General features: G+C 44.4%; 1 protein-coding gene across 1 annotated transcript; it reads left to right on the top strand.

Annotated features, from left to right (window-relative positions):
- Positions 1 to 1,850: 1,850 nt before the first annotated feature.
- KCNK2 (potassium two pore domain channel subfamily K member 2) lies at positions 1,851 to 147,977 on the top strand. The gene is made up of 7 exons (XM_006137350.5): positions 1,851 to 2,272; positions 4,497 to 4,807; positions 22,341 to 22,455; positions 85,844 to 86,004; positions 91,965 to 92,151; positions 110,138 to 110,277; positions 145,780 to 147,977. Coding segments are annotated over exons 1-7 (1,233 nt in total). The 5' UTR covers positions 1,851 to 2,271; the 3' UTR covers positions 146,098 to 147,977.
- Positions 147,978 to 288,358: the final 140,381 nt, after the last annotated feature.

Raw genomic sequence — 288,358 nt, forward strand, 5'->3', positions numbered from 1 at the left:
CCCTGTCCAGGCTATTAACCACTTGTGAAACCCTCCCTAGGGCAATGGCACAGCTGCTTGTAAACCAGGAGAGCTGCGATCCGTCCGTGACAAAAATACCAATAATCTCAAGAGGCTCAAGGGCTAAAATGTCCGTGGAAGCGGAGTTTCTCCTGGGTAGTGCCGAGCAGCAAGCCTAGTCTTGCTCATGGTCGGAGATAGGCACAGGTCTTGCTCTGCCCTCCCGGGTCATACACTCCTCACCGCAAAGTACCGAAGCCGAGTCAGTTCTGCTGAGGAGGAAGAAATAGGGGTACAGGGCTGGGAGCCCTCGCTCCACTCAGCCTGGCCTGAGGGCTTCAAGTGACACTTCAGCCTGCCATAAGTTTCCCTCGGGAAGTTGGGGGAGAGGGGATCCCTAGGGGAGGTGAGGGAGACCAGGAGCAGGCTTGGCGTGTTGGTGGGTGCGGGGCTGCTGGCTTTTCTTCCATCCCATGGCGCACCCCGGGGGCCCCCGAAGCCTGTGCGTGCCCCGACCCTACCCTTCCAGTCGGGGATTTATCTTCCTGTGCGGCCCTCTTCACTCCTCCCACATTCCCTGCAACACCTGCCTCGCGCCCTGCCCAGGCTGGCCATGATGCTGCCGAGCAGAAATGCCGAGCAGCTCCCCGAGAGGAGGCTGCCGCTGCCCAGTCCCAGCTGCTGGCGCGGGGAGAGGTAGAGGCGGGGAGGGAGACCTAGGGGGAAGCCAGACTGAGGAGAGGCGCGCATGGGCTGAGGGGAGACACCCACACACCTTGTGTGAGGCGCGCAGCTACGCCCAGAGCCAGGCACCCAGCGCGCAGTGCCAGCGCAGCAGCCGCACTGACAGCGGGAGCCGCGCAGCGGCATCGGGGCCGAGAGGAAACCCACGCTGACTGAGGGGGGACGCGGTCCACACACACTGACCGACAGACACACACCGATTGTGACAGACACACCTCAGGGATTGGCCGCCACACGCGGAAAGAGGCTGGTACACACCTGGGGCCTGAGCGAGTTATACACGCAAGGGATCGCACACGCACGCGGGGCATCACACTTCGAGGGGCATCACACTTGCACCCAAGGCCATCGCACACGGGGTGATCACACACATACACACGGCAATCACACATACCCAGAGATCTCTCTTTCTCACACACACAAATACACGGCAAACACACACACACACACATACACACACGGCAATCACACATACCCAGATCTCTCTCTCTCTCTCTCTCGCACACACACAGATACACGGCAATCACACACACACACATACACACACGGCAATCACACATACCCAGAGATCTCTCTCTCTCGCACACACACAGATACACGGCAATCACACACACACACACACATACACACACGGCAATCACACATACCCAGAGATCTCTCTCTCTCTCTCTCTCTCGCACACACAGATACACGGCAATCACACACACACACATACACACACGGCAATCACACATACCCAGATCTCTCTCTCTCTCTCTCGCACACACACAGATACACGGCAATCACACACACACACATACACACACGGCAATCACACATACCCAGAGATCTCTCTCTCTCGCACACACACAGATACACGGCAATCACACACACACACATACACACACGGCAATCACACATACCCAGAGATCTCTCTCTCTCTCTCGCACACACACAGATACACGGCAATCACACACACACACATACACACACGGCAATCACACATACCCAGAGATCTCTCTCTCTCTCTCGCACACACACAGATACACGGCAATCACACACACACACATACACACACGGCAATCACACATACCCAGAGATCTCTCTCTCTCTCTCGCACACACACAGATACACGGCAATCACACACACACACATACACACACGGCAATCACACATACCCAGAGATCTCTCTCTCTCTCTCGCACACACACAGATACACGGCAATCACACACACACACATACACACACGGCAATCACACATACCCAGAGATCTCTCTCTCACACACATACACACGCACACACGAGTCCCTCGCACAGGGCGATCCCCCCCCTTCAGTGAGCGCACACACCCCTTCAGTGGCTGGGAGCGCCCGAGGCTCCGCTCCGCGCGGAATCGGGGTTCAGCAGCAGCAGCGAGCCCGCCCGGCTCTGTTCCGCTCCCTCTCTGTCTCTGTCTCTCCCTCCCCATTCGGTCAAACGGGTCCCACCCGAGCCCTGAAAAATGCCTGCCCGTGACGCGAGGAGAGGGCGCCGGGTCTGTACATAAGAAGTGAGTACTGGCACAATGGCGCGTGTTGCGCGAGCGAAGTCTGTCTGCACGCTGCATGGTCCCTCGCTTCCCCGCCGCCTCCTCGCAGGAGGGACCCGGAGCTGCTCCGTGCCCCGGGGGAGGAGGCACCGGCTCCCTCTGTACCTTTCTTCGCTCCTTTCCTCTCTCTGCCCCCTCCCGGTTTCGCAGGCTCGGCTAAACACCCCCTGCTCCTACCACCTCTCCTTTGTCTCAGGTGTGTGCAGCGCCCTTGCCAGGGAGCTCAGGCCCCCGGAGCGCTTCTCCTGCTGGAGCCGCTCTTGTCTGTACGGCACGGGAAGGATGCCCTCTGCGAGCGCCTCAAGCCCAGCGCATCCTGGCGAGCTGGCGGCTGCAGAAGGGGAAAGGAGCCATGGCCCGTTCTGGCTGCAGAGGGAACGGGTTGTCCCCTCTCGCGGAGGAGGGGGGTGAAAATGTCCTCGCCGACTGTATTATCCCGTCTCCTGGCAGGGTGGATGGGGGTCAGGGGCCTGGGGAAGTTGCGAGAAAGGGGATGCAGAGCATCACTGGGTGGATCAGACTAGGGCGCCTCGCAGCCATCCTTTGTTAGCTGCATGCAGCGGGCTGAAGGAGAGTGTAGCAGGAGAACTGGGGGGAAGCGCTACTCTCGTTCGTGGTACCCGGGATCCTGTGTGTCCCTCTGGAACTGCTGAGGCCAGGCAGAACAAGGAGCAGTTTCCTAGGCGATGGGACGAAGCTTGGGGTAGGCTGGGGTTTGGAGGGCGGTGAAAATAGGAAAAAATTCAGACGGGCAAGGGGAGCGCTGGACGAAAGGAAAATGTGATGGCGATCCAACCCCTCTTCCCCGCCCATCACAATTCGTGCTCAGCCGAGGAGAGCTCAGCTAGAAGGACAGTGGTGAAATCAGGTGTCCGTTCCAAACTTAGCCGCGCGCATCGATTTTCGGGCAGGGGCGTCTCAGCAGCCCCATGCAGTGTTCCATGTCCATTACACTTGGACACGGTATTCGCCTGCCTGCCTGGTGCTCCCGGCTAGCTAGAGCCAGATTCTAGTTTTCTAGTAGCTGAACAGTAACTACAGCACAGCCTGTGCACCGAGTCATGCACGGGGCTTTTCCACTTGGGGCTGCCTGGAACCCACCTCCCCAAACCAGATGCCCAGGCCCGCTGTATTCATTTCCTAGGTCTGTCTTTCTTTGGACCTGTATTGCACGATTCTTTTTGGATGTGAGCTCCTGTAACTCTATAGGTTAACCCCCAGCGGGTGCTCAAGAGAAAATCGTGTCTATGTAGCAAAGGACACTCCCTCCCTCCTCTGGAGACGAGATCTGGGAGAGATTTTTTAATCTACATTTAGATGCAGGCTTTCCCCACAACAGCTGAAAGCGGTGTTGCAGCCCTTCAAAATATATTAATAATTTTAAATAGAGCATTGTTGCAATCTTTCCTCAGGAGACCTTTAAGTGTATTTGATGTGAATTATTTGTATCTAATTACTAGTGTAGTTACTTGTAATCTCATGATTTAGGGGACTACTCTATAATACACTTAGGTGACCATTATTGTCCCAGTGGGTTTCTTTTACCAGTAAACAATCAAATATCCTATAATAAGATGATTGACTTTTCTAGTAGGCATGCACATGTGTTCCTGGTATTTTCTAAAAGAGTTTACTGAACACTTTCACATTGTTAGGATTAATACTACATTATTTTTATAGTTACATGTGGGAGGGATTTGAAATTATTATAATGACTATCTGTGTGCAGAGCTGAGGGACTAAGAAAAGAAATCCTATTTCCTGATAATGATGGACTAAAATGTAGTTTGAGAACCATATTAGCAATGCCTAAGATTGTTCAAGATATGAGGACAATATTGGAAAATACCAAAGGAATACAAGAAAATATGGCATGTTGGGGCTATACTTGCAGAGTATGCATAGAGGACACACCTACTCACACATGTATAAATTAAACAATGCCATGTGTGTATCCATGTGTGTACATATGTTTAGCATGCTATTAGTTTTACCAGTTGCTGAAACCAACCATTCTGCAGTGAGGAATCATGGTGTCCAAGTGAAATGCATTTATAACACAACTATCTATGAGCTCTATTTTGAATTAATCGGGTCTCTGCAGCCATCTGGCAAGAAGGGCATACAGCTAAATATCCTTCCATCTAATGCTGTCAATGTTAATATTCTTTTTCTGCTTTATTAGTGGCGGCACCTGACTTGCTGGATCCCAAATCTGCCACTCAAAACTCCAAACCAAGGCTATCATTTTCTACAAAACCCACAGTGCTCTCATCGCGAGAGGAATGTGATTCAGCTATTAATGTTATGAAATGGAAGACCGTTTCAACGATTTTTCTCGTGGTTGTTGTATATTTAATAATTGGAGCTACTGTTTTCAAAGCCCTGGAACAGCCACATGAAACTTCCCAAAGAACCACCATTGTGATTCAGAAGCAGACATTTGTGTCTCAGCATTCCTGTGTGAATACATCAGAGCTGGATGAACTAATTCAGGTAATTCATGCAAAAAGTTACCTTGTTCCTGTGTTTTAGAAAAACGTGTTCTTATGGGGTAATGGCTCTGTACTAAATGGGACGCTGATGTATCAGCATTTCAACTGCAGCAAGAAGGCTAGCCTAAAACAAAAAGTTTGGCAACTGTATATTCACATAAGGCCTCAGCTGAAAAGTCATTGCTAAATGTTCCTGTGATAATTAAAAGTTTATGCATTAGCAAGACATATGATTTAATAGTTCATAAAGGAACGGGTATATTGATTGAGCCGTACTTGATTTATCAATGTTGGGACAGTATCTGGCCAACTGTTACTTTAAGAAAGTTCAGATGGATCATTACTAAACTGATCATTACTTTAGCAAACAATTCCCTCTTTTAGCTATGTATTTCTTTCCACAATCTTTTGTTTTAAATACAGAAAAATATTAACTAGATATTTTCATTACAAATCTTGATTATTATTATTATTATTTTATTATTATTATTTATTATTATGTACTTCTAAAGGTTGAAGTCAGTTTATATCAGCTGATGATCTGGCTTACCATATTTGCATGTGTCTCAAATAGCACCATGAACTCCTGGTGATCTGGAAAAGCACAGGCGTATTAGTTTGACCTCAGTTGTAAGCAAGTTCTTAGGATACATTTGCAAGTAGTTAAAGACAGAGAGGTAAAAAAGGTGATGAGGATAAGATACACCATGCATTTGATATAGAGTGCCACAGGAGAAATTAGTTACATTAGAGAAGATGTGAATTAATACAAGAGTTAGAAGATTAGCAAGGAACTGGATGAAAGTCTATAACTTATATTACTGAAGGTGAACTGTTTGGCTGGAAGGAGGTGACTAGTGAAGTTCCCCAGGGATCTTTCTTGGGAGCAATCTTGTTTAACATTTTTATTAATGACCTTGGCACAAAAAGTGGGAATGAGCTAATAAAATTTGTGAGTGACAAAAAATTGGGATGTATTGCCAATACAGAGAGGGTTGGAATGTCGTACAAGAACATTTGGATGACTTTGAACATTGGAGTAATAGAAATGGGATGAAATATAATAGTAAAAAGTGCAAGGACTAAAAACAGTTTTGCCATAAGCTGGGGATGTATCAGCTGGAAGCAACAGAGGATTGGGGTGACTGTGATGTCAGAGTGAGACGGCTGGAGAAAAATGCTAGTGCAATCCTAGGATGCATCAAGTGAGATATTTTCAGCAGAGACAGGGAAAAGTTATTATCACTGTACAAGGCACTGGTGACACCTCATCTGGCATACTATGTGCAATTCTGGTCCCCCATGTTTAAGAAAGATGAATTCAACAGATGCAGAGAAGAGTTACTGGGATGATCAGACGCGTGGAAAATATGCGTTACAAGAAGAGACTTAAGAAGGTTGGTTTGTGTAGCCTAACCAAATGAAGGATGGGGAGAGAGATGATACTCCCTATAAACACATCAGAAAGATACACACCAGGGAGGGAAGATATCTTGTGCCCATCTGTTGGCACAAGAACAAAGGGCAAATAAATGGGTCATCAATAAGTTTAGGCTTGAAATTAGATGAAAGAGTCTAGCCATCAGAGTAGAGCTCTGTAGCAGGACTGTTATCCCATTGGTCCTGCTGCCATAATGGCATGAGTGCATACAATATACTTTGTTGTAGGAATGATTGGGTGGGCATAATTCTCCTCTCCTGATTTTGGTGATTTGCAGGAAAACATTACATTTCTCATCAGTGTGTTATAAATAGAATTTCAGCAATGCAAAGCACGTTTTCCTTTTCTTTTTAACTGAAGGTTTTAATACTTAAATTTAAGCAAGAGATCAAAATAGATTGATGGATTTCCATTATAATAGGACTTAAAGTGTTTTTCTTACATGGTTAAAGCAATATTTGTCTTATTCTTTTAGTGGTACAAATTATGCCTGAATTCCATTTATATGTATTAACCGACTGTGGTTTGTTTTTTCTTTTTGGTAGTAAGGGGAAATCTGTCTGTCTTGTGGGATTTGCAGGAACTGATGTTTTTGTGTACGGGAATGGGATAAATATAAAAGAAATTTCAGGATTGGTTACTGTGGGGCAGGATGGGAATGGGATTAAAAAATATGGGATGAAGATGCAGGGCTCTTCATCAGATGAGTGAAGTTTTAGATCAGCCTTCCAAGGGGAGTAGTGGGGGCAAAAATACTAACTTGTTTCAAGACTTGATCTTAATAAATTCATGGAAGGGATGATATGATGAGATTGCCTACAGTGGCATATGGCCCATCCACAACTGCTATTAGCACCACATCTCCTCCAACAATAGATAGGGAGGGTTATGAGTTACAAGAAAACATTCTTTCCCAGATGTCTAGCTGGTAGGTCTTGCCTACATGTTCAGGGGCTAACTCTGATCCCCATATTTGGGCTTAAAAAGGATTTTCCCCCTGAAGCAGATTGGAAGACCCTGTTTATTTGTTTGTTTTTGCCTTCCTCTGCAGCATGAGGCCTGGTTCATCTGCTGGTTCAAACTAGAATAAATAGTGGATTCTCTGTAAAGTGAGAATTTGAGGATTTGAGGATTTTAGTAACTCAGCCAAAGATTATGGTTTTATTTCAGGAGTGGGTGGGATTTTGTTGCCTATTATGTACTGGAGGTCAGACTAGATCATCATGATGGTCCCTGAAAATTATTTTACTGAAAATTATTAAGGTGGAGGTCTGATTTACAAAGGTTATTTTTAAAGTATGCTGTTTTTAAGTTAAATTGGTTAAACATGGAAAATGTGTATAGTTTGGGAATTGTATTTTATAGTCAAGTTGAATTGCAAAAAGGGTAACCCTTTAAAGTTACTGAAGCTTTTACTTTCTCCCTGTGCCCTACAATGCTTTTTTTCCTCTTGCTGTAAAGTATCTGGGTGCTGAATAATCACTCGTAGTTACAGAAAGTCCTTCCAGAAAACAGTTGAGGTATGTTTGGCTAACAGTTGTGGGAAGATAATACTGTTAGGGTAATACCTTTAAAAACAATGAGTAGTGTTGTAGCACCTTCTAAAAAGCAGCTTTTGAACCAGCAGATTGTTCTGTAGTCCTGTAGCACCTGTAGCATGTGTAGCACCTTTAGTCTTTATCTTTACTTCAAACTATAGTGAAGTAGCTAGCTAGCTAGCCAAATCTCAGACAGCTTATAATGCAAGAGTCTTCCAATCCAGATAATTTCTGCCCTGCATAATAGGGTTATTCTAGTTCTGGGAAAGTCTTGTACTTCAGAAACTTCTAACTGGGCTCAATACTACTACATAGTGAAGTGATTTAGTGACATGAACATATCAGGATGACTAGACTGAGAGCACAAATTCAGCCTAGAAAGGGCGTGAACTTATCTCCAAACACAAATCACTAACCTATTAGTGTCCATCTCGTTTCCCTTTTCCTTAATACAAATTTCTTTTTGTCACTTGACTTGTTATAATACACAAGTCTTTTTGCCTCCATGCAATCAGGCCAGGGTATTAGAAAATATCCAACACACGCCTGCTAGCAGTTCCTTTGTGGTAACAAGACTGTGTATGGATACCAACTATAGCACCCTCAATTTTCTTGGCTGGTTTTTGAATTCCTGGAAGACTGTTGTCAAGATTGTTCCCCACTTTGGCACTCTGAGTGCAGAAGGTGGGGGCCTGCAAGAGACTTAAATACTTTGCCTTTTTAAGCTTCTAACTTAAAAAAAAAATTTCCCAAGGTTACAGATTTCCTGGCCTTGGGAGATAGGCTGCCACCATCAAGTGAATTGATAAAAACCTGAAAAGTAGGAAGAAACACTTAAACTTCTCAAGGAGTACCCGATACTCTTTTTCCACAAGAGAGCTTGAAGAAAGAAACAAAAACACACAGAAAACAAACTGTCTCTGATAGCTGACCTTTCAGGCTAGGAAGGTACACACAGGCCTCCTGTTACCTTCCAGAACACAAGCAACAAACCATTGCCTTAAAAAAGGGATTCTATTAACAGAACAAAAAAGATATACTTGATAAAGCATATTTGGCTACTAGGTGTACAGAGCAACTAAAAAAAGAACAGATCAAAACACAAAGAAGCAGTCTCTTTGGGTTGCAGCTTAAATATGGTGAATGGGGAGGGAAGGCACATGGAATTCACAGAGAAGTTTAACAAAACAGCAAAATGAAGAAAAATACCCTGAATGTGACTAAACATATATTTCTCTAGCTACTCACAATCTCTACTGATCCATACCTCAAGGCCCATTCCATTCCCATACCCAATATTTCTTGTAGGCATGGTAATTCTGTTTGATTACTTCATCTTCCTTCCTCCAGCTACTAACTTAGAACTCACACAAAGGAACAGAAGTTAGGTATCTACATTCAATTTACATTTCAACAGTCTTTCCCACTGGCTTTCCTGGCTTTATGCCAGCACTCTAACTACCTGAGTTTAACCGTTTAGTCACCCAGCTCTTCTGCTATCCATCACAAATGTCTTTTTACAGGTCCATTGGAGAATGTGGATCACACCAGCATACTGAACAGGAAATGAAACTTTAGGGTGTAGCTGAGTTAGTCTGTACAGGTAAACTGAAAAAACAACAAATAGTCTGGTAGCACTTTGTAGACTAACAAAACATGTAGATGGTATCATGATCCAGTCATCTGAAGAAGTGGGCTGTGCACACGAAAGCTCATGATACCATCTACATGTTTTGTTAGTCTATAAAATGCTATTTGTTGTTTTTTCAGTGAATATGAAATGTATTCCACTTTTCTATATGCTTTGGCATGAAGCACGAGAATATGGACATATGTCATGCAGTTTAGAATATATACCAAGTTAATGAAATGGAATATTCTCTCCTTTTTGATGAACAGCTACCTCAAACCTATGAACTGGCTCTGGGGGTTTGGGATGGTCAACCCAGTATTACTCCTGCTTTGGAATTCATGATCTTTTGCATCTCTAATTTCCATGAATCAATGCTGCAAACCATCTTCAGTAGAAACCCTTCCAGTTGTCTCCTCTGTATACTGTAATAAAAACTCCTTGAGATGAATTACAGCAATGTGGGACCCTGAGTGCTGAATCCAGATGCATACTAATTTTTGAGAAATTCCCTAAGTACTGAGGGCATTTAAACATGCATAACTATAGGCATAATGGCTCGGCATTCTGTGGTGTCAAGGTTCAAACACTGGATGCCAACTTTCAGTGTAATTTTAGGCCAGTCTAAAGTAAGTCAACATTACAGGCAATACCATCTGCTTTGCCATACATTGTGCATGGTAACAATCAACTTGGCAGTATGTGCCTTTTAGAGGGGAGCTAGCTATAATACATGTTACTACCTTTTAGTGGTCCCTATAGGACAGAAAGAACCAGACTACAATGTTTTTTTTAGATTAAAACTTAGGGCTTCAAAGTTTCAGGTGAAAGGGACACAGCTATTATCAGGAGTGAAAAAAACAGGTTTGCTGCAGTCAGGATGGAGAGCTCTAGGGATGCAAGACCCACTTGGCTTATTGTTTGTTCCCTTTTAAAAAATATTTAGAGTTGCTGACTACTAAACTGCATATAGAGAATGCCGCCAAAGACTTTGCTGCTGTGCCATTTTGTCAACAAAAGCTGTATTAATAAACTGAGAAGTGTCTTTTTTTATTGTTGTTGCTGAGTTTGAGCATCTTGTGTTGTATGGTTGGGCCAAATTTTAAAAAATTGCCATACAACAGAATAAAACTGTAGATGATCTTTAAATGTGGTGGGTGTTGCTTAAACCTACCTCTGTGAATATTTATGTAGGCCTAATTCTCATTTACACTAAGAACCCACAGTCTTTTGCCACTCAGCTCTACACTGGCAAGTTGTTGTAAACCTGGGAATGATTTAGCAGCTGGTATGCAAAGAATGACAGGAATCAGAGACAGAACAAAACTATTTAGCTGTAGTGTAGGATTGTTCCCTATAGCATATCTGCTGCTGACAACCGGAAAATGTTTGAGGCAGTTTCCAATCTCAGATGCACACAGTATATTTCATGCCTAACCCGTTTTGGGGCCAATACACACATACATACACACACACGCAAATATCTTGAGTTCTTGCTCTACACAGATGTTTCAGTTTATGTTGGTTTGGTGACAGTACCCCTGCAATAAGTGCAAGAGCAGAAAGTCAGTCATTGGGAAAGGTGAGTCTGAATGAATTGCATAATCTGCAATTTTTTAACACTGTCAATATTTTTATTTTATATCTGATATTCTATAACCAAACTTAAAAATGAGATAGCTCGACACATAGTTTTCTATGAGGAAAAATGGACTGGCTTCCTAGCCCATAGGTTGTTTCTTTGCTCTAGAGCAGTGATGCACAACCCATGGGTTGTGACCCCCTTGGAGGTCGTGGTTGCCTTCCTGGGGGGATTGCAGCGCTTGGATCCAGCCGGCCGCTTTTCCTGGCTTCCCGGCTCGGCTTCCGGCGTATACGCGGCTGGGGTGGGGAGAGTGGCAGGAGAGCGGCAGTGGCCCAACAATTAAAGGGGCCGCTTCCTTTTTTTGCTCCACCAAATTCGGTGGCCCCTGTGGGGGTCGCAAATGAAAAAGGTTGCACACCATTGCTCTAGAGCTGCAGTTCTCACATTTCATTGTACCATGACCACTTTTTGACAATAAAAATTACTATATGACTCCAGGAAGTGGGGGAGGGGACCGAACCCTGAGCCAACACCTGATCCTGCTGCCCTGGGTGTAGGGGTCAAAGCCTGAGGACCACCCGCTGGGAGGGGAGGTCAAAGCTAAAGCCCAAGGGCTTCAGCCCCAGGAGGGAGCCCGTAATCTGAGCCCCACCACCCTGGCCTGATGCCTGAGCTCTGGCGCTGTAGGGCTTGGGCTTCCGCTTTGGCTCTGGGCAGTGACAGATTCAGGCATCAGCCTCGGCCTTGGGCCGCAGTAAGTCTAAGCCAGCCCTGGCGACCCCATTCAAATGGAGTCATGACCCACTGTGGGGTCCTGTTTCACAGTTTAAGAACAGCTGTTCTAGAGTTATTGCTCAGAAAGAATGAAGTTGGCACTACAGTGTATTCTGGGATGCCCGAGTAGATTGTTTCTTTGCTCTGGAGCAGTGGTGTGCAACCCGTGGGTCGTGACCCCCTTGGAGGTCACGGCTGCCTTCCGGGGAAGGCGGGGAGGGGGGAGGTCGCAGGAGTGAGAACTGGCAACAAGAGCCCTACTTTGTCATCTGCTGCCAAACAAAACATTTATTAGAGAAATTAGAAGAACTTTTTAAGTGTCCTGCAATGAAGGATTCTACCACAGAATTTTAAGTCCAACTTCTTTCATATCTTTCACGTTCTTACTGAAAACTGATTTTCTGCAAAAATATGATCATGTTTTAAAAAAATATTTTGTGTACCATCTGGATGTATCTGACCTAAGGGATTAAAACCACATTCCCATAAAGTGATCTGCATGACGTTCTTCATGGGCTCAGAGTTCCACCTTCACAGAGTAGCTTGTGAGACTAGGTTACCTATGATCCTATTTCCATAACCTGTGTCTGTTTTTACCCATACCTAATGTTGGTTAAAATCTTCCTTGTCTATGCATTCACCATTCAGACAGTGAACTGTTCAGGGTAGGAATCTGTCTTCTCTTTGTCTTCTGAGGAAGACCTAGAATGTTTATGCCTGCATTCTTTGTTCCTTAACTTTTGTTCCCAGAATATCAGGATAACTGTTTCCAATGTGATTAATTTCCTCTATAAAATATTTGACACTTTAAAAACTTATTTTAGCTGATTTTATGCTTCTAATTAGATGTAACTACAGGCAGTCCCAGGGTTACGTGGATCCGACTTATGTCGGATCCCTACTTATGAACGGGGTGACTCACCCCGCACTAGCTGCGCCGCCCCCAGCAGACCGCCGAGACGCGTCTCAGCGGTCCCGCCGCCCCCATCCTCCGTGGCGAGAAAAGCCTGGGCTGCTGGGGGGGGGGGGGGGGGCGCAGCAAGTGCCACTCCCCCCCTAGCAGACCAGGCTTTTCTCGCCGCTGGTCAGTTTCAGCAGCAGCTGAATCAGGACGCCTGGGGTAGAGCAGCTGGGGGGCTGCCGGGTTGGTCCCACAGCGCCGAGGTGCGGTGCTACTGGACCAACCCAGCAGCACCCCAGCTGCTCTGCCCCAGGCGTCCCCAAAAGCAGCTGGGGTGCTGCCGGGTTGGTCCCGCCGCGCCAAGGGTCTGCGCTACCAGACCAACCCAGCAGCACTCCAGCTGCTCTGCCCCAGGTGTGTCCGATTCAGCCGCTGCTGGTCAGTTTCAACAGCGGCTGAATCTGGACGCCTGGGACAGAGCAGCTGGGGCACTGCCGGGTTGGTCCCGCCGCGCCAAGGGTTGGCGCTACCAGACCAATCTGGCAGCATCCCAGCTGCTCTACCCCAGGTGTCCCCAAGTCAGCTGCTGCTGAAACTGATCAGCGGCTGATTCCAGGAAGCCTGGGGCAAAGCAGCTCTGCCTCAGGCTTCCTGTAGTCAGCGCTGGTCAGTTTCAGCAGCGGCTGAATCGGGGACACCTGGGGTACAATATGTACCAGTTCCGACTTACATACAATTTCAACTTAAGAACAAACCTACAGTCCCTCGCTTGTACGTAACCCAGGGACTGCCTGTAAAATATATACTTTATGTTATACCACACCTCTCCTTTAATTTACTTTCTGTCCCATATATGAAGCGTTTCACATCTTGTATCTCAGTCCTGAGAAACCAATGCTATTGCATTTTCTGAAGGGTGTTCTTTAATTTTAGAAGCCCCTTTAAATAGGCTCCTTCCATTGCGACCTTTCAGATTCAGTAGAAAACTATTATGCAGTTAAAATGATTAAGTAGTATTTCTTGTTTCCCCTCCAGGTATTACAAAACTTAAAAAGCTTCTTGCTGTGTCATTTCTGGTGATAAAATATATCACTGACTGGGACACAGGGTTTGTCTTGGTCCTGAAAGATACTTTGTAAATCTGAGATTTATAAGTTTGATTTATTAAAATTAGATCAGGTTTTATGACTGTCTTTTACCCACAAAATTAAGGGCACAATTTCTGTGGGATATTCTATTTTGCACAGCTATCATGTAGGTAATGTTCTTTTCCCAGGTCATTTAAAGTGGGTAGTTGTTAACATTTACAACCCCACGCCACACAAAACAACACACTGTGCTCTGGCTGGTTCCCAGCTTGCAAGGAGCAGGTGTATATGCTTCACAATCCTTTTAGGCTTGAAAACCTTGAAGGACATTGCCTATAAAAAACCCCTGATATTCTTTTGGCGATTCAAACTGCAACTGCATTGTTTTTTTGTTTTTTTATCCAAGGCTATTCTGGGGTACTTGAGACTGGAAGACCACGAGGAAGTGCAAATATCAAGCACGCATATACCTCTTTATAGTGCAGCATTTCTGAAAGTGGTCCAGGGATCCACTCTGAAAAACCTGATAACTGGCTATTCCCGTTTATTTATTTATCAGCTCCACAGCCAAGGCGCGGCTCCCATTGGCTCCAGTTCACTGTTTGCAGCCAAGAGGAGCTGTGAGAAGCAGCATGGGCTGGGCTGCTGCTTCCTGTGGCTCCCCTTGGCTACAAACAGTGAACTGGAGCCAATGGAAACCGCAAGGCTTCATCGCTGTGGAGCCAGTAAATAAACAAATGGAGTGGCCAATAAGCAGCTTTCTGAGAGTGGATCCATGGACCACTGTGAGAAACAGTGTGACAGGGCAGGTTAGAGGGCTAGCTCAGAGAGAGAGAGGGGCAGCTCTAAAAAGCAGAAACAGCCCTGGTTAATTAAGAGAGGGATACTTCAGGGTAACCAGGAACAGTTGACACAGAGTTATCATGGGCAGAATGGAAGCAGCTCAGATGGGGCTGCTATCAATCAGTTAGGGCCGGCTGATCTCACTTGAGGCTGCCAGAGGGCCTTTTAAAAAAGCTTTCCCTGCTGGGCAAAAGAGAGAGGATGGAAGAGCGGTTGGAGTGAGGTGGAGAGAAACTATAGCAGATAAGGAGAGAATTGGAGAATCTGATAAAGAGAAGTCAGCAGCCCCTGGCCCACCAATGGGGGAGGGCAAATGGGACAACTGCCACCAGGCCTGGAGCTCAAGCCATCACTTAGAGCTCCTGGCCCTTTAAATCACTGCCAGAGCACAGTGTGCCACACTCCAGGCGGCTCTTAGGGCTGCCTGGAGAAGTGGGGGCACCGCACAGTGCTCTCCAGGAAGTGCAGAGGGATGGCATGTCATGGTCCTGGCAGTGCTGGGGGATGACTGCTGCCATCCCATCCCTTCTGGGAGCTTGGAGCCAGCCCTCTCCACCTTGCCCAGGGACCTGGGGAGGCTGTTGTTTCCCCTGCATACCCCTGACAATCACAGCACTTCTGCTCATTCTTAACTGTAACCATGTGAGTTGTCTCACCGTGTTGAATTGTGGCCTATTTCCTAGTTTCCATCCACGTGTCTTTCTCTTTCCTAGATCCTGTCTTCTCCCTTCTTGCTAAAAATAAATGTCCAGATGCTTCATTCCACAGTTAAGCATGCCATCTCTGTATCCCTGATGCATAGCACTATCATGTAAAGGAATCTGCCTTATACCCAGGTTTTAGACTTAATCTTCTGTAACATCCACCAACAGTCTTGTCCAGTCCCTATTTCTGAATAGACGCCAGTCTATTCTGAAGGGATTCTCCTGCTGAATCCAAATTATTGCTAAATTCCCTGGGTCTGGGTAGTGGCTTGTGACTATTCCTAGCTTTGGGTCCCTTGTTTATGTAGTGTCAGGAAACATAGGTGACTTTTGAGTGCTGGCAAATCAGTGGGGAAAAAACTGTGTTTTCTCTGGTTCATAAAGATGATATTTCAAGATGGTTTCACTTTTATTTCTGGATACATAGTCAAGGAGTTAACTACTCAACTGGACTAGGTGCTAGAATAGAGCTGTATTGTTTACAGTTAAAACAATCGCAGTGTGTTTGTGATGAGTACCCATGATTATATACTACATCATTTCATAAAAGTGTATCAGCAAGAGCAGACAAATGCAAATATTTACTGCTTGAACTCAATGCTACTTACTCCATTTTTGCCTTACTAAAGACACTACTTAGTTGATACTTTGGAACTAGGAAAGTTGTATTTGTAGAGGAGGAAGTTCCTGCTTTGGAAGGCTGAGACCTTGCCTCTAGCTTTAGCAGTAAATTTAAACAGCTGGGTATGGTAGCCTATCAGATGAAATCAAGACAACCTCTAGATACAGATTCCTATATGATCCCAATGTGCTGCAGTATAAAAATGACCCATTAATAATTATGCAATGTTTCTAAAATTATAAAGGGAATTCAAAGTTGACATTGAATTTAAAAGGGTATCCAAAATTGATGCTTCTTTGTTTTTGGCAATGATCTGACTTCAAACAGAAAAGCTGAGTTCTCAGGTACAAATTCAAAAAGTTACTGAGTGACTTAGGAGCCTAAGTCTCATCTTCAAAAGTTACAGAGGCACTTAGGAGCTAAGCAACTCATGAAGGCTGCTAAGGTTGTTACATTGCTTTTGGAAATTGGTATTAGAGTTCTAAGACCCTTAGACACTTTGTAAAATTTTACCTCAATTCTCTTTACCATCAAGACATTGAACACAATGTAACCATGAAAAAGAAAGAAAGAATAAAAGAGCATTCTATCATGGACCTACTATTCTTCTGAATATTATTAATTTACCATTATCTATTATTATTAATTTTAGGGATGTAAAATTATTTAAGTAATTTAATAGTAGATGCAATTTGCACTATTCGATTAGTCGATAAGGGCTCTTCCGCCTTTGAAGTGCAGCAACAATCCCAGGGTACTACACTTCAAAGGCAAAAGCGCTGAGGCGATTTGGCTGTCCCCCACTGGCCCCGTGTTCCCTGTGGTGTTTCAAAGTGGCAGTGCCACATGGAGTCCGGGTCTTAGTCTACTAAGCTATTCACATTTTACAATTTATTTTATAGTAGTAACATAAACCTTCCTATTAAAATCTTGTAAACTACCTCACGTGGCTGAATAGAATAAATTTGAATCAGTGATGTTAAAAGCATGGATTATACAGAATTTCCATGATTCTAACTTTTTCGGGCTAAAGGAAAATTATATGGTAGCACTAGAGATGCATAGACTTAATTACACTATGGGATAAGTAGGCCTATGCCAATGAAGGACAAAGGTGATAGGTAAATAAATTGTAAGTAAAGATGGCAGTGTCTTGCCAAACTCACGACGAATGAAATGACTGTGCTTTCACTGTTGTACAAGGCAGCAATCAAGAGGAAAGACAGAAGAGTGACAAATAAAAGGAAAGACAGACTCGAAGATAAATAGGTATCATCATCATCAATAATTCATTTGCTGTTTGTACATTAAGGGTGAAATCCTGGCCCCAGTGAAATCAATGGGAGTTTTATCCCAATATTTTAGGCCAGTATGTCCAATACTGTCAGCCAGTGCTCTCTTAGGGAGACAGGAATAGTTAATGCAGGACCTCTTGGTGTTTGGGAATAAAAAAAGGTCAAGTCTAAATAAACAATTGCTCCTCAAAAACCATAGAGGAATCTTACACTGTGGCCATGCAAATTGCAAAATACAAACAAGCACATGCCATAGGCAAGACACTTCTACTGCCAGAAAGAGTAGACATATAGAATTATGATTAGTGAACAAGAAGCCAGGATGCTGAAAACGATTCCTATGTCAAAGAATACCATCTGTTGATGCACTGATGACCTTGCAGAAAATGTGTAAGATAGATCAAATTGATAGACCAAGAACAGAGGAGTCAATATTTTGCACTGCAGCTTGATGAAGCTATACATATAGCCAACCTGATTCAGGTTTTGTGTTATGAGAAATTTGTCAAAACTAGTATAATAGTTGAAGAACTTTTATTTTGCCAAGAAATCCCAACTCAAACAGCCACTGAGCAAAATATTCAAGATTCTTGATAAATTCACAGCAGAGGAAAGTCGTAGCTGGGCTATGTTATGTGGGAATTTTGTGCTAATGAGGCAGCAGTTATGACTTGAAATAACAGTGGAGGAGAAGTACAAATAAAGTGGCAACAGCAGCAGTCTAGATATCCTGCATGATTTAATGCCAAGCTTTGGCTTCAGAAAAGTTGCAACCTGAAGTACATGAGGCCATTAGAATTGTTACTATAATTGTTTATTTTGTAAAATCCCGAACAGTGAACACACATTGTTTTAATGTGCTGTGTAAATGGATGACCTCTGAGTGCACACAGCTTCTGTTTCACACTGAGGTCTGGTGGGGGGCATGTGGGGAAGCATTACAACCCTCTTTGAATGGCACGGTGAAATGAGAATTTTCGCCTTGAGAAAACACACCTGTCAGACTCCGCATGTAATGTGGACTTTTTGACTATGTTACCTTACCTAATGGACACATCTTGCAAATTGAATGCACTGAACCTAGTGCTTGAAGGTAGGAATATTGATGTAACAGATAGAAAAGAAAAGATCAAAGGATTCATGAAGAAACTTTGTCTTTGGTGATGTCACATTGAAAAAGGAAGTTATTGAGATGTTTCCAGTGTTATCAGACTTTTAAAAAGAACAAAGTGTAAATAATCAAAATGCCATTAAAGGCCAAATATTAACTAATTTGTCTGGCTTGTATTCCTATTTTGACTGATATTTTCTTGATGCTGAACATGAATCTGTGGATATTAATTAGATTCTAAACCCATTCTAGCTAAGAATCAACTCCATTCCAACATTAAGTATCCTGGTTCAAGAAAGTCTCTTAGAATTATCAATTGATCACACACTGAAGATCAAGTTTTCAAATCTAGCAAATTCTGTGAATTCTGGATTTCTGTTAAAGGAGAGCACAAAGAACTTAGCAATAAAGTTATGAAATGCTGCTTCTAGTTAACTCTGTGAGTCCAGAATTTTAGCAATGATTTCTGTAAAAATGAAACAGAGAAAGAGTCTAAACTTGAAACTGACTTATGTCTGGTGGTATTAGAGATTCAACCAATCCTTGTACAACTATGGCATTCAAACTAGGTCCATTCTTATTGGTAAAACCTTAGGCTGTGTCCAAACATGTCACAAATACCTATTATCTAATTATAGTATGAAAAATCCTGGATTAGATTGGATTTTATAATTAAACCTGCATCATGTAGTTCAAAAAAGTCATAGAACAGTTTAAAATCTAGTGTGCTTCTTGAATCTAGTTTCTTGAATTCTTGAATATCATGTTCTGTGTCAGTAAAGGACACAGTGGGCTAGTGGAGCAGATTCATTAAAAAGAGAGATGTTGAAGACTATATTGGATGCTTTGGATCATATCCCCACTTCTGAAATTAAGTGAACTATGTAGATTTATATCTGTGGAAGATATTATTTATTTATTTATTTATTTATTTAATTGTACTGTTTTAGCACCAAGAAACTTTAGTCATGGACCAGGAGCTCATTAGCTCAGCGTTGAACACAAAATGATGGCCTCTGCTACAAACAGTTTACTTTCCAAATGAAACAAGAGACAACAAACGGAGGCAGATAGACATATATAGAAGGACAAGAAAATGGTAAAACAATACTAGTCTTCATCCTGGACAGTGGTCTTTCCACACCGATAGCCTAACTATTGTCAGATTTTTGTAGGCATCACAGCAAAAGAGAGTTTTGAGAAGGGATTTAAAGGTAGATAATTATGGGGCTTTGTGGATGCTTACATGGACATCCTTCCAAGCATGAAGGGCAGCATTGAGGAAAGTACAAAGATGCACAAATTTTAAAATGTAACGTGCATAATGGAGACTGTGACAGGCATCTCTCATCCTTTTGTAACTAAAAAATCTTTAAACTGTACTTTCACCCAAGAGAACCATGCAGTGTACCATACCTATGATATTGATAGCGTTAATATATCCTCAGGTTAACAGGGAATAATGTACTTTTGCCCGAAAAGTTTTCAGTGACATAAAATACAGAAAACATTTTGCATCTATCACATTAAAAAGATCAGTCTTGGTGAGACTGCTTAAAAACATGTGCATTTCTCCATATATTATTACTGCAATACAAAAGAAACACAATAAAACGGCTATCAGGGATGGTCCAATTGTACTTAGCACAGGGGGCTGGGTTAGATGACCTCTTCAGATTGCTCTCACCCCTACATTTCTGTGATTCTATATATATGTCCTAGTGCCATGAATAGAAGAGTAAGTCACAGTTGTTTGCATGTGTTATGAGCACTGTGTATCTCTGACTTACACCAGTATTAAGAAAGAAGACAATTCTGCCTCTTATCTTCACTTAAGGGACATTTCTTATTTTAAAAATGCAATGATTGTGGCCAATAATTAAGCACTTTGTAAGAGAAATCATAATCTCTAGCTACTTGTTACTTTTTATTAATAATAGTATGCTCCATCTTTAAAACATTCACTTCAATATGGGATTCCTCTTTGCAAGTTTTTTGAAATACAGTAATTCCTCATTTAACATGGTAGATACGTTTCAGAAAATAATCGTGCTAAGCGAAAACGTGTTATGCGGGGTCAATTTTCCCACTGAAAATAATGGAAAAGATGGGGGTTGCATTTCAAGTGGTGGTGTCAAAGTCAATTTTCTGTTGGTGCTGAGTCATCAACATCAACATTAGATGATGTTCTGTACAGTAAAACTCCGACTGTCTGGCATCCAGTTGTCCGGCATCAACTGAAACCCAGAAGTGCTCCGGTCAGCCGCTCTCTCGGCCGGGCTCCTGTGAGCCGCACGTGTGCTTGCGGCTCCAGCCTGCTCTCGCTAGCAGCTGGCCACTGAGCACAGGCAGCTGCCTTGGGACCGGGACATAAGGCTGGGGAAGAAAGGGAACTGGGTTACAGCAGGGAGGGGAGGTGTTTGGCTCTGGAGAAGAGAAGGGGAAGAGAGGAGAGGGGGATCGGGTTGGGAGTATGCCCCTATGATGGGTCTACCAGGATCTGCACTTCGTCCAGCGAGGAGAGGTCGGCAGAGAATGATGCGGCGAGCGGCAAACCCTCCGCTGCTTTGCAGGGAGGTGGGGGAAGGGAGCCCATGTCCCTGGATGCCTTGCCCCCTCTCCTCCGCCCCCACTTGCAGACTGGCAGCTGGGTTTCCTCCGCTGGCCTGTAGTCGGCAGCTGTGCGGGGCTTCCCCCGCCTCCCTGCAAAGCAGCAGAGGGTTTGCCACTCGCCACGCCATTCCCCGCCGATCCACCTTGCTGGACACAGTGCGGGTCCTGGCAGACCTATCACAGCCGCCTTATAGTACCTTCCAGTACGCCGGATTATCAGAAGTCTACTGCATTACTCCTCTTTTCATAATTTATACTGCCGCACAAAGTAGTCCGCCACTTGATTTTTTTTCATGTTATTTCGGGGACAGTTGTGTTATTCAAAAAACGTTCCCTAAAAAAAAATCATGCTATTGCAAAAACTTGTAAAGCGGGCATGTGTTACACAAGTAATTACTGTACCAATTACTATTATAATGATCACTTGTTCTGCGTAAAGGGAATGTTACAGAAAACAACTTTAATTTATATTTTATAAAGCAGTTTTATAATTTTAAAATATAATTATTTTTATTTAAAAAAATAACAAATACTTGTATGTAAACTGCTAGAGATGTGCTCAAGAACTATATTTTCAATAATTATTTGTATTACATATATAATTGTATACAGCTAGAGGACAACTAATTATTGATAATTATTGTATAATATTTAATTCTGAATCTGTGATTATCATATTAAAGATTTTATAACCTTATAATGCAATTAAATATATTTAATTATTACACTTTCTATCCTCTATGAATGTTCTTAATAAGTGGATTTTTTACATAAAACTAATCTGGGACATTTTTTGCCAGATTTTAAAACAGACTTCCCCATTGATATAAGTGGTAATTTCTCCTTAACAACTGATGTGACAATTTGGTCCACTGTTTTTTAAAAAAAAACAGAGTTCCATCTTGCATGCCTTACTTACATATGGTTCCATGGAGTCAATGTGAACAGTAGTTGGGAAACTAAGTTTTAATGTAATATATGTTTTTCTTCATGCAAAAATAGGGTAAAATTCTTCTCTCTAATTGTTTTATCTAGCTAGGGTGATCCAAAATCCTCTGATGTCAAAATCCTCTGATGTCAATAGTAAGTTATTGACTTCAGCGGACTTTGGATCAAGCGCTTAATGCCCTGAGATCCAACTATGGAGTCCTGATATAATAAAACTCTAGTAGAAGTCAAGGGCTGCAGAAACTGGTCCTTTGTTTGAGATTTACTCTAAGGATTAAATCCTGGCCTCATTAAAGTCAATGGCAAAACTCTAACGGACATGAGTATTTTTTGTATTGCTTACATCTAATAAGTGGATTTGTCTTTGTGAATCCACTGTATAATGTATGTTAACATAATTTGTTTCATGAATAATGACAACTATCTTTTTTAAACTTGCAGCAAGTAGTGGCAGCAATAAATGCAGGAATCATACCTTTAAGAAACACATCTCAAATCAGTCACTGGGACTTGGGAAGTTCTTTCTTCTTTGCTGGCACTGTTATTACCACCATAGGTAGGTCACAACTTATTACATTTTTACAGTACATGAGCTGTAATTTAATTTCAAATATGTGCATGTGTGGGTGGCTATTAATGGTAACAATGGAAAATTGTCTAATTCATGGTAGAGTTACTAGCCTTAGGGACAGAAATATGAGATTTCCTTCAGGGATGCAGGCTATCTAAGTGACCCATTAATGAGAAGTAGATTTCTGTGTTATATTTTCAACAGAATGTGGAAAAGTTTTCTGAGGAGAAAGTACTATTTCAAGTTAGTAGCTGTGTTATCAAAATAGCTCAATATTAGATGTTTTAAATCTAATATGTATATAAGCCATTGTGATATGGAGAGAAGCAAATCTCTACAATCATGCATTTTTATTGTTGTCCTTTTTAAATTCTCAGTGAGATGAGAAACTTCTAGGGATTCAGTTTACCCTTTCTAAGTGGTCCATTATAAAAATGGTTTTGATAATCAGATTAGATTGCAACAGCTGGCTTTTCAGCAAGGTCCTGTGGGGTTCAGTGAAGATCAGAACAGTCAGATGATTTGTCTGTGGTCATATGTTTAGTCAGAAGTTGGCAACCTAGACTTTTTCAAACACTTAAGATCCATTGCTCTGCTGAGCAGGTGTAAATAAAAGCAACATTTGGCCTTTAAGACTTTTGTACTGACCTCAAGACAGTGCAGCTTCCTTATATCCTAGATATTGATTTATGTATGGACAGTCTTTTTTCTTTTACTGTTCATCTTAAATGATGGGAGAAGCCCATGGGGAATAGAATGCTCATTCATAAAATACTTATAAATTTAAAGAAAAAAATAGAATTATAAGTGCAAAATTTAGACAACAATATAGATCATTTTAGCACTGTTAAAATGTTTATTGTCATATAATCTTCACATACGTTTCTTCCAGCAAAAGAATGCTCTCTTCAGTTGAGTTTAATAGAGTGACTTCAGTTCTTTTGTTGTATAGGTGCATTTTATATTCTATTTATTATCTGTAAGTTTAAATCTATGTATAACGAGTGGGCATATGTGTGTAATATTTTTGCAAATAATAAACAACTAGCTTGTTGTAAGAAATCCTGGCCCTATTGAAATCCATATCAAAATTCATATTGTCTTCAGTGAGTCCAGGATTTCACCTATAGTGAAACATAAAAGAAATGATCAAAACATAAATGTCAATCTAATACATACCTGCAAAATCAAGGAAACTCAGAAGCAAGGTGCTGATATTGGCCTTGAGTCACACTTCTTTTTCTGACCCCATAGGCTCTTTTGCCTCAAATTAATGTCATTTTAATGTTGTACTCTGTATTAGAATAGATCAAGAACTTATTCTAGTTCATTCAATTTTTTTTTCTAAATTTCTAATTTCATCCTATTGTATGGAATATTTTTAACAATAGGAAGAAATAAGGCATTTAGTTCTATACAATCCTGAATAGAACAGAGTGAAATTGAAATATCCTTCTGCAGGACATTCTGATAGTTTTGTATGTGATCCAAATCAGGGCAAAGAGATGAAATGTCAAAAACTTTTATGGAATGACACATTTAAAAATATTGTTTTTATTACTGGCAACATTTTTTATTTTAGCATTTTCTATCAAAACAAAACATTTTGGATTTCCTGAAAATAAATGTGTTTGTTGCAATTTGTTGAACTCCCCCAAAATGTTTCATTTACACTCAACTCAGTATGGGTATGTCTATACTAGCTCATTAATTCGAGCTAGGTAGGCAAATGAGGCGACCGGAGTTGCAAATGAATCCCGAGATTTAAATATCCCGGGCTTTATTTGCGTGTTCCCGTCCAGTCACCATTTTGAAATTTCACTAGCCCGAACTCACTGCCGCATGGCTACACGTGGCAGTGAAACGTTAATTTGAACCAAGTCCTAAGTTCGAATTAACTGTTACTCCTTGTGGAATGAGGATATTTAAATCCCAGGCTTCATTTGCAACTCCAGTCGCCTCATTTGCCTACCTAGCTCGAATTAATGAGCTAGTGTAGACATACCCTATTAAACTTCATTCCTCTATGGTGGCAAATACAACTTATCATTCAGGTTCATTGCTCCAGTTCTTTATTTTGGGCCATACTCCTGGGCCAGGTGTCCCATGCTGCTTAGGCACAGGGAAGATATACTCTGGACATACTCTGGACAGCAAGCCTGTTCCATAGAAAAGAACAGGGGTGTCAGGTGTCAGAATTACATCTCCAATTAGGCAATGTTCCACAACAGGGAAAAGCAGTTTAATGCCGATCTGACTTCAAATGCCACATTTTGGGTCAGTTCAATACGCCAAAATAATTAGATTTGGGTTTGAATGAACCCAAATTAAATATTTTGTATCACTTCTCCTGCCAGAAAATCAAAACATTATTTTGATATTGCAGAAACTGCCTTATCTCCACTGCTGAAAAAATTCTGACCCGCTCTTGTACTGCACAAGTACTTATTTTTTTTCAAAGTTATAAAGGCCCTCAGTTAAGAACTATGTTTGTTCGTTTGTTTTCTAACAATTCCCAGATTAGTAAACAAAATACAAAACTGAATTAAGAACTTCTAAAATGTACTAGTTCCCCCTGCCCAAAACCATGGCTTTCCATTGTAATATGTATGACACAGCATTTTCCCATCATGACACAGAGATGCAAATTGATTGTACTGCAGAGGGCTTGCGATGTACTGGAAGTTTGGCTGCCATGAAAACCCCTAGAGAAGTGAGGAAATCAGAACTAATATAATGTTTTGATGCAGTTTTATTGGTTCTGCAAAATAGTTTGTGATTTGACTCCTTATAACATGATGACATCAAGTGATACTGAGCCCTAATATTATAGAGCCTGAAATACGTTAGACTTTCTGTCTGTGAGCACATCTGTGGAAACCGAGGCATTCCTGTTGATTTTGGGACAGATAGCAGTCACCTATTTTAAATTTTCATGAGACTGAAAATGCAGGCTATGGATATCTCCAAAGAGTTTTCATGCCACTCAATCAAACTCTACTGATAGTCTCTGCAGAATTTCAAAGGGGCTTTATAATTATTTTCTTATATTTGCTCATTCTTTAATAACAAGCTATACATCAGCCATGTACTTGAATACATGAGGAGGTATTACTGTCATTTACAGAAAATTATAGCTATTAGGTATAACACCTGACAGCATGTTCCCTGATTTTCTTAATTGCTCATCTATATATATATATATATATCTTTGGCTAATCATTTCTACCACACTCATCACTGTTGCATCTTTGCATCTTAGACTCCTTAAGGGAAGTGAAAGGTTTGCATGTATGGAACTTTGGTTTAAATCTTCTCTGAGGGGTACAATTCCTGTTATATATCTGTCCATCGCTGTGAAGTACACTGGTTACCACTCATTTGGAGGAACTGACAAACCTATAATTAGGGATTCATCATGATGATTTAACCTTTTTTCTCTGCTACACAAACAAAGGGGCTAGTGGAGAAAAGATTTTACAATTGGGTAAATTCAAATACTACAGTGATGGAGTTGCATAAGTACATAGATCAAACTATTCAAGCCATGCCAATTTTGATAGACTTTCTAGCTGGTATTCATTCATATGATTTTATATTCAGTGCATTTCACATAGAGTTTCAGGTTCATTCAAACCCCAAATGATATGGGCAAAGCAAGCACAGTGTGCCCTAATAGTTCTGTGGATTGCAGCTGGGTTCCTGGAGGGATCATTTTTTCAAACCCAGAAGTAAAACCAGTGGCTACTTGAAATTCTTATTTGAAGTCTGTAGTTAGGTAAGAGAGGTTGGACCGGGAGGAAACAACTGCAGCAAAATCTCACTAATGACTCTCTGACTGGGGTATCCAAAATTACTGACTTACTAACCAAGGAACAAAAAGCAAAGATACTGCACCAGAAAGTGTACTTTGTTATTATTTGGAGGGTTAGTAACTTTTAATTATGTTTCAATTTTAGTTTTGTAATGGGTAATTTTGCCTTGTAAAAAAGTGTGAGAAGAGAAGCAGGATGATGCAGATGTCATGGTCCCATGGGGTCTCTGCTGCATGTCTTTGAGCAGAGAAACATTTTTAATGTAGACACCCTTTATACTGTTTGTGTCTGACAGGCTGATCCACTGCAACAGGGGGGTATGTTTGAGTACATGGTGGAGTCTCATTGAGGGAATCTGAGCTCTGTGATAACAGTTCAACATCACCTAATGCTGGTGAGTGATGGGTCCTATTGCCAACAACAGAATGGCGAGGGCTGCAGAAATCCCTGGTGCAAAACCAGCAGGTAATTGTAGTCTCAAGTTCTGAGGGCGATGAGGGTGAAAATTAAGCAGGTCAGCCAGCAAGAAATGGGTCAGAAAGGGCGAGGGAGGCCGTGGCTGAGAGAGATAGCTCATGTTCAGTGGCCTGTAGCGGGAATGTGGCACAGGGAAGTGGGTCAAAAGGAACTGGCCTTGGCTTTGTTCAGCAACTGGAGATCTTGGCCCAAATTCTTTCTCCAGAAGTCCAGTTTCAGACCTATATATAGACAAGTAAAAAGAAACATATTAGATGGCTGTTTCAAGGGACTTGACAGTCCCTTGAGCTCACTTGGCTTTTTTCTTATGACAGCTTTCTCATCACAGAAATCCATCAGTAACACTGTTCATAATGAAAAACTGCATTCCTTCAAATGTCTCAGCACCATCACAGCCAGCTGTAATAATGCTGCTTCTTCTCCAGTCTGTCCACTGCTTGAAGCACGAGGAATAATATTTAATAATTGTAGCTGTTTACACCTCCAGAGAATGTACATATTACACAGCTGTTCTGGGGCAGACACCAGTGGGGGAATCTAATGCGGCAGAATCTAATGGTTCAACAGAGCTTCACAGGTAACTTCTGAGCCCTGAGTATACTTTTTAGATGGATTAGTACCCCAGCCAAAGAATTTTCTCGGCAATCTTCATCACCAAGTCAACAAAGCAGATTGTCACCTCTTTCTCCTCATATTCTCTCAGTCATTTTTCCATTCTCTTTTTACCAGTCTCCACATTCCTCATAAACTTGTGTTCTGGCTGTCCATCCACAGTTGCTATGTGCACCTGAAACTTGACGTCTTGGGTGAAGAAATGTGCCTGAAGCCGCTGATGTGTGCACTGATCCTATCCATAACAACTTTGGATTTAGATTTCCAATACACTGCACTGTAATGACAAACCCCCATGCTTTTTGGCTCCAAATCCCAAGACTTTTATCACAGACATTAAGTATTATCATGAAGTATAAGAAGTATGCATATTTTTCTGAAATAAAATGCAGATTTAAAAAAAAAATCTGATTTAGGAAACAATTGCAAATAGCAAATGCTTGTTGGCATTCTAGCAAATGGATCACTTTCGTCTACAAATGTGAACTATCATTTGGCAGGCAAAATAAAATGTCACAATTTCATATTTGTAATTAGATATCTGGTCTATAGAGGTTCAAATACAATTTAATCACAAAGAACATTGCATATAACTGTGTGAGAGAATGTAACTCTGCGGATGATAGTATTTTTGGTGAAATTGGCACTTTTAAACAACTTTTGCTATATAATTAAATTATTTGACTCAATTACAAAATGGTACTGCTATCTGTTAGCAAACTTTTGCTACAGCTGTAAAGAATGTGTGTTAACTCCGTAATCAAACACACCAAATAGACATTTTAGAGATCTGAGTTTGTAAATTACCTTTTCTCTTTGGCTCAGCTGGACAAGGTGGTACAGGTTGGACCTCCCTGATCTGGTACCATTGGGACATGACCAGTCCCGAACAAGGGATTTTGCTGGACCAGAGGAGGTCATTTCTGTCCCCTCCCTCCCCCCTGCCCCTGCAACTGGTCTCCCAGCCCAGCTCCACTCCTGGCTAGGCTGCTGGCCTTCTAGCTGGCTCCTCACTCTGCTGCCAGCTGTCCTGACCTGCCAGACCCACAGAACTCCCAGCCTTGCTAGCCCCTGCTGCCATGCCACCCCACTGGCTCCTGCTAGCAGGCTGTGATCGCAGTGCCAGGGTTCCCCTCTAACTCTGCTGCAGCAGACCGCTGCCCCACTCCTGAGCCCAGTGGAGCTCCAGCCACCTTGATGTTGGCCCAACTGGACTCCTGTAGCAGGGCTCTTGGCTGTCAGCACTACTGTAGCCAACCCGACTGAGTTCTTAGCCCCTGTAGGGCTCCTGCCTCCAGCCCTGCACCAGGACTCTCTAGTCCAGGAACATCCGTGGCCTGACAGGTCAGAGTCCTGATTTAGAGAGGTTCAAACCTGTGTATCATCCACTCAGGTGGACCAAGTGGCTCGCCACACCCGTGGACAATGTATGTGGATGGGGGGCTCTGAGCTCTCAGAAAGGCTTAGGCCTTGGGTTTTAGGGGCAGCCAGCCTTCATTGTTGCTTGGGGTATGTCTACACTACCCCGCTAGTTCAAACTAGCGGGGTAATGTATGCATACCAAACTTGCTAATGAAGTTCCACGAGGCGTACAGATAGTTCGGAATGGCTACATAGTTTGAACTATCTAGTCCGTGCCGTGTGTAACCGCGCGGCACGGGGTTCGCACTAGCCGGCTTTTAAAAATGGCGGCGCCGGCTTTATGCTAATGAAGCCCGGGAAATTCAAATCCCGGGCTTCATTAGCAAGTTCAGTATGCATACATTACCCCCCTAGTTCGAACTAGCGGGGTAGTGTAGACATACCCTTGGAGTGTGGTGCTCTAGTGGTGATTTAAAGGGCTCAAGGCTCCAGCCATGGAGGTCATTTGGCATTTTGAATCGCCTGGCACTGGGGCAATTTCCCCTTTTGTCCTCCTCTCCCCATTGGAAGTCCCACATCTCTATTCAATTATTTTCTCTTTTCATTTTTGGTACAGTTTTTAGTGGCACATTTCATAATATAAATGAAACAGATGGAGTAAAATCATCCCATCCACACTTATATCCCCTCCGAACATCAGCACCATCCAGAACAAGCCCTGGGAAGAGGGGTCATTTGTATTGTTCCCATAAACTTTTGAGTGAGTTGCCAAGAATCAGCATAAATGTTACATTTCAAGAGTCCTGATATTGGTTTAGCAGGTTATAAATGCTGAGCCCTCATAACGATAAAGAGTGTATAATATAGTTGGTCAAGAAATGTGTTTTTCCATCTTTGCATAGTTCAAACCTTTGCAATACAGGGCTATCGTTTGAAACAAAACTGGAATAAATGCACTAAATTTTGCTAACGCAAGTTCCTCTAGAGTATTCTTCTTTCAACCACTCTATTTGAGTGCTACAGAAATTGGCTGTCAGAGATGAATAGGATGTTGCAATAACCTACTGTCAGAAAGCTACAAGCATTAGCCTAATTATCATCATACAATAATTGGTATAGAGGCATCTTGAAATAAAAAAGAAAACAAATGAATAGATGCTGTACAGCTTTGAACTCCACCTTGCCAGATGAAATTGCAAAGGGAAATCTGAATATTATTAGAATTGTAACAGATTTTATCAGAAAAACATTCTTGTGTGTGTGAAAATTTCTCCTGACCAGGAACTTTTCAAATGTAAAAATGCCAAGAACACTCTCTAGAATTAACATATTCCACATGATGGAACTAGTTAACCCCCCTTGTAAATCTCTTGATGTCAGTGGATACACAAGTGGGATAGATTCAGGCCATTTGTTTCTCTATGAATTCGGCTTTGGCTTTTCCTGAAGTTATTTAGTTTTGCTGCATTGTAGCCTTTGGAGTATGTGACTGATGGAACTTTACCAGCCAGAAAACCTTGCTCAGCTTTCTCTCAAGGGTTCCAGTTAAGGCAACTTCAAGCCGTAACAGAGAGTCTTCTCTTTGCTACTGCCTTGGAAATGCAAATGGTTAAGTAGAGCTTCAGACAGGGATATGTTTCTGGGGTGAAGAATAATAATTGGTTGTAAATACTCATGGGGTGATGCAGGCAGATGGTGTCAGAGAAGCAGATAGTGTTATGAGCATGTGGTGATTAGAGACATTTCATAGGTGGTTGCTGGGGGATGAGGAGTTTTAGGATCTGGAACTGGATGTGGCCCTCAGCCTCTAACTTTCCACACAACTCGCTTCCCACACCTCATTTCTGGGAGCTGGCAATGCTGTCTATACTTAGGGTGCCCAACAGTTTCCATTATAACATCCTATTTATGCTTGCTTATAACTTAACAAAATTTTAGCCACTTTTCCATCTTGGGTGTTAGCTGCAGAATGAGTATTTTTGGAAAATTTCAGCAGAAATGATCTAGCCATTTCTGAAAATAAGATTAGAGAAATAAATTGTTTCTCCCATATTAAAACATTCTTACAACTGTTAAAAAGCTCAACCATTTTCATGCTTGAGACCAGGGAACTGAGATTTGGTAGAGGAGGTAACTATATTGCAAGGCACATGCTTTTGGTTGTTCCTGTAAAAACTACCCAAATTTGACCAAGTTGCAACTCGTTGGGGAAAAAAAAATCTCAGTTTGCACATCTAAGTAGACTCGGAAGAGTTTAGCAGCTAAATTCCTCACAAATTCCATCTGTACAGTGCATGCTCCAGATGCAGTACTTTCCCAGTAATTGATGCTCCCCATTTCTGTGGACAACTGTGATTGTTTGTATAGGAATTGAGAATAATTGTGTGCTCTCAAGACTTACCTGCTTTGGTAATCAAGCAGCATGGAAGAGGAGCAGTCTGACTCAACTGAAAACAAGAGACAGACTTTGAGAGTGAGGGGAGAGGCCTGGATAGGTTCAGTTACTTTGGGAACAGCAATAGAGAAATCCAACTTTGTACATGTAGCTCTGCTAAAATATTGCTGTTGTGGCATATACTAATTGTAGGACAATTGATTGTTTCCCATCTTCACTTTATGGAACTTTGAAACACTTCCCTCTTTCTATACTGATGCAAGTGGCTTCAGTTGCCTGTATTTGGATTTGTTTCTTCCAATTGGGCAACAGAAAGTTTTTGTGCTTTTCCTGCATTTCCAGTTTCAATGCAGTTTCAAAAACTTGTTTCTTTTCATAAAGTGAAGGTGTGCGTCTGCTTTTGCGCAAAAACTTGCCAGCTGTCTACACTGGCTGCTTGAATTTGCACAAGAGCACTGACTTTGTAATGTACAAAATCAGTGCTTCTTGCACAAATACTTTCCCATTCCCGCTCAGGAAAAAGCCCTTTTGCACAAGAATACTTGCGTAATAGAGCCAGTGTAGACAGGGAAGAACTGTTTTGCGCAAAAAAACCCTGATGGCTAAAATGGCGATCGGGGCTTTCTTGCATAAAATCGCATCTAGACTTTTTGCCCAAAAGCATCCATGCCAATCTAGACGCGCTTTTGTGGAAATACTTTTAACGGAAAAACTTTTCCGTTAAAAGTATTTCCACAAAATCATGCCAGTCTAGATGCAGTGAAGGTGTCTGGGGTAAAATGAGAGAACTGCTAAATGTAGCAAAGATATATCTAGAATGCTTGTCTGAGGAAAGTAATACCTTATTCATTTATTTTTTGGTTTTAGTAACTGCATTAGGACTGGTAAAATTAACCACCAGAGTCTTGAATTCTATAAAGAAGAGGGTCACAAGGTTTTGCATCTGGAAGAAATCTCAGCAAAGTTACATGATCGTGTGTTTTACTTCCTTTACAACATGTAGAAGTGTGGGTGTGATATTGAGTCATGATTTGGGTCTATCCATTAAAGCTCTTTTATGTCCTCTGTAGATCTCCTGGCTAGCCTATCGCTAAACGCTCCTTTTTCCATGTTAACCGATCTACCGTAGAATCATATAATTCTAGGGCTGGGAGAGACCTCAGGAAGTCATGGAGTCCAGCCCCCTGCACAAAGCAGGACCAACCCCAACTAAATTATCCCAGCCAGGGCTTTAAAACTTTTAGGGATGGAAACTCCAGCACCTCCGTAGGTAACCCATTCCAGTACTTCACCACGCTCCTAGTGAAATGGTTTTTCTTAATCTCCAGCCTACACCTCTCCACTGCAACTTGAGACCATTGCTCCTTGTTCTGCCATCTGTCACTACTGTCAACAGCCTCTCTCCATCCTCTTTGGAATCCCCCTTCAGGAAGTTGAAGGCTGCTATCAAATTCCCTCACTCTTCTCTTCTGCAGACTTAATAAGCCTAAATCCCTCAGCTTCTCCTTGTAGGTCATGTGCTCCAGCCTCCTAATCATTTTCCTGTGCTGGTGATTCACAGCTGTTTGTCCCCAACTTTAGTCACATGGTTATATGAAACAAAATTTTTCAAAAAGCTCTGTATGTTGAGGGCTAAACTCCCTTGAAAATCTGACCTTAAGTGCCACAGTAGGAGTTATTGACTGCTGAAACTTGTCACACTGTCTGGAGTTACATACAACTACTGTACTGAGTGCAAATCTGTCAGAAACAGGGCAGATACCCCAAAATGCTGGAATGTTCTAGAATTAGATTTTACCAGTTAAGTAATAAATATGAACTTCTAGATCACTTATTTCAGTCTTACTATGAAGTCACAGTGTTCTTAGACTCTCCAGCCCATCTTGCCATTCAGTCAAACTGAGCTTTGTGATCATAGAATCAGAGAATCATAGAATAATAGGACTGGAAGGGACCTCGAGAGGTCATCGAGTCCAGCCCCCCGCCCTCAAGGCAGGACCAAGCTCCGTCTACACCATCCCTGACAGATGTCTATCTAACCTGTTCTTAAATATCTCCAGAGAGGGAGATTCCACCACCTCCCTTGGCAATTTATTCCAATATTTGACCACCCTGACAGTTAGGAATTTTTTCCTAATGTCTAATCTAAACCTCCCCTGCTGCACTTTAAGCCCATTACTCCTTGTCCTGTCCTCAGAAACCAAGAGGAACAAATTTTCTCCTTCCTCCTTGTGACACCCTTTTAGATATTTGAAAACCGCTATCATGTCCCCCCTTAATCTTCTTTTTTCCAAACTAAACAAGCCCAGTTCATGAAGCCTGGCTTCATAGGTCATGTTCTCTAAACCTTTAATCATTCTTGTCGCTCTTCTCTGTACCCTTTCCAATTTCTCCACATCTTTCTTGAAATGTGGCGCCCAGAACTGGACACAGTACTCCAGCTGAGGCCTAACTAGTGCAGAGTAGAGCGGCAGAATGACTTCACGAGTTTTGCTTACAACACACCTGTTGATACAACCTAGAATCATATTTGCTTTTTTTGCAACAGCATCACACTGTGATAGTGATCATAAAAACCAAAATCGCCACATCTGATTTCTCCCAGTCCAAAGAGACCAATCACTTATCTCCGATTAACTGGCATCAACTAGCTAAAGGTCTTTTAGGTAGGAAAAAAGAATGACAGTTATTGAGAGATTAAAACAGGTAAAATATGCCACCGTTTGTAAATTCCAAATGGTAGTGGTAATTTAATAAATTGCCACTCTTCCAATAGGGTACCCAGATTGTTTCTGTGGACCTCTGGTTTGTATCTGGTCTCTGTAAGGCTATGTCTACACAGCAGTGTTAATTTGGAATAACTAACGTTATTCTGAAATAATATAGTCTGCATCTACACAGCAAGCATTTATTCCAACATAATGTTGAAATAATGTCGAGCTGGAGGACTTCTTACTCTGACTGTGTTAACCCTTATTTTATAAGGCATAAGGGAAGTCAGAGGAAAAGTGCTTTAACTCGGACTTCCTGTTGTGTAGACAGCACCAAAAGCCTAAATAAGCTATTTTTACTTAAGCTATGTAATTGACATAGCTCAAGTTGCGTAGCTTCTTTCAACTTTAGCCCTGATGTATAGGTGTGCCCTAAGAGTCCAAGTACTTCAGAAATGGAGGATCTTTCTTACAATCCATATTTATAGCTCATTCTCACAGAAAGGAAACTGACAGAGTTTCTACTCATGTGGGCTTTTCCTCTGATAACAATGAGTGAGGAATGCATTAGTCTTTTGACCTCTGACCATCATACACAATGGCCACTTGCTTTGAAATTAGCATTTTCTGTTTGAACTCCTTAGGTCCTTCATTAGCATTTCACAATATTTCTTTGATGGGTTATTTATACATAATGTAAGGCTACATCTACATTGGCAAGATTTTGCACAAAAGCAGCTGCAGTGGCCACGAGTACTTGCGCAAGAACACTGACGTTCTAATGTATAAAATCAGTGCTTCTTGCACAAATACTCTGATGCTCCCACTCAGGGATAAGCCCTCTTGAGCAACTATTCTTGCGCAAGAGGCCAGTGTAGACAGGCAACATCAATTTCTTGCGCAAGAAAGCCCGATGTTTAAAATGGCCATTGGAGCTTTCTTGCGCAAGAGAGCGTCTACACTGGCATGGATGCTCTTGTGCAAAAGCACATCTTTTGCGCAAGGGCACATGCTAGAGTAGACGTTCTCTTACTCAAATACTCTAACGCAAAAACTCTTGCGTTAAGAGTATTTGTGCAAAATCTTGCCAATATAGATGTAGCCTAAATGTTTATTATTACATTATAACAGGAATTGATGAGTAATATTCCACTAGTTTTCATGACATTTAAACACTTGCATACACTTACATTTACACTCGTTTTGATGTATACTACTACAGAAATGAATTGGCCTGAATACACTCTAGCATGAACTGGTCAGTCAGTGTCATAAAAATAATAGCCTTTATTTAGGTGTCTTTTCTTTTGAAAATCTAGTACTTGAAAATGTGTTGATGAGCAATTTTGGAAATCTGTCCCATAATAGCCACTTTTATTTTTATTTTTTTTATTTTTAAAGGCCAGGACTTTAACAGGGTTAAAAAAAAAGCTAGATAGATTCATGGAGGTTAGGACCATCAATGGCTATTAGCCAGGATGGGTAGGAATGGTGTCCCTAGCCTCTGTTTGTCTGGAAATGGGCGACAGGGAAGGGATCAAATGAGGATTACCTGTTGTGTTCCCTTCCTCTGGGGCATCTAGTATTGGCCACTGTTGGCACACAGAGGGCTAGATGGACCTTTGGTCTGACCCAGTATGGTCGTTCTTATGTTCTTAATTTTCCCTGAGAATCTGGTCCAATATAATATGAAATAAGTTCTTCCTTTAACTTCTCATCAAAATATGAATTCAGTGTTCATGTATTTCTCCTACAATAGTTGACAATCTCACTAATGCCTAGCAGCACAAGAAGCTATTCTCTCTATTATTTTATGTTTCAATGCTGCTGCTGTGGAAACAGAGGATGCTGACTTGAGGTTTTGCAAGAAAAAAATACTTTTCGGTCAAGTTTAAAAACAAACAAAAAAAGCTTGTCTAATCTGATGTAAAAATAGCACCTCTTTAGATTAATGGATTCTACCATTTTTTAGATCTATAATCATTTGAAAGCAGCTACAATTTAATTGCTCAAAGAATAGGAAGTAAAATCAGATCGAGAGCATGCTTGTGCTGATAGATTTCTTGGAGAGAAAGAGATGGAGATGGTCAGAGGCACTTTGTTATCAGCATAATACCTTATAGTAGTATTAATCCCTGAAGAGTCTAAGGAAAATCCATGGTATTTTGTATATGTTTGCCTTCCTTATGCTACTTTCTCTCTCATATTCCTGTTATCACCTTCAGCTTGCTCCTACGGAAAACTAACTGGAAAACTTGTGCTGGGCTGAAAAAGAGAGTAGAGAAAAATTTTCAAAACTGTCTTGTGGATTCTGGAGCATGAGAATTTTCAGTGGGACTTGTGCTCCTAAGCTCTTTAAGTTCTTTGAAAAGTCTGCATAGGGAAATCTTTTATGGGGCTCTGTGTGGCTACAGTACTGCTTCTGCTCAGACACATATAGGCTCAGGGAGCCTAAAATGCACATCTGTTTGAGCAGTCATGTTTGGAGTCTAGATTTTACATATGCAATGAATGCATAAGCAAACAAACAGTGCGAAAATGAGTTCGAAAGTGAGTGGTGCTGAGAATAAGAATGTAGATGAACTGGCTTAGTGCAGAAGCCTGGGTAATGACGATGGTGCACCTGATTGCTGCCACCAAATGCACAGAGCAGGCACATTTTCAACAGCACTGTCGGTACTTGGAAATTGGCATAAGGCAGGTGGTGGCACGGAGGAGCCAGGGTATGTCACAGAAGTGTCTCCAACTGCCCTTCATGTACTACGGAGTTTCTGGTCACTTTGTGCCGAGCCAAAGAACAGCCAGCAGAAAGTCTACAGCCATACACTGGGAAAGAAAATTGCAAAATATCTGAGCTGAAAAATAAACAGTGTGTGAATCCATTAGACTAGACGCTGCAGTCTACCAGTTTTTTGTTTTACATGTCTGTCCTTTGTCCTGATACTGATGAGTGCTGTTTAAATTCCCTCCTATCTTGACTGGCATAGAAAGATGCTGAAGAATCGCATTTTTTTTCTTGTAGATTTACTTTCTCTAGATCATTTTCTTCCAGATTTGGCATCCTAGGGAGTTAGGACTGCTCTTAGGCTGTGTCTAGACTGGCATGATTTTGCGCAAAAGCAGTCGCTTTTGCACAAAATCTTGCCGCCTGTCTACACCGGCCGCGAGTATTTGTGCAAGAACACTGACGTTGTAATGTACAAAATCAGTGGTTCTTGCACAAATACTCTGACGCTCCCACTCAGGGATAAGTCCTCTTGTGCAACATTAATTTCTTGCGCAAATTGGGGGTGGAAGCTCTCCTGCAGCCCCCCAATTGCCCCCTCTCCCCAGATGGCAGCCTGCGGCAAGTGCAGCCGGTCTGATGGCTGAGTGCTGTGATGTGCCCAGTGTGGGTACTCCGGGCAATCCAAGCCAGGACTGCTTTGCAAGCGGGGCACCCCTGAGAACTGTCTGTCCGGGGTGGCGGTCGGGACCCTTTAAGCACAGCCCTCGGCTAGCCTGAGACAGCATCTCCACGCTCTAAGTCCTCCTCTGATGCCCTGCCGGCACTGCTTCCGGCCATCCTTAAGCCTGGTTCAGGGTCCACTTAATGTGGACATGCTAGTTCGAATTAGCAAAATGCTAATTTGAACTAGTTTTTTAGTCTGGATCCGTTAGTTTGAATTAGCTTAGTTCGAATTAACTAATTAACTAATTAGCTTAGTTCGAACTAACTAAGTTAGTTCGAATTAACGTTGTAATGTAGACGTACCCTGGGTGTTACGAGTCTCCACACACTGGGGTCCTCCCATCCTGGGTTGCCTCTAATTCCTCTGTACTTCCCTTGCCTCACTGACCCACTGCCAGTCTTCATCTAGTCTGTGCCACGGGGTAAACTGCAATGGCCACTCATCCTTGGCAAGGGGGTTGTGGATCCTGCAACCTGGGAGTGAGGTTAGGCCAGAGCTTCCCAGCTCTGCTCTGCTGTCTTGGGAAGTCTCCAGTTCCCTGGCAGCCTGGTCCCGCCTATTCCCCTACTAGAGCAAGAGTGTCTCCTTTTCTACCTCTAGGAGTCCTTATTTATACAGGCCCCTGCTGGGCCCTAATTGGAAGCATCTGTCTCAGCAGTGGCCTTTGCTCTCAGCTCTCTCCAAGGGCTGGGTTTTACCCTTAAAGGACCAGTGTAGAGGCCTTGCCACAGAGGCATTCCAATCAGAAATGGTTTCAAGGAAAGTAAAGATAAAATACTTATTGGTGCCTATCTTAACAAACTGCATTAAGTTCAAAGCAAAATTTTCTCACCTGCTTTCAGCAGTTTTACTGACCAAATTCTGGAGGTTGGCACTGCTCCCCAACAGCTGCTTCCATTACCACTTCAGGTACAGTGAATGTGATGGCCAGGGACAGAGCAAGCTGGGTGCATAGGGGTGTGCATCCCTCCTTTTTATAGCTTGAAAAACATTTCCAGCTGAGTCCTGGGAACAAAGAGTCGACGTGGAAGACTATCCCCTGATTTTTTTTCACTTGTTTGAACTTCCTTCATCTCTGCTTGCTTGATGACTGTCTGCAAACTGAGGCAAACACACATTTCTTCCTTTGGTTAGGACAAATCTTACTTCTGCTGGGACAGGGCTGTGGGGTTTGGAACATGTGTTGATAACATCATATAAGGGAATCTTAACTGCACCTACAGTGTTGCCACACATATTGGCCAGCAAATTATAACTTTTCAAATGACACCATACAAGGCATATGTGTCACACAATTGTATGAATCTCTATACAAGGTGTGAATACAGGGGTGTACACAGCCACAGAGGGCCATGTAAATATAAATAAAGAGACAGAAGGGCTGTGTCTAGACTGCATCCCTTTTTCATAAAAGGGATGCAAATTAGACATATCGCAATTGCAAATGAAGCGGGGATTTAAATTTCCCCCGCTTCATTAGCATAAAAATGGCTGCCACTTTTTTCCGGCTTGGAGCTTTGCCGGTAAAAAGCGCCAGTCTAGACGTGGATCTTTCAGAAAATAAAGCCTTTTCCGAAAGATCCCTTATCCCTCTTAAGATTTAAATCCCTCTTAAGGGATAAGGGATCTTTTGGAAAAGGCTTTATTTTCCGAAAGATCCGCATCTAGACTGGCGTTTTTTTACAAAAAAGGGATACAGTCTAGACACAGTCAAGGCGTTATGCAGCATGAGTAAGAATGGCAGGATGAGGCGCTTAGATAGTAAAATGATTTTAACACAAATGACTTGGATGTTACAGTTCATTTTTCTCATTCTGTCTTTCTCTATAGTACACACACGCATTGGGTTTCCTTACTTCGTTTAGACATTCCCCATCAAGGAGACATTTTATCATTTCAGGTGCTTCCCAGTTTTAGAGGAATTCTCATGTTCTATGTGTGTTTAGATCATACTTTATCTGATATGTGCCAGATAGCTACACTGCACTCTGTAGGTGCAGGGTGAAATTTCTGGAAGTCTTTGCTTGTCAGTGGTTCTCATATTCTAGGGTGTCAAGGATGGTGGGTAGACAAGCATCCAGATTGAAGCCTAAGGCTCTCTTCGTTTGGTCCTGTCTCTCTCAGATCTTGTAATCAGGTCCAGTTTCTAACTGTCCTGTGTTCAGTGACTTGCTAATTTCAGTTCTCGCTTTCTCTTGTCTAAGCAATAGTCTGAAGTTAATGTTTCTCAAATGTAGCATCTCATATTTCTGCCATTTTGGGATTTGGCAAAAAATGCCCATCTCTGTTTCTGTGAGTAGTTACTAAACTTCTGTGCCAAGTGAGTTTTCTCTTGGAAAATGGAATGCTGGTAGAGTCAGAGCCATTATGGTATCTAACTGTTACGAAAGTCAGTGGAATAACAACAGTCTCCGCTAGTTGTAGTTCTAGTCCTTAAATCCCTTTTCTCCACTGTAAAAGTTTTCAGTCTTCTTAAATATGGGCTAGCACAATAACTTCTAGGGCCCTCTTTTCAATGCAATTTATTCTCTATATATAGCTGCTGTTTTTCATTGTCTGAATTCACAATATTATTATTTTATTTTAAACTTTGTAAACTTAGGCCTAATTATTGTTAATTAATTAACCTGTTGTTTTTACAGACTCACTGCTTTAGATACTATAATGTGTATTCATATTATTGAGTCTCCTCAATTCTGTCTGTTCTCCTGAGTTTTCTTGTTTGCTTACTCTTCTTTTTCTCATTCTAATGGTTCCTATGATTAATAAGAGAAGGGTTGACTCATTTGATCTGCTGCTTTTCAGAATATATGTAACACTTATTTAACAAATTATTTCTGAGGAACAGAGGTTTAAATTGGAGCCTTGAATATCTGAGAGCATAATTTTAGTCTACATCTCACCTAATAAGGACTGTTGTGTTCAGCTTGTCTAAATTGTCTGTTTGTAGTACGGAACAAAATATTTGAAAGAAAAAATATAAATTAATGATCTTCGTTCAGGGCTCTTTGAGGCTTTTTACTTTCTGAAGAACCCTAACAAAGATGGGACTAATATGACATTTACTATCATCCTAATCACTGTGCTTGTGTGTTGAATCCCTTTCCCCAACCTTTCGTCAATCTTGTTTATTTAGATTACAATGTCTTTAAAGCGGGCAGTGTGTTTGTACAGTGTTTCACATAATGAATCAAATGGGGAGGAGGTAAAAACAGTAAATAATAATTAATAATAAAGAACTATCCCAAATGTCTCTATATTGCTCATTTTAATTTATGACACTTTAAGGAAATATCGTAGATCCCTTTGCAATATGTGACTGACATTGCTACTTTTAATTCCTGAGCTTTCTGGAAGCAGGAAATAATGTTTGGACCAGAGGTCAAAGAGTTCTGTACTTCCTCCAAGTGACATAATTAAAATATATGGTATGTCTTTTCACTATTCTGCCAGCAACAGCTTAGTTAGGTAATAATGGTAAAAATTATTACTGCGTCCTGATTACATTGGGTTCGAAGTTTGTAGGTATGCTAGTCAACTTTGGAGATTCAGACTAATCTTTTGTCTTCTGGGTGTAAATTTCTGGCTGGCACAGCACTTAAAAAATGAATCAGGAAAACTGAAATCCTGTTTAGGAGCCAAGCAATGGTTAATCTTGATCCTTTGAATTATTTTCTTGTCTAAATAGTTGTACAGTAGTCGCCATTAAAATGATTACAACTTTGCCTTTGCAAGAAGCTAACATGTCCACAGTATTTGAGGTGTTCTCTTTAGGAAATAACTCTGGAATAACCTACAGACAAGGAGGCAGGGCCATCCTTAAGATTTTTGGTGCCTACACACCTTCCATCCGATGTTGGGGGTGCTACTCAGAGGAGTGTGGGTGCAAGAGCTGGGGGGGGGGCAGGAAGAGGGTCTGGAGCCTGGTAGGGGAGCTGGCAGACTAAGTGGCAGAGTCAGCTGCAGCTGCAGGCTGGCAGGGAGAGTGGGGAAAGGCATGGGGGGTGGAGGATTGGGATGGGAAGACTGGGGCCCAGGGGACTGGGTCTATGGGCTGGGAGTTGGAGCAGAGGTGAGAGGATTGGGGCTGATGGGACTAGGAGACAGAGTAGGGGGTGGGAGTGGGGGGATTGGGGCCACCAGAGCCAGAAGGCTGAGCAGGGGGAGGGAGGACTGGGGGATTGGGGCCGGTGGAGCTGGTGCTGCCAGAGCTGGTGGTGGTCCTAGGTATACACAGCATAGGACACTACTGACTTTGGAGCAGCACTGGTGCCCCTTCCCACCTGCACTTCAGACCATCAGGTGGAGTGCAGATCTGCTGCTCTATCTCGGTGTTTACATTTTCATCACGCATCTCTCCCCGCCGAAGAACTGGAACTGTCTGGAGACTAGGATGGGTGAGCAGTTGCAGAGGTGGATAGGACTGCTCCAGTATCTCTCTCTGCAAGGGAGGGCACTAGTGCTGAACCAACTAGTCCTGTCCATGCTCGGATACCTGCTCCACACCCTAAGCCTAACCCCGAGGTCCTGGAGGATAGCTCTGGATTTCTTCTGGCCAGGACTGCACAGGGTATTTTCAGGGATCCTGTGTTTCTCCCTGCATGAGGAGGGACAAGGCCTGGTCTGCATACAAATCCAGGTCCATATCTTCCACCTCTAGACCCTGCAGAGATTCTTGTATGGTGTGGGTAGTCCTGTAAGGAGCATATCGGTGCATGCCTTCCTCCGCCCCTCTGAGGGCTCTGATACAACCAGAAGCTCTTTTTTCTTCATCCAAGAGATCTGCAAGACCTCTCTGAGCTGCTGAAGTTCTACCAGGGCCTCCTCCAGACCTGGAAGCAGTTCTTGGTGTCCAGGTCCATTGTGGCCACCAAGGGAGCTGACCTCCTCACAAAGCCCCTGCTATACAATCCAGCATTGTGTGTGCTGAAGGTTGGTCCTGGCAGGAACTACCAGGGTTGGAGACCTCCTGGACTACACCGGGGGGACTAGGTGGACCCTGAGCATTCAGTTACTGCATGAGGCTCTCCAGCCCCTGAACTCCCCTGTGTGTACTCCAGGAGATGAAAGAAGCCTTGTTGTAGCCTACTTTCAATTGCTACAGTGAGCCCTGCAAGAGGCTATGCCCAACTCCCCTCCTCCCTCATTGCAGGCCCTCTAGCCATTTTTCACAGGACCCAGGAACCCAGTTCTGTGGGTCCCCCCAGCCTCCTTGCCTTTAGGAACCCAGCTGGCTGCAGGACTCACAGCCAGTCTGTCTCTGAACTGTGCCCCAGTACTAACTGTACACACTTGTGCTCCACACGCTCCATTTCTTCACCCTCGTGTCCCACCTTGACACCAAGTGGTGGGACTTCCTGACACCAGTTGAGGAGGAAGAGCCCCAGTGGGCTAGTGTGAATTCCACCCTGATCCCATGGCTCATCGGGGACATCAGTTGGCAGCTCCTTCACAGAGCTGTGAGCGTGGGCGTGTACCTGGTGTGGTTCACCCCTATTTCCAATGCCTAGGGATAAAATGATGTCTTTGGCCTCTGTTTGTCAGAGGCAGGAGAAGGATGGCAGGAGACAAATCGCTTGATCACTGTCTTCGGTCCACCTTCTCTGGGGCACCTGGTGTTGGCCACTGTCGGCAGACAGGATACTGGGCTAGATGGACCTTTGGTCTGACCCAGTACGGCCGTTCTTATGTTCTTATGTTCTTATGTTCTTATGCCTGCTCCTTCTGCAGCATGAGGGAGAGCCTGGTGCATGCCTACCTTGAGTGTGCCAGGTTGCAGCCCTTTTCCTAGCTCCTCCATAACTTCCTGCTGAGAGTCTAGCTGCACTTTTCTCCACGCCTTTTCATTTATGTGCACCGCGTCCATGGCTCCACAAAGTTGTGAGACCTCCTCGTCAACTTCCTCCTGACCCTGGCCAAGGCAGCCATCTATACCATGAGGAGGAGGATTCAGGACAAGGGGGTGCTCTGCAACTTTGGCCTATTTCCACTCCTTCCTAGTCTCATGCATCTGGGAAGAGTTCTTATGGGCAGCATCCACAGGCTCTCTATACAGCTTTGAGGAACAGTGGGCACTATCCAATGTTCTCTGCTTGGTGTCCTCTTCTGGTTCCCTCATTTTGAATCTCTAACTTGCACCCTTGACCTAAGTTCCCTGTAAGCTGTGTGCATGCATGGTAGCGCTGCTGTTTCCTGAACTGTGCTCAGAAGTTCAAAGCTCCCAGGAAGGCCGGGAGCTTAGCTGACCAGCAGGGGGCAAGGCGTTGTTTCGCTGAGCAAGCAGCTAAATGGAGCTGCTCCATGCTTGAAATGGGGCAGCTCCCAGAACTGGTAAAGGAAGAAAGGAGAGAATAAGTAGGGAGAGGGAGAGTGAAGGGGGAGGGAGTAATTGGCTGAGGGGAAGTCAAAGGGGAGGAGAGTTTGGAGAGTCCCGTCTGTGTGAGGAGAGAGAAGCAGAAACTCAGCACTCTCAAGTCTCCTGGGAAGGGGGAGGTAAAGGGCTGACCGCATAGGGTAGGTGGGGGAAAGAGGGAGGTGGGTGGGCTCTGGCATCTGTGCAGGGAGGTGGTAGCAGGGGGCAGTTTGTTTGGGGTGTCTGACTCCCTGCAGTCCTGTCTGGGTTGGAGGGGTAGGAAGCAGGGTGTGTGTGTGTACACCAGGAGGTCATTTGCATGATTACATTTCAAACAAAGTTTACATAAGTGTTAATGGCTTATGGTAAAAAAGAAAAAGATTCTTTTAACTTAATTTTTTGGTGTGTTGAAGACATCTAAAACTCTGATCTTAATGATTTTTTAAAATCCTGTTGCTAATTAATACATGGTATATTTTATTGCATTAACGCTAGATTTTTGCTATGTGGAAGAGTTCTGGCTCTTATAAGTCAGAAATATCAAGTACTAGTTTGAGCTGTTAGAAAGGTTGATAAATGTTCTCCAAAGGTAGTATTAATTTTATTTTTTATTTGATTTCATGTTAAATATCATAGGCATTGCTCCTTGTTAAATATCTCTTGTTTTAATATATTTTCTTCCACACCTATGGACTGCTTAAATGTTATATTATGTGTGTGTGTGTGTGTGTGTGTGTGTGTGTGTGTGTGTGTGTCTGTGTCTGTGTATTGGTAGTGCACATCCATGCACACACACTACCTCAGTATTGGTGGTGCACATAAAAAATTTCAACACATCCAAAAGAAAATTCAAATTGCCCAAGTATAGAAAATGTTAGAGGCAGGAATGCCCTGATCCTTACCTCGTATTTCATTAGTTGTCCCAAGTTGAGTCCAGTTGAGTCCCTGGCCAGTGATCCCTCCTGCAAGGCTGGGGGAGAAGCCTTTAGGTCTGTCCACCTCCTAGGAAACTCAAATAGTGCCTCACTATATCCCCTTACAGATTCCTGGGAGACATTTACTCCTACACTTTTTTCCCACTTTTCAATTAGTGGCTGATCCATGAGAGGATCTTCCTCTTATCCCATGATTTTTTATTTTTCTTAAAAGCCTTTGTTGAGGGACCTTGTCAAAGGCTTTCTGAAAGTTCATCTACTCCATACCACAGGTTTGTTGACTCTCTCAGATGATTCTAATAGCTCAGTGAGACATAATTTCCCTTTATGAAAATTGTGTTAACTCTTCCCCAACAAATCAAGTGTGTGTGTGTGTGTATATGTGATAATTCTGTTCTTTGCTAATCAACCACTGGTTCTGTTTGCTCTTGTGTTAGAGTTAAATAATATTTACATTAAAGTTAATTTTAGTGTTAAATACACATGCTTTGTGAAATACAAACTTTTTGTGGAATAGCACAAAGGCCAGGAGATAATTTGTTTCTCCTCTGTGTAATATGACACAATGGTGAAGGTACATTATGTTGTGTGATCTCCCCATGCCGCCCCCCTCCCTTTTGAAGTAACAGAAAGCAGGCAGAAGCAAATAAAGATTTTGATGGATCAACAGTGTAATATGACATGGCAAATTCTATTTTCTATGTACTGGAATGATTTACAGAGTTTAAAATCACAGTGTATTCAAGAATAAGAACTGGAGAAGAGAAATTAACAAAGAAGGGACAAAAAACTGTTTCCAGAGGAGATTTAAAGAAATGGTCAGATTAAGAGGTATGGGATGGCTGTTTTAGAGGTTTGCACTGGAGAATGCTCAGGCACTGTTATTGAAGGAGGCAGCACTAGATTGGGGTAGTGATAATTATTAATCAGACTTCTAGATTATTTACAGATAGACTGAAAGTTGTTTTCTGTCCATGTTTGGGTCTGGAGATATGGAAATTGCAGAGACCACACAGGCATTAGTGATGTTATCCTGCATAATATGGATTTATTCTATTGTGGATATGCCTATTGCAACCAAATGGATAAATTACTTCAAATATGAATAGAATTTAATAGAGACATCACCTTTCTATCAAATATTTCAATCATCCTACAGAATATATTAGAAGAAAGATGATTATTCTCTAGAATTGTTTTAGGACTTTTTCAAAGGATTTGCATTTTTATAAACTTTTCAGTATCAAATACAACACTGCAACAGGAAGTCTACAAATCTGTCTCTGCTTAATTTTTCTCTCTCAGCATGTATAATTTTTCTTAGTCCTGTCCTTGCCCAATGGATCTCTTTTGAGAAATGAAATGTGCTGTGTTCTATTATTATGTGAATTTGTCATTAATTGTCTTATTATTATCTTATAGGTCCCACCATTTGGTCAGAATCTGTCTGTCAGACTCTGGATGCTGTGAGGGTTAAAAAACCCCAAATACAGATAAATACATTGAGGATCAGTCCATCAATAGCTATTAGCCAGGGAGGACAGGGATGGTGTCTCTAGCCTCTGTTTGCCAGAAACTGGGAAAGGGCGACACGGGTTGGATCAGTTGATGATTGTTCATTTCCTCTGGGCCCCTGGCCTTGGCCACTGTCGGCAGACAGGATACTGAGTAGATGGACCTTTGATCTGACCCAGTGTAGCCGTTCTTATGTTTATTTTTCAGCTGGGATGAATAAATTAGTTTCAGACTTGCCTGGTTAGAGCCTGATCCAGAGCCACAGTAACATCAGTGCAAGAATACTGACTCCCACTGTCTTTGGATCAGGACCATTTAGAGCTGGTTCCTTTTCTGTTTGGTGAATGGCACAGTTTGTGAAACCAGAGCTCCTGCTGAGCTGTTGACTCCTTTTCCTTGTGATACTCTAATTCATGTAAGTGCCAATACTAATCTTTGAGTGTAGATGATAGATAATGTTCTTTGTTACTACCCTACAATCTGACAGATTTTTTTATTGCTGATTTAAACCTTAGAATGATAGCATATCTGTCTTGTATTATTTTGTTCTAAGCTGTTTCCCTAGTAACTACATAATTAGGGCATTCTACTTTTTCATATTTTCTGTTTAAAAAAACCAAGATGTTGTTGCAAGTGACACAGTTTTTCTGTGTAAATATTAAATTAGGCTTAATGAAAAATAAATAATCACACTCTTCATTATGCTATGAAAACAATGATCTTAGAGTAGCAAAACTCATAATTAAATGTATAGATACAATTCATGGAAGATAAGCAATATAGATGATATAACTGTCAATCAAGAAAATAAAAACACTAATTTCAAGGCCAAAGAGCTCTCACTTCTCCAGGTATTAGCAGATTGTGCCAAAAGTACAGGGCAAAAGTCTGTCCTCTGCTTCACAGGTGTGCCCAGGGGGTAAGGAAGAAGAAAGAATAAAGGGTCTCTTTCCCCACTCTCTCTCCACGGCTGTGTCCAGACTCCATGCCTCCGTCGACGGAGGCATGTAGATTAGCCAGATCGGAAGAGGGAAATGAAGCCGCGATTAAAATAATCGCGGCTTCATTTAAATTTAAATGGCTGCCCCGATCTGCCGATCAGCTGTTTGTCGGCAGATCGGGAGAGTCTGGACGCGATGCCCCGACAAAGAAGCCTTTCTTCATCGACACAGGTAAGCCTGGTTTCACGAGGCTTACCTGTGTCGATGAAGAAAGGCTTCTTTGTCGGGGCATCGCGTCCAGACTCTCCCGATCTGCCGACAAACAGCTGATCGGCAGATCGGGGCAGCCATTTAAATTTAAATGAAGCCGCGATTATTTTAATCGCGGCTTCATTTCCCTCTTCCGATCTGGCTAATCTACATGCCTCCGTCGACGGAGGCATGGAGTCTGGACACAGCCCACATTAGCATTAGAATCCCTCCATAGGCTGTTATCTTGCTCCTATTGTGAGGAAGCAGGCCCATAGTGTTTAAATGAGTGGCACGTATACATCAGCATGATGCACTTTGGAGTCCCTGTCCCCAGTTTGGGAAATACTGCACAACAGGGTATCTTGTACATAGTGGAGAGCACATGATGATCATCAGAGTCCTGTTGAAATCCTATAGAAACGTCAAGATCATTTTTACCCAATAAAGAAATTTCAAGTTAAATTAAATCAGCAAGGTGTGACCAGAGAGAAGAGGAGTTTAAAAAAATCAACATTAATCAACATTAATAAGGCTATTAAATTTGTAAAGCAAATGGATGGAATTAAAACTCATATATAATGTTCTAAAGATGACTTGTTAAGATGTGAGGTCTCAATCCAGAAAACACTCTTGCAGATACTTAACTGTAAGTATGTGAGGAGTCTCACTGAAGGTCAGGGCCTTAGAAGGCAGATGTGGAAATCTCATGATTGTGAAGTTGAAATGTGCTTGGGGTTTAAATAGATGTCATTATTTGCTAGACCACTGAGATTCAGACTCAACACTTTTCACTCTTCTTTTTGATATTTTCCCTGCAATAGTAGCATACTCATCTAGCTTCTTTCTGAACTTGTGACATTTTGTGTTCCTCATGGGCTACTCTGTTATATTTTAATATAAATTAATCTGAGAGCAATTGGAAAATCATAATTTAAAATAAAGTTTCCTAAATTTTTAATGAGGTAAATACAACCAGGATCTATTTTAAAAGTAGGGATTTGAATACCGCAAGGGTATTTGGATGTACAAGCAGTCTTTAAGATCTCTTTCATGCCAGCAATGTGTATAACTCCAGACTCTGATTTTCAGACCTCTGAGAAATCTCTTTAGTCATTTCTTTTAACATGTCAATTCTTAAATTTCTGTATGGCAGAATTTACTCCTTAAATGTCTAAAATATCTCCATACTCTTTAAGTCCTTTCCCATTCACATTCTTTCCATTACTTTTCAATTAAAGTTGGATAGTCTTATTAGCAGATGGGTTTCTATTCTATTTAAAGCATTTAAATTTACTCAACTACACCTTGCTTCCAGCTTGCGTCTACACTGCACCCTTACCTCGAAATAAGCTATGGAATTTGAGCTATGCAAATTGTGTAGCTTAGTTCAAGTTAATTTCAAAATAGCTTATTTTGAAATTTGGTGCTCTCTACGGAGAGTCCAATTTTGAATTAAACAGTTATTCTGGAATGTCCCTTAATCCTCGTGGAATGAGCTTTTACCAGGGAAGTCAGAATAGCGAGCCCATTATATTTTTAAATCACAGGTTTGCTTAAAAGACACGGAATAGCTATTTTGGGATACTGCTGTCTAGATGTACCCTTACTTCCCACACCCAGCATGTAATGGTCTCCACCCTACTTTTACCTACCCCAAAAATATCAGTCTAAAATAAATTGAAATGAAGATTTTCTGCACTCCCCAGACACTCAGATATTGGTTCTTCTATTTACCATCTTTATGCACTACAGGCAGTCCCCGGGTTACGTACAAGATAGGGACTGTAGGTTTGTTCTTAAGTTGAATCTGTATGTAAGTCGGAACTGGCATCCAGATTCAGCCGCTGAATCTGGACACCAGTTCTGACTTACATACAGATTCAACTTAAGAACCCCAGGCATCCCCAAGTCAGCTGCTGCTGAAACTGATCAGCAGCTGATTCCAGGAAGCCTGGGGCAGAGCAACTCTGCCTCGGGCTTCCTGTAGTCAGCGCTGGTCAGTTTCAGCAGCGGCTAACTTGGGGACGCCTGGGGTAGAGCAGCTCGGGTGCTGCTGGGTTGGTCCAGTAGCGGGGCCGCTCCTCGGCGCTACTGGACCAACCCAGCAGCACCCCAGCTGCTCTGCCCCAGGCGTCCTGATTCAGCCACTGCTGAAACTGACCAGCAGCGGCTGAATCAGGACTCCTGGGGCTGAGCAGCTGGGGTGCTGCCGGGTTGGTCCAGTAGCGCCAAGGAGCGGTGCTGCGGGACCAACCAGCAGCGCCCCACCTGCTCTACCACAGGCCCCGGGCTTTGCTCCACATCTCCCTGGTCTGCTGGGGGGGGGGGGCACTAGCTGCGTCCCCCCCCCCCCCCCCAGCAGACCAGGGAGACGTGGAGCAAAGCGGCGCAGGACCCGGGGCCGGACCCGCGGCCGCTTCCAGATCAGCTGGAAGCGCCGCGGGTCGGGCCGGGTCCTGCGCGGCTTTGCTCAGCGTCTCCCTGGTCTGCAGACCAGGGAGATGCTGAGCAAAGCGGCGCAGGACCCGGGGCCCGACCCGCGGCGCTTCCAGCTGATCTGGAAGCGGCCGCGGGTCCGGCCCCGGATCATCCGCCGCTTTGCTCCCCGTCTCCCTGGTCTGCTGGCTCCCGCAGCAGACCAGGGAGACGGGGAGCAGCTTTTCTCGCCCTGGAGGAGGCAGGTGGCGGGACCAGGCGTCCCGCCGCTCGAGTCCTCCGGGGCGAGAAAATCCCCGTTCGTAACTGCGGATCCGACATAAGTCGGATCCACGTAACTCGGGGACTACCTGTATATGCTATCTTAGGGCATGTCTGCACTGGGGAGTTATTTCAAAATAATTCCCCTTATTCTGAAATAGCAAGCAGAGCATCCACACCACCAAACCTGTTATTTCAAAATAAGGGGCTGGTTATTTTGAAGTAATAACTCCTGCTTGTGAACAGGAATAAACTTACTTCAAAACAGTTATTTCAGAAGTTATTATTTTGAAATAACTTATTTCGAAATAATCTGGTAGTGTAGACATAGCCACAAAGAACCGTGTGCTAGAGAGGTAGCACTGAAAGGCTACATCTACACTAAAAGTATCCTGAAATAGCTATTCCGTTTCTTTTGAGGATGCCTGTTATTTCAAAATATAAAGGGCTCGCTATTCCGACGTCCCTGTAAACTTTGTTCCAGGGTTAAGGAACATTTCGGAATAGTGCTTTATTTTGAAATTACCTCAAAATAAGCTATACATAAGACTTTTAAAATAGACAATGTATGGTAAGAAAACACATTTCCATTTCCTTATTATTGGCTAAGTGCTCAAAATATGCTGGGAATGCAGTGGAGTAGACAAAATCCCTTTTTTGAGGAGTGTAAATCTACTTTCTATTTGAGAGAGTTTGTCTCTGTCTATTCAAGAAATCTTCCTAAATATTAAGAGCTAGGACCACTGAATTTAGTATGCAGCTTCCTCGTATCATAACTTAAATTAAGATAAGGGTTTGGTTTTGCTAGGAGAATGGGATGTACTTGTTCAGCATCTTTATTAATGACCTGGATGAGGAGATGGATTTCACCCTCAGCAAGTTTGCAGATGACACTAAGCTAGGGGGAGAGGTAGATACACTGAAGGGCAGGGATAGGGTCCAGAATGGACAGATTAGAGGACTGGGCCAAAAAAAGTCTGATGAGGTTCAACAAGGACAAGTGTAGAGTCCTGCATTTGGGACGGAAGAATCCCAAGCATTGTTACAGGCTGAGGACCGACTGGCTAAGTAGCAGTTCTGCAGAAAAGGACCTGGGGATTACAGTGGATGAGAAGCTGGATATGAGTCAACAGTGTGCCCTTGTAGCCCAGAGGGCTAATGGCATATTAGGGTGCATTAGGAGGAGCATTGCCAGCAGATCCAGAGAAGTGATTATTCCCCTTTTTTCAGCTTTGGGGAGGCTGCATCTGGAGTATTGTGTCCAGTTCTGGGCCCCCCACTATAGAAAGGATGTGGACGCATTGGAGAGGGTCCAGCGGAGGGTGACCAAAATGATTAGGAGGCTGGAGCATACGACGTATGAGGAGAGACTGAGGGATTTGGGTTTGTTTAGTCTGTAGAAGAGAAGAGTGAGCGGGGATTTGATAGCAGCCTTCAACTTCCCGAAGGGAGGTTCCAAAGAGGATGGAGAGAGGCTGTTCTCAGTAATAATGGATGGCAGAATAAGGAGCAATGGTCTCAAGTTACAGTGGGAGAGGTGTAGGGTGGATATTAGGAAAAACTATTTCCCTAGGAGGGTGGTGAAGCACTGAAATGGGTTACCTAGAGAGGGGGTGGAATCTCCATCCCTAGAAGCTTTTAAGTTTTGGCTTGACAAAGCTCTGGCTGGGTTGATTTAGTTAGGATTGGCCCTGCCTTGGGCAGGGGGCTGAACCTGATGACCTCCTGAGGACTCTTCCAGCTCTATGATTCTATGAAATATGATTGTTTCTCATCAAATGGAAAGGGAAGGGTGTGATCGTAGGGACCGTTATACCCCAGAATGACCACAGAGGACAGCAAGTGCCCCAGTGGATGGGCTGTGCAGCCCCTACTATCTTGGCTGGCCCCAGGGAACAGCTGGCAGCCACACCCACCCTGTGCCCTGAGGTCCCCGTACAACTCCAATCCCCTGCCCTGACTCCTGCACCCCCATTCCCTGCCTTGAGCGCCTCCTCAGCCCTCAACCTTGACTCCTTAACCCTCCTACCCCTAACCCTCTGGCCTGAGCCCCTCTCATTCCCGAAACCTAACTCCTGCAACCCCACACCCTCATCCCCCTGCCCTGAAGGTCCCAAGCAATGCCAGGTAAGGGTTTTAGTTTTTAATAAAAGGAACAATAGGCCAATAAAGTAGCTATTATTACTATAAGTATAAGAAAACTATACTTGAATTTGGAGTTTTTATTTTGTTCTTCAGTTTTATATATACTTGAAATAGTAGTGCTTTTGGATTTACTGCCCATATTTTCCACCATAAATTGTTCAGTTGGGTGCTTAGTTTGTGCCAACCAGTTTTAGATTTGTAGGTTATGAAAATGACAATTCTAAAGTTGCTGTGGGAGGAATTGATCTTATAATAGATATTTACTAAAGCTCAGAAGTATTTACTGAAGGTTTGTTAGTGTGGATTGTATGGTGCAGAGGGAGCTGCACAAAGTGGTTTTTAATTGGGAAGAGGGTTATGCCGAAACATTTCATGTCAGGCTCTGTTAAGCACAGGTATTATTTCTTAATTGCAGAGATCAGATTTATAGCCCTTTTTTCCCCAGAAAGCTGCTTTTAGTGTATAAAAATGAAAATAGATGTTGTGGCATCAGGTGGTTTGGTCTGTATGATGGACGTTTTCAGGGAAAGCAGCATGATCTCTGAGGCAGCTATTCTTGTCTTTGTGTTACATGGCTATTTGTAGTTCATCATATGCTGTTGTGCTGGTGGTAAGAAATGGAATTGTTTTGGAAAGTAATCTATTTTGCACTTTTATTGATGGATGGAATGTAATGTATTGTTGAAGCGTTTCTGGTTTTCTTTTGGCTAGTGTTCATATCTGAAAAATTTAGTTATCAGTTTGTTGAATGATTTGCCTTTATAATTCACCATGAAGCGCAGGAGTGGACAATAAGAGGCCTGTTGGCTGAATGCATTTTGCCAGGGTTAGCCTCTGGTAGGCCACTAGACACTTTATTTACCTGAGCATCTTCAAATACATCTGCTCACAGCTCCTGTTGGCTGCACTTCACCATTCCCAAGCAATGGGAGCTGAAGGAAGTATTGTGGGCTGGGCTACTGCTTACTGCAGTTCCCATTGGCCAGGAATGGTGAACCTCAGCCATGGGGAACTGTGCGTGGCTATACCTGCAGATGCTCAAATAATAGTGTCTGGTGGCCTACTAAGGGCTAAACCTGGCAAATCTCATTCAGCCGGGGGCAGACACCTCAGCTTGAGAATAAAGGACTGAGGGAAGTGAGGTGTGGGAGAATAAAACTGAGCTCTGGAGAAATGTTTGGCTAGAGTTTCCCCTACAATATGTACCAGTTCCGACTTACATACAAATTCAACTTAAGAACAAACCTACAGTTCCTATCTTGTACGTAACCCGGGGACTGCCTGTATACAAGTACTTCATCAGAATGGAGAGTACTGCAGTCTTGGGGACTTACCATTCATGGGGACTAACATAGTGGTGGGGGAGAATGGGTCAAGCTTTGTGCTTTAACATTGGATGCAGTATAGACTCATTTGTCCCATGTACAGATGATTTTTAGGATAATCTCTACCCCTCCTGATGTTTCCTCTGTCAAGGCTGGTGTACAGTTTCAGGGTAACTGTACCTGTCTACTTACCTCCACGATCCCCTCCAGCTGTTTTCAGTAGGGTCTCCTGTCTCCAGCCATCACCTGACTCTGAGTCCCACACTCTTCAGACAGGAGTTTTAAGACTGCACAGCTCTCTTTTGTTGATATCCCCAATCAATCCAGCCTGCCAAAAGGCCGCCTTTTCTTTGCCTTTTGCTCAAGCTATGTCTACACTGCCATTTTTATTCGGCAGAAGAGATGCAAATTGCACTCTCATTTGCATATCTTCTGCCGATCCTTTTTGCAGAAGAGGTTTTGCCGCTAAAAAGTCCCGTGTAGACGGGGCCATTTGTCGGAAAAAAAACCCTTTTGCGCAAGATCTCTTATTTCTCAACAAATGAGGTTTACAGGATCTTGCTCAAAAGGGTTTTTTCCCCCAACAAATGGCCCCATTTATATGGGGCTTTTTAGTGGCAAAATCTCTTCTGCAAAAAGGATTGGCAAATGAGAGCGCGATTTGCATATCTTCGGTCAAATACAAATGGCAGTGTAGACACAGCCTCAGAGAGCTCTGTGTACTGCTAGCAGTTCCAAATGATCTCACAGCTCTAAGTAAGCACACTTATTTTTCAGGTAAAAGCATTACAGAGAAAACAACAAAACCAATGAACAGGTTTAATCACACACTGAACATACCAGGACTCGCCCATCAACCTTATGGAGCCCTAGTAGGCTAAAATGTTTCCAATCCTTCTGCAAAATGTGGGGAGACCTCCTTTTGGACTGAAGGGCGTGTCTATTTGCTAGATCAGAAAGAAGGTCTTAAGTCAGTTTAAACTCAATTTTTTTATATGAAAAGCTCATTCCTTAGTCGATTTCTGGAAAAATCAGTTTGAATGGATATATACCAGCATCTGCAGTGGGGGTACTCTCTGCAAGTGTATATAATTTAAACAAATCACCTTATTCATCCCTCTGTTCTTAGTTTTTGATGGCGGTGTGATAATCCTCCTCTGTGGAGTAGAGAACAATTCTACATACATTGACTACAACAGCCCACAAAGTACTACAATATCTGTCACAGTTTGATGCTACTCTTTCATTCAGTGGAAAAATTCCTGTTGATTTTGAGGGGTTAAAAGTTGATCCTGCAATGTGTGACTGCATGATACAGTCTACAGTCACTATGTCCAGGATACAGTCTACAGTCACTACAGTCTACACGGCAGGCTTTTTGCACAAGAACAGCTGTTCTTGCGCAAAAACTTGCAGAGTGTCTACACTGCACACGCATTCTTGCGCAAGTAAATTTACAGTAAAGTGTCAATAAACAGGGCTTCTTGCACAAGAGTTATTCCTCTCCCCATGAAGAATAAGCCCTCTTGCGCAAGAGCTCTTCTACAAGAAGGCAGTGTAGACAGGCAACGGGTTTCTTGCACAAGAAAGCCCTATGGCTAAAACTGCCATCAGAGCTTTCTTGCACAAGAGAACATCCACACCACCATGGGTACTCTTGCGCAAAAGCACATCTCTTGCGCAAAAGCATGTGGCAATGTGGACGCGCTCTTGCATAAGACCTTTTGCACAAGAACTCTTGTGCAAAACAGTTCTTGCGCAAAAAGCCTGCAGTGTAGACGTAGCCTACTTGTATTATTAGCATGTTTAAGACTCCTGGTTGGGGTTCTTGATTGCACTAGTGCTTGTAGCTTGGTCTCAGTACATTTTTGGGAAGGTTCTTCTGCTCTAAATTAATTGATTCACATATGTCAATATATCCAAAGGTTACATTATTTAAAGAAGGAGAAGATGTTAGTAGTTTTTTAATTTATATATTGTTAATGCATCCATTGCTGTAGATTTTTGACAGCAAATCGAAAAATATAATCAGTTCCTTCAAAAGGTCCATGGTGCACAACTGGTTGCAAGGAAGTAGGTATCAGTGGATTTCTATCAAACTGGAAAGATGTATCTGGTGGGGTCTGTCTTGGTATCAGTCCTAGTTGATATTTTCATTAATGGTGTGAATAATGGTGTAAAGAGTATCATAGAATCATAGAATCATAGAGCTGGAAGAGACCTCAGAAGGTCATCAAGTCCAGCCCCCTGCTCTAGGCAGGACCAATCCCAACTAAATCAACCCGGCCAGGACTTTGTCAAGCCGAGACTTAAACATCTCTAGGGATGGAGACTCCACTACTTCCCTAGGTAACCCATTCCAGTGTTTCACCACCCTCCTAGTGAAATAGTTTTTCCTAATATCCAACCTGGACCTCTCCCACCACAACTTGAGACCATTGCTCCTTGTTCTACCATCTGTCACTACTGAGAACAGCCTCTCTCCATCCTCTTTGGAACCTCCCTTCAGGAAGTTGAAGGCTGCTATCAAATCCCCCCTCACTCTTCACTTCTGCAGACTAAACAGACCAAGTATCTACCTCTCCCCCCAGCTTAGTGTCAAATCCCCCCTCACTCTTCACTTCTGCAGACTAAACAGACCAAGTATCTACCTCTCCCCCCAGCTTAGTATCATCCACAAACTTGCTGAGGGTGCAATCCATCTCCTCATCCAGATCATTAATAAAGATATTGAACAAAACTGGTCCTAGAACCGAACCTTGGGGCACTCCGCTAGAAACCGACCGCCATCTTGACATCAAGCTGTTGATCACTACCCGCTGGGCCCGGCCTTCTAGCCATCTTTCTATCCATCTTACCGTCCATTTATCCAATCCACATTCCCTTAATTTGCTGGCAAGAATATTGTGGGAGACCGTACCAAAAGCCTTGCTTAATTCAAAGTATATAACATCCACTGACTTCCCCACGTCCACCGAGCCAGTGACCTCATCATAGAAGCTAATCAGATTGGTCAGGCATGACTTGCCCTTTGTGAATCCATGCTGACTATTCCTAATCACTTTCTTCTCATCCAAGTGCCTCAAAATGGATTCCTTAAGGATCCCTTCCATGATTTTTCCAGGATCCAAGGTAAGACTGACCAGCCTATAGTTCCCTGGATCGTACTTCTTTCCTTTTTTGAAGATGGGCACTACATTTGCCTTTTTCCAATCATCTGGGATTTCTCTCAATCTCCACGACTTTTCAAAGATAATAGCCAAAGGCTCCTCAATAACATTTGCCAACTCCCCCAGCACTCTCGGATGCACTAAGTCCGGACCCATGGATTTACGTATGTTTCTAAATAGTTCCTAACCTGTTCTTTACCCACCACGGGCTGTCCATCTTCATACCATCTTGAGTCACTTAGCGCAGAAGTCCTGGGGCCGACCTTGTCCATGAATACAGAGGCAAAGAAAGCATTGAATACTTCAGCTTTCCCCACATCATCTGTCACTAGGTTACCTCCTTCATCCATTAGGGGCCACACACCCTCTCTGATCACCTTCTTTTTGTTAACATGCCTGTAGAAACCTTTCTTGTTATCTTTCACCTCCTTAGCCAGTCGCAATTCCATTTGCGCTTTTGCCTTCCTGATAACCATAATCCAAGAGGCTCTGGGAGACAGACCCATAGTCTCCTATAGACAACCACCTAACCTCAAGATGATTCTTACCAACAACCACAGGACATACTACACTAATACCAAGCCTGGTACCTTCCCTTGCAACAAACCCCATTGCCAGCTTTGTCCACATATTCATTCTGCTGATACCATTATTGGACCTAACCAAGTGAGTTATAAGATCAAGAACACATATTCCTGCGCATCCAGAAATATAATTTATGCTATCATGTGCCGAAAGTGTCCGTCTGCTATGTACATTGGACAAACATCTCAGACACTTCGCCAAAGGATTAATGCCCACAAAACAGATATCAGACAAGATCACAAAGAAAAAACAGTTTCTTGCCATTTTAACCAGAAAGGACACTCTCTCAATGACTTAACCACCTGCATTCTTCTACAAAGACCTTTTACATCTGCACTTGAAAGGGAATCCTCTGAACTGTCATTCATGTTAAAATTCGACACTCTCCGAGAAGGAATGAACAAACACTCAAACTATCTTACCCATTACCAAGATAGCTTCCCCAATTATTACCTCTAATACCATTAGCTCACAAACATCCCACTCTCCCCACCTCTAATATCATCAATTCACAGACACTTACCCACTTACCTTCCTTCCTTCCCCCCCCCCCCTGCATCCCCCTCCTGTTCTGAAATGTGATTTGTCCTTTTCATATGTGTTCATTTTTTTTAATTGTATCCTTTGGTATATATGGTTGTGACTATTTTCTTCCACTATTTGATCTGAGGAAGTGGGTCTGACCCACAAAAGCTCATCATCTAATAAACCATCTTGTTAGTCTTTAAAGTGCTACATTGTCCTGCATTTTGCTTCTGATAACCCCCCGGCATTCTCGAGCTATACCTATAAACTCCTCCCTGGTCATTTGTCCAAGTTTCCACTTTTTGTAAGCTTCCATTTTGTGCTTAAGTTCACCAAGGATTTCCCCTGTAAGCCAATCCGGTCTCCTACCATGTTTGCCTCTCTTGCTACGCGTCGGGATGGTTTCTTTCTGTGCCTTTAATAAGGCTTCTTTAAAATACTGCCTGAAATCAAAATGGATTTCAATACAAACAAATGCAAAATATTACAATAAAGAAGGAAAAATCAAATGCAAAAATAAAAAATGAGGCCAGCCAGTAGTTCTGTTGAAAAGGATTTGGGAGATATTGGTGGATCATATGGCTGAATATGAACTAATAATGTGGTGCAGTTATGAAAAAGGTAAATATAATTGGAAATGTATCAAATGCAGCATTCTATGTAGGACACAGGAGGTAATTGTTCAGCTCTATTCTGCACTGGTCAAGTCTCAGCTGGAGTATTATGTCTTTTTTTGGTGACACGCTTCAGAAAAGATGTAGATAAATTGGAGACAGTCCAGGGGAGAGCAACAAAAATGATAAAAGCTAGCCAGTGAGGAATGGTTAAAATATCTGGGCATTTTAATCTTTAGAAAAGAAAACCGGAGAAAGTCTGCAGTTCTAAAAAACATAAAGTGCTGTTATAATGAGAAAAGTGATTAAGTGTTCTCAGTGTCCATAGAAGATAGGACAAGAAGTAATTGGCTTAATCTTCAGCAAAGGAGACATAGGTTAGGAAGAAATTCTAACTATGGACAGCTAAGTCCTGGGATAGGTTACCAAGGGACATTGTGAAATACCTGGCCTAAAGTTTTTAAGAAGAGGTCAGACAAACACCTGTTGAGGAGGATTTTAGTTTACTTAATGAACTGGGAATAATGAGCTATATAATCCTTTGAGGTCCCTTCCAGCCCTACATTTCTATGATCAGAGTTGTGCAATAAGTGCCCAACAGGCCAGACATCATTCACCAGGGTTAGCGCTTGGCAGGCCGTCAGATGCTTTATTTGCCTGAGCATCTGCAGATACTGCCACTTGTAACTCCTATTGGCTGTGGTTCACCATTCCCAGCCAATGGGAGCTGTAGGAAGTGGTGTGGGCTGGGCCAAAGCTTCCCACAGCTTCCATTGGCCAGGAATGGTGAACTGCAGCCAGTGGGAGCTGCAAAGGAGTGTACATCTGGACTCTCAGGTAAATAAAGCATCTAGCGGCCCACTTGGGCTACGTCTAGACTGGCACGATTTTGTGGAAATACTTTTAACGGAAAAGTTTTTCCGGTAAAAGTATTTCCACAAAAGAGCGTCTAGATTGGCAAGGATGCTTTTGCGCAAAAAGTGCTTTTGCGCAAAAGCATCCGTGGCCAGACTAGATGCGATTTTGCGCAAGAAAGTCCCACTCGCTATTTTAGCCATTAGGGCGTTTTTGCGCAAAACAGTTCTTCCCTGTCTACACTGGCCCTTTTGAGCAACTATTCTTGCACAAGAGGGCTTTTTCCTGAGAGGGAAAATGTTTGCGCAAGAAGCACTGATTTTGTACATTACAAAGTCAGTGCTCTTGCGCAAATTCAAGCGGCCAGTGTAGACAGCTGGCAAGTTTTTGCTCAAAAGCGGCCGCTTTTGCGCAAAATCTTGCCAGTCTAGACGCACCCCAGGGGTTAACCTGGATAACCCATGTCTGGCCCACAAGCCATTTATTGCCCATCTCTGTCTATGATTCTGTTATTCTATAATTGGCATCAGTTATTCTGCTTGCGTAAGAGGTATTTCTCAGTGTGTGTCCAAGAAAGTTCCAGCCATTTGCAGTGATTGTCAATGAGTAAAGGCATGCACAAACAGATTCTTTTTACTTTGTGTCTTGAGTGTAAGACTCTTATACACCCTGACATGAGGAATTACATATTAAGAGTGCCCAGGCACTATAATCGTTGTTGGCTATCTCTGCCTTTGATTGCATTTGTTATGGTAAGTCTGTAAGCCCAATTTAGAAAAGCATTTAAACAAGTGCTTGAATCCCATAGACCTCAACTTAAGCATGTGGGGTGTGGTAGGGAAGCATTTATGAAAGAACGACTTGCTGGTTCATTGACACTTCATCTTTCTACTGATATTATTGATAACTTTAAATGAGCGTGGGGAAGAAGTTAGTTACATGACTCCCATTAAAGTGAGTGGAAAACCAAACAAGAGTTTGAAAACATAGCTTTTGTTTGTTCTCGGTCTATTTGTATTTAAACAGAAAGATTGATTTGCTGCTTAAGATGTTATGTGATGCTGCTTAGTCTCTAGCTGAAGTAAGAAAGTCAGATAAAAAAAAAAACATAGGAAAAATATCCTCCCCTTCTTGTTCCTGCAAATTAGATACTCAGACATCTGGAGTACACACATTTTTCTCATAAATATTTCTAGTAGTAGAAAAGGCAGGTGTGGTTAAGATGGAGCTACAAATCTGATTTTAGTCATCCATTTGTGATATCATGGTTACTTGGTCTGTAACTAATTAGGAAATTACAAAGAGAAAATTACGATGAATTCTATCAACTAGCACAAGACAAAGCATTTAGATTTAATAGGTGGTATTTCCGAAAGCATTAGCCTAATGTTGTTTCCATTGAAGTTAGTTTGTGCTTTTTATAAAAGCTGGTACTAAGAATGTAAAAGGGTGATGGTTAAAATAGCTTAACACAGAGAGAAAGGTTTTCTTGAAATTAAAAAAAAAATGGATTTAAACATTTCCTTGTGGAATTGTAAATCCAAACTGATCGTTCTGTTTTCATTATCCATACAACAACAGATACAATACAGGCAGCATAAGGTGTGGAAAGTAAATTTGATTTTATTTTAGTCCCCTCAGTTATAATGATCAAAGGTGTTGCTCACAATTGATGGAAGTACACTTTGAGAATTATTAACTGCAAAGTTAACTCCCCCATCTTTTTTTTGGATAGTTTTACAGTGAAAATTCTTGTACAAAGTTTTGCAAAATTCATCCATCTCTAAGTATTTTTCAGAGTTACATTTACATGCAAATTCCCAATTTTAATTATCAAGGTAAAATATATATTTAAAACAATATGTGCAGATACATTTATTTCTGGTGATATTTTTTTCCAGAATATAGCCTGAGGATTCCAACATAGTGTGGATTTCTTCTGTTACATACTGTACTGACCTGTCAGAGCATCATAACTGTAAAAAGTTGTTGTTATTTCTGTTAGAACTAGTGATGGGTCTTGAGTTACTAGAAGATTATTGTAGCAGAAACTCACAGGGAAATTTTCAGGTCTTTACAAGTCTCCATCAATAGAATAATGGCTATTAAAAAATATGCTTCTGACTTTCATGAGTTCCCTTCTATTATGCATTCTAGACAATGTGAGTTTTGAGACTGTGTGTTTAAGACACTTTATAATATTATATTTGAAATAGGCCTGGAATTTGTAATTCCTTCAAAATTATGCTAATAGAAAAAAAATCTTAAGTAACTAAAATAAATGAATTTGTACCCACCATACGAGTATAAAAAACACTATCCCACACCAACCTGATCCTGTTTTATTTTCCTTTTCAGGTTTAATGTCAGCATTGGATGCACTGTAGTTTATTTAACTGACCTTTTCCAGTACTTAAGACAATGCTATTTAAAAAACATTAACATTTATTATGCATAGGTTGCATTATTGCTACACAGTGCACAAGATACATAGAGATGGTCTGGAATATGTCTTGAATCAGATGGCCTGGGCTACACGTTTGGTCTGCAAATATGTTTAAGATCAGTTTTGGTGGGAGCAGGACTGAAGTATGACTTCTAACATAGGGATCATTCTACTACTTTGATATGAATTGAAGGTCCCTTAATTGAAAGTCTCTGTCCATTCCATTCTACTTTTCTCTGTTTTCCCATTGCCAGGTGATGTGATTTAATATTATGGAATATTTCATTTTAATTCAATAAAAGATATGGCCTACACATTTAATAACACAGTAGCATGGAAATGATGGATTTTTGTTGTTGTTCATTGATGCAATTTGTATCCATGGAAAATTATGCTGGATGACTTTAGAAGCAAAAAGGGCCTGGAAAGCAAAAATACTTCCATGTATCAAAGACAATAAAATGAGGTAGTGTACTTCATATTTCCTGATAATATTTTTTGTGTTTGCTTATATCACAAACAGCCACAGTTTTGGACCTGTTGTGTGAGAGCTCTCTAGTAGAAGTACTAGTCCAATTTTACAAGATACCCCATTTCCGTTCACTTCCAAAGTTTCCCAGCTTTGTATTTCTGAACCTATTAAATAATTCAAGTGAGAATATTAATTGAGGAACCAGTTAATCACATTTATTAGATGTTTTTATGGAAATATCCATAGGTACTGATGAACCGGGCATTATTATAATGTTGGTGAGCAATATAGTGCATAGTATCCATTGCATTCAACAGAAAGCAACATCACAGAGACATCTCCCCCCTCCCCCTACAGAATGCAAGTGAAAACACAGAATTATTTATTAGCCCTTTGAAAGGTTTAAAAATATTTTTACTATCCTGTAACAGTGCCTAGTTTAAATTCTCAAATATCATAACCAAGAGATTATCACACAGAGTGAAGTTATAGGAAGTAAGAGAACATATGACAGTTTGAGTTCCAGGAACTATTTGTGCTACATCATGATTTTTAAAATCTGCTGATATTTTTTTTACAATGTTGTTTAGTACATCTTTGTGTGTTTTCATCTAGGATGTGTATACCTGAACTTGCTTAAATGTTTGATGAGTAGGGATGACTTTAAGTGAGTTCTTAAGTGATTTGCTGAATCAGGGCTAAACTATGTACAGCAACAGTCAATCCCAAACCTGAAGTTAATGGGAGTTTTGCCTGAGTAAGAACTGAACAATAACCTCAGGATTTTCCTGAAAATAAAATTTACATAATTCAGAATCGATCTAAAATAACCCAGATATACAGTCTTTTAAGTGTAATCACGCAGTTTCATTGAGAGCTCCACCAGGCATCGATCATAGATGTCATGGCAGATCTGAGGAAGAGAAATGATCTCTTGGGCTATGTCTAGACTTCAGGCTTCTTTCGGAAGAAGTTTTTCCAGAAGAGAACATCCACACAGCAAAAGCGCATTGAAAAAGCGATGTGCTTTTTCGAAGGATAGCGTCCACACTGAATGGATGCTATATCGCATGTAACCTGTGATTGCTATGGACAGAGTGGCCACTAGGGCACCTGTGCTTTTTTCTCTTTCCTCTTCTTTTGAAAGAACTGTCTCTTCCCCATCCACACACACATTTTTTCCAAAAGAGCTCTTGTAGAAGGAGGTTTACCAGAGTCAGAAAAACCTCTCTTTTCTTTTGATTGTTTTTTTTTTTTGAAAGAACGCAATTGCAGTGTGAACGCAAGTGAGGGTTTTTTTTGGAAAAACTACCATTTTTCTGAAAAAACTCTGCAGTATAGACATACCCTAGATCAGCTGTCTCCCTCGGGTCATTGAAAGCTTTAAAGCATGGGTGGGGAAACTTTTTGGGTCAGGGGCTGCTGACCCACACAAAAATCAGTCAGGGGCTACACACAAGTGAGAAGCAAGTGAGAAGCCCTTGAATGAGAAGGAGAAAGACACTCCCCACATTCCCCTCATACATCAGAACCTGGAAGGACCCAGGCTAGTAGATTTTGTGTGCTCTCCCCCTGTGGGTGATGGAAGGAGAGGCTGGAGGGCTAGTGCAGGCTTACCAATGCTGAGCCTCAGGGGCTGGATCCAGGCAAAAGTTGGGGGCCGCATCCGGTCCCTGGCCCTGTGGTCCCTCCTTCCCCCCTCCCCCCACTTTAAAGATTAGTTTAAGTTCATTTAAGTTCATCAGCATTTCACCAGTTTGCTGGTATTAACAGTATTGTTTAATAAGTGTAAAGGAGCAGTGAGGAAAACACCAGCTGACACATCTCAGTATTGGTTCAATCCCCATTGATACCTGTGAGAATTTTTGCCATTGACTTCAGTGAAAGAAGAATTGGGCCCTCCAGGGTGGAGTTAGCATGTTATCTGCTATTTCCTCATTACAGCTTGGAAAGAATATTAAAGGTGTGTCTGTAGGTGACAGCTGCTATCAGAGACACTCCTTTTGCTCTAGTGGTGGAAGCTTGTATTTTGTGGCACAAGAAGACCAAAGCCCCCAGTCTTCACTCATCAGGTCAGGTATATGAGGGAGAGGGGATAACAGATCTTTATTTTAAGGTTGCAACTTTGGTTGTCTTATGAAAATGATTTAAGTCCCTCTTGTGCCTCCAAAAAAGGAAGAAATAATTTTTTCCCTTCAAAACCTTTCTGTCCAACTCTTATTTAACTAGACTGTCCTCTGATTTTTTTTTTTTTGAAAAAGGATTTTTAAGAGAAAAAATCCTTAAAACCCAAAAACTCTTTGGAAAGTTGCAGTATTATGTTTTCTCTGTAACTTTGATCCATTCCGGAAAATACACATCTTAATAGGTATGTTTTAATACTGATTCACAAAAGGGACAGTGTTCCAGGATAAGAATAATAAAATGTTTAAGATACACAGTTCTCTTTCAATGAATCAGATAGAAGAAGAAAAAAAGGGGTGAGGGAAAGTATTTTTATAGCTGAATTCTAAACTGGTCAAGTCTACTTCTCACTAGTGAAAGGAAACACTGGGACCTGTGAATGGGGTAACTGAGAAACAGAGCTTAAATGGCAGAGTCATAGGTCAACCTGAAATCTTATGTCAAAGTTAGAAATACAAACCTGATTTCTCCAATAGCAGACCCATTTATTGTCCCATATATAAATTGGTTCAAATCTCTGTATATAGAAAAACTATAATTCCAGGTTAAGAATGTTTAACAACCTTAGAATCATAGAATCATAGAACACTAGCACTGGAAGGGACCTCGAGAGGTCATTGAGTCCAGTCCCCTGCCCTCATGGCAGGACCAAATACTGCCTAGACCACCCCTTATAGACATGTATCTAACCTACTCTTAAATATCTCCAGAGATGGGGATTCCACAATCTCCCTGGGCAATTTATTCCAGTGTTTGACTATCCTGACAGTTAGGAACTTTTTCCTTGCTGCAGTTTAAGCCCATTGCTTCTTGTTCTATCCTCAGAGGCCAAGATGAACAAGTTTTCTCCCTCCTCTTTATGACACCCTTTTAAATACCTGAAAACTGATATCATGTTCCCCCTCAGTCTTCTCTTTTCTAAACTAAACAAACCCAATTCTTTCAGCCTTCCTTCATAGGTCATGTTCTCTAGATCTTTAATCATTCTTGTTCATCTTCTCTGGACCCTCTCCAATTTCTCCACATCTTTCTTGAAATGCGGTGCCCAGAACTGGACACAATACTCCAACTGAGGCCTAATCAGTGCAGAGTAGAACGGAAGAATGACTTCTCGTGTCTTGCTCACAACACACCTGTTAATGCATCCCAAAATCATGTTTGCTTTCTTTGCAAAAGCATCACACTGCTGACTCATATTCAGCTTATGGTCCACTATAACCCCTAGATCCCTTTCTGCTATACTCCTTCCTAACCAGTCGCTTCCCATTCTGTATGTGTGAAACTGATTGTTCCTTCCTAAGTGGAGCACTTTGCATTTGTCTTTATTAAACTTCATCCTGTTTACCTCAGACCATTTCTCCAATTTGTCCAGATCATTTTGCATTATGACCCTATCCTCCTTGTTAAGTGCTTGAGAAGTATAGATGGAAAATCAGTAGGTAAATGGAAAGCATCCTTATTAGCCACATTTTTATGCTCAGAAATTTGATACATTTGCCAGCACTATGGTTTACTAGGTTAAATGCTGCTAGCAGAATGTACTTAATGCAGGCTCTAGTCTTGGTTCTAGGAAATTTTGCTAGGAAATGTTGGTATATTTGACCAATATTTGTAGTCACGCATGCATGCACAGTGCAGACAGCGGCCAGCTTAGAGCTTTGAGGAAAGAATGCATGCTGCAAGAGGGAAAAGTTTGAAGGTAAAACCAGGAGCTAAGTCTCTTTGCATATGTTTGGAAGGCCATCTCTGTAAATAGTTCTTTTAATAAAGAGCTAGTTTTGGTTTTAAAAACATGGCATTCTCCCATTATATTACCCAGGATGCAGTAGACAGAATATAGAGGTAGTGGTCAATTGAGTAAGACCCACAACAAGGAAGAGGATATAATTAACAGGCAAAGAAAGTAGGATTTAGAAATAGCAGCCAGGCACCGTAAAGACCACTCCAAATGCTGGATTTCTAGACAAAAGCCTTGCACAAGCCTGGAAGCAAAAATTCCATCTGTATATAGACCAAACCAGAGGAGAAAAATGAGAAAATGAAAGTGAAGTTTTTTTACTATCTCATTGGGGGGTGGGGGGGGGGGGGGGGGAAGGATGAGAAGTGAATGAGATACTGCCACTGAGAAGAATGACCAAAACACTGGGACAGCTGATAAAGGTGTTGACCCCAGATGGAACAAAGTGCTAGAGAGAAGTTTTGAATCAGCCAGCTTTACAAACCCCCGTATGAAAAGTAGGCACTCTCTGGGAAGCAGCACCTTCATTAGTTACTTGCTTCTTATTTACCCCCCCTCCACCCCCGCCAACAATGGACATTTGTTCCTTAAGTGATCAGTGTAACTACAGTGATAACATCTCTTATTCCTGGATCTGGGACAAGTATCAGGAAAGTGAACTTGAGAAGTACTCTCAGCCTTCCAGTCACCCTCCCTCTCCCCAGGGGTAAATTAGGGAGTTTGCTTCCCCCCAGACTTCAACCCCTCTGCCTCAAATTTTTTCCAGGTGTTTGATATTCTCATCACTTTGCTGACCAATTTGAGCAATTTCGACATTTTCCACCCATTTGTCTGACAAACTCTGCTTTACACCACCATTAACCATGTCCAGGAACTGTTCCTGAACAACTAGATCATACATGCCCTCAAAGCCTGTGACCTCTCTCCCCCTTGCCTCACAAATCTTTCATTTAGTTATCATAAGCCACAGTATTTAGTCCAGCCCCTCTCTTATAGGCTCTAAATGTCACCCTCTAAGTTTCAGGTATAATTGGAAACAGTCTTAAAGCCACACTTTTGAATTTACCATAGTCTGAAGTATCATCAATAGACATCTTATTGAATATGTCCAAGGCTGTCCCTTTCATTTTTGCAACCAGAATGGTCATTTTCTGATCCTCAGGAATTGACTGGATGGTGCACAGTCTTTCAAAGTTGATGAAATATTCAGTGATCTCTCCAGACTCATCATAAGCTAGGCAGTCAGTCCCACTCCTGGGTATTTGGAGAGGAGAGTCCTGATACTCTGGGGTGCGGACTTTTCCAGTAAAGTACAATCAGTTCATGCAGGCTCTCTTTCTATTTCTGCTCTTGAGCATCTTTTTGGCTTTCTTTCTGGGTTAGGAGGGCTAACTCACGAGCAGCTTTTTGTTCAAGCAGCTTCAGTTCCAGAGCTCTATCATGGGCAGCCTTTTTCCTGTCAGCCGTTAATTCTTTAATTCAATTTGCCGTTTATGTTCTGCCTCCTTCTCCGCTGCTTGGACTCTGTAAAGCTCCAGCATCTTTTGAACCTTACTCTCACTCGTTTTGCCTATATTTCCCTTACCCAAAATAAGCAAACAGAAATTAACAAACCAGTAACCACTGTATCTGTTCTTTAACCACCACACTTATAGCACACTTAAAAACACTACTAGCATCCAGTGCAACCAGCTGTGCACATACTTCACTTGCTCCATCACTGAGACAGGGGTGCGCTCATAGAAGACCCCTTGGGATTGTTCCCTGGTGTGCCAATCCTGTCACTGACACCCACCTTCTTGCTCTGTGAGGCTCCCCGCCACCCTGTCTTCCCGGGCCAGATCCTCTGGTCTCCCTCAGACATGGCACAGAGTTGGGGTAACTGTCCCCTGCAGAGCAATGCAGATGCTGAACTACTTTAGCTCTGGGAAAACGCATTTCTAGGACTCAGCACTGCGGAAACCAACCCCCAAAAGGAATTAAAAGCCCAAATAAATTCATCTTTTTCTGTGTATACGTTTTACACAATGACAGAAGAATGTGCGCACGGGTTGCTCCTCCCTCCCCCCATGTAACAGTTATTGACTCTGGGCTTGATAGTAAACAAACATGGTTTTATAGTGCAAACAATAGGATTTAAGTGTTTGCAACTGAAAACAGACAGATCAAAGTAAGTTACAAAATTAAAATGAAAACGCACAGCTACTTCTAATACGCTAAAACTTATTGCAGTTTCTTACCCTAAAAAGCTGTTCCGATTTCAGGCAAGCCTTCAAGTCAAAGATGATCTTTTACTCTGACTTGGGTTTCCAGTTCTTTCTTCTCTTTATATCCTAGGCTGTGCCTAGACTACATGCCTCTGTCAGCAGAGGCATGTAGATTAGACACATAGGCAAAGTCAAATGAAGACGTGATTTAAATGATCGCGGCTTCATTTAAATTTACATGGCTGCCGCGCTGAGGCGACAAACAGCTGATCAGCTGTTTGTCTGCTCAGCACGCTAGTCTGGACGCTCCCCTGCCGACATCAAAGCCCTTTATCGGCAGCCCCGTTATTCCTCGTGGGATGAGGTTTACCGGGGCTGCCGACAAAGGGCTTTGATGTCAGCAGGGGAGCGTCCAGACTAGCGTGCTGAGCCGACAAACAGCTGATCAGCTGTTTGTCGGCTCAGCGCAGCAGCCATGTAAATTTAAATGAAGCCGCGATCATTTAAATCGCGGCTTCATTTGACTTTGCCAAACAAACAAATCTACATGGCTCCATCGACGGAGCCATGTAGTTTAGACGTACCCCTAGTGTGCCAAGCCATCCCCCATGCCAGCTGAAGATAAAGTCTTGATAACTTCCCCTGACTTAAATAGTCTTTTCCCTGGGGTGGGAATGTGGGAATCCTTTGTTCTCCGTTCCCCCTTCCATGGGAAATTACCTGGTCAAAATGGAATCCCAGGACCAGTTGATATGGTCACATGTCTTATTAATCTGATCACCTTTGGACATACAGGAAAAACAAGTAGGTAAGTTGTCCACCTAGTCATTAAGGCTTCTGCAAGAGCACCACTAATGGCTCTCATTAGCACATTTAAAACTATACACAGTTTCTAATGTTACATACAAGAATGATATATGCACCAAAATAGGATCTACAAAGCCAAACAGATTGTAACATTAAAATTGATAGGTTACGTGAGCTATTTTGTGCTAAGCATCTCTGAGTTATGAATATTTATATTCATAAGCCAGTTTTATAGAGCATGGTGGGGGGAACTGTCAAAAGAGTTTTGAGGAAAAACAGATCTAACATTTGATAAATGTCTCCAAAATAGCAAGGGCATTGGAACTGTCCAGTGCAAGTATTTAAAAACTCCAAACCCACTGCCATTAATGCAAAACAAATATGCAGGCTCAAGCAAAAGGAATCCAGGACTGAAAACAGCGATAGGATGACCAACACTATAAGCATCATGGTTTAGTGTATATATTTTGGAAAGCAACATGTAAGTTAGAACACAACATGTAAGTTAGAACACCCAGCCTAATAGCAATGGTGCAAGGGGTGTGGGAAATAGAAGTGCAGTGGATAAGAAACCCAAGAAATCACTTGGAGTTTATAGCAGTTTGACACACAGGAACACCATCTACTGCTGGGCAGTAGGGCAACCAAGTCAGGGATTTGATGACAGTACAATACCAGAATATCTTCAGCATGAAAGATGAGGGAGAACAACTGCCGGGGGTCCTGTCCAGCATTCTAGTAGAGATAAGAACATTTGGAGGAGAAGGCAACCAAGAAGGCAACCTGAAGTTGGAAAAAGAGCCCATGTGCAGCTAGTGAGACTATTGTTATGCAGTCTCCAGCCCCCGACCCCAGCTCTGATCCCGCTCACAGCCTCTGAACCCTTTATCCTTGGCCTCATCCTATATCCTGCAACCTCAGTGGGAGCCTGCACCCCCTCCCCTAGCCCAGCCCCCTGAGCTAATCTGGTGAAAATGAGACTGAGTGAGGGTGGGAAGAGTGAGGGACAGAGGGAGGGGAAATGGAGTGAGCAGGGGAGGGACCTTGGAGAAGGGAGAAGGCGTAGGAGGGCCCTTAAAGGAGGGGCAGGGCAGGAGATGGGCCAATGGTTGTTTTGTGTGAGTAAAAAATTGGCAATCCCACAAGAAGCCAGTGTGCATACACATGGTTTGAATGCTTCCTGTAGCTGCAGTGCCTCTGTATGGAGTTCTTTTTAATAGAGGCAGTTTAACTTTAAAAACATGGAATGCTCTCATGTTATTATCTAGCCTGTGGAGCATAAAATAGCAGAACTTAGCTACATAGTGAATGTGCATAAATTAATGTAGTTTGAATGGTCCATGAGCAAAAGCCATTATTAACCAGAACCACAAACTCCTTAGTTTAAAAAAAATAAAAGATCCTTTTTCTTCACTAAGTTGCATGCCAGGAAACACAAGAAAGATATGTTTAAATAAAACTCTTCCGTTCCAGACACCAATGTGATATTTCCAAAATCTCTTGAAGTTGCCAAGGGATAATAATGTGATTACCCATCAGTGTGTACTCTGTGTGTATCACTAATTTCAAGATACAATTTTTTGTTTCTTTTTCAAAAGGTTTTTCTGTTGTATCTATTTATTAGATTACTGGTAAAAATAAAATATTCATCCAGGATCAGATTTAAGGTTGATAAATGTTACTTGATAAGAAGCATTAAGTTTTTGTCATAGTAAAAGATCTATGATATTTGCAACTATTCGCTTGCTTGATTTTAGTTTTTTTTTTTTAACAAACACGATAGGCTAAGTCCACTCTCATTTAGTGAACTTTGTATATGTATTTGCTAATGATTGGACTTCCATTTAAACAGAAAAGAATCAGTTTTGCTAGAATAAATATTACATTTTACAAACTCATAACAAAAAATAACAATGACAAAATATTTTATTAATATAAGTAGTTAATATTCACTGGGCAAAGTGACAGCCATGTGAAATAAAGATCCAGCATCAGTAAGCATAGCTCTGTGAACTGACATTTTATGCTTTTAAGCAGACTTTCGACAATTTTAACAATTACCTAAAATCCATCCGAAATTACTCTGTCAGCTAGAGAACTGTGCAACAGCTTCAGGACCCATAATGAGGCTACGGCTTTTTCCTTCCCCAGTCTGGTACATTGCCTTGACTGAAAGGAGACTTAATTTCTGTGAATATTGGTACCCTGATTTTTTTAAATTTTGGTTTCTTTCCCCATTGAAGATTAAATCACATGTCCTATCACTTTTACTTAATTTGTAGTACAGGACAAGGCCCTTGATTTATGAATTTCTTGTTCTGGAGTATGACACATTTTATAAACTTTAATACAGGTTTCTTTTGTTGCTGTTGAAGAATGTTTAAATGGAGAAGAATAAAACAGTTATATTACTAGAGAATTTTACATACTGAGATAATCTGAGGTATGTGCAAGAACATAGTTACACTCCACTATAATATATTGTAAGTAGATTAATGTATCAATAAGGTCTACATAATAGTTTATGTGAAAAACTATTTTAATTATTTCTAGCTATAATTTAGCAGCTAGAAACAAGGAGGAGATTAAACCATGTGACATAGACCACCAGCAAATACTCCATGGACCACTGTTTGAAAGCTACTGCCATAAAACATTATTGCTTTCCCTGAGGATATGTGCTGAACAAGACAGTTGGAAGACTAGTTAAGGCAAATGACCAACTGTAAATCTGAATGTTTCTGCACCCGGAGTGTGTGAATGTCCAGGCAATAGAATTTTAAAGTCTTCTATATTTGCACATGCCAAGTATAGGCACATAATACAGTCTTTTTTGTTCTTGCTTTCATAACATCTAGCAAAATAGGGTTTTAATCAATAGCTTGTTCATAGGCACAATCCTAATAATAATAATAATAATAATAATAATAATAATATACACAGAATGTTGCAAGCATTCACCTGGAGGCTCTCTAGTAACTAACTTGAAAGAGCAAAGCAGTATGTTGAGAAACTTGCACTACCAGCTCTGAAATCCAAAAAAGTCATTATCTGTTTTTTATTTATTGTAGCAATGTTCTCTGTGTAGAATATTGCCTTCTGATGATTTCAGAGCTTTCTTCTTCTAGCTTAAAGCCAGCAAGATAAGCACACAGCTAAAATGAATAAAATTAGTCTTTTCTATTTATGTGTATCAGCCAGCGCTTTCAAATGTCTGAATTTGCCAATTTCTATTCAATTTTCTAAACCCACCCATTCAGTTTTCATTTGAAGCTTCAAATGTGTAGCATTAACTCCCAACTCACGCAATATTTATGTGGTGCAGAAATAATGTTGTTTGCATCCATTTACAAACTTAAATCCATTAAAATATGTCTTATTGTTGACACTGATGGGTAAGCATATATGTGAACAGTCATCTCTTAGATCCAAACCGCAATCTACACTACTGCACTGGGGACTAGGAATTCCATATGATTCCTTTCATAGAGTTTCCATCAGACCACTCCCTGGAGTTGGGTAAGGGAGGAGGCAGGGTCGCTCTCTCCCTCCTAATCAACATGAACCTCCAAAACACGCAGATGCCTTTTTGAAAAGGCAAATTACTGTAACAGATGCATGATTAGGAGGGCATGAGATCCTGTGAGAGTGTATAAGAATAATGTCTGTGTAAATAGAGCAGCTATTTAAAAACAAACAAGCAAACAAACAAAGAATATTTTCATCTACCAATACATATGCTACATGGGGCTTGCTGTAGAAAAGACATGACCAATGGCAATGACAAGGATCTTCCTACTTGGAAAATGTACCAAACTGTTTGTAGGTAAGGGTATGTCTACACAGCAAAGTTATTTTGAAATAACTTTTCTAGTGTCTGCACAGCCAAACTGCTATTTCAAAATTAATTCAAAATAGCAGAGTGCTTATTTTGAATTTGGTAAACCACATTCTGCAAGGAATAATGCCAAATTCGAAATAGCTATTTTGAAATAAGTGCTGTGTAGACACTTAGGGTACGTCTAGACTACAGGGTTTTGTCGACAGAAGTTTTGTCGACAGATACTGTCGACAAAGCTTCTGTCGACAAAGAGCGTCTACACTACATTCAGTTCTATCGACAAAGCAAGCTGCTTTGTCAACATGGCAGTGTAGACGCAAGGACAGTTTACATGCAATAATGCTTTCTGTCGACAGAACTTTGTCGACAGAAGGCGTTATGCCTCATGAAATGAGGTTTACCAGCGTCGACAAAACTGCTGAGTTCTGTCGACGTTATGTCGACAGAACTCAGCGGTAGTGTGGACGCAGGTCTAGTTTTGTCGACAAAAGTCCACTTTTGTCGACAAAACCCTGTAGTCTAGACACACCCTTATATAGAAATAGGGGACCTCCAGCCTTTCCAGGGTGTCCTGGTGGCCACTCCAGCCTCAACCAAGAACATTCCTCTTCCTCCCCCGCTCCTTGGAGTCCTTAAATGGGTTGACTCTAGCCACAGTGCCTGTGCCAGCTCCAAGCTTGCCAGCCCAGAGTCAGCAGTGGCCACCGGGGCCCCTGACCCAGTGGCTCCAAAACATGAGCCAGCAAGCCTCTGGCAGTCAGCCCCCCACCGCTCCCCAGGAGCAGTCTGCCAGCTCCCAGGAGCCTGCCAGAGCCCGGAGAAGGCGGGCGCCTTCCTGGTCCAGGGTGGAGATCATGGACCTTATTCAGGTTTGGGGGAGATGCCCCCAACATCCATGATCTCCTCCCTAGATGGAGGAATGCAGCCATCTATGGCAGGATAGCTGCTAGCCTGGCCAGCAAAGGCCACATGCGAACCCAGAAACAAGTTTGCATGACAATCAAGTTGGTCCAATGAGACCGCCCACCCCTGAGCCCTGAGCTTCCCCTCCCCCTTCTTCCCCTTATTTCCCCCTCCTCTCTCCCACTCTCTCTCTTCCCCTCTCCCTCCTCCTTTTCCCAGTCTCACCAGAGTTTCATTCCCTCCCCCTCCCTTTGTGTTCATGAAAATACATGTCTTTTATTTGACATCAGGAAGGGGGTTAGGGAGGGATAAGTGGAAGGATGTGAGAGAGGAATGAGGCACAAGCCCCCAGTGGGGCAGACCAGGGAGGCTTTTAGTGCTCCTCAGGGTTGAAGCTCTCCCACAGGCCCCCCGATGGACCTCCCAGATGGCAGCCTGCAGAAAGTGCAGCCAGGATCACAGCAATGCATCCACGAGAAGCACCAGAGTGCCCAGGGGCTGCTCTGGCTCCATGATGCAGAGTGCTGTGGTGTCCTGAGTGAGGGCAACCAGAGCACGCAGAGACAAAATGCTTTGTTGTCCCTCATCGAGGTAGGCAAGCAAGCAGGGAAAGCTGAGAACCGGCTGTCCAGGGGGGATCCCTTTAAGCACAGGCCTCTGAAAGCCTTAGGCAGCAGCTACACCAAGTAACTTCTGACCTGATGCCTCGCTGGACCTGGTTCCGGCCGGCCTTAAATGCGATTCAGCATCCACTCAGTGTGCACACGCTATTTGGAAATAGCAAAACATTATTTCGAAATGCATTTTGTGTGTAGATATGTTATTTTGAAATAATTTATTTCAAATTAACTATTTTGAAATAAGATATTTCATAATAATGCTATAGTGTAGACATACCCAAACATAGAGAGAGAGCAGAGATTTTGATTCTACTTGATTGTGAAGATAAATCATTATCACATAAGTGAATTGGTGAGACTCCCTTGCTTACTCAATGCTGCAAATAAAATAGGCAGCTCTCTTGATCTGTTCACATACATCAAAAGGATATGTGCTTTGACCAGGTACTGTCCTAATATACTTCCAAATAGTTTAGAGTAGAACTAATATTCTTTGTACCATGTTTTGAAAATTAGGACACAAGAACAAAAGTACATACGAGAAATTAAGAACAGCCATATTGGGTCAGCAGTGGTCTATCTAGACCAATATCCTGTCTTCTAACAGAGGCCATTGTCAGGTGCTTCAGAGGGAATGAACAATAGAGGCAACCATCAAATGAGGCTAAAGACATCATCCCTGCCTATCATGGCTAATAGCCATTGATGTACATATCTTCCATTAATGTATCTAGTTCTTTTTTGCACCTCGTTATAGTCTTGGCCTTCACCACATCCTCTGGCAAAGAGTTCCACAGGTTGACTGTGTGATATGTGAAAAAAATACTTCCTTTTGTTTGTATTAAACCTGAGGCCTATTTATTTCATTTGCTGCCCCCAAGTTCTTGTGTTATGAGAAAGTTGATAACACTTTCTTATATATTCTCTCCAGTCTAGTCATGATTTTATAGACCTCTATCATATCCCCCCTTAGTCATCTCTTTTCCAAGCTGAAAAGTCAGTCTGTTATTAATCTCTCCTCATATGAAAGCTGTTCCACTCCTCCACACACACATTGGTTCCCTCCCCCCCTTTTCCAGTTCCAGTAGATCTTTTTTTATATGAGGTGACCATATCTGCATGCAGTGTTAAAGATGTGGCCATGCTGTGGATTTATATAGAGGCAATATGTTATTTTCTGGCTTATTAGCTATTCCTTTCCTAATGATTCCCAACATTCTATTGGTCTTTTGGACTGCTACTGCACATCACATGGATGTTTTTGGAGCACTATCCACAACTGCTCCAAGAACTCTTTCTTAAACGTCAACAGCTAATTAAGATCCCACTATTTTATATGTATAGTTGTGTAAGGTTTCTTGTCAGTGGAAGGCCATGCTGACTCACTGGGAGCCCCTGAAGTTTAGGTCTTCAGGCCTGATTGCAGGTAAAACCACAGTGATAGAGGCACTCCTTTGTTCAGGTGCGTGACAGCAAATCAACCCTTAGGCAGTACTCTGCACTACAGTGTAGAAGCCCAGGCCCTGGATCAGGGCGGGGTGACAAACACTTAAACCTTGCATTTATAGCTTGAACAACAGTAAACAACAGACTGCAGGCTGAGCTAGGTGTTGGGTCTCCTTGCTGGCAGAGAGCTGACAAGCACAGGGGCTTCTTTCCCTTGGGAACCTGCCACCCAAGGGAAGAGGTGACAGGGGGGACACAGGCCCACCCACTCCACTGCGTCCCAGACCAGGGCCCTAGCAGTGGTGGCGCCGCGGCCACTGGGTCGGCGGGGCTCCAAGCCATAATGCGCCGTCCAGGTTGGTGGGTCAGTGGGGGTCGAAGCTGCAATGCACTGCCCAGTAGACTTCCCTTTCTTCAGCCATCCCGGAGTCAGCTGTCTCTGGGACACTTCCCTGTTCCCCCTGGGAGCCTACCAGGCTCAGAGGCTGCTCCTTGGTGTCAGCTGGGGATGGAGGCGCCAGCAGCATGTCCATAGGCTCTGGGTCCTGCACTGGTAAGAATCCAGGCTGTCCAGCCTGTGCATTTGGGCCTAGCAAGGGTCCTGGGGGTTCAGGTAAATCTGTGGGCCCAGGTAGCAGCTTTCTCAGCCTTGTCCAATGATCCAAGTCCGGCAGCAGCCATTGCGGTCTAGGCCAGTGCTCAGGGCCCAGCAGTGGTCCGGTGGCCTAACCCAGTCCTCCCTGTGAGGGCAGCGTGGCAGGGCCTTCCTCTGCTGGGGGTTGGGAAGAGCCTTTGCCCTGCTCGGCAGCCTAACTCCAACTGAGCTTGGAGCTCCTCTCTTTATACCTCCGGCCCTACCTTGCTGTTTCCTGTGGCTGGGGCTGGGTGGCTTTGGCATCGCCCACCAAAGGGTTTTTGTGGGAGTTTCCTCCTTTGGGTCAATAGGAGGCCACGCTGACTCACTACAAGTTGGGACTATGTTTTCCATTACTTTAGGCATTAACTTTGCATTTATCAGCAGTGAATTTCATCTCCCATTCTGTTGTTCAGTCACCTGGTTTTGTGAGATCTTTGTAATCCTTCACAGTATGCTTTAGGTTAAACTATCATGAATAGTTTTGTGTCATCTGCAGATATTTCCACCTCTTTACCTCTTTTTTCCAGATTATTTATCAATATATTGCACAATATTGGTTCCAGCACAAACACTTGGGTCATACCACTTTTTATCTCTCTCCATTCTGAAAACTGACTTCTACCATTTGTTTCCTATCTTTTAGTAAGCTACTGATCCATGAGAGGACCTTCCCTCTTATCGCATGACAACATACAGTAAACTTCTGATAATCTGGCACCTTTGGGACCCAGGAGGTGCCGGATTATCAGATATGCTGGAGTATCAGGAGGTACTCTGGAAGGGGGGCTGTGAGGGGTCGGGGGAGGGGCGGGTCGATGGGGAACGGCGAGGTGTGGGGTAAACCCTCTGCTGTTATACAGAGAGGCGGGGGAAGCCCCGCACAGGCCAGCTGAGGCTGCAAGTGACAGGCCAGCTGGGGCTGCAAGCAGCAGCAGCGACTTGGGGAAGTGACGGGGCAGAGCAGCTGGGGTGCTGGGGTGCTGCTTCACCTGAGTGGCACTGCGGGACCAACCTGGCAGCACCCCAGCTGCTCTGCTCATGGCTTCCCCAGGTCCGCCGCTCGTCAGTTTCAGCAGTGGCAGCGGCGTGGAACAGAGCAGCTGGGGTGCTGCCGGGTGCCGAGCAGGGGAGTGAAGGGCGGCGCTGCGGGACCAACCCAGCAGCACCCCAGCTGCTCTGCTCTGCGCCACTTCCCCAAGTCCGCCACTGGTCAGTTTCAGCAGCGGCAGCAGTGGATTTGGGGAAGCAGCACGGAGCAGCTCCAATTGTCCTGCTGGCCAGAGCACTTCCGGGTTCCAGTTGGTGCCAGACTATCAGGAGTGCCGGACCACTGGGTGCTGGATAATTAGAGTTTTACTGTATTTTGTTTATGACCCTTTGGTGAGGAACCTTATTTAAAGTTTTCTGAAAATCTAAGTACACTATGTCCACTGGATCCTCCTTGCCCCCATGTTTGTTGACCCTCTCAGAGAGTTGGAGTAGATTGGCGAGGCATGATTTCTCTTCACAAAATCATGCTGACTTTTCCTCAACAAATTATGTTCATCTGATAATTCTGTTCTTGCTTTTGTTTCAAACAATTTTCCGTACCAGGTGGCTTGTTTGAAACTGTAGCACAGGACCTAAGGGTGCTTTCCTGAATGTCTGACACAAATAGTTAACTGGGGAACCAAAGCAAAAGTTTGATAATACTGAGAATAGAGGTGAGATTTTATTCATTAATTCTGAGTCTTCTTACATATATATGACTGAGACTATGTCTATACTGAAGAGCTTTTCTGGGATATCTGAGGTTCTAGCGGATGTGTTCTTTCCGAATCCCTGTATTCCTCATTGTATGAGGAAGAAGAGATGTTCTGAAAGAGGAGATTTTTCCGAAATTTGGCCCCGTGTTGATAAGCCAATTTTTGGAAAAGCCTCTTCTGAAAAAAAGCGGAAAAAGATACACAAATTGTGGTTTGCAATTTGCATATCTTTTTCAGACTTTTCTTTGGAGTCTAGACATAGCCTGACTTTGGTGTGATTTCTATTCTAATGTAAAGGAGAGGTGACTTATTGTAGTTTCTTATTGTAGAATCTTATTATAGTTTCATGTGAGAGTTTGTAATCTCACTTCAGGCTAATCTGTGACCCAGAAGTTTTTCCTTTTAGCTAATATTTTCATGAAATTCATACGTTTTCAATGTAAATTGTTGTTAGTCATGGGGAAAAAATGAGAATTTTTTTATTTTGCTGAAAGCCAAGACAAATTGTCATGAAAACTAATCAGTTTTCACTCGGAAATGGCCCTTTCTTAAGTGAAAAAATGACAGTGTATAAAACTAGTGAAATTAAATTTGAAAAGAACAAATTGATGTTTATTTATCTGATTCAGAACTCTCCAACTTCTTGTATTACCCAGTACTAACAAGGTCAGCGAACAACTGAGTTTTTCAAATCACATGTATAAATTAAGTCTATGTTTTGCAGCTAAAACCACATAATGTGTTCTTTTGCTGAATAGAACAATGAAGCAGTATGCACAATGTCTTTCCTGTTTTGGTTCACTTATGGGTGAATGGACGCCTCTAGCTTTTAAAATGTATTTCTTGTATCTGGCTATAAGGCTGTGTCTAGACTACATGCCTCTGTCGTCAGAGGCATGTACATTAGACACATAGGCAAAGGCAAATGAAGCCGCAATTTAAATGATCGCGGCTTCATTTACATTTACATGGCTGCTGCGCTGAGCCGACAAACAGCTGATCAGCTGTTTGTCCACTCAGCGCGCTAGTCTGGACACTCCCCGCCAACATCAAAGCCCTTTGTTGGCAGCCCCGGTAAACCTCATCCCACGAGGAATAACAGGGCTGCCGACAAAGGGCTTTGATGTCGGCAGGGGAGTTTCCAGACTAGCGCACTGAGCGGACAAACAGCTGATCAGCCATGTAAATGTAAATGAAGCCGAGATCATTTAAATCGCGGCTTCGTTTGCCTTTACCAAAACAACAAATCTACATGGCTCCGTCGATGGAGCCACGTAGTTTAGACGTACCCAAAGAGCTTGTTAGAGAACATACTGTATATGCACACAAACCATTGGGTATTAGTGGCACACTTAGTATTTAACACAGCATGGAAGGGGGTCTATGAAACTAGGAGGTAAGCCATGCTACAGTTTATTAAAGTAAGAGGCAGTCTGTAGATGACACTGATGTTACCTCTCACTGTGACCCAGTTTTGGAAGTACAATTTTTGATTTTGTTCTAGTTCACTGCAGATAGGGTCTGATAAAATGTTCTTTGAGAGGAATATTTTCATCGACCTCATTGGGTTTGGGATCCTGACATTCAGTGATTTTCAAACTGGAATACACAAACTCTTGTTGGGGGTATGTGAGAAAAATCATGTAACGTCGACAATGCAATTGAATCACAAGGTATATCATGACCCTATTTCAGATGGGGGTATGAGTAGACTACATTATTTGGAAAGGGGTATGCTGACTAAAATGTCTAAAGCCTTAGTTCATAGTCACAAACTGTTCAAAAGAAAGTACTTTGACTCTAGCTGATAAATCCAGGAACTACTCAAGCACCAGAACCAGAGGAGTAAAACACAAACCAGAGGGCAGGAGTGTCACAAATGTCTCCTTGCATAACATCTGCCTGTGTGGTTCTAGTGGGGATCTGTGTGCAAAGCCTGAGGTTATGTCTACACTGTGTTTTTTGTGGAAGAGGAAATGCAAATGAAGCATTTACATATCTTCTTCCAATCCTTTTTGCGGAAAAGGTTTTTGGGAAAAAAAGCCCTGTGTACACGGGGCCATTTGTTGGGAAAAAACCCTTTTGCACAAAATCCCTCATTCCTCAAAAGAAAAATGAGGTTTACAGGCTCTTGCACAGTGTAGACATGTAGATGTAGCCTGAGAGTCCAGCCATGCGTGGGCAAGTTTCCATTTACAGATGCTCATCCTAGGAACAGAAGGAGAGAGTGGAGAAGAGTGCATAAATGCTACTGATTTATGGAGGTAGTTCAGGCAATATTGCAGATTGGGAGCAGGATCCAGCCTCTGGATGGGCTTAAAGTGACTGATGGAGCAAAAGAGAGAGATTTGCAGTAAAAACCTTTGCTGCGTAACTTATTCAGTGGTCGTGTTCCTGCAAGTAATGCTCTAAATGTCTGTGTGGTGTCCCTGTGTTCCTTAGAGTATGTCTACTCTGCACACTTATTTCAGAATAAGCTATTTTAAAATTTAAATTTTGAAATAGCGCATCTGCACAGCAAACGCCTGTCAAAATAGCACTGAGCTATTTCAAAATAGAACATTCACACTCAATGTGAACTGCCCTATTTTGAATTAAGTGTCTACACAGCACTTAATTCGAAATAGCTATTTCTAATTTGGTGTTTACCAAATTTGAATTAAGGGCTCTGCTATTTCAAATTAAATTAAATTCGAAATAGCGGTTTGCATAGATAGACGCTATTAAAGTTAATTCGAAATAAGGGCTGTTATTTCGAATTAACTTTGCAGTGTAGACATACCCATAGTGTTTTTTTGCCATTGATTACTGATTTGTACTCTCAGCCCATTTCCATCATAACTCATTTTTTGTATGGGAATTTATTATAAAGTTTAAAGGCTACATTAAGGCATATATCTTGTACAGTTCTGTTTTCTTCAAAGGAGTTATTCCAGGGATGATTTTAAGCCCTGTATAGTCAAAGGGTACTGGTATTGTTTCTATTAAGACTAATACAATGCCTGAAACATAAATTTAGTTTCAGATAATTTACATTCTGGAAATTTAAAATAACAACGCTTTTTCCTAATTGCTACATGCTTTACAATAAACTTTGCCAATGTATGGCTGAGGCGGCCCATGACTATAGGCCAACTCGGCCATCGCCTAGGGCGCCGCTTTCAACGGCGCCCGATGATGACATCACAGCGTGCCCAGGGCGCCCAATGATGATGTCACCCCCTGGCTGCCCATTGATGGCCGTGCAGGCAGGTGTGCCAATCGTGCATTCCGCCTGGGGCGCCAGCTGCTGCAGCCCACCTCGGATCGCTCCTGTATATGGCTCAGACCATAGCATTCATAATCAAATTTTTGTTTAAAATTTTCCAAAGTGTGTGCATGTTGGAAAAGGAGAGATATTTCAATACAGTGTTTTGCTTCTGAATCCTCTATAATTTTAAGAAGGGCAGTAATAAAAATAAATATAATGCTTTATATGAAGAAAATATGTCTCTGGTGCTAAACCAGGGTGCTTAAAATAGATACACAGAAATTAGTTTAGATACAAAAGAAAAGCTTCATTTATTTGTATCACATCTTGCATTCTGGAAGTTCAAATGCCCATAGCATATCTCAATAAGTATAAATGGTAAAATATATATGAAAGAAAAAATTAATGGTAAGTTCCAAAGAAGGCTGGTTGAAAGTTTTCTATTTAAACAGTTTTTCAATCGAAAATGGGAAAAGTCCACCTGCCATGAAAAAAATTGATATTTTGTTTAAAAAAATGAATGTTCGAAAGAAAAAAAAAAGGGTTTTTTCTTTTTTGACTAACATATTTTGATACGATATTTCAGAGAAAAGTTGAAATTTTTTGTAAAATGTTTTAATGAAAATGAATGGCGTGGGGGGAGAGGAAATAAAAAAGTTTTTGCTGATATTTTCCTCAGAGAATTTATTTTACAGCCAGAAATACTTGATCCGGGGCTCCGGGCTGCTGTAACTGCTACCACGACTGCAGTGGCAGCTAAAGCCCTGGGCCTTTTAAATCCCCACCTGAGTCCCACAAGGATTGGTCCTGGAGTTACTGAGGCCTGGCTAGCGAAGGCACAGCACAGTCCAGGTGGCACTGATAGATGGCTACCAGCTACCACTAGCCCCATCCCTTCTGCCCAAGGTACTGCCCCTTTCAGGGGTCCAGGCCCCCCCCCCCCCCTACACACATTGCATAGAGCCTAGAAAAGTCTGCCCTGATGTTAAAACACAGAACGGTGACTCCAGAGATCTGGATTTCATTCTATAGTATTCTTGTCTGGCCATGGACAAGTCATTTAAGGTCCTATCCTGTGAGGTAGTTAGAGTTCAGAGCATTCAGCATTTTCCAAGATTGAACTATTTATACCTCCATTTCTCTAATGTTCATGCTGGAAGTATGTTTTTAACTAAAATTCAATAATCTTTATAAGTGATTTGACTTCTAAAATGGACAGTTCTATCAAATTTCAAAGTGTTGTTGTGCCTGCAAAAACCTGTATACATGCATTCCTTCAGTCTTCAGGAATACAAATAGTCCCATTTCAAGTAGAAATCCTCATCTTGCTCATCCAAATGTGTGGTTTCATAATGCCTCCCTTGAAAATGTGGTTCATTGTTATCTTGAAACACAGTTTATACTACAGATTGAACCTCTCTAGTCCGGCACTCTCTGGTCCAGCAACATCGGTAGTCTGGTGTGATTTTAGTTAACTGGATGTCCACTTATCATGGGTCTGACCAGCTTTCCCACAGTGCCATAAAGTTTGTTTACAGCCACCAGTCCTGGCTCTCATTGTCCTGTGCTGTTATTGAGCTCTGAGGGTATGTCTACACTACAGCACTAATTCGAACTGACTTAATTCGAATTAGTTAATTCGAACTAAGCTAATTCAAACTAGTGCATCTAGACCTAAAACCTAATTTGAATTAGCGTTTTGTTAATTCGAACTAGCATGGCCACATTGAGTGGACCCTGAATCGAAGTTAAGGCTGGCCAGAAGCAGTGCCGGCAGGACATCAGGTTAGGACTTAGAGTATGGAGCTGCTGCCTCAGGCTAGCCGAGGGCTGTGTTTAAAGGGACCTGACCCCCATCCCGGACAGACAGTTGTCAGAGTTCCCTGCTTGCTTGTCTACCTCCATGAGGGACAGCAAAGCAGTCCAGGCTTGGAGTGCCCTGAATGCCCACACTCGGCACATCACAGAACTCAGCCATCAGCCCGGCTGCACTTGCCGCAGGCTGCCATCTGGGGGGTTAAGTCGGGGGGCTGTCAGGATCCAGGAGGCCCTGCAGGAGAGCTTCCACCCTGAGGAGCTCGCAGAGTCACCCCAGTCCTCCCCATCGGGGGCTTGTGCCCCATTCCTCCCTCACCTCCTTCCATTTACCCCTCCCTACCCCCCCTTCCTGATGTAAAAAATAAAGGACACGTGTGTTCAAAAATAGAAACTCTCTTTATTTAACAAAACTGGGAGGGGGGGATTAACCTCTTGGGAGACTGGGAAAAGGAGGTGGGAGAGGGGAAGAGAGAGGGTGGGAGAGGGGAGGGGAAAACCTGGGAGAAGGGAGCTGGAAGGGGGAAACCAGGGGAGGAAGGAGGAGGAGAAGTATAAAACTATGATACGTCATATCTTCAGTACAGTGTACAGACGTGGTCTTATCACCTCAAAAAAGATGTTTTGGCCTTGGAAAGGGTTCAGAAAAGGGCAACTAAAATGATTAGGGGTTTAGAAGAGGTCCCATATGAAGAGAGGCTAAAGAGACTGGGACTTTTCAGCTTAGAAAAGAGGAGACTAAGAGGGGATATGATAGAGGCATATAAAATCATGAGTGGTGTGGAGAGGGTGCATAAAGAAAAGTTCTTCATTAGTTCCTACAATATAAGGACTAGAGGACACCAAATGAAATGAATGGGTAGCAGGCTTCAAACAAATAAAAGAATGTTCTTCTTCACAAAGCAAATAGTCAACCTGTGGAACTCCTTGCCACAGGAGGCTGTGAAGGCTAGAACTATAACAGAGTTTAAAGAGAAGTTAGATAAAGTCATGGAGGTTGGGTCCATGGAGTGCTATTAGCCAGGGGGTAGAAATGGTGTCCCTGGCCTCTGTTTGTGGAAGGCTGGAGATGGATGGCATGAGACAAATGGCTTGGTCATTGTCTTTGGTCCATCCCCTCCGGAGTAGCTGGTGTTGTCCGCTCTCGGCAGACAGGATAGTGGGATAGAAGGACCTTTGGTCTGACTCAGTACGGCCGTTCTTATGTTCTTATGTTCTAAGCTCAGGGTCGGGGGTCTCACTGGACCAACTTGATTTTCATGCAAACCTGTTTCTGGGTTCACATGTGGCCTTTGGTGGCCTGGCTGGCAGCTATCCTGCCCTAAATGGCCACTTTCCTGTGCCTAGTGTGGAGATTGTGGACATTGGAGGCCTCCCCCCAAACCTGGATGAAGTCCACAATCTCCACACTAGACCAGATGGGTGCCCACCTCTTGCAGCCCTGGGCAGGCTCCTGGCAGCTGCCAGCCTGGTCCTGGGAAGTGGCGGAGGGTTGGGTGGCAGCGGGTGGCTGGCTCATGCCATGCCAGGTGCAGGGTCTGCTGGCTGGGTGCTGACAGGCTTGCACCTGGCACGGGCACCGTAGCCAGACCGTATCCTTTTAAGGGCTCTGGGGCCAGCAGGGGGGCAAAAGAGTTTCCCTGGCTTGGCCCAGAGTGGTCACCAGGGCAAGCTGGGAAGGGCTAGCCTCCCACTAGTTCAAATTAAGTGGCTACACAGCCCTTAATTTGAACTACTTAATTTGAACTAGAAGTTAGTCCTCATAGAATGAGGTTTACCTAGTTCAAATTAAGGGCTCCGCTAGTTCGAATTAAGTTCGAACTAGCGGTTTGTATGTGTAGCGCCTATGAAAGTTAATTCGAACTAACGGCTGTTTGTTCGAATTAACTTTGTAGTGTAGACATACCCTAATGTACCCCTAAATGTCTTCTAAGAGCCCAGTAAGCAGTGGAAGTGTTAGTAATGCTGCTAGACAATATTGACCTCTTGTCATTCAGCAAATTCTCTGGTTCAACACCGGTCAGGTCCCAAGGGTGCTGGTCTAGAGAGGTTCAACCTGTATATTTGAATGTAAGCTGTATACGATGTCAATGCATCACTGTCTGCAAATTGCAGTTCCAGTTATAGTAATTTCTACTTAGTAGGGTCTGATCCTGCACCCTGTGCCAAAGCTGATCTTTCATTCAAGTCAATGGGAGATTTGCCCCAAAGTGAATTCAGTGGGAAATGTGCCTGAGTAAGGAGTCAGTAGGAGTCAGTCTTCATGGTGAAGCTACACTGTGGGACAACAAAGGGTCAACCAAATCAGTGTAACTCTATAAGGAAGACAAAATGCTTAATTGGGCAATAATCTGAATGAAGAAAATGAGAAAATCAAATTAGAAGGGTGAATCTGTAGTAATGAATGGTATATAATGTTGTTGATCCAACGGGGAAAACTTAAGTTTTCTCCTTCTGCAATACTTTTGGACATGCAATTTAATATGTGTACGTAATTGATAAATAGCGCAAGTTGTTTGTAACGTAGGCTTTGGGAACATCTCGCCACGTACAGAAGGTGGAAAGATATTCTGTATCATCTATGCCTTACTGGGAATTCCTCTGTTTGGTTTTCTGTTGGCTGGAGTTGGAGATCAACTAGGGACCATATTTGGAAAAGGAATTGCCAAAGTAGAAGATACATTTGTTGTAAGTATGCTAAATATATTATCATGAATGTTACTTATCACTCTAAAAATAGCAAATTAAGTGAAAATATAGTACATTTTTTAAAGAGAATAATGGAGTCGGTCATTGATAATGTCTGGCAAAAGATGTGTTGAAGGTTACTGAAAGTACATGCTATCCAACATTGTTGATTGAGAACTGAGTGAAGTTCAACATATACGTTCAGATTTAGTTTCCTAAAATGATTATGACTGTGAAGAAAAATTGGATCAAAATCAATCAATTTCCCTTTAAAAAATGCTAAAGCAGCAGCAGTTTGTTTAAAAGATTACAGTATTACAGCCTGGTAAGGAAGTCACAGACACAGATATTTTTCTACATGGGATAACTTGACATAATACAGGGGAATTGGTGCAGGCACTTTGAGATCTATAGTAAACCATAGATTAAAACATATAGGCTGTGTCTAGACTGGCAAGTTTTTCCACAAAATCATCTGCTTTTGCGGAAAAATTTGTCAGCTGTCTACACTAGCCGCTTGAATTTTCGCAAAAGCACTGACGGTCTCATGTAAGATTGTCAGTGCTTTTGCGGAAATCCTATGCTGCTCCAGTTTGGGCAAAAGTCTTTTTCCGAAAAACTTTTGCGCAAAAGGGCCAGTGTAGACAGCAGAGATTTTTTTCCGCAAAAAAAGCCCCAATCGCGAAAATGGCGATCGGAGCTTTTTTGTGGAAAAGCGCGTCTAGATTGGCCATGGATGCTTTTCCACAAAAAGTGCTTTTGCGGAAAAGCGTCCTGCCAATCTAGACACGCTTTTCCAAAAATGCTTTTAACGGAAAACTTTTCCGTTAAAAGCATTTCCGGAAAATCATGCCAGTGTAGACGTAGCCCTAGGCTGTGTCTACATTGGCAAGATGGGGCCTAATGGTAGAAAAGCATCTTTCAGAAAATGGAACACCACTGGCCATCACCTACACGAGGAAGTAAGAAAACAGATTAACAGTGCCAGACATGTACCCAGAAGTCTCCTACTACAAGACAAGCCCAAGAAAGAAACCAAGAGAACACCACTGGCCATCACCTATAGTCTTCAGCTAAAACCTCTCCAACGCATCGTCAGTGATCTACAACCCATCCTGGACAATGATCCCTCACTTTCACAGGCCTTGGGAGGCAGGCCAGTCCTCGCTCACAGACAGCCCGCCAACCTGAAGCAAATTCTCACCAGCAACTATACACCACACCATAGTAACTCTAACTCAGGAACCAATCCTTTCAACAAACCTCAGTGCCAACTCTGCCCTCATATCTACACCAGCGACACCATCACAGGACCTAACCAGATCAGCCACACCATCACTGGCTCATTCATCTGCACATTTACCAATGTTATATACGCCATCATGTGCCAGCAATACCCCTCTGCTATATACATCTGCCAAACTGGACAGTCCCTACGTAAAAGAATAAATGGACACAAATCAGATATTAGGAATGGCAATATACAAAAACCTGTAGGAGAATGTTTCAGTCTCCCTGGACACACAGTAGCAGATTTAAAAGTAGCCATCCTGCAGCAAAAACACTTCAAGATCAGATTTCAAAGAGAAACTGCTGAGCTACAGTTCATCTGCAAATTTGACACCATCAGTTTAGGATTAAACAAAGACTGTGAATGGCTAGCCAAGTACAAAAGCAGTTTCTCCTCTCTTGGTGTTCACACCTCCACATCAGCTGCAAGAAGTGGTCCTCACCCTCCCTGACTGAATTAACCTCGTTATCTCTAGCCTGCATATTTATACCTGCCTCTGGAAATTTCCACTCCATGCATCTGATGAAGTGGGTCTTTGACCACGAAAACTTATGCTCCAATACATCTGTTAGTCTAAAGGTGCCACAGAACTCCTTGTCGCTCTTTCGGAAAAGCGATTGGAAAAAGCTACGCAAATTGCAGAGTGCAATTTGCGTAACTTTTTCCAACAAAGGACTGTAGTCTAGACCTAGCCAAAGAGATACCTAGGGACATTAGCAACATAACATGCAGACAGAGTATGATTTTTTTTAAATATGTACTTCCCAGTTACAAGTAAGAGCTACAGTTAATGTAAGAGAGTAGAAAAAAATCTCCCTTCATTTCATTTTTTCATGAGTATTTGATAGGACTTGGCTTCAATGTCCTTTGGCAGAGTTAAGGTCTCAGTCCTGTTTCTGACACTATGTGCTCTGTAGAGGTCGATGAGATTACCCATGTGTGAAGTTACTCACGTGCACATCTTTGAAAGCTAAGCAAGTGGCCCCTGTTTGGGTGGGTCTTCACTCTAGAAAGCAAAGAGGAAGATAAAAGCATATTTCAAACGTATTTTAAGAATAGGACAAGAAAATTGTAAAAAGCACAAAAATTGCCCAGGGCAACTTAGGAGCAAGTTGCTAGTCCCAAATATTTAAGAAGAATGAGTCAGAACCCCCAAAAATTGTTCAATTAAAAATACATTCGGATTTCTGTTTATCAGCATTCTGGTATTTGGCTGGAGGGGCACATTTTCATGCTTATCTTTGCAGTCATGAAAGGTAAGTGCTTTAAAAATATAAAATGAAAACTGAGACTTAAAAAAAACCAACAGTTGCAAGAATTACAATAATAATGTGAGATTGACAAAGCTGCTCCTTTGAAAGACGTTTCCCAATTCCTGCCTGACACCCACCACTAGGAGTCTCCTCCTTCTCATGCTTTTTTGCTGAAATCTGGAAAAGCAGGAGCAGAGGCAAGCAAGGAGCATGAGCAGTCAACTGCATACTCTGCCTAGTTAGACCCACAGAAGCCTGTATTTCCTCCTCTATGCTGCTGTTGCGCCATAGAGACAGAAGTCCTTTAGTTGCACCTCTGTATAGTGCAGACTCCAACAGCTGAAGCAGCTTCAGCTACAATCCCAGAAGTGGTTGTCCCTTGCAATACATCATCCAGGTTACACACTAGTGACATTATTAACGGGGCTTAGCCTCATTAGCCATTAATGACCAAATGCCCCTGTACTGCTTTACTTGGCTCTAACATGTTTGCAGTTCCTCAATGTCGTGGTCGCTAAATTCAGTGCTGTGCCACAAAAGCTACCTAAGATTGTATTTTATTAACATGATTATTAAAACATATTTACAGAGATTTAGAAGCTTGTAACAATATATACATACTAACAACACTATCCTAGGTGGTTATCTATTTATTGTATTGCAGTTAATCTTCAAAATATGCTTTTAATAACAGCTGGCATTTGACATACATACATTAACAGTCATATTACATTTTAAATACATATTTAGCAGCCTGATTTGCACTGCCATTTCCTGTTGTTTGTACCAGCACTGCAACTGTTGTGTGTTTAAAGGGATCAGTTCTGTGCAGCATGACATATTGTTTGCCTATTTTCCTTTATTGCAGGAACTGACTGTCATGGTTGCTTTTCAGAGTCTCAAAATGCAAAACAGTGCTATTCCAGACAGTTTCATCAACCAAGCAGATGATGGTGTTAAAAAAAAGGCTCAGGGGATTGACTTTTGGCTCAAAGCCATCATTTCAAACCCAGCTGGATCACTGGCAACCAAGAGCCCTTTGCAGCTAGAGTGGCCTGAAAAGTGGAAAGAACACATCATGAGGTTTTGATATTCTTTCCACTTTACTTCTTCTCTTCAGAAAACAAAATTTTCATGAAAATGTTTGTTGAAACTTCAGACTTTGGAAAGTTTTGACGAGTTCTATCTGCACTAACTGGTTAATTATCTCTTTGTGCACAAAATAGCTTAATTAATTTCCTAACAGATAGGTTTCTATATAATAAAACCGAATAGCAATTTGCTCCCTTGGTGGCAGTTTCTGCAGGGAAGATTTTATTTGAATGGTCAGACACTGAATGGCTCTCTCACTCTTAGTAGTGATTTTTCCATCCCATTCCTCCATGTAAAATAAAATAAAAATTGAGACACTTTGTAGGGGATTTTACATCACCGTAAACTGAGCTCCCTGGCTTTGGATAATAAAAGAGTGGCTTTAGTCTTAATGACTGTCTGGAATAGTTTTCACCATCACTAAATTAGTTTTAAAAATATAAGAAAAGGTCCATCATGAACCTGTTAAGCTCTCTTCTGGTCTCATTTATTGCCTATACAATAGGTCAGATTTTAAGAAAGTCTCCAGTTTTGTGGCTCCAATGTTTTGCCTGTACTAAACTGAACCAATTTATTTAACCAGCTACTTGATTTGTGCACGCAGTAACATACTTAGTAGGCTAAAATGCATGATTTTTACCTATAGTTATTTGCAGGTGCTGCATGCACAAAATTAGAAGCCAACTGAGGCCTATTCAAACATTTTGCTAAATATGCCAAACTTCAATATGATGACCCTTTAATATTACTAAGTGGTATAAATTCCATTCATTCAGACCAAAAGGGAAGCATAAACCCAGTCAGCAAATGTTTCCCAGAAGATCCACAGTTGCTTTGAATAAACGCTGCTGTTCTTTGGTGGACTCAGAGGATAATTGTACATAGCAGTTAAATACCTGTGGCTGACCTGGATACGTTGATTTGAACTCTCAGAATTCAGACTGTGGGGCTGAAAAATTGCCGAGTAGACATTTGGGCTTACATTGGAGCCCAAGCTCTGGGACCCTGAACATCTACATAGCAATTTTTAGCACTACCTCATGAGACCCATAAACCCAAATAATTTGAACCAGGACAGCTTCAGCCATACTGTAGATCTTTTATTCCAAAATGATAGTGCCCTACCCTCTGATCGCATCTGGAAAAATGCGTGTCTGACAAAATAGTTTATGACAAGTACCTAGTCCCAATTTTGACACAAATTTGTTGAATAGTTTCAGACATATGGTTCCCCCCGGCTGGATTCATGAGAAGAGTTAGGTGATATTTGAAGAAGCCCTCTTAAGTGCAGTAGTTAGGGCAAGTACAAAGGAGATCTAAGGTTAAGGCCTATTATTTGTGCAAAGTGGAATAGCTGTGACAGGAGATTATGAGTAACTCACTCCAGAATAGTCAATTGCTTGGGGGTTGGGGCATGCAACCGAGCACAGAAATTCTGGATTCAAATCACCTGGTCAAAAGTAGGAATTTGAACCCATGTTGCACATCCCAGCTGAGTGCCTAACCACTTGTTTAAAGGTTATTAGTCAAGTGTTGCCTGCTCTTCCAGCCACTTTGCGACTCCAGCTTTCCTTTGCTTTCATATTTAAAAAAGTTTAAAATGCCTGAAAACTAAATTAAACATTTTGGCTATGTCTACATGGCAGCTTCTTGCACAAGAACATCTTGCGCAACAGTTCTTGTGCAAGAAGTCTTGTGCAAGAACATGTCCACGCTGCCACGTGCAAGATGTGCTGTTGCGCAAGCACGTCCATGGCAGTATGGATGCTCTCTTGTGCAAGAAAGCTCTGATGGCCATTTTAGCCATAGGGTTTTCTTGCGCAAGAAACCCCTTCCACACATCCACTCTGCCCTCTTGCACAAGAGCTCTTGTGCAAGAGAGCTTACACCTGTTAGAAAAGAGCGTAGCTCTTGCGCAAGATGCCCTCTCTTACCGTGCTATACTGTAAATCTTCTTGCGCAAGAGCAGGCAGGCAGTGTGGACGCTCTGCAGATTTTTGTGAAAGAAAGGCCGTTGTTGTGCAAGAACCTGCCAATGTAGACATAGCCTTTGTGTCCAAGTGGACAAAATATTTCATTTGACTAGAAACAAAATTTCTGTTGGCTTGTGTCAATTCACTAAAAATTCTGAAACATTTTGTTGCCATTCTGGTTGACTGATTTTTTTGCGTACATGTCAATGAACTGAAATTAGTTATTCGTACAGCTCTACTACTGAGTAAAACCTCTCACTTGGAGTTTGATAGGTGTTCTAATACAATGGCACGGTTTTACTAACCATGGATTTTCTCTCTCCCCCTGCCCTACTTCCCTTTCTTCTGTAGAAATGGAATGTGAGTCAGACAAAGATTCGCATCATCTCAACAATAATATTCATATTGTTTGGCTGTGTGCTGTTTGTGGCTCTTCCTGCAGTAATATTCAAGCATATAGAAGGCTGGAGCACATTAGATGCAATTTATTTTGTAGTTATCACTTTAACTACCATTGGATTTGGTGACTATGTTGCAGGTAAGATTTTGTCTTGATTCTTTCTCTCAACCCAAATCTATAGTTTAAATAGTTGTACAGGATTTGCATTGTAACTCCCTCCAAACAGTAGACACTTTGCAGATAGCATGGAGGCAAGATTATGGAAGACAATCCAGGATCACTTGTCTTTCTCCTTGACAAATATGTTCAAACTGTGATTTTCAAGGCCAGGGAGGCTATGTCAATAGTCAGAACCATTTGCATTAATACAGTAAAAAAAGCTTTCTTCAACTTTGCAATAGCTTTTTTCTAACTTTAGACAAGTACAATGTTAGAAGAACAATTACATTATTTCAGTGTGCTAAATGTTTTTATTTTTACATGGGAATAATTTAAAGTCATCTCTGACAATGGTCATCTTCTTCTCTTGTCAAAATATTGTTTCAAAATTTGATTTCAGCTGTACAAATATCTCTGGGAGTCATGCTCTCTCTCTTTCTGTACTTTCTGTCTTCTGTGTTCTCTCTGACCCTGTACATCTTTGTGTACTAGTTATAGACAGAGTTGGCAGCATATGCTAAGGTTGCATGATATTTTCCATTATTAGAGCCTATTTTGAGACACATAATTTTAGCTGTTTGGCTTAAGAATTTCTATCTTGGGTGTCAGATTGAATTTTGTAATGAAAATGTTAGCTAACCATCTGTAACCATTTCATAGAACGAGGAGAGAGAAAAACGATTTGTCCATGATTAAAAAAAATATCTCTATAAAAAAAACACTTTTCTGCGGGATGGCAGCGTGACTTCATCACATCATTCTGTGTCCTGTCTGCCTCTTCCCTTCCTCTCCCCTCCCCTTTCACCAGTGCTCAGGAGCTGGGGCTGCTGTGCTGTGGCCTCACCTCCAACCCCACCCCCAAGCAGCCAGGGGGAAGAGAGTGGAGCCTGGCAAGGCCTCAGCCCGTACCTCTCCTGGCGGCTGGGGAGAGAGAGTGTGGGGCTGGTTCAGCCTTGTCTCTGCCTGATGGCCAGTGGGAGGGCATGGGGTGGTGGGACTGGGACTGGCACAGCCTTGGTCCTTCCCAGCGGCCATGGGGGGAGGTGGAGCTGGCATGGCCTTGGCCCAGTCCAATGGCTGGGGGTAGAGAGCTGGGGCTGGTGTGGCCTCGGTCTTCCCCGGTGGCCGGAAGGGGGTGGAGAGAGTTGGGGTTGAGCTAGAGTCAGCCCTGTGGCTGTGGTGGGGGGAGGATGCTGTTCGGCCCTTCCCAGAGGGAGGGGTTGGCAAGCGTAGTGAGCAGGAGACACAGCCCCTTAGTATCCTATAATTGTTTCTTTGAGAAGCTTTTGTGCCTCCGTGTTTTTGAGTGGGGACTTGAAATGTGACAGGGAGGTTGTCAGGAATGTGTCTGTTGCTGTTTCTGTAATAGGCCTTGAAAAGTCACAGTTCACATGAGCTTGGTAGGAAGTTGATGGAGTTTGGCAGCTACATTTTCTGAAGAGTCTTTCTGTTGTTAACATGCTCACAGCTCCCATGTGCTGATTGGACTGAGCATGTACCATCCCCACAGACTAACTAAGCATACTCCATCCAAAGTTGCAGAAACTCAGCAGGGCTCTCTCTCTCTTCATTTGCTGCTCCTAGCAGCTGGGATTGATTCAATGAGCATCATTTGGCTTGTGCACTGAATGAGGCAGAGATTCTGTGGAAAATATAGCATGTGATCATGTCATCTAAGACTGTAGCATAATGCTTATGCCCAAGGGGCATTATGGTTTCACCAGCAAACTTAATTGTGGCATTTCCTAATTTTTGAGTGCTTGACTTGGCAACAGTAATGTCCTTCTAATACATGTCACACACATACTACGTAAATATGAAATGTGAGTGCATGGTGGGTTTGTATGTCTCTTGCTGGGTTTTCCCCACCCCCTTCCATATTCCTTTCTATAGTCTCTGTTTTTCTTTTCACTGCTTGCTATTCTGGCTGCAGGAACAGACATTGGCTCAGAATTTGTGATTCTAGTGAGATTCACCTGCTGCTGGCTAGCAGTCTGACAAAGATGACATAGTGCTTCAAAGCCAAAGCTTTGGGTGTTTTATATTATCTTTTTGATGCAATCTGCACTACATTAATGCAAGGCCTGGTTATATTTATAGTAGGGGCATAATGTGAAATGGCCCACTTGGTGGTAACTGAAACATTGAGTACCCATTAATCATTTATTTCAATATAAATTTGTGTACATTTGTCTCTTCATGGGCCTAATTGATATAATAGTTTAGTCCTGCATTACACAGTATAATTAAAACTTGTATTTCACCAGAAAATGAATTATCTTTCTGCAGAACCACCTGGCATGATTTTACTCTAGTAATAATTCATTTTATAGATGTTTTCATTTAACATTTTCACTATTGACATGAAAATACTGATTTTTATTTTTGCTCAGTTTAATATGCAGAAGACCGGTATTTATGTTTTAATGTAGTCAGCGTGTGCACCTGTTCAGTTAATGGTGATTTTTAAGTTGTAAGTGCTTTTAGAAGAAAAACAACAGATCTCTATGGGTATGTCTACACTACAACATTAATTCGAACTAACTTAGTTCGAATTAGTTAATTCGAACTAAGCTAATTCGAACTAACGGATCCAGACTACAAAACTAGTTCGAATTAGCGTTTTGCTAATTCGAACTAGCATGTCCACATTAAGTGGACCCTGAACCGGGCTTAAGGATGGCTGGAAGCAGTGCCGGCAGGGCATCAGAGGAGGACTTAGAGCGTGGAGATGCTGTCTCAGGCTAGCCAAGGGCTGTGCTTAAAGGGTCCCGACCGCCACCCCGGACAGACAGTTCTCAGGGTGCCCTGCTTGCAAAGCAGTCCTGGCTTGGAGTGCCCGGACTACCCACACTAGGCACATCACAGCACTCGGCCATCAGACCGGCTGCACTTGCCACAGGCTGCCATCTGGGGAGAGGAGGTAATTGGGGGGCTGCAGGAGAGCTTCCACCCCCAGAAGCCCGCAGAGCCAGCCCAGTCCTCCCCATCGGGGGCTCGTACCCCATTCCTCCCTCACTTCCTTCCACTTACCCTTCCCTAGCCCCTCTTCTTGATGTACAAAATAAAGATAACGTGTCTTCCAATTTGAAATCTGTCTTTATTGAACAAAACTGGGGGAGACTGGGAAAAGGAGGTGGGAGAGGGGAAGAGAGAGGCTGGGAGAGGGGAGGGCAACTAAAATGATCAGGGGTTGGGAACAGGTCCCATATGAAGAGAGGTTAAAGAGACTGGGACTCTTCAGCTTAGAAAAGAGGAGACGGAGGGGGGACAGGATAGAGGTCTCTAAAAGCAGGAGTTGGGTGGAGAGGGTGCATACAGAAAAGTTCTTCATTAGTTCCCATAAAGAAGGACTAGAGGACACCAAAGGAAAGGAATGGGTAGCAGGCTTCAAACTAGTAACAGAAAGTTCTTCTTCACAAAGCAAAGAGTCAACTTGTGGAACTCCTTGCTGCAGGAGGCTGTGAAGGCTAGAACTAGAACAGAGTTTAAAGGGAAGTGAGATAAAGTGATGGAGGTTGGGTCCATGGAGTGCTATTAGCCAGGGGGTAGGAGTGGTGTCCCTGGCCAAGGTTTGTGGAAGGCTGGAGAGGGATGGCATGAGACAAATGGCTTGGTCACTGTCTTCGGTCCATCCCCTCCAGGATCCCTAGGGTTGGCCGCTGTCGGCAGACAGGCTACTGGGCTAGATGGACCTTTGGTCTGACCCAGAACGGCCATTGTAAGCTCAGGGCTCAGGGTCGGGGGTCTCAGTGGACCCCCTTGACTCTCTTGCACACCTGCTCCTGGGTGTCCAGGCTGGCAGCTCTCCTGCCCTAGCCGGCCACTTTCCTGTGCCTAGTGCGGAGGTCATGGACGAGGTCCACAATGTCTGCACTAGCCCAGGTCGGTGCCCGCCTCTTGCAGTCCTGGGCAAGCTCCCGGGAGCCGCCAGCCTGGTCCCGGGAAGAGGGGGAGGGCTGGGGGGCATCAGGTGGGTGGCTCGATCTGTGCCAGGTGCAGGGTCTGCTGGCTGGGTGCTGGCAGGCTTGCACCTGGCACGGGCACCGTAGCCAGTCCGTGCTCCTTTAAGGGGTCTGGGGCCGGGAGGGGGGCAGACGAGTTTCCCTGGTGTTGGCCAGAGTGGCCACCAGGGAAACCTGGGGAGGGCTAGCCTCCCACTAGTTCGAATTAAGGGGCTACGCAGCCCTTAATTCAAACTAGCTAGTTCGAACTAGGCTTAATCCTTGTAAAATGAGGTTTTCCTAGTTCGAACTAAGCACTCCGCTAGTTCGAATTAAGTTCGAACTAGCGGAGCGCTAGTGTAGCGCCTATGAAAGTTAACATCCGTTAGTTCGAATTAACTTTGTAGTGTAGACATACCCTCAGTCTGCTGTAACTGTGAAGCTCAGAATGGTTGTGACAGATCTAAAGTTGGCTGCTGATTTGTTAAACATTGTCCTTTAATTTGTAAGTTAATTTCTTCTGCATTAACAGCAGATATCTGGAATAGTTTACAAAGATTAGTTTATTTCTCTATACTTTTAAACATACAGCTAACTTAATGGTTAGGTTTCTTTATTAGCTTTGAGAGAGCATACACAATGTTTGCAAGTTAGCTATTTGGTAGGGATCATGTTGAATTAAGAGTTGGGTATTGCTCAGTCACCATGGGTATGTCTACACTACCCTGCTAGTTCGAACTAGCGGGGTAATGTAGGCATACCGCAATTGCAAATGAAGCCTGGGATTTGAATTTCCCAGGCTTCATTTGCATAAACTGGGCGCCGCCATTTTTAAATCCCTGCTCGTTCGAACCCCGTGCCGCACGGCTACACGCGGCACGAACTAGGTAGTTCGGACTAGGCTCCCTAGTCCGAACTACCGTTAGTCCTCGTGGAATGAGGAGTAACGGTAGTTCGAACTAGGAAGCCTAGTCCAAACTACCTAGTTTGTGCCGCGTGTAGCCGCGCGGCACGGGGTTCGAACGAGCAGGGATTTAAAAATGGCAGCGCCCAGTTTATGCAAATGAAGCCCGGGAAATTCAAATCCCAGGCTTCATTTGCAAGTGCGGTATGCCTACATTACCCTCCTAGTTCAAACTAGGAGGGTAGTGTAGACATACCCCGTAACAGCTTTCTCCTTTTCTTTTTAGCTCTTCTGAAGTAATGAGTAGTTCCTGTATAGCTTTGAGACAGTAGTGTACATCAGCTGAATAAAAGCTCCTACTCTGTTGGAGCAGCAGAATGTGAAATGCCTCATTTTGAATTTATTACAATTTAGTCATATGGCTGGTGAAACGAGAGCTGTAGGTCAGTTCTCCGTGCATGAGTGTCTGTATCTGAAAAACTCATTTGCACCTGGCACTGATGTTAACTGTCTTAGCAGCCACGGCCAAGTTTTATCTGAGTCTGATGTAGGAATGTCAGTGTGTAGACAACTACACGATTAACTGATAAGACTGGGCTTCTCAGTTAATCTTGTCGACTACAAGCTTTCACCCCCCGCCCCTCTGGTGCCTCTATCAGGGGAGCAGGCTCCACGGACCTCCCTGTCCCTCCCTTGCTGCCTCCCATGGAGGCAGTGATGTGGGGAGAAGGTGGGAGCCAGTTTAAAAGGGTGCCACCTGCCCCTGTCCCACTGCTGCTGCCTCTGTTAGAGAGGGGTACGGAAGGCTGCCAGAAAGCAGCCTCTATAGATGGGGGGTCTGAGTTTCTCATGGAAAGAGGCTACGCCAGCATCCCACGGAGTAGCCACTGTCCACGGTGAGCCTGGGCCTGCTGCAGACAGAAGATGCTCCATGGCAGCAGCCGCTGTCCATGGGGAACTTGGACCCTCACGGACAGGGGCTGCTGCCACCCTGCACTGCTGCCTCTCCATCAGAGGCAGCAGCATGGGGTGACAGGTGGGTGGCGGTCTGCGTGGAAAGCCTGTTTTTAAACTTACTCCCGCCTGCTACCCTGTGCAGCTGTTTCTGATACAGAGGCAGCAGTGTAGGGGAGGGGAGCTGGAGATGCCCCAGGAGTGGAGCTGGGAGCGCTCTGGCTGCCGTCCCCATCTCCAGGGACTAATGAATAGTCATGTGCCCTCTAAAGTTTCATGCAATTACACGACTATTCAGTTACTCACTAGCTAACATCCCTAGCCTGACACATCTTCCTTCCTCTCAGTCTTGGGTACATATGTCTCCCGTGTATCTGGGCACGTGTTTCCCAGCATGGGTAGGCAGACACATGCTTGTTCAGCTTGAGCTAGTGGGGCAAGAGATTGGGGTTTGTGTGTGGGAGGGGGATGGGCTCTAGCTGGGGATGTGGACTCAGCTGGGGCCAGAGAGTGGGGATATGGGAGGAGAGTTGGGGTGCAGGGTCCCAGCAGTGCTTACTGTGGCTCCTAGGATGCAGCCACCAGGTCCCTGCAGCTCCTAAGTGTTTGGGTGAGTGGGAAGGCTCTGTATTCTGCCCTCATGTCCACAGGTGCCACCCTTGCAATTCCCATCAGTTGCAGCACCTGTCCAACGGAAGCCTGCACTAGGTTGTGGAGCCTGCACTTGGTAACATGGTAAAATGTGGCATTCCACAATAACTGACAAATTGATCCATAACCCGTATTTTGAGTTTTGGTACAACAACCCTAAATATTTTGTTTTTCTGATTGCTATAAAATAACAAAGTACCATATAAATATAAATAATGCGTATAACAAGATGTGTGTTGACCTCAACATTGAGTTATTTTATGTTGCAGTTTATTCTCTCATTTTTTGTATATTTATATTTTACAGAGTTGTAAACCAGAGTTACTCCACTGATATAAACAGAATTTCTCTGGATTTACCCTGTGGCTTGTTGTCTTATGATGGTTATATAAATGATAGTGCCTAATTAACAAACATACAAATTTTGCCACCTTCACTTACATGGAGAGTGACTGCATGGGCAGTAACCTTTATTACAATGATATGACTTGCAGAAGAGGGCACCAATCACCATCGCTTAGCATGGCAGAATTAGGTAGTTGGTAGGCAAATCCCCTTCCTCTTTCCCCTTCTAATGTGCAGGTCATATCCATGAGCGAGAAAGAATTCCCATAACTGAAACAAAGCTTTATGGTTCCAGTTCCTATTTGCAAATATGAGGTAGGAGACAACAAGGCTTGTGCAAGAATCAATATCCTCAGTTGAAGAACAGGACACAGTGATTTTAAATGTTCGCCTTTGCTTGTTTTGAAGTGAAACCACTGAATTTACTAGCACAGAACAAACCAGGCCAATATTATAAATGTTCTATGAAGGTGAAAAGTGGAGAGCTATTTCATGTCACATTTGTCATCTTGTAGTATAATGAAATATATTATTAGGTACTAAAGTTAGCATCAAAGCTACAATATTTATGGCATAAGAATAAATTATTTGTATATAAAAATACCAGGTTTATGAACAGATATTTCCAAGCCTTTCTGAAGTAGATAATCTTAATATGGTATGCATTGTATATAAATTAAATGAGATGTCCCAAAACTTAAATAAATTAGACAAAGGTCAAAGATGGGAGCTGTATATAAAAAAATTGTCCCTAAGTCTGTTAGTCTTGGATTTTCATAGCTAGACATTATATTGTAGGCTCACTGGGGCACTTACAGAATAATCCCTCAAGACTAAAAGTGATTGACATTTCTCAGGAAGAATCTTCATCTCGCAAATAACATGGCAGCTACTCTTCTTAGAGCTGAGATCAGCATGAATTCTTTTCTGTTCGAACTGCAATGCCATAATATCAGTTTTTGGCTTCACATTCATAGTATGCAGCCACAATGGTTGCAAGTGTATGCTTAGAGGAATAGTTCAGCAGGGCTTTCTCATGTAAGTATTATTGGTTAAAGTATATTCAAACTTCTTTTCACTTTCTAGGCCTTGCATAATTGGAAATGATTAGATTTAAATTTAAAAATGAATAATCCTTAATCAACTAGAAGATATTAATAAGAAGCTAGACATGACAGTTGTTTCCATTACAAATATGTCCTCTTGATTTCCCCTTGTTAAAAATGACATCACTATAGTAGATATTTAGACAATTTGTCTAATAATAAAGGATGCGGGCCTTTGCAGATTTCCATTTTCAATCTCAGTAGTCAGCTTACAAGAAGGCTAATATACCGGTGTTGAGAAATGTAACCACCTCTGTCCATGCAGCTCTTGCCAGGTGGAAGTGCTACACCATTATTTATTATATTGTAATTTGTATAGCCACTTGAGATCAAAATGGCTGTCAGTGTTTTTGTTTCAGATGACTTTTGCTATTGGCTCATAGAAAACAGAATACTTATGAGGAACTGACAGCATACGTATGCACTGCTCAGCTGCCCTATTTCTATCGTCAACTGGAAAAAGCAAGAAAAGACCCATGGCATATACAATTTAATTAGTTTATCGTCTTTTAAATTTGTTTTATATAAATTTTAAAATTCTGGATTTAATTTTTAGTTTATTGTCATAATTTTGGTTTTGGATCATTTGGCCCATGGCTCAGCCATTATTAATACATTTGACTTGACTTGTAAGCTCACATCACAACCAGTATAGTATAATAAATGGTAGGATTTGTCTGTCTCTCTCATACTTACCTCTTCAAAAATTGACTCCAAAATATCCTCTTTGCTTTCATCCATGTTCGAGTTCATTGCTTCTTTGCCTTACTGCATTTTTCAGTGCTTAGATTCAGTATATTGGCATTATTGATAGTGCTGCCACTTTCTGCAGGGCACAAAAGTGGCCTAACAACATTAAGATGTAGACTTAAATGTTTCCACTAATATACTGGAGTCAATTAAATTACTCAGCCTATAATTGAAAGCAAAGTTCAATACCAGTGGCAGGTTTTGCTTCACACAACCTCATAAAGATGGAATGCTAACGTATTAGTCACTATAGCACCGTAGGTCTTCCACCAGCAGGTGATATTATTACCCTATAGCAGTGTTTCCCAATTTTATTTGGCTGAGGAACCCTTTTCAGCTTTTCAAAATTTCAAGGAACCCCTAGGTTTGTCAAGCAAAAAAAAGGGGGGGGGGTGATGGGGGAGGAGAGAGGGACCCACCGATTCATGAAATTCACATTCCTTCCCCAAGACCCACCCCCCATCTCCCTTCTGTGAGGCCTCATCCGCTCTGTTCCCCTCCTCTCCATCATTTGCTATACTCAGCCCTTATACCTGTCTCAACCTAGTGAGAGTAAGGTTTGGGGTGGGAATGAGGGATTTGGGTGTGGGAAGGGGTGAGAAGTACAAGTTCTGGGAGGGAATTTGGATGCAGGAGAAGGGGCTGTTGGCTCAGGGAGGGGGCTCTAGGCTGGGGAGTGTTGGGATCAGGTGAAAGGTTGGGGTGCTGAGCAAGCCAGGGCTTGTGGACGTGAGGGTGCAGGAGTTTGGGCTGGATATGTGAGGGACTAAGGGGAAGAAGGTTGTGAGAATGATGGGCTCAGGACAAAGATTTGTGATGTGTGGATGGTGGAAGAATGTTGTGGCAGAAGACTGAGGATGTGGGGATGCAGGAGTTTGGGGATGTAAGAGGCTCAGGACAGGGGGTTCCAGTGTATGATAGGCTCAGATTTGGGGTCAGGTGGTGCAGGAGTGTTATGATGCTGCAGTGAAATGGGGGTTTGGTCCCAATTGGGGGCTTGTTGGCCTGGCTTCATTTTTAAATAAAATATTATGTTAAACTCAAAAGGTTTTAGCATTGTCTTTATATACGAGAGGGGTGAGGAACCTGTTTTGAGTCAAAGGTCACTGACCCACAGAAAAGTCAGTTGGGGCCACACAAGTGAGATGCAAAAAACCAAAAAAAAGCTCCTCCAAAACCCCCCAAGCCTCACTAATGTGGTCCCAAATGTGCTGGTAGGGGTAAGGGATAGAGTGCTAGTGGGTGCTGGGGCTGGGGAGAAGGTGCTGCTGGGTGGAAGGATGCTGGCTCAGATGGCAGGGTGCTGGGGCAAGGAGCTAGGACAGGCAGGTGGCAGGGTGCTGGGTTCAGGGACATGGTCCTGCTGGGCACTAGGATGACTGGCAGGGTGCTGGGACAAGGAACAGGGTGGTGCTGAGTCCTGGGGTGTGAGGCAAGGTGCTGGGGCCAGGGCGGTGCTAGGGTGGATGGCAGGGCTGCCAAGGAGCAGGATAGGGATGGGGTGCAGGAGCTGGGAGGGAGCTGGGGGGCGGAAGGGGACAAGGTCTGGGTAGGGTTCAGACCAGATAGGTAGGGTGCAGAAGCAGGCTGGATGTAGGGTGTCTGGCTACGAGGGAGGGTGCGAGGAGGGGACTTAGGTAGGAGTTGGACCTCCCTGATCTGGCACCCTCTAGACCTGACTTGTCCCAGATTAGGAATTTTTGGACAGGGGAGGTCATTTCAGGGCTCCTGGTTCCCCCCCCCCCTTTCCGCACTAGGCTTCTTTGCACCTCTATCCCCTGCAACCGAACTAAGCTGCCCACCCCTGCTGGTTCCCTGCACTTCCCCCAAAACCATCCCTCACAGTCCAAGGGAGTGCAGCACCAGTTCCCTGCAGCACCTCACAGCCCAGCTGAGCTACCCGTCTGTTCTGTATGCCCTCCCCCATCCACCTCAGCCCAGCTGAGCCCTGCACTGGTTCCCTGCATGCCTTCCCCACAGCACAGCTGATCCCCATTTCCCTGCACCTCCTCCAAGCCCCACAAAACTGCTGAGCCAAGAACCGATTCCCTGTCCCTCCCTTCCCTTGAATCTAGCCTCGGTTCCCAGCACCTCCCTCCTCCTGCAGTCAAACTGAGCTTTGAGCTCCACACCCCGCCCCCCACCCCACTCCACTCCACAGCCCAGCCCAACTCCCCAGACCTCCCCACTCTGCAACCCAGCTGAGCTCAATTTCCCTGCACCTTCCCCCAAGCCATATAGATATGCTGAGCCAGTGCTGATTCCCTGCCCCTGCCTTCCTCCCACCCCTTGGCTGTGTCTGCACTGGCACGATCTTGCACCAAAGCGGCCGCTCTTGCGCAAAAATTTGCTGCCTGTCTACACTGGCCATGTGTTCTTGCGCAAGTACACTAACGTTCTCATGTATGAAATCAGGGCTTCTTGCGTATGAACTACGATGCTCCCACTCAGGAATAAGCCCTTTTGAGCAACTATTCTTGTGCAAGACGCCAGTGTAGATAGGCAACATGAATTTCTTGCGCAAGAAAGCCCTTAGGCTAAAATGGCCATCGGCACTTTCTTGGGCAAGAGAGTGTCCACACTGCCATAGATGCTCTTGTGCAAAAGCACAGCTCGCACATGGAAGAGTGGATGTGTTCTTGCACAAGAAGCAACCAGTGTAGACATAGCCTAAGAGTTTCCTCCCATGAGCAAAATGAATTTTGTGTTGTGCACCAGTATTGAGCTCATGTGGATTGTTTGGATGTGCCACCCAAGTTATTAATAAATATTTTTAAACCCCTACCTTTTCCCTCTGCTGCCATGTCAGCTCCCCTGGTGCCTGCTGCCCCCCGACTCCTCACCCTTCTCTGCTGTCCTGACTCCTGCTCTTCTCACTGTCCTCAGCCCTCCTGCGACCTGCCCCCCTCCACCAGTCCTTCTCTCCTCCCTGTGCCCACTTCTCCAGTAGCCCCACTCTGATCATGTGAACTACCCCTCCTCATTCCCTCTCTTAACACTTCCCTTTACAAACCTGCCCTGCGTCTCTCCTCTGATGGTGGTCTCTCCACTGGGCAGGTGTCTGCCCAGAATCCCCTGGAACCTGCACCTTCTCTTACCCCTGCAGCCTCCTGATGCCTCCTCCTTCCCTCACTTCCCCTGCCCCCTTTGCTCCATTTTTCCCTGATGCCCACCCCTCACCACCCTCTGCCCCCATTCCCTTCATGCCCCTGTGCCCTCTCACATGACTTGCTCCAACCCAGCCTTCCTCATGCCCACCCCTTCTTTCAAGCCTTCTCCCAGCACCTCCTCCTCCCCCCTCTAGCCCCCAATGCCCTTACCTTTTCCCCACCCAGCATGACACCTCCCCTCCTGCCCTTTTCCTCATTGTCTGCGCTTGGCCCTCTGCCATTTGTCTCTCCTCTACCCTGTCCCTTTGGTGCCTTCCCCTTCCCCTCCACCTCCGCACAAGCACTGTCCTCTCCCAGCCCTTCCCCTTTCCCTCTGCACAAGCCCCTCCCCCTCCCTTTCCCTCTCCCATACCTTCTGCCTTCCACTTTGTGGGGCTGGAGTCTATGCTCTGTCCCCGGACTCCGAAGCCGCAACTCAGCCATGCGGCGCATCACAGCGCCCAGCAAGTTTAAAATCCCGGGCCATGACGTTATGTCACGTCCGGGCGTCTCTCCACCCACTGGTTTGAGTGTGCTGCGCAGGGCAGCAGCAACCAGCGAGGGAGAGCTCAGGGAAGGTTGCGCATGGCAGGGACGAGTCTGGGGATGGGGGAGAGATGCTCTGGGGCCGGGCTGGGAGGACGCGCGCATTGGGTCGGGACCAGCTCCAGCTCCAAATATTGCGGGAGCATGGGCACCACAAGCCCACACAACTCGCCGCCCATGCCTCTGCTGGCTAGCCGGCTCTCTCTCTCTCTCTTTTTCAGAGGGAGCGGGGGAGAGCTGGCTCCTCGCGGAACCCCTCATTTTGCTCCGCGGAACGCCAGGGTTCCGCGGAGCACCAGTTGGGAAACACTGCCCTATAGAATGCACCGTTGCAGAATTAAATGGCAAAGCTGAAGCACAAAAGATGCATGTTGTCTTTCTGATAAGCTCTTATAACTATAACTCCCCAACATCAGTGTTGACACAAACCACTCTTTCTCACTTCAGGGCAAGACTACCGCAATAAGCTCTATCTGGAGTGAACTATGAAGTCTACTTGTATAGAATGTTGCTATAGCCCTCCTGAAAAGAGCAGACTGGAGATTGCATATTTCATAATTGTGCCTCATATTCTGCAGTAGCTGCCTGTCTGCTTAAGGGGGAATTATGGTGCTAATTACAGTTTATAAAGCCCAAATGGCCTAGTTGCCCATTACCTTGGACTGCTTCTGCCACATATCCTGCATGTGCCTGGCTGTCCCAAGTGTATAGCTGCCTGGATCCAGGAGAAGAACATTCTTTATAGTGACACTAATAATATTTGAAGCATTAGCTTCAGAGTAACTACCTTCCCCTCCCCCCCCCCCAAAAAAAGTACAATTCCAGAGGGATTATCTTGTTGATATATATATATATTTATATATTTAAGTATATGAAACAAAAACAATAAAAGCAAAAAAGAAGCTGCTTTTACAGAAATAATTATTTGTTTCTATTTTGTTTCAGTGATTGCTTAAACAATAGGGAAAAGACTGTATTTCTGTCAAAGTAGCTTTTTTACCATTCTCAGTTTGGTTTGGCAATGAGGCGCCAGTCCTGAAGTCTTTACTAAGGCAACACTTACGTTGGAATTTAAGGGATTTTCTCAGTGAAGGCTGTTGGATTGGGTCCAGGTGCTAAGGTGCTTTAAGTAACCATGGAAAGTCCCAGAATCACTATAGAAAGAAAATGCGCAGAGAGACAGCAGTAGTGTACAGTCTGTTCTGCGGGCTGGTCCAATGGCCCCTGGAGTTCATGAGAAGACTCCCACTGATTGCATGGGGCTTTTGGTCAGACCCTTGGTCACACTCCCCTGCATACTATGAAGGAGGTCTCAGTAGTGGGAGGATTATGGGCAGGCAAGGGGTGTGATGAGCCAAACTTTGCACAGATGAAGACGCCCATATCTCTGGGTAGAGCAGCACAGCTCTCCTCCATAGTCATTATTAGTAACTGCAGCGGGGCTGTGCAAACATTCTGGCAAAAGAACTTGAACTTTGTCCTTCTGCCCGCAGGACAGTTTCTGTAAAGCAAAGCATGTTCAAATGGATTTGGCTTCTTGCTTTCCAAGATTTTATCTTTCTTAATGGCTACTGCAGCAATCTGTCTTTTAAAATAAAGATAAAAATTTTGAGTAAATGGTTATGCTGCATAAAAGTCAATGCAAACGTGTTACATATTGAACTTTTCTCTTTCTTTTCTTTTTTACAGTATAAACTGGTAAATTCATTAGCTGGCTACTCTCATACATTTTAGTGGGGATGCATTAGCTATCATACTCAGTCATCTGAACTGTGATTCAATCACTAACGAATTCCATTAACTCTAACTTCAGAACAGTTGTGCTTGTGATTTGAATTCCATTCAATTTAATTTAATGATATTCTTAGTTAACTTTATTACAGAACTCCGTGAGGTTTAATCTTAAGTGCTGAATGCTTCCCTCACCCAGAGGAAGAGAAGAAATTAGCATATTATCTCCAGGCTTGTTGCCACACACCCATCTCTGTTGGGACTCTCTGACTCCCACTTCAGACAAAGCTGAAGCATGCACCATGCTTGTGACTTTACAGCTTCTAGAGAAACTTATTTGTAGCATAGAGTCAACTAAGTGCTGAGGGCTTTATAATATACATGGGGATTTGCATCTTTAAAATAGTTTTTTTCTTTTATGTCCAGTTACATTAAACAAAAAACTTGCAAGACCAAGCAATTTATTTAAAATGGACATATTCCTAACTTTCTATAGATGATTTAGACTGAGACTGTAGTAGAGTTTTTTGGTGGCAGCGCCATCACTTGGAGTTGAGAGCCAGCTGCAATGAGGTGAATATTCTGGGATTTAAAAGAAGAAAGTCACTTATAAAGGGAAATGTTGTTGAATATCCTCCTAGGCTGGCTGTTGGGAGTTTCACACATAGTTAATTTGATGGAATTTTGCATCTTCCCTTCATGGATCACCTTTTTAACAGGAGAAATAAAAATGTGCAGCTCCAGTTAGTTGATACCAAAACTTCCCAGTATAAAACTAACAAGAATTTAACAACACAATATGGTGTAAATACTACAGTACCATTTTCTAGTTTTTTTTAAAGCACCACTGCTTTTACAATTTGATCAAATATATGTAAGAATAACATACACTATGGAAAAGCAAAAAAATACTGTAAAATGAAGTCGGGGATCTCCTCTCAGGCTGCTCTCATGACCAGAAACTTCCTTAGCAATTTCATGTTCTCCTTATTTCCCACATGTTTGTGTTCTAAGACAAATGACAGAAACTCCTCTCATATCACAGGCAATCCTTTTTTAGTTTATCACAGTAAAAAAGTGTATATGAAAAAAAATTATGCCATATCAGCATAAGATCCTAATTAATTTGGGAGAAATGATTGCTATCATCTTCTAAGGAGTCATCATTTTGTACAAATAAGGGGAATTGCAGACCATATAAAATTTCAGAAGTTATATTTGCTACCTGACTTTTTTCCTCAATATGTAACTCTGATTCAGTTAGTAATTTAAAATTCCTTTGTGTCTTAATAGCAATTTATAACATTTGAAGTTTGAACAATGTTTTTTAATATTAGGAACTGTAATGCACCAAATTATCACTCCCTTCACATCAATTTGTCTAATTGTCCAGAAGACTACATTTGAGCAAACTCACAAAAGCCAGTAATGTCATTTCATCATTTTTAATGGCTGTAACTTCATTTTAAACATATTAGTGGATCTTAAAATTAAAATTTGTCTTGCCAAAGCAAGCATATTTTATATCTCATTAATTGTGGCTGCTAGATTCACACTTGCAAGTGATATTTTCCCTGCCTATCCTGGCAATTAAATGTCTGTCATTAAATTACAACATTCTATATTAAGGTTTTCTTCCTGGTGTTGCTGATATGTAATTTCAACTCACAACTCAGTTTTATGAAGGTACTAGTTTGCATATATAATAAGTAAAAACATAAAGATGTTATAAAGGCCAAAAAGTGTAACTGGGTTTAAAAAAAAGAATTAGGTAAGTTCATGGAGGATAATCAGTAATGATTAACTAATATTATCAGGGATTCAACACCATGTTCCAGGTATTAAACCACCTATTACTAGAAGCTGTGAATGGATGACAAGAAATGGATCTTTCAATAATTGCTGTGTTCCATTAATTCCCTCTGAAGCATCTGGCACCTGCCATTATTGGAGGACAAGATACTGGGCTGGATGGTTAAGCATAAGAATAAACTGCCTACGGAGGTTGTGGAATCTCCATCATTGGAGATTTTTAAGAGCAGGTTAGACAAACATCTGTCAGGGATGGTCTAAATGATGCTTAGTCCTGCCATGAGTCCAGGGGACTGGACTTGATGACTTCTCAAGGTTCCTTCCAGTTCTGATCTGGCTCAGTATGGCTATTCTTATGTTCTTATTTCTTTGACACTTCTTTTTGTCATCAATGAAATCAGTGGAACTACAGAATGTTACTGAAATCAGAATTTTCTTGTATTTTTGGCAGCTCATAAATGGTTAAATACAAAATCTTGGTATCCAGGGTTTTGCACCAACAGTTCTGATACACAGAAAGTTTTTATCTGTTATATATAGTATTAAAAAGGCAAGGATAAAGGATTAAAAAACAAAGGTGGTGGTATGGTAGAAGTCTACTAGGGTATGTCTACACTACCACCCTAGTTCGAACTAGGGTAGTTAATGTAGGTAACTGGAGTTGCAAATGAAGCCTGGGATTTGAATTTCCTAGGCTTCATTTGCATATTGCCGGGCTCCACCATTTTTAAATGTCCGCTAGTTCGGATTCCGTGCCCGCGGCTACACGCGGCACGAACTAGGTAGTTCAGATTAGGCTTCCTATTCCGAACTACCGTTACTCCTTGTGGAATGCGGTGTACCGGTAGTTCAGAATAGGAAGCCTAATCCGAACTACCTAGTCAGTGCCATGTGTAGCCGCGGATACGGAGTCCGAACTAGCGGACATTTAAAAATGGCGGCACCCGGCAATATGCAAATGAAGCCCGGGAAATTCAAATCCCAGGCTTCATTTGCAACTCCGGTTGCCTACATTAACCACCCTAGTTTGAACTAGGGTTGTAGTGTAGACATACCCCTACAGACCACCTAATCAGGAAGGAGAGGTGGATGAGTCTTTTTTAAACTACTACAAAATTATACAAAGCATAGGACAAATTATTTTGTCAGAAGTTGAGCATAATTATGTGGGTTCATTTTTATAATTATTATAATCTGGAGCAGTTATTGAGCTACGCTTATCCTTTGTGTCCTATGTGGGACTGGAATATATATTCTTTATGATGGCCTCACTGGGACCATTTCACATATTTTTCTCTCCTTTTTAATAAAATGAGGAAGGTGGCTGGTCTTGGCACTTGGATTAAAGAGATCTGATTTCTGTCAGAGTCAGAGACTTGCTCTGTGAGCAGTTTAGTTGGTCTCTCTGTGCCTTGGTTTCCTCATTTGTAAAATGGAGGCGATATTGCCTTCTTTCCCGGGTGTGGGGAGGATGAAATCATTGTTTGTGAGATGCTGAGGTTAGTACAATGATGAGGACACTGAATGTATATAGATAGATTAAAAACCTTTGGTCAGTTTATTTCTGATTGCTTCCACAAACACTCCTTGCCCTCCGCCACTCCTTCCCCCCGCCTCCGATCTTGAAATATTACGTACTTCTCCATTAAACTTGGATCACCCATGAAAGCTTACATAATTAGAGTTTGGAGCATAGGTAGGAGAATCAGCAATGCTTACAAATAAGTTTGTCAGAAGTTGAGCACAATTACGGGGGCTCATTTTTATAATTATTATAACCCAGGAGCAGTTATTGAGCTACACTTATCCATAGTGTAATGTCACAGATTTTAGTGCTTTCATACCAGGAATGAATTTAGCCCATTATGTCTTGTTCCATGGTTCTCTTTTTTAATTTGCTGCCTATTCTTACTTGCACTTGTGTGAAAAACTGAGCTGGAAAAAAATATTTTAAAAAACCCTTAAAAATATAGATTTTTTAAAATGAGTGTTTTGGCAAAAGGAGAACATCAGATAAAATTTTGTGTGTTCCAATACAAAGCACACTTTATTTTTAACTTTATTGTCTTTCAGGGGGATCAGACATTGAATACCTTGATTTCTACAAGCCAGTGGTATGGTTTTGGATCCTTGTAGGACTTGCTTATTTTGCTGCTGTCCTTAGCATGATTGGAGACTGGCTAAGAGTCATATCAAAAAAGACAAAAGAAGAGGTAAGAGTGTCCTGCTTCTAAAAGAGAAACATGCTTCTTCATTTATATTTGGAATAGAGGATGGGCAAACTTATAGTAAATGTTTGCTTTTTAGGGCATGAATCAGTTTCCGGTATCTGAAGTAGAGCAATAGCTTATGTCATTATACAATTCATTTGTACTAGTCTTGATGAATATATATTGATTTTATGTCACTATATATAAACTCAGGTAAACATAGATAGCAATTAAAGGAAAATGTGTGCAGTACAAAAGTACACATATCTGGCTGGAAGGAAATGTCTCATTTTATAGGAACCATTTTTGATAGTTAAGCCATGTGCTTAGTGTTTTGGATAATAACATTTTCCTGATTTTATTTTTGCTATAGGATACAGATAGGTAAAACAAAACAGAAAATCAAATGTACCAATACATAGTCATATTAAACAGTAAAAAATGTGTGGACTTGTTTAGTAATACATTAATTTGTCTTATGTTACTTGTCATACAGTACACTGCACCGAAGGCTTGGACCATTAAAACATGTTCAGAAGTGCTTTACAATAGTCTTGTTCAATTACATACATATTAATTTACAGTTAGATATGTTGGCTTAAGTTCAGATGTACTTTTTCATGTAAATCTGTTTGTCATTCCAATGATGATAAAGTAGTTTAATTAAAATGTAATTGTTTAGCCAAATGGCTTGGTTTCAGTAGACATTTGTGGATAAGTAAAATCTCTTTTGGTTATGTTAAGTGAGAACATGCTTGATTACAAAGCTTTATACAGAAATTCAACAGTTAAGAAAAATATGTTGTTTAGAAGCAAGATATTTATTCCATCTGATCTAGGTTCATGTCATTTGCAAATAGTTCAGCTGCTGTAATCAAAAGCAATGCAAGTATTGTTTTCAGTGACAATACAGTGATTGTGAATTGCATTGCTGTATCTAGCACTGTCATGTGTTGTCTATGGTTAGTGGTATTATTCATGTGGCTGATTGTGAAGGGTTTATATAAGTGCATTTTTAGTGTGAATTCATAATCACTTATTCTAAGAAAGGAACTGGCATCTAATTAATGGGAGAGTATTTATCTAAAGTCCTCTTTTAGAAGACAATATGTATATTAATTTTACAGTAGTTAAAGAAGGTAGTTGATCAACTTGGTCCTATTCCTGCAAACTCTAAGGATGTTTGTAACCTTTTGTCCATCTGATGTCAATGACACTACACACACGAATATTTGCATGCACAACATATTGGACAGTGTGCAGGTTTGGAACCCTGTTCTCTGGACAAGTGGTGAAGGAATCCATGATGCCCACTCACACTGGCTGCTGATAAATAAGATGGTTACTTTAAATCTTGCTTTTACATTCCTTAGTAATCCAAGTATAGGACATGATGAGGCTTCTATTTGGGGAGGCTCACATGCAAGTGCTGGAAGAGAGTGTGCAAGAGGGAGTTCAGTGGTGGAGCCTTGGGGAAAAAGGCAGGTGGAGTGTGGGCAGGGAGAGGCCTCGGGGAAACAGGTGGAGTAGGGGTGAAGCAGAGGGTGGAGAAGGTGAGGCCTTGGTGAAAGAGGCACAGCAGTGGTGAGGCAGAGCATAGAAGGGTCCACAATCTGCTTACTGTTCTCCCCCCTTCTATTAAGCTTTGCTTCTGGCACTGCAAAGGTAGTGGCAGGGTGGTGCACTTCTGGAGGGGTCCTGTGCCACATCGTGGCGTTTACTTGCTGCATGGTTGGACTTTGCCTCCACTGGTCTTTTATCTACATTGCCCATGAATCTGAGCCTGACATGTTTGAGAGAAAATTTCTTTCCCTATGTTACGCTGAGGCAATTTCAGTCAGCTAAGTCATTTTTTAATTCAACATGTACCATTTTTGGACTATTTTCTTTCATCTAGTTTAAGAAAAAAAGTTGATCTCTGTGGGCATGTGTAATGGATAGGAGGAGTGCTGGCCAGCACCCAGTGACAAAGGGGTTAATCTTAGGTAGCTAGCAAGGGGGTTGGCAGGAAGCCAGGAGAACCAATAGGAATGAAGTACTGAAATTTGAAATTTATAATATACCTTGCCTTGTCTTCTTTGTGTGGGAGAGTTAAACCAGGAGTTGAGAGACACAGAATGATTTAAACCCAGGCAGGACTACCATTCCTCCAAGGAATTTGGGTCATGAAAGTGGAATGAACAATGAGAAGATTGTGAGTAAGTAAAGGGAAAAAAGTGAATCTAGTCACAATCAGAGTATTTTTCTTTATTTTCTGGTTTGGTTTGAACTGCTCTGTGTGAATCTATGACTTCCCTCCGCATTTGCTATCTAAACATTGTTTCCAGAGATTTTCTCTGTGTTTTAATGTATTTTCCTTAGTTGCTCTATAACATCTAGCAACCAAGTATGCTTTATCAAGTATATCTTTTGTTTTGTAATAAAAAATCCCTTTTTTAAAGTGATTATTTGATTCTTGTATCCTGGAAGGTACAGGAGTTCTGTCTGTCTACGTGTATCTGCATGCCTCAGGCTGAGGGATCAGCTACCAGAGATTGCAGCTTGTTTTTATTTTTATTTTTTCAAGCTCTCTTGTGGCAGAGGAACTTGGGTACCCCTGGGGAAGGAAGTCCCAGTGCTTTCTTCCTGGGTTCAAGAAGAAAGGGGTTTGTTTCAGTTGGTGGTGGCAGCTTTTTTGTTTATTTCTTAGAGCCACTGTATCTATGACGCGTGGGGGGCAGGGCAGAGGGGGCGGGGGGAGAGAAGGGAGGTGGTTGTAAACAGAGCCTGAAGAGGCAAGGTTTTTAAACTCTTTGTGAGCCCCCACCTTTTGCACTCAGAGTGCCAGAGTAGGGATCAGCCTTGACACATGTATCCCAATTTTGATTACATCCTTTCTAAAGAAGTCAATTGCCCCAGAGCCCAGTGATTCAAAAGGGCCCAGGGTTCCTGGTCACCACTACAAGCCATTTAAATCACTGCTGGAACACTGTGTATGGGGGGTGGAGGACACATGAACTGAGGGCTGGTTGCCTGAGCCCCACCCCTTCTCCCTGAGGCCCCACCTTTTCTGGGTGTGCAGGGCTAGCTCCTGTCACCTTACCCAGGTCCCTGGCAATTCTGTTGGCCCATCTGCCCAGATATTCTGTGTGGAGATGGGCTCTAAGAGGGTTTCAGAAGTGCCTAAGAGGCCTTGCCTAGGGGCAAAAATCCCATTGTAAGTCAACAGAACTAGTGCTCCTAAATCTCTTTACACTATTGAAAGGTCTCCAGAAATTAACATTTACCATATCTATTGGTTTTAGTGAACATGCTTTTACTTCTGTGAAACTGCAAGGGCTTAATTTAATATTTTTGGAACATTCTGGTGCTGTGAAAGTATTGTTAGCTTGGAATTCATAAAAAGTGGGCTGGGGTCCTTGCTCTGCCAGGGATTTCCTGTGTCCCTTGGGCAAGTCACATAACCTGATTTTCCTGAACATTAATTTCTCATTACAGAGTCCTTTATCTTTTTGTCCTTCAGTTTCCCATCTGCAGAATGGAGATAAAAAAGCTCCCTTTTGTAAACCCTTTTGTTTTCTCTTTTCAGCTATGTCTACACTGGAAGCTGGGGACGTGATTCCCAGTTTGTTTAGACATGTCTGTGTCAGCTCTCTTTGAGCGGTCATGCTCAAAATAATACTGTAAGCAAGGGAGCAGGAGCAGCCCAGCACCTCTGGTTAGCTGCCCAAGTATATGCCTGGGTGTCTGAGTGGGGAACATAGCTCTTCTTTGAGCCCTTTTCAACATCTTTCTTGTTATTATACTCCTTATACTCCTACTACATATTTGCCTGTTTTTACATCCAAGGATCAAATTAATCCTTTTCATTAGAGCATTGCACTGGGAGTTCATGGTTAGCTGATTTCCCTCTATGATTCCCAAATCTTTTTTGGTAACATTTTCTTAAACAATTCCCTATTATTGTTCAAATTTTTCCATTTAAATTGTTTCTTCCAGCTGATTTGGCTTATAATTGTTTTCCAGTTTGGGAAATTGGCCCTTTAAAAGCACCAAGTACATATACTACTGCTGTAGGCTTTATTGTGTATGCACATTACAAATATAATCCAGTCTTGATTACTTGCACCTAAGCAACCACTGATTATTATTCTTTTGTAGTTCTGTGATCAAATCCCTCTTCATCTGACAAGATGAGGTCTAATAAAGAATTTGTCCATATATTGGATGCAACATATTTTTACTGAGAAATTTGTCATCTATAATTTTTTAGAAATTCCAAGGCACTTTTAGGACAGGTAACATGAGATCACCTGCATATGTCACTGAGATTGAAGTTCTCCATGATAATGCCACTTTTTCCCCCTTCATGGATGCTTAAGAAGGCAGTTACTTTTTCTGGCATTTAGACACCACCAATTACCCTATTTTGTGTTTTATCAGAATATTAATCCATACAGATTCAGAATTCGCGTGCTATTCCCACATCCCTTTTGCCCATTCATACCTTCCTAAATGGGTTATAATATATGATTTTAAGATTCCAATCATGTGACACTTCATACCAGGTTTCAGTAATACCGACTTAGTCAAATTTATACTCATAAATGAGCAATTCTGTTTCTTCTTGTTTAGGACTTTGGCTCCTAATATTGATGCATAGTCAATTCAAGAATTTCTTCTCCATGTCCCTTGGTGCCTTCATTAAAATTATATTCCTTACATCTTGATTTTGTCCTAAATGGGTGCTTCTTTGTTTCCCTTTCCCTTTTGCTATTGGGAACAATGTGGAACACCCACTTGACTTTTTGTCATCTGGGCCTCTCCAGAAAGTTCTGCACCAGAGAAGGCCAGAGCAGATTCTGAATGAACCCCGAGTATTGTATTTGTTTGGCTTTTGGACAGAATTTGGATCCAAGTTCACCTCTGGTCTATTCTTGGTTTTCACTATGAAGATTCTGATGGAGGTCACTGATTAGAACTCAGATACCACAATGATCAGTAGAAAGTCCTAAATAGCAGCATAATCATTTATTACCAGTTGGGGGCATTTCACTCCCAGATGCTGGAGGAATTGCTCATTATGTTGTAACCCAGAAAAAATGAAATTGATTAAATTCAATGAGAGAATTTAGCAGAAAGTCTATAATGCCATAAATGATGCATGGCTAACACTGAAATAATTCAGTCTATTTAGTGGATATATTTGGATCCCCTAAAATATTCTTCTTAAAATTCAGGACAGTAGGGATTTGCTGAAGGTGTGAAGTAGAAATTGAAGAACATGGATAGTAAAACCATGCATAGCTGATGTATTCTGAGACAGGTTAAGGCTATATTAGATGTCAAAATACAAGCTATGCCTACATTTCTACTTTCATTTCCCTGTACTCCTCCACTTGCTCCTTATGCCTTCTCAATCCTCTCTCCTTTGTCTCCTACGCCCACTCTCTGCCTTACACCTTCACTCATTCTGCCTGCTTCACAGTTCTCATATACAAACTACTCATTTGCAATCCTCTGCTTTTACCCAGTAACTCTTCCTATACTATTCTCATAATCAACATTCCCCAGAGCGTCTCTCTCCTGAATTATAGTCCCATCTCATTTGTTTGTCTTTGTTAATTTGGCTTGTAAATCCTTAAGGCATTTTTGTCTTGCAGTATTAATTAAAAACAATATAAATATATAATAAGTGATTTTAAAATGATGGGCCCAAACAGCCATATCAAGGAATGAGCCCACTGAAGTCAAGGATAATTTTGAGCCAGAAAGGACTGCAGGATATGGGCCAGTCATAATAAGCTACCCCGGCCTTCTGTGCAGTATTGTATTAATCCTAACAATCCTTGCTTATTGTAAGGAAACTGTGGCCAATGGGAGTTGTGGGGATATAGCTAGGGGATGGAACAGAGTACCCAAGAACAGTCCAATGGGAGCTGTGGAAAAGGAGCTTCAGGATTTTCTGAGAGGCACTAATTTTGGCTGTATGATTCAACAAAACTACAGTGTGACTCCACTAATTTGTCTCAGTGTATAAGAGAACATTTGAAAACTGCTGAACACTTTTTTTGTCCAGTCAACCAGTTTGATAAATATTGGTTACAGGAAATTTTGATGCTGTTACATGTGTTTTATTCAACCCAGCTGAGGTAGCTGATGACAGTCCTGTGTGGTTTACGTCAACAGATGTGGTAGAATTACACAGCTATAAAAATATTACAAATACAGCAAGAAGGCCTGCAAATTGTCCATGTTTTTTGGTAGATTTATCAAGATCCTTTACTAACAAAAGTGGATATAATTGACGTAGGCAAACATACATTTATTAATACACTTCTAGCACTTCTGTAAGATGTGGTAGGGAGTGTTAGCTGTTTGGTTTCTTCGACCATGGGACTCTGTTCCGGGCGCAAGGATTGTTAGGAAGAGATGGGATCCACCTAACGAAGAGAGGAAGGAGCATCTTCGCGGGCAGGCTTGCAAACCTAGTGAGGAGGGCTTTAAACTAGGTTCGTCGGGGGATGGTGACCAAAACCCTGAGGGGAGTGGGAAAGTCGGATACCGGGAAGAAACGCAGAGAGGAAGGGGCAAGAAAGGAGGACCCATGTTTCGAATGGAGAAGATAGGACGATCAACTGGTTACCAGAAGTGTTTGTACACTAATGCGAGAAGCCTGGGCAACAAACAGGAAGAACTGGAGGCCCTGGCCCAGACCAAGAAATATGATTTAATTGGGATAACAGAGACTTGGTGGGATGACTCGCATGACTGGAGCGCTGTCATGGAAGGGTATAGACTGTTCAGGAACAACAGGCAGGGGAGAAAAGGAGGAGGAGTTGCACTATATGTAAGAGAGCACTATGATTGCTCTGAACTCCAGTATAAAGAGGGAGAAAAACCTGTAGAGAGTCTATGGGTTAAGTTTAAAGGAGCAAACAACAGCATTCATGTTGTGGTTGGTGTTTGCTACAGGCCACCGAATCAGGTGGATGAGGTAGATGAGGCTTTCTTCGGACAACTGAGCTAAGCTTCCAGATCGCAGAACCTGGTTCTCGTGGGGGACTTTAATCACCCTGACATCTGCTAGGAAACCTATATGGCAGTACACAGGCAATCCAGGAAGTTTTTGGAGAATGTTGGGGATAACTTCTTGACACAGGTGCGGAAGGATCCGACCAGGGGCCGTGTGCAGCTTGACCTTCTGCTCACAAACAGGGAGGAACTAATAGGGGAAGTGGAGGTGGGTGACAACCTGGGAAGCAGTGATCATAAGATGGTAGATTTCAGGATCCTGACCAAAGGAAGAAAAGAGAGTAGTAAAATACACACCTTGGACTTCAAAAAAGCAGATTTTGACTCCCTCCGAGATCTGATGGGCAGAATCCCCTGGGATGCTAACATGAAGGGGAAAGGAGTCCAGGACAGCTGGCAGTATTTTAAAGAAGCCTTATTGAAGGCACAGAAAGAAACCATCCTGACGCGTAGCAAGAGAGGCAAACATGGTAGGAGACTGGACTGGCTTACAGGGGAAATCCTTGGTGAACTTAAGCACAAAAAGGAAGCTTACAAAGAGTGGAAACTTGGACAAATGACCAGGGAGGAGTTTAATGGTATAGCTCGAGAATGCCGGGGGGTTATCAGGAAGGCGAAAGCGCAAATGGAATTACGACTGGCTAAGGATGTGAAGGCTAACAAGAAAGGTTTCTACAGGCATGTTAACAAGAAGAAGGTGATCAGAGAGGGTGTGCGGCCCCTAATAGATGAAGGAGGTAAACTAGTGACAGATGATGTGGGGAAAGCTGAAGTACTCAATGCTTTCTTTGCCTCTATATTCATGGACAAGGTCGGCTCCTGGACTTCTGCGCCAAGTGACGCAAGATGGGATGAAGATGGACAGCCCGTGGTGGGTAAAGAACAGGTTAGGAACTATTTAGAAAAGCTAAACGTACATAAATCCATGGGTCTGGACTTAGTGCATCCGAGGGTACTGAGGGAGTTGGCAAATGTCATTGTGGAGCCTTTGGCTATTATCTTTGAAAAGTCGTGGAGATCGGGAGAAATCCCGGATGACTGGAAAAAGGCAAATGTAGTACCCATCTTCAAAAAAGGGAAGAAGGACGATCCAGGGAACTATAGGCCGGTCAGTCTTACCTCGGTTCCTGGAAAAATCATGGAAGGGATTCTTAAGGAATCCATATTGAGGCACTTGGATGAGAGGAAAGTGATTAGTAATAGTCAGCATGGATTCACAAAGGGCAAGTCGTGCCTGACCAATCTGATTAGCTTCTATGATGAGGTAACTGGCTCGGTGGACATGGGGAAGTCAGTGGATGTTATATACCTTGACTTTAGCAAGGCTTTTGATACGGTCTCCCACAATATTCTTGCCAGCAAGTTAAGGGATTGTGGATTGGATAAATGGATGGTAAGATGGATAGAAAGATGGCTAGAAGGCCGGGCCCAGTGGGTAGTGATCAATGGCTCGATGTCAGGATGGCGGTCGGTTTCTAGCGGAGTGCCCCAAGGTTCGGTTCTAGGACCGGTTTTGTTCAATATCTTTATTAATGATCTGGATGAGGGCATGGATTGCACCCTCAGCAAGTTTGCGGATGACACTAAGCTGGGGAGAGAGGTAGATACGCTTAAGGGAAGAGATAGGGTACAGAATGATTTAGACAAATTGGAGGATTAGGCCACAAGAAATCTGATGAGGTTCAACAAGGACAAGTGTATAGTCCTGCACTTGGGACGGAAGAATCCCAAGCATAGTTACAAGCTGGGGACCAACCGGTTAAGTAGTAGTTCTGCAGAAAAGGACCTGGGGGTTACAGTGGATGAGAAGCTGGATATGAGTCAACAGTGTGCCCTTGTAGCCAAGAAGGCTAATGGCATATTAGGTTGCATTAAGAGGAGCATTGCCAGCAGATCCAGAGATGTCATCATTCCCCTTTATTTGGCTTTGGTGAGGCCGCATCTGGAGTATTGTGTCCAGTTCTGGGCTCCCCACTACAAAAAGGATGTGGACGCATTGGAGAGGGTCCAGCGGAGGGCAACCAAAATGACTAGGGGGCTGGAGCATATGACTTATGAGGAGAGGCTGAGGGACTTGGGTCTGTTTAGTCTGCAGAAGCGAAGAGTGAGGGGGGATTTGATAGCAGCCTTCAACTTCCTGAAGGGAGGTTCCAAAGAGGATGGAGAGAGGCTGTTCTCAGTAGCGACAGATGGCAGAACAAGGAGCAATGGTCTCAAGTTGTGGTGGGAGAGGTCCAGGTTGGATATTAGGAAAAACTATTTCACTAGGAGGGTGGTGAAGCACTGGAATGGGTTACCTAGGGAAGTAGTGGAGTCTCCATCCCTAGAGGTGTTTAAGTCTCGGCTTGACAAAGCCCTGGCCGGGTTGATTTAGTTGGAATTGGTCCTGCCTAGAGCAGGGGGCTGGACTTGATGACCTTCTGAGGTCTCTTCCAGTTCTATGATTCTATGATTCTATGTACAAGGAAAATATAAGTACTAATAGCATTATCAGCTTATCATGCTTTTTATTTTCTTATTGCTCAAGGACTACAGGACTACCTTTCTAAAGTAGACAATTCCATTTGCTTTGTCCCTGTTCACTAATCAATAGCAAAATTCCTGACATTTTAATAGTAATCATGAACAGATCAGTTTTATTATTAACTCTTAACGTAAGACTCTTACGTTAACTTTTAATGTAAGAATAAGTGTCCTTTAAAGTACACTTGTGGAATAGTGTCTGAATCCCTGTTTAACCTGCTGGAATCTGGTATGGCAGCACAAAGTAGTCAGAAGTAAGAAATTGTCCCCTTTTCCCATGACTGTCTTTAGGTGTAGAAGAACAAATGCTTGCAATCAGGCACACTGACGAGCAGAGGGAGAGGCAGTTGGCCTGGTCACCAATGATTCAAAAGGGCCCGGGGCTCTAGCCACCCTCATTGCTATCACGGGAGCAGTGGCAACTGGCGCCCCAGGTCCTTAAATTGCTGTGGAAGGACTGCATGGCGTGCTCCGGGTGGCTCTGAGGACTGAAGAGTGGGTTGTAACGTGCCCCACCAAATGGGAGAATAACCTTTTGAGAGCAGAGGGGCTGAGAGCTTCAATGTGCCCCCAGGCAAGGTGTGGGGAGGCCCTGGCTCCATACCTCCTGAAGAGGCGGGGCCTTGGGAGGAAAGGGGCTGCGTAACTAGTCTTCAATGCTACCTGGACCGTGGCGCTATCAGCCTCAGAACTGCAGGGCAGCACTAGTGGCCAGGAGCCACTTTGAATCACTGGGCCCCACGTAACTGCCCCCTTTCTCTACTTTGTCAGTGGGCCTGCAGTCCAGGCAACTGAGAGTAATTGATAGGTTCTAATTTGATCCAGGGACCAGTCCAGCCTCAGGGATCAGAGTGTATTTAAGTTTTATAAAGCATCTATTTCCTCCTGCCAACCTCCTATGCCAAGGGTGGGGAACCTTTTTTGGGTTAGGGACCACTGACCCACAGAAAAATCAGTTTGGGGTGGGGGGAGCACACAAGTGAGAAGCAAAACAAAATACAAACAAACCCTAAACAAACTTCTTTGACATGGCCCCTGACTGGGAAGGAGAAAGACACTCCCCACATTTCTCTCGCATACCAGACCCTAGGGAGGGCCAGGTTAGTAGGTTGTGTGTACTCCAGCCCCACGGCAGGTGGGTGGGGGGCTGATGCATCAGCATGGGCTCCTCAATGCTGGGAGAGGAACCCTGAGCCTCAGGGCCACAGACCTGAGGTTCCCTACCCCTCCCCTATGCAAATCAATCATGTTTTAATATATGTCTTCGATATCAGCTTTTATATGTGGACATAACAATCCACATAACTCTATTCCTGTTGCTTTGTTGTTGTTGGGTTTTTTTTGGTGAAGTCAAGAGTTGAGTAAAAATCCTTAATTGGGGTTTAGGAGATAGTCTGTTGATAATTAATCTTATCTCAGTTCCACAGGCATATGTACCCTTTTCTTCCTTTGCTAGTGTAGCTATTTTGCTTTAATAGGATTTTACAGAAGACTTGGAGGGAATTATACACTTTCGTCTCAACAAAATAACGTTCATAATTTTTGAGATCCCATGGGTAAGTCTGTCAAGAAAGAGCAGTACCGAAATGAAAATCTATACAGTCGTATCAAGGTTACACTTGATCTAAAATAAAAATAATTGTTTGTTTTAAAAATAGAATTATTTTGATGAAATGATGTTGCATTGCCGAAGATTTTTAATTATGGGTACTCAGTAATAATTCGGTATTTTTAATATTTAAAATATGGCAGCCAACATGCCTGTCAGGAGTTCAGATGACCTGATTCCTACAGCGCACTAGAGAGTTTGAAATGGGGTGGGAAGTGAAAGACAAGCGGAGACAGAAGTGGGAGTTTCTGGAGGATAGATCTGTTGCTAGAATCAATTCACACAGCAAGGCAGACTAGTTAGAAAGACAGGGGAACATGCTGTGCACACTAATCTTAAGTAGGCGATCTGCCTCTCTGAAGTTCAGCTTTGACAGAACTAGCTTTTCTCAAACTTCTTCCTCTTCATTATTCTCTAGACTTTGATTACTCTGAACTATGATTTGATCTTTTGACTATATGTTCCTTTGAAAGGCAAGATTGCAGCAGGAGTTCTCCCTTGTAGGATTTCTCTTCACTGCTGAATCGTGCTGCTCTTAAATTGCTATGTTTCCTATGAGAATACATGTCCAAGTCAAGCATTTTAATAATTTAAGCTGGGATTTTCTCAGGAGCCTCAGGGAATTAGATGCTAAAATCTTATTGCGATTCAGTGGAAGTTAAGTGTCTAGCTTCCATAGGCGCCCTTGAAAATTGCAGCCTCAGGCTTTCATGAAGCTCCAGATCAAATTGATGGGGGAATTTCTATTGATTTCAATATTATTGCATAAGATCTTTAAAGATTGGATCTAGAACTTCAGCAATGAAAAGCAGTGACTTCTCTTGGCTTTGAAATTTGAAGGTAGAATCATTATGCTTATATATAGAGCCTAGCAGTGAGAATAGGGTCCCACAGGAACTGCAGACATAACAGGAGTGGGTAAAATGTATTTTATTAACCGTGGGATTGGGTGGTAAAAAAAAAAAAAAACCCCAAACAACCCACACTGTGGTAATTTTCAGTGTTGTCTTCAAGTTGTTATTGACAAGTCCATGTCGAGTCTCAAGACACTACAGTTCAAGTCTCAAGTCAAGTCTCAAGTCTCTAAGGGTATGTCTACACTACAGCACTAATTCGAACTAATTCGAATTAGCGCATCTAGACTTAAAAACTAGTTCGAATTAGCGTTTTGCTAATTCGAACTAGTATGTCCACACTGAGTGGACCCTGAACTGAGGTTAAGGATGGCCAGAAGCAGTGCCGGCAGGGCATCAGATTAGGACTTAGAGCGTGGAACTGCTGTCTCAGGCTATCCAAGGGCTGTGCTTAAAGGGACCCAACCCCCACCCCGGACAGACAGTTCTCAGGGTTCCCCGCTTGCAAAGCAGTCCTGGCTTGGAGTGCCCTGAGTGCCCACACTCGGCACATCACAGCATTTGGCCATCAGACCAGCTGCATTTGCCGCAGGCTGCCATCTGGAGGGCGGGTCAATCAAGGAGCTTCAGGAGAGCTTCCACCCCGAGGAGCCCACAGAGCCAGCCCAGTCCTCCCCATCGGGGGCTCGTACCCCATTCCTCCCTCACCTCCTTCCACTTACTCCTCCCTAGCCCCCCTTCCTGATGTACAAAATAAAGGACACGTGTGTTCAAAAATAGAAACTCTCTTTATTTAAAAAAACTCGGGGAGACTGGGAAAAGGAGGTGGGAGGGGGAAGAGAGAGGGTGGGACAGGGGAGGGCAATATCAGGGGTTTGGAACAGGTCCCATATGAAGAGAGGCTAAAGAGACTGGGACTTCTCAGCTTAGAAAAGAGGAGACTGAGGGGGGATATGATAGAGGTCTATAAAAGCATGAGTGGTGTGGAGAGGGTGCATAAAGAAAAGTTCTTCATTAGTTCCCATAATAGAAGGACTAGAGGACACCAAATGAAATGAATGGGTAGCAGGCTTCAAACTAACAGACAGTTCTTCTTCACAAAGCAAATAGTCAACCTGTGGAACTCCTTGCTGCAGGAGGCTGTGAAGGCTAGAACTAGAACAGAGTTTAAAGAGAAGTGAAATAAGGTCATGGAGTGTGGGTCCATGGAGTGGTATTAGCCAGGGGGTAGAAATGGTGTCCCTGGCCTCTGTTTGTGGAAGGCTGGAGATGGATGGCACAAGATAAATGGCTTGGTCATTGTTTCGGTCCATCCCCTCCAGGGTCCCTAGTGTTGGCCGCTGTCGGCAGACAGGCTACTGGGCTAGATGGACCTTTGGTCTGACCCAGTACGGCCATTCTAAGCTCAGGGCTCAGGGTCGGGGGTCTCACTGGACCACCCTGATTTTCATGCACACCTGCTCCTGGGTGGCCAGGCTGGCAGCTCTCCTGCCCTAGACGGCCACTTTTCTGTGCGTAGTGCGGAGGTCGTGGATGAGGTCCACGATGTCCGCACTAGACCAGGTGGGAGCCCGCCTCTTGCGGACCTGGGCAGGCTCCCGGGAGCCGCCAGCCTGGTCCCAGGAAAAGGCGGAGGGCTGGGTGACAGCAGGTGGCTGGCTCGAGCCGTGCCAGGTGCAGGGTCTGCTGGCTGGTTGCTGGCAGACTTGCACCTGGCACGGGCACTGTAGCCAGCCCGTGCCCCTTTAAGGGCTCCGGGGCCGGGAGGGGAGCAGAAGAGTTTCCCTGGTGGTGCCCAGAGTGGCTACCAGGGAAAGCTGGGGAGGGCTAGCCTACCACTAGTTCAAATTAAGTGGCTACACAGCCCTTAATTCGAACTAGTTAATTCGAACTAGGCATTAGTCCTCGTAAAATGAGGATTACCTAGTTCAAATTAAGCGCTCCTCTCGTACGAATTAAGCTAGAACTAGCGGAGCGCTAGTGTAGCACCTATGAAAGTTTATTCGAACTAACATTTGTAGTGTACACATACCCTAAAGCAGTGGTACCCTACACGATGCCCGCGGGTGCCATTGCACCCGCAGGGCCATTTGTGTGCGCCCGCCAAGTGCTCGGGTGTTGTCTGGCTCTGGGCACGTGGTGCATGCGCTGTGCCGGAGCCGGCCCGGGCGCATGGTAAGCGCCGGCCCCGAGAGCGCCGCAAATTGGCCGCTCGTGCCCCGAGCACGTGGCACTTGGAGGGCGAGGGGTGGTCGCCGGCCCCGGGCGCACGGCGCTTAGGAGGAGCGCCAGCCCGGGCACGCAGCGCTTCGGGGGGGTGCCGCCCCCAAGCACGCGGTTATGGGGGGGGCCGCCCGCCCCCGGGCGTGCATGTGTCCCCGCCCTCTGGTGCCCGGCAGTCAAACGGCCATGCCCCCTGGCGCCCAGCAGGCGAACAGCCACGGCCCTTGGTGCCCGGCAGCCTCTAAAGGTTGGGGACCTCTGCTCTAAAGTCACTTTCGAGTCAAGTCCCAAGTCGAGTCTCAAGGCTTAATTTAAAAAATGTCAAGTCTTTATGTATTTATACAAACATATTCATAGCAGCCTTGAGCTACAGCTATGTAAAACTAGGTGCACAAAATGAAATTAAAAATAAAAAAAAGTCTTCATTAATTAACAAAGTTAATATTCAGTATTACATTTGAGAAATATTATCTTTTCCACCACATTATCACCCAGTCTGGCACGATGTAGGAGCATTACAATCCCTCCTTGGCTAAACACCCTTTCAACCAGTGCACTGCTGGCAGGAACGATAAACACATTCATAGCAGCCTTGTGCAACAATGGAAGGCTTTCCCATGACTTTTCCAGAAAGACATCACATCAATTCCATCATCTATTGGGGCTATCGTAGCAGCTAGCTCCTGATAACACCACAGCTCATCATCAAAATTTCCTAGCTGTGGTGTGGTGGTGTTAGCTGGCCTTCGATAAACGTACAGTGAGGATGCATGTTTTGATTTTTTAACTAGTGGGCTATCAGCATCAGAGTTTGAGACCTTTTCACAGCCAGTACAGCTAGAGGCAGACAAACTATGAGGATTTGAACAAAACTGCTGAAGTTGTGAAACAATTTGTGCTTTCACAGCATTAGTTTTAGCATCATCAAAACCAATTTTTTCCAGCCACCAGAAGCAAAAATTAGGGTCAAACACGGCCGCCAGAAAGTACATGAAATGACTGAAAGCCAATAGTGATTTTTCTGTGTCATCCAAAGGATTTGCTAATGGTATCAAACTAGCATTAATGCAAATGCCAATGAAGCATTTTTCAATACTGCTTCTTAAAGCTGTAACCATGTTCCTCAAGTATGTTGGAATAAATTCCAAAAGGTGATGGTATAGTCCAATTATTTATGTCACCACTGCTGTAATTGTAACATGCTGTTCACCTTGCACTTTATCTGTGGCGTCCAGAAATGGCTGGAGTAGCAACACTAGTTCTCTTAGTTGGGAATAATCCCTCTGGCTGGGTTTTAAATTATACTGGTTTTGTTCTTCAAGCATGTGTTTCAGCTTTTCTTCATCCAGGGACAAAAAAGCATTTATTTGTCTGAGAGTACTGTTCCACCTGGTGGCATTGGTTTGGGGAATACTAGCTTGAAGACCAAACCTTCTTTCAAAGGCTTCCTTGAATAGGGTACTTGTGTTAAGAAGGCGGCAGATTTTTGATACTTTTGCCTGGGCACCATATAACTTCGCCTCCTTGAAACCATCTCTGACAGTGAGTTGCAGAGTATGAGCAAAGCAACTTAGTCTCTTAATTGGAGGTCCGCTTGAGTTTACATGATGGATGACTAATGTAATGACTTCTGGGTTTAAGTCTTCCTATAATTCTTCATTTTCCAAAGTGTCATCTTGAATATCAATTTTGCTGCTCTGATTCATGGTTGTTGAATGCTATGGTGAATGCTCTACGCATGTTCGCAGCTTTGTCTGTTATAACATATCTAATTTTATCCTTGATTTTATAAGAATCACATATGTTCTCAAACACTTCTGCAATATTCTCACCAGTACACTGGCCAAGGAACCTTTCACATGACAACAATTTTGCATGAGTGCATACCTTATTATCATGTGGGCTGTTACTCCCAAAAAGCCTCTCATTCTTCTATCTGACCAGATGTCGAGCATCAATGTAATTGTGTCCACCTCAGTAAGAAGTGCCAACACATCAGTTTTCACATTATGGTACAAATTGTCCAGTTCTGTCATAACCAAAGGCCGACTTATTTCTCCTGACTGGGGATCCAACATGTGACAAAATCGCCTGAACTGCAGTTTTTCTGCTATTGAAAGTGGTAGTGAGCAACCGATTATCAGTTCCCTAACCAAGAACTGACTATTCTTCTTTGTTTGGGATGATTTATTCCATAAACATCTTGATCATCATGCTTTATAATGAAATCCGATATTTTATGCTGTGAAGCGGGATCGATCATGGTTTGTTGCAGATAGTTTTCATTCTTACTGTGCTTTCCTGGATGGGTTTTTATATGGCGCAAAAAATTGTAAGTTGTTGCAATGCCATCAGTGATTACAACCCCACAGAATTTACACTTCACTGATCGTGTTTTCTGTTTTTTTGGTCAAATCAATAAATCCAAAGTTTATGACATTTTGAGTTTTCTTGCTCATTCTTCACAGATGGATATTAACATTTTGATTATTTTAATATTTTTCTTTTTTTTCTTTTTATTCACTTTAAAATTTCAAACATGGCATATTAATGTAAAATTTCATAAACAGACATACACAATCAATAAGATTTTCCCAAATTCCAAGCCAGTAGACTATTTTTGCATTGTTGTTGTCGTATCTCTATGTTAAAACCGGAAATTGCGCCTAGATGTGTTCAAAACAACAACAAAAAATGGAACACATTCACCATGTATTGCATCGTTTCAAAAGAAAAGTAACCCGCAACAATGAAGCATATTATTGACAAGTAAACATGATATTTTTATCAATTTATTTTTTACAAATCTGAAATCTCGCATCTTCATGCATATAATAATTGTTTACTTGACTGAAGTACTTAAGGTTGCCAGGTACCCAGTATTCTACTGGACAGACCAGCATTCTCAGTATTCTTTTTCCATCTGCGCACAGGACAGAAACCTGTCACGATCGGTGCTAGGAGCCTGTGATTGTGCAGAAGCCTGGAACAAAGAACATAGGCCATACATACAGAATGGGGTGAATTATCATGGAAGAAGTGACTCTAAAAAAGATCTGGGAGTTCTGGGGCATAATCAGGTGAACATGAGTTCCCAATGTGATACTGCGGCCAAAAAGCTAATGTGATCCCAGGATGCATAAGCCAGAATCTTGAGTAGGAATAGAGAGGTTATTGTACCTCTGCATTACGCAGTGATGTGATTGCTGTTGGAATGCTGTGTTCAGTTCTGGTGTCCACAATTCAAGAAGGATGTTGTTAAACTGGAAATGGTTCTGAGAAGAGCCACTCAGAGAATAATTAAAGGGTTGGAAAACATCTACTTCGAGTAGCAAAGACAAGGTTAAAAGGTGACTTGTTTACTGTCTTGCTATCTACATGGGGAGCAAATATGGGCTTTTCAGTCCAGCCGACAAAGTTCTATGTGATCCAATGGCTGGAATTTGAAGCTAGACAAATTTAGATTGGAAATAAGGCATACATTTTTGACACTATGCAAATTCTCCATCTCTAACAAGTTCTAAACCAATATTGGATGTTTTCTAATAACATGCCCTAGGAGAAGTTTTATGCCCTGTGTTATACAGGAAATCAGGTAAGATCATTACAGTCATCCCTTGTAGCCTTGAAATCTATGAATAAAAGCAATTTATCACTGGGAGTATATTTACATAAATATGTGGTATGTTACAAGGACAGAAAATAAATGTTCATCTTAAGTGGCATAAGCTACCCCAGCCTTTCTGTGCAGTACTGTGAACAACATTACTCTTAATTATCCTTACTTGTTGTAAGAAGAACAAATGGAAAGGCTGGCAGCAGTGTTCCCTCTAAGGTCCCTAGCAGCACAGCTTTCCCAGTGATTAATCAGCCTCGCCCAGTGAGAACCTTAGGGCTCCATGCACAGAGCTCGTTGACTGGGCAGAGCTGATTAATCACCTGTGAAGCTGTGAGGCAAGGCAACTTAAAGGGACTCTTTTCAAAGAATTATCACCTGTTATGCAGCATTTTCTTAAATTTTTGCAGATGACCAAAAGAGTTGGTGAAATGGTAAATATAAATAAGGTCAGGCCAGTTCTACAAAGCAATATGGATAATGGAATAAGCTGGTCTTATTTGAATGAGCATTTTAATACATTTAAATGAAAGATCATACCTCTCAAAACACAAAGTGTAGGTTCCACTCATCTGAGAGAGGGCTATTTCTGGAAATTAGTGAATCTGCAATATACTTAGTGATCATGGTCAATAACTAGCTGACTAGGAACTGACAGTGCAACGCTGTGGTAAACAGGGCTAACACAATCCATGATTATATAAGTAGTAAAATATTGAGGAGATGGTATTAGTGAGACCATAACAGCATTAATGAGACCATGACAAAACTAGTGCCCATCTATAAAAAGGAAAATAAGAACAACCCAAGAAACTACAGACCAGTCAGTTTAACTTCTGTGCCAGGGAACATAATGGAGCAAGTAATTAAGGAATTCATCTGCAAACATCTGGAAAATAATAAAGTGATAGATAACAGCCAGTATTGATTTGTAAAGAATGAATCATGTCAAACCAATCTGATAGCTTTCTCTGATAGGATATCAAGCCTTGAGGATAAGGTAGAAGCAGTTATACCGAGACTTTAGTAAAGCATTTGATAAGGTCTTGCATGACCTTCTTATCAATAAACTAGGGAAATACAACCTAAATGGGGCTACTATAATGTGGATGTATAACTGTCTGGATAAGTTCTCAGAGAGTAGTTATTAATGGTTCACAGGCATGCTGGAAGGGCATAACAAGTAGGATCCACGGGGATCTGTTTTGGGGCCAGTTCTGTTCAATATCTTCATTAACAATTTAGATGGTAGCATAGAGAGTATGCTTACTAAGTTTTCAGATGACACCCAACTGGGAGGAGTTGAAAGTGCTTTGGAAGATAGGGTCATAGAAGTTTAATAGAAGTTTAATAAGGACAAATACAAAGTACTCCACTTAGGAAGGAACAGTCAGTTTCACACATACAGACTGGCACCCTGAGTGCTGGTACTTCCCGTCCCGCCCCTCCAATACAGGACTGAAGCCCCGTGTGCCAGCAACTCCCTTCCCCAGGGCTGTATCTCCCCTCCCTCTCTGTGTGGGCCACCAGACTCTTACTACATTTAAAAGGAAGAGATGCAGCAGCAGAATAAACTGATTCTCAGCTTGTGTCCAGTCACCTGCTGTGCCTCTGCCTTTTAAAGCAGAGGTGCAGTATCTAGGACTGGGCATGGCCCAGACAGCTGATTCCTGGCTCATGCCTGGTCCCCCGCTGTGCCTCTGCCCCCCCCTCACGGAGACAGTGCTGGGGGGAACTGGCTTTTAAGCCCAGCACAAGCTCCTGCTCCCCCCTGTGATAGTGTCAGTAAAGGGGGAAAGTGACTAGCTGAATAGTTACTCGATTACCCAGTACTGTTATCAGGTAGTCGAGTAACTATTCAACTAGTCGCTTACATCCCTAATTTGAAGTATTACTGTTAAAAATGAAACAGGGTACACAATAGAGAACCTGTTTTTCCATGCTCCAGCAGAGCCGGTCTCTTGTATACATCTCTCCATTTGGAAGAGTTTTTGTCAGCAGAAGAGTGGGAAAAGCACGATTTTCAGCATCTTTCGGTATATTACTGGGAAGCTGAGAAACAACTGCATTTGGGCAACATTGTTCTTATGTTCTTATCAAGAAGTCTAATATCAGGTTATGATGCCACCGTTATTACACTGTGTCCTGTGCTAGTCATAAGTTCTTGCTATTGCTGCATAGCATCTTCGAGGTCATTTTCTGTCTGTGTAGTCTCTAAATCAAGCGTAGATTCCGCATCTATCACTACAATTGGCATTTCTGTGTCTTGCTTAATGACCTCTTCATTTTGAGGCAGTGGCACTGAAATGTCATTTGTGGGAACAAAGTTTTCATCATCAAAACTGGATTTGTCACTATTGGTGTGGTCACCGTCTAATGGCTAAGGTGTCTTTTCTATGAGCAATGATGTTATTGGCTTTAAACTCTTAACTGCTGCTTCACTCTGTTGCTTTCACCATCTCTTACTTGCACCACTTTCAAATCTCTGCTTCATTTTTGTAAAGGGGTTCTTTTAAAACACAGTAACACATAATAAATTACTTCACTAAAGGCACTGGTTATACAAAATTTTAATTTTATATACTTATCATAGAATCATAGAGCTGGATGAGACCTCAGGAGGTCATCAAGTCCAGCCTCCTGCCCAAGGCAAGACCAATCCCAAGTACTTTCCAATGAGTATTATATAATAACGGGGTTTTTTTTTGGGGGGGGGGGGTATTTACTAAGGCCCTTTTAGCCTTATTTCAAAGTCTTGAAATTTCATCTGCTAACATGTTCCCGTTATTAAATTCCTCTAATAACTGATGCGTTATTATGAATATGGAGTAATTACCAGATTAGATATAAAGTTTATTAAACAACTAGAATTAAAAGTTTATTATCACAAAAAAGCCTTTAAAGGTGAATCTAAAACTGGACAAAGAGGCAGCTTACAGCTGAGCCTGATATGGTTATTGCATATGAAGACAGATAAGAAAAAACAGGAATACAAAAATCGCCTATGCGGAAATAAACATCTAATTTAAAGGTTAAACTCACCCTCAGATCAAGCAAAATCACTTTACAGTAACAGAATTAATTATGACTTTCAAAATCTCTAAACAATGCACAGACTATAACAGTATTCATAAAGTAGAATCACCAATCACAGAAGCTCCTCCAGACTCCAATCTCTAGTATCCTGGATGAAAACTCAGGGTATGTCTACACTACCCCACTAGTTCGAACTAGCGGGGTAATGTAGGCATACCGCACTTGCAAATGAAGCCCGGGATTTGAATTTCCCGGGCTTCATTTGCATAAGCGGGGAGCCGCCATTTTTAAAACCCCGCCGGTTCGAACCCCGTTCAGCGCGGCTACACGGGGCTTGAACTAGGTAGTTCGAACTAGGATTCCTAGTGGGACGAGGTGTACCAGTAGTTCGGAATAGGAATCCTAGTTCGAACTACCTAGTTCGAGCCCCGTGTAGCCACGCTGCATGGGGTTCGAACCGGCGGGGTTTTAAAAATGACGGCTCCCCGCTTATGCAAATGAAGCCTGGGAAATTCAAATCCCGGGCTTCATTTGCAAGTGCGGTATGCCTACATTACCCTCCTAGTTCGAACTAATGGGGTAGTGTAGACATACCCTCAGAGGTGACCAAAAAATTGGCTAAGGCCTTAGGTCCCACAATGATTTAAATCATGTTTTGCAGGGGTATAGTGCTTTTTTTGTTGTCTCTGTTATAACTGCAAGGTGTATCATGGAAATGTCTTGGTAGAAAAATGTCAAAATTTGAGGCCCCTTTGTCTCCTGGGGCCAAGGCAAAATGCCCTTCCCCCCTCCCCCCCCCCCCCCTCCACCATAGGGCCTGCTATCCACAGGTTAACCAACCCAACTTCCTCCCCAGACACCCCAACTGCCCAGCTGTCAGCAAACCCTTGCCTCCGCTGTCCCCATCTTCTCTCTGGGCATCATGTTTCGTCTTAATTTATGCCCAAAATACTCAACTACTTAGCTAACACTCGGCCAATAGCTAGTCATCTAGCTATTTCATTGGACAACACCACAAATGCCTGCCACCCCCCTACATCCCTCCAAATCCACCTTCCCTTAGCTATCCCCAGGATCACTCAACCTTCTTACCCACTTTTCTGCCCAGACACCCCGAGAAACACAACTTCCCTTAGCTATTTTCCAGTTTTCTCCAGTCTCTTCCAACAACCAAGTCCCCACCCCTGATTAAAGTAACAATTGGAAAGTGCACAGCTTTTGATAACAGCTTGTTGTTTTAGAAGGAGTGTTATAGTGTATGACTGTCCCTCACCCAGGGGACTATAGTCCACCCTCGATGTCCCTGTCTACCCTGTGCATCCCAACCTCTCCATACTTGCCACCAGTCCTTCCATGTTCCTTTTTATTCTTCAAGGTCCCTTGAACGCCAAGAGGGAAGGGAGACCTGGCCCCTCCCTCACTCCAGGTCTCAGCCCAGGACCCTGTGAACAGGCATCATGGAAACCTGTTCAGCTGGTGGGGCCGTACCGCAACTCACCGGCCCACAGGCTTCTCTCTACCCCGTCCTGGGCTGCTTCCTTCCCTCTTAGTGGGTGGTGCTGCCTCCACTGGGATTCTGGTCCGTCCACTGGTCACGCTGGCTGGCTTTTCTCCTCCAATGCGCTCTCTCTCACCTCCCCTCGTTCTCGCCGCCCCTGATGTGGACCGGTGTGCCTCTTTTCAAAGCTGGCACCCTCTTCCTGGGACGCCGATGCATGCACTGTCTCATCACTTGGTGCGGGGAATCCCTGCACATGTGGGTGCTGCGGCTGCTGAGCACTCCCGGCACAGTCGCTTGTGTCCTGTGGCGCTGGGGCCAAGCACTGCTTCCATGCGGGGTGTGGGGCTTGCCCCGTCAGACTCCACAACCCCGCCACAAGGAGGAATAGATTATTATGAGAGGAAAAAGGAGAAAATAGATCAGGGTTCTTTAATAAATCTCTTATCTCTTTATAGTTATGAATGATAGGTAATATTTTGTGAAAGAATGAGAGCCTTTGTTGTATGCTTTTGCATCTTAAGAGCATGCTTCACTGTAGCTGGCACATCCAAGAGTCTGTTCAGTCAATCCAGGATATTGGGTGAGGTGTATAGAGAAGTCCTGCATTCAGAAAGGCAATAGTTTCTAGGAGTTTATATCTGAATCAGATGTTGGAGAGGCTCTAAGCACTGTTAAGCTCATAAATGATTCTGGCAGAAAATACATCCAACAATTGCATATAAAAAGTCTATTGGAGATACAGTTCCTGTCTCCCACATTTTGTGGGCTGTTTTGAATGAAAAGTATTAACTAGGTGGCTATAGCATTATATAGCATTATTATAGCATTATAACTAGGTGGCTATAGCCGTTCCTTTGAAAGCTTTCTAAATCTAATCCACTTAGCTGTTACATTTCATGTCCTGGAAAAAATTCACAATGGAATCTCTTGTAGTGATCAGAGTCAATGTTTTGTCTTTTTTGCATATGTTCCTGAGGTAACAATTTTCATTCTGGATGATAGTGTCTATTTCCATTTCCCAAATAGGTCAGATAATACCAATAGGATCAGTTGGGAAGGAGTTGTGGGTTTTTTTGTTTTGTTTTTTTAAATGAGAGATTCAAAAAGAGCGGCAATCAGCAGAGAGAGCAGGAGTATTTGTATCACTAACCATTAATGGATATCTGGCTGAATTGTTTTGAGTGGAATTTGGCTTCTCCCTCTTCTCAAAATAACACTTCCTGGTTGTGGGTTCTAGTGCTGTAGATTCTACTTTTAATTACAAAATGCTCAGTGCAATCCACCATACATTGCTCCTGTATGGAGCAGCCTTCAAAAAGAGAACATAGGTACTAATTGCAATGAAGTGCACATAACGTGAAGATGAAACAGTCTGTTCTTTTAGTTCAGAGACACTCCTAGGCCTACTGATTATTTTGTCACTTTCCTTTTTGAGATGTTTTCCCTCATAACTATGCACACTTTGCACGCTTTATACATACTTAATTTCCATGTACCTCAGTTGCCCCTAAAGTGAAGATAATAAGGATGTCCATGGTTGCTGTGAGTTTATATTTATAATCTAGCTGTCATCTGGGAAGTATTTTATAGGCAAAGTATTATCTATTGTATTATAAGGGATAAATCCCCAAATGCAGCTAAATTGTTCCTGGTGCATGACCTGAAGAAGAGGGCAAGATGATTATAAACTATTTTTCTACTCTCTTCATCCTCTTCTTAACCAGAAGCCAAACCAGGCCCCAGCATTCCTTCGAGCAGCCTAATGGCTACTCTAACTTATGCTAACGAGCTGCTAGCAACATCAGTGATCCTTGGAGAGCACGGTGTCTTCTGTTCCTGGCCATCTCATGCTCATGGCCCATGCAAAACAGACCCCCCACCACCATCTGGATGAGGGGAAGGAAAAGGTGGGGTTTGGAGCAGTTCTCTCCATCCCCTAGGAATGCTGGAGAGAAAAGAGACAGATCCATGATCCAATTGAAACAGTCCAGCCAGTTCTACTTGTGATCTTCATCACCACAGAATAGATCTTTCACATGAAATCTCCCACCTATTACTCTTTTGATTTTTTAAATAAACATAAATAAATTATTTTAATCATTCAATAATAGTCCTCTGCTCGTGTTCCTCTTGTTAGCTGTTTTCATTTATCATAAACGAAGAGGAATATTGTGGAAATGAAGAAAGTTTGTTCAACCAGTAGCTGCCCTCTTCTGAAGTGTAACTCAACCTATAACATGCCTCTTCCTGTGTCAAACACCCAACTGCTCCCTGTTGCTGCATTCTTTTATCCTGTGTGTTCTTTTTCACAAAGTTAAAATGAGTAAGAACATAAGGATTATTTTTAGACACTGAACTTAGCTACTTCTAGGTAGCACCTGGAAATGATTTTTTCCAACTTCTCAATATGCAGGTATTGTAATCAGCTGTTGTTCCCACCCTGTTCTGAAGAGAGTATGCACACAGCCTATGTAGTTTGACTTTATTGATGACTTAAGAAAAAAAATCATGCATGAGCTTTCTTTCCAAAGATGGCAGGTTTTAGGGTTGTCTCTCAATCCCAGCTCTGTCTTGGAGAGACACTCAAATCTCTTCTATTATCATGTTCGGAGTCAGTGATATCTACCTGCCACCTTTAGTCTACTTTGTGCAAGGTTCTTAACTCTTGATATTAAGGTCACTCACTAGAAGAATTCCTTATTGGTTCGATGGAAATTGTCACCCTGTAGCAGTCACAAACAGCAATCTTTTTTAGAATTTGGCTAGGAACATAGCCAGGATCCCACCCGGTCACCTGTCTCATGTTTACTTTTAAACCTAGTGTGTTAACTTAAACCCAATATATGAGAGAGACAATAATTGACTCAAGTTCAGTGGGATCTCTCAGTTGCAGTCATGCTAATAGCATATACGAAAATACAGACCTTGAAGTTAGATATGGTTTTGCGACATGGTTGAGAATAGCTTTCTGTAACCACGTGTACACCCTTCCAATGTCAATAAATGGACTCCAGTACTGCTAAGTGAAACTTTAGTGCCTCTTTTTAATATTCTGTGCAGATCCTGACGCTCCCATGAAAGTTTTAAGAAGAAAAAGAATCTTAGCCGCCCAAATCCCTTTTCGCTATTGTTGGGCAACCTATTGTTTGCCTGACTGACATACCTGATCTGGGAAGTGCCTGCCTTCTCTGGAAAATTGGCATTGCAAGGACATCATTTATAAAGTGCCTGGGGATCCTTCCAAATGAGAAGTGTTCAATAAATATAGTTTATTCATGACTCAGTGAAAGACAGGTTATCACCCACCTTGTGTCTCAAATATTCCTTTGGTGCCTTTCCCCAGTGCTAACCATACTACATTTTTCAATAATAAAGCACTTTCTAGTTTTTAGTGTTTTAAGTCCCAAAACTCTGGGCCAAATCAATTCCTGGTATAATTACACTCTGTCAGTGGAATTAAACCAGAAATGAATATGATTCAGTGTCAAAGGACCAAGTAAATCTTGGCAAATACCCAGTATATGAAAGGGAGCAGGTAGAGAGCAGTGAGCAGGCTAGAAGAGATTTAAAGGTCTGTTGAACCCACTGCACTTTCAAATTTCTCCTTAATGTTTTTCTCTCCCATAATGCATACCAATAACTCTCAGTTTAGATTATCCTGATGTATGTCTACATTACAGAGCTTTGTTTTTCCAACAAAACCTGAGTTACATCCATACTGCAGGCATGTTCTTTTGAAAGTAAATTGAAAGAACAGAGGTTTTTTTTCTGGCATTGGTAATCCTCTTTTTATGAGGAAGAAGCCTTTTTCTGAAAGAGCTCTTTCAGAAAAAGGTATGTGTGGGCAGGGAGGAGGGTTTTCTTTTGGAAGAAGAGGCCTCCGGGAAATAACACAGGTGCCCCGGTGGACATTCCATCCATACTAATCACAACTCTATAGTTCCTGTCTCCTGCCAGCTCTTAAAGCTGCAGGCACCCTGGACAAGCCTTGTGGCAGGAAGCCAGCCTGAGAGCAGCACCCTGACCACATGGCTCTTCCTGTCACAGGCCTTGAGACTCATGGCCCAGTGTCAAGCCCCCCCCCCCCCACCCCCCCACACACACCTCCCTGGCCCTTTCAGGGAGCAGCCCTAGGGGTCCTAGAACCCATCCAGAGGCACCAAGAGGCAGGCACCCTTCTGGTCCAAAGTGGAGATCCTGTCCCTCCTCAAGCTGTGGGGCAAGGAGGAGACCTTACAGGATCTCCACTGCAAGTGGAGGAACGCCGATATATTTGAGCTCATGGCTGAATCCCTAGCGGAGCGCAGATACCCACCCCGGACCTCGGAACAAGTTCAGACTAAAGTAAATGAGCTCCGCCAGGGATATGTCAGGGCCAGAGAGTGCAGCTCACACTCAGGGACAGGACCCCACACCTGCCCCTATTACCAGGAGCTCCACCAGATCCTGGGGTGGGAGGGTGGGGAATCTTCTGTATTTGTCCTCAATTCTGTTCATTTTCTTATGTCATGTTTTTGCTTTAGCCTATTATCTAAACTGTAGATTATGAATTTATTGGGGGCAGCAATTGGCCTCTATTACACTCCTGTATAGCAGCTAGCATGGCACTGCCCTGATCTTTGGCTTGGATTGCTAGGCACTATCATAATACAAATAAAAAATAATTCTAATATGATTGTGGGGCATGAAAGACAGAAATCTAGAAAAATCCATTTTGGTGAGGTAGTGGTACTGAGGAGAGATGGGAGGACAGATAGTGAGACACATAGAAAAGAGTACCAGGAAACCCAAAGCACCTTTCAGCAGCATGAGCCTTGAAGAGGATCATAGCCTTTTTGCACCAGATGGGTAGTACTAGCTTCTGGATATGGCTAGGGTTGTTGCAGGTTACACAACAGGTTAGCTTAAGTACAGTAATGCCCACAGGCCACAAGAGCAGGGACTGTTTAAGGTCTTTGTAGGTCCTAGGTGCTCTCATAATCATAGGTCTTTAAATTAGATTATATATAAATATAGAAGGAAGAAATGCCCTAGCGCCTATACATCTAATATTTAATTATATATGATACCTGTATGTTGGTTGTTGACTGGAGAGAGACAATTATTAAGATTGGTACAGAAGTTTTCTTTTCTTATTTTCAAGTCAATTATGAATTTTTTCTTAGGCCCTAAATTTTTTGTAGGCCTTAGGCACTGTGCTTATTGTGTCTAATGGATAATCCAGCTCTGCACAGGGGCTGTAGCATGCACTTGCAGAACAGTAGAAGAGGAAATAGATCTGTTCTGTTGCTGATGGTGTGTATCAGCCCACCTAGCAATTGTCCTATTGCCATGTGACTTTATAGATATGAATTAACTTTTTTAAAAAAGCAGAATTGTATAGTTCCTGAGAACCCTGCATAAGAGTTTCTTGAAAGAGGAAAGATTACATACTGTCCTCTTATGCATAGGCACATTTACACAGCAGGGCTAAGCTGAAATAGGGCTATGCAACTTCAGCTACATCAATTGCGTAGCTTAAGTCGAAATAGCTTATTTTGGCTTTTGGCACTGTCTGCACAGCAGGAAGTCCGAGAGAGAACAGTCTTTCTTGACCTCCCTTCCTCCTTGTGAAACGAAGGTTACAGGAGTCAGAGTAAGAAGTCCTCCAGCTTGATTTTTTTTTGACATTATGTTGAAATAACTGCTTATTGTGTAGACTTGGACTGTGACACTTTCATATTCTTTCTAATTTTGACTCGGGCTACCATGTCCTAGAGAGTTAATTGGAAGTGTTATTTTTAGGAAAAGTTCACCTCAAGGAAAAATGAAATTGCAGTATTTTGGGAAATGGACTAATGGTAATTGCTAGACATTACAGACTTGGAAGCATGTAGAGCCTTTGAGAATATCTATACACCAGACTTCACATTTTTTACTCCACAGAATTAATAGGACTGTGTCTCCAGGCCAAGCCTATCAAATTGTTATTTAATTCCTCTTTTTGGTTTAAAGTAACTGTAGGGAAATTATTAAAATACAAAAGCCAAAGAAAATAAACTAAACAGGAAAAACAAAGTAATTAGAAATACTTGCTATAAAATTTCCTTTTCCTTCTCACATGGTATACCTGTGTCCTTATATAGCATCCATTACCACAGTATTAGAGTGCATCTCCAATATTTAATTAGTAATAGTGATATCTCCTTTCCTTCCCTGTAAATAGGACATTGCTTGATAAGATTACAGGAATGTTTTTAAGGGTGGGCATGTGCAAGAGAGAGAGCGAGAGCCAGCCAGCGAGAGAGAGACAAAATAAACAATCTTGTAGCAGAAAGCTAAGTCAAAGAGATGACTTAAAAACAACAAATAGTCTAGTAGCACCTTAAAGACTAACAAAACATGTAGATAGTATCATGAGCTTTCATGGGCACAACCCACTTCTTCAGATGACCAGAGTACTGAAAGTCCAGATCCAAGAATAAATAAGGGGGAGGGGGAAGATAGAGAAAGGAGAAAGAAGACAGTGAATAGACTGTTCAAGCTACAAGAGGCTGATAAGAACAATTAGCACCTCCATTGGTTGGTTGGTTAAGTCATTAGGATGTGGAAGGTAGCCTGTGAGCCAGCCCTGTTAATTCCCTGTTAATTCCATTCTGATAAGAATCAAACTTGTAAATGAAGTTAAGTTCCAACCCTACCCTGTGTATTTGGCTTGTAGAATTGGCCTGAAACAACATCATGACTTGGAGATCCATTAATGCGTGTCTGGGCAGGTTAAAGTGTTCTCCATCAGATTTCTGTGTTGCCCTTTAGGATATCTGATTTGTATCCATTAATTCTTTCCTGTAGAGACTGTCCAGTTTGGCCAATATACATGGCAATGGGGCATTGCAGGCCTTAGATGAGTTTTGCATTTAGTTCTGAAAGTGGAAAGGTTTATATTCATTCCTGCGTCTTCTGGTAGGGAGTTCAAAAGTCTCTTGCATCGCTTGTGTTATTTTTAATAATTTCATAGTTCCAATGGAATAAAGGTATTATTGGAAGTCATGGTAGTAGAAGGAGAGACAACCTTTCAGGTGCTCAGACTTGCTGTCATAATTCTATAGAGTTAACATTCCACTGAGATGAATGAGTTAACAATCCACTGAGAATTAACTCCTCACAAATCTATTTCTGATTGCATCTCTAGAAAGACAACAGTTGGGATTGTACTGGGAAGTGCTCACATTTAACGATGGTAATAGAGATGTAGCCATGTTAATCTGGTCTTGCTAAAACAAAAGACAGGACTATGCAGCACTTTAAAGACTAACAAGATGGTTTATTAGGTGATGAGCTTTTGTGGGCCAGACCTACTTCCTCAGATCAAATTGTGGAAGAAATTGGCATGACCATATATACAAAAAGGATACAATGATGGTGTTCTAGAATAGATTTCTATTGGCAAGAAGGTATTGGGCTTCATGCACTTGTACTACAAGGGACACGAAGAACGGGGAGCTGAAGATCTGCCATACATAAGCCTACACATACTCAATATAGAACCAGAAATAGATCATGGATAACACCCGGGACATAGAATTTATTAGTGTGAATGTGTCAGTACCCCCCCCCACCCTAATCACTAGACCCCCCCGCCCTTACTAACCCACCCGCCATCCTATCCCCTTAGGTCCTACCACAGTCCAACTTTGTCCCGTGCATATGGATGCGTGTTTGCGAGTGTGAACGTGTAGGTGTAAGCGTGTGTGTATGGATGAGTTGTACCTCCCCTCCCTCTCCCCAAAACATAGATCTCTAGAACCTCCACCCAACTCCAAGACGCAACCTAGGCACGCTTGCCCTCCCATAACGTGCGACCCACTTAATTGGTCCCCGACCAAGGGTCCCCACATTCGCTCCCCTGCATACTGACCCCGCAACGTCCCCACAACCTGATTAATGGTGCGACATTCACCTCGCCAAATCTAACACTCAACCCACTTAAACCACCGGTCCAACCACAGAATGAGCGTCCCCACCAAATCCCCCATCCGCTAACCAGATAACCACCCCACTGGCCGACTACATCCGGGGCCCCACACCTCCCCTTTTTATTCACTACGGGCTCACAACTAGCCACACTCCAAACCCCCCCGCCACGCGCCTCCCCGTCCCTCGGGAACAACCTACTCTATGCGCTCCTCAATGAAGGGCCTCAGACACTATTCCAGAGGAGGAAGGCACCCTGCTAGCGGGCCCCCCCGGGGGCTCAAACGCCCCACCGTGGACCGTAAACCCAGGCCCCCAGGGGCTAGATCCCCCCTACCGCCGTAACCCAAACCGGCTACCAGATGTACCCATTCACTCAGCCATACTTGTTCCAAAAAGTGTCTATTGTAATATATGTATTGTTTGTCTCTAAACATTCTCTAATAAACGTCAATCTGTTATATGGATGAGTCTTGGACTGTCATTCTGATATTTTTCACCAGCGCTTAAGAAATATTGTGTGTATTCTTGTACTCCTTGTACTCCATGTTGGTGACTAGCAGTCAGTCATTTGTGTGATTAGCAATCTTCATCAGTGTATCAAATAGTTCAAAACTATTTCATTAAAAAACAGATGTGTCTCCTATGAAGTTTGCAGTATAATCTATTTTTTGTGAGGCAAGGGAACTTGAAATAAAAATAAACAGTTCTTGCTGTAGATATCTATGTGCAGATATTTTTAGTTTTGAACAGCAGAGACAACCAGCATTTCAGTCACTTGGGATCAGATATGAACTGGCTACCAGACCCCAAATTAAGCTCAAATTGAATGCAGTATGAGGAAATGTCATACCTTGGGGACAGAGAGACCCTGAACATTTACTGAAATGTTGTTATGAACAGAGGAGGAATTAAATTACAAGAGCAGGTTGCCTATGTGCTCTGGCAATTTTAGAAATTGCACATTCCTCTTTCAGTAACCTCTCAAGCTCAAGTCCCTAAATGTTGCATGGTAAACGAAGTTGCATTCTGAAAAGGTAAAATATTTCTTTAAGTGCAAACAGGAATTTGGGCCAGGCATAGGACACACAACACTTATTCCAGCTTCCCTGAGCAACACTGTGGCATTTTCAATCTTTCTTTCTTTTATAAAGAAATTGCAGATCACACTAAATTATGCCAAACTGTGCGATAGTTTGGCAGATAAGTCCACCACATTCATGTCTTGAATGATCTAAATCAGGAGTTGAATCTAAGTTTCCAAAGAGGATATTTATTGGGGAGCCTCACCAAAAATACCAGCTAGCCCCCAAAAGGAAATTTAATTAGATATTAATTATTTTTTGATGCCGTAACTACACTTTTAACATCCCATTGAATAATTAATGTGCCTAACCATTAAAATACAGCAAGTGACTCAGTGCTATGATAATAGCATGGTCCTCTGCATGTGTCCAAGTGGACACGCACAGTGAATACTAAGTATGTTTAAGTCAGGGTTGCCAATAATTAGTTGTGCCAGCAGCAGAGGTAGCTGGTTATTTGCAGGGAAAGCATGAGAGGGAGAGAGCTCAAGCTGCCAACAGAAGAAAAATAAGAATGAGGATTAAAAAATAGAATTTCAGTTCAGAATGCTTGTGACTTTCAATAGCCTACCTGGGCACCAGAATGGAGCAGACTGACAGAGAGCAAAGGGATGGTAACCAAAGCAAAGTTGTTTTGATAGGCCAAAATTTAAATGTACCAGTCTTGACAATATCCCTTGAAACATGACTTGTCAGCGATGCATCTCTGTGTAAAATATCTGAGCTAGATCGACAACGATGTCCAAGGTGAGGAGAAGGTGCAAAGATGCAGAGAAAACTTGGAAATTGTTGTATGGATATTGATTTCAAATGCCTAAAGAGTTCAAGGTGATTTTAAACTCTTCACTGGTCAACATTAAACAGTGATAGATAGGTTTGGGGTTAATTTTAAACAGAGGTCTTGATTTTACTTGGTTACTTGGCAAATGCCAAAAAGCATTCATTCAGATTTCATCCTTCTGCCCTGATGTGAAGAGGAGAGAGAGGATAGAAAGGTGGGTGAAATATGGCTTTTGGTGATGGATTTGGAATACTGGATTTATAGTTTGTTAGGGGTAAATGTTTTGGCTGGCACATTGACCACAACCTGCTGCTTGGACTCTGGTTAATTATGATTAGTCAGGGATATCATCTATTTGGATTCTTTCCTCTTAGATGAGGCCGGTTGAGATAAATGCAGTATAGTTGACTTTTTTGGATTTGATGAAAACTCACGTGAGTGACATAGGGTAAGAGGAGAGAAAGAGTGGGCGGGACATAATACAGTAAGAAAGAGAATACGATGCAGCACCTTTGTGGTGCTGGCAGTTAGATATCCCCACTGGTGGGCTGAAGACTAGATGCTTTGATAACACAATGACTTTTAAATCAGAAGATGAAGTTCCTTACACAAGAGGAAGATCAGCTCACTTTCCTCTCTGGAAGTGAGTCTGTTAGAAGAGTTGAGAGGAGTTGAAGAGCTGGGATGCTGACGGGAGGGGTGTGTGTGTGTGTGTGTGTGTGTGTGTGTGTGTGTGTGTGTGTGTGTGTGTGTGTGTGTGAGAGAGAGAGAGAGAGAGAGAGAGCTGGGAGCAAAGATTCTTATCCCAAAATCTCTTTAAGAACCCCACAAAGGAGTAAAAGTTGGTGGCACATATCCTCATTGTTTGTCCACTAATGAATCCATTTCTGTAAGGCCAAACTCATCACAGATAACTTTGTTTCCACATTTTCTTGTTTACTAAGTATAATCTCACCTCAGTCCTTGACTTATATCAGTAGGTATCACAAGCTTTGTCCCTTTTAGCCAATGTTCCTTTTAGCCAAGTTTGAATAAGGATTTATTATTCAGCTAGCCTAACTGGTATGCAGAACAGAAAAGAATCCTTTTTTTAAAATATACACATTATGCCACATTCATTTCTAGTGTAATCCTATTGAAGTTGAATGATGTATAGATTTAATAATATAACCTTTGGATCTGGGGGCTTTCTTGTTTGTGAAATAAGAACAGCTGGATTAAACATCCCTCATCTTTCCCTACTGAGCTGATGATATTTCCCATTGTGTTTCCCAGTGACAGTGTAAAATATATGTAGCCCTGTGGCCCCCTTCCAGAGCTAATGTGCTTAAACATTTTATAGGCAAAGCCTCTCATTTCTCTGACTTTATTTTCATTTGATTTTTGTGAACAAATACGTGCTCACCTTGTGAGTAGCTTGTTTGTCAGTGATTTAAATTCTGGGACTTTGCACTACAAATTAGAGTAATTTATGTAAGTGGTTTAATTCTTTTAATGTGCTACACTTTGAATTACATTAGTCTACCATCTCCTTTCTGAGCCTAATCATCCATTAAAAAAGTCTGAAAACTGGAGATTGAAGGGGGAAAAAAACTTCCAAAAATATCTGTTCCTGAGCTTAATTGAAAAAACAACCAACACAAGCCCCTGAAAAACAACCTAATAATTCCAAAGAGTCCATTTAGTTTAAAATAAATGATACCGGAGGCGGGTGGGGGGGAGGTTCTCTGCCTGGTGTAATAACTCTCACCTGGGCTAAATACAATCAGAGGCCAATGTGTTAATGTGAAACCAAGTCAGAGGTTGAGGGTCATATCAGTGTAGTATAAAGTTAATGCTAAATTTAGAGGAATCCCCTCCATTTATTTGCATGAAAACATTTTCTCCCTTTTCTTTTTCCTTTCCTCCCATTCCCACACCATAGCACCTTCCAGGCCTTTGCTACTTAAAAAGGATTAATCCCATCCCCTCTGCCCTGCTCTGTTAAAAAGTATTTTTTGTAACTTTTGTAACATCTGAAGAAATGGGTTGTACCCATGAAAGCTCATGATACCATCTTCATCTTTTGTTAGTCTCTAGGCTGCTGCTGGACTATTTCTTGTTGGTTTTTTGTAATACTATATTTAAAAGCTTTTCTCTTCTTTTTTTCTGTTCCACTTTCCTATCTCCCTTACTTCTCTCCATCCTCTTCTCATTCTTTTTGCTCCATTTACCTCTCTCTCAAAAGAGTGCCTTTCCTTTTTAAAGTGGTCTAAAGGCTGAACGTTTTGGGTGCCCCCCACCTACTCTCTCACATGCATGTGTGCACACATTCTTCAGATTGCTGATACTGAAAGCTAAGTGGAGAAACATGATTGAAAGAATATTGTCTTCACTGAGAGTTGATCAGGCCCTTTTTTAGTTCTTGGCAAATGCATTTGGAGCGCTGAGAGCAGAAACCAATCAAAGTGTAGGGATCTGTAAATTTCTTATGTGAGAAACAGCAGTCATTGTGCAAATCAGAAGGCCTCCCATAGACAATCAGAATGGGGGGATTTTCATAATGGCAATATAATCAAAGAGCTGTGAGACTCCACATCTTTGCTCTCTGACTAGCGGACATAGTTTCATTTCAGTATAATTAATGAAAATCTCCATTGTAAGCCTATTCCTTTCTCTATTTGATGTAAGAGATCTAATTGAAATGGAAAGAAAAAGCAAAGCATATTGCTGACTTGACTAAAACTGTCAATGCATTAATCCTTGCTTGAAGCATGCACTAAAAATAGAATACAAGCAGCTGACCTTTCTCTTTAAAAAGCTCTTTCCATCTATATTTAGAAAATCCTGTGTCAAGCTTCACAGGATCTTTACACAGACAGCAAGTGTGTCCATAAATAACTCTGTATATCTCCCCTGGAAACAATACATAACAGTCTGGATTTCTGGGAATTCAACACCCCTTGGCCAGCTGGATTTTTCTCAGCTGTCAGGGCTTCATTTTTTAAATAAAATTTTCCTTATTGATTCCATATAAATCAACTTTTAAATTATTCATTGCATAGATGTTGTTGTATTTAATGTCATTCCTAGCTCTTATTGCATTAATATTTCTTCCTTTTGGATGAAATAATATAATTATATTAAATCAGACTATTTTTTTACCAAAAGATAAACCTGAAGCAAAAAAGAACTGTGCCAATGGGCAACAGCTTTTGTCCGTCTACAGATGCACTGTTTGCTGTTCATTCAGGGATCTTGCACATAAGCCATCCTTAAATACTTAGTCATTTTGTTTACCTCCCCTTTCTCTTTCATTGTGTTGCTGCAGGTGGGTGAGTTCAGAGCTCATGCAGCCGAATGGACAGCCAATGTCACAGCAGAGTTCAAAGAAACCCGCAGGCGTCTGAGTGTGGAGATTTATGACAAGTTTCAACGGGCTACCTCTATCAAAAGGAAGCTCTCTGCAGAACTTGCTGTCAATCACAATCAAGATCTGACCCCTTGCAAGAGGACCCTGTCAGTCAACCACCTCACCAGTGAGAAGGACATCTTGCCTGCTCTAACTAAGACAGACAGCATTTATATGAATGGTTTGACACCTCACTGTGCAGCAGAAGATATTGCTGTGATTGAAAACATTAAGTAGTGCTGACTTTGGATGCCAATCGTTGGAGAAGCTCTTGGCTTAAACTAGCCATATACTTCCCTTTTCCCCCCTATCCATGACTGATGCTAGTAGCATTTTATACATGTGCATGAGTTCAACAGAAACCACCATGATAGGGATTCAGTGTCACCATCATATCTCTTCTTAGACACGATGAATGGAATTTCTGTTGTTCATAGATGCTGGAGCAAGCAACATCTAATGCCTTTTTTTGTGCTCAGACTGTTTTTCATTTCTCCTAGTGTGCCATATGGCCTAAAGAATGAGTCATATTTGTTTATGTTAACAATGTAGCTTTGAGGGATCAGTCCTTAACTTTTCAGGGTCTACCTTACTGAGCCTAGGAATGGACCATTTATGAACAAAAACATATTTGTAAATGGCAAGAAATTCTTATGCAGCCTTTTAACCTAAGAAATTTTTGTCCGTGCCTTATCTTTTGGAAAAACAGAACCTCTATAACTCTTGTATGGTTTATGTTTATTTGTATGTCTGTTTTTTTGCATGAGTATTTCATTTGAGCTTTCATCTCGCCTGAAATGTTGACGTTTTAAAGGTATCTCTAGAGAAGATACTAGCATTGAGAATGGAGGCCAAAAATCAACAGACATCAAAGCGACACTCCTAAACCTAGCTTTAAAGGCACTGCAATTACAAGAATTGCAAAAAATGTTCCCTGAAAATATTTATTTTACTCACATCCAGGTGATTCATGTTGACACTATATTAGAACAGACCTGCAGAGTTTATGGATCCATTTTAGGTTTTATTTTTCAAGGATTGTTCAGCAATGTTATCTCATGTGTCAGATGTATGAAAAATCTTCAGTTGTGTGTAATTAAATTATTTGTTAGATGGCAAGAGCAAGTAGAAGTTAATACTCTGTGGAAATGTTTTAAATCGGTGCATTCTAATAACCATACTCATGAAAACAATACAGGAAAGTACCACAGCAATTTCTAATCATCTTAAATCTGCTGCCGATAGTTACTTAAAACTTTTTGTTTATGCCAAGTCACACCAGGCACCATATTTTACACAGGGATCCTACTGGAATGCTTTCCTGAATGTCACACTGTACAATGGTTGCCTACCCCAGAACTGAGACTGACGTGGGAATGCAATTGAAACTGGTATCACTGTGACTTTCTACATTTAAAATACAGACTTCTCTGAATACAAATACAGACAAGAAGGAAAGATGATAAATAGCACAATCTGAATGCTGATCATTGTTCAGCTAGTATAAGCTGATGACATGCAGATCTGAAGCCAATCCATGGGATTTCTGTGTTTGTTTTAAAGAAAAACATTGACTTTAACTCGCTATCTGTTGTTTTGTTTATAGTTGTGGGTGAAATTCAGAAGGAATGCAGGATAAAAAGAAGGAATGAATAATTTTGTCTTTTTTAAAATTTTTCATATTTTAGTCTCTTGTAACCTGGCTGTACATAAAATGAATATAATAAGCCCTAAGGAAATAATTTAGGCTCTGTGTAAATTAAAGAAAAATTAGACTTTATTGATCGGCCATGATGAAAATGACAAATCTGTAGCATCTCTGACCAGTAAATAGCATATGAATGAATAACATATGAATGTTAATGTTCTGGATGCTTAATCTTGTTCTCTGATTAATCAATATTATCAATGTAAATATCAGCCAATTGACATTTACAGAGAGTACCCTGTTAAAATAAGGAACATTCCATGAACTAGTACCAGGCCATACTCTTTTAAATGAAAAAGACCCCTGTCTCTCCTAGCACAGTGTTCTGAATGTCCACATGGTGAGAAGCTCTTCTTGCCGTGTATAAACTGTGAATTGTAATGAAAAATAAAGTTTTTACTTAAAATAAGCTTTTTTTCCCTCAGTCTCCTGCTTGCTGCTGCACCACCAGAATGCTGAGAAGTTACCTAAGATATCACCTCTTTGAGGGCTCAAGGGTTACAGTTTTCATATTGGTTTGCAACCTGCTTAAATTTAAATTGGTTTAACAATGAAGAGAAGAACTTGACTCCAACTAAGTTTTTTCTCTAAATAATGAGTAATGTTCTTTGGGTTGCTACATTTTAAAAGTTTGTTCTGTGGCTATTTTTAAGGCCTCTGGCAGGATTGAGTTTCAATTCTAATACACTTTTCAATTAGGAAGTAGAAGGCTTGGAATACACTATACCTACCGATACTTTTATATGCTGTTTAACACTTAAATTCATGAGGACAAACTGAGCCCTGATTGACACCTGTAAACCTCTACTGAGATCAATGAAGCAACTCAAGATATGGACTCAAACTGAATTTGGCTCAAAAATGAGGAACACTGACTCAGCAATCTTTAATCTTGAAGCAGACCTACATAGATAATAAAATAAATCAAAGGTGATCAAAGAATTTAATTATCATGCAATACACAGACATTCCTTTTGTATCATTTCAGGACTGGAATGGGTCCCCTTATCTCATGGCCTTTTTTCTATTGTTTGATTTATTTTGTAAATTTAGTGAACTGGCTCTCAGGGTTCAGCCGCATGCACTGACACTAGGCCAGTGCTCTGGTGGCTCACTTGATGGTTCAGAACTCAGACTTCCATGAGAAACCCTCAGTCATTTCCTTTAACTATGTGCTTCTAGAGGAACCATCTTTCTGAGGCAACAATCCCCCTCAAATCTCAAGGGTCTTCTGGATGCCAGAGAGTTGTTTCCTGTCACAAAATCTTCCATCTGGTATGGATGTACTAAGATATGCTTGCTTCCACACCCCAAAAGCAATGTTAACAACATAAAGACTTTACTAACAAGCAACAAAGATGCCTGATCATTCTAAATGCAGTAGCAAGGAAGTCCCTGAGAGCTCTATCAGTTACAGACTTGATATTTTCCTAAGATTTCCTACTTAAGATGTAAGGGGATTATCAGGCATCTGCGCTCCCAAGCGTGCTATAAGGATTGTGCAGCAGTGACCTGTACAAGGCCTTTTTCCTAAACCATTCTCAGGCCTTTCTGAAAACCAAGAGGATAAAGACACAAAGTATAAGGATGGGAAGCAGGACCTTTGGCCTGAAAATATTTATTGTACTGTGGTGTGTGCCTGCAGATTTAGCATAAAGGCACCTGTGAGAGAGGCAACCAGAAAGTTCAGTGACACTCATCTATCTACTCTGATATCGGGGTGTGGGGGGAAGGGTCTGGAGTTCTGTGCTGGCAAATAGCACATTCCTTACTACTGAATTCTATTCTTAACTCTGCCAGTGATTTGTGGTGTTCCCTGGGGAAATCACTTAAAACCAAATCTTCAAAAGTGTTTATTAATGTTGAGTGCTTTCTGTGCTTACAGGAGTTCAGCTTGAGACATTTTGGGCCTGATTTTAAGAGAAGCAGAGCATATTACATTTTATTGGGAGTAAAAAGAAGGACCTTGGGTTGGACACAAAAACTAGCACATCCTAAATCAGAGAATGCCATTTGTCTCCAGTTACCAAGCTTCAATGGGGTATTTTAAAACTACTTGCTACCTCAGAGGCCTGCTGTGAGGTGTAAATTGTTTTAAGCACCTAGGATGAAAAGCACACTATAGGTGGTGTTACATATGCTTTCTGCCTGTTCAATCATTTTAGAGTTTATCACAAGGATTTTGGGAATTGATTTGGAGGGAGAAGAATCCTGTTTCAAAATTTCAGTACACAGGGAATCTGTTAAATTTGTGTTTTATTTAAGAAATTATTACATCTTTCCCCTTTCAATTTGTGGTCTGAATCCTGTGTTAATATACAAAGTACAGCTGGGTTTGGCTTTTATTTGTAAAATGTTTTGTTCTAGTGTTTAGAAGAACTAGTATGCTGTGGGCCAGATGGTATAAATAGGTAGTGTTCATATGGCCCAGTGCCATTAATTTTAACTGAAGATTTCTCTCTTCCACCTCTTTCTTCCATTGCCCCAGACACAGAAATGTATCACAAATTCAATAGGGGGTTGAACATGCATTTACATAACTTGTGGAAAGATACCAGATTTTTCGTTTTCTATAACATGCTGACAGAGTCATGTTTTAACATAAAAAGCAGCTATTTTGTGTCCTTTAAATTTCCAGGATAGCTACTTTTTTCCCTTCCAAATGTATTAAACATGCTAGTCCAACATAGCCAATGTAGTGCTACCATAACTTTCATTATGATTGCACCTAATTCCTTTCTTAGACCTATTTCCCTTTGGATGTGCTGCAGAGAACTGTTCTCAGCCTGCCCTGGCGTTTGCTGCTTTAAGAAGTCTTGGCAAGATAGTTACACATCATGTTGGTAGAGTGTAATTCTCAATTTTACTACTAACGAAATGCAAGCCAATAGCTCACAAAAGGAGGACATTCATAAAAGCTCCAAAATGACTTGCCAGATCTGACATGTTGCGACCTTTACAGGCCCAGATGCTATGACTCATTTCTTTCTCCTTGACAGATAACACAATGTATTAGTAAGTCTGGCCTGAAATCGGGCAGTGAAGCAGGTGGAGAAAAACCTCCGTTGTCTTGCCATTGCCTGTGCTATCTCTGGTACAGCAGGCTAACTATTTGTTGGGATTCTCTAATATGACACATTTGGATTCTTCAGAAAATCTACAGTAACTATTGAAAACACCACTGGCTCTATAATTCTAACTTATGCCCTGAGGCATGACCCTGTATGAGGAGAAATATGTAAGATGCCCAATCACAGGAGCAATTGTGACTAAGAACCACAGAGTGCAATGTTTTCTCTTCTGGCCTAATTGGTGTGGAAGAGAGCTTACCTTTGCCTATAAAATCTATACAAACAACAATGCTTCTGTAGCACTTTTGGGTTCTTATTCAAAAGAATAACTCCTGAAATAACTATTTCGAAATAACGCATTCACACTGCAAAAGCCCATCAAAATAGCTCAGATCTATGTTGAAATAGCACATCCACACTCATGGGAGCCTAAATCGCACTTAAGGGCCCCCAGAAGCACTCCAGGCAGGGTATCAGGACAGCACTCACTTCCTAGAGCTGCTGCCGGAGGCTTGTGCTTAACGGGGCTGGCCTCCGTAGCCATGTCGCAGACCCTTTGCCATTTCCTACCTCCTTGAGGGATAGCAAACTTACACGACATGCTCTGGTTGCCCTTGTGGATGCCACAGCTCTACTAGCATGGAGCTGGAGCTGCTGCAAAGCAGTCACCAGCTCTTAGATCTGCCTGCTGCTGCACTTGCTGGTGCAATTTATGCAGGCTGCCCACGTGGTGCTGCAGGAGCACAACGACCAGCCCAGAATGGGGGGGCCTCCTCACCCAGGCTCAGGTGCACCTCATGCACCATATTCCCTCCCATCCCCACCCCTGCAAACTGTGCAGCTCTGCTTCTGGTGCCAGGAGACCAGTCCTTTCTGGTGGAACCACATCTTTATGGAGCGTGGGATGACCAGCAGTGGCTCCAGGACTTCTGTATGTGGAAGAACACCTTCCTGGAGCTCTGTAAGTGGCTCGCCCCTGCCCTCTGGCAATGGGATACCTGTCAAACCCCTCCAGAATTGTGTCGCCATTGCTATTTGGAAGCTTGCCCTGCTGGACAGCTACTGCTCTGTCAGGAACTAGTTTGGCATGTGGAGATTGACTACCAGGGCTGTGCCCATGCAGGTTTGACTCTCTTGCTATAGTCCTAGGAGGCCAGTGAAGTACTGGAATGGGTTCCCTGGAAAGTGTGGAATCTCCCGGAGGTTTTCCAGTCCCACCTTCACAAAGCCCTGCCAGAGATAGGGTACTTGTGGTTGCTCCTGCTGTGGGAAGAGGCGTGGGCTTGAGGAAGTCCCGAGGGCTCTGGCAACCCTATGATTCTACAAGTGGTGAGGGCCATCAATGCCCTCCTGCTATGCAGGGTCATCACCCGGGGTGACATCAACCCTGTCGTCGCTGGCTTTGCCGCCATGGGCTTCCCCAACTGTGGGGGAGGGGGAGCATTGACAGCACCCTCATTCACCCTGACCACCGTGCCTCTGATTACATCAATTGGAAGGGGTACTTTTCCATGGTGCTGCAGGCCCTTGTGGACCAGTGGGGCCAGGTCATTGACATGAACATCGGGTGTTCGGGGAAGGCGCACGACGCGCATGTCTTTAGGAACTCCAGCCTGTTACAGAAGATGCTCATCAGCACTTTTTCCCCTGACCGCACCATCAGGTTTGGGGACATGGACATGCCCATCTGTATTGTGGGTGACATAGCCTACCCCTTGCTCCTCTGCCTCAGGACACCTGGACCTCACCAAGGAACAGTTCAATGCCAGGCTCAGCAGGTGCCGCACCCTGGTGGAGGGCACCTTCAGCCACCTCAAGGGGAGGTTCTAGAATCTCCTTACCTGCCTGAATTTTGGCAACTGGAACATCTCCCAGGTATAGCCTTCTGTGTCCTCCACAACCACTGTGAGAACAAGGGGGAGACGTTCCTGCCAAGGCGGGGGAGGGGCAGAGACTGAGCATCTCACAAGGGCCTGAGGGAGAGTTTCATCCAAGGCCACCTGTGAGACTCTCTCCTGGGTGTCCGCACAAGGGGTCTCTGAATAGCCTCTGTGTGCCTTCCTCCCCCACCCCTTTCTCATCACCTGCAGATAAAATTAAAAGAATTTTCTTTAAAACAATAAACTCCATTATATTTATTTGGGGAATATATAACTGGGGAGGGATTGGTGAAAGAATCTCAGAGGAAGGGGGAGGAGGGGTTCAGGGCTGGGGCTGGGAGTACTGCTTGCCTTGGGTGGTCCCACTGCCTCATATGCAGGGGCCTCAGCGGCCCTGGGGGGGGGGGGAAGAGGGCTAGGAAGAGAAGTCAGAGGGCAGGTGCAGATGTCGGAGGGACTTGGGGGAGTGGGTGCTGGGGAATGACTTCTGGACTGCTCAATGGTGGCAACCAGGTGCTCGACAACGTTGGTGTATGCTGCGCACATCGCCTTGTGCTGTCGGGACAGCTGCTCCCAGATGGTGCAGTGCAGCACCCAGTCAGCACAGCAGTCATGGTGGTCCTCCTTGAAGTTCCTGTTCAAGGACTGTAGGCACTCAAAGTGTTCCCTCGCCAGGTCATCCTGGGGTCACCTCTGCCTGTGGCTCTCATGGGGTCATGCTGATAGCGTGCGAAGTGGGGGATGCAGTGCCCTCGCAGTTGGCCCACTGTGAAGAAAAGCAAGAAGGGCAGTCATCCCAGAATACAGTGTGCATGAAGCCTCGCCCAAGGTCTCAGGTCAGATGATGGCAATATGCTTCAAGCAAGGCCATCTGTGGCCTAAACAATGGGCACTGTCTGACAGGGGCACGGACCTCCCAGGGGAGCCTCACTACCTCCACATCCCAGGGACAAGCAGTCATGAGAAGGTGCTGGCCAGGCCAGGAGCCTGTGGGCAGGAGAGGAGATAGGGTGGCTCAGCTTCTCTCTGTGTCCTGCACATGCTGGGTCTGGCACTGGCAGAGGGAGAACTTCCATCCCTGCCTGCTGTAGGAGAGTGGGGAGGGTGTTGGGGAAGGGTTGTGTGAGTGGCAGAGGTCGCTTTCTGGAAAGTGCTACTGGGGTCCCCTCCACTTCCTCTCCACAGCAGGCTCCCCTGTAGGGGATCAGTGCCTACCTCACTGTGCTTGACTGGGGGTGTATGCTGCCCCGAGGGTGCCATGTGTGGCACCGGTGTCTCTTTCCACGACCCCAGCCTCCTTAGCGGTGGCTTGTCGTGGAAATGTGTCCCACCATGGAGGCCGGAATAAAGCAGGCCTCTCCAGGGACTTTGTGAGAGAGAGCACGATGGGTTCCTTTGTGACAGCCTCATGGGGCTGTCTGCTCCGGACTGGTGCTCCATGTGCATCCACGTCAAAGGTTGTTGTGAGATCCCCAGGCCAAGAAGGCCAAATGAGGCATGCGCAGCCCCTCACTGCCTGCCCACATGTATAGAAAGAGAAAGGGATGGAACTCACCTGATGAGCCCTGGAGACATCCTGGGAGGGAGAGACTGGCTCCAGGATGATGACCACCTTCTGGCTGGGGGGCATGGTGACCAGGCTGGTCTGTTCCTCCTCCTTCTCACCCTGGTCCACTGCTCCGCCTTCCAGGAGGCTGAGAATAGGTGTGTCCAGGATGGAGTCCATGATGTGGGGGGGAAGGATCAACACTCCCTCCCTTCCCCCCAATGATGGCATCCAGCTTGCAGTAGAAGTAGCAGGTCTGGGGTGCTGCTCCAGATTGGGAACTATGTTCCCTGGCCTTGGTATAGGCCTGCCTTTTCATTCTCACCTGGCCCAGGGTGCAGCTGTGCCCCTTCTGGATCAGGCTGGCAGTCATCTGGCCATAGACATCAGCATTCCTGTGCTTGGTGCAGAGAGCTGTAGACTGGACTTCTTACTCCAGACCTTTATGAGATCCAGGATCTGTGCACCAGTCCATGATGGTGCCCTCTTCTGCCCCTGGCCAGTGGCTTCTGAGGTGGCTGCCAGTGTGCTTGCAGCCATAGGCTTCTCGGAGAGAGCGCTGGGGTCACTCATGGCAGCAGGGAAGGCTGTTCAGGGCTCTTCTGTGCGGCATGGTGCTAGCAGGGCCTGCATCATGCCACAAGTCCTTTCCCTTCTGCCTGTGCCTTTAAATGCTTCAGGGGAAGAGAAACAAGAGAGTTTTGAGGGGTGAAGACACAGTGACCACCAGGGCAGCTGTGAGAAGCCTTGGAGGCCAATTATTTAAAAAAACCACATCTGTGTCTTCCACACTCACCCTGTTTTGAAATAGCTATTTTGAAATAGGTGTTATTCCTCGTGAAATGAGGGTTTAGTATTTCAGAATAAGAAGCCCGTTATTTCAAAATAATGAGCTTGCTGCGTAGACACTCACCTTGTTATTTTGAAATAACGTGAGTTGTTTTGAAATAACTCTGTGGTGTAGACATGCCGTTAGAGACTAACAAATTCTCTCAGGTGGTACAGGACTATTGTGGCTTTTTTAATTACAGCCTCTGCTAACTTTGCCTATGTTATTAGTGGGCTCCCAAACAGCCAGCGTGGGGTGGGGAATGGGAGTAGGAATGAAGGAGAATATTAACCCCAATATATCTGGTGGGGTTAGTGCTGTGCGCTAAAAGTAGAAGGCTGGAGAATTTCCATTTTTTTCACATTGCTCTTGCAATCAGTAATCAAAAAATCAATTCGTGGAAAAGTTTACAAATGTAATAATTTATCATAGAATAATGTTTAACAGATACAGTGGCTGATGTACTACTTCGTTCTAAGAACTGAATTTGTTTGCCTGCAATCATAATGTGAAATGGTAGTCCCTCATTTTAAAATTGCAGTACCAAACCCAGCAGTCTAGGTTTTATCATTTTTAATACTAATTAGCCATGGTACAATTTGGTTCAGTTAAAGATCTTTTTTTTTTTTTTTTTTTTTTTTTATAAATCCAATTTTTTAAATATATTAGTAACAATCTTTCTCCATCAGTGATAACAGGTGCAAATTTGTAAGTGTTCTGTTTTCTGGTGATTATATCATGTTCCTTAATCATTCCAAAATATGTAACAAAAAACAGGACTATGTAGAACTTTAAAGACTAACAAGATGGTTTAATAGGTGATGATCTTTTGTGGGCCAGACCCACTTCCTCAGATCAAATATGTAAGGGTATGTCTACACTACAAAGTTAGTTCGAACTAACAGACGTTAGTTCGAACTAACTTTCCTAGGCGCTACACTAGCGCTCCGTTAGTTTGAACTTAATTCGAATTAACGGAGCGCTTAGTTCGAACTAGGTAAACCTCATTTTACGAGGATTAAGCCTAGTTCGAACTAGCTAGTTCGAATTAAGGGCTGTGTAGACCCTTAATTCGAACTAGTGGGAGGCTAAGGCTTCCCAGGTTTCCCTGGTGGCCACTCTGGCCACCACCAGGGAAACTCTATTGCCCCCCTCCTGGCCCCGGAGGCCTTAAAGGGCCACGGGCTGGCTACACAGTTTGTGCCAGTTGCAAGGCTGCAAGCACCTGTGCCAGCAGACCCTGCACCTGCCACCACATGAGCCAGCCACCCGACGACACCCAGCCCTCCACTGATCCCCAGGACCAGCCTGGCGGCTCCCAGGACACTGCCCGGGGGCGCAAAAGGCGGGCGCCCGCTTGGTCAAGTGCGGAGATCATGGACCTCATCGAGGTTTGGGGGGAAGCCTCCAATGTCCACGATCTCCGCACTAGCCACAGGAACGCGCCGTCTACGGCCGCATGGCTGCCAGCCTGGCCGCCACGGGCCACCAGCGCAGCCGGGAGCAGGTCCGCTGCAAAATTAAGGACTTGCGGCAGTCCTACTCCCGGGCCTGCCAGCCAGGGGCCGACCCGGAGGCCTGCCCCCACATCCACGCCCTGGACCGCCTCCTGGGGGCTCATGCCGTCCCTTCCCCCCGGGACGTGATTGAGGAGACGGAGGAGGAGGAAGAGGGCTCTGAGAGCCAGGAGCCCGCCGCCAGCCTGCCCGGGACCCGGGACCCCCGAGGCACGCCACAGAGCCGCTCGCCTGTGTTGTCTGAGGCCGGGGAGGCGTCCACCTGTGAGTACCCTCGTGTTCCCCTTATGTGTACGGGGGGCTGGGGCGAGAGGGAGACCCGGGACCGTGCGCCTGGGCCTTGCCCACCACGGAGCAGCAGCTGGGGATCCTGCAGGGGCCCTGGCCTTGCAGAGGGGAGCTGGGTTTCACAAACCTGGGCCCCTGGGGTAATTGACCGCTGGTCTTGTTGCACCACAGCCGCAGCACCTGGGACTGCAGGGCGCACCACCCCACCTGCAGCAGCCGCCCGAGCCCGGGCAAGCAGGAGAGCCAGGAACCAGGAGGAGTACCAGAGGCAGCACCTCCGGTTCCTGGATCAACAGCTCCGTCTCCAGGACCGCTGGGTCCAGGAGGACCTGAGGCTGCGCTGGAGGAGTCTGGAGGCCCTGGAGGAGCAGGGCCGTGCCCTGCGAGGCCCCCTCCAGAGCCTGCTTGACCGCTTCTCATTTCCTCCTCCTGCTGCTCCCCCTGCTCCTCCTGCTCCCCCTGCTCCCCCTGCTCCTCCTGCTCCCCCTGCTCCTCCTGCTCCCCCTCCTGCTCCCGCTCCTGCTTCCTCCACACCCCCTGTCCCTCCTGCCCCCCCCCTCCACAACCATTTCCCACAGACGCCCCCGGACCCGCAGTGTGGCGAGACGGGAGAGGCAGCCGGACTCCCACCCCTGAGCTATCCTTTCTCTTCCTCCCTTCCCTCCCCTTCCAGCTTCCTCGTCCCAGGTTTCCCCCTCCCCTCTCCAACCCTCATTCCTCCCTTCCCACACCCAGTTATGTTAAATAAACAGACGTTTTTGTTTCAAAAACAGGTGTCTTTATTTTACAGTAGATAGGGAGGGGAAAGGGAAAGGGGGGTAGGGTGGAAGAAGGCCCCAGTGGGGCATGCAGGGAGAGGTCAGTCCTCCTCCTCCTCCACCAGGAAGCTCTCCCGCAGGGCTTCCCGGATCCGGACGGCCCCCCGCTGGGCTTCCCGGATGGCGGCGGTGCAGGGCTGACCGTAGTGTCCAGCCATGCGGTCAGTCTCAGCCATCCGGGCTGGCAGGAAAGCCTCCCGTTTTCGCTCACACAAATTGTGGAGCTCACAACATGCCGCCACCATGGGAGGGATGTTGTGCTCAGCCAGGTCCAGACGGGTGAGGAGGCATCGAAAGCGGGCTTTCAGTCACCCGAAGGCCCCCTCCACCACGATGCGGGCCCTGGTCAGCCTGGCATTGAAGGCCTGGCGGGAGGGATTGAGGTGCCCCGTGTAGGGCTTCATGAGCCAGGGCTGCAGTGGGTAGGCGGCATCCCCCACCAGGCACACGGGCGTGTCCACGTCCCCGACCCTGATGTGGCGGTCGGGGAAGAAGGTCCCGGCCTGCAGCCGCTGGCACACGGAGGAGTTGCAGTACACCCGGGCGTCGTGTGCTTTGCCGGACCAGCCCACATTAATGTCCATGAACTGACCCCGGTGGTCACACACAGCCTGCAGGATCACGGAGAAGTACCCCTTGCGGTTGACGTACCGGGACGCCTGGTGTTCCGGGGCACGGATGGGGACGTGCGTCCCGTCGATGGCCCCCCCGCAGTTGGGGAAGCCGAGGGCGCCGAATCCCCGGATGACAGCGTCAGGGTCGGTGAGGCGGACCACCCTGCGGAGCAGCACCCGGTTGATGGCCTTGACCACCTGCGGAGAGAGACACAGCAAAGTGCCAATCAGTGGGGCGCCCGGGTGGCTGGGAGCGTTCGTGCCCTGGCAGTGCCCCGCGCCCCACTCCCGGTAGCAACCCCCCTGGCGGCATGTAGTACGGCCGGGACAGACCGACCCCTCCGGTGCGGGACGCTTTCGCCTCCTCCCACCCCCCCTTTGTCCCTGGGGCGGCCCATCCCCTCCTCGCAGCCCCCTCCCCCCCAGCTCGGGGGCTGACGAGTGCCATACCTGCATGAGCACCGCTCCGATGGTGGATCTCCCCACGCTGAACTGGTTCCCGACGGATCGGTAGCTGTCTGGCGTGGAGAGCTTCCAGAGGGCGATGGCCACCCGCTTCTGGAGGGGGATGGCGGGCCTCATGCGAGTGTCCCTTCTGCGCAGGGCAGGGGCGAGCCACTCGCAGAGCTCCAGGAAGGTGTCCCTCCTCATCCTGAAGTTCTGGGTCCACTGTTTGTCCTCCCAGTGCTCCAGGACGATGCGGTCCCACCAGTCGGTGCTGGTGTCCAGACGCCAGACGCGGCGGGGCACGCCGGTGCCGGGGCACCGCCGCGGCTCCTCCACGGCCCCCAGGGCGGCCAGGCGGAGAGGCAGGGGGCTGACGTGCACCAGGTGGTGCCAGGCAGCCTCGAGCCATTGGTGGCAGGCTTGCAGCAGCAAGTCCAGAAAGTGCACCAGAAGGTGCAGGGCGAGCTGTGGCTCCATGTTGCCGCCTGCGGCGGCCCCCCCCCGAAGGGAAGCACCAACACAGACGGGCACAGAGACCAACGCTTTGCTGTCCCTCGGCGAGGTTGGCAAGCAAGCAGGAAAAGCTGAGAACCGGCTGTCCAGGGGGGTCCCTTTAAGCTCAAGCCTCAGATAGCCTCAGACAGCAGCCACACAAAGCAACTACTGACCTGATGCCCTGCCAGAACCGGTTTCAGCTCCCCTTAAATGCCCCCCTGCATCCAATCAGTGTGGATGCGCTAGTTCGAATTAGCAAAACGCTAATTCGAACTAGTTTTTAGTTCTAGATGCGCTAGTTCGAATTAGCTTAGTTCGAATTAACTAATTCGAACTAAGTTAGTTCTAATTTGCGCTGTAGTGTAGACGTACCCTAACAGATTGACCACACATTTCATGAATATTGTAACATTTAAGAACACTTTAATTGCTACATGTATAATTACAGAGTAGACAACTCACCTTGCTATGTTTTGCAAAGAACACACTATGACATGGCCTCAGGTATTTAAAGCAGATACATTACTTCATTTCTTCTCCATTCTTACTAGTCATTGCTATTTGTATTTATTAGATAGCTTGGGTACAGCACCATGTCTACAGAGAAAAAAAAGCATAATTTCTGCAGTCCTGTTTACAATTGCTTTTGCTAGTAAATCTCCTGAGTGGCTACTCTTGAAAGGGATTGACTTTATTAACCCAATTTTTAATGCTAGCTAGTCATATAGAATAAATGCATATAGGCAGATTTTCCTCTCCAGCGAAAGACACATGATATGCATACAATAAAAATGAGAGGGGAAAACTCATTCTCTAGTTAGTAATAAATAACAGTATTTGCTGGTGGACAAAAAGCAGTTTGAAATGGCTTTTTTAATTATAAAGACTAATGCTACTGGATTTTTATCACAAGTAACTGGATACTCTGTATTACATAGCAGGTAGGGCTTTAGGAGCTGCATTGCTGGCTGGCTCTCCGTGGGAGGGTGGGATTGGGGACCGTTCTGCATGCTGCTTTTCATCCTCTTTCACCCCGGCTGGAGCTGCATTGCTGTGAGTACAGGGAAGTTCTCCCTGTGGTAACCTACAGGTTTTTCCCCCAACCACTCCCATTGGCTAGGAAATGCAGCCTGTTTCTCCTCCCCTCTCCCACCAAATGGGAGATAGATAAGCCAGGTAACATCCCAATCCCCTGTCTCCTTCCATACCCTGCCTCCTGCCTAGACCCCCCTAGCTCACCTCTGTGCTCTATGTCCCCACCTCCAGCCCCCTCCTGCACCCTACCTCCATCCCAGACTCTGCACCCCAGCCCACTCCTGCAACATATCTACTTTGGAGACCCCTCACCCCATAGCCAGCCTGCTTCTGCACCCAGCCTCAAATCCAAACCATGCATCCCCACCCCCAGCCCACAATTCAGCAGCCCCTTCCTGCACACAGTACTCTTCATTTTGGCTCACCAAAGAGCCTAAGAGCCCCCACAAAAACTACTAGCCCTGGACCCCCAGAAAATTTAATCTGGCATTGGTAGCAGGGGCTGTGAAAAGTGTTTGTAAAAATGATATATATGAATTTTCAACATCACTGAAGTGTAGCCAAATTTGGTTCAGAGGAGACAGAGACTAAATTTGCTAGATGACTTAAAAATCCTCCATACTTTAAGCTAGTTCATAAGGTGATGTAAACAGGTTAATCTCCATTCATGCCAATGTAGAGCAGCCTAGAATCTCACTGACTCTTTTGTCTGGTTGTTCACTTGGGTCTTTTCGGAAGTTAAGGAACCCTGAAGAAGGACAAGTTAAGACTTACTTTGAAGTTGTCTTCAAGGTGGTAAATTTGTTCAGTTTCCCCTTATTTTATGCTAGGCAGAATTTTTCTGAAACAAATCCATCTATGGCAAAACCAACTAAGATTTCTGAAAAAAAATAAAAAACAATTAAAAAAGTCTAGTAGCACCTTAAAGACTAACAAACATGTAGATGGTACCATGAGCTTTCATGGGTACAACCCACTTCTTCAGATGAAAGGAGCATTGAAAGTCCGGATCCAAGAATAAAGAAGAGAAGGGGGAGGGGAGAAGGAAAGGAGAGAGAAAAAGGTAAATTGAACTCACACCCTGTGTTCTCCAGGTAAATGTCCTACCTCCCCCTCCCCCCAGGCCACTCCAGAGCCCTTCCTGTCTTCTCTGTGTCCTGTATCTTGTGTTGGCTGTCTGGTCACTCCCAGGGTGGGTAGGGCTCGGGCTGCTGAGGGGGGCTGAGACTCCAAGCCACAACCCCTACCCTCCTCAAGCAGGTGCTGTGTCCGGTGGTCCACTCAGGAGCTTGTAACTCTTCTAGTTACAAGAAGCTGATAAGAACAATTTGCATCTTCTAAGTGCCCATTGATTAATGGGTTAAGTCATTAGGATGTGGAAGGCAGTGTGCTAGCCAGACAATGTCTTTATTCAGATCTCTATGATAGGAATCAAACTTGTCAATAAAGTTAAGTTCCAAGGCTTCCCTGTGTATTTGGCTTGTGGAATTGGTCTGAAACAACACAGTGACTTGGCGATTCATTAATGAGTGCCCAGGCAGGTTAAAGAGTTTTCCAACAGGTTTTGTAAGATTTCTGAGTTTTTCTTAAACCTGATTCTTGGGAAAATCCACTGGGACAGATCCTCAGTAAACAGACCTCTATGGAGCCACATTGATTTCTAAAAACAGGCTATGTTTGAACAGAATGGAAAATGTTGACTGCAGAGAGCCATTTCCGGCTCCTTGATTCATGACCACGTGCTCCTGGAATAAAGTGGAGCAGGAGAGGTGCTGCTATCACATACACCACTGGTGCAGAATCTGGTGGAGTTTGAGACTTAGAAGAATATAGTCCAGGGCTAGGCAAAATATGGCCCATAGGCCGAATCCAGCAAGGGATGCCACCAGATCTGGCCCATGGAAGCAGAAGGGAGTCTCAGGCAGGCTCCCTGCCTATCACACACTCACAAGCTGCTCAGAAAAGCAGCTGTGGGGTCCTGTTTGTTTTTGAACAGCTGCAAACCCCTGAGGGGAGAGAGACTTCACGTGCTGTCTCCATCCCCAGCACAATTCCATTGGCTGGTTTTCTGCCAATGGGAGCTGCCCATTTGAAGAACAGGCAGCATGCCAAGTACCCTCTCTCCCCAGGGACACAACTATTCACAGCCCATATGGCCCCTGCAGTCAGTGCAGAGGCTGGGCATGCAGGGAGCCTGCCTGAGAAATCTGCTGAGCTGCTTGCCGGGAGTCACTCAGGCTGTGTCCAGACTCAGGGGTTTTTTCGAAAAAAGTAGCCTTTTTTCGAAAAAACTTCCCCTGCGTCCAGACTCAAGCCGCGTTCTTTTGAAATTAATTCGAAAGAACGCGGCTTTTCTTTCGATGGTGGTAATCAATTTACGAGGAAGAACGCCTTCTTTCGAAAGTTCCTCTTTCGAAAGAAGGCGTTCTTCAATGTAAATAGGGCTTCTTCGAAAGAGAGCATCCAGACTCACTGGATGCTTTCTTTCGAAAAAGCAAGCCGCTTTTTCGAAATTTCTCCGTGCAGTCTAGACGCTCTCTTTCGAAAGAGGCTCTTTCGAAAGATGCTTTCGAAAGAGCCTCTTTCGAAAGAAGCCTGCAGTCTAGACATAGCCTCAGGGAAGTCTCCAGGGCCATAGCCTGCCTCTGGTACCCCAGTCCCTCCCTTCCCCAGCCTCTCCACACCCCTACATCCATACCCCCTCCCAAATCCTGCACCACAATTCCCTGCCCCAGTCACAATCCAAACCCTGCATCCCCCCACCATGCATCCCAATTCCCTGCTCCTGGTCACAACTCCCTCCTTCACCTTAATCCCTTACCCCAAGCTCCCTTCTGTACCAACCTCCATCCCAGAGCCCACACCTCCTCCATTACTATCATGGAAGAGTGCAGTCCTCGACCACTTCCCAAATTCTTGCAATGGCCCCTCATAAAAATTATTGTCCAATCCTTATATAGCCTCTTCTTCCCTTTAAGCACCGGACTGGGTGAGTGGCTAAGAAGTTAAGCTGCCTGTGCCAGATCTACAGCAACAAAGATTGCTCCTACACAACGAGAACATGTCAGTGGGAATCTCTCTGGCTGTTGTGAGGCCAGTGTACTGCAGAAGGGAGCAGAGAACTGGCCTAATAATTGCGGTTGAGGAAATACTTGCTTTCCTGCTTTGTAACTATCAATGGATGTAATTTAAGTAGAAAACATCTTCCTATACTACAGCAAAACAACAATGTGTATTAAGCGCTGCTGTGAATAATGGTGAAGGGAAAAATATGCCCCTTACTGAGTGGGTTTAGTTATTCATAAAGCTCATAGGCACAAAGCCTTCTTTTCATTATTATTTTCTTTCTGGAGGACTCAGAAGTGAACTTCCCCATAAGGCAATGCTGCTGTTAGGCTCAGTTCATGCATTCAAAGTGAATTTGTTCCATCTGATTTCAGTGCCAAGCAAGCCACAAAGAGTGTGTATCATGAGAGGTGAATAAAGCTTCTTCTCTAGCCTTCCTTGCGGGAGTATGCAATAAGAAATAGTGTTGAGGCTTGCAGGATTAAAGCAGCCATGTGGAATAAGGAGTCACTGGTAATGATACTGGCACCTCCATGAAGCCTCAGGAACTGCATTTTATCTGTTGGGCAAGACTAGAAGAATAAAACCCAGCCTGCCAAATTCAGACCGGGGCTGCAGCCCAGTCTCACCCGTGGCACTGCCACGTCTGAATTTGGTCAACATTTCTTATTAAATTAGAGCTATTTTCAAACCTCAGTTAGCATTCGCAATTGTCAAATGTTTTTATACTAGTGTGAAACATGTACACCCCTCCTGTTTCAAAAAACTGGTGAACACAAAAAACGTGCGTTCTCACATGTGTGCCAAGTTGAGAGCTGAAAGCCATTTCTATGGCCAAAGAACAAGGGCCGGATTACGACTTCAGTGTAAGTCCATTGTCTTCAGTGGAGTTACGCCATATTTCTTTGCTATTAGGGAAAGCAGGATCTGACCCTACCACTCTAAATGTGGAGAATGGCAATGGAAAATATGTATAGACTCTTAGCTACAGGGAATACAATAAAGCTTTATCACTTTTCATTACAAAATCAAACCTAATTATTCTAAGTTGAAAAAATCAATATGTAAATGTAAAATTGGCTAAAGAGATAAGAGTAAGTAAGTGCCCATTATGAAATTGCTGTTTCACTCTGTAGGCAACAGTTAATTAACTTCATACATTTTTATGTTCTTTAGTGATATTTTGCATAATAACTAAGCTTTATTTAAACCAATGCAGTATGTCTCTGACTTGCACTCCTTTTGTTTTGTTCTCTTAGAAATGATTATGATGAGCTTGAATAGAGGACAAGTGATGTATATGAAAAATTAGCATAAGGGACAGCGAAGATTGATATAATAATGTGTCTAGTGATGCAATCAGATCGATCTTTTGCTTTCCTTCAAATAGAGGGAGTCCTTAAAAATGTAAATTATCATAGAGTTGTCACATTTGCACTGAGAATTTCACTGTGATAATACAGCTTCTGAAAAGCATACATCTTGGCAGCTGATGGACTCGTGAGCTATCCTCAGTTAGATCGGACTATGTCTATGTCCGCACTCCAGAGCAAAGACAAGGGCAAAGGTAACGCCAGCCTGATTCCACTTTCTCATTGGTTAGGGGAGACTAATAATGTGACACTTTTGCGTCTTCTTTTGTCATTTAGTTTTAAGCACTCACTTCCTTGGGCTGTCTGCTATCACCTGCATGAGACAGATGTGTAGGGGTATGTCTACACTACAAAGTTAATTCAAACTAACGTCTGTTAGTTTGAATTAATTTTGATAGGCGCTACACTAGCGCTCCGCTAGTTCGAACTTAATTCAAACTAGCGGAGTGCTTAGTTCGAACTAGGTAAACCTCATTGTACGAGGACTAAGCCTAGTTCGAACTTACTAGTTCGAATTAAGGGCTGTGTAGCCCCTTAATTCGAACTAGTGGGAGGCTAGCCCTCCCCAGCTTTCCCTGGTGGCCACTCTGGGCACCACCAGGGAAACTCTATTGCCCCCCTCCTGGCCCCGGACCCTTTAAAGGGGCACGGGCTGGCTACAGTGCCCGTGCCAGATGAAAGCCTGCCAGCACCCAGCCAGCAGACCCTGCACATGGCACGGCTCGAGCCAGCCACCCGATGCCCCCCAGCCCTCCCCCTCTTCCCGGGACCAGGCTGGCGGCTCCCGGGAGCTTGCCCAGGACCGCAAGAGGCGGGCACCCGCCTGGTCCAGTGCAGACATCGTAGACCTCGTCCACGACCTCCGCACTAGGCACAGGAAAGCAGCCGTCTAGGGCAGGAGAGCTGCCAGCCTGGCCACCCAGGAGCAGGTTGGCATGAAAATCAAGGTGGTCCACTGAGACCCCCGACCCTGAGCCCTGAGCTTACAATGGCCGTACTGGGTCAGACCAAAGGTCCATCTAGCCCAGTAGCCTGTTTGCCGCCAGCGGCCAACCCTAGGGACCCTGGAGGGGATAGACCAAAGACAGTGACCAAGGCATTTGTCTCATGCCATCCATCTCCAGCCTTCCACAAACTTCGGGCAGGGACACCACTCCTACCTCCTGGCTAAAACCACTCCATGGACCCGACCGCCATCACTTTATCTCACTTCTCTTTAAACTCTGTTCTAGTTGTAGCCTTCACAGCCTCCTGCAGCAAGGAGTTCCACAGGTTGATTATTTGCTTTGTGAAGAACAACTTTCTGTTATTAGTTTGTAGCCTGCTACCCATTCCTTTCCTTTGGTGTCCTCTAGTCCTTCTATTATGGGAACTAATAAAGAACTTTTCTTTATGCACCCTCTCCACGCCACTTGTGCTTTTATAGACCTCTATCATATCCCCCCTCCATCTCCTCTTTTCTAAGCTGAAAAGTCCCAGTCTCTTTAGCCTCTCTTCATATGGGACCTGTTCCAAACCCCTCATCATTGTAGTTGCCCTCCCCTCTCCCACCCTCTCTCTTCCCCTCTCCCACTTCCTTTTCCCAGTCTCCCCCAGTTTTGTTCAATAAAGAGAGATTCTATTTTTGAACACAATTGTCCTTTATTTTGTACATCAGGAAGGGGGGCTAGGGAGGGTTAAGTGGAAGGAGGTGAGGGAGGAATGGGGTACAAGCCTCCGATGGGGAGTACTGGGCTGGCTCTGCAGGCTTCTGGGGGTGGAACCTCTCCTGCAACTCCCCAATTGCCCCCTCCTCCCAGATGGCAGCCTGTGGCAAGTGCAGCCGGGCTGATGGCCAAGTGCTGTGATGTGCCCAATGTGGATACTCCGGGCAATCCAAGCCAGGACTGCTTTGCAAGTGGGGAACCCTGAGAACTGTCTGTCCGGGGTGGGGGTCGGGTCCCTTTAAGCACAGCCCTCGGCTAGCCTGAGACAGCAGCTCCACGCTCTAAGTCCTCATCTGATGCCCTGCCGGCACTGCTTCCGGCCATCCTTAACCCCGGTTCAGGGTCCACTCTGTGTGGACATGCTAGTTCGAATTAGCAAAACGCTAATTCAAACTAGTTTTTTAGTCAGGATGCATTAGTTCGAATTAGCGCTGTAGTGTAGACATACCCTAGCAGAGTATCATTTGCTTATTGGCATGGTCTGCAGAAATGAGCATGAGCTGATTTTGTGATCTTTCTATTTGACCATTCTCAGTCTCCTTGGTGCTTGGGGTGCAATAGAATGTGACTGCAAAGACAAGCTGGTGGAGGATTTGAATGCCCTGAGCACATTTGTGGTACTGTGTGTATTCCTTTTTTGTTCTTATTTCATTTTTTGTTTCTTAAGTATTGAGAGGTGCTGCTGTGGTAGCCTGGGAGAATGGGGATCGTTACATTGACAACAAACACTGGCTGGCCAGCAGCACTGAGACCTTTCCCACATGGCCTGCCAAAGGCCTTGTAATCCTCCTACTTGGATTGCTCAAGAGTAGAGGTGGGGTTTTGGGGAAGGGTAGGAGTGGGGGGTGGGGGAGGGTGGGGCAGAGGCAGGGTAGGGAGTGGCCTGCAGCGGGGGGTTGCCCCAGGCCCTGCATCCCCATAAGGGTGGCCCTGTGTATAGTATGTTACTGTATTATAAAAGGAATGAAAGTGCCTCATGAGCATGTGGCGTGGCATGGGGGAAAGCACAAAGGCGCTTGTTTGAAAATACACTGGGCAAGCAGCTGAGGCTGGCACCAGGGGCCTATTGGTTGTGAGCATTGATAGCCTGATAGTGAATGAGAAATGACTTTGTCCCTCAGCTCACATGAGCAGGGGGTGGGGAGAGAGGGGGGGAATAGGGTCAACAGACTTGCTGGGCCCCTGGGCAAAGTATGTCTGGGGGTCATGGCTCCATGCTCCCAGAAGGGGTATGGCCTTGCATGGGAGGGGTGGGGCTGAGGCATCTAGCCCTGAGCACCACCCAGACTGTGCCACACCACGGCCCCCCACTGGAGTAGCAGCCTGAAACTCCAGGCCCTTTTGAATCACCGGGCCCTAGGAAGATGCCCCGTTTCTCCCCTCACCCCCCATCAGCAGGCTTGCACATGATGTAGAGGTTTTAGAGCTAGAGATCATGTGTACATTCCTAGCTGATAGCCCAACCAGGAGATTGTCACATATACAAGTTCTTTAAAGGAAGTAGATTATGGCTGGGTTTCAGTGGATTTTCACTCGATTTCCAGCTTGCCTCCATGTTTTGCAGTCCTTGTCTGGGGCTTTCCTTCACTGCATTGTTACCTCAAGTTATAACTTGAGTCACCACAACCTGACTCTGGTCTACACACAAAAAACGCTAGTTCAAGTTAAGTGGTGCTTTTAGCTCATGTTAGTTGGCCCTTATGAGAATGGGTTGAAGTTGGATTGTTGCTCTTGCTCCAACTAGTTATACAGCAGGTAGGCAGTAATTCCAGCTCATCAGCTCTGAAGCATAGCTGTGCATAGCTGGAGTGTTACTTTGCAGGGTGGTTTCCCTCACTTCACCCTCATTCAAGCTATGCTAGCTCAAGTGGAGTAACTCAAATGCATAAACTTGAGCTAACTACAGCAGTGAAGACAAGCTCAGCATCTGCTTTCTTACTTTTTCAGAGTATAAGTGAGGATAAAATCCATTAAGAACTATAAGACATTTGCATACATTAGCAATAAGAATCATAAAAGTATCTAGATACTTTAGCTATATTGAAAGTATAGAAAGCATACGGGAGAAACTGCCTATACTGTTATGTTGTGAAATCTTTACAACACATATTTGCAAGTAATTACCATTTCTACACTTACGATATTCCCTTTTATAAGGAATATCCCAGTGATACTAATTAGGAAAAACTACAAAGATCTCAATGGCAACCACAGTATAGCGATATTAAAAATGAAGGAGAAACACTCAATCAGTGAAATGCTCAAGAGGAAGGTGGATGTGTAATACAGTTCCTCTTCTTTGTTCATATTTTCCTAAGAAAATATTTTGTCGTATTTATCATTGTAGGTTACCTAATAAATATGGGTTTTGACCCAATAACATTGTAAGGCTAAAACAAGTTATCAGTTTCTGCTGCAGGCTTCTGTCATGCAGAGAGGCAATCAAGCCAGACACATATGTCTGGTTCAATCTTTTCTTTTATCACAGAAGGAAAGAGAGGTGCGTGTAGAAGAACTCTGGAACTTTCTAACTTACAATCGCCTGTTTCCGTTAAGTTGGTTTTGAGCCTGAATGACATGACTCTCTGTACTACTGGGCTACGTCAAGACTGGCCCCTTCTCCGGAAGAGGCATGCAAAGCAGGCAAGTCAGAATAGGGAAATCCGTGGGGAATTTAAATATCCCCCGCGGGATTTAAATAAACATGGCCGCCGCTTTTTTTCCGGCTTGGGGAAAAGCCAGAAAAGAGCATCTAGACTGGCGCGATCCTCCGGAATAAAGCCCTTTTCCGGAGGATCTCTTATTCCTACTTGCAAGTATTCTCTTATTCTTGCAAGTAGGAATAAGAGATCCTCCGGAAAAGGGCTTTATTCCGGAGGATCGCGCCAGTCTAGACGCTCTTTTCCGGCTTTTCCCCAAGCCGGAAAAAAAGCGGTGGCCATGTTTATTTAAATCCCGCGGGGGATATTTAAATCCCCCGCGGATTTCCCTATTCTGACTTGCCTGCTTTGCATGCCTCTTCCGGAGAAGGGGCCAGTCTAGACGTAGCCCTGCAGTAAAGGTCTACAACTATTCCTGGAGAGCCAGAGAGACAGATTGTATTAAAAAGAAATTCTTAGCAGGCTTTGTAACTCTGTAATTTGGCTACACAAGGAATTGCTATTCGGATGAATTGTGCCAGACTGAGGTGTCATTAGAGGAGGTTTTGGAACAAATTGACAAACTTAACAGAAACAAGTCACCGGGGCCAGATGGCATTCACCCAAGAGTTCTGAAAGAACTCACATGTGAAATTGAGGAACTATTAACTGTGGTTTGTAACCTATCCTTTAAATCAGCTTCTGTACCTAATGACTGGAAGATAGCTAATGTGACGCCAATATTTAAAAAGACTCTAGAAGTGATCCTGGAAATTGCAGACTGGTGAGTTTAACATCAGTATCGGGTAAATTAGTTGAAACTATAGTAAAGAATAAAATTGTCAGACACATAGATGAACATAATTTGTTGGCGAAAAGTCATCATGGTTTCTATATGTTTTGTTAGTCTTTAGGGTGCTACTGGACTATTTGTTGTTTTTTAAGTTTTTCCTTTTCTTGTTACAGACTAACTCAGCTACCCCTCTGAAGCTTTTATACATACAATATGATGGGGACTAGTTTAGCTATAAATACTCAAGAGAGAGATCTTGGGAGTCATGGATAGTTCTCTGAAAACATCCACTCAATGTGCAGCGGCAGACAAAATAGCAAACAGAATATTAGGAATCATTAAAAAAGGGATAAAGAATAAGACATAGAATATCTTATTGCCTCTATATAAAACCATGGTACACCCACATCTTGAATACTGCATACAGATGTGGTCGCTTGATCTCAAAAAAGATATATTATCATTGGAAAGGGTTCAGAAAAGGGCAACAAAATGATTAGGGTTTGGAACGTGTCTCATATGAAGAGACATTAATAAGACTGGGACTTTTCAGCTTAGAAAAGAGGAGACCAAAGGGGGGGATATGATAGAGGTCTATAAAATCATGACTGGTGTGGAAAAGTGAATTAGGAAAAATTATTTACTTGTTCCCATAAAGTAAGAACTGGGGGGGTTTAAAACAAACAAAAGGAAATTTTTCTTTACACTGTGCATAGTCAACCTGTGGAACTTCTTGCCAGAGGATGTTGTGAAGATCAGGATTTTAACAGGGTTCAGAAAAGAGCTAGATAAATTCATGGAAGTTAGGTCCATCAATGGCTTTTAGCCAGGATGGGTAGGAATGGTATCTCCAGCCTCTGTTTGTCAGAAGGTGGAAATGGATGTCAGGTGAGGGTTCATGTGACGATTACCTATTTCATTAACTCCCTCTGGGGCACCTGTCAGAAGAGAGGATACTGGCCTAACTGGACCTTTGTTCTGACCTAGTATGGCCGTTCTTATGTTCTTAAAGTAAAAAATGTATATAATTGCCTAAACTAACATTTAAAGATTTGTTGTTGGAGAGTATGAGGAGTCCTGTGGCACCTTGAAGACTAACAGATTTATTTGGCTATAAGCTTTCATGGGTAAAAACTACTTCATTGTTGCAGCCGACAAAATGGTTTTTACCTAAAAAGCTAATGTCAAATACAACTGTTAATCTTCAAGGTGCCACAGGACTCCTCATAGTTTCCAACAACAGGATTGAGGTGTCATAGGATTCCTTGTAGTTTTTACAGATATAGACTAACATGGCTACCCCTCTGAAACTTGTTGGATACTGTTAGCTTGATGTAACACCTTCTAAGAGTCTAGTCAGGACAAGAGAATTCATACTTTATCACAAGGATGGGCAATAATTTTCGATGGGACCCCACTCCAAGATTTTGGAAAGAAGCCAAGGGCCATACTTTTCTGAGGAGGAGGTAAAGGGTCTAGGATGGAGGATGGGTTCAGAAGGACTCATGGAGTAAGGGACTGAGGTACAGGAGACAGTAAAATAGTTCAACTCTCAGTACAAACTGATTACAATTTCAGTTTCCAGCTTTCTGGGGATTTTACCCAGCTGCCACTGAAATAATGGAATGTTTTGCCAGTGACCTTACTGGGAGCAAGACTGGGCCTCACCGTATGTAGTTTAAACATGTGCACAAAATACTCCACAGGTAGATGTGATACATAGGTACTTTTGGACAATTACAATGACACAGTTGCTGAAAGTAGGAGTGAAATGTCAGGAATTGGGATGTTATAAATCAATGGAATACAAAAACATCTAAGTTGTTGTGCTTAAAGTTTAATTCCTGGGAACATCTGCCATGGAAATAAATGACAGGCAAGTGCAATCTAAGAATCTATGCAGACAGGCAACAAGTTGTCTCGAGGATTTGTTATTGTATGTAAAGACTTTTACCTGGAGACCACCAAGGCAAAGCATCCAACGAAAGTTGCCTTGTTCTCATCAAAATTCAGCCATTACAGCTGAGCAGCCTCATTGGCAGTTTCAGGAGACTAAGGATTGCATGGGTATAGAGGCAGTGTAGTGGGGTACCCCTCCCCCTTTGATACGGGGTACTCCCCCTTCCCATCACCCATGGGGTCGTTAGTTCAAACCCCTCCTCGCGGTCGCCTATGTGCGTCCCAACTAATCAGGTCGTTAACTTGCCGGGTCTCCCCGAGACGTCAGCTGAGCAGTTTCCTCCTGGTGGGGAAAGGGGGGTCCGGGCCCGCCCCCTCTCACGGTCCCAACCCAGGGCCCTAAGGACTCAGACGGAACCTTCGTCCGGTCCGGCTGACGGGGCCATAGCCGCAACTCGTCAGCCCGCAGGCTTCCTTCGCCCGCCCTGGGCTGCTTCCTCTCCCCACTCCGGTTCACCCTGCTGAGCAAGGCTTACCCCTTTGGCTTCGGGCCCCTCCACCTAACGGCCCCGGGGAGGGAGGCCATTTGTGGCCTGCTTCCCCCTCCTTCCCTGCCGGTGCCGTTTAAAGCCCCCGGATCTGCTCCGCCGCCGCGGCCCCACCCAGCGTGGCGTGGTGATGTCTCCCGTCGGCGGCCGGAGTAGCGCGATGGCGTCATCCACCTGGCCGCCTCCCTGAGATCCTCCGGCATTTCTAGCCGGAAGGCCGCCACCGCCGAACAGCTGACACAGCAGTTGGCGGGGCGTTCAGGGGCCGCACGGGTGGCTGTTTGCGGCGCGCCCCACTCGGGGCTCCCGGCCTGACCCTCGAGAACCACCGCGTACTCGGTCGGGCGGGTCATCTCAGTGCGGGGCGCCCCTGTGCACTATTTGCGAACATGGATCATCCAGGGTCTAGTTTGATATACAGTGGGGCAGAAGTTTGTCTATGTACCTATTCTGTGCATAAAAAAGGAGAAGGCGAGTTGTTCAGAACTCTTTAAGGCTAGTCGTTCAGAACCTATTCTCAGCTCCAAAAGCATTGTTTAAATGGAGATATTTTGAAATTAAGGTACAGACACCATCATTCTTTATAGCTGTCATTCTGGCGTAGCTGCAGCACATTAATTTTTTTAAAAAGCAGCAGTATTTCAAAGTATTCTTTTATTAAAAATGCATAGCCCACATTCCCGGCACACACAGCATCCTCTGTGAACTCCAATGTGCAAGGAATGGGTCAAGAAGAAATGCAGGATCATCTTAGAGAACTGAGCTGTTATTTAGAAATCAATTCTTCAGCCATCAGACTGCATGGTTAAATTCAAATCTGCGACTTTGTTCCACTGCAACCAGCTACATTTTAATAGTATTTTTGTAGCTGTAGTCAAAGCACGATATGGTTTAAAATCCATATTGCCAAAGAAATGATCATCAGTGGTCACACAGGGAATGTCAATGGCCTCTTTGTTGAAAACAAGAATATTTTTTATTTTGTATCTGAAAACCCATCTACTAAAAGTGGAAAGTCTAAATACTGGACATTAGTCCATATATATGTAGTGCCCCCTCTCCACCTGGTTACCTTCTTTAATTCCAATCTCCTTACAGGTTTTGATGGGTAGGTCTGGGTTCTTCTGGATCCCGCCACACACTCAACTTTATTTTTTCCAATGGATTTATTTGGCAGTGCCTCCACCCCCCTCACTCCTTCCTGGCAGGGTCACCAGGGCAGCTTGGGAGGAAAAGTCTAATCCAGGGGAATCCCCACGTACTTGCCAGATAGTTGGAGACTCCCAGAAAATAGCACAAACACATAGGCTACGTCTACACTGGCCACAATTTCCAGAAAAGCCATGTAAATCAGGTAAGTCAGGATAGGGAAATCCGCGGGGGATTTAAATATCCCCCGCGGATTTAAATAAACATGTCTGCCGCTTTTTTTCCAGCTTGGGGGAAAAGCCGGAAAAAAAAGCATCTAGACTTATTCGAAGTAGGAATAAGAGATCCTCCGGAAAAGGGCTTTATTCCGGAGGATCGCGCCAGTCTAGACGCTTTTTTTCTGGCTTTTCCCCAAGCCAGAAAAAAAGCGGTGGACATGTTTATTTAAATCCGCGGGGGATATTTAAATCCCCCGCGGATTTCCCTATCCTGACTTACCTGATTTGCATGGCTTTTCCGGAAATTGTGGCCAGTCTAGACGTAGCCATACACTATAATAAACACAATTATATTAAACAGGAGACAAATAAAACAGAACAGGGTAAAACACTATTTTTAGGGTCACCAGTGCCCAGTAACTGTAAGATTAGTGTCCCATTGGTACGCGTACTTTGTTGGAGCCCTTGATGACTTATGACCACAAATTTCTTCTCTGCAGTGGTTTAGCAGTGAGGCTGACTGGGTCCAGTGCAGCCCAAAGGACTCACAAGTGATAAATCCCTCCATAGGTTTAATATAGAGCAGGTTATAAAATCATCAAATTCCCTGACTTACTAACTAAAAGATGGTGCACTCACACACTCCATGAATGAGTGTCAGGTTCAGAGATGACTCAGTCACTGCAGAGGGGCTGTTCTCTTCTGGCAGGGATCCTCTTCAGGCAGGAATCAGGCTGCTTCGGTCCCAGAATTTCCCCTCACCACAAAGGGGTGCAGGGCTCAAGGTGCAGGCCGCACAACTGCACGAAAATTCAAACTATAACCTCCTAGCCCAGCATTCAGACACACACAGCAGCCCTGAACCAGCAGACAGAGCAGAGCTGATCATGCGGTGACTGGTCTCACCCAGGGAACCAGAGAGCCAACTCAGCCTGCCTGGGGAAGCCTCCCAGCAAACTCCACAAACTGGGAATCAACAGTGGAGACATAAAACCCAGCTGAGGGATCCTGCCTTCAGGTCCCTAGAGGCTAGTTCTCAGGAACCCTGCATGCAGGCCTGGGGCTTACTAGCTCCCACACAGCCAGTCCTCCCCTTGCCCTGGCTAGCTCCAGACTCCTTCAACAATGGCTCCTCCTTCCCCCCCTGAACTCTCTGAGAGGGGCATCTCACTCCCTATGGGTTGCTGGGCAGACTCTGTCCCTGGTAGAGAGGAGGAGCCAAGGCAAACTCAGGGTGCCTCTCCCTGAGCTGCCAGCAGACAAAGCCCCAGGAATCTAATCTCCTTGGGGGTTACATATAATATAATCAGTTTCATTTACATGTTTGCATCCCTAAAACTTGGGTGGGTGGGCTGGTGAGAAAGGATGTGAAGTTGAAAGTTGCATTCTTTAATGGTTTGAGTGCCTTTATTAGCTTTCATTACAGTTAAAAAGTAAAAGCCTGGGCAAAACATAATGTTGCATTTTAGCTGCCTTGATTCCACCCCCCTCTGTAGTGAGGCCCCTAAGGAATGAGAAGCTCAAGCTACCTTTGTCACCCATAACTAAAAGATTAAGCCTTTCAAGTTTTTGCAGTCACTATTTGCACAGATAGGATGCCACTGCCATCAGTGGCATTACTCTCATAGGAAGATGAGTGAAAGTATCAGAATAGGGTTCCTAGTGGTTTTGCTTTTTATAATTTTCTCTATGATTATACAAAGCAAACAAACAGAATGTTACAAATTTCTTATTAAGGACTCCCTCCTGCCATATGCTAAAAGCACTCAGGCTCCAGTTCCAGAAAGTTCTTAAGTACCCCATCTGCTCTCGTACATTAAGTCCATTTTTCATTGCTAAGTTGAAAATTCACCAGATGTTAACAATTTTCCTCTGTGAACACTCTGTTCATTTCTCCAAACCTTTATTTTTGATTCTTTGTTGGACTGTTTGTTTGTATACAAGTAGGTATCCAGCATAGCACCAAAGAAGTTTAGCAGGTTAACAATAATACCCTGCTCATTATTTTGTCAAGAAGATAGAACAAGAGAGGAAAATGCACTAGCAGAATGGCCATATTGGTGTGGATAATTATACTGACCCAAAAGGAACTAAAGATTTTTTTAATGAATCTGCTGTTGACATATGTAAATTTTAAATTAAAACCAATGCAACTGAACCAAGAGAGTGTATTTGAAGATCAATATGAAAGCAGCACCAATGCAATAGCAGATTAGGATCTGAAGGAAGTATCTATCAGCTTTCAGCACATACCATAGTTCATGAATATGTTTTATCTATGTTGTGCTATTTATACCCATAAAGAGTACGAAATTCAGCAGTGAAACTATTCATTTTTTCTACAAAATTCATTATTTGATCAATTCACTTCCAAATCTGTAACCAAATGATTTACTGGTTGTATAGCCTGCAGTTCAGGGACATTTCATCTTCTAGAAGCCTCAGATTGTGTAAAAAAAGAAACAAGTATTACATACACAGTTTATTAAGCATATACAGTCTAAGTCAGGTTTGTCTGCTGTGCTTTGTGATTTCCAATTTTGTTACCTTTGGACTGGCAAATCAATAGCAATTGATTTCCAAGTGTTAGATTAGTAATTTATAATGTCTTTTGGACTTGGTACATAAATATGTTGATAAAATCAAGCATGGATTGTCTAGTCCAAGCTGCATAAAGGACCAGATTTCCATGGTCTTTGCATCAGACTCTTAGCAACTCCTTTCAAAAAAATCTAGGTAATTCTGTTCTGCACTATCTTTTGAATAACTAGTCCCACACTTCATACGGCTAAATTCAGTGCCTTGCATGATGACAAGTTTCAGACAACTGCCTCTCTGAAACCAGTCCCACACAGGTGCTGACACCTTCCACAAGAAGCCAATCCTTTCTTCGCGATCCAGAACAATCATTGATTTATACTAGATCTAGGACTGCATCTTGTACTACCCCTGATTTATCCCACTCTTACATTTTTTCAGACCAAAAGGGGATGGGGAGAGCAGTTGAGGTGCTTGAAGGTTGGAGAAGGATTTAATCTTTCATTGCATCATAGATTAAATAAAATCAAACCCAACCCAAACTTTTATTGAAGTTAAAAAATGGTCATGAAATTCTCCTTCCTCCACATGCCTCTGAATTCTTGTTTCCAGATTGGTATTTTCACATCACTGTGCCATGAAAGATGCCATTCTCAAAGCTGTCCTTACTTAACTCATTGGGCTTTGGGCTCATTGACTTCAACTCTGACCTGGCCAGAACCAGGATGTGTTTAGGGTCAGAGAAAGGGGGAGAGACAGATCCTGTTTATCTGATATCTCCATCTCAATCTCTTTGTTAAAGAGATTCCTTTTGTTAACGAGAATTATTGCTATTTCCTAATTTTATATCTATTGTTTGTCAAAGATAGTGCCCACATTGTGTCCTTCAGGCCATATTTTCCCCACAATATGTTTTGACTGACTGCATTGGGAGATGCATATGCTTATATCAGGGTAGAATTTGGTTTTCAGATTTCTGGGGGATTTTTTTAACTGAATCTTCAGACCCTTATTTCCTACCCTATACTGCTGCTCCCCCCTCTGCTCTCATAATTAACCTTCCCCTTCCACACACATTTTAAATGCTATCAGTCAACTGATTCCAGCGGATCCGCAGGACTGAATCCTGAGTTCTTAAATATACCTGGTGTGAGGAAATCTAAACTGTTTAAAGGAATTATTAATAGCCTTACACCTCTGGAGCCATCAGCACACTTTCTCTTAGCAGCAGAATTAAGACTGGTTGATATTGTTTTTTCTGTTATACTACCACTCTCTACCACTTACCGATATGTAATAGGATGAAATCAGAAAATACAATAAATTTGATGCTTGCTTACCTCCTTCTCCTTCTGGAGAGTGTTTCCCTACATTAATTTCGAAAGACACTATTTGCATGTTGTTCTTGTGGTTTTATTTTATTATTTTTATATTGACTACAGTTCGTGCATCAATGAGGGAAGATCTTATCAAACTTCTTATTCTATTCATAGTCAGACAACACAGATTTCCTCCGAAGTAAGTCTCTATTCTTCCCTGGGCTTTCTTATATGTTTCCTTCATTTTACTTTCACATGTTCTCCTTCGCACAATGGGGCCCCAGTCTCAGTTGGGGGCTTCAGGTGCTAATGCAATATAAATAAATAATAATAGTATTAGTAAGGAAAGGTAAGCAAGACCTAGTTTTGGTTAGGAGACCAGAATTCACAAACATCCTATACAGATACTGATCATAGGCACAGAGAATTAGAACATAAGAACATAAGAATGGCCATATTGGGTCAGACCAATGGTCCATCTAGCCCAGTATCCTGTCTGCCAACAGTGGCCAATACCAGATGACCCCAGAGTGAGGGAACATTACAGATTCCATGAGAAGTAACAGTAGTTCGGATTAGAGAGCCTAATCCGAACTACCTACTCCGTGCTGCGTGTAGCCGTGGGCATGGAGTCCGAACTACCAGGGCTTTAAAAATGGCGGCGCCCGGCAAGATGCAAATGAAGCCCGGGATATTTAAATCCCAGGCTTCATTTGCAACTTCGGTTGCCTACATTAACCACCCTAGTTCGAACTAGGGTGGTAGTGTAGACATACCGTGAGGGACAGCAAAGCTCTCGCAGTGTCTGCTGTGGTTGCCCTATTCTTTTTTGGATGCCACAGCTTTTTCCTTTGTGCCATGGAGATGGAGCTGCCTCTGGGCATGCGATGGCCCCACATGACCATGCTGAAGTTTTTGCAGCACTTTTTGCCATCTGCTTTCCTGGTTCTGCATGACCAGGACCCTGAGCTCATTCTGCTCACTCTGGCAACCGCACCCCACATTGGAGAGGTGTTTCTGGAGGCTGGAGACTGGTTCCGACTGGTGGGACCAGCTGGTTCTGGAGCTGCGGAAGGCCACCTTTTTGGAGCTATGTGCCTGGCTCACCCCCACCCTCCAGAAACGCAACACCCACCTGTAGCCCGCCATCCTGCTGGAGAAGTGGGTCACCATTGCCTTCTGGAAGCTCATCACCCCAGGCAACTACCGGTCGGTGAGCAACCAGTTCATTATGGGAAGTCCACCATTGGGGCCGTCCTCATGGAGGTAAGGCATGCTCAGGCTGCAGTCCCTGCACGGGGTGGGGGGAGGTGTTGTATAAGAGGGACCCTCGGGAAAGGGGTGCTGGGTGCTGGTGGGGGGTGGAGTAGGGTGGGGAAGCCCCATCCCCAGGGGCCTTGTGCTGTCCCACCCTCACACAGCCCTGCTGCCAGGGGCGGGGCAGCCTCATAGGAGGTGTCTCCTGGGATATGTGAGGGGGGATGAAAGGAGAAGAGGGTGGGTACCTCCCAAAGGCTCAGGCACCCCCTCTCTCATTCTCTGTTTGTGTTTCTTTGTCTCCTTCAGCAAGTTGTGAGGGCCATCAACTCCATCCTGCTGCAGAGGGTCGTCCATCTGGGAGACCTGGACACAACCTTGACTGGATTTGTTGTCCTGGGGTTCCCGAACTGCGGGGGGTAGGATCGATGGGACTCACATCCCAATCTGCAATCCGGATCATCGAGCAGCCCAGTACATCAATCGAAAGGGCTACTTCTCCATACTCCCTCATGCCGTGGCTGATGAAACCTTATACTGGCCACGTGGATCACAGCAGGGATCAATTCAATGCCCCGACGTGCCCACAGGACCGTGCTGCCCGCTTCCCACACATCCTCCCCTGGTCCATGGACAAGCACCCAAGGAAATTGTCTGGCCACAGTGGGATCCCCTCATAGGCGGCAGAGGAGCCGGGAGCAGCTTGGGCCTCTCAGGGGTCCGCACGCGCAGGTGCAGCTTGCTGTGCCGTCTGTGGTAGTGGCTGTTGCCTTGCACATGCAGGCATGCCCGTGTGCTGTGTAAGGCACCCCTCAGTCTGTGTGGAGTCGTGCCTGTGCCCTAGTGGCTAGCCTGCTTCCTGCCCTCCTGCCCTCCTGTGGCAGGATGTGTGTGGGCTCCCCTGAGCCTGGCAGCAGGATCCCGTCTGTGCTCAGGGGCTGCCTGCTGCATCCATGTGGCTCACAGTAACAGAGCATGTGGTTGCATGTGCACGGACCGCAGCATGATGTACAACCCGAGCAGCCTGAGTGACACTCACCTCCTGCCCACAGTGCATCCACTTCCCCCGCCCCATCTGTGTGAAAGTGAGACAGACCACTCACCTGAAGAGCCCACCCACGCATCTGAGGAGGCCTGGGAGATGTGCTGTCTCCCTTACACTGGCTCCAGGGAAAGGCGTAGCTCCCTGGTGTAGCTCCTTCACCTTACTCCGGACCTGTTCCAAGGTCTAGGGTGGGTGTCCACGCTCCTCCAGGGACTCGGCCATCAGACCATAAATGTCCGTGTTGTAGTGCTTGGCCTGGGGATCCTGTAAGGTCTTCTCCTCCCTCTGTAGTTCAAGGAGGGACTGGATCTCTGGGCCACACCAGGATGGGGAGTGCCTGTTGGTCCCCCTGGGTGGGTCCTGGGACCACTGGGGCTGCTTCCTGTGAGGTCCAGGGAGGTCTTGGGGGGCTTGCAGCTGGGCCATGGTTGGCAAGGCCTGTGGCAGGGAGAGACACGTGGTGAACTGCTGCTTTCTGGCCAGCTTCCTGCCACATGGCTTGTCCAGGGTGCCTGCAGCTTTAAGAGGGACCAGCAGACAGGACCTATAGAGTTGTGATTAGCTTGTATGGAGTGGCCAACACGGAACCAGTACTTTTTCCTGGAGACCTCTTCTTTCGAAAAAAAACCCTTTCTCCCCGACCACACATGCATTTTGTGAAAGAGCTCTTTTGCAAAAAGGCTTCTTCCTCGTAGAATGAGGATTGCTGCTGTTGGAAAACCCCTCTGTTCTTTTGATTTTCTTGGAAAGAACATGATTGCAGTGTAGATGTAACTCAAGTTTTGTTGGAAAAAATGGCCATTTTGCCAACAAAACTCTGTAGTGTAGACATGCCCCCAAGATATTTGCGGTGGTTCTACAAGTTTTGATCTGAATAAGAAATATGCTATTTTCTCTTCTTCAGTGCTTACTAGGTTCAGAAAAATTCCCTCTCCCCTGAATGCCCACAGCTGTTCATGGAAAATATTAGTTGAAGCCTGGACAGAAGCTAAAATCAAATATAGCTATGTGGAAAATAAATTCATTTATATTAGACTGTATTGAATAAAGTAGTCACAACTACTGTTCTGCGTCAGTCCCCACGGCAGTAACAAAATTATAGCATAAGTAGAAGGAGCAGGCTTCATCCTAGTGCACATTGTCTCTCTGAAAATGTGAATTTATTTTTAAATGCTTTCTTCCATCAGTCAGCATGCCTCATCAGACTTCCCACCTTTCTGACGCAGTCAGTGGTGGATGCTGTCTGGTGACCTGGGAGAAATGACATGAGTAATCTCAGACGTGATTCCATGCATAGATGTCCATGCTATCCACCACCACAATTGGTCCTGGGATTTTTACAGAAATGCCTGCATGATTTAGGAGCACTAGCCCCGTTGGGGAGTTGGAAAAATAAATCCCACGCCCACCTGATATTTCCAGCAAAAAAGGTCACAAATTGGATGGACAGAAAAGATGAATTACTTAAAAATGATTCCCCTTGCTCCCAGCTGAGGAACAGCAATGGGCCAAGTGTGGGAAACTTTTGTTGTGCCACATCAGTCCTATTTTGAACCGGACAGTCCAGTATTTGAGCTTTCCATTTGGGAAACATATTGAGAAAATATAAGTGTCCGGTATTTTCTAAATAAGATGTAATGTAGATTGTAATGTGATGTCAAGTGTGTCCGGTATTTTTGTTGAAACCATCTGGCAGCCCTAGCTAAAATAGAGATTTTAAGTCTACAGAGCTGCATTCTGGCACCTTACATATGCACATACACAGACACAGACAAAAAATATACATGAAGTAGCAAGACTCGGTTTGGATAAATTGATCCTAGTAGCTAATCTAAATTTAGCACGCCCTCTTTGATCTGGAAAATAGACTGCATACCTACTAATACTGATGAGCTCTCATGAGATTTCCAGTATTTCTGGCTTTGGGCAGGTTGGAATTAAACCCAAACAACTTCCTTCTTGGGCAAAGTTTGGCTGAAATGAAGAGATGTAAGGAGTAACAAAAATGTAAGAACACTTTTTTTTCAAACAGCCACAAGAAATGTAATTCAAATTCTGAGTCACATTTGTTTGTATTTGTTCACTCATCTGTCTTGATGGCCTAATCTACCATTTACCTCTGTTGGAGTTTTGTTTAAGTATAACTGACTTTGCATGGATGAACAGTAGGGTTTGCACATAGGGGCTTCACTGCTAAGAGCATGAGCCTCTTCTGTTTGAGCTACAGCTTTAAGTCTATTAGTCAGAAGATTTATAAAACTACTCAGTGGGCTCAAAGAAGATTTCATTGAGACAATGCGGAGCAGTCTGGTTAATTTTATTCTTTATTTGAACCATCCACCGGAGAGTGGACAAAGACACTAATGCAGTTTATGTAAGAACTGCAGGATTTGACTTAGCATATGCAATAGAGCTGTTTTTTGGGTCCCTTAGAACATGATTATTTAGTTATTTGCATTTAGGAAGATAAAGATAACAATGAGCTTTAGGTAGCTAGAATGAAGCTGATAATGAAACACCGTCATTCCTGTGTACAAGCAATACCTAGCAGAGGTCTGTGTCTTTGGCAACATATGCAAAGACAGGAAATCTCTCTTCCGCGAGTGAGTTTCACCCAAACAAATAAAGCGCTAATTGGTGCCCAAAAAAGCAAATGCTTGACTCTGAAGAGATTCCATATGTCTTTGCAAATGGCATAGGACACATATCTATGTAGTCACCGGGACATACAGTGTCCGGGACACCGGGTCATACAGTGTCGTCTGGTCAGGGTTCTCAGGGAACCGACCAGACGACACTGAGACACTGGCAGTACGACACTGGCAGCTACAACACTGTAAAACATACTACCTATTTTTTGTAGTTGTTCCTTTGAGGTCTTCTATCTAATTTTGACCAAGTCAAGCCTTCCTTAGCTTAAAATCAGGCTAAATCATAGCACACATAATTGGACATTAGATATCTGAGCTGTTTAAATAAAACAACACAAGATTATTTTTTTTGTATCTTTTCTCTTTAGATTTAACGTGTTGCAAAAGCCATGAAGAGTTTTTCTTCCTAACCAAGTAAATGAAAAGTGGAGCAGAAGGGTATGTAGTTGTTCCTTCCTAATTAAGAACAAAACCAGAATTGTGTGGGTCTTTTCAGGAGTTTGGAAGTTTGAATTTTTACCAGATTTTCCAAAAGCATCTGGAATATGAATTGGTGTTTCCATTGCTATGGGAACTAATCTGCTTCTTCCGAATGTTATCTTCCGACTGAACTGATCTCATCTAACTGGACTAATGGAGTGCTTGTGATGCCAGTAACATTAGTGACTTTACTGATTCCATTCATGTCTGTGCTTTAAACTTCCTGGAGGGACAAACAGTGCAATTTAACTTTTTTCTGATGCTTTGATCCTGAGTGATTTTATATTTATATTTAGACAGCTTAAAAATAACTTTAGGGTCCCCAAGGATATGCAGTTTTTTCCTGAGTTTTGAATCCTAATTGCCATGCAAATGAATAAGTTTTAAATGTGTCTTAAGAACTCAATAGAAATGATTTTGTTTTGGTCTTGGCTTTGGTCTTGTGTCATCAGTGGAACATTTTCATATGGTTAGTAAAAATATTGCTGAATTTTAATAGTTTTCCCTAGAGGTATTTACTTTGATTTTCTTTGTAGAAAATTTTTTCCTCTATTTTTTAGCTATAGAAATATTTGCTTTCCATTACAAGAAAGTCAAATTGTTCCAATTATTGTTCAGCAGTGCTGAGTGCCCAGAACTACCCCTTAAAGTTAACGGTAGGATGTTCAAATATGGATTTAGGTGTCCAAGTTTAAAAATCTTGGTTTTAGTCTTAATGGCAGAGGCTGCCCTAAATTAATGTCTCTTTTTTATATAAAACTGAAAAGTCAAGATTACACATGTACCAATGAAAATCACATAATATGTTATACAAAACTGGACCATTGATCCACCAAACTGATAATCCTGCCTGATGTTTCAGAAGACAAAACATCCCCAAATGCACCTGCGCAGTTATTCAATGTTGTATTTGTGAAACGGGAGTTCAATTTCTTTCTGACACCTAAAACAATAACTAAAACCAACCCAGTGACTACAGACAAAAAGACGCCATACTCTATCCATCAAGATTTGAAAATCACTACAGCAGCTTGAGTACATACATACAGAATGTTCCACAGAACTTTAAAAAGTTTCCAAAATATGTATGACAGTTCCTGTGTTTCTGTGGATGTGCTGATCAATTGCACATGTTAGCAGGATGAGGAAAGTATGTGGGAGAAATTGCACAAAGAAATTGGTGTTTTCATTATTTTCCCTGAATGGTTTTGCAGATTTCATAGTGAAAAGCACATTTCTGTTTTTGCACAGCTGGGTAAATTCATCCCTGGTGTAACTCTGTTGCTTCCATTGTGGAGCTGATTGCAGGATCCATGCCATTGTGCAGGTTTCTGAACCCAAATTAGGGAAATGTTAGCAACACCCCCAACCCCTGTTAGTATACCCCTTGACCCCCATTAGCCACACCCCCTGCCATAAGAAGTCCCACCCCTGGAGGTAGTACTCCCGGAGTCAAGATGGACACATGTCCAGAAGTAAAGGTGTCATGTGACCCCTCTAAGAACTCCTCTCACTGTCCTCCTACCAATTGGGATGAGTTTGGCTCCCACAGAACTGCCCCCCAGAAACTATCCTGCAATTGTATTAACCCAACTTGCATTGCATTAACTCGGGGGAAGAGGCTGGAGGAAGTGTTCCCTCTGGGTATGTCTACACTACCCCGCTAGTTCGAACTAGAGGGGGTAATATAGTCATCCGCAGTTGCAAATGAAGCCCAGGATTTGAATTTCCCGGGCTTCATTTGCATGAAGCTGGCCGGCGCCATTTTTAAATACCAGCTAGTTCGAACCCCGTGCCGTGCAGCTACACGCGGCACGGAGTAGCTAGTTTGGATTAGGCTTCTAATCCGAACTAGCTGTACTCCTCATGGAACGAGGAGTACAGCTAGTTTGGATTAGGAAGCCTAATCCAAACTAGCTACTCTGTGCCGCGTGTAGCCGTGCGGCATGGGGTTCGAACTAGCCGGCATTTAAAAATGGCGCCAGCCAGCTTCATGAAAATGAAGCCCGGGAAATTCAAATCCTGGGCTTCATTTGCAACTGCGGATGACTACATTACTCCCGCTAGTTCGAACTAGCGGGGTAGTGTAGACATACCCTCTAAGATTTTCCTCCCATGAGTGGAGTGAATTTTGTCTTGTGCACCAGCATTGAGTCCATGTGTGCTTGTCAGGATATGTGCCACTGTGACACCCACGTTATTAATAAATAACTTATAAACCTCTCCCTTTCCCCTCTGCTGCCCTGTCTCCCACTCTCCCCTTGCCCAATCTGCTCCCTGATGCCCCCCACCCCTCACTGTCCTTTGCTGTCCTGGCTCCTGCCCTTCTCACTCTCCTCGGACCTTTGGGGACCTGCCCCCTCCCCTACACCATCTCTTCTCTCCCCCATGTGTCCCCTCCTCCTCTAGCCCCACTCTGATCATCTGTAGCTACCTCTCCCCATCCCTCTACCCACATGCCCTGCCTCTCTCCTCTGGTGCCCGTCTCTCCCCTCCCTGTGTCTGCCCACCATCTTGCCTGCCAGCATACCAGTAACTAGCCCTCTTGCTCCAAACTCTTTACCCCTCCCAGCCCTTAGCGGCAGCATAGGAGGGGGAGGGGAGAGAACAAGCTTCTGGTGACTAAGGGGGTCAGGGTGGGGGCAGAAAACAGGCCCTGGGTGGGCTGGGGCTGCGGCTAGGGCAAAGTAGAGAACCATCCCCAGGTGGGCTGGGGCGGTGGCTGGAGAGAGAAGAGAACCGGCCCTGGACTGCCTATTGGGGTGGCCTGGGCTGGGAGGGGGTAGGGTGGGGTGTGTGGAAAACAGAGCCTGGCTGGGCAGGGGTGGTGCTGGAGGGAGAGAGGCCCCCAGCCTCCTTCACCTCCCCCTCACCTACCCCAACATTTCCTGCCCTGAAGGACCTAGGCCATGCTGGGGTAAGTCTGTAGTATTAAATACATAAATCCCAAATTTTGTCCATTCATGTCAAGATGTTGTTTTCAGGACTCCTGTCAGACACCATTTTTACACATCAGTGTAATTTTGGATGACCAAGTGAAAAAATAGTGGCCAGGGAAACCTCTCTCCCTTCTTCATGGGGGAAGGAGAGTAGAGGAAGATTCTCAAGAGGGCACTCTTGATTTTGAGCATGTGTTTTTCAGTTCAGCAGTCTCTTCGTGCATATTTTAGAGCCCCATCTGCCTATGAAATTAGGTAAACCAAATTAACTTAAAACCAAACCTCAGCTAAGCTTTCATTCTGTACTTAAAATAGCAGCCAAATTTGATTGTTTTCCCTCTTGAATCAACAGGAAGGAAACTCTATCCATTTCAGTAAATCAAATTACCTGACTTTTTGCAAGGACATGGTAGGTATCTCCTGTGGAAAGACTGACTTCTCCCCTCTTTTCTTGCTAAAAATCAATATTAAATTAAACCTAAACAGCTTATCCCATTATTTTTGTTCTAGACTTAAACAAACAAAAAAAATCACAGTGTTGTACTAATGTTTAGTCTGAACAGCCTCATTTGTACTCAGATTTCATTGCCATGGCAAATCCCAAAGGGAATCGAGCAAATCATTATTTGAAGACCACCTGAATTAATTTCTGGCAAGGTGATCAAAATGCTCTGGTTGCATGCTCAGTGTGGGTTCTGATTTGAACTGTCGTAAAGTCTGAACAGATCTAGAGTTTGGTGTTATAGCCAGGCTCTACAGATTTGTTTGAAATTTAACACAATTTTAAAAGATCACAAAATTGTTTCTAATGAGTACACTTTTGATGATGGTGCCTGAGACAATGCTGGTACCTTGCTTATAAAGCAATATTTTGTAAAGATCCCTTAATGAGAACCAGTTCATCAGGTGAGTAACTCAGGCTATGTTTACACTGCAAAGGGTAATGAAAGTGCTCTAGACAGTGCTCTGAAAACATGAGAAATGTGTTTTTCTGCCATCCTTTGTCAACATATCATGACCACATTGTTAGCTCCCTCACCGCCAGACAGAGCAAAGCAATGTGGGCAAGCATCATACAGTGCCTAGCATTGCTTTCAGTTGCTAAGCTGTGGGAACATGCAATGGAGCTCTAGGAACTTTGGGAACACGAAAAATGCCCTGTCAGCCATCTCTTTGCTGCCCAGCCCTCCTGGGGCCTCTGCCTTCCTTTCATGCTGCTTGAATGACACTCCCTGCTGCGAACTCCAGCATCTGCTGTGAGAAATCCTGGGTCCCAGACTTCTCTCCCAGGTTGTGTTCAGTGTGCTGAGGACATCGCGCATTGCAGCAGAGCTCCTTGAGCACTTAATAGCAGAGGGAAAAGATTCGGATGCAGATGACAATGTGAGTGCCACGGACTGCAGTGAAGTGGCATTGCATTGGGCTGTCACCGAGACGCTGTGCATTGCTTTTGGGCTAGGGAAACCAGCACTGTTGTGGGATCACATTGCCATGCAGGTGTGGGATGAAACCCAGCAGCTATAGAACTTTGGGAGGTGCAAAGCAACCTTCCTCGAGCTGTGCTCTGAGCTGGCCCCTGAGCTGTGGTGCAAAGACACCCGACTGAGCTGCTGTCTCTGCAGAGATGCGTGTTGCTGGGTGGCAGCGGATTACTCCCAACTGCTACCCTTCTCCTGCAGATCAGCAGGGCTCGACAAATAATGCAATCTACTTGCCCGGGGTGAGTAGATTTCAACCCGGAAGAGCTGGGTTCAGGTGACCTGCACATGCTCAGATTGCCCACCAGCACGGCTGACGAGCGGGGCTCGCTGCGGTTCGGTGAGCCCTGCAGATCAGATTGGAGTGGGGAAGTCATTGTCAGGGCAGCACTCATGCAAATGTGCAGGGCAAGTAATTCCATTGTGCTGGACAGGACAGCGACTCTGGAAAATGTGGATGACATTGTGGCTGGCTGTGCTGACTTGGGCTGGCTATGGCAGGTCAATTGATGGCGCACACCTTCCCATTACAGCGCCACCACACTTTGCCTCATAGTACATCAGTCAGAAGGGACACTTCTCCACATGCTTCAGGCACTGGTGGCTCATGGTGGGCATTTCACAGACATAGATGTGGGCTGGTCTGGAAAGATGCATGATACACACATCTTTGGAAACAGTGGCTTGTACAGAAAGCAGCTTGCTGGGACTTTCTTTCCAGAATGGCTAATTAGACATTGTGGGAAACCTGCTGAAGATCAATAAACTTGACAAAAAACCTACTGGAGTACACACCGCATGACTGTCAAGAGCCAAGGGAGAGGAAAAGACAAAAGTCCCTTGTGGAGCTGTAAGTTTTTTGTCACCCAAACTGGGCGCTTGTGGCAACTTTTGTCCCATTGCAATGTGGACACTCTCAGGGGGGTTTGGTGACAAAACCTGACAGTGTAGACAAGGCCTTACTTTTTACCAAGCAAATTCCCAAGCAATATTTTCTAGCTTCAGTGCTGATAACTCATTTGCAGACTTGTAAGCCTAGTTGGCTTAACAAACATGTTGCCAAGTTCACAAAAACTTCACAGTAATTAAAAGGATTTGGGGGAAAAACCCATATAGCAACCTGTTCAGAATATTAACGGTATAAATAGGATGACAGGTCTGAATTTAATATGCCTTCTCTCTCTTTTTACATTGGCTTGTTATTTCATCAGTAGTACTAAACTGAAAAGATATAAGGTTACAGTTTCATTCAGAGAAACACTATAAAGGTAGCAAGCAACTCCCATCAGAACCTCTATTTCTAAAACTAGGTTGGGAAAAATTGGGAGACGCATCTATTTTGTGAAATTTGCTAAAATTCTTGTTTCCAGGCAGGCTGGGAATAACATGACAGATTTTGGAGGGTTTTGTTTTGTTTTTGTTTTTTGTGTTTTGTTTTTTCACTGTATTTTGTCGCTTTAACCTCTGGTGCTGACAGGCATGCCCTGACAAGAATAATGGTGGAGAGGTATTAAACCAGTTTTTATAAATTAATCATATTTGCATGTAGAATATTTCAGCTGGAAATCTCAAGTGTTTCATTGGCCCCAGAGATAGAGGAGAGAAAGGCCAGATGCAGCCACCCAGACTTCATTGCACTGTGAAATCTGTGAGGTTACTCATGGAAAAAGATACTACTCAGTGGGAATTAGAGTGTAAGAATTTGACTTTGACTTGCCCAAGGCCACACAGGAAGTCTGTGGCAGAGCTGGTGATAGAACTTGGGGTCTTTGGCTTAAAGTTTCATTATGTAAACACTATGTTATGCTACTTTACAAAAGCAAGCAAGTGTAGTCCCCTTACTAAAGGGGCCTCTGACTTTTTCTGGGCGGATCCTGCATGCTGCAATCTGGCCATAGAGACTACAACTCCCGTGAGCCCTTGAGGAATTAAGGGAAGGGGGCTTGTCCGGGCATGTTGGTAGAGGGGGCTCTCCACTTTGGGACAGAGGAGCCTTATCCATTCCAGGAGCCATTGTGTTGCAGCTATAGCCTGAGACTGAGAGCCTGTGGGGCTTGGATCTAGCAGGCTGCTCCAGAAGCTGCTGATTGCCCTAGTGGGGAGAGACTCTGGCTGTGCCTGTAGCTGAGAAGGACTACAGAAACCCTGCACTCCGGTGGAAATTGTAAGTAACTCACTGGGCTTTTTGGAAAAGTGCTGTCTGGGACAGACCTCAGGGATATAGACTTACTCTGGGTCCAAAGAGAGGCAGAGTGACTAGCCCAGTGAACCAGAGCTGCTGGCATTTGGTGAAGCCAGCTCCAGTGGCAGAGGGATTTTGCAACTGGCTGCTTAGCTTGGACTAACACACACCTGCCCAGTGCTGTGTCCATATCCAGCTACAGACCTTCAAGCATGCCCATGCAAGCAAGTATCTGGGACTGTGAGTCCAGAGGAGGGCGCACTCTGGGGTGGGATAAATGGTGGCAGTGCAAATGCCAGATAGATAAGTTCCTATTATTTCTGTGTACTTTGTTAATTGATTTTATTCATTGTTAATCTGTTAAACCCTGTTTCTTTATGTTTTTAAGTAAAGGTGTGTTAATTCTATGTAAACAATTAGATGTATATTATTTATAATTGTTGTTCTGGGGTTCAATTCAGATTACTGCTGGAATAATGTTATTCCTGGAGGCTCCCCAGGCATACCATTGAGTGTGTACTGGGCCAGCCAGGTGGAGGCACTGCCATTGTACATTCTTAGGGTATGTCTACACTACCCTCCTAGTTCGAACTACCGCTATTCCTCATTTCACGAGGAGTAATGGTAGTTCGAACTAGGAATCCTAGTTCGAACTACCTAGTTCGTGCCCCGTGTAGCCGCGCTGCACGGGGTTCGAACCAGCGGGGTTTTAAAAATGGCGGCACCCCGCTTATACAAATGAAGCCCAGGAAATTCAAATCCCGGGTTTCATTTGCAAGTGCGGTATGCCTACATTACCCCGCTAGTTCGAACTAGCGGGGTAGTGTAGACATACCCTTAGAGAGTAAAGGACTGCAGCAAGGGGGTGGACAGGGAATCCTCAACATCACCATTGGGGTACTCAGGATCTCCTATTAAGTTAAAAACAGCAGGCGCCCAGGCACACAGGTGAGTGTGACCTGGTCCCGAGTAACCTAGGGAGGAAAAAATGGGGTTACACAAGCAAAACCAAAACCCCATCAGCTACAGTGTGGTTTGCACTTCGGGTGAAAGTTAATTCTGGAGGCAATTTTAGTTTCTCTTTAATAACTCTCCTCTCTCTATTTAGGAGTTTGCATTGGCTGGCTAATATCTCTGTGCGTATTTGACTTGGTGTCCTTCTTCTAGAGGGAGCTCAAACCCCAGAAGATGATACTGCAATGAGCTCTCCTAACTGCATAGCTAGGACACAACCACTGCAAAGCCAATCAGAAAGGGCATATGATCTGTCTTCATTTCATTAGCTGGAGGTCAGTCAGGTGACAATCTAACTAGCATTCTAGTATTTAAAAAATTTGACCAACCAGAAGTACTGTCTGCCCCATCCATTCACCTGGACCCCGCACACCCTTCCATGGTGTTACTGATGGATCTTGGGGCAAGGATGAGGCAGGCACTACCTGTTGAGGTAGGACTCATTGTTAATGATCTGTGCTGCTTTTTAGCTGGCATTGCTGATATCCAACCAAACCGAGCAGGAAGTCCTCACTATTTATGTAACCCAAGCATCACAAATATAATAGCTTGTCACTTGAGTTACAGCTTCCTTTGTCAGCTTTCTGCTGCTCCCTGATAGATGCAGACAAGAATAGCACATGCTAGTCATTATACTTAAGGCCCTACCAAATTCATAGTCCATTTTGGTGAATTTCATGGTCATAGGATTTTAAACTTCATACATGTAATCATTGCTGATATTTCAATCTGAAATTCCATCGTGTTGTAATTGTAAGGGTCCTGACCCAAAAAGAAGTTGGCAGGGGCAGTTTGCAAAATTAATGTAAGGGGAGGCTGTGGCATTGTTACCCTTATTTCTGTACTAGTGGCAACAGCAGAACTGCCTTCTGAGCTGGGAAGCTGGAAAGTGGTGGCTGCTGGCCAAGAATCCATCTCCGAAGGCAGAGTCACTGCCAGCAGCTGTGCAGCAGTAGGGCTGGCATGGTGTGGTATTGTCACACCTACTTCTGTGCTGCTCTCTAGGGAGCTGAGCCCTCAGCCAACAGCTGCCCCCCTCTGGCTGCCTAGCTCTGAAGGCAGCAGTGCAGAAGTAAGGGTGTCATGATATAGTATTGCTGGTGGGGTCCTGATTTCAGAGCTGGGTGCCCTGCCAACACCTGCTGTTCTCTGGCCACCCAACTGGAAGCATCAAGGAAGCAAGTGTGGCCATATTGCGACCCCTCTGCAATAACCTTGCAGCCTACCTGCAACTCCCTTTTGTATGAGAACCCCAAATTGAGAAACTCTGATCTCCCCCATGAAATGTGTATGGTACAAAGGCACACAAGAGACCAGATTTCATGGTTCATGATGCATTTTTCATGGCTATGAATTTGGTAGGGCCCTAATTATACTACATGCTGCCAGAAGTACTGAAAAGTAGGTCACATGCCAATGTAACAAAAGAGGTTGCTCAGAGTTGATTAGCTGTTCCATGTAGAGAGGAGTTCACTTTAGAGGCTAGCAGCTGCTCTGGGGTCAGCAACCCAGTGTAGCCTTTTTGAAGGCTAATGAAATTAGCTGCATGGTGGTAAGTGGTTTTAGACTAGAGTAGCAACTGAACATTGTCCTTCACATGTCTATCTTTTTCTCTAATATTTCCAGTCACTCTGGACATTTGGACTTCCTCCATTTCTGATCTGACTCTAGAATCCCTAAGTAGCAACATTTCTTCATACAGAGCCTGTGAAACTACAAGAGGGCTCTGTGGCATATTTCAGCAAGGGAAACTTTATTAATTAAATATGTTGTAATTAAATCAAATTATAAACAGGAAAAAAGCATGGAGATTTTCACATCCTTAATACCTTTACCTCTGTAGAACCATGTGGTTATCTGATATTCAGGGCCTCTCAGGTTGTTTATGGTGATGCATTCAGATACCTCTTTGATGCAATGCTGTCTATTTACAAAGAATGTACACAGTAGCAATCAAATAACAGGAATGAGTTTCTCAGCTCCTGGTTCCAAGCCTCTTTCCAGTTAGCATTCTGTCCAAAAATCTGTTTACTTTCTTTTGGAGCCCTGTTTCCAGTGCTTCATTTCCTTGATGCTTGAGTTATTGGCTGCTTCTCTCTGCCCATTCTCTTTCTGCTTTTGGAAACTTCTTCTTACAGACCCCACATTCAACTCATACCCAGCAAAACCTCTCTGCTCACATATCTCAATTTCTGACTGGTCTTGCATGTGGCCTCTATTTCGTGTAATGATTTACTGTTTCGGTCATCTCACTCCAGAAAGGAGCATAGAATCCAAGAATCATGGGATTAGAAGGACCCCCCAGGACCATGTTGTCTAAACTACTGCCAAGATACAAAATGTGTTGCATTTAAATCATCCAGGCATAACTGCTTCTTACATTTATCTTGAATGAAGGGCAACTGTCATGCCTGCCAGTTCCAGGGAGGTTTCACACAACCTTGATGACAATAATTTAAATGCTTATGTTCCCTTTGGCCATATGCTGGCAACTTTACATACACTGACTATTAACGTACTGCATGAATAGTTCTATTGATTTCAGTGGAACTTTTTGTGCTGAAAGGTACATGACTAAGGGTTTCATAGATTCATAGACTTTAAGGTCAGAAGGGACCATTATGATCATCTAGTCTGACCCCCTGCACAGTGCAGGCCACAGAATCTCAACCACCCCTCTTAGAATAATCCTCTCACCTATATCTCAGATATTGAAGCCTTCAAATACTTTGAAGGACCCAACATGCAGAGAGTCCTTTAGCTGTGATCTGTACCCAATGCTACAGAGGAAGGCGAAAAACCTCCAGGGCCTCTGCCAATCTACCCTGGAGGAAAATTCCTTCCCGACCCCAAATATGGCGATCAGCTAAACCCTGAACATGTGGGCAAGACTCACCAGCCAGACACCCAGAAAGTTCCCTATAGCAACTCCTATCATCCCTCCATTGACCTATTTCCAACTGATAATGAATGGTCAATTAGTTACCAAGATCATGTTATTTCATCCAACCATCCCCTTATCATAGAATCATAGAATTGGAAGAGACCCCAGAAGGTCGTCAAGTCCAGCCCCCCGCTCTAGGCAGGACCAATCCCATCTAAATCAACCCGGCCAGGGCTTTGTCAAGCCGAGACTTAAATACCTCTAGGGATGGAGACTCCACTACTTCCCTAGGTAACCCATTCCAATGCTTCACTACCCTTCTAGTAAAATAGTTTTTCCTAATATCCAATCTGGACCTCTCCCACCACAACTTGAGACCATTGCTCCTTGTTCTGCCATCTGTCATTACTGAGAACAGCCTCTCTCCATCCTCTTTGGAACCTCCCTTCAGGAAGTTGAAGGCTGCTATCAAATCCCCCCTCACTCTTCGCTTCTGCAGACTAAACAGACCCAAGTCCCTCAGCCTCTCCTCGTAGGTCATATGCTCCAGCCCCCTAATCATTTTGGTTGCCCTCCGCTGGACCCTCTCCAATGCTTCCGCATCCTTTTTGTAGTGGGGGGCCCAGAACTGGACACAATACTCCAGATGTGGCCTCACCAAAGCCGAATAAAGGGGAATAATGACATCTCTGGATCTGCTGGCAATGCTCCTCTTAATGCATCCTAATATGCCATTAGCCTTCTTGGCTACAAGGGCACACTGTTGACTCATATCTAGCTTCTCATCCACTGTAACCCCCAGGTCCTTTTCTGCAGGACTACAGCTTAACTGGTTGGTCCCCAGCCTGTAACTATGCTTGGGATTCTTCCGTCCCAAGTGCAGGACTCTACACTTGTCTTTGTTGAATCTCATGAGATTTCTAGTGGCCCAATCCTCCAATTTGTCTAAGTCACTCTGGATCCTATCTCTGCCCTTAAGCGTATCTACCTCTCCCCCCAGCTTAGTGTCATCTGCAAACTTGCTGAGGGTGCAATCTATCCCCTCATCCAGGTCATTAATAAAGATATTGAACAAAACCAGTCCTAGAACCGAACCTTGGGGCACTCCACTAGAAACTGACCGCCATCCTGACATCGAACCGTTGATCACTACCCGCTGGGCCTGGCCTTCTAGCCATCTTTCTATCCATCTTACCGTCAATTTATCCAATCCACATTCCCTTAACTTGCTGGCAAGAATATTGTGGGAGACCATATCAAAAGCCTTGCTAAAGTCAAGGTATATAACATCCACTGACTTTCCCATGTCCACCGAGCCAGTTACCTCATCATAGAAGCTAATCAGATTGGTCAGGCACGATTGGGTGGCAGAATCAGCCCAGACCTGTAGAAACATGAGCCCAATTGTGCAGTACCACTGAGTCCAAACTCCCAATGAAGTCAGTGGTAAAGGGTGTGTCTACACTGCATTCCTCTTTTGAGAGAAGAATGCAAATGCAGGCAAACAAAATTGCAAATAAAGTGCTTCATTTGCATAATCATGACCGGGCGTTTTTTTGAAATACCCTATTTCAAAAAAAGAAACTCTGTCTAGATGCCGTTATTTTGAAAGAAAACCCTTCTTTCACAATAAACCTTACTCCTTATAAAATGAGGTTTAAGGGTTATTTCAAAAAAAGGGTTTTCTTTCAAACTAACTGCAACTAGACAGCGTTTCTTTTTTTGAAATAGGGTATTTCGAAAAAGCGCCCGGACGTGATTATACAAATGAAGCACTGGAAATTCAAATCCGCGCTTCATTTGCAATTTCGTTTGTCTGCATTTGCATTCCTCTCTCAAAAGAAAAATTCAGTGTATACACATTCTTCAAGGGTATCAGAGGGTATGTCTACACTACAAAGTTAGTTCGAACTAATGGACGTTAGTTCGAACTAACTTTGATAGGCGCTACACTAGCGCTCCGTTAGTTCGAACTTAATTCGAACTAACGGAGCGCTTAGTTCGAACTAGGTAAACCTCATTCCACGAGGATTAAGCCTAGTTCGAACTTACTAGTTCGAATTAAGGGCTGTGTAGACCCTTAATTCGAACTAGTGGGAGGCTAAGGCTTCCCAGGTTTCCCTGGTGGCCACTCTGGCCAACACCAGGGAAACTCTATTGCCCCCCTCCTGGCCCCGGAGCCCTTAAAGGGCCACAGGCTGGCTACACAGTTTGTGCCAGTTGCAAGGCTGCCAGCACCCGTGCCAGCAGACCCTGCACCTGCCACACCATGAGCCAGCCACCTGAGGACACCCAGCCCTCCAGTGCTCCCCAGGACCAGCCTGGCAGCTCCCAGGAGCCTGCCCGGGGGCGCAAAAGGCGGGCGCCCGCTTGGTCAAGTGCGGAGATCGTGGACCTCATCAAGGTTTGGGGGGGAAGCCTCCAATGTCCACGATCTCTGCACTAGCCACAGGAACGCGGCAGTCTACGGCCGCATGGCTGCCAGCCTGGCCGCCAGGGGCCACCAGCACAGCCAGGAGCAGGTGCGCTGCAAGATTAAAGACCTGCGGCAGTCCTACTCCCGGGCCTGCCAGCCAGGGGCCGACCCGGAGGCCTGCCCCCACTTCCACGCCCTGAACCGCCTCCTGGGGGCTCATGCCATCCCTGCCCCCCGGGACGTGATAGACCCCAAGGCAGAGGGCCCGCTCCAGGAGACGGAGGAAGAGGAGGAGGGCTCTGAGAGCCAGGAGCCTGCCGCCAGCCTGCCCAGGACCCGGGACCCCCGAGGCACCCCACAGAGCCGCTCGCCTGTGTCGTCCGAGGCCGGGGAGGCGTCCACCTGTGAGTACCATCGTGCTCCCCTTATGTGTACGGAGGGCTGGGGCGAGAGGGAGGCCCAGGACCGTGCGCCTGGGCCTTGCCCACCACGGAGCAGCAGCTGGGGATCCTGCAGGGGCCCTGGCCTTGCAGAGGGGAGCTGGGTTTCACACACCTGGGCCCCTGGGGTAATTGACCGCTGGTCTTGTTGCACCACAGCTGCAGCACCTGGGCCTGCAGGGCGCACCACACCGCCTGCAGCAGCTGCCCATGCCTGGGCAAGCAGGAGAGCCAGGAACGAGGAGGAGTACCAAAGGCGGCACCTCCGGTTCATGGACCACCAGCTCCGCACCCAGGACCACTGGGTCCAGGAGGACCTGAGGCTGCGCCGGAGGAGTCTGGAGGCCCTGGAGGAGCAGGGCCGTGCCCTGCGAGGCCACCTCCAGAGCCTGCTCGACCACTTCCCATTTCCTCCTCCCCTGATCCCCCTCTCCCTCTGCTCTTCCTGCTCCCCCTGCTCCCCCTCCTGCTCCCGCTCCTGCTTCTGCTCCTGCTTCCTCCACACCCCCTGTCCCTCCTGCCCTCCCCTCCACAACCATTTCCCACCGACGCCCCCGGACCCACAGTGTGGCGAGACGGGAGAGGCAGCCGGACTCCCACCACTCCTTTCCCTTCCTCCCTTCCCTCCCCTTCCAGCTCCCTTGTCCCAGGTTTCCCTCTCCCCTCTCCCACCCTCCCCCCTCCCTCCCCCCACCCCACTTATGTTAAATAAACATATGTTTTTGTTTGAAAAACAGGTGTCTTTATTTTACAGTAGGTAGGGAGGGGAAAGGGGAAGGGGGGTAGGGTGGAAGAAAGCCCCAGTGGGGCATGCAGGGAGAGGTCAGTCCTCCTCCTCCACCAGGAAGCTCTCCCGCAGGGCTTCCCGGATCTGGACGGTCCCCCGCTGGGCTTCCCGGATGGCGGCGGTGCGGGGCTGACCGTAGTGTCCAGCCATGTGGTCAGCCTCAGCCATCCAGGCTGGCAGGAAAGCCTCCCCCTTCCGCTCACACAAATTGTGGAGCACACAACATGCTGCCACCACGGGAGGGATGTTGTGCTCGGCCAGGTCCAGACGGGTGAGGAGGCATCGAAAGCGGGCTTTCAGTCGCTCGAAGGCCCCCTCCACCACGATGCGGGCCCTGGTCAGCCTGGCATTGAAGGCCTGGCGGGAGGGTTCGAGTTGCCCCGTATAGGGCTTCATCAGCCACGGCTGCAGTGGGTAGGCGGCATCACCCACCAGGCACACGGGCATGTCCCTGTCCCCGACCGTGATGTGGTGGTCGGGGAAGAAGGTCCCGGCCTGCAGCCGCTGGCACACGGAGGAATTGCGGTACACCCGGGCGTCGTGTGCTTTGCCGGACCAGCCCACATTAATGTCCGTGAACTGGCCCCGGTGGTCACACACGGCCTGCAGGATCACGGAGAATTACCCCTTGCGGCTGACGTACCGGGACGCCTGGTGTTCCGGGGCACGGATGGGGATGTGCGTCCCGTCGATGGCCCCCCCGCAGTTGGGGAATCTGAGGGTGCTGAAGCCCCGGATGACGGCGTCCGGGTCGGCGAGGCGGACCACCCTGCGGAGCAGCACCCAGTTGATGGCCTTGACCACCTGCGGAGAGAGACACAGCAAAGCGCCAATCAGTGGGGTGCCCGGGTGGCTGGGAGCGTTCGTGCCCTGGCAGTGCCCCGTGCCCCACTCCCAGTAGCAACCCCCCTGGCGGCGTGTAGTACGGCCGGGACAGACCGACCCCTCCGGTGCGGGGCACTTTCGCCTCCTCCCGCCCCCCCTTTGTCCCTGGGGCGGCCCATCCCCTCCTTGCAGCCTCCCTCCCCCCCGGCTTGGTGGCCGACGAGTGCCATACCTGCATGAGCACCGCTCCGACGGTGGATCTCCCCACGCCAAACTGGTTCCCGACGGATCGGTAGCTGTCCGGCGTGGAGAGCTTCCATAGGGTGATGGCCACCCGCTTCTGGAGGGGGAAGGCGGGTCTCATGCGAGTGTCCCTTCTTTGCAGGGCAGGGGCGAGCCACTCGCAGAGCTCCAGGAAGGTGTCCCTCCTCATCCTGAAGTTCTGGGTCCACTGTCGGTCGTCCCAGCACTCCAGGACGATGCGGTCCCACCAGTCGGTGCTGGTGTCCAGACGCCAGACGTGGCGGGGCACGCCGGTGCCGGAGCGCCGCCGCGGCTCCTCCACGGCCCCCAGGGCGGACAGGCGGAGAGGCAGGGGCTGACATTCCCCAGGTGGTGCCAGGCAGCCTCGAGCCATTGCTGGCAGGCTTGCAGCAGCAAGTCCAGAAAGTGCACCAGAAGGTGCAGGGCGAGCTGTGGCTCTATGTTGCCACCTGCGGCGGCCCCCCCGAAGGGAAGCACCGACACAGACGGGCACAGAGACCAACGCTTTGCTGTTCCTCGGCGAGGTTGGCAAGGAAGCAGGAAAAGCTGAGAACCGGCTGTCCAGGGGGGTCCCTTTAAGCACGAGCCTCAGATAGCCTCAGACAGCAGCCACACAAAGCAACTACTGACCTGATGCCCTGCCAGAACCTGTTTCAGCTGCCCTTAAATGCCCCCCTGCGTCCAATCAGTGTGGACGCGCTAGTTCGAATTAGCAAAACGCTAATTCAAACTAGTTTTTAGTTCTAGATGCGCTAGTTCGAATTAGCCTAGTTTGAATTAACTAATTCGAACTAAGTTAGTTCGAATTAGCGCTGTAGTGTAGACGTACCCAGAATGATTAGATGCTAACTCCATGTTTGGTATTTGAATCATAGTCCTGTAATCTTTTTCCTTGAGCATCTCTCTTTTTCAATGAAAATGGCACCTAACTCTGATTTTTTTTTTAAATATTCATCCTGTAACACAGTTTTTCTTTAATTTCATCCTCTTTAATCCTCAAACTCATCTAAATTAATATATAAATAATTATCTGGTATGACTAACATATGCATTTAAAAATATTGGTGTTTCTTAAGTATTCTTCCCTGTGTAATGGGGAAACAAATCTGAATAAAATGAATATTCTATTCTATTCTATTCTATTCTATTCTAACATGCAGAAATCTCTGTGAACTAGAGGTTAAGGGTTCTTTAATGTTTTAAAGTAGTTTGTTTACCAAAGGCTTGGCAAAACTTCTCAAGAATAAAACTGACTCTTTCTTCTGGTAATCTAAAACCGGTAGAACCAATTCCTCCAACAGAACCAAATCTGTGGCTTCTTCTAGCAAAAAGTCCTCTAAGTGCAGGAGCCTAGAAACTCGCCTTCTACAAAGGGTCCAGCAGTCAGCCGACACAGCCCGTAAAAAAAGGTGAGTATGGCTAGTAAGGAAGCAGAAAAGAAGAACCTTGGACATGTAGGCTGTCTCTACACTGGCAAGTTATTCCGAAAAATCAGCTGCTTTTCCGGAAAAACTTGCCAGCTGTCTACACTGGCCGCTTGAATTTCCGGAAAAGCACTGATGATCTAACGTAAAATCATCAGTGCTTTTCCAGAAAATCTATGCTGCTCCTGTTCGGGCAAAAGTCTTTTTCGGAAAACTGTTCCAGAAAAGGGCCAGTGTAGACAGCACAGTACTGTTTTCCGCAAAAAAGCCCCGATCGCGAAAATGACGATTGGGGCTTTTTTGCGGAAAAGCACATCTAGATTGGCCACGGACGCTTTTCCGGAAAAAGTGCTTTTGCGGAAAAGCATCCTGCCAATCTAGACGCGCTTGTCCAAAAATGCTTTTTAACGGAAAACTTTTCCGTTAAAAGCATTTCCAGAAAATCATGCCAGTGTAGACGTAGCCGTAGTGATTTAGCAATCTCCCAGCCAGCATTTATCTATCCACACGTTCTGTGTCAATTGCAGGGGCATCTCAATATCTTTCCAGGAAGTACAACCAATGGCAAGAAATCACCAGGTCTTTCTTCCCTCCCACTCAAAATAGGAAGAGTTACCTAAAGTCATTGCTATTGACATGGAGGAAAACTATGGAGAAGGCACTGGGTCTTAACCTTGGGTCTGAAAGCGGTGATTCAAAGTCTTTCTGATTTCCTCTGAGAGGGGATTTATAGAGCAATAGATAAAGACTAAAACTGCTCTTTTTCTGCTCTCCTACCCAGAAGGGTCCTGTGGCTAAGTGATCCCACTGGTAAAACCACCCCTGCAACAATACATCTTATGCTCTGAGGCTATGTCTAGACTCGTGGTCACCAACCAGTCGCTCGCGAGCAACTGGTCGATCTCGAGGCCTCGACCAGTCGCTCGCGAGGTGTCCTGTAAGCCCCGCCCCCATTTCCCTCCCATCCTCCAGAAGCCCCACTACTTACCTCCAGAGAAGACGGAGGTAGTGTCGGCTTCGGGCGCGCTGGGGTTTGGCTCCGGGGCTTCCCGGCGCGGGGAGGGGGTTGGCGCCAGGTCAAGCGCCCGCGGGGCTTCCCTACACGGGTGGGGGGGTCGGTTCCCTGGGCAGGCGCGCGCGCAAGGCTTTCCTGTACGGGGTTGGCCCCGGGGCAGGCGCGCGCGGGGCTTCCCTGCGCGGGTGTGGGGGTTGGCTTCCTGGGCAGGCGCGCGCGCAGGGCTTGCCTGGGGGGGGGTCGGCCCCGGGGCAGGCACGCGCTGGTTTCCGGGGAGGGAGGGGGGAATGCTGGGAGGAGGGAGATGCAGGGGACTCTCTGCCTCCACTGGCATCCCACTCCCCTGTCCCCACTCCCCTGTCATCAACTACAGAATGTTGTCCCCATTCCTGTCCCCACTCCCCGAACTCTGTCCCCAGCTACAGAACTGTCCCCACTCCCCTGTCCCCACTCCCCAAATTCTGTCCCCATTCGCGTCCCCACTCCCCGAACTCTGCAGAAACCTGTCCCCACTGGCACTCTGTCCCCTGCTGCAGAATCCTGTCCTCTGCCCTCCCAGCACCCTGTTCCCTCTCCCCTGCCCCCAGCCACAGTACTCCGTCCCCACAAAATGTATAATTATAAATGCTTCATTTTAGATTTAAATAGCATGAATAAAAAACAGACCATTTATTTCATAACTATAAACACGTGATTTTAATTGTATGTATCGCATAATTTAAAAATAAACTGTTTATCAGAGTGTGTAAGTAAGGGCTGGGGATAGCAAGTGATGGACAGGAGGAGAATAGAGAGGGCGGGGCTTCAAGGAAGGGGAGGGGCTTCAAGGAAGGGGAGGGGCTTCAAGGAAGGGGCGGGGCGGTAGATCTTCGCCTGTTCTGAGATTTAAAAAGTGATCTAGGGTGTAAAAAGGTTGGAGACCACTGGTCTAGACTATAGAGTTTTGTCAGAAAAACAGGTCCGGAACACGGAACAGGTCTGGAGCAAAGTCAAAGAACTCTGTCAGGGATATGTTTGGGCCACCAAATGCAGCTCGCACTCAGAGGCAGGACCTCACACCTGTCCCTACTACAGGGAGCTGCACCTAATCCTATGGGGTGGGGGACACTTTCCCCACAAGTCTCGATGAAGTTACAAAACACGAGAATAACATGCAGAGCAATTAATTTGTGCTGCAGGGCTGTATATGGGATCCAGAAGTTCCAAATGAAAACATAATGTTCTCTTTTAAGACTACAGCCATTTCTAAGAGGAGTTTTTGGCCATTCAATTTCCTTTTCATTTTCTGAGGTAGGAGACATACTCTGTATCATTATGATTGTATTATGGTTAAAAAACCTATTAGGTCTAGCAATGAACAGCAGTAAAGTGCTATATCTTTACTCGCTGGTATGGGACTACTTCTCATAGTAAGGCACATTAAATAGAAACATGCTAGTCAATGTGACATGATATATATATATATATATATATATATATATATATATATATTTGAACTTACAAATAGGTGAGATATATCTGAGGTAACATTTCTAGAACTGTTGTAGAAATAAATAGCAGTGACAACAGCTATAGATAATGCCACAGTAAAAGTAGAAGAAAACACCCATTTTCTCATATGACTCCAAACTCCCCTATGTTCAGAGGATCCACCCATCCCTAAAAATTCTCCCTAAAAAGAGAATGTTTTAAAATGGTTGCTAATGCTACACAACAAGGATCCATAGTTCGTTTCCAGATGGAGAGACCAGGGTCTCACTAAATTAATTGATTTGATTTGTTTTCACTCCGTCATTTTCACTATAAAATGTGAGGGTACGTCTACACTAGCCTCTTAGATCAATCTAGGGAGGCTAATGAGGGCTACCGGAATTGCAAATCAAGCCCGGGATTTAAATATCCCGCGCTTTATTTGCATTTTCCTGTCCGGTCGCCATTTTAGAAATTGACTAGCCCGAAGTAACTGCCCATGTCTACACACAGCAGTGAAACGGGATTCCGGAATAAAGCCCCTAAATCGAATTAGGTGGTAAACCTTATTCCACGAGGATGAGTTACTTCGGGCTAGTCAATTTCTAAAATGGCGACCGGCTAGGAACATGGGATATTTAAATCCCAGGCTTGATTTGCAATTCCGGTCGTCTTCATTTGCCTCCCTAGATCGATCTAGGGGGCTAATGTAGACATACCCAGAGAGTTTCTGAAACTAAACGAGAGCCCCTTATGCTGCCTGCTGATGTGAGGCAAGAAGAAAGCAAAGTAAAATGGGGGAGGAAAGCTTGCAGAGAGGAAGCTGTGGCTCTGTGTTGTGCTGCACCTCTTTCCCAGGAGCTGCTTTGTGGCAGGGCTCCATGGCTATCTAAACAGCTCATCTTAAGAAGCTCTTCACCATCCTTTTGCATGGAATGTAGGTAGCAAAGAAAGATATATTATACAGAAAGCAATGTGGATAACGTGACATATTGCAATTATTGTCACTATCCTTGAAAAACCTGATTGAATTGCATGTAAATGATTTTGGAATCTGTTTTGTTGAAGTATCAGAGAGGTAGCCGCTGAATCTGCAAAAGCGACAAGGAGTCCTGTAACACCTTATAGACTAACAGATATATTGGAGCATAAGCTTTCGTGGGCAAAGACCCACTTCGTCACATGCATGCATCTGTTAGTCTGTTTTGTTAAATGCAAAGCTCGTGCATTGGGGGTCGGGAATCCATGTGAATGAGGGAGGTGTGATGAAGTGTCAAAGGACTGTACTGAACAATGGGACAGACAAAAATGAACATTTGAGACAAACGGTGTCAAGATTCCCCCATAGAGAATCTCTAGGGGGAGGTGAATGTAAATTCCTCCCCTCTGGGTATGCAAACTCCAGCCTTCAGAAACTCTCCCTTGAGTAGAGGACCATTGTCTGCTGATTACCTGTTCCCAGAGTCTCAAGATCCAGGGCCCAAGTTGTATAAAGGAAAGCCTGACTAATTCAGGGGGCTCTAGTTCTGAATTGAGAGAGTTTTGAACCTGTAACATAGGATAACCCAACTGTGGGTCTTGAAGGACTGAAGCTAGAAGTGGGGTGACCTCTAGTAAGCTTCTTAGTGAGTGTGTAAAGTTCTTTTATTATTTTTAATATGTTTTGACTGTAGTGCTTTTACCTTAAGTATAAAGAGCTGGAAAGAGCTGTGGTAACTTGTAACTGTGGGCAATGACAGCTGCACATAAACTTTGAAGAGAAAGCAAAGTGCAGATGCTGGCTATTTAGGCAGTCTGGCTTGCTTGTGATATCGCATTGTTGGCAGGGAACTGTACAGAATGGAAAAACCCTGGTCAAAAGGGAGACAGAAGCAGGCTCTGCCCATGATAGGTGATGGGTAAGGAGCCCAGAGGGCATCCTTGATCAGGGCTACTCAACTTTGGAAACCCTGGGAGCCACAATGATACTCACAGCACATGCCGAGGGTGGCAACTGAAATGTGGTTGCATATACATGCAAATATATATGCAAATAGCTTATTTCACACTGACGAGCATGAATACAAAGATTAAGGCAAGACTACACAACACACAGGCCCCATTTAAGTCAGTTCTGCTGATATTAATAAAATGCAATATTTACCCGATTTCCACCCATATGACAGCACTTTTCATGAGCAAGGGTAGTCCAGGAATTTAACTACTAAAATGCATATCAACAGCAGAATGTTATATTGACTCACTGGTGTGGAGAGTGTTCCCAGTGGAGGCCATGTTCCAAGGATCCAACCTACGTGTTGAGCCCCATGTAAACCCAAACTGCATTGTGGGCCACAAAGAAATGGGCTGTGGCCGCATTGCGGCCCGTGGGCCATGTGTTGAGTAGCCATGTCCTTGATGGACGACAGAATGGGAATACAGATGGAATTGCCCTGAAATGACAGAATAATTTCGAGTGCCCCCTCAGTCTAAAAAGCCATAATGTCAAGGGACATGCTGAAGTTCTTGCCATGCCATGATACTATTGTGGAGGAAGGGAAGCTGGAATGATTGGCTATCAAATACCAGACTTCCATTGGAGTAGAAGATTGGCAACTGGTCCAAGACTCACTGGCAAAGACTAGTGGCACTGCAAAACAATGGCAAAGGATTGGTCCACCTGGGAGACTCAGAGTGAATGAGCTGGCAGGTGGGGCAGAGGCTGGAAAGCAGAGACTAAGGGTACAGCTACATTGTGTGTGTGTGTGGGGGGGGGGTCAGACGAAGGTAGGTATGCAAATTGTGTTCATATTTGCATATCTTCTTCTGATTCCTTTTCCGGAAGAGGCTTTTCTGATATTTGGCCCAACTACATGGGGCTAAATGTTGGCAAAAAACCCTCTTTCGGAAGCCCCCTGACTCCTCCTAAAATCTCAGATGTATCCCAGACTGGGCATAGCATGCTGCTAACTAGAATGACTGCCAAAATGCAGACATTTGGCTTAGCCCAGTTTTCACAGTAGGACTGAAGGGCAGCCATGCAGACGGTCAGACGTAGTGGACAATTACAAGTTTGCACAACTGCACAATTGGCCTGTGGTCTGCAACACCTTGTTACTCTCCACGATGCTGCAGTTTGCTAGCTGGACAATCCAGCTACTGATTTGTGACACATATGAAAGAAGAACTGCGTGAGCACTTGCCCCTACATACAAAGGTATTTTTCTACTGCTAAGCATTGTACCTATCCCTGAGGGTTAACTCTTTCTTGGGATTCAGTATCCCCTTTCCCCACCTGACAACTGGCATAATAAATTAGGATTTGGAGAGTTAAGGCAAGAACCCCGGGACCATTTCAGCATAGTCTGAGGCCTGATTTCAAATCCTTTCTCAAATGCATAAAGGCACTAGAGCATTTTAAAAAAAGCTCATTCTTTTTTTACATGGGTACAATCATGTATTTTTTCCTATTGTGATTTTCAGAATTGGCTGAGCCATTTTTAGCTGACATTTTTTTCCCAAAAAACATTCAGCCTGAGTCAGACACCCATCATGGAAAATTTCAGCCCAAACAGTTACAGTTTTGCAATGTTATATGCAAATTAAAATGAGAAATTTTGAGCAGCCTGAATAGTAGACAGTGTTACCAGCCTCACAGAATCACTATTATTCATAATCCCTATTGTGCTATAATTCTATGCACACCTTGGGCTAATGGTATTGGAAAGAGGTTCCCATTATTTTCAACAAGCAAACCATCGAGAAGAGACATACAACATAACACATAGCCGCAAAGGAGTAGGTATAATTTGAAATATTGTATATTATAACTAAGGTATGAAAGAGCTTTTAGAAAAAAATTAATCTGAGGCCGCATAATATTCTAAAAAGCCAATCATAGATCATAAAAGCCAGTTATAGATCATATAACTTTTATGCAATATTTCTCTATAAACAATAGATTCTTAATTTTGTAATTATAAATTAAGAGCAAGATTCCTTTCTCAATAGATATATTCTGCTCTTCCTTCAGATCTTCCAGTAACAAAGATGATTTTCTGAAGATGTAGGAAGATAAACTAGCTGAATTTACAATCTGAGAGTCCTAGAACTGTACTGAGTGAACAGCATGATCAGATACTCTGAATTACTACAGGTTGAAACTCTCTTAACTGGGATTCTCTGGTCTGGCATGCATGTTGCAAGACGAGGGTATGTCTACACTAGGGTATGTCTACCCTAGTTCGAACTAGGAGGGTAATGTAGGCATACCGCACTTGCAAATGAAGCCCGGGATTTGAATTTCCCGGGCTTCATTTGCATAAGCGGGGAGCCGCCATTTTTAAAACCCCGCTGGTTCGAACCCCGTGCAGCGCGGCTACACGGGGCTCGAACTAGGTAGTTCGGACTAGGCTTCCTCTTCCAAACTACCGGTACACCTCGTTCGAACTAGCGGGGTAGTATAGACATACCCCCAGAGAGTTCCGGTGGAGGGCCAGCAGTTATGATCCCTGCGAGGCTGTCAGAGCAATGGGCTGATGGCAGCGGTGCTGGGCAGCGGGGCTGAGAGCCCTGGCATGTGGCTATCCAGAGTCACAGTATGTAGTATGTGCGGTTGCTTGGAGTCCCAGCAACAGGCTGCCTGGCGGAACCACAGCAGTGATGGCTGCCCAACAGGTTGGCAGGAGAGTGGAGACAGCTGGAGGTGGGGAGCAGGGTGGGGGACCAGCAGCCAGGTGGCAAGGGTCCAGAAATAACCTACCCGGTCCAGCAAAATCCCTCATCTGGGATTAGTCTGGTCCCGAGGGTGCCAGACCAGGGAGGTCCAACCTGTATCACCAATTTCTTCCAAGAGTTTCAGCTCTTTTAGAAGCTTTACATCCTGTTTTGAGGCAGGAAACTGATTGGCACTGGGAAAAGAAAGAAAAGAAAGCATTCCAGGAAGGAGCCTGGGAGCCCCCAGATATGGTTCCCTCAGTCCTGGGGAGAACTGAGCCAGCCGGGATGTGCAGGTGTGGGTGTCCCGGGTTGCTCGGGCGATGGGGCGGACAAGCCCCGTACGCCGGCAGACAGATGGGGGGAGCTGGGTCTGCAGAAGGGCGCAAGCGTGGGCATCCCGGGTTACCCAGGAACCCTGTGAAGGGAAGAATGGTGGAAGGGGGAGGAGTTAGACACAGCACGGGGTGCCCGACAGCCACGTCAGCGGTTGTCGGTGAGCTTTAAAAATGGCGGCCCCTGTGCTCAAGGGAAGGTGGTGAGTCTCGGTGGTGTCGGCTCCCAGGAGTATGAGAGAGCTGACCATGAAAGCTTAGGTGTAGGACCGGAATGACAGATCTTCGGAACCGGCAGCTGGGAAGACACCCCAGCAGACCAAGACCTCCAACTACCCTAGAACCGTGAGCCTGAACCAGGATCAGAGGGACTTGCTGGGGAGTGGGGTGAATGGACCGAGGACCTTTTGTGGGGGTAAGAGAAACCGTCGACGGGGTAGGTAGTGGCTCGGAGCAGGGCTTCAAAGCCCGCGGGTTGACGTGTTACGGGTGGTCACCCTGTCAATCAACAGGGAGAAGAGAGCATTATAATCCCTTCCCAGGGCTGCGGGCCGGGACCCGGTAGAGAGAGTGGACCAGGGTCCCCCTACCCCAACGTAATCCCCAAGAGGCAAGAGGCCCTCTCTTTGGGCGTGGCTATATGCTAAGGGAGGGGGAATTATATAACAGGTACAATAGATACTGTGAGAACGCCAAACGAAAGAGGTAAGGGCCCTCCCCATTGCGGGGAGGGCTACAGAGAAGAGGGGGAACCCCCTTGGATATGAGGGGTTCCCCTACATGCTGCAATGGTGATTTGAAGAGGAACTGGATCATACACTGTGTTTACCCTGGGAGCCAGAACAGATACCATCTTGCTCTCTCTGTCTATTAGGGTATGTCTACACTACAGCGTTAATTCGAACTAACTTAGTTAATTAGTTAATTCAAACTAAGCTAATTCGAACTAGCGCATCTAGAACTAAAAACTAGTTTGAATTAGCGTTTTGCTAATTCGAACTAGCGCGTCCACACTGATTGGACGCAGGGGCACATTTAAAGGTGGCTGAAACCGGTTCTGGCAGGGCATCAGGTCAGTAGTTGCTTTGTGTGGCTGCTGTCTGAGGCTATCTGAGGCTCGTGCTTAAAGGGACCCCCCTGAACAGCCGGTTCTCAGCTTTTCCTGCTTGCTTGCCAACGTCACCGAGGGACAGCAAAGCGTTGATCTCTGCACCCGTCTGTGTTGGTGCTTCCCTTCGGGGACGCCGCCGCAGGTGGCAACATGGAGCCAGAGCTCGCCCTGCACCTTCTGGTGCACTTTCTGGACTTGCTGCTGCAAGCCTGCCAGCAATGGCTCGAGGCTGCCTGGCACCACCTGCCTCTCCACCTGGCCGCCCTGGGAGCTGGAAGGGAAGGGAAGGGAGGAAGGGAAAGGAAAGCTCAGGGGTGGGGGTCCGGCTGCCTCTTATGTCTCACAACACTGCGGGTCCGGGGGCGTTGGTGGGGAATGGTTGTGGAGGGTGGGGCAGGAGGGACGGGGGTGTGGAGGAAGCAGGAGCGGGAGCAGGAGGGGGAGCAGGGGGATCCGGAGGAGGAGCAGGGGGAGCAGGAGGGGGAGCAGGGGGAGCAGGAGGAATTGGGAAGCGGTCGAGCAGGCTCTGGAGGTGGCCTCACAGGGCACGGCCCTGCTCCTCCAGTGCCTCCAAGCTCCTCCGGCTCCTCCGGCGCGGCCTCAGGTCCTCCTGGACCCAGTGGTCCTGGAGATGGAGCTGTTGCTCCAGGAATCGGAGGTGCCGCCTCTGGTACTCCTCCTGGTTCCTGGCTCTCCTGCTTGCCTGGGCGCGGGCGGCTGCTGCAGGCGGGGTGGGGCGCCCTGCAGGCCCAGGTGCTGCAGCTGTGGTGAAACAAGAACAGCGGTCAATTACCCCAGCGGCCCAGGTGTGTGAAACCCAGCTCCCCTCTGCAAGGCCAGGGCCCCTGCAGGATCCCCAGCTGCTGCTCCGTGGTGGGCAAGGCCCAGGCGCACGGTCCCGGGGCTCCCTCTCGCCCCAGCCCCCCGTACACATAAGGGGAGCACGATGGTACTCACATGTGGACGCCTCCCCAGCCTCGGACGACACAGGCGAGCGGCTCTGTGGGGTGCCTCGGGGGTCCCGGGTCCTGGGCAGGCTGGCGGCAGGCTCCTGGCTCTTGGAGCCCTCCTCCTCCTCCTCCTCCTCCTCCTCCGTCTCTGGGAGCGGTCCCTCTGCCCCGGGGTCTATCACATCCCGGGGGGCAGGGACGGCATGAGCCCCCAGGAGGTGGTCCAGAGCCTGGAAGTGGGGGCACACCTCCAGGTCGGCCCCTGGCAGGCAGGCCCGGGAGTAGGACTGCCGCAGGTCCTTGATTTTCCAGCGCACCTGCTCCCAGCTGCGCTGGTGGCCCCTGGCGGCTAGGCTGGCAGCCATGTGGCCGTAGACTGCCGCGTTCCTGTGGCTAGTGCGGAGATCGTGGACATTGGAGGCTTCCCCCCAAACCTCGATGAGGTCTCCGCACTAGACCACGCGGGCGCCCGCCTCTTGCGGCCCTGGGCAGGGTCCTGGGAGCCGCCAGGCTGGTCCTGGGAAGAGGGGGAGGGCTGGGTGGCATCGGGTGGCTGGCTCATGGGGTGTCAGCTGCTGGGTGTGCTGGCATGGGTGCTGGCAGCCTTGCAACTGGCACAAACTGTGTAGCCAACCCGTGGCCCTTTAAGGGCTCTGGGGCTGGGAGGAGGGCAGTAGAGTTTCCCTGGTGTTGGCCAGAGTGGCCACCAGCGCAAGCTGGGAAGGGCTAGCCTCCCACTAGTTCGAATTAAGGGTCTACACAGCCCTTAATTCGAACTAGTAAATTCGAACTAGGCTTAATCCTCATGGAATGAGGATTACCTAGTTCAAACTAAGCGCTCCGTTAGTTCGAATTAAATTCTAACTAACGGAGCGCTAGTGTAGCGCCTATGAAAGTTAGCTCAAACTAACGTCCGTTAGTTCGAACTAACTTTGTAGTGTAGACATACCCTTATTGTGGTGATTCTGCAGGGTGGAGGGGACTATCAAAGAGGGCTTTGGGGGCAGAGGGGAATATGAAAGCTTATTTGAATCACTTAAGAGAGTCCCTTGATCTGCAAAGGGAGATGATCTGTAGAGGAATATTTGCCATTTGTATAGACTAGAATGACTTTTCAGAGTGGAACCACATTTGTAAGGTGCCCTACTTTATGTACCATTTAGATACGTGTGATTGTGTTGTGTTAGTATCAACTAGCAGGGGGGATTGGCACTATTGCACAGAGTGGAACACTTGTTTTGGCCTCATTAACAAGGAAGAGTCATCAACTTTTTTTTCAATATTACTTCTAATTGAAGCTGCTGCTTCTTCACCACGCATTCAGTTCCAGCTACTTGAAAGAATCAAGGCTGAGCTAAAGGGCCTCATGTGACTTGCAGAGCATTAAAGTCCATAACTTCAGGACTGATTTTAATATTTGACAGGTTTGTTTGTTTTTCTCTCCATTTTCACAGATGTCCTAAAACTTTACTGAAAAGTGTCTCAGGGGACTTACTGACACTCTGTTCCTTCTTTTGTCAAATCATCTTAACAGAAACTTTGTTTGATCTTGCTTTCCCCTTAACATGGTAATGAAACATTAGAAAGGAAAAACACTTCTGAAAAATGAGACAATTTTCCATTCCAGCCACTAACAACCGCATATGGGTAAATGTTTATATAGTCATTCTTGTTTTTATTCCATGTCCAGCCTTCATAGAGAGGGCACATTCTTATACGGTAAATTGGGAGTTTAATGGAGAAACTGAGACATACGTCAATCCACTATAGGCTTAATCAATTTTCAGCTTTATTTATACAGTTTGAGTACATCTAGACTGCAAAATCCGAAAAATCTTCTTCCAAAAGAAAGTGTCCAGACTTCAAAAGCGGATCAAAAAAGCAATCTGCTTTTTTTGAGAGACAGTGTCCACACTTATTGGATGCTGTCTCGCATAAAAGGCCATCCGGAACCACTTCTGGCAGGGCATTAAGTCAGCAGTTACTTACGGGTGCTGTTGCTTAAGGCTATCTGAGACGTGTGCTTAAAGGGACCCCTCCGGATAGCTGTTTCTCGGCTTCTGCTGCTTGCTTGCCTACCTCTCTGAGGGACAGCAAAGTTTTTGCAGTGCGTGCTTTAGTTGCCCACCTTTGTTGGACCCCACAGCATTTCTTTTCTCTTTTGGCCTTGGAGCTGGAGCTGCCCCTGGACAGGCAATGGCCCCACACGGTCACATTACAGCTTTTGCAGCACTTTCACCTTCCCCAGCTCCAATTTGAGCTCATCATTTAGAACCTCTGTCTGGATGCGGGAGCAATGCCCTTGCCTCCATACCCGATGGTCGGGAGATGATTTTGGAGGCTGGACACTAGTGGGGCCGTCTCTTGATGGAGTGGTGGGATGACTAGCAGTGGCTCCAAAACTTCCACATGTGGAAGGCCACTTTCCTGGAGCGGTGTGTCTGGCTCACCCCTGCCCTCCAACGACAGGACACCTACCTGCGGTCCGCCATCCCCCTCGAGAAGAGGGTTGCAATTGCCACATGGAAGCTCGCCACCCCATACAACTATCACTTGGTGGGACACCAGTTCGGCATGGGGAAGTTCACTGTTGGGGTAAGGTGGGGGACGGGCACCTCCCAAGAGCTTAGGCACCCCCTTTCATTCTCTGTTTTGTGTGTTTCTACATCTCCTTCTACAGGTGGTGAGGGCCATCAACTCGATCCTGTTGCACAGGGTCATCTGCCTTGGAGACCTGGATCCCATCGTGGCCGGATTTGGTGCCCTTGGATTCCCAAACTGTGGAGGAGAGATTGATGGGACACACATCCCATTCCGCGCACCACCCCATCGAATGGTCCAGTACATAAACAGAAAGGGCTATTTCTCCATGGTGGTCAGGCCCTGGTTGACCACCGAGGACAGTTTTCTGACATATTTGTTGGGTGATCAGGCCGGGCACACAATACCCACATATTTAGGAACGCTAGCCTCTACCACAAGCTGCAGAACATTCTTACCCCAATGGGATTTTGTGGTTGGGGACTTGCAGATGCCGATTTGATCGTGGGCAACATGGCCTATCCACTGATGCCGTGGCTCATGAAGCCCTAAACTGGTCACCTGTACCCGAGCAGGGAACAATTTAACATGCACCTGAACCAGGCTCGCATGCAGGTGGAATGCACCTTCGTTCAGGTGCCTGCTGACCCACCTCGACATAGGGGAGAGCAACATCCCCAAGGTAGTCTCTGTGTCTTGCATGCTCCACAACCTGGTGGAGAGCAATAGGGGACAGAGGCTATTGGTGAGGGGAAGCTGTTTGAACAGTCCTAGACAGCTGCCATCTGCCAGGCCCACCAGGCCAAAGTGTGCATCTGGGTGTCCCTGAGGGAGAGGTTCTCTGAAGGAGCCCAGTAACTCTCCCCTAGGCCTCCCCAATGAGGGTTTGGGCCTGGCACCCCAATACCTTTCCCACCACAACCCCTCCCTGCCCCCATTCCCTGTACAATTAATAAACACACCAGTTTGGCTTTCAAAATAAACTTTGTTTTGTGTTCTTTATAATCAAAGTAACTCGGGCAGAAGGGAGCTCAGAACCTGGAGGGGGGCTGAGAATGAGATGGGGGGCTGGGAGTGGTGTGTGGAGCACCTGCAAATGCTGCCTCAGGTCCAGGGACCTCAACAGAATTGGGATTGGGTGGGGCCTGGGACAACAAAGGGCTGGACAGGAAGGGGGGCTGCAGCGCGGTCAGGGATGGCAGGGAGAGCAGGGGCGAGGGGAGCAGGAATGGGGACAGGACTCAGGTATGCTATCACTTCTCAGATGGTCACACACATATTTTTGCCTTGCCGCACAAGCTGGTGCCACATGCGATTGTGCCACTCAGCATCATCATGGACCTTTGGGGCGAGTGTTTGCTGCATGTCTTGCAGGACTGTGATGTGCTGGTGCATGAGGTCGTGGTGGACCCTCCAGTGCTTGCAGCTCCCCTAGCTTCAGTCGGCTGCCTGGGCTGGTGTGGATCGCCGCTCAGCGATGCTGATCCAGCTGTGGAGGACAAGAGGGAGAGGTGGTCAGTCATCCCTGCACACACTGTCCCTGAGGGCGTGCCCTTCTCTGTGAGCAGTGAACACCTGTCCCTGAAACAGGGGACAATGATGTCTTGAGAGCAAAGCCATGTGTCGCCTGCACAGCAGCTTGGCTTCACAGGGGCCCTGAGATGCCCAGGGGACCATCCTGCTTGCTTCCCCCCTACTCCTCCATGGACAAGAAAGCCATGAAAGTGTCCAGCCACAGTAGCATCCCATGGGCAGAACAGGGGCCTGGAGTGGCCTGGCCCTCCCTGTCCACCCCCCCCCCCACACCTGCACCTGGCAGTGCTGTCTGCAGGAGCAGGTGGTGCCTCACGTGTGCATGCATGGCTACGTTCTATGTGCGACACTCCTTGGTCTGTGTGGGGTCTGTGCGTGCATACTTGTGCCCAGCTGCTTCCAGCGGTGGCTGGCGGAGGAAGAGGGGGAACATCCCTCTCAGGAGTCGTAAGTGTGTGTGGCCTTCCCCCAAGCTGTGAGCAGCAGCCCGTTTGTGCTCTGGGGCTGGCTCTTGAGACCACGTGGTGCACACTTCCACTTGCACATGCACAGCCAGCTGCACGTTGTCCAGACTGAGCATGTCGAGTGAAGATCGCACCCCATCCCCTGTACTCCCACCTCACCCACCCTGTGTGTGTGACAACCTGACAGCACTCGCCTGATGATCCCTCCCTGGCATCAAATGATGCTTGGGAGATGTCCAGGGTGAGGGTGATGACGCTGCTGGTGTCCTCCTCCTCCTGAAGCTGATGTCCATCATTGTCATCATTGTCCTCTTCCTCCAGGAGCTCCAGCCAGATGACCACTGATGTGTCCAATCCCGAGTCCACTAGTATGTGTGGGGAAAGGGCTTGCCCACCACCCAGTATCTGGTGGAGCTCTCTATAGTATGGGCAGGAGTGTGGTCCTGCCCTGGAGTGAGAGCTGGGCTCCCTGGCCTGGGCGTACCCTTGCCGAAGCTCCTTTACTTTGCTCCAGACTTGGTTGAGGATGCCAGGGTGGTGTCTCCTCTGGGCCAGAGCTTTGGCCATGAGCCCATAAATGTCCACATTGCGGCACTTGGAGGTCACATCCTTCAGGGTCTCCTCCTCCCTCCACAGCTCCAGGAGGAACAGGATCTCTGGGCCGGTCCAGGATGACGCCTAGCGTTTGGTGGGGGGTGGGTCCTGGGACCCCTGGGGCTGCTCCCTGGAAGGGCCAGAGGAGTCTCTGGGGGCTTGTGGCTCAGCCCTGTCTCAGGGCTGTGCGGTCAAGGTCCTGCTGCAAGGCCAGCTTCCTGCCACAAGGCTTGTCCCGGGTGCCTGCAGCTTTAAGAGGTGCCATAGGAACTATAACTTTAAGAGGAACTATAGAGCTATGATTACTGTGGATGGAGTGTCTACCAGGGCACCTGTGCTTTTTCCTGGAGGCCTTTACTTTTGAAAGAACGGCCTCTTCCATGTCCACACACACCTTTCTCTGAAAAAGCTCTTTCAGAAAAGGTATTTTGCCTCGTAGAATGAGGTTTACCAATGTTGGCAAACCCCCTCTGTTCTTTCGATTTTCTTTTGAAATAACATGATTGCAGTGTGGACATAGGTGAAGTTTTTTTCAGAAAAATGGCTTTTTTTATGACACCTTCCCCCCACCCCCCAGTAGTCTAGACAGAATTATTTTCGCTTATATGATGCCTGGTAGTAACAGCAGAGAAGAAAGAATAGGTAAAGGGTCCAAGTTCACACATTCTGGGATCTGGGGAATTCCTGTATCATTGCTTCCTCTGATCCCTTGGTCTGGTCCTTCAGTCCCATTCCTTCTGTCTCTTGGCCAATGTCTCTCCAATTTGGGTCATGTTCATTTGGATTCTTATAGATTTGTAAATCCTGCCTGTATTGCTTAGTTTTCTCCAATCAACTGTTAGCACCTCACACATTTATCCCTTCAGTTTACCTAAATTGTGCATTTTTTGCTGTTTATGCAGTTTATGCCATGCCATTCTGTGTCTTTCCAGTAGGAATTGCCTTGTTATTACTGGTTGAAGTGTTTATACCTCAAAATATCCACTACAGCAATTACCTTTCTTCTATTTGCAGTAACAACATTTTAAGCAGCACTGCAATTCTGCGTAAAGGTATGTCTACACTAGCTCGTTAATTCAAGGTAGATAGGCAAATGAGGTGACTGGAGTTCAAATGAAGCCCGGATTTAAATATCCCGGGCTTTATTTGCATGTTCCCATCCGGTTGCCATTTTGAAATTTCACTAGCCCAAACTCACTGACGCGCAGCTACACGCCGCAGTGAAACGTTAATTTGAACTAAGTTCTTATTCCATGAGGTGTAACAGTTAACTCAAACTAAGGAATTAGTTCGAGTTAACATTTGACTGCCGCATGTAGCCGCGGGCAGTTAGTTCGGACTAAGGGGATTTAAAAATGGCACCCGGACAGGAAGATACAAATAAAGCCCAGGATATTTAAATCCCGGGCTTCATTTGCAACTTCGAATGCCTACGTTAGCCTCCCTAGTTCCAACTAGGGGGCTAGTGTAGACATAACTTAAGAGAAGAACTGGCAAAACCACACTTATGCCAGCAAGGCCTCGGCTTAAGTGTTACCTTATCTAAACATATTCATTATGCATAATTACAAATAATTGAAGTATAACTAACAAAGCTCTCAACCTTACTATTTAACAACATTTCATTTTTATATTTCAGTATCTGTCACATATTCAGTATGTGTTATCTTACTCTACCCTTTAATATATTAAGAAGGGAAGGCAGTTTGGAGACCATGGTGTGATCCTTTAATGTCAATATTTCTTTATTTTCTACAAACAGATTTGTCGGGGAATTTTTGTTATTCAAAGTTCAAAGCCTTATGTTTGTGAATGACTCTTTTAGTCATTTTTCTTGTTATAGTTTTGCGATATTTGTTTTTAGGACCTTTAAATTCAGTTACTTTTAATGATACCCTAGCATAAGAGAAAGATGGATTCTCCCCTATTTTACACAGGAAGAAATTATGAGTTATTCCATTGAGAATCAAGAATTAAATGAATGTAAAGCCTTCTGTGAGTGGAAAATCAAACAAACAATGTTTATGTAAGATTCTAATATGATCATTAATAGCTCTGGGCATTTAATAATCACCTTTCATGCAAAGAAATCAAAACACTTCAAAAACATACATGAATTAAGTTTCACAGTTACTAAGCTCTTCCTTTAATATGAAACTACAAAAATTGAATGTTGGTTGGCTTGTACTCCCATCTTCCAAGTACTAGACTATATTCCATACTGCGCAATGGCATCAAGAAAAGACCAATCTGTTCCTTGTCTACCATATATTTTAGAGAGTTTTCTGTCTGTACATCTGTGCATGAATCTGTGTGTCTGTTTGTTCAAGAACTCCTCTTAAATGGTAAGAGCTAGGACCACCAAATTGGTATACAGCTTCCAACTTAAACCAAGGTAAGGTATTGGTTGTGCCAGGAAGACAGGATGTGTTGGGAATGGGATTGCTCCTCATAAAACCATACAGAAAAGACACAGAATCACCAGGCACAGCCCCCAATCTGGAAATGCCCAAGCCTTGAACCCCCCCACCCTTAAGACACCTTTTTTTGGTGGTGGGGATTTGTATAGAAACATTGCGGGCTGTTCCCTTTCATCAGCAAGCCGGAGAAAGTGCATAGTTTGCTGCATTCTTCACTCTGGCTGGGGTGGGTAGGGGGCAGATGAGCCTGGACCTGCCCCAGCCAGGGGCCATACACATAGCTCTGACTATTGGAGCTGCACTGGCCCTGGAGAGGCACCTCTCCTGTGGCCTTAAGCTGCTGTGGTGAGAGAGGGCTGGGGGAGCCTTCTCTTCCCAGGGCAGCCTGCTGACTGAACCCCTCATCCCCAGTCTTACCCCAGAGCAATGATTTCAGTGAAGCATGTGAATTTTCATTTTATTTTCCAAAACCCGCAAATTAATTGAGTTAAGAACCTGAGCAACACTGGATCAATTTCTAGTTTTATAATATAGTAGTACCATAGCACTAATAAGTAAATCAGCACAGGAATTTATCTTTTCTATATCTTTAGGACGGGTTTTTATTTGTGGTGTTAAAGTAGCTGTCATGAGCTGGGAAATTTTTGAAAAGTTCTGTGTTCTGTATTTATATTTGGGTGGCTGGAAACATCACTCTTTTGATGCACAAACCTAAACAGGAACTGGAAACAATTACATCACTCATGTCTCTAGCACAGAGAAGAAAGCCTTTTAAGGACGAGTGATGCCAGCCAAAGCATTTTTGGTCAAGCATACTTCCAGCTCTTGCTCTTACTGCCATACTGTTCCTAGTATAATCTGTTCTTTACACAACAGCTGTTGCTTCATGCAAATCACCTTTTAAAATTTGCATGATTTATAACCTATCTGGGAGGGCTGCCTAGTGAAGCATCAGCATGAGCAGCCCATGCTTGTGACTCAACCAATAGATAATCCATCCTCAGAGTGGGCAAGGATGAAAATAGACAAGCTACTTGTAGATGAAAATCTTATTTCCCTAACCTAGAATAACTGACAAATTACCAGTGGGAAATTGCTCTCAGTTTAGAAAAATTGTGATGTTATGAGTAATACGAAATAAGTGTAATTGTATTTTATTTGTTGGAGACAAAATTCTAGTGTTAAGATATGCCTGTCGTTGTATTTAACAGGGCCAGTCAAAGCATATTGCACAATAACTGTATATTAAAAGTGTATACTAAACCATATGCTAAGGTTCGTAAATTTAGGTCCAAACTTTACAGCCTATTTTAACATCGCTGGACTCAATGGTAGTATGAGTAAAATGTAAAGATTTAACTCTTGAGTATAAGGAAGCAACTTTTAACAACACGTGATACAACCACCAGACTCCTCGGCTACGTCTACACTGGCATGATTTTCCGGAAATGATTTAACGGAAAAGTTTTCCGTTAAAAGCATTTTCGGAAAAGCACGTCTAGATTGGCAGGACGCTTTTCTGCAAAAGCACTTTTTCCGGAAAAGCGTCTGTGGCCAATCTAGAAGCACTTTTCCGCAAAAAAGCCCCAATCGTCATTTTCACGATCAGAACTTTTTTGCGGAAAACACTACTGTGCTGTCTACACTGGCCCTTTTCCAGAACAGTTTTCCGGAAAAAGACTTTTGCCCGAACAGGAGCAGCATAGTTTTTCTAGAAAAGCACTGATGATTTTACATTAGATCGTCAGTGCTTTTCCAGAAATTCAAGCGACCAGTGTAGACAGCTGACAAGTTTTTCCAGAAAAGCGGCTGATTTTCCGGAATAACTTGCCAGTGTAGACACAGCCCTCATGTAAACAACCTCCGTAGCTGACTCATTCTTTAATAGTTATGGTAAAAATAACCAGTGGCCATTCATAAGTCCCATTAATATTCAGGGATGCATTTACTCTGTCTTAATACTGTTCTAAACTTCTTAATGTCAGGTAGGGATCCGCACCTTAAATAACTCAACCTACTATCATAGGCCAAGGAAAATGTAGTAAAGGAGTAAGATTCATGCTAAGCAAAGTGGATACTGCACGTTTACAAGTGCTGAAGGAACCAACAAGGGACCATGTGCAGTGTGACCTGCTACTCACAAACAGGGAGGAACTAGTAGGGGAAGTAGATGTGGGTGGCAACAGGATCCTGACAAAAGGAAGAGAGGAGAGCAGCAAAATACACACCCTGAACTTCAGAAAAGCAGACTGACTCCCTCAGGGAACTGATGGGCAGGATCCCCCAGGATGCTAAGATGAAGGGGAAAGGAGATTAGGAAATCTGGCTGTATTTTAAAGAAGCCTTATTGAAGGCACAGGAACAAACCATCCCGATGCACAGTAAGAAAAATAAATATGGTAAGTGACCAGCTTGGCTTAACAGTGAAATCACTGGTGAGCTTAAACACAAAAAGGAAGCTTACAAGAAGTAGAAACTTGGACAGATGACTAGGAGTATAAATATATTGTTGGAGCATGCAAAACTGTAATCAGAAAGGCCAAAGCACAATTAGAATTAAACTAGCAAGAGATATGAAGGGTAACAAGAAAGATTTCTACAGTTATGTTAGCAATGGAAAGATGTCATTCCCTAATCTAGTGACAGATGGTGTGGGAAAAGCTGAAGTACACAATGCTTTCTTTGCTTCTGTCTTCACAGACAAGGTTAGCTCCCAGACTAATACACTAGGCAGTATGGGAAGAACAGGTTAGGAACTATTTAGAAAAGCTAAACATACACAAATCCATAGTCCAGATTTAATGCATCTGAGGGTACTAAGAGTATGTCTACACTACAGCGTTATTTCAAAATATCTTATTTCGAAATAGTTAATTCGAAATACATTATTTCGAAATAACGCGTCTACACACAAAATGCATTTTGAAATAGTATTTTGCTATTTTGAAATAGCATGTCCACACTGAATGGATGCTGAATCGCATTTAAGGCCAGCCATAACCAGGTCCGGCAGGGCATCAGGTCAGGAGTTACTTTGTGTGGCTGCTGCCTGAGGCTATCTGAGGCCTGCACTTAAAGGGACCCTCTCTGGACAGCCGGGTCTCAACTTTCCCTGCTTGCTTGCCTACCTTGAAGAGGGACAGCAAAGCATTTTTTTCTCTGAGTGCTTTTGTTGCCCTCACTCGGGACACCACAGCACTCTGCAACATGGAGCCAGAGCCACCTTGGGCACTCTGGTGCTTTTCTTGGACACGTTGCTGTGAGCGGTGGAGGGCTGGCTGCCAGTGGCTTGCAGGCTCATGTTTTGGGGCCACTGGGTCAGGGGCAGTGACTGCTGGCTCTGGGCTGGCAGGCTTGGAGCTGGCACAGACACTGTGGCCAGAGTCAACCCCTCTAAGGGCTCCGGGGAGGAGGAAGGGAGAGGAGTGTTCTTGGTTGCAGCTGGAGTGGCCACCAGAGCATCCTGGGAAGGCTGGAGGCCCACTACTTCGATATAAGTATTTACATTGCACTTATTTTGAAATAGCTATTTCGAATTTGGTGTTATTCCTCGTGGAATGAGGTTTACTCAATTTGAAATAATTTCAAAATAGCAGTTTGGCTGTGTAGACGCTAGTAAAGTTATTTCGAAATAATGGCTGTTATTTCAAAATAACTTTGCAGTGTAGACATACCCTAAGGGAGTTGGCAAATGTCATTGCAGAGCTTTTGGCCATTACCTTTGAAAACTCGTAGCAATCAGGAGAGGTCCCGGGTAATTGGAAAAACGCAAATTTAGTGCTATTTTTAAAAAAGGGAAGAAGGACAATCCAGAGAACTACAGACCAGTCAGCCTTATCTCAGTCCCTGGAAAAATCATGGAGGGGATCCTCAAGGAATCCATTCTGAAGCACTTGGAAGAGAGGAAAGTGATCAGGAACAGTCAACATGGATTCACCAAGGGCAAGTCATGCCTGACCATTCTGATTATCTTCTATGAAGAGGTAACTGGCTCTGTGGATATGGGAAAGTCAGTGGATGTGATACGCCTTGACTTTAGCAAAGCTTTTGATACGGTCTCCCACAATATTCTTGCCAGCAAGTTAAGGGAGTATGGATTGGATAAATGGACTGTAAGATGGATAGAAAGCTGGCTAGAATGTCGGGCCCAACAAGTAGTGATCAACGGCTTGATGTCAAGTTGGCAGTTGGTTTGTAGCAAAATGCTTCAAGGGTCAGTTCTGGGGCTGGTTTTCTTCAACATCTTTATTAATGACCTGGATGAGGGGATGGATTGCACCCTCAGCAAGTTTGCAGATGACACTAAGTTAAGGGGAGAGGTAGACACGCTGGAGGTTAGGGATAGGGTGAAGAGTGACCTAGAGAAATTGGAGGATTGGGCCAAAAAAAATCTGACGAGTTTCAACAAGGACAAGTGCAGAGTCCTGCACTTGGGACAGAAGAATCCCAAGCATTGTTACAGGCTGGGGCCTGACTGGTTAAGCAGCAGTTTGGCAGAAAAGGATCTGGGGATTACAGTGGATAAGAAGCTGGATATGAGTCAACAGTGTAACCAAGAAGGCTAACGATATATTAGAGTGCATTAGGAGGAGCATTGCTAGCAGATCTAGGGCAGTGATTATTTACTTTTATTTGACACTAGAGAGGCCACATCTGGAGTATTGCATGCAGTTCTGGGACCCATTACAGCAGTGGTCTCCAGCCATTTTTAAGCATGAGATCACTATTGAATGTAAGTGCAATCCAAGATCTATCTCACACCCAAATACCCTTGCCCCGCCTTCTTTGTGCCCCTTCTCTGAGGCCCCACCCCTGCTCACTCCAACCTTCCTCCATCCCCATTCTTCCTTCCTTTCACCAGGCTGGGGCAGAGGGTGGGGTGCTGGCTCTGGTCTTGGAGTAAGGGATTTGGAGTGTGAGAGGGCCTCTGAGCTGAGCCTGGAGCAGGCAGTTGAGGTACCAGAGGGGGTTCTAGGTGCAGGTTCTGATAGGGCATGTGGATACAGGGTACTCAGGGCTAGGGCAGGGGCTTGGGGTACAGGAGAGTGTTCATACCTGGGGTAAGATTTTGGGATGTGGGCTCCAGCTGGGCACTGCTTACCTCAGGTGGCTCCTGGGTGGTGGTGCAATGGGGCTAAGGCAGGCTCACCCCTGTCCTGGCCCTGCACCACTCCCAAAAGCAGCCAGGAAACTCCATCCCAAGTCCTGTTGTGTCTCTGCTGTGGCGATAGGATAGAGTGGGAGAGTGGGCACCTTGACATGAGCACCCCTTTTCTCCCTCCCCTCCCCAGAAAGCAGGAGGCTCCTGAGGGGACAGCTCCAAGGCAAAGGGCAGGAGATGCACAGCAGTGGGGGGAGGTGCAGCTGAAGTGCCAGTCCTCGATAGCCTCTTGGCCAAACTAGTCAAGATCACCTTTCAGGGGCTCCAAGATCTACTGGAAGATCCCGATCTACTGGTTGGTGACCACTGCATTACAGAAAGGATGCAGATGCATTGGAGAAAGTCCAGTGGAGGGCAACAGAAATGATTAAGGGCTTGGAGCACATGACGTAGGAGAGGAGGCTGAGGGATTTGGTCTCATTGGCTATGTCTAGACTGGCCCCTAATTCCGGAAAAGTCATGCAAAGCAGGTAAGTCAGAATAGGGAAATCCGCGGGGGATTTAAATATCCCCCGCGGGATTTAAATAAACATGTCCGCCGCTTTTTTTCCGGCTTGGGGAAAATCCGGAAAAAAGCGTCTAGACTGGCGCGATCCTCCGGAATAAAGCCCTTTTCCAGAGGATCTCTTATTTCTACTTTCAAGTAGGAATAAGAGATCCTCCGGAAAAGGGCTTTATTCCGGAGGATCGCGCCAGTCTAGACGCTTTTTTCCGGATTTTCCCCAAGCTGGAAAAAAAGCGGCGGACATGTTTATTTAAATCCCGCGGGGGATGTTTAAATCCCCCGCGGATTTCCCTATTCTGACTTACCTGCTTTCCATGACTTTTCCGGAATTAGGGGCCAGTCTAGACGTAGCCATTTAGTCTGCAAAAGAGAAGAGTGAGGGGGGGTTTTGAGCGCAGCCTTCAACAACTGAAGAGGTGCTTCAAAGAGGATAGAGAGAGGCTGTTCTGAGTTATGACAAAATGAGGAGCAATGGTCTGAAGTTACAGTGTGGGAGAGGGTCTAGTTTGGATATTAGGAAAAACTGTTTCCCTAGGAGGATGGGGAAGCACTGGAATGGATTACCTAGGGAGGTGGTGGAATCTCCATCCCTAGAGGTTTTTAAGTCCTTGCTTGACAAGGCCAAGGCTGGGATGATTTAGTTGGGATTGGTCCGGCCTTTAACAGGGGGCTGAACCTGATTACTCCTGATTACCTTTCAGCTCTAGGATTCTATGACACATACACACAACTTGCACTTACAAAATGTGTGCATTTATTTTCCACCCACTGATGGGATCCGCAAAATACAGGCAGGAAAGGTTAAGAACCTGCCTTGCCCATGGATAGCCAGACTAGCTACACTTCTAGCAGCTACAAGAAATGCCAGTTTTGGAGAGAGACAGCCACAACTGCAGTGAATGCTGAATGTAAACCAATCATAAAGAGGAACAGTCAGAAGAGGTTGGAAAGGCTGAGGAAAAATAATTCTCTGTTAGACAGCGAGTGACGTTAGCATCAAATTATCTCTCTTGCATCTCCAAGGGGCTTACTTTTCTCTTAGTGAGACAGTGACAAAAGTCCTGAGGATTAAGGGCCTTTGTCTCTTTCTTTTAAAGTTATGTTTATAGATTGCTTTTCCTTGCTAACTTGATTTGAACTTTTGCAGTCTGGGCCAAATGATCCAGGCCACTTGAAGTGGAACTTCTTTCCAAAGCTATGGTCATCACGGCTGACATACCTGATTCTAGGAAGAATGAGGCAGTCTTTGGCCTTGACTCATAACGTGTTCAATCTGTACTGCAAAGGAAGCACTTGACTCTGAGTTTTATTGCCGTGATTAGTTTGGGAAAACCTACATTTCCCGTGGAGCTGTTGTGCCTAGCCTATGTGCATTAGATATACCTGAGGACCTGTGTTATTTTTGTAGTCCCCTTACTCTAAAGGAGCCTCTGTTTTATTCTGAAAAGACCCTGGGTGCTACAATCCAGACTACAATTCCCATGAGCCCTTGGGAAAAAACAGGAAGGAAGGACTCTTGTGAGAGAGAGGAGGCTCTCTCCATGTGCTTGAAGAAAGAGGCCTAGCACTCTGGGACTCTGCCTTGCAGTTTGGAACCAAAGGGGGAGCCAGGCTGCTGCCAAGGACATTGATCCAGTGCAGGGGCGGCTGGAGTGCAGCTACAGACCGTTGCCTGTTGCAACTGGGAGTTAGCAGGCTGCTTCCTATAGGCACAGCATGAGGCAGTAAGTTTTGGGCCTTGTTGGAAAAGTGCTGCCTGGGACAGAGCTGCTGTTTAGCCTGGACCAAATCCTCACTACAGCTGTAACATCAGCGCGCCAGCGCAAGCAAGTGTCTGGGACGAGTCTAAGGGTGTGCACACTCTGGGGTGGGGTCACTGTTGTCTAGCTATATAAGCATCAATTATTGTTATATGTTTGTAAATGCTATTCACTTCTAATTCTGTTAATCCCTGTTTATTTAAATTAAGAAAAGATTGTTTATTTTAAAGTATTCTATTAGATGTATATGATTTGTAGCTGTTCTGGAATTAGATCCAGATTTATGTTGGAATGAATATCATAGAATAATAGGACTGGAAGGGACCTCAAGAGGTCATCGAGTCCAGCCCCCCGCCCTCAAGGCAGGACCAAGCTCCGTCTCCACCCTCCCTGACAGATGTCTATCTAACCTGTTCTTAAATATCTCCAGAGAGGGAGATTCCACCACCTCCCTTGGCAATTTATTCCAGTATTTGACCACCCTGACAGTTAGGAATTTTTTCCTAATGTCCAATCTAAACCTCCCCTGCTGCACTTTATGCCCATTACTCCTTGTCCTGTCCTCAGAAACCAAGAGGAACAAATTTTCTCCTTCCTCCTTATGACACCCTTTTAGATATTTGAAAACCGCTATCATGTCCCCCCTTAATCTTCTTTTTTCCAAACTAAACAAGCCCAGTTCATGAAGCCTGGCTTCATAGGTCATGTTCTCTAAACCTTTAATCATTCTTGTCGCTCTTCTCTGTACCCTTTCCAATTTCTCCACATCTTTCTTGAAATGTGGCGCCCAGAACTGGACACAGTACTCCAGCTGAGGCCTAACAAGTGCAGAGTAGAGCGGCAGAATGACTTCACGAGTTTTGCTTACAACACACCTGTTGATACAACCTAGAATCATATTTGCTTTTTTTGCAACAGCATCACACTGTTGACTCACATTCAACTTGTGGTCCACTATGACCCCTAGATCCCTTTCCGCCATGCTCCTTCCTAGACAGTCGCGTCCCATCTTGTATGTATGGAACTGATTGTTCCTTCCTAAGTGGAGCACTTTGCATTTCTCTTTATTAAACCTCATCCTGTTTACCTCTGACCATTTCTCTAACTTGCTAAGGTCATTTTGAATTATGTCCCTATCCTCCAAAGAAGTTGCAGCCCCACCCAGTTTGGTATCATCTGCAAACTTAATAAGCGTACTCTCTATCCCAATATCTACATCATTGATGAAGATATTGAACAGTATATTCCTGGAGGCTCTCAAGGCACACCCGTGTGTGTACAAGGCCAGCCAGGTGGAGGCACCGCCATTTTATATTCACTGCCAGCAAGGGACTGCAGCAAGGGGGTGGATAGGGCTTTCCCCAACTAAACACCATCACCACTGGGGAGCTCAGGATCTCTTTTGGGTTAAAACACCAGGCGCCCAAGCACACCTGTGAATGTGACCTGCTCCCCAGTAACCCGGGGAGGAAAAAGGGGGTTACATTTTCATACTAACTGGCTATCTGCCTCTGTGCTGACAATAAAGCTTATTACATCCACACAGAGTAGCAAGAGTTGCAAAGGTTCAGTGATATATATTAAGGCTATTTTTGGCCTTGAACATGTGAGTTTTGCAGCTACCGCATCACACTTATTTTCTCAATTGTAGACAGTAACTAATGCAAAACATTTTACAAGTTTTAAAAGAGTTAGGAAAAGACCAGTTCCAACATAAAGAAGTAACGTAAGAAAAGTGTTAGGCATACAGTGATGAGATTCAAATCTCACTTTTACACTAGCATAACTCCATTGACTTCTATAGAGTTCCTCAGTCAGTGTAAATGGGAAGAGAATCAGCCACCATAAGTGAATTTTGTCAAGCCCTCACCCTATTTCCTGTCTCCCAGATGAGGGTTCATGGACTTAGACATATAAATTCCTATTTAAGAGTTCATAATAAATACTTGTTGAAAAGAATAAAGTCCTCATAGCTTCTCAGATGCTTACCGAGTTATGAACAATTCCCCATTCTACTGAAACCATTTGGACTCCCAAATGTGATTATGCTTTCACTACCTTAAAAACAAGACATTTTCCTTTCTCTTATCTTGGCTAATGCAATTTCCAATGCATGTTTAAAACAAAAAAACAGAATATCAACGGCTACAGCTGTTCCTATTTTTAGGATTCATGCTGTACATGCTTCCCCACAGCTTCGAATTATTTAGTTATATGCTTCTAATTACCATGGATTATTAAGCATTGCAATGACATAAGACATGCTACATAATCAATTAGAATAAATGACTTTACTAACAATATCTAGCAATTTCCTGTTACTCTTATCTCTATGTTCAGCAGAGTTCCTTGCAAAAGGAAAACCATGGAGATTTCATTAATTGATAGGTGTGCGTCTGACCTATGGGGAAGGGATGCAGCAAGCTTTGAGCACCATCACATTAATGAAGTTGGCAGTCTCCTTAGGCAGACACCTATCCAAACATTCTTTTGAGCACTATCGCATGGGCTAAAGCACCACAGCCCTGTGGGGATGGTGTCTACCTGCAAGAGCTAGGTCCAAACTCCTAATTACCTAGCACAAGGAATACTAGCACAAAGAAACCCAAATACTAAACAATCATGGCTCAGGCTCTTCAAAATCACAAGATGGGCTTAAATTGTTTTTTAATTTACTGCTTTCTGGTTTCTGAACCTGTACGCTACACTTGTTTTACATTTTCAAGCATGTTCTCTGCAGCTGAGGTCAATAAACTTTTTTTTTTTTTAATCTGTGGTTAAAGCCATCTTAGGGCTTTCATAAAAACACTGAACATGAGTTGGCAATATATTGTTTGTTATCATTGTAGTGGTGTCCAAAGGCCCCACCCAACCCTGTTGTGCTAGGCTTTGCTTAAATACAAAGGGAGAACACTGCCTGCCCCAAACAGCTTGCAATCTAAATAGACAAAACAGTCTAAGGATGGGAGAAAAAAAATGCCCCATTTCCTTAGATGGAGAATTGAAGCACATGATCATGCAGAAGGTGTGTAACAGAGTTGAGAACTGCATCCAAATCTCTTAAGCTAGAACCTTAATTGTGAGATCATCATTAACACCTTACTGCAGGCATATGTATATAAGATTGAAATACTCCAACTGTCAGGGACATTTAAATGGATTAATAACTTGTCATGAAAAGGAATTACAGCTTTCTTGTTCAGAGCAATATTTAAATAATTTATTTACTCTTGCAAACAAATTCATTATAAAATTACATGAATAATTATGGGATTTTAAGAAACTTTAAAAAAAAACCTCACTGGCAAATGAGGGTAAGCGGGCATGGAAAATGCAACATAGCAAAATAATGCCAACCAATTAAAGTCAGAAAAATTATTTGGAATTATTGTCTATTTCCATTATAAAAGTTGCACTGGGAAAAAATGCAAAACTTATCTAAATATTAAATTAATGCATTTTTAAATTATCTCAATATGTAGCTACAGCTAGTCCCCGAGTTGCGAACTGTCGAGTTACGACGGTTTACATTTATGACCAAAGCTCTCATGGAGCGGTCATAAAGACGGTCCCCGAGTTACGAACGCGACCTGTGCTTACAAACAGCGCGGTCGCTATGTAACTCAATAGAGTCCAAGTTACAAACAGATTGAGTTATGGCCAAGTGTTTGGTCCGTAACTCATTCGTAACTTGGTGAGAGGCTGCATAGTGGAAGATGAATTTTATAAGCTTCCTTTCTTGGATCTGGACTTCCAACACTCCAGTCATCTGAAGTAGTGGGTTGTGCCCATGAAGCTCGTGATACCATCTGCATGTTTTGTTAGTATTTAAAGAGCTACTTGACTATTTGTTGTTTTTTAAGCTTTTCCTGTTACAGACTAAGTTGGCTACCCCTCTGAAGCTTCCTTTTAATAGCTGGGTTTGTTTTATGATTTTTGAAAAGTTGTGTAGGAATTCAATTGAAAATGGCCCTCTTGCCTGAGTGAGCTAAAAATGAGAAAAGAACTCAGGTTTTGGTTTACCCATCAGAATAAGAAAGCTTATGCCACTTGAGAAGGTGGTATGTTGAAGGATAGTGCTGTGCAAACAAACGCTTCTGTTGGTGCAACTTATGTTGGTTGGGGGTGAAACAGTCATACCTCTGACTGACATAACTTTTGTTGACATAGGCTGTAGTGTAAACATAGCCTAACTCTCATATAACCATAGTCTATGTAAATTCTATTTTTCCGATTTGACAGTCAGGTTAATAGAGGCACAGAAAGTTTAAAGAACCTTCCTATATTCATATAATGAGTCAATTAAGTGTAAGGACAGAGCTCAAAAGCTTTTTATCCAGTCAATCAATAAGCAATTTCCATGAGTAAAGACCTCAGCGTTTGGCTATGTTTAAATATTAATAAAACACTGAAATAGCAGATATTAATTTACCAAACTATATCTATTACCAAAGAATTTAAGCATGCTTAGTGTTTAACTCTCACTGACTTAATGTTACAGTCTCAGAGGGGTTGCCATGTTAGTCAATAACTTTAAGAACGAGTAGTCCTGTGGCACCAAAATATATAGAATCATGAGCTTTTGTGGGCAAAACCCACTTCATCAGATGAGTTGGAGTGGAAATAACAGAATCCAAGAAATATATATATATATAAGAGCAAAAGGAGTTACCTGTCAATTGTAGGGCCTGAGTTAATGAAGCTAATTAGGTGGGCTGGATGCGTCCCATTCATAACTTTTGATGTGAAAATGCAACTGTCAAAGGAAGGGGAAATTGGCTTTGTAGTGTGTAAACCAGTTAATATCTTTACTCAAGCCTAGGTTGACAGTGTCAAATTTTACAAATGAATGTTAGATTTCTAGACTGCTACAACACATTGAACAGATGTTTTCAGGGAATATCCACAATAATTCCAAGATCTCTTTCTTGAGTGGTAACAGCCATTTTAGATCCCATCATTTTTGTATAGATGGGATTATGTTTTATCATATGCCTTACTTGCATTTATCAGCACTGAAGTCTATCTGTCCTGGTGTTGCCCAGTCATCCAGTTTTATGAGATCCCTCTGTAATTCTTTGCAGTCAGCTTTGGACTTAACCATTTTGAGTAATTTTGTATCATCTGCAAATTTTGCCACCTCACTGTTTATCCTTTTTTTCAAGAACATCTATGAGAAGTTTTACAGCAGTGGTCCCATTGCAGTACAACACTCTTTATTCCTACTCTTCTCCTCCACCCCACAATGTTTTCATGATTGAGCTGAGAATCCTTCAATTACTTGAATGACAAGACTTTTGTGATATTAATCACCCTGCCTCCTTCTGTTTATAGACAAACTCCCTGCCCCAAAGGCAAAGCTGGAAGCAGCACAAACTGTGGTGCACTTAAGAACTGCCTCTGGAGCTAGGACATGTGCTTTAAGCAGACCTCAAGTATGAAATCCAAGGATTCAAATTTTAGGGTGGGCTATCCCCCACAAGTAGTGCCTTTGGTTGTGGCTCTCCTCCTGGGTTCAAACCTATCCCAAGCCAGGCCAAGCCTCTTTTACTCCTTCCCACATTCCTTCCCACCTCTCTAAGCCATTCCCAGCTCCTGGCCCGGGATGTTTGTGGACAGGGATAGGAGGACACCACCCTCAAGTTTGGGGACTAATGCCTTAGGCACTGGTGAGCCCTACCTGAGGGGGATCAGGAAATTCCCTATGAAGGGCAGCAGGTAGCTGCTGAAACGTGGGGAACGCTCAAGAAAACAAAACTGAGAAGCTGTAGCTGGCCATCAGCTGCCGGGAGCAAGACTGGCTCTTGCAGAGACATTGAAAAGAGAGCAAGAAGGAAGGAAAGAGAGGTACTGAACCAGGGTTGGGACCTGGAGGTCCAGTGCACAGTGAGGACTGAATAAAGTGAACCCCAGGTAGGGAAATGTTAAGTTCCTGTGGGATGTTTATTTAAGGACCCCGAAGAAGAGGGACTGCAGAAGCGGTGAGGTAGAGTGACCCCTGGCCATGAGATGGTACTTAGGTGGTGAATGATCCTACTATAGGCAGATTCCAGCACTGCCTGCATATTTTGGGATACCCACAAATTTTGCAACAGTTGCTGCGCCTCCTCTTAGGCAATGTACTGAAAAATGTGTAACATCAATAGTTACTTCACTAAGAGGGAATTTAATCCTAGGCCTTATGGTGTTTTGCTTAACTGGACCATGAGCTGAATATTTTATCAAATTTTCCAAAGAGGAAGGAACTCATAGGCCATTATCCAGCTCATCAGTTGTAAAACAGAAGAATGTGGGAGTATTTCATTTTGAGTCTTGCACCTGGGATCTCACAGAATTAATAAACAGATGGGATTGCTTTCATCCATGGTTCTACAGCACTAATCAATTGTGGCTCAGACATTCTGGCTCCCTGGCATGGACACACGACTGCCATTTTAATGGACATAAACCTCGTAGAACATTTTGTATGATTTTTTTTTTAAATTCTGCTTGTATCCTACAGCTCTTCATGTTTAAGAGCAACTAGTCTGACTTTTTCCTCTCCTGTCAGCTGCTTAAGTGATGAGTATTCAGGACAACTTACTTTAATGAAAAAATAGTATTTTCGGAATCATCTACTTTATATCAGTATAAAGTTAGTAACAGTCACAGCAATTTCCTGCAATATCTTTGGGAGAGCTGCTTAATTCAATTCAAACAACACTGAAGTAGTTGTATTATAAATGTAAAGTTCATGGATTATTGTGGGACTCTCTCTCTCTCTAGGTGGAAGACATGGCCAATGTAAACCTAGGAAAGTGTTACGATCAAAGTACTATATTATTGTGCCAAACAAGGAGAAACTTTCAGGACAATGTTAAGTGGGCTTGCTAGGAAATATCTGGAGAAGTGAGAGGAAAATACAAGTTCCCAGCTTCTGACCCAGCCCTTTGAAGCTACCCCCTGAGAAGAAAACCCTTGTCTGGCTCGTTACCTATTCATGTTTTCTGCAGATCAAACAGCCAGGCTGTATGAAGGAAAGGCTAACCTGTACAGAGGGGTTCTTTTTCTGAGCAATAGCTGTTGTGAATTCATTACCTCAGAAATCCCTTGGTGGGGTTTGAAGGACTGAATAACAAGAACGCTGGTAGAAGAGTTGCAGGTAAGCTCTGACAAGCCTATTAGCATGCAGGTATATTCTTCTCTTACCCTTTTTTCTCTCTGCAATACTTTCACCAGAGTACATTTGTTGAGAGGCGCTGTATGGTACAATGTTTACAACCACTGAAGAGAAAGCAAAGCAAGCCTGCTTCGGCCATCCGCCCCACTGAGGCAGTGTAGCGGGGAATGGTGGGACTGAAAAGCCTGGTCAGGAGTGTGAGACAAGTCTTTAACCAAAAGAGCTGACCTGAGTGGGCTACAAAGGCTGTTGCCCTGAACTGTGACTGTTTGCTGATCTCATTCAGATGTAAATATGAGACTCTCAAAGCATTTTAATATGGACCCCAATATTTTTAGCCATCAGGTAAAGCCTCTCTGCACTTTGGTGAATGATAGTTTCAAACTATCTTGGCACAACTATACTAGTTCAATACTATCATGCAAGAAGCCTGTATGATCAGGGGATTTGGGCTCACGTTTCTTTAATGTCAGCATAGGCCTCTGGTTCTAATTCTATTTATTCTGGTTTTATAGTGGCAAAATTACATTCCAGTTCTGCATTTTTGTCACTTCAGGTACCTTCCCTAGAAAACTGAATATTAGAACCAGAGACAATGATAGAATATATCCAAGAGCCTACATAGCTTATTTTAATGGTATTGGCCAAAGGGTAAATCTAAGGGATGCTCCACACTTAACCAAAGGAACTCATCCTATATACTAACATTCTCTGCCCACCTGTTTAAATGTATAGAAGCAGGAGGAGACTAAGCCTCTATAAGCATCCGGTGTGGCCTCCTCAGACTCTGCCTCCAGCCCACTTCTGGCTCTCCTGTGACTGGCTACCTTAGACTGGGGCAGGAGCCAACAGCCATACTGTTGTGAGGGCTGGGTTCTGGTAGGTGAGGCAGGGGTTGGGCCTTGGGCAGGACAGGGAGCTAGCCTCACTAAGCCAGTGGTTCACCCACCACCCATGTCTAAACAGCAATAGCAACATTAATTGACCAAGGTTAAGTTAAGCACATTCACACACATACCTCAAGGTCTAGTGATTAAAAAGGAAAAGGAATCCAGTGGCATAACATTAACATTCTGAAATGTTATTGCCTACGCTTTATTTTTGGTGAGTGAATAAATAAAGGAATTCTAGTCTCAGGACTTGCCAATGAGGCATTTTTCTCATGTAATTTAACCAAAGTGAGTTTTTTATTGAGACAAGTGACTCAATAAGCTGTCACCATACCAGATTAATGTGATCTCACTAAAAATGACACATGAGATTAAAGATACAAGGGTGTTTTTCTTCAAAAGAAGAAACCTGTTTATTTTTTAAATAAAAACTAATGGCACACACTGGAGTGTCTGGAACCATATATTCTTTACATTTTCCACTTGCATATCTGTCATTTTAATGTCAAGAAGGACTGCTTCAGCACAAACATGATGTTATATGAACGGCATGATCACGGAGGCTACCTCCAGACTGTGGGGGGTACAGGATCTGTCAAAAATCTCTCTGCTGTCCGCAGAACCGTGGCTACACAACACTTTCACTTTCGAAATGGTGTATGATCGGCACAGCGCCGGAACGTGACTATGCAAATGAAACCTGGGATATTTAAATCCCGGGCTCATTTGCACTTTCGAAGTGCTTTATTTGCATCCCTCTGCCGACAGAGGGATGCAGTCTGGAGGTAGCCTGAGTGTAGGTATCTGGGCATTTGAAGAAACAAGGCAAAACAGAAAAAGTGTCAGCTACATACAGTAATTCATTTCAGTAGTGGGAAAGATTAACTGTCCAGTCTATGGCTTTTCCATGCACACAATGGGTCAGTGTCTGCTTAGTTTTGGCTTGGTTCTCTTTTAAATGCAAGTGTTCAGTTGCTTTCCACTTTCCAATATGGGTATAACCAAAAATATTGGGTCTGATTCTTTTTCACTTTGGGGTCTTTTCATGTTACCAGACAGTATAAAGGGACCGTAAGGCAGCTGATTTTTATTTATACTGATTTCTAAAATTAGTTTAACAGTGGTATAACTGTTCCATTTGTAGTTGTCATGGATTATGAGGATAGCTAGTAATAGTATGTCCCAAAAGTAATCATATCCATAAAAAGCCAAAAGAGCCAAAATTAGGATTCTTTTTCTTGCTACTATCCTCCCTCATTTGGAAAGCCTCAGAGATACATCAGAGAGGATTTTATTTCCAAATGAATATTTCTATCACCCAGAACCAGCAGATAATCATTTACGATGAAATTGGCATCTATGCTGATGACTGGCAGAATGCATATGCACCATTTAAACCCTCAAAATTCTGTCTAGTGGGTTTTAAGTTGGATTCAAATGATGCATTCGGCTTGTGCTGGCCCCCTGGATAAGGTTTTTTCTCCTTTTTATGATTGTGAAACTCCAAAATGGGATAGAGGGCAATCAAATAAAGAGATTTTTTAGAAAATCAGTTTTGCTTAAGTCAAGATTTCATATTTTTAAAAACACTAGATTCTACCATTCTCTCATAAAGAATGGTATCCACAACCAGCCTCACAAAAGTCAGAGGAGGAGGAAGGTCCATCCTACAAATCTTCAGTGAGAAAACTTAAAAAAATGTGAATAGTCCTGCAGCACCTCAGGATACGGCCACACAGGAGCGTTATTTCAGAATAACGGATAATTGTTCCGAAATAACAAAGAGCGTGTCTACACTACAAGGCTTTATTTTGAAATAATGTCAAACTGGAAGACTTCTTACTCTGATTCCTGGTAATCCTTATTTCATGCTGAGTAAGGGAAGTTGAAGGAAGAGTGTTATTCCTTTGACTTCCTGCTGTGCAGATAGCACCAAAAGCTGAATTAAGCTATTTCAACTTAAGCTACACAATTGACACAGCTGAAGTTGTGTAGCTTATTCCAACCTTAGCCCCGCTGTGTGGATACTCCCTTAAATACTAACAAAAATGTAAATGGCATTATGAGCTTTTGAGGGCACAACCCACTTCTTCAGATGAATGAAGCAAGGGGTCCAGAGTTGCAAATACAGTAGACTTCTGATAATCCGGTACCTATGGGACCTAGGTGGTGCCGGATTATCAAATATGCCGGAGTATCAGGAAGTACTATAAGCTGGTTATCTATATACTGTATATAGTATATACTGTATATAAAGTGTTCTTAACCCTTTGTATTGTACATACTGTAATGTTTTAGTTTTTTGAACCCTTTTTACCCTTTTCGCTCAGTTTAGCTGCTGCCGCTGTTACCTTGTGACTCATTTTTTGCCGTGGTTCACTCAATAGGCTCTTGCCATTTTGATGCTGGACTATCAGAAGTGCCAGACTATTGGATGCTGGACTATTGGGCTGTGTCTACACTGGCATGAATTTCCGGAACTGCTTAAAATGGAATACTATTCCATTTTCAGTTTTTCCAGAAAAGGAGCGTCTACATTGGCAGGCTGCTTTTCCGGAAAAGCCCTTTTTCCGGAAAAGCATCTGTGGCCAATGTAGACGCGCTTTTCCGGAAAAGAGCCCCAATCGCCATTTTCGCGATCGGGGCTTTTTTCCGGAAAAGACTGTCTACACTGACCCTTTTCCGGAACAGTGTTCCGGAATAAGGACTTATGCCCGAGCGGGAGCAGAATAGTTTTTCTGGAATAGCGGCTGATTTTGTACAGTAGAACATCGTTGCTTTTCCGGAAATTCAAAGGCCAGTGTAGACAGCTCGCAGCTTATTCCGGAAAAAACGGCTGATTTTCCGGAATAAGTGGCCCAGTGTAGACACAGCCTTGGAGTTTTACCGTAAATAGCAGAGAGAGAGAAAGGATAGGGAGGGAAAGAGAAGGGAGAAAGTGGGGGGAAAAATCTTGTCAAATAGAATGTCCATACTAAATGAGGCTAATAGAGTGGGCTCTAAATAATCTAAGTACCCAGTGCTTGGTGTTTTATGTCATTAAGGTGTGGAATGTAGTGAGAAGTCAGATATTTATCAATCCAACATTGGTTGTCATGCAGATAATATTGTCAGAATGTGACTCATTTATTATATTATAGAATACTGTAATGCATTTGATCCGATATTTCATCCATCCTACTGACAAATTACATACAGATTTTATTTATCTGAAATTCAGTTCAGCTCTAAAACTCCTCCTAGATGCTACAAATGAATGACTGTCTGTACTATATGATTAGATAAATGCATAATTTAGAGCATGCCATATGTGCATATGAGCATTTATAGATTTCCATTTTTATTTGGCTCTTCTAGCTGTATAGCTTGTATTGGTGTGATCATTAAAGACAGGGGGACTGAATTTTTTCTACATGTTTATATGCAGTGGCAGTTTGATGGGTCTTGGGGGGCAAAGTGGTTAGCAGCGGTGACTGGAGCCTGGGCCCTTTAAACTACCGTGTCTCTGAGTGGGGAGCAGTGCCACAGTCCAGGCAGAGCTGAGGGCTGACTGCCTCCATCCCCACTCCCTTCAGTCCAAGGATCTGTCCCTTCTGGGAGCATGGTGCTGCCTCCCGCCCCCCCCCCCCCCCCCCCACACACACACATATTGCCCAGAGGACCACAGAAGCTATCAGCTCCTCCCCAGGCAGTGTTGTCAGTCCCAAGATATTAGAGAGCTTATCTCTCTTCCTCTTGTATTGTCACTCTCACCTTTGCAAGCTATATACCACCTGAGAGGTGTCTGCCAAACTAGGCCCGTTCTTGTTTACAATGAAATTCCTGTCAATCTAAAATATGGGCAATTGCATGTTAAATGAGACAAACCTTTAAACATTGAACATTTTTGCAAAACTTGAGCCAAAATAAAACTCTTCCACCTTACCTCCTAGCACCCATTTCATAAGGAACAATAACATCTTGGATGTGGATAAGATGCAGCTATTTTGCTTTCTTTACATTAACACATAATTAAAAAGCAAGAGTAAACACAGATGTCAAGTGGGAAGATAAACACCATATTTTCTAATGTCACATACTGAAAGGAAACACAGATCTCTTCAAAACAATGTTACATGCCCACACTTTATGGTTGCTATGTCCAGGGAAGCCAACCACTGCACTGGACTCCTGGTCCAGTTGAGGTGGGGAGACCAGCTCCATGCTCCTGGAAGCAATGGGATTGAGGTCAGCTGACCCGCAATACTTCCTGGACCACAGTGCCCTTCTTGAGCATATCACATGGCTTCTCCTCCCCTCCAGGCAGGCCTAGGAGCCAGGAATGTGCTGTGTGGCACACCAAATGCAATTTGAAGAGCTCAGGATGCCATTTGCTGCTACCTTTGAATAGCCAGGCCCTGGAGCAGTTATTCACTCTTCCACCTCTCTTCTCCCCCTGCCATCAGCAGGCCTGGCTATGTCTGCTACATCCATTGCAAGAGAAATAGGAAGCAAGATGGTACTTTGAGAAGACTCTGCCAGAAAAGGTCGGGGGGGAGGGGGGAGGCTGAGTATCTGCTTCAGAGTCATGGAATCCTAGAATCCTAGTGCTGGAAGAGACTTCAGGAGTCATCGAGTCCAGGCCCCTGCCCAAGCCAAGACCAACCCCAATTAAATCATCCCAGCCAGGGCTTTGTCAAGCCAGGACTTAAAAACCTCTAGGGATGAAGACTCCACCACCTCCCTAGGTAACCCATTCCAGTGCTTCACCACCCTCCTGATGAAGTAGTTTTTCCTAATATCCAACCTAACCCTCCTCCCCTGTAACTTGAGACCATTGCTCCTTGTTCTGCCATCTGTCACTACTGAGAACAGCCTTTCTCCATCCTCTTTGGAACCTTCCTTCAGGAAGTTGAAGGCTGCTATCAAATCTCCCCTCACTCTTCACTTCTGCAGACTAACTAAGCCCAAATCCCTCAGTCTCTCCCTATAGGTCGTGTGCTCCAGCCCCCTAATCATTTTGGTTGCCCTCCACTGGACCCTCTCCAATGCATCCACATACTTTCTGTAGTGGGGGGCCCAGAACTGGACACAATACTCCAGATGTGGCCTCACAGGTGCCGAATAAAGGGGAATAATCACTTCTCTAGATCTGCTGGCAATGCTCCTCCTAAAGCACCCTACTATGCCATTAGCCTTCTTGGCTACCAGGGCACACTGTTCACTCATGTGCAGCTTCTTATCCACTGTAATTCCCAGATCCTTTTCTGCCGAACTGCTACATAGCCAGTCGGTCCCCAGCCTGTAACAGTTTTTGGGATTCTTCAGTCCCAACTGCCTGACTGCACTTGTCCTTGTTGAACCTCATCAGATTTCTTTTGGCCCAATCCTCCAATCTACGAGAGTGCTAAAAGACAACGATTCCTATGGAATTCAGTGAGGAAACAGGGTGTTATGCCATGGGGGCGAGAACACGAAGTATTTCAGAAGATGAATACATCTCTGAAAGATGGGGTCAGATGAGACATTTATGTTTTCTGTTATTCAGTGTTGTGAGACTGTGGCCAAAGAGGCAGTGAATACATATGCATACACAAACATACACTTGATATCCATACTAAGTATGGTCCCAAACTCCAAAATCTGAATGCCCCTAAACTCTGGGGGTATGTCTACACTACAAAGTTAATTCGAACTAACGGACGTTAGTTCGAATTAACTTTGATAGGCGCAACACTACGCTCCGCTAGTTCGAACTTAATTCGAACTAGCGGAGCGCCTAGTTTGAACTAGGTAAACCTCATTGTACGAGGACTAAGCCTAGTTTGAACTTACTAGTTCGAATTAAGGGGTGTGTAGCCCCTTAATTCGAACTAGTGGGAGGCTAGCCCTCCCCAGCTTTCCCGGGTGGCCAATCTGGCCAACACCAGGGAAACTATTGCCCCCCTCCTGGCCCCGGACCCATTAAAGGGGCACGGGCTGGCTATGGTGCCCGTGCCAGGTGCAAGCCTGCCAGCACCCAGCTAGCAGACCCTGCACCTGGCACGGCTCGATCCAGCCACCCGATGCCCCCCAGCCCTCCCCCTCTTTCCGGGACCAGGCTGGCGGCTCCCGGGAGCTTGCCCGGGACCGCAAGAGGCGGGCACCCGCCTGGTCTAGTGCGGACATCATGGACCTCGTCCACGACCTCCGCACTAGGCACAGGAAAGTGGCCGGCTAGGGCAGGATAGCTGCCAGCCTGGCCACCCAGGAGCAGGTGTGTATGAAAATCAAGGTGGCCCACTGAGACCCCCGACCCTGACTGTAAGTACAGCTTACAATGGCCGTACTGGGTCAGACCAAAGGTCCATCTAGCCCAGTAGCCTGTCTGCCGACAGCGGCCAACACCAGCTACCCTGGAGGGGATGGACCGAAGACAGTGACCAAGTCATTTGTCTCGTGCCATCCCTCTCCAGCCTTCCACAAACTTTGGGCAGGGACACCACTCCTACCCCCTAGCTAATACCACTCCATGGACCCAACCTCCATGACTTTATCTCACTTCTCTTTAAACTCTGTTCTAGTTCTAGCCTTCACAGCCTCCTGCAGCAAGGAGTTCCACAGGTTGACTCTTTGCTTTGTGAAGAAGGACTTTCTGTTACTAGTTTGAAGCCTGCTACCCATTCCTTTCCTTTGGTGTCCTCTAGTCCTTCTATTATGGGAACTAATGAAGAACTTTTCTTGATGCACCCTCTCCACCCCACTCATGCTTTTATATACCTCTATCATATCCCCCCTCAGTCTCCTCTTTTCTAAACTGAGAAGTCCCAGTCTCTTTAGCCTCTCTTCATATGGGACCTCTTCCAAACCTCTGATGATTTTAGTTGCCCTCCCCTCTCCCACCCTCTTTCTTCCCCTCTCCCACCTCCTTTTCCCAGTGTCCCCGAGCACTTTTCACAGGCTGCCATCTGGGGGGGGTTCAATCGGGGGGCCGCAGGAGAGCTTCCCACGAGGCGCCCACAGAGCCACCCCAGACCTCCCCATCGGGGGCTCGTATCCCATTCCTCTATCACCTCTTTCCACTTACCCCTCCCTAGCCCCCCTTCCTGATGTACAAAATAAAGGACACGTGTGTTCAAAAATAGAAACTCTCTTTATTTAACAAAACTGGTGGGGGGGAGGGGATTAACCTCTGGGGAGACTGGGAAAAGTAGGTGGGAGAGGGGAAGAAAGATGGTGGGAGAGGGGAGGAGGAAACCTGGGAGGAGGGAGCTGGAAGGGGGAAGCCAGGGGAAGAAGGAGGAGGGGAAGTATAAAACTATGGTATGCCATATTTTCAGTACTGTGTATAGATGTGGTGTCCTCACCCCAGAAAAGATATTTTGGCCTTGGAAAGGGTTCCGAAAAGGGCAACTAAAATGATCAGGGGTTTGGAACAGGTCCCATATGAAGAGAGGCTAAAGAGATTGGGACTTTTCAGCTTAGAAAAGAGGAGACTGAGGGGGCATATGATAGAGGTCTATAAAATCATGAGTGGTGTGAAGAGGGTTCATAAAGAAAAGTTCTTCATTAGTTCCCATAATAGAAGGACTAGAGGATACTAAATGAAATGAATGGGTAGCAGGCTTCAGACTAATAAAAGAAAGTTCTTCTTCACAAAGCAAATAGTCAATCTGTGGAACTCCTTGCCACAGGAGGATGTGAAGGCTAGAATTATAACAGAGTTTAAAGAGAAGTTAGATAAAGTCATGGGGATTGGGTCCATGGGTAGGAATGGTGTCCCTGGCCTCTGTTTGTGGAAGGCTGGAGAGGGATGGCACGAGACAAATGGCTTGGTCACTGTCTTCGGTCCATCCCCTCTGGGGTAGCTGGTGTTGGCCGCTGTCGGCAGACAGGCTACTGGGCTAGATGGACCTTTAGTCTGACCCAGTATGGCCATTCTTATGTTCTTATGTTCTAAGCTCAGGGCTCAGGTTCGGGGGTCTCACTGTACCACCTTGATTTTCATGCAAACCTGCTCCTGGGTTTGCATGTGGCCTTTGGTGGCCAGGCTGGCAGTTATCCTGCCCTAGACGGCCACTTTCCTGTGCCTAGTGCGGAGATTGTGGACGTTGGAGGCCTCCCCCAAAACCTCGATGAGGTCTACGATCTCCGCACTAGACCAGGCGGGCACCCGCCTCTTACGGCCCTAGGCAGGCTCCTGGGAGCCACCAGCCTGGTCCCGGGAAGAGGCGGAGGGCTGGGTGGCAGCGGGTGGCTGGCTCATCTCGTGCCAGGTACAGGGTCTGCTGGCTGGGTGCTGGCAGGCTTGCACCTGGCACAGGCACCATAGCCAGACCGTGCCCCTTTAAGGGCTCCGGGGCCAGGAGGGGGGCAGAAGAGTTTCACTGGTTGTGCCCAGAGTGGCCACCAGGGCAAGCTGGGAAGGGCTAGCCTCTCACTAGTTCGAATTAAGTGGCTACACAGCCCTTAATTCGAACAACTTAATTCAAACTACGTGTTAGTCCTCGTAGAATGAGGTTTATCTAGTTCGAATTAAGCGCTCTGCTTGTTTGAACTATCGGTTTGCATGTGTAGTGCCTGTGAAAGTTAATTCGAACTAACGGCTGTTAGTTTGAATTAACTTTGTAGTGTAGACATACCCCTAGTGAGGTTGCCTGGCTTAGGAAATTCACATCAGTATATTCTGAGTTGGGCAACAAAAATGATGGGGAGTTTAGAACGTGTCCCATACAAAGAGTGATTAAAAAGACTTGGACTTTTCAGCTTAGAAAAGAGGATACTAAGGGTGGATATGATAGAGGTCTATAAAATCATGACTGGTATGGAAAAAGTGAATAAAGAAAAGTTATTTACTTATTCCCACAATATAAGAACTAGGGGTCACCAAATGAAATTAATAGGCAACAGGTTTAAAATAAATACCCTAGAGATGTTTAAGTCTCGACTTGACAAAGCCCTGGCTGTGTTTAGTTAGTTGGGATTGGTCCTGCCTAGAGCAGGGGGCTGGACTTGATGACTTCTGAGGTCTCTTCCAGCTCTATGGTTCCATGATTCTATGAAACAAGAGGAAGTTTTTCTTCACTCTGTGCAGTCAACCTCTGGAACTCCTTGCCAGAAGATTTTGTGAAGATCAGGACTTTAACAGGGTTCAAAAAAGAGCTAGATAGATTCATGGAGGTTCGGTCCATCAATTGCTATTGGCCAGGATAGATAGGGATGGTGTCCCTAGCCTCTGTTTCTCTGGAAGTGGGTGACAGGGAAGGGATCACGTGAGGATAATCTGTTGTGATCCCTCCCTCTGGGGCATTTGGTATTGGCCACTGTCAGCAGACAAGATACTGGGCTAGATGGACCCTTGGTCTGATCCAGTATGGCCATTCTTATGTTCTTATGAGTGAGAGCAAAATTTGACCCTTCTCTTCTTTCCAGTTCATATCTGGTCCATGTTTGTAGAAACTGATTATTGTACTGACTGTTTGACAGCTTATGTGCAGGTCTTCATATGAAGGATAAGCATGGAACCTATCCCAGGTGTTACCTTATCCTCTTACCACTAAGTGTTGGTGTCTTTTAAGGGTGTGTGTGTAGAATTCCCCTTATAAATTGCTCACAATCCTAGTTTGAAAAGGACAAGTAAAGAACTTTAGATTGGGGGGGAGGGTGCCATCCAGGTAATTGCACAATTTTAATATTCCTCTGTGATTTATTGTTGGCATTATTTCAAATGCTGCACTTTATGTATTATTTATAATCAGCTATAAACTATAATGTCTTTTTAATAGTCTTTTTAATGCTTTTGAGCTAATTCATCCCAAATTAGAAATACTTGGAGAAGGAGCTCTACTTGATGCTGATGCTATTCTATATTACTTCTGGTTGTAGTGTGATTTGTCAGTTTGGCTCAGCCATTTTTTTAAGCTACTAAGCTCTACTTGTCTTCTTTAAGCACTATTCATGGACAGCTTCCACCTTGTGCAGGCTATATAATTTTGCCTGCAGTTTTGTTTACATGAAATTAGTTTACTGGTCCCAGCTAAGATCCCTGTAGTCAAATATCCTTCTCAAATACATTTGGTACCAATCAACACCCTTACGGGCAAAGTCAATCGAATGACTCGGTATGGCATAACAGGGTGAAGGCCTGTGAGGAGAAATTTTCACTGATCCAGATTAATACTCTCTCTGTGTTGGGAATGGAAACTGACAGTCATAGAAAATCAATGAGGCACCATAGAAAAGCATTAAATTTAAACGCCTCTTTGACTTTACATTAAAAAAAATTCCTACTCAAAAATCCAAAAGGTAAGGACTAATTCAAAAGTTTTACAGACAGACTCTCTGAGTTTGGAATATATTTCCTTAGTCAGAAATTGTAGATAGTCTTGATTTGCCAGTAAAGTAAAAATCTGCTATAGCTGTCATGCCTTTAAAGTGCTTTTAGTTGTCAAGCGTCAAGAAAGCAGAGTGTAAGCAGAGAAAAATTAGAGACAGAAGGAAAGAGATTAATACATCTACTGTAACTCCCGGTAGTAAAATGGGAACTGCATGTGTAAATGATTGCATAATGAGATGAAAATGCCCGAGCCAGTGTGTAGCCCTGACTTAAGAACAAAAGATTATCCCAATCAATGCTGCCCATAGTCATTTCATGTGAACTGCTGGCAACTGGGCATTTCTTATTTGGTAGCTTAATTCTGGGAGTCTTGTTGAGTTTGTACTGAAAATGTTATGCAAACAATACTGCTGAGGAAAGGAGGTCTGGGCTACATCTAGACTACAGGCTTCTTGCACATGAGATCTTCAGAAAAACTTCTTGCACAAGAAAGTGCCCACACTCCACAAGCGCACTGAAAAAGCAATGAGCTTTTTTGAAAGATAGCATCCAGACTGCCTGGATGCTCTCTCGCATGTAAGCAGTGATTCCTATGGACAGAATGGCCACCAGGGCACCTGTGGTTTTTCCTCTTCCCTCTTCTTCCGAAAAAACTCCCTCTTCCCCATCCACACACATCTTTTTCATGAAAGCACTCTTTTGCAAAACGGCTTCTTCCTAGTAGAATGAGGATTACCAATTGTACAAAAAGCCCTCTGTTCTTTCGATTTACTGTTGAAAGAATGCGCACGCAGTATGGATGTAGCTCAAGTTTTGTCAGAAAAATGACAATGTTTCCAACCAAACTCTGTAGTCTAGACATAGCCTTAGAGTTTTAATTGGACCAAACACTACTGGTTCAATTGGAGGTTCAGTTTTGAACTGGAGCCCTTTCATTTTCCAACTCTGTTCCCATCATTCCAACAGGCCCTGGGACCAAGAGATGTATCCCAGATCTGGTGAGGAGGGATAGGTAGAGGCAGCCTTCTTCAGGTCTGTGTTAACATGCCTCCTCCAAAGATTTTAAGAGATGACCAGTGCCCCACAACTGCTCCATCCTCTGGTTGTGTTTCAGGACACTCCTTATTATGATCACCCACAAGTTAGAAGAGATGCTCTCATGGGCTGTGTTTAGACTGGCAAGTTTTTCTGGAAAATCATCTGTTTTTCCGGAAAAACTTGCCAGCTGTCTACACTGGCCGTTTGAATTTCCAGAAAAGCACTGACGATCTCATGTAAAATCATCAGTGCTTTTCCGGAAAAACTATGCTGCTCCCATTTGGGCAAAAGTCTTTTTCCGAAAGACTTTTGCGCAAAAGGGCCAGTGTAGACAGCACAGTACTGCTTTCCGCAAAAAAGCCCCGATCGTGAAAAAGGCTTTTTTGCGGAAAGCAGTACTGTGCTTTTTTGCGGAAAACCACATCTAGATTGGCCACGGACGCTTTTCCGCAAAAAGTGCTTTTGCAGAAAAGCATCCTGCCAATCTAGATGCGCTTTTCCAAAAATGCTTTTAACGGAAAACTTTTCTGTTAAAAGCATTTTCGGAAATTCATGCCAGTATAGACATAGCCATGGTGTTTGGGGGACAGTGTGCCCACATATCTGTATATGGACGTGGTAGCCAGGAAATTCCTGCTACAGGGGGCTTTATGAATAACAGCAACAGATGCTAAATATTCTTGTCCAATTTTGCAAAGCCCTTAGGGTTTTAAGCAGGAAGGGGCAGGGCTAGAGAGCCAATAACGGATGGGCCCTCACAACCAGGACTGCACAATCACCCACAAGCCAGGACTTTGTGACCCTCCTGACTTACATATCCACTCCATGCTGTCTGGCCCAATGGCTATTTGGGTATTTATCTGCAGTGCAACAACAACTGGGCCACAGAGAGAGAGGGACTATAATCCAGTGGCTGGGACATGAACATGGGAGGTGGGAGATCCCAGATTCAGTATCCCTCCTCCAGTCACTTTCATCATTTATTGATAGTGGAATAGCTGCAACAGGAAATACTGAGGGAGGCCCATCTCAGAATATCCTATAGCTTAGTGGCTTGAGTAGTGTCCTGCAAGGCAGGATTTGAACAGGGATCTTCACTTTCCCATTAGGCAGAGCATAGTTTTGAACTCCAGCTCTAACCCTGGTATAAAAGTTATAAAGCAGGTTGCACCCCTCTACCCCCCTTCTCTTCCTCTTGCAATAGCAGCAGCACCAACCAAGAGTGTGAGTGGGATCTGATCTGGCAGGTAGCCATTCAGCATACCTACAAGACAGCACACCACATGACTTAGGCAAATTAACATCTTACTCCAATTAATTGTTCTGGGGCTTAGGCCAGATATAGGCATCCGAATGACCTAACGTGAGGCAGATGTCCACATGCTCAGAAGCCAGTACATAAGTCCCAAGAGAAATTTTACTCTGAAGAGTTAGATGCTGAGTGAGTTTAGGTATCTACAAGTTTCAATAGGAGTTTTGTGAATCACAGTGGAGCCTAAAACTGAGGCTTATCCACAAAGATACTTATGTACCTCTTACCCTAGCCCATTCTTCCTTGTACGAAGAGGCAGAGAGACTAACTGTGGTTTGCTGTGGGTATGTTTACACTGCGGAGTTATTTCAGAAAAATGACCGTTTTTCTGAAAAAATTTGATTTACACCCACACTGCAATCGCGTTCTTTCGAGAAAAAAAATTGAAAGAACAGAGGGGTTTTTCCGACACTGGGAAACCTCTTTCTACGAGGAAGAAACCTTTTTCCGAAAGAGTTCTTTCAGAAAAAGGTATGTGTGGATGAGGAAGAGGGAGATCTTTCGAAAGAAGAGGACAGAGGAAAAAGCACATGCCCTAGTGGCCACTCCGTCCGTAGTAATCACAGCTTAAATGCGAGATAGTGTCCATTCAGTGTGGACACTATCTTTCGAAAAAGCAGATTGCTTTTTCCACGCACTTTTGCTGTGTATATGCTCTCTTTTGGAAGAAGCTTTTTTGGAAGATCTCTTCTAGAAAAGCTTCTTCCGAAAGAAGCCTATAGTCTAGACACAGCCTAAGCTGATCTCAATCTATGTATACCATATGTTTAATCAAATCAATTTTAAATCAAAGTTAACATATATTCCTTTTTAATCTAATGAATCACATTAAAATTTCAATGAATTTCTACCACACGTATCATGTTTAATTACTGTCATGATTAGTTACTTATTAGTAGGTTTTCTATCAGATCCTTCCCCTTAATATATGGCTTCCGTTTATTAAAAATGATAAGTTTACATTCATTAAAATACATGCCATTAATTTTTATGGATTAACCTTCAGTTTAATAAACCAATACTCCTTGCAGGAATCAGCTGGCGTGTAATAGAGATAAAACAATTCAGCAGAAAGCAGCAGACTTTAGGATAATAGGAACCATCTCTGAAACAACAACAAAAACAATTCTTTAATTTGTCATGTTGTAGATCAAGCTGAAAATTAAACTAAAATTTAAAAATGAAAAATTTTCACTATAAACTGATCCCTTTCAAGAAAAATCCAAGAGTTGTCATATGTAAAAGCCTCTCAAGGCATATTAAGGGCCCAATTCTTGTTTACAATAATACCCCTTCATATCTCTCTGGCAGTACTAAGTGGTCTTAACATGGACATAAATTAAAATCTGGACACAAATGTAGGTACCTTCATACTTCCAGGACAGTAAAAAAGCAATATAAATTACCCTTTGTGTAAATGAGACTTCAGGCTCATGAAGTAAAAATGAGCACATCTATGAAAGAAATGAGAGCAGCAAAGTAAAGACAGTGGCCTTCCACAAAAGCAGACTTTAACAAACTCAGAAAACTGGTAGGTAAATTCCCACAGGAAAACAATCTAAGGAGAAAAAGAATTCAGAAGCATGGGCAGTTGATGAAGGGAGGCAATCTCCCAGTCCCACCTCTTATGCTGAGGTCCTGCCCCCCCACGGGAGCCAAGCTGCTTCGCCTCCCTCCCCCACTATGTGGAGGTAAGGCAGTGTAGCATGCACTCACCACCACCACAGGCAGGAAAGGAAGGTGGGTGGGCCTGTGCACCCCAGAACACCGGAAGTGTGTGTGCCCCATGCTCCCCAGCCTGGAGCACAGGGAGGGAGGGCAGCACATGTCCCCAGCCTCCCCAGCACCAGAGCATGGGGAGGGAAGGCACTGGGGGCAGCAACATTCCACCCCCAGAATGCCTATTGTAGGTGTTCTGGGGGGAGTGTGGGCAGGGCCAGGAGAATTGGCACTTTCTCAGACAATATTAAAAGTGCAAAGAAAGAATCATATTTGTTGTTTCGATTAACTCTTTAATTATGTGAAAATTAAAAAGGAATCCTCCAAAAATTGGAGAAATAGACAAATTACTACACTCACATCCAACATTTTCAAAAGCAAATTATAGAAATATGATTTCCAATAAATTACTATGAAGTGGATGAAGAAAATGTGATCTAGATGAAATTACTATGAGGTGGGTGAAGAACTAGTTGAAAGACCATACTCAAAGGCAGGTATAATGGTTTGCTGCTAAACTGGGAGGAAATATCTTCTGAGGTTTTTCAGGGTCTGTTCTGGCTCTGATACTCATCGATATTTTAACGTAATGACTTGAATGATGAAGTGGAGTTTAGGTTTATAAAATTTGTGGATGACACCAAGCTCAGAGGGGTTGTAAGCCCTTGGAAGGACAAAGACACATGCAAAGTACTATTTTTAGGAAGGGAAAATCAAATGCCCAATTACAAAATGTGAATAAGTATCTAGGAACTGTGCTGCTAAAAGGGTTCTGAGGGTTCTAGTGGATCACAAATTGAATGAGTCAATGTGATGTGATTAGAAAAAAGCTAATGCTTTTAGAGTGCATATTTACGAAACCAGACGTAATGATTGTGGTATACTTGGCACTGGTGAGCCCTCATTTGGAACACTGTGCTGAATTTGGATGCCACACTTTAGGAAAGATGTGGATACATTAGAGAGATTTCAGAAAAGAGCATCAGAAATGAAAATCTGTCAAGTTGAAAGCTTTGGGCATGTTTAATCTGAGGTGGAACCTGATAAGGCTTCAGATATGTTGAGGACTGTTCTAAGAAGGATGGTGATCAGTTGTTCTCCATCTCCATTGAAGGCGGGATAACAAAAAATTAGACTAATTTCCAGCAAAGAGATTTTCCTAATTTCTAATCTAAATCTTTCAACTATAAGGATAGTTAAACTGTGGAAAATTCTTCCAGGAGTGGTTATGGAATTTCCATCACTGAAGGTTTTAAGAAATGTTAGACAAATAACTGTTACTGTAATCTATAAGATTTGGGCCTACCTCAGTGTAGGGAGACTGTACAAGCTGATTCCTTTCCAGCCCTGCAGTGCTGGCATATGAAAAATAGTATGGGTGAAAATCTGACCCTCTTTAAGTCCATCGCAAAACTAGGAAACTGAAGGAGCTGCCTCAGGAAGAGGGAGACTTTCCACAGAACCACTGTGGGTGTGTCTAGACTACAGGGTTTTGTCGACAAAAGTGGACTTTTGTCGACAAAACTATACCTGCGTCTACACTGCCGCTGAGTTCTGTTGACATAACGTTGACAGAACTCAGCAGTTTTGTCGAAGGAGGTAAACCTCATTCTACGAGGAATAACGCCTTTTGTTGACAGAAGGGGTGTGTCTAGACTACATGCCTCCTTCGACGGAGGCATGTAGATTAGCCAGATCGGAAGAGGGAAATGAAGCCGCGATTAAAATAATCGCGGCTTCATTTAAATTTAAATGGCTGCCCCGATCTGCCGATCAGCTGTTTGTCGGCAGATCGGGAGAGTCTGGACGCGATGCCCCGACAAAGAAGCCTTTCTTCATCGACACAGGTAAGCCTCGTGAAACCAGGTTTACCTGTGTCGATGAAGAAAGGCTTCTTTGTCGGGGCATCGCGTCCAGACTCTCCCGATCTGCCGACAAACAGCTGATCGGCAGATCGGGGCAGCCATTTAAATTTAAATGAAGCCGCGATTATTTTAATCGCGGCTTCATTTCCCTCTTCCGATCTGGCTAATCTACATGCCTCCGTCGAAGGAGGCATGTAGTCTAGACACACCCAAGGTGTTGTTGCATCTACACTGTCCTTTGCATCTACACTGTCTTGTCGACATTGCTTTGTCGATAGAACTGGATGTAGTCTAGACGCTCTTTGTTGACAGAAGCACAGAAGCTTTGTCGACAGATACTGTCGACAAAACTTCTGTCCACAAAAGCCTGTATTCTAGACATTCCCTATAAGTCCACTTTTCCAGGAGGGAGAAGGAATCTCCTGAGACAAAGGTTACCTTCCCCGTACTCCTTGCTACCTCAGAATGATGTGGTGAATCCTCCTCCTGATGTCTGCTGTTACTAGCGGAACTTTTCTTTTTTTTTTTTTTTTTTTTAAGAAATAGGTATATTCTAAAGGCCTACTGTAAGCTGTATATAATGATTATATTTGTCATATACTTTTTTGTTTGGGGGATTTTTGTCCTATTCATCTATGAAGCTGAAGTAGAAATTGTTACTAATAGATTCTCTAATAGATATGATAGAACTATGGAAACCCTTGAAAATGAAAGGTTTCCACTCTGTGCACCTGACAGTGAGTAAGGAAGAGGGGAGAAACAAAAAACAGGACTATCTAGCACTTTAAAGATTAACAAGATGGTTTATTAGGTGATGAGCTTTTGTGGGCCAGACCCACTTCCTCAGATCAAATAGTGGAAGAAAATTGCCATGACCATATATACCAAAGGATACAATCAAAAAAATGAACACATATGAAAAGGAGAAATCAAATTTCAGAACAGAGGGGATGAGGGATGAAGGTAAATGTCTGTGAGCTAATGATATTAGAGGTGATAATTGGGGAAGCTATCTTTGTAATGGGTAAGGTAATTAGTGTCTTTGTTAAGACCTAGGTGTAAAGTGTCAAATTTAAGCATGAATGACAAGTCAGAGGATTCAGATAACATTAATTGTCGAGCTATGCTGATGACATCTACTAGATATGATGAAAGTAGCAGAGAAACTGAGGAGCAAATATCTGAGAGCCTGGACTATGTGGGTTCACCCAGGGTGATGAGAATATATTAAAAACACAATCTGAAATTAGACTAAATGAAAGAAAAATCGAAAGTTTCCTTTGCTGAGTCTGCATTTTTAGTGAGCCCCCAAAGAACTCAGGGATTTGGGGATTTTTGCTCAATGCCGCTATATGCATATTTCTCCTTTGTAAATCCAAGTAAATTGGCATAAGTGACTCTAAAAAAAAAACAACTTCTAAGCAATAGATTTGTTTTTTTAAACTACTTACTCCCTTTCAAACCCAAAATTGTTAATGTCAGTAACAACATTCAGGAGAGTGTTTTAGGACAAAGTGTAACTTTACATCAAGGTGAACATGAAGCATGCTACATATATTAGTTATACTAAAGAAACTGATCACTGTTGATTTTACATCTGTGGATCTTGCTGATTTAAACTTGGCTAAGAATAAATAAGTGTCTTGCTGTGAGAAGATGACCTGAGAAAAATCTAGCATTAAAATTAGTAAGCTTGTGCTTCAGAGCATAAGAACATAAGAACATAAGAACGGCCGTACTGGGTCAGACCAAAGGTCCTTCTAGCCCAGTATCCTGTCTACCGACAGTGGCCAGCACCAGGTGCCCCAGAGAGGGTGGACTGAAGACAATGATCGAGCGATTTGTCTCCTGCCTTCTCTCTCCAGCCTCTGAAAAACAGAGGCCAAGGACACCATTTTATCCCCTGGCTAATAGCCTTTTATGGACCTAACCTCCATGAAATTATCTAGCTTCTCTTTAAACTCTATTATAGTCCTAGCCTTCACAGCCTCCCTGGCAAGGAGTTCCACAGGTTGACTACACGCTGTGTGAAGAAGAACATTCTTTTATTCGTTTTAAACCTGCTACCCATTAATTTCATTTGGTGTCCTCTAGTTCTTCTATTTAGGGAACTAATAAATAACTTTTCTTTATCGGCCCTCTCCACACCACTCATGATTTTATATACCTCTATCATATCCTCCCTCAGTCTCCTCTTTTCTAAATTGAAAAGTCCCAGTCGCTTTAACCTCTCCTTATATGGGACCCGCTCCCAACCCCTAATCATTTTAGTTGCCCTTTTCTGAACCCTTTCCAAGGCCAAAATATCTTTTTTGAGGTGAGGAGACCACATCTGTACACAGTATTCAAGATGTGGGCATACCATAGTTTTATACAAGGGCAGTAAGATATTCTGTGTCTTATTTTCTATCCCTTTCCTAATAATTCCTAGCAACCTATTTGCCTTTTTGACCGCCAGTGCACACTGCGTGGAAGTTTTCAGAGAACTGTCCACGATAACTCCAAGATCCCTTTCCTGATTTGTCGTAGCCAAATTAGCCCCCATCATACTGTACATATAGTTGGGGTTATTTTTCCCAATGTGCATTACTTTACACTTATCCACATTAAATTTCATTTGCCATTTTGCTGCCCAATCACTGAGTTTGGTGAGATCTTCTTGGAGTCCCTCACAGTCTGCTTCTGTCTTGACTATCCTAAACAGTTTGGTATCTTCCGCAAACTTTACTACCTCACTGCTTACCCCTTTCTCCAGATCATTTATGAATAAGTTGAAAAGGATTGGTCCCAGGACTGACCCTTGGGGTACACCACTAGTTACCCCTCTCCAATCTGAAAATTTACCATTTATTCCTACCCTTTGTTTCCTGTCTTTTAACCAGTTCGCAATCCAAGAAAGGACCTTCCCTCTTATCCCATGGCCATGTAATTTACACAAGAGCCTTTGGTGAGGGACCTTGTCAAAGGCTTTCTGAAAATCCAAGTATACTATATCTACTGGATCCCCCTTATCCGCATGCTTGTTAACCCTTTCAAAGAACTCTAATAGATTAGTAAGACAGGATTTCCCTTTACAGAAACTATGTTGACTTTTGTCCAACAAATTATGTTCTTCTACATGCTTCACAATTTTATTCTTTACTATTGTTTCGACTAATTTGCCCGGTACTGAAGTTAGACTTACCGGTCTGTAATTGCCAGGGTCACCTCTAGAGCCCTTTTTAAATATTGGTGTCACGTTGGCTACCTTCCAGTCATTAGGTACAGAAGCCGATTTAAAGGATAGGTTACAAACCACAGATAATAGTTCTGCAATTTCCCATTTGAGTTCTTTTAGAACCCTTGGATGAATGCCATCTGGTCCTGGAGATTTGTTAACATTAAGTTTTTCTATTTGTTCCAAAACCTCCTCTAATGACACCTCAATCTGGGACAGTTCCTCAGATTCATCACCCACAAAGGACGGTGCCAATTCGGGAATCTCCCCAACGTCCTCAGCCGTGAAGACTGAAGCAAAGAAATCATTTAGGGTATGTCTACACTACCCCGCTAGTTCGAACTAGCGGGGTAATGTAGGCATACCGCACTTGCTAATGAAGCCCGGGATTTGAATTTCCCGGGCTTCATTAGCATAAGCGGGGAGCCGCCATTTTTAAATCCCCGCTGCTTCGAACCCCGTGTAGCGCGGCTACACGGGGCTCGAACTAGGTAGTTCGGATTAGGGTGCCTATTCCAAACTACCGGTACTCCTAGTTTCACGAGGTCCTCTAATTTCTTATTATTGGAGCATGGAATTACTATCCATAGCGATTCTATGGAACGTGTTGATTCATTTAATATTTTTATTTCATTTGATTCTACATTATCTTTCACATACAGTGTCACTCTACCACCCACCCGGCCTGCTCTATCCTTTCTATATATTTTATATCCCGGTATGATTGTGTCCCACAGATTTTCCTAATTCCACCAGGTTTCAGTGATGCCTATTATGTCAATCTCCTCATTTAATATGAGGTACTCCAGTTCACCCATCTTATTAGTCAGACTCCTAGCATTTGCGTAGAAGCACTTTAAAAATTTGCCACTGCTTATTTGTCTGCCCTTCCCTGATGCATTGGATTCCTTTGTATGCGGTTGTTTGTCTGCTCTGGCCCATGGTTTGTCCTCTCCCCTCCTCTCTTTCTGACTACAGCTTAGAGAATCTCTATCAATGGATTCTCCTCTAAGAGAAGTCTCCCTCCGATTTACGTGCATCTTCGCACCAATCGGCTTTCTCCCATCTCCTAGTTTAAAAACTGCTCTACGGCCTTTTTAATGTTTAGTGCCAGCAGTCTGGTTCCACCCTGGTTTAGGTGGAGCCCATCCTTCCTGTATAGGCTCCACCTCTCCCAGAAGTGTCCCCAGTTCCTAATAAATCTAAACCCCTCTTCCCTACACCATCGTCTCATCCACACATTGAGACTCTGAAGCTCTGCTTGCCTACCTGCCCCTGCGCGTGGAACTGGAAGCATTTCCCAGAATGCCACCATAGAGGTCCTGGATTTCAGTCTCTTTCCTAGCAGCCTAAATTTATCCTCCAGGACATCTCTGCTACCCTTCCCTACGTCATTGGTACCTGCATGTACCACGACCACCGGCTCCTCCCCAGCACTACACATAAGTCTATCTAGATGCTTCGAGAGATCCGCAACCCTCGCACCAGGCAGGCAAGTGACCATACGGTTCTCCCGGTCATCTCAAACCCAACTATCTATGTTTCTAACGATCAAATCACCCACTACTAACACCTGCCTCTTCCTAACTGGCATTCCCTCCCCCTCAGAGGTATCCTCAGTGCGAGAGGATACCGCAACATTCTCTGGGAGGAGGGTCCCAACTACAGGATTATTTCCCTCTGCTCCCATTGAATGCTCTGTTCCCTTGAGACTTTCATCCTCCTTAAGAGCACTGGAGCTCTCAGACTGGAGGTGGGACAGTACTACAGTGTCCCTGAAAGTCTCATCAACATAGCTCTCTGCCTCCCTTAGCTCCTCCAGTTCAGCCACCCTGGCCTCCAAAGCCTGAACTCGGTCTCTGAGGGTCAGGAGCTCCTTGAAACGAGTGCACACATACGCCACCCACCCACAGGGCAGGTAATCATACATATTACACTCGACGCAATAAACAGGATAGCCCCCACTCTGCTGCTGGGCTTCTGTCTCCATTTTTCTAATGAATAAGTTTAAGTGTAAACTGGGATTCTCTTTAAACCTCTGGAATATAGATTTTAAGAGTTATGTTTTTAAAAAGGTCCGAAGTCAGTAGTGCCCTCTAACCTCCCCCTCTAAACTCCCTCTCCAAACTCTCCTGTTAGCTGTTCCTGTTTGCAAGCTCCCTGGTCACTGAGTAACCGGCTTATATAGCTCTGGTAGCCCCTCCCCCTGACTGAGGTTCAGCCAATTAACAGAGGCTTCTAGGTTTCAAACTTTTTAGAAGCTCCTTCAAACAAACAATTAAACAAACAAACAAACCAAACAGACAAACACAAGCTCAGCACACAGCAAATAACTCCCCCACACACAAACACACACTTCAGACAGCCACTTACCACAAGCGTCCCGTTTTTACTCCTCTTTTACTTGGAGAACTTCCTCTCCAAACTCTCCTGTTAGCTTTATTCAATCACTAAAAAAGAGTCATTCTTATAAAACATTCTTCAAATATTGGCTATAAAATATATTAACTTGGCAATTGTAGTTTGTTAGATTTCAACCTTGAAATCTACTACAAAAGCCCTGCTCAGAAATTTGACCTGCTCACATATATGGACAATTAATAATAATGGTAAATGTAACACTGCAATGGTGACTGCTCAATTAATCAATTACTTAATATTAAATTTGATTTCAAGCTATGGCCCAGGTTTGCAAAAATGCAGGAATATCATGCATGTGAGTGAAGAATTTCAAGAGCATCAGAAGCAGGCAACCTGTCAAACAAGCCGTGGGGCTACCAGACAACTAAGGTACTGAAGAAGCACTGAAGAGACAAGGTCATAGCAAAGAAACTAGATTAATTCTTTGAATTGATCTTCACTGCAGAGGAAGTCAGGAAGGGGGCAGTAAAGGGACTTAACCCATTTCAAAGTTATTCTTTTTGGGCAAACAATTTGAAGTACAGGTTGGACCTCCCTAGTCTGGCACCCTTGGGACCTGACTAGTCCTGAGAGGTCATCTCTGGCTCCCTTGCTACCAGCTTCCCCCAGTCTTGGACCAGCTGCCAGCCACCTGGCCAGCTCTGCCACCAGTCTCGCTGCCCTACTGGTTCCTCCACCTCCTTCCCTGATCTACTGGGCAGCTTCCTGTGCACTGAGCTCCTGGGCCCCTGGGGCAGCCCCACTGGGTTGTGCCTAGCTGCTTAGTTATGGCATGCCAGGCAGCGCTGCAGCGGGGAGCCCAGCTGGCAGTCCTCCCCCAGGACTCTCTGGTCCTGGAACATCACTCTGTCTGCTGTTTTGTACACCCCCCTGAAGCTCTGGCACTGGCCACTGTTGAAGAAAGGATAGTGGTCCACATAATGCATTGGTCTGACCCAGAGCTGCTGATGCCATTCTGTCTGGGGGTGTCACGCAGAAGCAGCATAGGGTTTGAAATACAGATCTATTGTAGGTGTCTATTACTCACAATGCAAAGGTGATACAAACACATAAACAAGATCCATACTTGGCACAGAGTAACATTTTCACAGCTACGTTATATGGCATATCCAGCATGATTCACTGCAGTTTTAAAACACTGGTATCTTTAATAGTTCCATCCAATACCATAGACCATGTTCCATCCATGTTCCATCCAGCACCATAGACCAGGTCCTCGGTTGCTGCAAATTAGCATATTTCCATTTACTTCCATGTGCAGGCTTTGATTTCAGTTAGACAGGTGTAAATATCTATTAAGATTTTAATACACTTTTGCACTTTATTGCAGTGTATATATATGACTACACATTTGTGGCTACATTCTTTAGGGGAATGGGATATGAGGCAATAGTTGAAGCATATAAATTTCCAAGTGCCAGCTCCATTTATTCTTGATAAGGTGCAGTAATTCATTCTAATACAATGTTTGGGTGTACTGAACACCTTTTCCTTTTCCTTTACATGTGGCCCCACAGTCTGTTTTATATCAATACTATCTAGCAATTGTTTGCTTTCCATTGGTCTCATTTAGGCTATGTGTAGACTGCAGGCTTCTTTCAGAAGAAGCTTTTCTGGAAGAGATTTTCTGGAAAAACTTCTCTAGAAAGAGAACGCCCACATAGAAAAAGCGCATTGAAAAATCAACCTGCTTTTTCAAAAGATAGCATCCATATGTGCTTTTTTCCTGGAGGCCTCTTCTTTTGGAAAAAAAACAAAACAAAACCCTCTTCCCCATCCACACACGCCTTTTTCTGAAAGTGCTCCAGCCCCAGCCTTCCCTTGGCTGGTCAAAGCATGGACCGGGAAGGCTTTGGCAACTGGGACAATGCATTGCTCCTGAGTTCCCCTGGCCAGCCAGAATCAGCCCCATGAGGGACCATGGAGGACCATGAGAGGGGTGCTTTCGCACTCTTTGCATGCCTCCCCCCCCCCCCCCCAACCACTGCGTATGGGCCTGGTACTGCTGCATCCTTCCCATGGGGATCAATGTAACCACCAGCTGACCCTGAAGGTGTACAGGGTTGCAATTCACCTAATACCTATACTCTGTGATTATTAAATACAGAAAGAATCTCAACTCTTGGGCTGGAGGATTCAAAGAGAGGCAGTTCTAAAGAGAAACTAGAAGTAATTTGTTCAGTGCCGAGATTATTCCTGAAGTTACCTGCTGTTGGAGGCCTGAGAAAGAGGATATTACCTTCAGGAATGACAACAACCAAATGCTAATTAAGAAGTGAACATTGTAGGGCACAAAACCAAATCTAGACACCCCATTGGGAATTATTTCAAGTCAATATAACTCATAAAAATGAGTCTTCTTTATAGTTCCATTGCAAATTTAATCTGTTAGGGTACATCTACACTGCACGCATATTTTGAAATAAGCTATTCTGGAAGAAATACTCTGAAATAACTTATTTCAAAATAGCATGTCTACACTACAGGGAAGCCTCAAAATTAGTCCAAGGCAGGCTTCCCTAATGTTGATGTGCTACCTCAATATAAAGCCCCAGGAGGCATTGGGGAGTAACTACTTTGAATGGCTCTGGGGAGGAGCTATTTCGAAATAGTTGCAGTGGAGTATCCACACTACTACTATTCCGAAATAGCTATTTCAGAATAGGCGTTATTCCTCATGGAATGAGGTTTACAGAAGTTGGAATTAGCCTTCCATTATTTCAAATTTATTTCAAAATAATGGAATTGCTGTGTAGACACTCGCTTTGTTATTTTGGAATAAGGGTCATTATTCTGAACTAACACTGCTGTGTAGATGCACCCTTAGCAATTTTCTTCTGGAGCAGAAACAGATTTAGATTTGTCTCAGACTGGAAGTTTGCTTGCAGTGATTGTTATTAGAAAGTTAGCATTTTACAACAGCTACCAAGCATCTGGGATGACTGAAGTTTTTTCTGGGACTTAGAGCAGGAGATATTTATGGTAACTGTGTAGTAATTGTTGACAAATGTTGACTTTTTAATGGCTTCTACTGTCTCCTTATTAAAATATATACCCAGTGTGACACTATAATAAAGGTTTCAAATATGTTCCCTTTGATCCAAAGCCTTCTCAAGAAGAAACCATTAGAACAGCTGAGGTAGTCAGAGAAATCTATCACTAATAAAATACATTGCTAACAAAAAAAAGCCCAAACCAAAACCTCGTAAAATTAATCATGTACTTTTTCATTTAGATTGAAGATTTCTGTTGGCAATAACATTACTTTAAAGATGCATCAAAACTGACAACTTAATTAAAGCACAGATTTCCTAGTCACGTTTGAGTTTTCTCAATCCCTGTGAGTTATATCTTGGAAGTCATGTTGGCATAGCATAGGTTCAGCATCTTAGCTAGATATATTAAGGTTTTGGATTTGGAACATGGCATGTCTGTGTGTAATTCCCCAATGTACCTTGTTGTTTTTTACTCTTTTCTATCTCCTCAATCTCTAACATTACTGAGTTCTCTTTCAATCCTTCGAGCATGTGCTTACCATGACACAGAGACGTGTGATGGCATTTGGCAAGGGATTTGTTCTCTTGGAGATGGCCTTGTAGCCTTTTGACGAAAGGTGCTACGTAAGAATTAAGTGGTATCATCATCATCATCATCATCATTAATTTATTGTGGTGATGTATTACCTGCTTCTGATCCTGTTCTGCACTCAGCCCAAACACTGAAGGTGTGTCTACACAGCAAAGTTATTTCGGAATAATGGCCATTATTCCAAAATAACTATGTGAGTATCTACAAAGCAATTCTGTTACTTCAAAATAATTTCAAAATAATGGATGGCTTATTCCGAGTTCTGTAAACCTCATTCTATGAAGAATAATGCCTATTCCAAAATAGCTATTTCAAAATGAGGCATGTGTAGACGCTCCACTTCTGCTATTTCGAAATAGCCCCTCACCGGGCCCATTCTAAGTTATTCCTCCTGGGGCTCTAAATCAAGATAGCACGTCTACATTAGGGAAGCCTGCTTCAGACTAATTTTGAGGCTTCCCTGCAGTGTAGATGTGTTATTTTGAAATAAGCTATTTCGGAATAACTATTCCAGAATAGCTTATTCTGAAATAACTGTGCAATGTAGACATCGCCTGAATGAACTGCCCTTGTGCAGCTGTTTGTCCAAGCCAGGTCTGAGGCAGTGATGGGAAGTGGGACACTGCCTCATCGCATGCTGTGCTATTGTGAACGAACAGAAAACATCTGCCTCCAGAGCTATCAGTCTGGCACCTTTCACCTTCAATATAATATTGTTACAGTTTGTAGAGAGCAATTTTGTCTAAAGAGATTTGAAATGTGAGCTCAGCTATGTGTTTGAACAATGCTTGCTTTATGGTTCCTTTGACTGAATGCCATGCAATAAGACAGATCTGCATGAAGGGGCAGATTTGAACTTTTATTCTTTCCTTTCTGAATTGGTTCTCCATGCTATTTCCTTATGCAAATTTCAGACAAGTCTAATCTGTACCCCATCATGGTGGAGAAGTGTAACAGCTGAAGTTGAGGATTGCTCATTGGGCTATTCCATCAGCGATGAAGACCTGCCCAAAATACCCCTTGGCATTGTGCGAGGTGGAGTGGCCCAATAAGAACTCTAAAAGAGATGGCTAGCACAGGCAGCAAAGATGCAGGGCAGCAGTGCACCTAGCTATCTGACGGAAGTTCCTGAGAGACTCAACAACTTGGATAACAGTGTGAAGCAAGTCTGAGGAGATCAGGAAAAGGGTGTCATTACAGTGCCTCAGTCCCATCCCAGTGGTATGAGGTATTTCTTTGTGACAATCATTGCTCTTGCTTTTGACCATGAAGAACTTAGCACTCAGCACCAGCATTAAGGCCCCTACCTTACTCTCTGTGTAGATCCCTTGCTGGTGCCCTCTTCCCTTGGCTCAAATATGAAGGGTTCATGCCAGCTCCCCCACCCCCCCACATACTGTGACAATGCATCCAATCATATCTGGGATTTCTGCCAGCCAGTCACAATGATATCATGGAATGTTGCAGCTCTTCACAGGCATGGTCATCAGATCACTGACTCACACAAAATGGACTGTCTTGGCATATCAATCATGAGCCTAATAGAAGCAAGGCTGGATAGATCATGGACATCACAAAATGGAAGATTCCTTACTTCTGTATGCTGGGGGCTCCCAACAATTTCCATGAGGCAGGACTACTTTCTTGTGAGGCAAGGCCAAGTCCCTCTTGATAACCTGGATGTCTGTGTCTTCTTGATTACTTATTGCACATCTTAACCATTGGCATGGTTGCCTCACTGTGGGTATGTCTACATTACCCCGCTAGTTCGAACTAGCGGGGTAATGTAGGCATACCGCACTTGCAAATGAAGCCCGGGATTTGAATTTCCCGGGCTTCATTTGCATAAGCGGGGAGCCGCCATTTTTAAAACCCCGCTGGTACACAAGGTGTACCGGTCGTTCGGAATAGGAAGCCTAGTTCGAACTACCTAGTTCGAGCCCCATGTAGCCGCGCTGCACAGGGTTCAAACCAGCGGGGCTTTAAAAATGGCGGCTCCCCGCATATGCAAATGAAGCCCGGGAAATTCAAATCCCGGGCTTCATTTGCAAGTGCGGTATGCCTACATTACCCTCCTAGTTCGAACTAGCGGGGTAGTGTAGACATACCCTGTCATAGTAGTCTAAGTGCTGACCAAGGAATCTGTTGATTCAATTAAAGACCGTTTGCATGATCAATTGGAATTTTTAATAGGCATAATATCATGATCTCTGGGAATCTAAATGCAGTTACTGACTCCTTGAGAACTGAGTTTGAACAGGACATTGGTCATTATAGTTCGGGTTTACCCGATATTAATTCTTATTGCTTACATACATTCTGCACCTCCTAGAATCTTTCCATTCTTGGATCAAATATCAAATTACTGAACCACAGTGGCAAAGTCCACCAAAATTGAACCTGACAGAGCAAGTGGCAAAGTGGCTGAAAGAGAGCTGAGCCCGTAATTGTCCTCCATGTTGCCCAGGACCATCCTTAGCCATAGGCAGAATAGGCAGTTGCCTAGGGCACTGGTATTTCTGGGGCACCACTCTGCTGGGATGGACGGAAGCAGTGGAGCACGTGTAAGCAGGGGCAAAACTACTGCTTGTTATCAGCCAGCTAAAAGGAGAGAGCTGCCCTGGGTGTGGGTATGCTCACTCCAATTGTTTAGCTTTGCAAGGTAATTAACTGTTAACTGTTGATATGTAAATACAGCTCATGCCAGTAGGGGGAAGGAATCCGAGGTGTGGCTATGTAAATCCAATTGAGCCAGGGCAGATCAGTGTTGGAATGGAATGTGGTGTATTGTAACTAATTTAGGGCTGTTGTATGGGGTCACAAATCATGCTACCCCTAAATGTGGGAACTGTAAAATATGACACCAGTGCTTGCAGGAGAGACACCATCATTGTAAGAGGTCTCAGAGGAACAAGCCTCCCCCCTGCCAGAGTTGAGTGAACTGAGTTGGGGTGAAAAGGGCTTGAGGGCTGAGTCAGCCTGCTTCATGCCTGCCAGGTGGGAGCTGAAAGACTGGCTCAACCTACCCCTTTCTTCCTGGTTTTAAAGACAGACCTAAAGCAGACTTCATGAGGAGTCTTTTTGCTAGTCCATCTTTTGCCAGCCTAGGTGATGGCTAAAGAGTTGAAATCACTAAGAGCTGAAGTCACTAGTTTGGCTGGGAGCCAGATCCATTGCAGCCAGTGGAGCAGCTGGCAGGAATGACCAGCTGGTGGGAGTGGCCAGCGGACAACAGGGCTACGTCTACACTGGCAGCTTCTTGCACAAGAACAGCTGTTCTGCAAAAACTTGCCAGCTGTCTACGCTGCACGAGAGTTCTTCCAGAAGTAAATTTACAGTACAGTGTTGGAAAACAGGGCTTCTCCCGGAAGAGTTATTCCTCTTCCCATGAGGAATAAGCACTCTTGTGCAAGAGCTCTTCCAGAAGAGGCCAGTGTAGACAGGCAAAATGAATTTCGTGCGCAAGAAGCCCCAGTGGTTAAAATGGCCATCAGAGCTTTCTTGCGCAAGAGAGCATCTACACTGGCATGGATGCTCTTGCGCAAAAGCACATCTCTTACGCAAAAGCACATGGCAGTGTAGATGCTCTTTTGTGGAAGAGTTTTTGCATAAGACGTCTTCCACAAAAGCATTTTTGCGCAAGAAGCTGCCAGTGTAGACATAGCCCCAGGAGTAGTACAAAGGTGGCCTAGCCTCAGGCTCAAGGAGGGGAGTCATCTGGATGATGTGTCAGAGGCTGCACTAACTGGAAAGAGCTGTAAGTGGGGCATCTGAAGTGAGGTACAGAGAAAGTTTGGGCAAGTGAACTCTGTTGTGGTATTTTCCCAAGATAATGCCATGTGACTTCTCTCTCTTTTATTAAAAGTTTCTTTCTTCACTCATACTTTGTGCTTGTGAGTGGGGAAGCATTGCCTCTCAGTGGTGCCCAGGGGTGTGTGAATTTCCCAGGCTACTGGCTGGGGGCTCGAGTCGGTTCTGTGTGAGATGGACCCGTAGGCTATGTCTACACTGGAGGTTTCTTGCGCAAGAACATCTTGCGCAAGGGTTCTTGTGCAAGAACTTTTGCACTAGAAAACGTCCACATTGCCATGTGCGAGCTGTGCTTTTGTGCAACAGCATCCATGGCCGTGTGGATGCTCGCATGAGCAAGAAAGCTCTGATGGTCATTTTAGCCATAGGGCTTTCTTGCGCAAGAAATCCCAACTGAGCATCCACACTGCCCTCTTGAGCAAGAGCTCCTGTGCAAGAGGGCTTACACCTATTAAAAAGAGCATAGCTCTTGTGCAAGAAGCCCTCTCTTACCACGCTGTCCTGTACATCTTCTTGCGAAAGAGCAGGTGGGCAGTGTGGATGCTTTCTTGAAGAACAGCCCTTCTTGCGCAATAACCCACCAGTGTAGACATAGCCCTTGATATTGAACCTAGCCCTGGTTGCTGCCGGGCCTACCTGGTGGAAGGGTTACACATGAAACAGCAGGGCTGGGTCCTAGAGAGGGCCAAATGCGCTGCCTATAGCACAATCTGAGGGAGGGGATTGGTTGCTGGGGTCTCTGGGAAGGGAAGGGGAGGGAGTCAGGGTGGAAGAGCAAGTCAGGCATAGGGGCACCAGTTTAATAATCCCACCTATGGCACCATAAATCCTAAGGACGGCCCTGATGTTGCCTGTCCCTATGACTGTCCTCTGTAACTTCTATTATTTTAATGAGAATGGGTTCACTCTCTTGAGGTCTTCAGAGCCTTTTGAGAGGCATGAAGTTCCCTCATATGCCCCCAGTGGCACCTGGAGCACTAAGCATCTCACAGTACCAAAGTAATCAAGGATAGGGCTGTCAATTCAGATGCGTTAACGGCTGCAATTAATGCAGGGCAGGATTAATGTATTAATTTTTAACGCGTTAATCATGGGCATTAATGCTGCACTGACACTTTGAAGTGCTATTCTAGTACTTCAAAGGGGCATCGCAACTGCGGAGCCCGGGATCAGCTGGAGCGGCAGCTGCCCCTTTGAAACTCCACCTCTGCGCTTTTCAAAGAGGCAATGGAACCTGGGGGAAATGCCACGGGAGCCTGGGATCAGCTGGGCAGTCCCCAGCTGACCCTGGGCTCCATAGCAGCTGACCTCTTGAAACGCCAGAGGTGGCTTTTTAAAGGAGAAACCACACACAGCTGATTGGCAGAAGGTTGATGGCCCCAGTGCTTCAAAGGGGCAATGCTGAATGGAGCCCGAGGTCAGCTCGGGACTCCATCTGACCTCAGGGTCTGCCTTGCACTGACTCTTGGAAACACTGCCCTGGCACTTCAAAGGGGCAGTGCTACATGGAGCCTAGGGTCAGCGGTGGCTTTTCAAAGGGGAGGCACATGTGATTAATCATGCGATTAATCACAATTAATTTTTTCAATTGCTTGACAGTCCTAATTTTTATAAAGTATGTTTACAGCTTTTAGAGTAATGTGAATGTTAAAGGGAAAATTAATATCAGTTTGAAGGAAAGTTACAAAGTCCACCTGTGAATTTCCCCAGTACATGCTTCTGTGTCTCTGTCAGAACTCTATGCAGCTGACTATATAACTCCTAGAATCACAGAGATGTAGCTAGGGAACAAACCTCAAGCAGTCCATTCCAGACCCTTGTGCTGAGGTAGGGTTAATTATACACAGAGCATTCCTAATAGATATTTGTCTAACTGTTCATAAAAGCCTCCTGTGGTGGGGATTCCATACCCACTCTTGGAAGCCTAGTCCAGAGCTCAACTATTTTTACAGTTGGAAAGTTTTTTTCCTAAAATCTACCAAAATCACCCCTGTAGCAGATTGAGCCAATTATTTCTTATCCTACCTTTAGTGGGCAGGGAAATCAGCTGATCGCCGTTTTCTTTGGAACAGCCATTAAGGTTTCAAATCGCCTTCTAATCAGTTCCCTCCTCAGTCTTCTTTTCACAAGACTAAATAGGCCTGTTTTTTAACCTTGCCTGATAGGTCCAGTCTTCTAAACCCTTTTTGATTTTTGTAGTTCTCCTCTAAGCTCTCTCCAGTTTGTCTATATTTTTCCTACAGTGTGGCACCCTGGACTGGACACAGTATTCCATCTGAGGCCTCAATACCTCATCTGGGACTGCACCACGGCCAAGTAGAGCAGGACAGTTACCTCCTGTGTTACATATGACATTCCTGTGTATACATTCAAGAATTAGACTTTTTTTTGCAACTGCATCATATTGTCTCTTATTTAATTTGTGATCCATTATGACTGTCCTTGTCAACATTACTTCAGCCTAGCCAGTTATTCCTCTTGTTGTAGTGGTGTATTTGATGTTTTTCCTAAGTGTATTACTTTGCACTTACCTTTACTGAATGTCTTCATGTTGATTTCAACCGATTTACTAACTTGTCAAAGTCACTATAAGCATACTCTCCATTATCCAAATCATTAATAAAAATATAGAATACTATTGGCCAAGAAAAGCCCTCTCTAGCATCCCCATTGCCACTATTTTCCCAGTTTGACTACAAACCATTGATAGCTGCTCTTTGAGTATGGTCTTTCAACTAGTTATGCACCCACCTCGCAGTATCCAGACCACATTTCATTAGTTTGCTTCTGAAAATGTCACATGGAAATGTGTGAAAAGCCTTAATAAAATCAAGATATGTCACATCTACCGCTGTTCCCTTTACCTCCACCATCCACCAGTAACTCTGTCAAAGGAAATTAGGTTGGTTTGGCATAATTTGTTCTGGACAAATCCATGCTGCCTATTACTTGTAACTCTATCCTCTAGCTGCTTACAAGTTGGTATTTAATAATTTATTTCAGTATTTTTTTCAGGTATTGAAATTATGCTGACTGGTATTTAATTCCTTGGGTCCCCTTTGTTCCCTCTTTTAAAGATAGGTATCTTCGCTTTCTTAGTTTCTATTTTACCAAGCCATAAAAACTCATTCAACTGAAAATCTACAATATTAAGAAATTTAGCATTTGTACTGCTCCATTCAGTATATCTGCCTCGTTAATTTCTGGTAGCAACAATTTTATTTGGCTGAAAGAAATCTAATAATGGATCATTTTAATAGGGAAATAATTTTAAAGATACTAGAATAGTTTTTGGCCAATTCAAAGAGCTTTAAGAATGAAAATGAAAAACATCAAGTTCAACAAGATTTTCCTATATTTTGAAATGGACCTAATGCTAATTAATGGCCCAATCTCACACCATTTAGATAAAAGGGCATTTTGCCCCCCAGCAACAAGAAAAGAACAAAAAGGGAGTAGACGAGGGCTCTAAAATGACATACACATACTACGGTGATGCTAGTTGAAATTAGAAAATGATTTAATGGACATAGTATAATAAATGACTTCATATTTTAATTTCCCACTCAAAGACCATCCAAAATATGAGATTGCAAAAGAGTTTGGTTAAAGTAGGAATTCCAGAGCTGAGTGCTGCCCTTTCACATTTTATCACAAAGAAACCATTTAATATCTGGAAAACCACCCATTTCACAATTAAATATCTAAAAAACAAGATTTGCATACAGTCACCTGCTCCAAAATGAATTTGTTCTGGCAGGAAAGATGAACATATTGTAAAACGATTAAAAACACCTTAATGCTGGCTTATAAATGGTTTTATGTAGGAAATGGTGGCCAGGATAATTTCTTGCTACCAAAAGATTTACCAAATATTGCCTTGAGCTTGCATACTGGTATATTGTTGATCTCTTCTGGACCACAATGCAGGATTAGGGCCCTATCTTAAATAATGTAATATAGGTCTCTTGCATGTGTACGCACACATACAGACACACAGACACACACACACATTTGAGGGAGTCTGCGAGCAAACAAGTATGTCTGTCCATCAGTTTGTCCAAGAACTCTTCCTAAATGGTAAGAGCTAGGACCACCACATTTGGCATGCAGCTTCCTCTTATCCTAACTTAAAGCAAGGCCAGGATTTGGTTGGGGTCGGGAAGGGGAGGAGACTGAAGCTCCCCACACCCTGCATACTGGGATGCATAAAACCATAAAGAAAAGACAAAATCACCAGGCAGATGAAAGAGGCTTGCTGGGGGCAACCTTTCACCCTTCCCCAGGCCCCCATCTGCGACTGCCCCGGTGTAGAGGCGCTCACCCCCAGGCACCCTCTTAGGGAGGACTGGGTAGCTCCCCACATCCATTCGTATGGAATCATTGCTGGCTGTTCCCCTTGTCAGAGAGTGAGGGAAAGTGCCCAGTTTGCTGCATTTCCTCACCCTGGCTGGGGAGCGCAGGGGGCAGATGAACCTGTGCCTGCCCCAGCAGGGGAACATGCATCTCTCCCCCAGATGTGCCTGCTGGAGCTCAGCGGCCATGGATAGGCATTTCTCACTTGGCCTCAAGATGCTGCGGCGAGAGAGGGCTAGGCTAAGTCCTATCTCCTTGGGGCAGCCTGCATACGGAACACCTCTTCCCAAGCCTCACCAGAGAAATGATTTAAATGAAGAAAAACAAAAATTAATTGAGTTAAGGACCCGAGCAATGCTAGATACATTGTCTAGTATGTATATATATATAAAATTTTATTATTCATATGTCATCAATTGCATGTTATATACTTTACAGCTATATAGAAAGAAAAGGGGTCGGGAGTTGGGAGAGGGCTTATAGATTTTTAGTTGCTTATAGATTACCAGTTTTGCCTGTTTGGTTTTCCCTTTGATATTTACTTACCCTCTGCTTCTTGTTTCCCACCCCTTCCATTTTTTTCCTTCCACCGTCTCCCTTCTCCCCAATTTATTTTGGATCTGGACATCCTAAACTCAAAATTGCAGTCATCTGAAGAATGGGGCTGTGCCCACGAAAGCTCATGATCCCATCTACACGTTTTGTTAGTCTATAAAGTGCTACCAGACTATTTGTTGTTTTTAAGTTTATCCTGTACAGACTAACTTGGCTTCCCCCTGAAGCTTCTGATAATATATCCTGACTTTTAGAAGCCAGACATTTATTTACATTAAGTGTGCAAAAGTGCTGAATCTACAGTAAATCGATGGAATGGTTCTTTGCAAGCTGATGTAGCATAACAACTGGATATCTTTTTGAGTCCTCTTTAAAGCAAAGATGATACCACCATTTCACTTGACCTGATCAAACTAATTTTAGACTGAGGTGCTAATCAATAAAGTAACATGAGAGATCAGCTGAAAGTTGGGCTCTTGGGGAACGGGAGCCAAATAGTCTAATGAATAGAAGTAACTGTAACAATTTCAGATTTTCATCAATATTGTTTTATCCTTCGCTACTGAGTATGTAACAATAAATGCATTGGCATTGCCTTAAAAGCTACATTTTTGGAGTATCCAGTGGCATATCATAGTAATTTATATATTGCTGCTACATGTTAGGGATTTATACAGTAATTCCTCATTTAACACAGATATGTTTCAGAAAATGATCGTGTTAAGTGAATATGTGTTATGTGGGGTCAATTTTCCCATTGAAAATAATGGAAAAGGTGAGGGTTGTGTTTCAAGCAGTGGTGTCTGTTGGGACCAGGACATAAGGTTGGGGGAGAAAGGTGACTGGGTTACAGCAGGGAGGGGAGGTGTTTGACTCTGGGGAAGGGAAGGGGAAGAGAGAGGAGGGGGATTGGGTTGGGAGTATGCCCCTGTGACAGGTCTGCCAGGACCCGCACTGCGTCCAGCAAGGGAAGGTCACCGGGGAACAGCGCGGTGAGCGGCGAACCCTCTGCCGCTTTGCAGGGAGGTGGGGGAAGCCCCATGCAGCCACCAGAAATGGGCTGGCTGGGGAAATTGTGTTATTCCGGGGATGGTCATGTAATTAAAAAAAATGTTCCGTAAAAAAAATCGTGCTATTGCGAAAACGTGTTAAGTGGGCACGTGTTAAATGAGGAATTACTGTAGTTAAACAAGCTAGCACACCATAGGTCTGCATTGCATATCGTACTGAATATGGGTATGTCTACACTACCACCCTAGTTCGAACTAGGGTGGTAATGTAGGCAACCGGAGTTGCAAATGAAGCCCGGGATTTGAATTTCCCGGGCTTCATTTGCATCTTGCCGGGCGTCGCCATTTTTAAATGTCCGCTAGTGCAGACTCGGTGCCCACGGCTACACGCGGCACGAACTAGGTAGTTTGGGTTAGGCTTCCTATTCCAAACTACCGTTACTCCTCGTTACTTAACGAGGAGTAACGGTAGTTCGGAATAGGAAGCCTAGTGTAGCCGCGCGGCACGGAGTCCGCACTAGCGGACATTTAAAAATGGTGGGGCCCGGCAAGATGCAAATGAAGCCCAGGAAATTCAAATCCCGGGCTTCATTTGCAACTCCGGTTGCCTACATTACCACCCTAGTTCGAACTAGGGTGGTAGTGTAGACATACCCTATATGACTTAATGTAGGTATTTTCAGCCCGTAAAAAGTACAGCATATGCACTGTGAATAAATGATCCATAGGGTTAAGAAGAGGGCAGAATTTTGCTCATATCGTATACAGGTTGATTAGTGCACAAATTAAATATGGCATGATTTTAATAATCAGCATTTTGTTCTCTTAGCCAAGGGATCTTGATGTAAGTGGGCACAACTCCTATTACTCTAGGTTTTATGGTTAACCGGATAATCCTTAAAGGTAAACTGCCAATCTAAAATTAAAACAGTTAAACCCAGAAATAAATTCAGAATGCGTCCCTTATTCAGGCTCTAGAAGGCACATAGCACAAAACAATTAATATCACTGAAGCTGTCCTTGAGAAGATGCATGATGGGAAGTCATTAGTCAGCTCTAAAGTACCAGAGGATTTCAGAGATGAAGAAAAGAAGTTTCAGAAATAAGGAAGTTAAATGTTTTTCTTTGCTGAATGGCTGAACAACCTGGTTAGTATTCAGAACATAAATTTTTGCTTAACTTGATTTTCATGTAGTCTTTCTGTTTCTCTTTAAAATAGAATTGCATGCAGTTGCAAACTGCATTATAGTTTAATGCGTAAAACAGACATAGAATAAATGAGAAACAAAGTGGGTAATTTGCATGTTTTAAAATTTACTAATTAGATTGTATGGCACCACCTGCCATTAAAGAGATGGAAGATCTCATTAAAGATGTGTTGATAATGACTAGGATTTGAAACAACATAATTTTAAGAATTTGCTCAGACAGCTAATCAAATCCATCCTCATTCATATAAGCAATTATAATAACAAATGCAAGGTAGAGCAGGTAAACTAATATTCCCTGACAAGCACATTATCCTCTTCCTCCTCATGGTATAGGACTGACTCCTCACAATGACTTGTTCTACGTTAAAGTGCATGCCTTCAGCCAGAGTCAGGTCTGAAAATCACTGGATACCTTTCTTCTGGGAAATGTGCTGCCCAATGACTTTATGTGTATAAAAGGAGCTGTGGGGGAAAAGTAGATGGAGCTGTCAGCAGTGACAAAAGATTCCTTCATTGTGCATAAGAGGTTGGAGGAATGCTAAAAACTAAGCCAAGTTAATACAATGGGCTGCTGATTCTATCCTTAAAAAGCACTGTGTTCTCTTGATTATTGGTCTGTTAACCATTATCCATATGTGCTAGCTAGCAAATGGTAGGTATGAAATGTACAGCGGCTTAGAAGAACAGGGAAGTGTGCCCAGCATTGTGGTATCTGATAGCTGTTGCTGTACTTGTCTGAATGGGATTTTATCCCATTGCTCCCTGTATTTGTAAAGAAGGCATTACTCTAGGAGATAGTCAACAGTGGGCTGGAGAGCAATTTAGCATGTTGCTGGAGGTACAACATGGACTAGTTAAGATCTTTAGGAATTGAACTTAATATAGAATAAGTTGCCTAGAGAGGTTGTGGAATCTCCCTCTCTGGAGATATTTAAGAGCATGTTGGATAGACATCTATCAGGGATGGTCTAGACAGTGCTGGGTCCTGCCGTGAGGGCAGGGGACTGGACTCGATAAACTCTCAAGGTCCCTTCCAGTTCTATTGCTCTATGATTCTATTATTCCTGTCTCTTGTGATGCAGCCAACTTTTCAGTTTGTATAGACTGTGCCCCCATTTGCTCTTCCTCCCATATTTTTCTTTCCCTTTTATTTTTTTATCCTGTTTCCCGAAGTGGATGAGGTGGTAAAGTGGAAATGGCTGAAGAGTCGCAGATATTTCTTTCGGTGTGAACAGGGAAGATATTTACCAGAATTTTTAGTGACTACATGGTCCACAAGAAAATACTTGTATGTTGGACAGAAGCTCTTGTTTGTACCAGGATGTATCCAGGCGAGAAGTGGAGAATTCCTCCCAATAAAACAAGGCCTTCAAAGCACTGTTTGAAAGCTCTGTTGTGTAGCCAGAGAAGCTGCATGTCAGGCATTGTAATAAAATCTGTCTGCTCTGGGACACAATCGGTACAGGAATTTTTTTTAATCAAATCAATCTGGGTAGTTCAGGAACTTGAACTATGTATTTACTAGATAAACATTCACAACAGATTAGAACACAAAATATTTTATTTCTTGTTATTATTCTCAAATTTGTTTGTTGATTTTACTGGTTTTACAAGAAAGTATGCTCCATGGGAAGGCATGCTCTGCATTTATGCTAACTTCACTGAGGAACCCTTACTGACTTATGTGTTTACCTCACATATAAATAAAGCACATCCAGATTTGAACTCTGTCTCTTGGAGTCTGTTTGAAAAAAAAAGAAGCCCTACAAATTTTGACCTGGACTTTATGATATTTTTTGGCTTGTATAGACTTTTTAGCTGCATAAATACATTTTTCTGGAATGTTCAACCTGGTTATATCAATTAAAACCACAAGACGTCAGGTGCAGTACTGTTTAGGGTTTTGTATCTGTCACCCTTGCCCCCGTCCCTCTTCCTTCCTTCCTCTGTTTGATCTCTTATAATCCAATGTCTCTACTTGGCCCTTAATCTTGATTTAGATCAGCTAGCCCAATCTGTGTAGAGCACCACTGATTTTGTGCCACATGGATGTTGGGTTCAGTGGTAAGAGATCCATACAGCTCCTGTGTGACATATATGACATCTTCCCACAATATCCTTGAAAGGCCTATTATTAAGGCCTTCAGGGTGTGTCTACACTACAGCGCTAATTCGAACTAACTTACGCGTTAGTTAATTCAAACTAAGCTAATTCGAATTAGCGCAGCTAGATTTAAAAACTAGTTCGAATTAGCGTTTTGCTAATTCGAACTAGCATGTCCACACAGAGTGGACCCTGAACAGAGGTTAAGGATGGCCGGAAGCAGTGCCAGCAGGGCATCAGATGAGGACTTAGAGCGTGGAACTGCTGTCTCAGGCTAGCCGAGGGCTGTGCTTAAAGGGACCCGACCCCCACCCCGGACAGACAGTTCTCAGGGTTCCCCGCTTGCAAAGCAGTCCTGGCTTGGAGTGCCCTGAGTGCCCACACTCGGCACATCACACCACTCGGCCATCAGCCTGGCTGCACTTGCCACAGGCTGCCATCTGGGGGAGGAGGCAATCGGGGGGCTGCAGGAGAACTTCCACCCCGAGAAGCCCGCAGAGCCAGCCCAGTCCTCCCCATCGGGGGCGCGTACCCCATTCCTCCCTCACCTCCTTCCACTTACCCTTCCCTAGCCCCCCTTCCGGATGTACAAAATAAAGAACAATTGTGTTCAAAAATAGAATCTCTCTTTATTGAACAAAACTGGGGGAGACTGGGAAAAGGAGGTGGGAGAGGGGAAGAGAGAGGCTGGGAGAAGGGAGGGCAACTACAATGATGAGGGGTTTGGAACAGGTCCCATATGAAGAGGGGCAAAAGCACGAGTGGCGTGGAGAGGGTGCATACAGAAAAGTTCTCCATTAGTTCCCATAATAGAAGGACTAGAGGACACCAAAGGAAAGGAATGGGTAGCAGGCTTCAAACTAGTAACAGGAAGTCCTTCTTCAAAAAGCAAAGAGTCAACCTGTGGAACTCCTTGCTGCAGGAGGCTGTGAAGGCTAGAACTAAAACAGAGTTTAAAGAGAAGTTAGATCAAGTCACGGAGGTTGGGTCCATAGAGTGGTATTAGCCAGGGGGTAGAAATGGTGTCCCTGCCCAAAGTTTGTGGAAGGCTGGAGATGGATGGCACGGACAAATGGCTTGGTCACTGTGGGTATGTCTACACTACCCCTCTAGTTCGAACTAGTGGGGTAATGTAGGCATACCGCACTTGCAAATGAAGCCCGGGATTTGAATTTCCTGGGCTTCATTTGCATAAGCGGGGCTCCGCCATTTTTAAATCCCCGCTCGTTCGAACCCTGTGCCGCGCGGCTACACGCATCACGAACTAGGTAGTTCGAACTAGGCTTCCTAGTTCAAACTACCGTTACTCCTTGTGGAATGAAATTCAAATCCCAGGCTTCATTTGCAAGTGCGGTATGCCTACATTACCCTCCTAGTTCGAACTAGGTAGTGTAGACATACCCTGTCTTTGGTCCATCCCCTCCAGGGTACCTAGGGTTGGCTGCTGTTGGCAGACAGGCTACTGGACTAGATGGACCTTTGGTCTGACCCAGTACGGCCATTCTAAGCTCAGGGCTCAGGGTCGGGAGTCTCAGTGGACCACCTTGATTTTCATGCTACCTGCTCCGGGGTGGACAGGCTGGCAGCTCTCCTGCCCTAGACGGCCACTTTCCTGTGCCTAGTGCGGAGTTCGTGGACAAGGTCCACGATGTCTGCACTAGACCAGGCAGGTGCCCGCCTCTTGCGGTCCTGGCCAGGCTCCCGAGAAGAGACGGAGGGCTGGGGGGCATCGGGTGGCTGGCTCATGGCGTGCCAGGTGCAGGATCTGCTGGCTGGGTGCTGGCAGGCTTGCACCTGGCACAGGCACCGTAGCCAGCCCGTGCCCCTTTAAGGGCTCCGGGGCCGGGAGGGGGGCATACGAGTTTCCCTGGTGGTGCCCAGAGTGGCTACGAGGGAAAGCTGGGGAGGGCTAGCCTCCCACTAGTTCGAATTAAGGGGCTACACAGCCCTTAATTCGAACTAGTAAGTTCGAACTATGCTTAGTCCTCGTAAAATGAGGTTTACCTAGTTCAAACTAGGCACTCCGCTAGTTCGAATTAAGTTCGAACTAGCGGAGCGCTAGTGTAGCACCTATCAAAGTTCATTCGAACTAACATCCATTAGTTCGAATTAACTTTGTAGTGTAGACATACCCTTATATAGTATTGTCGGCCGGGATTGCATGTAACCTTTCTAGGGAGGAGATGTGACTGATATTGCAACCCCATGGAGTATCTTTGGGGTTCATTTTTTTAAATGAATGATTTTAAGTATGATTATGTTAGACTCCATTGGGAGGGCTTCCACAGTTACACCAGGTACTAAAACCAGTGTTGCTGATTAAGGCAAAGCAGCCAAGTTTAATTTCTTCTCTCCCTTTTCTTTTTCTATTAGCAAGGTGCCTACCACAGCATAGGGTGCTCATGGAGTATAATAATATTTCCTACAATATAATATATTGGGGTATGTCTACACTACCCTCCTAGTTCGAACTAGGAGGGTAATGTAGGCATACCGCACTTGCAAATGAAGCCCGGGATTTGAATTTCCCGGGCTTCATTTGCATAAGCGGGGAGCCGCCATTCTTAAAACCCCGCTGGTTCGAACCCCGTGCAGCGCGGCTACACGGGGAACGAACTAAGTAGTTCGAACTAGGATTCCTAGTTCGAACTACCGTTACTCCTCATTTCACGAGGAGTAACGGTCGTTTGAACTAGGAATCCTAGTTCGAACTACCTAGTTCGTAGCCGCGCTGCACGGGGTTCGAACCAGCGGGGTTTTAAAAATGGCGGCTCCCCGCTTATGCAAATGAAGCCCGGGAAATTCAAATCCCGGGCTTCATTTGCAAGTGCGGTATGCCTACATTACCTCGCTAGTTCGAACTAGCGGGGTAGTGTAGACATACCCTTGCAGAGTAATTTGAGGGAATTTGTATACAATTCAACATCAGTTTAGGGAAATCAGGAGTAGGGGAACAAGAATTTTTTACTACAATGCCATTTTCAGTCCACTGGGCCATACATTATGCTCTCAGCTATAGGTAACGGTTAATACATATTGTCAGGATAGCAGGGGGTGGGGAAAGCTTGCTTTATCTTTGGCCATATTCTGTGGCTAAACAAATGACTTGAATCTCCAAGATTGCTATGCCAGCGGCATTCAGAATAGTAAAATGCACATTAAAAGAGTAAATAAATGGGGGGAAAGGGCGAAATATAGCCATGGAAAGTGTAATCAGTACAAAGGGAATATCATGGGTTTTGCGCTCATTTGTAGTCAATGAAATCGCTCCACATGCATATTGGTTTATTGTAGAGAGAATTTGGTCCATATTTCAAAAGAATGTAACCTAGTGAACTTTGACATCAATTTAAATCAGCCCATTAATATCTGATAATACAATGCAAACTTGTTTGAAGCAATCTGGATTTTACACATCTTTTATGAGTTTTATTAGCTCAGTAAAAAAAAAAAAAAAGCTAATATGAATAGCTTTTGAACCAACTGTCAAATCACCAGCAAAGTCTTGATTAAGATTTATTAACTTGTAATTTTTGACTATTTCAGAAATTTTGCTTATGGCAAAGAAAGCAAAAATAACCTTTATACCTTAATTGATTCAGTAAGAATGATTTCCTAGGCTTCTTTACATGCCTTCTAATTCCAAGACCTCTGTGAACCTGAAGGAGTACATGTGTGTGGGAGGCAGGGTGCTGAGTGGAGCTAAGGATCTCAATTGCTCAAGAATGGTGAATGGTTAATTTTGATGTGGTTAACAAAATTCCAAACTCTTCTGGGTGATAGAATCTGCAGATTTCTTAGCTAGTATTCTTGGGTGCTGCATATTAATTTTCCTTCTATAGATGAAGATTTTGTCCATTCAAGTCAATATGAACCTGATCTACCTTATGGAGGTGCCTGGAAGCAGCTCTGGAAACAGGGCTGTCTTGGGCAAGATGAGAGAGTAGCCCAACTCCAGGCATCAGAAGAACCAGTGCCTTGGGCAGAAGGGGCGGCCAGTGTCTCCCAGTTAGCACATCAGCATTGCCCAGCTTGTGATCCCCAGCACTCCAGCAGCAATTTAAATCACCCAAGCCTCTGGCCGCTGCTGCTGCAAAGCTGAGAACCCCAGGCCTCTTAATTTACCAGGTCCCAGGACAGCTGCTCTCTTTCCTCACCCATTGGTGGCCCTATCCGTAATGTCAGATGAAATCTAAAATGGGTCATGAATTCCCTTTTTTAGTTTACAAGTAGATGACTTTCCAATGCAAAACCTCATAGTGTTAAGTTTTTTGTATCGCTTGAAATTTCAGCGTGAGCCAAAAGTAATCTAACATGGGCAGATATAACAGCACTTTATGGGTGAAATTCTGGGCTCAATGAATTCAATGGCAAAGAAGCGGGAGGCACGATTATATTGTAGGGCTATAACCAACTGAAGACCCAACAATGTTTTTGAAGTATTACATAGACAGAACACTTGTTTCAGGCAGTATGGGTATGTCTACACTAGCCACTCTAGTCCAGACTAGGGTGGCTAATGTAGTCATTCGAACTTGCAAATGAAGCCAGGGATTTGCCGTCCAGACCTTCATTTGCCGTCCAGACCTGCAATCTCGAGAAGTGTTCTGCTTACCGGGAGCTCGCATTCAGAATGTGACTGAAAGTCTTCCGAAAGTGATTAAACCTTTGGATCACTACCTCTTCCTGCTTCTCCATATAGGAATAAATTATATGGCCAAGAATGACCTTGAGCAGGTCACAGCAGATTATGTAGCACTGGGAAGAAGGATCAAGGAATTTGAAGCGCAAGTGGTGTTCTCGTCCATCCTTCCAGTTGAAGGAAAAAGTCCAGGTAGGAATCGTCGAATTGAGGAAGTTGATGCATGGTTACGCAGGTGGCGTCGGAGAGAGGGCTTTGGTTCCTTTGACCATGGGACTCTATTCCGGGCACAAGGATTGTTAGGAAGAGATGGGATCCACCTAACCAAGAGGGGAAAGAGCATCTTTGTGGCCAGGCTTGCAAACCTAGTGAGGAGGGCTTTAAACTAGGTTCGTTGGGGGGCTGTGACGAAAGCCTTGAGGTAAGTGAGGAAGTCGGACACCAGGAAGAATCACAAGGAGGAACAAGCAACAAAGGAGGACCCCTGACTTGGATGGAGAAGGCAGGGTGATCAACTGGTTATCTAAGGTGTTTGTACACAAATGCGAGAAACCTGGGAAACAAATGGGAAGAATTAGAAGCCCTGGCCCAGTCAAAGAACTATGATTTGATTGGAATAACAGAGACTTGGGGGGATGACACACATGAGTGGAGCACTGTCATGGAAGGGTATAAACTGTTCAGGAAGAACAGGCAGGGGAGAAAAGGAGGTGGAGTTGCACTGTATGTAAGAGAGCAGTATGATTGCTCGGAGCACCAGTTTTTAGAGGGAGAAAAGACTATTGAGAGTCTATGGGTTAAGTTTAGAGGTGGAAGCAACAGGAGTGATGTTGTGGATGGGGTCTTCTATAGACCACCGGATCAGGTGGATGAGGTAGACAAGGCTTTCTTTGGACAACTGAGAGAAGCTTCCAGATTGCAGGCCATGGTTCTCATGAGGGACTTTAATCACCCTGACATCTGTTGGGAGACCAATACAGCAGTACACAGACAATCCAGGAAGTTTTTGGAGAATGTTGGGGATAACTCTTGGTACAAGTGTTTAAGGGACCGACCAGGGGCCATGTGCATCTTGACCTGCTGCTCACAAACAGGAAGGAACTACTAGGGGAAGTAGAGGTGGGTGACAACCTGGGAAGCAGTGATCATGAGATGGTAGTTTTCAGGATCCTGACCAAAGGAAGAAAGGAGAGTAGCAAAATACACACTCTGAACTTCAGAGGAGCAGACTTTGATTCCCTCAGAGAACTGATGGGCAGGATTTCCTAGGATGCTAACATGAAGGAGAAAGGAGCCCAGGAGAGCTGGCAGTATTTTAAAGAAGCCTTATTGAAGGCACAGGAAGAAACCATCCCGATGCACAGTAAGAAAAGAAAATATGTTAGGCGACCAGATTGGCTTACTGGGGACATCCTTGGTGTGCTTAAACACAAAAAGGAAGCTTACAAGAAGTGAAAACTTGAATAGATGACTGGGAAGGAGTATAAATATATTGCTCAAGAATGCAGGGGAGTTATCAGGAAGGCGAAAGCGCAATCGGAATTGCAGCTGGCAAGGAATGTGAAGGGTAACAAGAAAGGTTTCTACAGGCATGTTAGCAATAAGAGGGTGATCAGAGAGGACGTGGGGCCCTTATTGGTTGACGGAGGTAACCTAGTGACAGATGATGTGGGGAAAGCTGAAATACTCAATGCTTTCTTTGCCTCTGTCTTCACGGACAAGGTCAGCTCCTAGACAAATGCACTAGGCAACACAGCATGGGAAGGAGGTGGACAGCCCTTGGTGGGGAAAGAGCAAGTTAGGAACTATTTAGAAAAGCTAAACATACACAAATCCATGGGCCCAGATTTAATGCGTCTGAGGGTACTGAGGGAGTTGGCAAGTGTCATTGCGGAGCCTTTGACTATTATCTTTGAAAACACATGGAGATCTGGAGAGATCCTGGATGACTGGAAAAAGGCAAATGTAGTGCCCATCTTTAAAAAAAGGAAGAAGGGCAATCCAGGGAACAACAGACCAGTCATCCTTACCTCAGTCCCCGGAAAAATCATGGAGGGGATTCTTAGGGGAATCCATTTTGAAGCACATGGAAGAGGGGAAAGTGATTAGGAATAGTCAACATGGATTCACAAAGGGCAAGTCGTGCCAGACCAATCTGATTAGCTTCTATGATGAGGTAACTGGCTCTGTAGATATGGGAAAGTCAGTGGATATGATATACCTTGATTTTAGCAAGGCTTTTGATGCTGTCTCCCACAATAATCTTTCCAGCAAGTTAAGGGAATATGGATTGGATAAATGGACTGTAAGATGGATAAAAAGCTGGCTAGAATGTTGGGCCCAATGGGTAGTGATCAACGGCTTGATATCAGGCTGGTGGTCGGTTTCTAGCAGAGTGCCCCAAGGATCTGTTCTTGGACCAGTTTTGTTCAACATCTTTATTAATGACCTGGATGAGGGGATGGATTGCACCATCAGCAAGTTAGCAGATGACACTAAGCTAGGAGGAGAAGTAGATATGCTGGAGGGCAGGGATAGGGTCCAGAGTGACCTGGACAGATGAGAGGATTGAGCCAAAAGAAATCTGATGAGGTTCAACAAGGAGAAGTGTAGAATCTTGCACTTGGGATGGAAGAATCCCAAGCATTGTTACAGGCTGGGGACCAAATGGCTAAGTAGCAGTTCTGCAGAAAAGGACCCGGGGATTGCAGTGGATGAGAAGCTGGATATGAGTCAATAGTGTGCCCTTGTAGCCAAGAAGGCAATGGCACATTAGGGTGCATTAGGAGGAGCATTGCCAGCAGATCCACAGAAGTGATTATTCCCCTTTATTTGGCTCTGGTGAGGCCACATCTAGAATATTATGTCCAGTTCTGGGACCCCCCCCCCCCACTATAGAAAGGATGTGGAAGCATTGCAGAGGATCCAGCAGAGGGCAAACAAAATGATTAGGGGACTGGAGCACATGACCTATGAAGAGTGATTGAGGGATTTGGGTTTATTTAATCTGCAGAAGAGAAGAGTAAGGGGGGATTTGATAGCAGCCTTTAACCTCCTGAAGGGAGGTTCCAAAGAGGATGGAGAAAGGCTGTTCACAGTAGTGACAGATGGCAGAACAAGGAGCAATGGTCTCAAGTTACAGTGGGGAGGTCTAGGTTGGACATTAGGAAAAACTATTTCCCTAGTAGGGTGGTGAAGCACTGGAATGGGTTACCTAGGAAGGTGGTGGAATCTCCATCCCTAGAGGTTTTTAAGTCTCAGCTTGACAAAGCCCTGGCTGGGATGATTTAGTTGGGATTGGTCCTGCATTGGGCAGGGGGCTGGACTTGATGACCTCCTGAGGTCTCTTCCAGTTCTATGATTCTATGATTCTATGAATGGATTCCAGTTTCATTTAGGCACATCTGTCCTCAACAATACTGTTTTGAAATATTACTTTCAGAGTACCACTAGCATTGACTGGGAAAGAGGTTTGGCATTTTAATACAAGTGAGTACTAAGACTTGGCTTGAGATGTGAAATGGTTGCCACGGTGATCTGGATTGGCAAAGAGTTATCTGATGGTGATGGCCCTTAGTCACTTCTGACCTTGATCAGAGTTTCAGCATGGGTTTCCTCATTTTTCTATTCAGTTTCTTTGTAAAAATGAAAACAGGGAACAGTAATAGTCTCAAATCAATATTATATATTGAAAGTGGTAGGGACCCCTCCAACCTAAAGGTGCCTAACAGTTCTCATTATAAGACGTGGATATCATGTTCTTATGGGTATGTCTACACTACCACCCTAGTTCGAACTACGGTGGTTAATGTAGGCAACCGGAGTTGCAAATGAAGCCCGGGATTTGAATTTCCCAGGCTTCATTTGCATGTTGCTGGGTGCCGCCATTTTTAAATGTCCGCTAGTTTGGACTCTGTGCCCACGGCTATACGCGGCATGAACTAGGTAGTTCGGATTAGGCTTCCTATTCCGAACTACCGGTACACCTCGGATAGGAAGCCTAATCCGAACTACCTAGTTCGTGCCATGTGTAGCCACGGGCACGGAGTCCGAACTAGCGGACATTTAAAATTGGCGGCGCCCGGCAACATGCAAATGAAGCCCGGGATATTTAAATCCCGGGCTTCATTTGCAACTCCGGTTGCCTACATTAACCACCCTAGTTCGAACTAGGGTGGTAGTGTAGACATACCCTATGATTTTGCCAAGCTGTAATCATCTGGGCTGAAATATTTAGTATCTACCCACACCAAATAGCTGGGGTGCCATGCTCTTATGAGGGTTTGTTCTCACAGCAACCCAAGGAAGGGGGAGAGTGGTGCTAGGATAATGCTGGTTAGCCTCGCCAGGGAGAGGAGTAGCTCTTTCTTTGCCTCCTCTTATTTTACCTCTGTTTGGTCCCCACTCAGAAAAAAAGCAACAACTGCAGGAGGTTGTGAAGTTTATAGCTTTTCTCATAAGCATCTCAGCTATGAGAGGTGGAAGCCAGGAGACTGGCAGTTTGGTTAGACCCCTGATTCTCCCTGCTGTCAGCGTGTAGTGCTTCTCTGGCTCTCCTCTTTTGTTTCTTCAGTGCCAAGAACAGTCTTCTGAAGTACTAGGGGAACTTTATGGTCCGAGCTTCCATTTCCTCTTTCTTCTGATTCTTTTTTCTCTTTAATATATGGACAAAAGAAACTTCCATTTGGAACGGGCCAGGAGGGGAGGAGACTGTAACTTAATACTCTTAGGGCCTCTAAATTTGTCAGTGCAATTTTGAACTTGCCTGTAAATAACCTGCCTACAATTTTCATCCTACAACCGTTTTGTGTGAAATTGATAGCACAGAGACATCTGTGCAATTTGCTGCAGGAGCAGCGATTTCTGGGCACAAAATTACTCCTGCAAAATCCTCATCATTCCTGAACACAGTGAAATAACGTCAGTTGCTCCTCTATGGAAGCCACTCTGAACCTGTGCACTGGCAGAAGTCCTAAAAGTATACCTTTGAAAGGACAGCTTGTCCACTGGGTCACTGTGGGATGGCATACACAGGCCCCTCTTTTCACAGAAAGCAATCAGAGTTTTGCCATTGATTTTAATGGGAACAGGAACGATGGAAGGTGAGTCTTGTTGCTAAAGGACTATTGTGCAACTCAGGAGAGCAATGTTCTACTGTCACAACCTCCCTGCCTCGTTTTGCCTCATTTCTCCATTAGTGGATAACAGTGGTTCTTTTCTCTGTCTTATCTACTTAGACTGTAAGCTCAGCAGGGCAGAGACTGTTGAGTGTGCAAAGGGTTATTATATGAAAAAGTCAATATTGATAAGTCCTCTATCTCATTAATCTAGAAGGTACGTGGTGGTTCGATCGCCATACTGCTATGCCTCCTCCTTTTCTCTTGTTATTCTTGCCTCATTAAGTGTATTACTTTCTTCACTGGAGCATGTAGTCCTTTCCCTGAATCCTATTTCCACAAACCTTTCACTTCCGTCACTTGTTCCATGCATGTGCCTTGATCGTTTGCTGTTAGCTTCATTTTTAAAATGACTCCGCATGTACAATATGCTGTTCTTGGTGGTAGGTTTTCCATACATTTCTGTTCTCTTAGGGTGCGTCTAAACTACACCCCTCTGCCGACAGGGATGTAGATTAGGCACATTGCTATTGCAAATGAAGCGGGGATTTAAATATCACGCACTTCATTTGAATAGAAATGGCCGCCACTTTTTGCCAACGCGGCACTTTGCTGGCAAAAAGCGGCAGTCTAGACTGGGATTGGTCGACAAGGAAAGTCTTTTTCAACCGATCCTGTAAACCTCGTTGCATGAGGCAAGCACATTCAACTCCAGTTGTTTGTACATAGCATTTTATCTTAGCATTTAATAGTCATTAGAGTTGTTGGGAGTCTCCACCACTGTTCCAGCTCCCTAAAGCCATGGCATGCTGTGGTCCTCAGGATGTAAAAACTGTGATCTGTGCAAAAGAGCATGCCAAAGAGCAATACACACTCCTTGTGTTTATGGTGCCTAGGGGAAGGCCACCAAATGCATCTCTGTAAAATCTGCTACGAGTTCCACCCTAGATCTCTTAAAGAAGCTGAGCAGCGACTTACAGTGATCCTCATGGAGGCAACTCTGGGAACCCCATTTGGACCCAGGCTCAAGGCCCAAGAACCAAGCTCCTAGCATTTTCTCATCAGCACAGAACACCTTAGCACCATTGACTTTGGTGCAGAGAAAGAACTCATCCTGAGATTCTCAGCCCCAACACAGCACCTCCCAAGGCTCAACAGAAAGCAAACACCAGTCTCAATTGCCTGTGCTTCAGAAGAAAGAGAAGCCAAACAGTTGGTCATCCCCAGTAAAATCTAAGGAAGTGAAGTTCTCCAGTCCTTATGGGCCAGCAGCTGCCACTTCTTTTGACGCTGGAAGCTTTTGCAGTTGCTCAAGATCTACTGCCCCTTAGCACCATTTTCATACCCTAGAAGGGAGGAACCTTTAGCACTGGTGATCCCACTCTGGCCCCAGATTCAGTCAAGAGGGAAGCTGAAAATGATATCCATGCATTCCCCTCTCCACATCCTTCAGCACCGACCCACTCAGACAGAGAGCCTAGTCGCTTCCCAAACTCACAATGCCCTGGAGCTTGGCTCCTCCATGGTCTTCAGTCTCAGAGAGCTTGGAGTAAAGGTCTGACTCCTACTGCAGACAGTTGTGGCCAAGGTGAGACAGGCAAGAGCTGTAGGCACCATGGCACCTCAGTGGCAGAACCCACCACCATGGCCATTCTGGAGCACCTGGGCTTTTGATCAGAGCCAGGGAAGGATCCTAGGACACCACTCCACAGCATCTTCGGTGGCTAAAGCCACATTTGACCCACTATTATCTACAATGCTCACCTCAGCGACTATCCTCACACTGGCACGATTGGCTGCGGCACCATGGCTAGTAACGGCCTCAGCAACAGTGACTTTTTCGATGCCAGCATTGACAGTGATCTTAGCACAGAACACTACTCTGGTGCCAACAGCATTTTCAGCACCAAAGATAGCATGGGCCCAGACAACAGCCCCATCACCTTCATCATATCAAACGGCTGGTTTGACACTGCCTCTGCCTGTGGCATTAGTCTTCCAGGCTTTCCCCAGGCAGCATTAGATGTTGCTGGAGCTGCCACTAGGGTCATGGCCACTGGCGCATATCTCCAGGTCTCGGAGCTTCCTTAGGCAGTTCAGCAGATCATTTAGGGCCTCCCATTTGAGGGTGTGATTATTTTCTCTGAATCTGAGTCTGCACAGCCTGAAAGACTCACAAACCACCCCTAAGTCTTTGGGTCTGAAGACTTCCACCATGCAGTGGAAAAAAATTAGGTTTCAATCTCTTCTGAGATTCTATCAGCAGAACCTCCAGGACAGTTCTCGGGGGAGGAACCAGAGTGTCAGGAAAAGACAACACCTATGCTCAGGCCAGGGTTCTGACCAATCCAAACCACCTGCTTATGCAAAACAGACCTTCTGTAGGGGTGGGCCAGGATGGCATGCCAGATTCCCAACTGGATCCACCCTGCCTCATCTTCTCATCCTTGGCCCCTTTCTACTATACATGGTCTCATCTCACCTCAGACCACTGGCTACTCCTCATAGTAGAAAGGAGATAGCTCATCCAATGATGTGCCTTCCCACCCTTCCACTCTCCTTCCCTATCCCTCTTCAGGGACCCTTCTCATGGACAGCTCCTCAGCCAAGAGGTGCAGTTGCTCCTATGTCTAGGAGCAGCGAGGAAGTTCCTCAGGAACACAGGGGCAAGGACTTTTATTCTCTGCATTTCCTAACACTGAAGCCATAATCTGACATCACCCATTCAAGAAAAAGGGAATTCAGCTAGTACCTGGGGAGCAATAGAATGGTGCAAATCCATATGGATGCCACTGTGGCCAACATCATTGTGGTGGCCAACATCATTGTGGTGCACAATGCCTGGCACAACATATGTGAGGTAAAGGGAAGCACTTCCAGAAAACATACGCACAGGACAGATACTGTTTTCAAAGCCTGTATAGGCAGCGGGTTCACACACATGTGCACTCTGCTCCTGGTTCCTGCTAGGCAAGGGAAATTTGTGATGCTATTTTGCTTGCACATCACAAAGTGAGGGGGAGCCAGAAAGTCACTTTGAATTGTGCCAAGGGACACAATGTGACATGATGTAGCTGGAAAAGGTCAAGGTCAACACATGGCTGTGTTGCAACATACTTTGGTGGATTTTGGTCCCTCAAAACCAATGTTAGTGAATGAAATGAAAGCAGGACATTGTGTGAGATAAGTTTTTCTGCTAGTTTAACACCTTTGGCCCTGGTTTTGTGCTGCAGAAGATGTTATTCACTTTATGGCCAGCATGGAGCAATGTTTTTGTCAAATGTTAAAAGCTCTGTTTCAGGCTGCCTTATGGAAAGCTTTCTGATTGGTCAAGGACAGGAGCTTCACACATTCCTTCTTCACAATCTTTTCTGATTTTGTGTGAAAGTACTCTGTGCAAGTACTCTTATGGTTGCAAGTGGTGACTGTTTTGGGGGAGAAGGAAAACAGATCATAAAAGCTCTGCTCAGTGTCAGATATATTTGCTTATGTTTCCCTTTGTCTGAATTACTAGCAAAGTCATAAACACACCTAAATACACTTCTCTTCTGTTTTTCATCATGGTGTTTTGGACAGCAACAGTTGTTTCAGAACTTAATTCACTGTTCTCATCCTTGGATCTCTTGTCTTTTGAAATTAGGAAATTCATCACTGTAGTGGGGAGAAAGGGCTGTGGGTGGGACACAGAAAACTAAAACAGTTCAGGGCTGTTATGCAACAGTGTTTGCAAGACTGCAAGCTGTGAAAGTTGTCTGGGGGTGGAAGATGAGGGGTCCTTAAAGCATAGCTCAGTGTCAGCTATCTGCACTGCTCGCTTTTCAGTTTTGTTTCCTTTCTCTGGTTTGTCACTTTTGTTGTTTACAAAGCCATAAAGACATTTACGTACACGGCTCATCTGTTCCCATTCCATCCTGTTGACAGCAAAAGTTAGTTCTGAGCTTATATCACTGGAAGGAACCCTGGTTTTTTTAACTTTAGGAAATTCATGGAGCAGGGGAGGGACAGAGAATTTATTGCATTTTTATGGTACCAGACAGAAACAAAGTCATGTGCTATAACTCCTGCTGGCTCATTCTGAATCTGTGGGAAATATCCTACTGAACATACTCAGAGAGCAAGGGGCGCACACAAGTCACGTGAACAATAACTAATTGAAACAGGCAGATGGAACCCCAAAACAAATTCAACAAGAATGCCAAATGAACAAAAAAAAAGGGGGGTGAGATTCCACCATTACTGTTTCTCACCCTGTATCCTCGCTGTCTACCTGCCTCCTCCCCTGACACACGGAGGTGTGATTGGAATAGTGTGTGAGGAGACAAACAGGGCTGCCTCCTGTGTGGCATCTGGGGGCCAAACACAAGCTGGGCTACAGAGATTAGATCAGGATCATCAATCTCCTCCTGGATGTTCTGCTGGGTTCAGTGTCTCAGGTGCAGGTGGATGATGCAATAACAGCCAACGAGCATGCTCCTCCCTACCTCAGGGAAAGGGTTGGATTCATCTCCACAAAAGCAGCTGGTGTGGCAGCTGCAGAAGCAAGCTGTAGCGGTTCTTTGCAAGGAAAGAGATTTCTTCTTCCCTTCTTCATACCAGGGAAGGAGACTTCTTCCAGCCCACATCTTCTGTGATTCTATTAAACCAATGAATTAGTGCCTCCGTTTGCCAAAGAGCCCAAACTTCACTGCTCCTAACTCCTCCTGTCAGTGCCAATGAACAAGCCCTCCAGGGTCTTTCTCCATCTGCCTCAGCTAGGTTGCTTCTCCCGTCCTCCCAGTGAAATGATTTTTCCATCAACATAAAAATGTTCACCGAGTCATAGACCAAGCTAGCATTGAATGCCATTTCTCCTTTGAACGAACATAAGAAAGCCTTCCACATAACTGAGCTACAGAAGGCCAAAATATTAATACTTATTGACACCTCAGGAACGCTGCTGTTATAGCTTCCTTCCTCCAAACCACTTTTCCAGCTTTTGAGGAAGGAGCTGAAGGAAATAGTGGAAAGAGCCTGTTAGTACTGTTAAAATGTTGTATTATTTCCAGTGCATAAAGGGGTTGGCTGAAATGGGGTTCAGTTGCTTTCAGGAGGTACATTACCTGTGACCTATCAGTTATGAAAGGGCTGGCCATCATTTGGAGAATATAATATTTTTTCTATGGAAATGAGGCATGTTTCCAGTGCGGTGGAAGAGATCCAGCCACCTACGCCCCAAATGGGTTTTTGCTGATACTCTGCATGTTGCTTCAAGGAGGAGTTTGGTGAGTCATGTAGAGGGGACCAAGCACATGTGCTCTGCTCTTAAAGCTGAAGAATGAGCTTGAGTGATTGTTACACCAACATTTTGCTGATTTCTGCTTATGGGACTGGGAGGCCGTTGGGGAGGAAACTGACAGATTGTATTCCAAGCTTGAGGGTGCTGTTCTTATGGAAAAGAAACAAAGGACCACAAGGAACTCCCTCCTGCGCCCAACTCCTTCAAGATAGTATTGCCAGACAGTCCAGTGCCTGTGCCCAGTGAACAGCATTAAAATGAATGGGAAAATGGAGTTGTGCTCCAAGTGTATTTTCTTCCCTGAACTTTCCAAATAATACTTCAAGTTAACACTGCCAAGGCTGCTGGCTCCACGGTGGGGCCACTTGCAGAGTTGATCTAGGGGTACTTACCTCTTCAGGTACTTCCCAGCACTGGAACCGAGTACAATGAATCCCAGCATCCCTGAAATCTCTTAGTAGAAGTGCATATTCCTGCCATTCTAGGAAATGACATAGAGGATGATATACTCTGACAACACATTGATGAGCCCCTGGACCTTCCCCACCCTTGCCTTTTCCAAATCTACCCCTTCTTTCCTTGTTTTCCCCAGTCTATGTGACCCCTTGTCTACACTGTACAGTAGACTGATTCTGGGGCCATGCCACAGAAGAGGCATGTACATGCCCATAGCTCTCATACATGCTGACATTCTCGCTGTGCCCTCTCCTTCAGGAGTGCGCTAGAGGGTGTCAGATGTGGACAATACAGGGGTTATTGTGGCACAACAATGCACATGTCCAGTCACAAGTGTAGATGTAACTCTAGTGCTCTACTACATTTTTAATAAAAAAAAAATCTTAGTTTTAGTAAGAAACGTTAGTAAGAAAAAAAATCTTAGTAGAATTTCTCTTGTATTTTTCAGTCCTTCTTAACTTTGGTGGGTCTGATCCTGCATTGCACCAAAAACTCCCACTGAAGTCATGAGGGATTTTGGATGAGCCAAGAATGTAGAATCAGCCTTGTGCATGAATATGGTATGTCTTGTACACTGCTTTATTCCTCCACTTGCTTTTTACTTTGGCTGCCTCCCATCATCTTGTCTTGTGATCACCAACTCCACTTGTTTTATTAAGCATCCAGTAAAAAGAAGCTTCAATAGCAATTCCAAGTTTCTAAAGCAGTCAGAGTTCAGTCTTTGAATAGGAACAAAGGGAAATTTGTTACATCTTTGATCCTGGATGTAAATTAAGGAACTCAGTTAAAATTGTACCAGGGTTTAGTCTCCAACTGTGCTTTGTCTTTTTTTCCTCTTTAACTTGATACATTACATTAATAGTTAGAGATTGCTCAGTTGTTCCAATTTTGACCGTATGGTTTCTCAGTTTTGGTCTTTCTCTTTCTCATGCTACTATGTTCCAGGCACCTGAAAATCCTAATATTCACTAAATGAAATGCTAACTCTTTCCCTTATTATTTTGACCAGTGTTTTCATGTCATTTCTCTGATCTCCACCTTTCTCATTAGACTTTGTCCCTTTCTTTCTGTGTCATCAGAAAGCAAATCTCTTTGGGTATGTCTACACTACAAAGTTAGTTCAAACTAACGGACGTTAGTTCGAACTAACTTTAATAGGCGCTACACTAGCGCTCCGCTAGTTCGAATTTGAATCGAACTAGCGGAGCGCTTAGTTCGAACTAGGTAAACCTCATTTTACGAGGATTAAGCCTAGTTCGAACTAGCTAGTTCGAATTAAGGGGTGTGTAGCCCCTTAATTCGAACTAGTGGGAGGCTAGCCCTCCCCAGGTTTCCCTGGTGGCCACTCTGGCCAACACCAGGGAAACTCTATGCCCCCCTCCCGGCCCCGGACCCCTTAAAGGGGCACGGGCTGGCTACGGTGCCCGTGCCAGGTGCAAGCCTGCCAGCACCCAGCTAGCAGACCCTGCACCTGGCACGGCACAGAGCCACCCACCCGATGCCCCCCAGCCCACCCCCTCTTCCCGGGACCAGGCTGGCGGCTCCTGGGAGCTTGCCCTGGACCGCAAGAGGCGGGCACCTTCCTGGGCTAGTGCGGACATCGTGGACCTCGTCCACGATCTCCGCACTAGGCACAGGAAAGTGGCCTTCTAGGGCAGGAGAGCTGCCAGCCTGGCCACCCAGGAGCAGGTGTGCATGAAAATCAAGGGGGTCCACTGAGACCCCCGACCCTGAGCCCTGAGCTTACAATGGCCGTCCTGGGTCAGACCAAAGGTCCATCTAGCCCAGTAGCCTGTCTGCTGACAGCGGCCAACCCTAGGGACCCTGGAGGGGATGGACCGAAGACAGTGACCAAGCCATTTGTCTCGTGCCATCCCTCTCCAGCCTTCCACAAACTTTGGGCAGGGACACCACTCCTACCCCCTGGCTAAGACCACTCCATGGACCCAACCTCCATGACTTGATCTCACTTCCCTTTAAACTCTGTTCTAGTTGTAGCCTTCACAGCCTCCTGCAGCAAGGAGTTCCGCAGGTTAACTCTTTGCTTTGTCAAGAACAACAACTTTCTCTTACTAGTTTCAAGCCTGCTACCCATTCCTTTCCTTTGGTGTCCTCTAGTCCTTCTTTATGGGAACTCAGGAAGAACTTTTCTGAATGCACCCTCTCCACCCAACCCCTGCTTTTAGAGACCTCTATCCTGTCCCGGCTCCATCTCCTCTTTTCTAAGCTGAATAGTCCCAGTCTCTGTAGCCTCTCTTCATCTGGGACCTGTTCCCAACCCCTAATCATGTTAGTTGCCCTCCCTCTCCCAGCCTTTCTCTTC

The sequence above is a fragment of the Pelodiscus sinensis genome, chromosome 3 (assembly GCF_052426305.1).
Source record: "Pelodiscus sinensis isolate ZL-2025 chromosome 3, ASM5242630v1, whole genome shotgun sequence".
Lineage (NCBI taxonomy): Eukaryota > Metazoa > Chordata > Testudines > Trionychidae > Pelodiscus > Pelodiscus sinensis.

What these genes read in the sequence shown, in the direction of transcription:
- KCNK2 (XM_006137350.5), top strand. An exon ending in AGCTGGATGAACTAATTCAG is followed by an intron (nt 4,808 to 22,340) that starts GTAATTCATGCA and finishes TTAAACTTGCAG; the next exon opens with CAAGTAGTGGCAGCAATAAA. An exon ending in AAGTAGAAGATACATTTGTT is followed by an intron (nt 86,005 to 91,964) that starts GTAAGTATGCTA and finishes TTTCTTCTGTAG; the next exon opens with AAATGGAATGTGAGTCAGAC.